Source organism: Dromaius novaehollandiae, chromosome 2 (assembly GCF_036370855.1).
Source record: "Dromaius novaehollandiae isolate bDroNov1 chromosome 2, bDroNov1.hap1, whole genome shotgun sequence".
Classification (NCBI taxonomy): Eukaryota; Metazoa; Chordata; class Aves; order Casuariiformes; family Dromaiidae; genus Dromaius; species Dromaius novaehollandiae.
Genome location: NC_088099.1, coordinates 46,571,854 through 46,860,211, shown reverse-complemented (window position 1 = coordinate 46,860,211; position 288,358 = coordinate 46,571,854). Strand labels below are relative to the sequence as shown.

The window sequence follows — 288,358 nt, the reverse complement described above, 5'->3', positions numbered from 1 at the left end:
AAGTTCAAACACAGGTTTTACCTTGTATTAATTCAGCCTTGCACAACTCATCTCTTATTTACCAGGGTTATACATTAAGTCTCAGTCAGAACAAAAGACTGAGTCCAGCCCTGCAGACTCTCTCTACAATGATTTGTTTTTATTTTTACTACAATTTACCATATTTCACTTCAGTTCTGAGCGGAAAACCCAACAGCCTTGAAAAATACTAACTTTCAATCTGAATGGAGTTTTAATATTCATTGAGTAATAACCTTCCTGAGCAGGCTTTGAAACATTGGTTCCTGTAACCTAGCTTTCCAGAAGCTTTTTTAATCTGGCGAAGACACTTAAATATTCATCACCCTGTACAGATTCGTCACAAGACTTTTCACCCCAAAGGTCCTCCACACAGAGACTCCATATTCTCTTGAGTAAAACAGGCTGGTTTTACACTTTGCTGTGACTCTTAGAGTCCAAAAATCAAATCAATACAAAAGTAAACCACATTCTATTTAATCTGCTTTTTTAAGAGCCTTACACATTCTCCCCTAGCAATCAGCAACCTTGCAAGCAAAGCAGTTACCGATCTCCTCCCAGATGGACCACAGGCTTTAAGCCTCCTCATGCTTGCACGCACACATGCATATGTGCGCAAGCACATGCACTGCTCTTAACTACCCTACTCAGGCTGTCAAAATAGTCCAACTTCATTTGGAGACAGCCACAGCAGGAAGAAACAAAGATAAAAGAAGAGAAACCAAAGAAGACAGTCTTGCACACTGCACTTGCATCCCACCTCCTCCTGTGACAAACTACAAGCCTGTCTGCAACTAACAGATTATCCAAAATAGCTGTAGTCTTAAAACAAACAAAGAAAAAAACCAACCACAGAGCTTCACAGACGTCAAAGGCTGTAGAATTCAAACCTACACATGGTGAATGAATAACTGAATAGGTTTTCACTCCTAACCTATGCTTACCTTTAACAAAAATAAGTCAGCAAACACTATTTTCCCTCTGCAGGTCAGTAAAAAGCTAAAATCATTAGGATCACAAGTGTAGGATCATGCCTCATTACTTAAATTATTATGAATTAAAAAAGGAATTAAAGTTGATCTCCCTTAATACAAATTCCCTTTTCCACAATACTATTTTTCCCCAAACAGCCTAGCACCTACTTCTGAAATAAAGCTAGAGAGCAACAAGTGAGCAATTTTGCAGCAAAAAGTGCATCAGAGTAATGACCAGCAAATGAGTTGAGCCTATTTTTATTTCAGGCAAATGCTGTCCTCCTACTATCTGAGTCTTGGGAAGTTTACAGTGAATTGTAAATCTTCTCTTTACACATCAATATCACATCAGTGCTTCATATTCCTCCCTCAATCAAAACATACTTTGTTGCTTCAAAGAAAACCTAAAAACACATGCACATGGCCCTTAGGTCAAGATGTCTGCAGGAACGTACCCTCTTATTTATCATATATTCATGAATAATTAGCACATGTGTTTACGTCAAAATACAGCCACTACAAGTAAAGCTGGACAGTTCACATGGACAGTTCATGGGCCCGAGGGCACCACCAAGAGGTTTCAACCAGATGTTTGAAATACAGATTCAAATGCAGTACAGAAAGTAATAAATAGACAATCATTCATTTTATGAAGATTTTTAAACAGGATAGCTTGTATTTTCTTTTAAATAGCAAATGACTTTAGTTTTCAAGACAAGAGGAAAATTAAACTAGATTACTGTCTTCATGAAGAGCATGATGTTAATGAAGTCAATCTATAGCATTCATGTATATTTTTTAAACCACCCTCATCTTTAAGTTACTTTTATAAAAGCAGCCTTCACCCCTAATGAATTAATAATAAGGTGTCACAGGTAAAAAGCTTTTTTTTCTCCTGCAGGATAATAAAAATTCCTATGGTTTCTGAAGAAACCTCTTTTTCATTCTTCCAAGAAAGGTGTCCAGTCCCATTGTCTTCAGTGGTGCTTTGCCTGACTAAAAATCTATGATTAACAGTACTTTTTCAACCGTAACATTGGCCACATGGAGCTGAGCAGCAACACAGCCTGCCTTTCCATCATACAGGTGGAAACACTTATTCTCACAGCAAGTAAGCACTTTTTTAAAAATAGTCAGTCATGCAACTTCCATCAGACTAACACAAATCAAGCAATTAACACTCTATTTGAAAGAATAAATACATTTAAAAAATAAAGTCCATATATTTAAAAATTAAAGTCTTTGAATTAGAAACAAAGATGTAAATGGGCTTCTCTTGTCTGTTCTGCTCTTTGATAACAGTCACAGTATTTTTAGTTTAGGGATATATTTAAAAGATCAAAAACAGCCAACTGATGGTTTTACATTAATGAATAAGATTCTCATTAAGTACCACCCTGCACCACCACTACTATAACCTCTAATAAGCACCTCTGCATAGTTATATATATATCTAAATACTTTTTGAAAACTAGACCAAGGTTCATAGGAATGATTAGAAAGATATTCAGAACAGAATAATATAGACAGACTGTCTGAATCCCACAGCCAGGTACACAAATGCACTAAACAGGGTGCAATTCCCCTTTCCACAGAGGGCCTGCAGCAGTTTGCATCACTTAACCTTATTCAAGTCCTCAAAACTGAGCTCACATTAAATTATATATATATGACCACAGGACAAGTGAATACAATCAAGGTCACGTATGGAACAGAGCTGCCAAATAAGATAGTTCCTAGTCCATTTAGAATTCTCCAAAGTATTTCCCAAATATTTTGGTACAGCAAGGTGATTTTTGTAATGGTATACTAACCACAGAGAGCTCTTACTTCCAATAGCATTGTCAAAACACATCTTAAATACCATTTAAGCTTTAGGTCTGCATGATCTATTGTTTTTTTTAAAGCAGAGTACATGCAAATTGCTTGCAGCACTTCCATTTAGGGAATTATTTCAACAGCCTATTCTTGGGCATCTGACTTGTAATGCTTCAATGTGCGAGCAGAAGGATCAGTAGCTTTAATCCATTTTGGCATCCAGTAGTGGGGCAGCCAGCCGCTTTGCCCTGGGTAATGCTTTTCAAAGATCTGGCGGTAGTAATAACTTTCTTTTGTTTTAGGAGGATTGAAAGGATATTTCTCCGCTGCCTTTTCCAACAGAAGGTCATGAACCTAAAGACAAAAGCAAAATACAAATTAGGCTGCAAAGCCATCTCAGTGTACAAGGATTCAATACTGAATGGCCATACATTAAAAGAACAAAAAAACAAAATACAACTTCTAAGAACTTAAAGCAGTCTTTTGCCATGCAAGTGGTTTCCTGAGGTGTTTTTTTTTTTTTCTTCTTTTTTTTGTTCCAGCTCAGAGCTGTTGACTCTGCTGGTATAACCAAGCTCTTAACAACAAGACATTGGGATGCAGTGGTAAAAGGCACCTGCAGTTGCTAAGCTGGCTAAGAAAGGGAGGATGAAAAGTTGTACCAGTTGAGGTAATTTCTAAAACAGCTTCCATGGCCAACACACTATCTAACCTCCCACAGCCATGAAATAAATTTGCCTCTACTACACCAATATAGGTTCAGTAGGGACAGCACACAGTCGCCTGACCCAACTACTTTCTTGCCTGCGGATACAGCAGAGAAGGAAAGCTGGGTACAAGCAGTTTGTAGCAGAACAGACAGGGGCCTGTCCACAGGCCTAGTTACATGGCACTCTGGTGTAAGCCGACTGTTATTCCTTCCTTTCAGTTACTCAGCTACCTCTACACACAAAGGAGATGATTATCCTTTGTTCAAAGCCAAAATACTTTAAGTTTCCATTGGCTAGCCATGCAAAGAGAGGTTTTAACAAGAAAAAGGGCTTAGCCAGGCACAACTGGGAAAAACAAATGAAATAAAAAAGCAAGGACATGATAAAGTCCTTATACCGCTACTCAGCCACAAGGTTCACACAAGTGCCTTGAGCTGAATCAGCCACTTTGCATGTAACCCAGAAATTGTGTTTCCCTACACACAATCTAATTTGCAATCCAGATACTTAAATGATGTTCATTTCCTTACACAGGCATTTCTGTCAGGCTCTAGTATTTCTTTGTATCTACTATTTCAAATGCCTTCAAGCAGCTCAGATAGCTGCAAGATTGTTTAAAATTTGTCTTGCTCTTCCACCATGAAGCTTAAGTTACTGCAATACTCAGATTTATTCTCCCAACAAAGCATATGATCTGTCCCTCCTCGTAAGCCACATCTCAACACATCTAAACGTGAAAGACAAAAAAATTTGTGATATTATACCTGTTGATCAATATAGTCCTGAAGAATAGAAAACCAGGATTTCTTTACAGGTGTTAAGCCGTCACTGAAAGCTTCTTTGGGTCTCCAGAGTATTTCTTTGGGAAGCAAGTTGGAATCCTCAAAGGACTGTCTTAAAAGATATTTTTCAATTCCATTCTGTTTGCAAAACAACAAATAATGTCATGGGCCTTAGGAACTACAGTACAAAGATCTTGCTTTAAACACTGTATGAAGAAATAGTTTTCTTTCAGAAGTCTTTTCAGAAAAGATTACCCAGTAGTCCAACGATTTAGCAAAATATTTTGGAACGTGCTTAGCTTTAGGTAGAGGGCTTGCATTGAATTCAGCAGTTTAGACATATTTAGAACGTACATCAGTTAATTTGTAAGCTTACATTTGGCTCCTACCCTAGGCTTGCATACCTTTGGGATTCGCAGTTCTGCTGGTAGAGATAAATAGTAAGTAGTAAACCGATGATCCAAAAATGGGACTCTCAGTTCAAGTCTAAACAGGGAAAAAGAACAGAAGATAAACTGAATTAAACCAGTGAGTCATCCACTGACAAATTCTATAACACATTTTCCTGTCTTTCACATAACATAAGGCTTTCTGCTTTTACTCAGAAGTTTAACTTACATATTCATGACTATCTCCATTTAATTCATCAATTTGTACAGTTAAGTATCTTGTCTGTGTGGGATTTGTTAACTAAAGAGTTAGTTAACAAATTTTAGTTAACAAATCTTTAGTTAACAAATCCCACACAGACAAGATACTTAACTTTCTGAATCTCAGATGATTTATGATGCCATCTGCTGGACAGCTTCTCATATAATGAACTTAAAAACAATCATTTTGCAGAATTTGCAACATCTGTTGTTCCACATAAAGACATTGAAAAAAAAATTATACCCAGAGAACTACCAAAAATCTGTAAGCTGCCCACTGGGATTTGCATCAGCATTTGTAAATATGTCACAGACCAGAGTACTGTCACTTCTGAAATCCACATTTGTTCATGTTTTCAAAAAATGAGAACCTCGCCACATGGTCACCATTAAGGCTACTTCCGACTGATTCTGCAGTACTTGCACGAGTTCTCTCCTATGCCAGTGGCAGACGTACGTGTAGGGAATCTTTTTGCTTACGTTCTCTCAGACATACCACTGCTTCTAAGGACACTAAGGGCCCCCAAAAAATTTACAATGACTGCATCTTTGGTAGGAAGAACCCCTCTCAGTCTGTTTCCTCAAGAGACAGTAAGCTACCTTTGCTTTAAAGCAAAACGTTTATTCACCGAAGTCAAATGGAGATGTTATACCGCATTCTAAAAATCTCATCGCCTCTGTAGCTTCTCCTCTGATAAAAAGCTTCAACTACTTCAGGAAATACACACCTTACCCACCCCCACTTCCCTCCAAAAAACACCCACACCCAAAAAAACGCTATCATGTTGAGGCTCAGTTTCCTCTACACGTATACAAGATTTGCATTGCAAGTCTTTTCCTACAGTTTATTTTGTAACTGGTACGGGTACTTCCCTCCCTTCTTCTAGCCTTGACTATGTGGCCAATCTTTTCAGCACAAAAGAAATTATGAGGCAAATAGCAGGTATCCTGCACCCCGTGCATTTTTTAAAACAGGAAACAGAAACATAAGAAGGTTATAATAAATCAAGCTAGTCATTTTGTGGCAGGATCAATAACACAATGCAAGTCTGCTGATCGTGCAAGTTCTCTGCTTAGCTGAAGGTATCAACTTCTTTCACTCTATACCTAGTTTTTCATCAATATTCTCCTTTTAATTCACGGACTCCTGCAGTAAATGGACCCCATTTTCTGCAGTATACATTTGGTGATTCTTTAAGTTAACAATCACACAAACTGTATCCTAATACCTATTACAGTCAGTTCCCTGACTGAATATACATATATACTTTTCTCTTTTAGTATTTGCTTTTTTAAATTCTTCATATGCATGCTCATTATCAGATCCTTGAAACAAACATTCAAGATTGCTCTTTGTTAAAACCTAAAAACAAAGAAAAAAGCCCCCCCTCAACTTTGTCTTTCTTCCTTAACTCTGCGTATTAATGTTTCTAATTCACTGCTTCTATAAAGACCATTACAGCCCCAGACAAAACACATTTCCTGCATCAGCTGGCAACATAGCAGTCTCTACAATCATAGAAGACAGGATCCAGTTTTGTAGTGTGGTTTGCTGTTGCTCAAATTCCTTCAGGCTACATCTCCAATTTCACCTCAGCATACAAATCTACAGCAGTCTTTTGCTTTAGAATCAAGAGTTACTCTAAGCAGATACAATTAGACACCAATCTTCATTCTTCCTCCACCTTACTGTTAAGAAAGGGCACCTGAATCTACTGTCTTTGCTCGCCTGCCAAAACTTTTTCTTTGGTAAAATATTGGCTGTACTAGTTTCTATAGCAAGTTTGTCTAGTAATATTTACAATAGAAATGTGATTGATGATCACTCTGAAGACCAGATTTGCCTGTCCTGTAGAGTCCTCACACCTTGCCTCAGACCCAATCAGAGCACAGAGACCCTAAATGCCAGCGTGTACCTGCAGCCTTAGCACAATCTGTTTTGCCACAGTGGGCGGTGTCTCAAGCTCTATTAGATATTGAGCTCAAGCACAATACGAGGTCCACCTCAACTACTACTGCTACTCTAAAGACTGATGTTCCTCCTAGAATAGTCTAGGCCTAACCAGTACGAATAAAGTTATCCTGCATCACAATATTCTGATATGTTGTAATTTCCTGGATGGCAGCAGGACTTTTAAGATCCACTTAGGCTCTTAAATTACACATGACCTCAGCATCCAAGAGACTGTTTTACCCATGGGCTGCAGTAGTCCTGTCCGCACGAAGCACATCAAATAGATAGAGTTCTTTCAGAAGCCTCTCACTTTCTTCTGCAGCTTCTTCGGGAGAGGGTGCCTACAACCAGACATATGCATGCAGCAGACAGATTAATACAGCTGTATGGAGGAACAGTTACTTGCTGTCCTGCATACGGAGTTGTAGTGATCACTACGCAGTGATCTGTGACACTTTTACGTAAAATTTAAGTATGCCAAGTGAGTCTCAGAGTTGAGGAAAATACATGCAACCTGATTACTGGGATTCTCCCTGCCACCTGCTTATATAAGCACACAATATCTTCTCAGATACAATACAAGATCTAAGTTGTTCACACGCCTCAGCAAATAAATCACTCTACTGAAAGTATACAGAAGTCAAATTTTATTATATCCATTTTCAGGAGCTTAAGCAGGATCTAAGTGCTCTCAGAACTAGTAAAGAATACATATCAGCAATAAAAGTCTCAGTAAGTTTGAAGTTTTTTTAAAAAAGTTATTTTTCAAGTGATTACGTTGATTCCCTCAGATTTTATGCTGGCTCAGGAAAGAGTCTTAGTGAGTATATACAGCTATCACAACTCTCAAACTTCACACCTGGAAATCTCAGCAGAGACTATGTTGAAGGGGAAAACAAGTAGGGTTTTCTGTACAAATATATTTACCTTATGGAAATAGATATATCCTTGTGTCAGCTCATCTGAGCCTTCCCCTGAGAAAATGACCACACTATTCGTTTTCTTGCGTATATATTTGGAGACAAGATACATACCTTAAAAAAAAAAAAAAGTATAAAGTTATTCAAACAGTTATATGCATGATGTTATATACAGCTTGGACAGTTATAATTTAGCATTGTAAACGTTTCTTTCCTACCCTACTTTCTTCTGTAGCAAACTGCACTACACTAGAATAACATCTCATTGTTACTCAAAACCATCACTAACCATACAAACTAAGTACTGCAAATACATCTAAACTGTGTACTTATACTCAGCCATTAAAATAACAGAAAGCCACATGCATCCTGGATACTGGGAATGCTGGAGGATTCCTATGGAAACACATGTAAGATTTCTTTTGACTCAAGTACAATTTAAGTACCTGCCTAATACCAGAACAGTTCCAAACAAATCTTCTAGCTATGGGGAACAAAAATACCAAAAAAAGTTGCTATTTAACTCTCTGTCACTGTGTGTTGAACTGGATGAGGTACTTTTTTCCAGAATGTTGGGGGTTTTTTTTAAAGAAAGAATTATTTGTTAATCAGAATTAGCTCTTCCTCTCTTTACATCTTTCCAAACAGTGTGCTGTAATAACAAAAAATATTGAAGGTCTTTTGTAAGGAATCTATTCCACCATACTTCACACTAAGCAATAGAAACATCCAGGAGAAAAAAAATAAAGGTGACAGCTGAAAAGTTTTTTTTTTTTTTTTAAATGAACATTTTCAATATTTCTCATTGTAAAGTCCTGTCTTCATGTCAAATTCTACCCAGGGACCTGTGCCCATCTTTTCAAAGCTGTCCTGCCTATCTGGAAGGCAAACTTGTTTACAGTGTTTTGGGCTGACACAAGAGTAACTGAGTAAAATGCTGTAGCTGGCATTACACAGAAGGTCATACTAGATTAGGGTTTTTCATTCTTATCAGGCTGGCAACCCTTTGTAAGAAGCTGCTAGTGACTTCTTTCATTTCTCAGAATCAAATCTACAGTATAACACGTCTACCCGACTTGGATGTACATGAGTTACTAGAAGCTAACAAGAAATACATCACTTAATATTAAAATAGCACAAGGAATAGGGTAACCATAACTGTTTTCTGCTATTGTAACATTCAGTGCCTTGGATACCCCGTAAATTTCCCCCCTTCCTCCAAGATTCATACTCACCAGACCAGAAAACCTAGACTGCTAGTTCTACTGTTCATTTTTGTTTGTTTTTCATCCCAAAGCTTCATGAAGAGCTCATGATACTTGTTTTATAACATTCAGCAACTTTGAAACTAAAAATTGTTTTGGCCTCAGTGTCGTATTATACACAAAAACAGGGAATAGAATTTGGGTATCCTAGTTTCCAGGTCCTACCAGTTAAAGGATCTAGGAGACAACTACATGGTTTTGCATAAGATTATATTCAGATAATATAAAACAGAGTATTAAAAATCTTACCAACTGAAGCTCTTACTGTTGTTATATCATATGTTTCCAAGGAGAAGATAACCTCCTCTATTGCCTGAATTCCTTCTTCAGAATCAAATATTACTTCATGATGTTCACTGCCTATATGCGTTGCCACCTGTTCATAAAAGGTTATGATAATGTATTGTTTTTCAGTTCAAACATTTTTTAAATGTGCACATTGTGGGAAAGCATTATCTCCCTTCTGCTGCAAACACGGAGAATTACATGACATAACACCAAGAAAAGACAATACCGTGGCAGCCACTGTGACTTGCAGTGGCACATTCGAAGGGAATGGAGTTTTCCTAACTACACTATGTTCAGCCATGGTTTAAAACAGATCATCCAGATGCTTGTCCAAAGCATAACAGAAACTGTAGTGGCTCTAGACATGTTTGATATTTGCTATGAAGAGAAATGAAGCTCAACAAAAGTCATGCCAGCCTGGATACTCAGAAGTGTACCCCAGATACTCAAGAGGGGATCTAGAGTTATACAAGGCTCTTAACTTACTGTAATTAATATATATACAAGTGCCAGCATGGCAAAGTACTGGTGATTTACTCTAAAACTCAGAGGCAGAACCGAGACAACTCTAAAATATATTCCTTTTGATAACAATGCAGTGGGAGTCTGCCACAAAAAAGAAATCTTCCAAATGCAAGAGGAAAAAAAAAAATACAACAGGCAAGGGTCAATTTATCTTTTTTGTAAGATTTAACCAAACAGCAGATGCAGTACTAACTGATGAACTGAAAACTGATTTATATCATAGAATATAAATGACTAATAACTAGTGTTACAATTAATACCATACCAGGAACCACAGTTAATATATGAATGCTGTTCCAAGTTGGTGAGTGCTAGACAAACTGGAAAGAAGCTTACTATACCTTTCTGGCAGCCACTATGTCAGGGCTGTTTTCCATTCCAATTGCAAAGGTTTGCAAAGGGTAATTGATGTTCATTTCTTTCATCAGTTTCAGAAGAACAGCTGCAACCAAGCTGGAATCCAAGCCCCCTTCAAAGAAACAGATGATTTTATCAGGTGTTTATAAAGTGTGCGGGGCAGGAGCCAAACACTGACTCTGAGTGTTGGAATCTGATGAGTATGTTTCATTTTTAAGCTGTCTGAATCAAACATGCTTTGTACAACTGCACATTAACCTTTGCTTAATAAGTTGACCATGGAACACCATTAGTAACAGTTACTGGTACTTTTGATGCCAGAAACATTAACAGAAATCTTGCTTTAAGGTACAAAGTTGTTCTGAAATAGAGCATGCTCCCTCCCAAATCCACTATAATGGAATTTATTCTTCGTATTTCAAAACTGCTCTCTTCATCCTCTTCATACCTACACATTTGACAGTCTATTAACAGAACTATACAACCATTCTTTTTGATTTGCTGTTTGGATCAAACAAAATGATGCTGAAGTCAACCAACAGCAAAAGAGCAAAGAACGAAACATTCAGTGTAAGGTTTCCACTCTTCCTTGGCCATTTTTCAAAAGTGTATTTAACATTTTAAAGTGAAATTAATTTTTGAAACATCACTCCAAAGTGAAAAGGTTCACTAGTGACATTTTCTTTTTTCCTCCTCTTCCTTCCCAGAGAAGGATGAGAGAAGGGATTAGGAAAGTTTGGAAAACAAAGAAACCCCAAGACACACACAAGGTACACAGCTATATTCTGAGGCTTCACCTTTTCATTCTGATTAGCTAGTTCTGCTAATCCCTGACTAGTTCAACCTGCTGCTCCTCTCTGAAGTACTGAGCAAAGCACGATACCTGTTTTCCCACACCTTTCTTCTGTTCTAACAAGAAAAACACAAAACCCTCTCCTCTTTGTTTCCTACAGTCTGTATGTGGCTTGTCGGCTGAGTGCATTAGCATTCATTCCCACTCCGATCTCCTTTTGTGGGCATCCTCCCTAGTCAAAATTTTCCTTCTGCAGAAATTACATGCTGAGTCTGAGAAAAGGTGAGCACAGAAACCAGAGTGACAGCTTGGGTCTTGGAAATTGGGGAAATCAAAACCTCAGCTTCTGCGGTGAAGTTGAGGAACTCCCTTTGTGACTGGAGAAAAAAAGCACTTTATCTATCTACCAGTGATGCTCCAACCACATTCAGAATTGTGAAGCACTGAGATCCTCTGGTGTTATACATACATGGGTGCTTAGTTTCACTACTAATATACAGTAGCAGGCACGTGGATCTGAGGAGGTGCTGACCGTCCTCTAATTTGATATCTGAAACATGTCTCCGTTTCATTTACCTCCCTCACACTTTTTATTATGCCATCCTAAGGAAACGGTCCAACAGTAACACCTTGTTCATCCTCTCTCATTCAAGCACACAGTTAATAGGGTGCACAATAAATTAGTGTAATCATTCACATTCATTGCATGCAGGAACAGCATATCAGAACTCTGACTACAAGAACAAAGTGTTACAAAAACACAATAAGAAAAATGTCAGTCTCTTGGCTACAAAGCCTTATCTCTTTAAGGTACCTCTGTAACACTGTACCATCAGATCACTGCATTGATCAGCTAAGTCAGTGAACAACTTCCTGTACCACAAAGTATTACCTCACCTGAAAAACAGTGTAACAAATAGTTTTGGTCCAGTTGCTCCTCTGTAATTTGGTAAATTAAGGGCAGTCTAAAATGGAGGCTAAAGCACAAAAGATGACAATTAAGAACCTCAGTTCCTCCTGCTATCTGAAACATGCCGAGGCTTTCCTCTAGGCTCATTTAGTGCAAAGTGAATGCAACAATTAAGTTTTTCTAGACACTAACCTAAGCATCAATTGTATATGCTTAAGAGCACCTTAGCTGATTTCTCAATAGCGTATTATATTTTTCTTTTTAGTTAAAAGTGGTCAGTATCTCAAGAATCCAACATCCCAGCCCAGAGTCAATTTTAAAAACATAAGACCTTCCAAGTATCTGTAGACTGAATGACTTTATGAAAAATCAATGAGTTCTTTGTAAGTAAGAAAGCAAATGAAGATTCAGATCACTTCAGGCATATTGCAGACACACTGCAGCAGAACAGCCAGAGTACTTTCTTCTAACTGGAAGATGGTGGGTGAAGAAAGAGAGAGAAGACACACAATCATTGCAATTCTTGCTACTTACCTGACAAAAGGCAGCCAATCCTCCTGTGAGCCATCAGACGTTTTCTAACAGCATTTTCAAACAGAATACGGATGTTGTTTTTCACTGTTTCAAGATCAAAACCTGTCCAGAAAAAAAAACAAAAATGGCTTATGCAATCAGGAAAAACAGATATCTGTCTGCATTTCCTTTGACTATGAGGATATGTAAGTTCAATTATCTTTCTACATGACTACCTATAATGCGAATTCTCAAGTATTAAGTTCCTATTTTATAAAGGTTCTTTCAGATTTTTCAAGTGACACTTTTTTTTAACCCAAGCAATTTTCATATTCAAAGATCATCATTTTTCCACTTTAATTAGAATAAATAGCAATTGTTTTGCTGTACTACCTGATGGCAGATTTTCCACTGTATCATAAGCAGCGTGGAGTGGTTCGTCTTTATAACTATGAAATTTTACTAGCTCTACTGATGCAACCTTGCCAGAGGGCTTTAAATCCAGCACTTCATAATGACCCGGAAGGAACGGTTCCACTTTAGGACAGAAGGATGTTGAATGCTTTAAGTTGGTAAGTCCTATAGAGACAATGAAAAAACAAAAGTCACAAAACTTTTTATCTAGGATGGCTATGTTGTACCTCACCCAACAGCCCCTGTACTAAAACCATATACAAATATTTTCTACAGGACGTAAGTTTGGTGTAAAATTAACATTTTAAGTCTGAGTATACCCTGGCTGACACAGAGATGGGGGGAAAAAAATGCAATGTTTCACAATTCCTCAGCTGCAGTGTGCGTTGAGAGAGCAATGCCAGTGTACCTGTCAGTACAGATAACACAGCACTTTCCTTTCAGATATTTAGAGTCCAGAACAAAGCATTAGGACCCTCCATGCAGCCCAGTGAGATGTACAGAATTCAGAATGGGACAAGAAAAAACTGCTGCAGTGAGAAAGCAGCTCAGTGGAAGGCAACACTAATGACAAGTAGGGGCCTGAAAGTCCCTCTTCTCCAGTGTGTAGGGATTGACTTGCAGCTGCACAGCATCACCTTAGCTCTCTGAACTGGTAGTCTTCTGAAGATGCGGGCAGCTACAACCTTTCCTTTAGAAAACTTCGTGACAAAAAGCTCTCTCTCCTTGTAAAATACCTAGCGATTAGAGATCTTCCACTCGGAAAGTGGAGGACACCTCTGCCACTGTTGAGCCTGATTTTGCTTCTGGCAGGTTGCACACCAGGTTTTAGCCATCCCAAGCTGAGTCAGATAGTAGAGAAAGGAAGCTTTTACTAATTGGTAAGCAGCACTTTATCCCTATGAGTACTTAGAAGAGCTCTTCTCTAACTTACTACTACAATAACCAGGTGAAGATGTAATATGCTTATGAGAATTCACACGACAGTCAATAGCTGGTTTTATATTTAAAATTACGTGCAGTCAATCTGTCAAGAGGTTTGTAATGAAACCACATCACTAAAGGGACTGACATTAATTTAGTGATTTCATAACTCATTAGTTCCAGACTGATCCATACTGCTGCTAATGAACACCAGGAATCAGACTTGTGGCCATATCTCATTTCCAGTCTACTTGTGGGGAGGAAAAAGAAAAAATGTTTTGCATCAGTTGGCCACCTGGATGCCACTTGAACAACTCCACAGAAAAGTTATTGACTTGCTTTTACAAGGGGAATGGTAAACCTCTGTAATTCTTATGAGACACAGTTCCTAAAATATTCTCTTCCCAGAAGCAGAGATGGTACAGATTTAGTACCACTTACTTCTGCTACCAGAGGAGTCAATCTACTTTGGAGTCTGACAACAAAATTGATATACAATGAATGTGAGGCACAAGTAAACGAAATAAGTTCTTGATTTTTCATTTGAGTCAATGAGTTTCCATTTGGCATTATTTTGAATTTGAGTGTTGAGACTAGTGACAGTTACTTAAAAAAAAAAACACGGAAGTGTCACCTCAAAAGTAAAAAAAAACTTCAGTAGAAAAGTTACCAAAGCTGCAGGAAGTTTTGGTAGGTTTGTAGAATTCTTGGCTTTTAAAGATTAGCAGTTCTCATGGCATTATTTCTGAGTTCACCATAAAATCCGAGGAACAAATTCTAACCTCATTTACCATAACATAATCTAACTCTATATGCTACATTCAACTTTGGAGTTACATTAAATATTTTGGGTTCAATACTGTTATGATACCAGAATACAGAGAATTACAAAATGAAGTGAGTGAGTTATTTTAGGGATATCAAGGACCATAAGACATCTTCAGAGGCTTACACCATCTGTTGGGTTTTTGTTTTAATGATGTGTTGCTTTATTTTATACCACTAAATATGGTCCATTTATTACTGAATTTACAGTTCACTTTCTCTTCATGCTTAGAAAGAGAGCATAACAAAGAGGTTTCTCTCCAGCAACAACACCCAAGATTATTTAGGCACTAAACACAACTGATCTTACCTTTTGCCTCAGAACAGACACCCAAAAATCCATCATCAGTCAGCACCTTAAACAGTGGTCTGACCCCATAGGTATCTCTTGCCAGAAACACTTTTCTGTTTGCTGTGTCCAGAAGGATGAAAGCAAATACACCATCTAGCATGCAAGCTGTTTGTTCTATTCCTCCTCTGTTGTAAAGGTGAAGGATAACCTCACCATCCACTAATGTCTGATATTCAAATCCAAATTGCTTCTGCAGCTAAGAAAAGATATAACAGAAAACACAAATAAGCATTTGCAAACACTGGCTATTTATCAATTAAGAAAAAAAAACCACACTTGTTTAATATGAAAATGCAAGTTATTTTTCTGTAAGTTATGTAAACATTTCAGTAGAAGAAGAAAGTGATGCTTCTGTATTCAAAATATTATCCAGGATCTCCCCTCAGGTAATGCAGATTTACTCTGCAGTCTTAAGCAATTCTTGTCAAGGAAAGTTTTCAGGGATACATTTCTATTTGGGGATGTAAAACTGAAAACATAAGACCCTGATTTTCAGAAACACTGATCTCCCAATCTCCCACAAACAAATGGCCAAAGCAGGCAGCTGCTATTTCTAAAAATCCCACCCATTACTCTAAAACAGGCCCAGAAACAGAGACAACATTTTTTGTGGTCTCAGATCTCTCAGTGACGCTTTGTTATCAGATAGAGACAGCAATATTTACTTAAAACAAAGAGACAAGCAATCAAAACATACACACATCCCAAACATGTAACTCTCATCACGTCTCTGTGGGGTAAAGGACTTTGGACATAAACTTTGTTTTCCTTATGCAGCCACTGCAACTCTGCACTGCTTTTTCACTCACACTGAGTTTCGTCTTATCTTCCTTCACTCTAACTTCTTTACTCTGCCTGACCAGATGGAGTGGAGGAGGAAGAAATTAGCTGCCAGACTCAGTCAGACCAAATATACTTCATGTTCTTGTGATGCTACTTTTAAAGTCCTTTCAGCATCTACCAGACACCAGGGGGTGAGGGGGAGTAAAACACTACAAAGACAAGAAGCCCCACCTAACCAATGTTTTCACATTTTTAACTTCTGTTCTTTGGTTTAATTTTTATTTATGAGGCAAAGTCTTGGCCCAAACTGAGTTAATAAATAAGTCATTGCCCTAAACAAAATGAGTGTTTCATCAATGGTTCTTTTCTAGGTAGGTTTCAGCCACCTATTTGTAGCTGAAAACATGAAAGAAAAATCTCTTTATAAAGGAAGACAACACATAACGTAATGAAAACAACTGAATAAATTCCTGTTGACTGTAATGAAAGTTTTGCATAAATTCCACATAGGATTCAGCATGTAGCATGACTGAGAATAATCCTTACTGCTTTCAACAGCGGAAAAGACAGTGTAAAACACAGTAAGACACAGAGTGCTGGTACAATACATTTCACATATACTTTGTCTTGCAGTACATCTCACCTTCCAAACAGCCAGATTTTTAAAGGAGGAAGAAAAAAAAAAAAAAGTAATTAATTCCCATTTCAGTCAACTCCCCAATGACATCAGTGTAAACCGGACTTCAAAAATCCCAAATGTTAGAAATACTAAGACATCTGAGATTATTCATACATCTCTAACTCTGCTGCTCCATTTATAATCCATTTTAAGCATTCAGTTTCAGCATGATTCAGAACCAGTTAGAAGTGTAAATCGGTTACTTTATACCCCAAAAGTGGATGTTCTGAATCACTTCCCTTTACGAGTCTAGCATAGGCAGAGCAGATAATCTTAGTGCTGGGACTAAGGAACACACGATGTTACGCAGTGATATCATACCTCCTATGCAGGACATTCAGGCACTTGAGGAAGTAAGTACCGAGCTGTTGATTGTTTTTTTCCCCAGAGTGCCTAAGAGACTTGCTTAGGTGGCTCTGAAAAATCCCACCAAGCATCTGCCTTAAGCTGCAGACATCTAAATACTTTTGTGGCCCACTGATCAAACCTAGAGCTATAAACTTCCCTCTTGTCAATTAAAAAGTTATTTTTTCAGTATGAAAGACTAAGCATGGTGCAGTGTAAGTCACCTTACTGCCACAATTCATCCAGATAATGTACTGCTTTTAAATACTAAATATTCAATAACCTTTTATTATTATTATTTTTCTGGTATTCTAGTCCATGTTTTAAACCATTTCTAAATATCCCCTAGTTTTAAGATAAAAAGAAAACACAGTATGACCCATATAACACTTTTACCTGTTTGAAATTATAGATTTCCCCATTGTAACACAGCCACAGATATGGAAATTTCTTCACCCGGATAGGCTGCATGCCATACAACTGGTCAACCACTGCCAGGCGGTGGAAACCAAAACAGCAGTTGGTGAAACCATTGACGTTCTCAAACCGAAAGGCATCAGGACCTCTGTGCGCGATCTTCATGGCGCTTAGGCACTGCACAGAAAGGCACTCATCGCTTCCAAACAGGGCCCAGATGCCGCACATGGTGAAGCTCTTGATCTACCTAAAAATGCAGAACCTGGGCAATAAAAACATGCATGTGATAAATAAGAGATGATACCTAGAGGGCACAGGCAGACCTTTTGAACATAGACTACTGAACTATCAAGAAAACTTACCAAGAGAATAGCAGGCTTTGCTAACACAAGGTAAAACCCAATTTACCCAGGATGTGATGAGCAACCCTTGTACAGCCCACAAAATTAGGTTTAAATTCACCTTTAGGTACATCATTGGTGCTTACACATGTTATAGAGCACAAATATAACTAGAATAAGTCACTATGAGGTATTGGATATGATCTGGTGAAGTAACATCAGGTCAACAGAAACATTAACTGGTCTTTCAGGTCTTTCATAAGAGAGCCGCTCTCCTTTTGCTGCAGTTTGCCAAGGCACGATGGCAACCCTAGGGCTGTAAACTAAACTAATCCAAGCACTTCTTCTTCATTTCAGGCACAATTACATCGATTTTTGCTTACATAATTAATTATCTCGGCACAGACTTTTCCATCCATCCACCCACCCACCCAGCAAACAGAAACGGGCATCTGAGCAAGCCAGTTACCCGCTGGGACACCCGGGCCCCACGGGGCCCCTGCACTGGGCTGGACTGGGGTGAACTGGGGAGAGGGGGTGCCCAGCGCAGCGAGCCCCTTTCAAAGCCTTTCCAAACTGCTGGCTTCAAGACCAGGGAAACACGAAAGTTGGCTCCCACGTGGTGTCTCCTGGGGGCTCTTCTGTCACCCCAAGCACTCCCGAGCAACTCAAGAGCAGGTAAGAGGAGGCACAGCACGGAGCGAGCAGATTTTCACCCCCCATGTGCCCTTTTAGGCAGGGCTCCCCACCTGGCGCGCTAAGCCAGCCCTTTCCCCGCGGCTCGCTTAGCTCGCCCGTAAACTTAGACACGGCAAGCACGACTGCCAGAGCCACGAGCTCTGCTTTACTGAGGTGAATTTCAAAGGGAGAAAATGCCTTTTTCCTTCCCCCCCGCCTTTTTCCTCTCCCAGCCAGCGCGGCCGAGGCGCCTCGCCGCCCGCATGACTCACGCCGCAGCGCATGGCGAGCGCCGCCTCGGCCTCCGCCGACCCCCGCGGGGGAGCCGCCAGGCCGCCCACCCGCCCCGCGGGCTCGTTGCGGCCCCCGCCCGCCCTCCCGGCCTCTCCCCGCAGCCCCGCGGCGGCAGTAGGGCAAACCGCGGGCGCCTACCCGGTCCCGGCCGCCGGCGCGGAGGGAGCCGCTGTGCTCGCCGCGGCGCGGGGCAGAGGAAGGAGGTTCCCGCCGGGGCTCGGCAGCCAGTGCGAGCCGCCGCCGCCGCCCGGCTCCTCCCCCGCCGTCGCCTGCTGAAACCCCGGGCGAAATTTCATCATGCGCCTCCCCGCCCGCCGCCGTGGCCTGCTGCCCGCTCCCCGCCGCGCCGGAGCGGGGCGGAGGCCCGGACAGGCCCGGCCCGCCGCTGCGGGGCTCGGGGGAGCCCCGGCCACGCCAGGCCGGGGGCTGCGGCCGGCGCGGAGCGGCCTCGGGAGCCCCGCGGCGGGGCCGGGGCGACCCTGGGGGCGGGGAGTCCGCCAGCCCCCCTGGGCCGCGCGGGGAAAACGCGTGATTTGGGCTATTTCTTGCGGGTGGTCTGCAGCCTGCAGGAGTCGCGTGGTGCGGATGGGCTCTGGTGCAGGTGTGCCTGCGCTTCAGCCCTGCCTGCGCTTCAGCCTTACCTGCGTTGCGCCTCACGCTGTGTGAAGGGAGAAGACCGCCAAGGCCTGTGTGTAGGTGCCTTGATCGGCTTCATTTTCTTAGGAAGAGGGAGCACTTACAAAGCTTGTGTCTTTAGGAATGTTTTATGAGGACTTGGCTATGCTCCCCTTGGTTTCAATAATAGCTGCTCAGGGTAAAGGACTCTTGATGCCTGCCCGGACTTCACTAATGGACAGTTAGTTTTGCCATGTTGCCTTTGCCCTTTGAATGTGTTAAACCGAATGACTTAAGCTGGAAGACCAGGAACTGAAGCATAAAATGCAAACCTTCATTTCCCACGCACACACCTGCAGAGAGCCATCAGCAATAATATGCACATGATGCAGTTTCATTCTTTGTTTTAGTGGACTTAGTTTAAAGCTGCATAAAGTTCTTCAGGTTATGAACATCATCAGCAATAAGGTGAGGTTCATGTGTAGATTTTAAAGAAGGGGATTAAGAAGTCTTTAAAAGGAATTTATTTAGGCTTTAGAAAGAAGAAGTGTGATGAAGTTCCTCGCACGTGAGGAGTAAGCTCCATGGCTGACCACAAAAAGCTGTAGGTAGTGTCTGCCTCTCCAGTGCGGCTTCACCTAAACACGGGGTTGGCCTTAGCAGGGGTAAAGCTGTGGGCAGATGCTGTGTGCCCTGCTCTCAGAGGCTGCGCGCAGCCTGTAAGGGCAGAGTGAAAACGCATGCAATGGCACGCTGAATCACTGCCCAAGGGAGAGCAGAGGTTGTGTTGCTGAACACCTTATGTCATGTCTGTGGTTTTTTTTTTTTTTTTTTTTTTAAGGGATCTAAATATCACTAACTATACATTTGAAAGACTACATGAAATAACAGAAATGTTGCATTAGCCGAGTTTTTTTCACTGATTTTTGTCAGCAGCTTTTCTCTCTATCTTTCCTTGTTTTCTACCCCCAAAGAAAATATTAAGATAAAGTTGTCTGGACTTCCATTTTATGTGCAGTTCTTGGTTCATATCTCCTACAGTGCTTTGCAGTAGGAAATCACAAACCATTTGGCAAAATTAGAATAGTTTCATGCAGAAGCTGAAACAAGGAGGTGAAAACCAACTTGCAGAAAGTTGCCCAGTAAGTCAGGGCAAGCTCAGCCAGGATAGAGCTAAACCTCCTAAGGCCTCAGTAATGTCTGCAACGCTAGGGCATGCTGGATAGTTGCCACATACTCATTCTCCCCTTTATTACCCACTTTTAAAAAATGGTATGGGGATAACTGCTTCATTTTCATATGTCTTGCATGTTTCATCCTCCATTTTAATGGAGATTGTGATGTTGTATATAGGACTAATAGGAGAAATCCTAGACACAGCTTATTTCTTCTGCACATTGGCAGTTTTATTGTTTGGTAGTTAAAATAAGTGCACGTAATACAGGGTATGTCTCTGTTCTTTTCTAGTCTTTGTTTGTTTGTTTGTTTGTTTTAACACTATTCCCAAGTAGCCCTCTACAGTCCTTTTACATTGTGGTCTTCTTTGATGTCCTCTGTCAGCATGTCTGCATACAGCGCTGGATGCGATTATGCCCCAGTCCCACAGTTCTGTTCTTCTCAATCATCTTCTCTCTTAATTCTTCCCCTTCTTGCAGACATTCACATGTGTAATAGTTTCTTCAGAGCATAGTCTTCTCCACCTTAACTCCCCCAAAGCAGGTTTTAGCAGCATGCTAACTGATTCTTTTTCCATTTTGGTTAAGAAGAATTTAAATTGATGCTAGCTGGGTGGAGAAAACAGGTCTGAGCGTAAATATTGCCTGCCTGTAGTAGCTAAGAGACTTTGTGTAATCTGCTTGGTACCTAAAAGTTACCATGTGGCCACAGGCTAAAACCATTTAAGACTAGCTGGAAAAACACTGTAAGAAAATTCCTGATGTGGCATTAATTAACTATCTCAGGCCAAATTTGTTTAAAAAACAGGGGCAGTAACTTTGGTTTGGCACCTCTGTACTGGATTTGATGTGGGATACTGGTATGTCTACTGACATGTCTCACTGGACTTTCCTCTGCCTATCCCACTGGCCCTTTTGCTAGTCTCTACCTGTTTGCTTTCCCATTTCTGTACTCCAGGATCACAGTCTCTCTATAAAGTCCTTCTTTGCAAGTAGACTCAGATCTGTGTTCCTTATTTTGATGCTTGCTAGGCTTAGCTCTGCCTTTGGTTGCCAGTTTCCCAGATTTGGACTAGTGATTACCCTCATTGTTTTGAACTGGTCTGAACTTCTTTGAGTGCTGCTCAGTTAGTCATACCCAAATCAAGTTTAGTCCTAATGAAGCTGTAGACTGTCTGCTTCTAAGGCAGAAATCCCGTTAGTCAGGTCTACTGCAATCCCTGCTGGACTCAGGTGGAAGTACTGGGCTTGCTTGGACTTTGGGGTGATGTATCTGTGCAGGGCTCAAGCGTTCATAAGATAGAGAGTCATGTCTTCTCTGCCTAGACGGTGTAGCGCAGTAGCCAGGAGTGCACAGCTGAAGCTACAGCTCTAACGCAGGCCTACAAGAACAGTATCAGACATGGATAATACAGGACAATATCAGATGTTCTGAAACTAAGAGACTGCCTAGATCCTACAGAGAGAAGCTAGGTCATATTCTGTCTTATCTCAAGGCACTAATACCCGTTACAAAATCTTGGTATCCACAAGTTGGGAGTTCTTTTTGTTCTAAGGCCTTCCTGTCTTCGGACTTCCTTGGAGCAAAAGCTAAAATAACTTGCCATTCCCAGTGCTGGCTCAGCTACTCTGCTAGGCAAAGCGGATGAGCAAAAGAGATAGGATTCTTCCTTAAGGAGGAGAATAAAATTGTAGTGGAAGTCACTGGGAAACAAACGAGAGATTCTGTTTCTCCCGTGGTCCAGAATCTCTTTGCCAGCTAGCCAGGATCCAGAAAGTTGTCTGGCTGTCACTAGTGCAGGAGAAATAGTTTGTAGACATTTTGGCTCTCTCTCAGTATGCTGGTCCAGGACCATAAGCTAGTATATTTAGGAGTATCTAGCTAGAGAAGACCCAGGTTATTTGTGTCATTTTTTCCCCATGTGCCTTACTTAGCTTTATGTGGGCATCTGAGGTTAATGTGACTGTGTCATACAGCAGTGACTGAGGCTTCTTGCCTCCAAAGTGAGGCGTCTTCTCAGAAATAACAATGAAGAGGGGCCGTGTGCTTGCTAAATTGATGAAGAGTAACACAATCATTAATGTTAAAACTGTAGTTTGTATCTTTCTTATTAGAGGCAACTAGAGCTGATTCTGTTTTTTTAATCTAAGACTTTTGGCACTCATGTGATGCCGGATAATGAAGGACATGGTTGTGTATTGGAGGTGAGAAAATGTCCACCATACATTGGTGGTATGAGATTGCTGAGATGAAAAGCTAGGAAGTCTCAGTGAAGTCAACAAGTAAATGAGTCAAAAGGTAAATAAGTAAATGAAAAGTCGAAGTGAGCAGGTAAACAAGTACAATGCAGAAGGAGAGCAGCAAGTCAGGGCAGAGCATTACTGGGAGAAAGTGGGGAACAAAGATATCCTATGGGACAGGAGAAGTATGGCTAAGTGCCTCTGACCTTTTTTTCTCACCCTGCCCTTCAACAAGCTCAGACTTTGTATCTGAGCTAACTCATATTCCATGGCCTACTCCCATTAGACAGTTTGCATCTGCTCCCTTTGAAGACCCTCCCTCCTGGGACTTTGAAGAATTGCAGGCAGTAATTAAGGACACTCAAGTCTGCGGTTTTCCCCCAGTGAGCTTTCAAGCTTTGTGTTTGGAACAGTGTATGTGGTTTAATGTAGCTGTTGTGGCTGTGTTACTGACACTGAGCTGGTAACTGTCAGTAGTTGAGCATGGCTCATAACTAAAGTCTATGCTCCTCAGTTTTTTCATTAAAGCTTAGTACTTTTCCTGCATCCCTCTGATGTAGTACCACCAGTATATTTGGAAGACTGGAAGTCCATGAGATCTGTGAAATCTGTTTGGAGAGGAGGCAGAACTGAGGAGAAATTGGAGAAGTCAGAAGCTGTGATTAAAAAAGACATACAGTGAAGGTATTTTGCTTTCAAAGCAATAACTAACAAGTTAACAGCGTATGGGTATTTTGCACAGAGTAACCTCCTGGCGGTATCCCTCATGATTTCTGGCATTCTGCATGAGGGAACAAGTTTCAGCTGGTTTTGTGATCTTGGCTGAGCAAAGGAACAAGATTTTAAGTAGAAAACAGTGGCCAGACTCAAATATTAGAGAAAACTTTTCCCCTTTCAGTCAATGTCAAATGCACCTATTCTGTAATTTGTCAGACAGAAATTGAAGACCCTTTGTTGATGGTGAAGCTTGTCCAGAGTGGTTTCTTGGCCCAGGTCATTAGGAATGGGCAGGACTGCAAAATACAAAAAATCTTACTGATGTGGGTAGGCTCACCCCCTGTACCACCCTTTTGCATGGCAATGCCTAGCAAATAGCTGTGGAACACAGGCTTTATGCACTCTGCCAGACCATGTATATGTATGTGGATTATTAAAGATGCTTCATCACCAGTAATTTGAAGGGTAATAAGTATAATACTGAAATATTTCTTGTTGAAAGGGGGGAAAGCAAAAGTTATTTTGGCCACGAGGAGGACAGGGATATGTGTCTTGTCCACAGCCCTTGTGCAACTGCGGCAGTCGTGATTTCCTCTGCATCCAGTATCCATTTTTAGCCTGGGCCAGCTATTCTCCATCTGACCTTGAACACATCCTGCACTGCAGTAGCATTTTTTTTCCCTCCAGTCCTAAGTGGTTTGTCATGGAGTCAGGGGAATCAACAGATTCAAGTTTCCAGATGCCTCAAACTATTCTTTCAACTCTCAGTGGCTGCTTGAAGTGTTTGTTCGTGAAGTGAGCGGGGCACAAATCACTAAGAATACTGTCTTTTCCAGTTTAATTTTTTTCCTCTGGTGATGCCCGTTCTATGCTGTGTTTGTAGCACAACACTTTGCCACGTGTCATCACAGGCCCAACCGAATGGGTCTGCTACTATGATTTGTTCGTGTTTGTCAGCATCCACAAATCACAGTGGTGCTTAAGTCCATCTACTATACTTTATCCATTTACATCCTCTGTTCTGAATGCACACCATGGTAAGACTATAATGCCATTCTGGGTGCAGGGAGTTACAGGACAGCTTCATTTCTGCCAGGAAAGAGTCATTTTGGAGAGGCGTTTCTCCATGATGCATCCAGCAGTGGAGCACAAACAGAAGATGAGAGAAAATTTTCTAGGGCAGGGATTGAGCTTGAAAACAGAAGATTGTTTCTCCTAATGGAGCGATGCAGAAATGTCTTGGCAGCATGATAGCATTGGCAGGCCATTATAGACTGAGAGAGAAGTGGTGGGCAGGGGCAGTGGAAGCAGAAGATCAGTTCCTCCTCCCCAGCAGCATGGATTGACATAAATACCATATCTCATATTTGGACTAGCTTGCCAAATACCTAGGCATATAGACATACATGTACATTCACCAAGCAAAATTTGTAGTGCCAGGTAGTCTGGTAACACACATGTCTAACATCCCAAATGTATAGTTATATGTCAGAGATATGCTTAAACAGGGAGCATAGCCCTTTTTGCATTTCAGTTTTTCTTCCTCATGAGAATAGTAACGTGTTAGTAACATGTGCTAACTGAGTTAAATCTTCAGTGATTACACTCAAGAGCTCAGGTAGAACCGTGCTTTAATTCCCATGTCTGAGTGGGAAAAAAAAGTGAAAATAGACACTGTCGAATTTAAAAGCTGTTTGGGGATCTGTAGCTTGAAGTGAGATAGCCTCTCATTCGTATCATTTAGTTACCTAATGGGACTGCAGCACATTTCAAAGTGCACTGAGCGTGCGACTTCGAAAGAACTTCTCAGCCTAACAGAGCTGTTAGTTTCTATAACTTTGAATATTTCTGTTTTTCTTGTTTTCCTTTGTGTTGTTTTCTTTTGCTTTGGAAGACATTTAAAGGACATGCGGACTATTTGTCTCCTCAAGACAGAATCCTCTTTCTCATCTCTTGGTATAAAAAGTAGTCATCTCTCCCACTGGGAGTTCCTATTGCTGTAGTCGCTCTTATTTAATCCTTTTTCTTTCTGCTTCTGCTTGCAGTTAAGACTTGCTCTGACCTCTGAAATAGAGGTCACAGCACTGAGGTTTTAGAAGACTATCTTATTCTAGAACTGGGGCATTCAGAACTTCAGGAGAGTACTAGAAAAGCATGTCTAGTGCAGTACAGAGAGAGAAAACGAAATAAGGCGATTTGTTACTGGCTGCACAAGAGACTAAGCATTTGCACTACTGTAGCATCCTCTCTTACCATCCCAGCCTTTTCATTATCCCCCATGTTTCTTAGCACGGACAAGAAAGGGTTGTTGAAAGAGCTGTTGGCCATACAGTGCATGTTGTGGGCACGGCACATGGCGTACCAAATGAGTCTGTTGTTAGGAGGCTCCAGACCACAGAGGAATGAAACATTGCTGACTTTAACTGGTAATAGTGGACTTGGCTAATGAGAAGAAGTCCAGTGTAATTTATTCTCTCTTCCCTGGGGGACCCTTCTGCCCCCACGAAAATAAAGAACTATTCCACATTCTTTTTTAACCACATGCTTTTTTAACCAATGAGACAGAAAATTTAGTTGTCTGATACTGATTCCATAATATAAAGCAGAATTTGAGAGTCATACTGGTAGAACAAATTCAAATTCTGGCTCTTTCTCATACAATAAGAAAGATTAGGTGCCAATTGAATTAGCATTTAGACTAATAGTTATGGTCAATATGGAAGGATTAACTGCAAATTACAATCTTCAGTTCACTTTTTCATTCAGTAATTCACCCATTGTGATATTTTTCCCATTTCAATAGATGTGTTGTTTAATACAAACAAAATCCTTTTCATCTGGAATACAGCCAAATTTTGCTAAGATGTGGCTATGCGGTGTAAAGTTGTAGCAGCTGAATCCATGCCTAGAAGTATATAACAAAGACTTAAAATACAGAATTGGAATAACTGGACAGGATTCTAATAACATCAGTTTGACACACATCAGTAGTACTGCTTTAGTCTTTTAAAGCAGCACGTTTCATTCTGTGATCTGCATGCCGCTAGTGGTTGGGAAGACAAAATGTTCAGCAAAACGTTCTTAAATGCATTACGTTCTCTTAAATACAATTAAGAAAAATAGGGGAGAAAGAATAACAACAGGTGAATGCTGCATGAGGATGATTTCTAAGAAAGTTAGGCAGTCTTTGGTTTATAAGGAATTGAGTAACACTATTCTAAAGCCCCCAAATGCAGTTGCTGTTTCCCGTCACTAGGTAGAGTTATTACCTCAAAATGAGAAATGGTCACACTGTATGCTGTTTGTATCAGAAACAGGGGTGAAGAACAAATACAGCAAAGATCTCTGAGCTGAAACAAGTGGACTTGCAAATGTAACACTGCAGTGTGAGAAATAAACAACTGCGTGAACATACACACTAAGCCAACTATTTTCTTTTGACAGAATTGTAATGGTGAAAATACATTTTTTCCAGTTTTGTCACAGAAATACACACTGAAATTTAGATCATTTTGCAGTCCATGTATATTGTCTTCTTACTAATTTTATTAAATCAAAAAGTATTGAACCCTTCAGATGAATGCCTTGTTACTTCATGATAGCAATTTACTCTGCTTTTCTCCTAGGAATTAATTGTGGATTCTGTACAGCGATCAACTGTTGTTGTTGTTACTGCTGTCATATAAACAGTTAAATAGAATGTCTTTCCTTCCAGCTAGGAACTCTTGACAAACTTTTTTTTTTTAAATAACTGTATCTCTTTTCATAAATACCACCTCATGAGGAGAAAAAATTCTAAAATAACTCAAAATGCCATATCAATTCAGAAGGATTGAAAGAATCAAAGAATTAGTGATTGCAAAGTAGCAGAAGACTCTTTTCTGCATTGTAATTTCTACTGAACAGTACCTGAGCTCTCATCACAGATGTCAGGTAATAATACGGGTATTTTTACTAATCTAAAGGCATAATTTCCAACATTAATTCCAACATTTCTATGAAGCTTCATCTTTTTTTTTTCCACAGAAAAAAATATGGAGACATGCTCCAGCTGAAATCTTCTATCAACTCTTCTAGAAACACAAATATGCAAGAATTGTGGTTTATAGCAGCATTACTTTGGATGTTATTTTAGCTGACAACAATCCCCTGAACCTCTGCTTTTGCCAGGAATCTGCTAATGTGCTCAGGTACAAAACAGGCAGACAAAAGAACATATACACATGTGTTGGCTATGTCTCAAGCCATTTTGAAATGTGCTTTTTTTGGCTTTCACCTTTGGTGTGCCATTTTTGTGGGGTTTGGCAGAGAAAGCATCTGCATCTTTCCTAGCTACCTATTTAGCTACATGCATATGTAGAATAAATGGAAATATAGTTATCCATTTAAGTTTCACAGATATGTATTAGTAATAAGAATAACATGAAATGTATTTCTCTGAAGTGCTTAAATCTGATCTGTGAGGCCATTTCTATAAATAGAAGAGAGTCAGGAAGTAAATTAAAGTAGCGGAGGCTGGTTAATTACCAGCACGCTCCTCAGCATGATGTATGTCCATGCCAAGCAGCATTCCCAGATAAAATATCTGGACATAGTTTACAGAATAACACCTGCCAAGTACTGTTCCTAAAGAGTGACGGCAGTTTCCCCCCTTCCACTATGAAGTCCTATAGTATCTTAGCAGGCATTGTAACCCTTCAGTAGCCCTGCATGCCTTCATGCCACATTCCACAGCATGCAAAATGAGTTTCATTTTCTCAGTTTCATTATGTGCAAATCCCACTCTAATGGGCTACAACACAGTCCTCAGCTTCCTTTGAACTGAAAAATCATAAAATAATTATGTCAGAGAGTAGTCCCTGGCAGAGTTTCACTTAGAAGTATAGGTGTAGTTTAAAGGTCTGATCCAAAACATTTTGAAATGGGTTTTGAGGCAGGTCTGTAAGCAGAAGAGAAACACTTTGGGAACTGCTTTTTATGCAAAATTTCCAGGATGATAGTTTATAACATTTCTTCTTTTATTTCCAATCAAAATAAAAACAAAGGCATTTAAAATCTTTAAGATCAGTAAAGAACAAAACCTTTTTATTTCAAATTATTTTAAAGCATTCTTATTTTCCAATAAACAGATACTTCAAATACCACATTTTCAGCAAGATACAGTAATTAGTTTCTCATTCTGCCACTCAAAGTGCATCATTCAAATTTTGGCACACACTAAATACTAATCTAAAATTTCACAATGGTTTGTTTTAAGTCAATTACTTGTTGCAACCAGATCTAATTAACATGAATAGCAATGTAGAGATTGTACATTGTTTAAATGCAGACAGTACTTTACAGATCACTGGTGTGTATTATTACATGGCAGTTCCACTATTGTTTGTGCAAGAAATACAGTAAGTAAAGTTCTGTATCGTAGTAGGAAGCCAGCTGGTGTTCGTATGGGTAAAAGGAGGGCTGGGAGTGTACTTCAGCACAAAGGACCCTTTTACTTCTTTATTATATTATAATCCACTTTCTTTTTGTTTCTCATTTTGAGCATCTTAAGCAGTAATCAAATAGATTACAGTGAATAAAGTAGATTAATTTTACACCTCTGTATACTGTTTTTACTGTTCCAAGACACCCTATGGAATTAGCGTTCCCCTCCCCAAGCCATCTTTACTGGCCAAAGATGTGGTGGTAACTCATAATTTCATTTGCTTTCCTGAAGGCCTTTGTTTTGGTGCAAGAATTAGGGCAGAAGCATGGATTATGCTTTTACTTGACCCAGTCCAGTGTGCCGGCAACTACAATCTGTTTCTGTATGTAATGGTACAGAAAGGATGACTACAGTAGTAAGGGGACAAAAGCATATGATATTTTTCTCACTGGGCATTCACAAAGACTAGCTTCTATTTAATATTTTTGAGATTTTAATTTGAAAAACAAAGTGAAGTGAGTGAACATTCCAATAAAGCTAAACTGTCCTAACAACTCAGGCTTCTTGGGGATACATCTTCTGCAACAACCAGAAAGTGTAAGTGACCCAATTATTGAAGGCAGCTTTAAACCAAATACTTGCATGTACACAGTCTCATTTGAATAAGAATGCATTATAAATGTGCTATTTAGGTCACAATCATGTATTCATTTTATGATCATTCAGGCTGAAAAAAGCCACTAACTCTTACAGAGCAGGCTCTGAAGACGTGTGGAGTTTCAGTTGAATACACAGCTTGGATTCTTTATTTAATTGGAAGGCTACATACTATAATTGCCGTTATAGATCTATGCATTTTGAATTTGGCTAAGAACTACTAAGAACTAAGAAATGTGACTTTTCAGTAATGTATGCAGTAAGCTGGGGGCAGGTGAAAAAGCCATAGGATTTTGTTTTGCATTTTAAAATAAAACCACTTCTGAGTCATCAAGCATATGAATGTCACAGGCCAAGATTCATAGCCTCTATGGAGATCTCTCAGACTGTTCTGTATTTCAGAGTTTTGCTTCTGCAGTGATTTGGGGCAGGACTGTGTGGGAATATGCTGTCAGTGACAGGTTAGAGGACTATAATCACAGAGATCTGTGGGTTCACAAGCAAGTACAGTACTTGAGTACTGTATAATGAGTGCTTGGTTCCTTAGAACACCTCAGTGTTTAGCAGCTTTTTAGATTACTTACACTCTGAATCAGAATAGTCGAGCTAATGTGATTTTTTGTAAATGTAAATATTAAGACGATAAAAGACTATATTTAATCTAATCCTCTGATTGACCAAGTAGGAGTGATCTATAAATGGAACAGAGGGAACAAAAGTAGCTTTCAGTCAAAACACATAAAAATTTTTCATTAATAAATATTTTTATGGTCTTTATTGATTATTCATAACACTAATTGCATAAATGGTGTCAAAATAAGACCATTTATAATTGAACAAAAGATTAAGAAAACAAAACAAAGTTATCCATCGAAGTATACAGAATTTGACCGTGTAAAGCTATTTCCTTGCCAGTCATTCACAAGTAGATGTGCTGCTTGCAGAAGAAAGGTTTTTTTATTAAAATTTATTAAAATATTTATTAGATATCTAAGTAGATATTTAGATTCAAATATGTTATGAATATAGTCAATGACTTGTGAAATAGCATAGCCTCACAGCAGCTGTTGCCTTTTGCCTTCCACCTTGAATTTTTGCCAGCTTTCTTATTTAGTAACCTGTATTCTCAGACTCCTATACATGGAAATGTATGGTAATTTCAGACAGTATAGCGCAGTAGTTGCTGTGATTAACCTGTGAGTGGGCTTTTATGGTAGACACATACTCTGGAATGCCCTCCAGAGAGCTTGGGGATGGAGAGGAGGGATGCTCAACTGGGTACTTGGACCAGGCATATTTAGTGATGTGCACAGTGACTGAGGGCCTGTTGCCCCGCTTTTGCCCCATCACCTTTTGGGAGCATGCAGGAAACAGTCTTTAGGTTGATTATGGTTAGCATCTCTGGGCAGGGAAGGGTCCTCACTCTTTCCTCCATTCCTTGTATGCTGACATGAAGACCAAAGTAAGTTACTTCCTTTTAAAGTAAACTGCTAAGAAATTATTTTCTCTCTCATACATTTACAGCCACTCTTGTGTACATATCAGAAGATCAGTGATGTGAATCTCATAATATGGCTAACTTACCATGGTACTAGTGTCCCCCCCATCACTTCTGGGCTCTGTCAGTAGCAGCAGACAAAGCCTCCTGTAAAGGTAGTACATTTATGTAGAAATGGACTGTGGTCTGAGAGGAGGCTGAGCAGAATTGCAGGCCCTGCAACCAAGGGAGAGCACCAGGCCTGTTCCCTCTTTCTGATTAAAAAAAAAAAAGAGAGAGAGAATGGCTTTTTCCTCTAGACCACAAACTGTGCACCTGGCTAGCTATACAAAACAGCACTGCACAGTAAAAGGTGTGGAAGTATATGTGCTACCACTGCACAGAGGCAACCCCTCAGAGGGAGTACAACTCTGCACATCCCCTTATTCTGAACTGTCAAAGATTGCTCATCTGTCCCTGAGTAAAATAAACCTGCCTGAATTTGTGATAGGTAAATTTCCCCATAAAACTTTTCAATGGTTATTAACATTGTGGCCAAACGGGTTACATCTGCTAAAGCAAGCACAGCCTGTACACAGACAGTTCATGATTGACCTTTGTTCAATTATGGTACATTCCACTTCTCTTCTGAAATTTTCCTTTCAAACTAACCTAACAAAGAATGAAACAGCTCAATGAATACGTCGATGTGAAAAAGTGTAGCACTTAGTGCATGTATATGCACGTATGTACTATACACATGCCACAAACCTTGGCAATAGAACTCCATTAATGCAAAACCAGTCTTTACAATTGGCCAAGCAATATGAAGTCTTCATATTACCTGTAATAGGACACACTTTGAAAACTATGTACTCTATTCCAGAATTTTAAGGCATGCCCTCGGTATGAGTGGATACAACTCCTATCAAACTTTGATGGGGGAAAATATAGATGCAAAGGCAAAAGGACACAAAGACACACTGACACCTCTACCACTTCAGCAGCCTTTGCAATTTCCATTGCCTTTATAATTGTTTATTGGTCAGAGAACTTATGAATGTGAAAACTAAGGCTTCCTCCCTACAACAAATATACTCATCTCACTTCTTCACTTTCTTCTGTGATGAAACTAACTTAAGGAGGTACCACCATTTGCTAAGTCATTTCTTATTTTTATTTTGAGGTGGCAGCAAATTGTGGGATGGGGCAAGAATGAGCAACCACAACCTGGAGCCATGTGGGGCTTCACACATATGGGGGCTTCTTAAACCGGTACAGAAGCCAGCATCTTGTGTAGTTTTCCTGCATGACTAATTTTCCAATAGAGGAAAGGGCATACCTGGGGAACAATTGGTTTGGAGAGAGGACAGGCAGAAAGCAAGCACACAGACCTAATGTCATGAAGGCAAAGCTGTAGCTTGGACTGAATGCCTGGAAGGGCTGGAGGGACAACTGAACACTATGGGAAGATGTGGCAAGAGATCAAGCAGCCCAGTGTGCACGGTAATCTCCATCTACAGAAATACCAGTGGCCCCTACCAAGCACCAGTTCTTGTTTGCACCTATCTGCACCCCAGTCCTTTTATAAAAATGTAATCTCTATCTAGTACCTACAAAACTCCGTTTTGCCAAAGTGCTACTACTCTTTGATTACATTGTAATGGAAAACACCTTTCAAAGCTATAATCCCTCTTCATATTTAATAGATTTTCCAAAGGAAAGGTATCAGGAGAGTAACGTTACTGATGTGAAAAAGGTAGGCAGCATTAGTCCAGGGAGATAAGGAATGATTTCAGAAGGTGCAGTTACCTAGCAACGATCTCTTGCAATTGCCTAATGGTATTTTGGAAATGCAGAGGCTCCAGACCTACTGAAGTGAAGGGAATGAGGGGCTGGAAAGCAGTGAAGCTCCCACAGCCCTGCCTCAGCACACAACACAGCCACTTCCAGGCAAAACCAGGCACCAAGAGAAAGGTAATAAAGTAAGAGGGTGAAGGGATCAGCCCTGCATGGAGGATTTCTCTCCCAGAGGCAGAGAAGGAGGTGTCACCGCCAAAATATCTTACCACTTAAAAACCTCTAAGTGGTCAAGAGGAGAGGTAATGCTCTTTGCTGTCCTGTTCCCCCCTTGCTCTCGCATGTTCTCCCCTTCCCGGGCTGTGCCGTGTGTTCGCCCCCACGTCTCAAAGCCCCGACCCCGGGCGCCCAGCGCGGCAGGGGAGCGGGCCGCGGCCCTGCCCAGCCGCGGGCACCCGTCTCTCCCACAGCGGGCGAGTGCGGCCTCGACCGCCAGCGCGGCCGCGCTGCCAGCAGGCCGTGAGGCGAAGGCAGGAGCGGAGGAGGGGAAGGGGGAAGCAAGGCCAGATTCCCGTTTCCACGCGAGACTCGCGCGGGACGCAGCGCGGGGCGGTGAGGGAGGTTCTGATCCCGGACACAGAGCGCGCCCCCCTCCAGCCCCTCCACCGCCTCCGCGCGACCGCCGGCGGCCGTTACGCGCGGGCCGTTACGCGCGGGGAGGGGGAGGGAGGCTGTGCAAGCGCGCGCCGCGAAAGGAGCGGAAAGGTGCCACGCGCCGGGCCGGCAAGGGTTAAAGGCGCGTGCGGGGCCGCGCCCCGCCCCCTCGGCGCGCGCCACCCAATGAGCGCGCGGCGGGGCGGGCCCCTCCCCCCGGGCGCGAGCGGCGCGGTGCGGGGTGACGCGCAGCGGTGCGGGATGGTGCCGGCGGTGGCCTGGGGCCGCGGGCCTGGCGGCGGCGGCGGCGGCTTCCCCTACGCGCGGCCAACGGCTGCCTGCGGGCCGCGCGGCTGAGCGCGCGCCAGCCCCGTCGGCGGGCGAGGTGAGCGGGGAGGGCTGGGGGTGACGGGCTCTGGGCCGGTCTGTGGCGGGGAGGGCGGCGGGCAGGCCCCGGCGCCCCGTCTGGGGAGGGCGCGGGGGGGAGGTGCCTCCTCGCGGTGATGGGGGCGGGAGGGGGCGGCGGGCCGGGGCAGGGCGGGGGGTTGCCCGGACGAGCTGCCGCTGGCGAAGACGGCAGGTGCCGCTGCCCGCGTGGGCGGGGGAGGCTCCGAGGGAGCCTCTTGGGGAAGAGCGTGAGGCGCGGAGGGCGCGAGCAGAGGGGGAAGCGCCCTGCGGAGAGGGGAATTGCTCACTGCTCCCCACCCATCCACCTCCCGTCCCGAATTACGGGACTTCCTGGACTGACGTCGCAGTTCCCTGTGGTAGGAACGAGGATAACACAGCTCTAAGAGAGCTTGAGTGGTGCCTTTGCGTATGGTAACTTGTTGCTGAAAGAGGGTGCCAGATTTGGGGAGCTGGTAGGAAACAGGCTACCAAGGGTTTTCTTTCTCCTCACCGATGCTGTGGATTATTACAGGTATTGTTTCCATGTTGTTATCATTCACCTGTACCAAAATACTTTGCTTTTGTTGTTTATATTTGGTGTCTTTTGAGCTTTTCATGAGAAAATTATCTCCAAAGAAATGTTTATACCATTAGATTTTTTTTTAATAAAATATCTTTGAAAATTGAAAATACAATGTGCATTTAATTGCCAGGGACCTGCAGCACTTCATAGTAGTGCTTGATGCAGATAACATTGATGAATGCACAGCTCTTCTGAATATAGTTTCATTTTGGAAGCGTATGATAGTATGTTCATATAAAGCTTGAAATAGTGTGGCTTGGTGAGCAGAAAAACTTTCTTGGGCAGTGCACAGCTAACTACATTTTCCACATTTTTATTTTAATTGTTCTTACATGTTGCTTGACTCTACATAGCAGTAGAGATCTACTTCATTGCAAATTATGCAGACCTCAGTACCTTCTGTTTCATGTTGGAGCCTCAGAGCTCACTCCCCCTTCCCTTCATAAATATGGGATCCAAGACAGAGCCAGCTGTGTGTGTAAGTTAGCCTTATTCTGCATAGTTAATTTATCAAATCTTAAGCCAAAATGATTGTGGTATGATACTGGGATGAAATATATGTAAAAAATACTTAGGCTTCCGTCCTTCCTTCTGTAAACTTAAAAATCCCAGATTTGTTTTTGTTTGTTGAATGTGCTTCCTCTTGAAACAAGGTCAAAAAGTTTTACATTCTGAGTTTGCTTAATGATATCAAAAGTTTTTGCATGGGCAGGCTCCAGTATCATGTATTCCTATTGCATGGGTATTTCCTAAATTTACCTTGGCTTAGGAAGGACCTTAACTCTTCCTGGAGCAGCTAGAAGAGTGATAGCTGTAGTACGGGATACTAGGTTATGTCATTAAAGGCTCATCTCCAGGAGCACAAAAGAGCACAGAGGCACGATGGCAGGCAGGAGACACCGGTAACTTAATCAGGTAAAGGAAATCCCTGCCCCAGCTCCTCCCTGGGGCTGTTTCAGGAGGGCAATCGACCCATTGCCTCAGTGTGACACCCATCACCATGAGCCAAGAGAAAAGCTCTCTGGACCACCTTACAGACTGGGGGGGGGGGTTACCCTCTACAGAGGGGTTAATGCCTACAGTGATATAGGATTTATTAGGGGATGTAGAAGAGCATTTCTAGGGATTGTACAAGACCTGTGTCTTGTTTAGGGGAGAAATCAAAGGCAGGGGAAGGGGGAGGGATCAAGGTGGTTTGGGACGGGGGCAAGGGGAACATGTGTGGGAAAATGGGGAGATAAAGGGATAAATGAGACCAGTCATATGTAAACGGATGTCTGGTCGATATGTTTGTCTGGCCATGCCCTGTGCCTGGTCACCGCAGCCTGTCCTGTCTTTTCATAAACTCAGTTTCTAACTGTTTTCCTGGACAAGAGGACTCTCTTCTGTGTGCATATGGAGGTCTAAGTGCCAGCAATTGGAATGGGACCAGAGGTCCTAGGGGCCTGTGTGTCTGGTGTGCCAGCAACTGGAGAGACTGGAGTGAGTGAGAGTCTGAGTGCTGGCAACCGCAGGGCCATGGAGTCACAGGGGCCTGAGTGTCTGGGGAACCAGCAGCTGGAGAGAACAGAGTGTTTGGGAGTCAGAGTATTAGCAGCTTCAGTTAGACCACAGGTCACAGGGACTATGCGTCTTTGGTGCCAGCAGTTGGAGTGAGTGAGGGTCTAAGTGCCAACAACGTGAGTGGGGACCACAGGTCCTAGGGGCCTGTGTGTCTGGGGTGCTAGCAACTGGAGAGACCAAAGTGCATGCATATTGTGTGGGTGTGTATGTCGGTGTGTGATCACTAGTGAATGTCAAGTTGAACTAGCTGATGAGTAGGGCAGGTGACTTGGGAGCCAGGTACTGAAGCAGTTGTACGTCTCAGCCAGATACTGGAGAGACCGGAGGGTCTGCAAGTTGGTTATTGGAGAGATAGGAGGTCTAGGCTAACTACTGGAGAGATTATAAGGTCTGAGGATTGATTAGAGACCCATTTGCATGTGTGTGTCTGTGTGAGGCAACAACAAGAGGATCTGGGGTGGAGGGGTGAGTGCATGTGTGTGTGAATGAGTTATGTATGTGAGTGAGGGGATCTGAGTATCAGCACCTGGAGTGGGGCCACAGGCCTTGGGGGCTTGTATGTCCAGGTGCCTGCAACTGGGGAGACCAAGGATTCAGTACTGCATAGACTGAGGCCAGTCTAAGTCAGTTACTGGAGGGATCCACACTGTATATACCTATATATTTCCCACTAATGGACCTTCATTGTGCTCAGCTAGAGAGGGGAGCAGGATGAGGCCAGGCTGTTAGTGCTGTTCGTGTCTGTGAGCACTATGTTGATCTGTATGCATGTGTATATATGTGTTCAAGGTATGTATTTCTGTGTGTGACTGTTGGGAATACATGCTCAGCCTTGCCACTGGCTGGACCTTGGGACACGGAGTTGTGGCAGCCTTGCTTCATTGGATTACTGGATTTGGCAAACCCTAACACATGAAAATTATTTTTTCTCCGAGTTTGAGGATTCGTGAAGCTTTGACTCTCAAAACTTAAATTTTGAGTGAAATCTACAATGACTTTTAAGTTGTGATAGAGTTTTAAAACATTAAGTTGTCAGTCTGGTTGATATGAATGGGACTACTTACATGACTATCTAAATGTATATGTGGGGATACTTATAAGAACTGATCTTCCTTTTAGACGCTTTCTTGTTCTAGTCTACTGCTGTACCATTCAATTATTTTGCTCAGAAGTTAAGACCCTTGTGTAAAATATCAACATAATATAAAAACTGAAAAATTACTGTCCCTTTTGCTGATGGAGAGCTTTTATATGCATGAGTATTCATGCATGCATGTAGTGGCCCAGATATGAAATTAACAGAATGAAAAGCAGATTGTTTTAGATTGAAATGTCTCCAGTTACATAGTGAACTACCAACTGCTGCCTCAGCATCTGGCCTTGCTTCCACCCAAAACGCCTGCTTGCTTGTGAAATGCTGCCAAATCAACTTGTGATTTCCAAATGTGATGAATACACTTCGTATTGGAAATATTAAAATGGAATTCTTATGTTGCATTTCTTTCTGAAGAGTTTAACACAGTTTTAGTTTAATGCAATTCCATAGTTCAATAATCAGCAGTTACTTTCAAATGATATTCTTTTGCTCTCTCCAAACAGCAGTAATTTAACAGCTTTTAGAGCAGACAACTGAAATTGAATGGCAAAGAGGCATCTAGTACTAAAAAGTGGAACAATAGGGACTCTTTCTTCTGGAAAGTGTTGTATTTCTTCTGTATTGCCAGTTTTGTGGGGGTTTTGTGGTGACAGATGAGACAAGTAAAAACAAAATAATAAAGTAGATGTTTTTAGTACAGTGGTACTTTTCAGTGTCGTAGGCTGCTTGTCCATATAGATTTTTCCTTCGTGGGGTTTGTTTTAGAGGACACATGATCTAATTCCTCTTGTTTTCTTTCTAAGTTAACGGCATATAAGACTCCAGTAATAATGCTGGAAATAAAGTCATTTTTTCAAGGGACTGAGTCACAAGTGATAACATAGTACACTTTGTACTTCACGGTGATGTCTAAAGGTCATTATTAGTTTACAAGTCTCCACACAGATGGAGCACTGAATTGAACTAAGATAACGTATGATAAAAATTTTCATAAAGTGCTTTTTCATATTAAAAAGCTACAGCTCTTTAACAACTACAGTTATAGTTATGTTAATCTGGGGCAGCCGTGAAGTTTCTTAGTTTTCTTTTTGTGCTTCATAATTGTATTTCCAGTTTTATTTCATTTTTCTAGTAATGGGGAAAGTAAGCTCTGTCACCTTAGAGCTGCTTCCCTCATGATCTAGATCTGCACATGTGCAGTAAATCAGATGATTTCTAAGTGTGTCAGCCTGATTATACATGCATCTGTTTTCTGTCCTCTCTTCTTTCCTTTCAGGTGTGAGGTCAGACAGAAAGCTTGTATTTGGAGTGCGTGTTGCTGCCCATGTGATTCGTGCTTGAGCATGGTATTTTCTCGGCAGACTCTTCATAGCCTATGGCCTTTTCTGTCACTGGCTAAACAAGTTGTTTTGGTGGCAGTAGCTCTTTTCCACCTGGTGTTTTTCAGGTGGAGTTCTTGGTGTTTGACAAAGTTCAATACCTTGCTTAGAATCTGTTGTATGTAGAGGGGCCTTTCATTCTGCTCAGATGCAAGACTGCAGGAATGGACCTTCATAAAGTTTAGAACCTATGGTGTTTTTCTCCACTGTTTGTTTTCAGTAGTAATAATTAAGTGCCCTTTTGTAATCCAATGTATAGCAAACGAGAATATCCATTTAAAATACCATTTTTGCTGTACGATAAAATATAGGATGTGCAACTACATTTTTAGAGGCATGGGCCCTATGTGCCATACAGATTTCTTGTTTTGGAAGTTGCCTACTCTGGTAGGAAACTGGAAGCTTAAGATAAATACAAAACAATGTAAATTGCATGAGTTAAAAATATAAAGAGATTATATTCTTATACCCAGGTTCACGGCATGTGTCATGGAGTCCTCTTATGTTACTGTTTCCTGAAACAATTTCTCTTTACTATTGTCTATGTCTGTCTCTAGCATTCCTTTGCAGACCTGATACCATACTTTGAGATACCATACATTTCCCTAGTTTTTCCAAAAGGTCCCATTCTTCTCGCACACTAGTGGTTCTCAGTTCCCCATAACTTCCTTTTTTGCAGTTGTTTTTCCTTATGCCCTGTAGATGTATAAGCCATAACTTATTAACTGGCATAAAAGTCAAAGCTGTGGGATATTGTGGTAGAATGTATTAATACTTGCTCCTGCCTGGCTTACTGATGCTCTGTGCATTCCATAATTTTCTTTTTTGGCTAACTAACTAAATTGAGTTCTTGCCCATTGACATTAAAAATGTTCCTAATGGAGAAACACTATCAACTTGTTTGTAAAGTTCTTGCTTGACTCCAGTATGCATTTAACAGTGAATGTTTTTTAACTTCATCACTGAATTATTAGAAAATATCTCAGCCCTTTTCAAAGATCTTTCCTCAAATGCCTGAAATTGGTTTGCAAGTATTTTATATATATATAAAAATATATATATAAATATATATATATGCAGATTTGTTTTGGAGGTATAAATGAGCTCAACTATATACAGATGTAAATGCTAGTTTTGTTTTATTTAACAAAAATGGTTAGCTGAGTCCTCCTCTTTTTGAGGAGCAAGGATATGGCTGAAGTGAAGGTCTTACATTGCTAGAATATGAAGTTTTTGATATGCAGAAGATGCCATCAGCCTAATATGTTGCTTTCTTCTCTTCTTCCAAATGTCATTTAAAAATATACATGTTCTGTATGTAAATACAGATGTTGTCTAACTCTCTTCTGAAAGCCTATCCTCTGTACTTCTAAAAATGAAAGGAAAATTTACCTGCTGTGAGATCAGAGTAGGTTTACTTTTTTTTCAAAGTCTGCTTGTATGTGACATCTATTAAAGGATTTCTGTAATTTACTTATGTAATTTACTTATTCTTAGAGCCTTAGTACATCTCATGGTCCTATCCTATCTTGACTTGTAGATTGTCTTTGATCCTCTTTTGTTATTCTCATAAAAGACTTAAGTATCACCCTTTTAGAGGGCAAGTTTGTTGGGACCAAGAGAATAAGCAAGTGAATGTATATTAACTTTTTATAATTATTACAGTTAATATACTTTCTCATATAAATATTTTATCAGTACAGTTAATGTTTTCTGTATGTTCAATTGCTATTTTGTTTTTTGACTGTTCTTCATAATTAAAAGCTAAACAATGCATGCTTTGCCTTTTGCACTAAATTTATCAGTGAGTGTACAGTTTTATATAAATATTTGTATTGCTTTTGTGCTTAAGCTGCCATGCAAGTCTGGGGCAGCTCATTACTGAGGCCTCCAGCTTCAGAGTTATTCCTTGATTTTTTTCCTATATTTCTTGATTTGAGTTCTGTGTTACTTTAAGCTTAATGTATTTTCCTTTGTTTTTGACAGCCTATTGTCTTCAGGAAATGGCCTCTTCTAAATCACTGATGAACCTTCTAACCTTCACTTTTGGATCAGTAATAGGATTTTTCCTATGCTATCTTCTGTTCAGCATGATACTAGAAGAACAGGTTAAGATCCAACCTCATATTCTTCACAATGATCCACATGGCCAACACTCAGCAGATACTGGTAATAATCAGCTGCAAGGACAAATGAATTTCAATGCAGACTCTGGACAACATAAAGGTATTTTGTTACACCTGACTAAATCAATAATTTGCCTCCTTTTTATGGAATGCAAAATGTTTTTTCCTCCATTGCCAAGAATTTGTATGAATGCTTTTCTTCCACTTTTCCCATATGCAGGTTCTCCTGAGGTGTATTGAATGATATTTTGGCTTATATTTTTATTACAGTAGTGATTTTTCCTTTACTGTTAGAGCTCAACTGCTTGTCTAACTGCTGTGTGTAGACTTGGCAGTTTCCCTATGAAATTTTGAACATCTCTGCAGGAAACCCTCAAATGAATCATTGACAACAAATGTGGTTTTGATAAGCAGATCTATTTGCTAGCACTGTAGAGGTGACTGAATTGCTTTTTTAGCTTAAAGAAGCTAGTCTTGGACCATTTCTGACTTCTGATCTAGCCTCTAAGATGAAACTGAAAAAGAAATTAACTTTTTGACTGGATTAGTAGAACTCAGAATTGGTGCAGGAGCAAGGTCACTGTGGGCACTGTTTGCCGAGCTGAATATGCAGAAGTCTGAAGTCACGTTGCTGTTCTCAGTCAAAAACAGATCGAGTTGCACTTGAACATTTTTTGTTTGGTTTCTAAAGCATGTAGACCCATGTAATAGTTCAGGCATACTTTTACATTTTACATATTTCTTTATATTTAAGAGTTCATTCTAAATCCTAAATATAGATAGTGTCAGAGCTAGGGCAATTTGGATGAGAAAAGTTGCTTGCAATATAATGTATTTGCTGAACAAGCCATTAATTAGTAATTTTCTAAGTAAGAGTTTCTGCAAAAATAAAAGGATTTCAGCACAGCACAATACTAGTTTTGTAGTATCCAAAACATTATTATTACAAATATGGTTTAACTTGATCTGGTAATAAACTCTTTTGTTCTGGCTTACTATCTGCTTTTTCCTGCAGAAGTGCATTACTGTTTTAGTTTTGTTATACATATTGACATTAACTAATAAAATATAATTATTTCTAAGTAGCTTTTTGACCCTTTGACTTGTCATCATTAAGTTTTCTTCAGTATGAATGGCAAAACACTCAGCTTTTTAACTCTCATTAGTCTTCCAACACCATGAAGAGGATGGTTTGTAATAATTTTTATGTATGAATCAAGACTTCATAAACCCCCACTTTCCTGAACAATACACATTGTGATATAGTGCTAATCCTTTCCTCTTTCCTGCAAAATCTGAGTAGCTTTAAGTTTCTTGGGAGGGAGATTGTTTTCTTCCTAAATTTAACATTGATTTCAATAACTGGTGCATTTGGAAGCAGACACCAGACACCTTTTCTCTCTGTGCATGTCTTTTCTGATATAGAAAGAGAATGTTTAGGGGAGGATGTTCCTCTGTTTGTTTTGCTGCTCAATGTATTGTAATACTGATTTAGAACTTGCCTTTTTTTTTCTTTCTTTTTTTTTTTTTCTAAAGATGAGAATAAAAATGTTGCAGAAGGACTGTATCAGAAGGTGAAAATACTTTGTTGGGTGATGACTGGACCTCAGAATCTAGAAAAGAAAGCCAAACATGTTAAGGCCACCTGGGCCCAGCGTTGTAATAAAATACTTTTTATGAGCTCTGAGGAAAATAAAGACTTTCCAACTGTGGGCCTAGAAACCAAAGAAGGCAGGGACCAACTGTACTGGAAGACTATTAAAGCTTTTCAATATGTTTATGACCATTATTTTGATGATGCTGATTGGTTTATGAAAGCAGATGATGATACATATGTTATTTTGGACAACTTGAGATGGCTTCTTTCGAAATACAACCCTGAACAACCAATATACTTTGGAAGAAGGTTTAAACCTTATGTGAAACAAGGCTACATGAGTGGAGGAGCAGGATATGTTCTAAGCAAAGAAGCTCTGAAGAGATTTGTTACAGCATTTAAAACCAACAAATGCTCTCACAGTTCTTCTGTTGAAGACCTAGCACTAGGAAAATGCATGGAGATTATTAATGTGGAAGCAGGAGATTCCAGGGATACAAGTGGTAGAGAAACTTTTCATCCCTTTGTTCCAGAACATCTCTTAATCAGAGGATACCTACCAAAAACATTCTGGTACTGGAATTATAATTATTATCCTGCTATAGAGGTAAGTCCTTAGAATGCTGTTACCCATTATATGCAGTACACCTTGTGCTGCTATGATATGTTAATTAGCTGTTAATGACAGCTAAATGTGTTTTACACCAAAAGATTTTTGTAGTGAGATCCTGAGATGAATTTAACATTTCTACAAACAAATGTGCTTGTCATCAACTAAAACTTGATGGTAAGAACTTAATGTTCCAGAAGAGTTAGTGAATCTTAAATGAGCATTGCTATTTTGCTGTGTTCTGTGGACGGCAAAAAAAGATGAAAGCTTTTTAATAGGTTTGTCTGTTGTCACTGCTATTACCTTCCTTGTAAAGTTTTTGTTCTCTCCATTTTGTTCCCCCATGCGTCACATAAATGCCCCTAGCTTCTTCTCCGGACCCCCAGCTATCAGTTGGGTTTGAGACAACGTGCAGTGTGGTTTGGTCCAAGCTCTATGTGCTGACTGCACAGAGCCAGGTCAAAAAGAATGGCTCAGTTGATGTTAAAGCTTGCAGAAAGGGAAGAGGGGGCTGATATGCCTCTGTTTTCTACCCAACTGCAGACATTGCATAAAACCTGTAGGAACAGAACTAATTTTGAGACTTTTGTCCACTGTTGTATTTGGTTAAAATTGGCCAAGAGATTCCCAAATTACTGGAGGGACTGGTGGGTAATGGTGTGTGTGACTAATCTGTCTACTAGTCTTTTAGCCTTAAAATGGAGAGATGCTACAATAGAGTTCTCTTATTTCTGATAACTGTGAGTAATATCTGGCTTGAATGATGGTAGTGCACCTTACTTTTTTTAAATTTAAGGTTGTTAAAATGTACATGTGATTGTTCCAGTTGCCATTGAAAAGATTACACAAGAATAAATGTAGTCTAGAAGTCAAAAGCATGATGCGAACTAGGAGTTATGACTAGACTTCTGAAATATTCTTACTGCAAGAACCTCAGATTATCCTTTGTGTTCCACATCTGAAGTCCACAATTGAAAAGAAAAAAATAAAAAAAAGTTACTCAAAGGGCTCTAAAGGTATTCAGCATTGCAAAGTTTGATTTGCATGTAATCTGTGGTGGACGATGAGGCTTCTGTTTCAGGATTGTAATCTCACTTTTGAAGGTTTTATTTTTCAGGAAGATTTGAGGTCTGTGTAGGTGACCAAAATCAAGAATAGGATTTGGGATTTTTTAATGTGGTAAAGCTGGAAAAAAATGTTTTGATAGATTCTATTCATTGTAACATATCCTTTTTTTATACTTATATGAAAAGCAGCTAAGATTATGTATTTACTGTGTCAGGATGTAACAGCTTCAGATAGGGTTGCAGTTCAGGGGTAGTTGAGCTGTGGACAATTACATCCATAACTAATTAAGGCTTAGTTTCAATGAGAGATGGAATATTATCTCTATCGGCTCCACTATTAAATCTAATGAAAAATGTAAATGAATATCTTCCACATCTCCTGGCTCCTAACTTTTTTTAATCTGTCACATTTACCAAAAATTTTTTTCTGGCAAATAAGCTTCACAAAATGTTGTCTTTTATCTGAGTAATCTCAACTATCAATGCTTGTAGGCATTCACTATTGTGAAGGCTGCAAAGAAGTTTTAAATTTTTTTGTTGCATTAGTGTCCTTATTTTCCTTGATTGCTCCCTTGTTGAATAGCCTAATAACCTTGTTCATTCCTAATTGAAGATTTTTTTTAATTCTAAATTGAATAGATTAGACTATCATTTTAAAATAATATTCTGTTTGCGTATGTTTTCTTGTCCTCCAGAGTGTTTTTCTTCAGTATATATGACATTTTAATTTTGACTGACTTCTCTTAAATTAAGTTTACAACTTGAGTACTTGCTTAAACTCAGCCTTTTGAACTTTCACTTTTAACCATATTCAGGAAAAAATTGTCATTTTTCGCTTAGATTTCGGCATATCTTTGTAGGTCATATGCTGAATTAAAGGAAGTTTGCCTTGAGATTGACATTGATAAGAAATTTCAGAGAAATCTAAAAAATAGGTGAATCAAAGCCAATATCTCCTGAAGTTGACTCAGCTAATCAAAAGCAAGTTGTAACAAATATATTAACAATAATCCTTTAGCTCTTGAACTGCTTAGTAATGAAAGTAGTAAACTTAAAGTAAAAATATAAATTGTTATGAGAATATACATGGGAAGGTAGGTACTGACAACTTTGCCAAATCACATCGTATATGAACACACAGACACACCTGACTGACTGTTTACTCTGGATGAATGCTGTCATGAATAATAAGTATGTATTGTATCATATATAACTGCAGTGTACAGGCCTAAAGCTGCTTGCTGCTTTGTAGTTTTGTTTAAACATTTTTGGCTAAAAATAGAAGCATGGAAAAGCAAACAAAACTTTGCCCTCTGTCCTTAATGAGGGCAGCTACAGCTTCATCGTTGGCTTGATTACAGGAGCAAAAGACTTCGTCCAACTTTATTTTGTAAAGGTGCTTAAGTAAATCTTTCCAACTGATCCGTTTTGCTTGGCTAATATGAAGTTTTGAAGTGTATGAATGACTGATAATATTAAGTTTCTCACCATCAAGTCAAGTGTGTATTCATATTCTTCCTGGGGTATATCTAGGGCATGCTTTGGAATTCTTGCTGACTATTTTGGCTTGTTTCCTATTTTAGGGTCCTGGATGCTGCTCTGATCTCACAGTTTCATTCCACTATGTTGATTCTATGACTATGTATCAGTTGGAGTATTTGATTTATCATCTCCGTCCATATGGGTATTTGTACCGGTACAATCCTGATTCTGCAAAGAATCTAGAAGAGCAGAGCAAAAATGAGGCACTGGAGGATAATCAAAAGCTAAAGCAAGAAATTTCTGAGAATTAATCAGGCTCTGAAGAGAACTAAAAGAAGCCAGTGTGGTGAGCAAGAATCTCCTTGAACTCTTGTATCAAGCTTGGACAGAAGACCAGAATTACTCATGGTGATTCTTATATCCAAAATCATATGTTGGCAGTATTTCCTGTCAATGTCTGTATACAACAGGGTCTAGTGCTGACTCTGACTTAGTATGACCCTGCAGCCCTACTCATAAAGATTTGGGCCCTAAAGCTGTGAAATAGGAAGTTGTTCTGGTGCACCTAGTACCTGGAAGAACCTTTATTAAAAATGTGGTGGACAGGTTCAAAGATAATCATACAGTATTTCTATTCCTTTTCTGTTCCCCCCTTCACTTCCTTCTAGGTGTTGTTAGGTCAGTTCTAATATTAGAAATCTGATGCTGCACAGTGAAATACTTTATGATTATTTTCTTCAGTATTCTCGGTATCTTGAAGTTATGTTAAATATCTTGCCCTATAAGGAAGGGATGGGGTGAAAATAAAGCCTCAAATCTGTTTGCCTTAGAGACAGACTGGTTAATGTGAGTAGATAGAGATAACTCAAATGATTTAATCTGAATTGTTTCACAAATGAAATTCATTGCTATGAATTCCTTTTAAAACTTTTTTACTAAAACTGTCTATTGTACAAAAACAACATGAGGTCTGATAACTACAGTTTTAGGGAGAAATCCAGTAATGTTTAAATTTCTGAGGTTATGTGAGGAGCTTACGTATTTGCCAGTGGCAGTACTTTTTTTTTTTTGTCTGCAATGTATCAACTTAGCCCTTGATTGAATAGGTATAAAAATTCATCTTGGAGCTTCTCTGCAAAAGATAAGGTGGATGGTTTTTCAAATATAAGTCTTTCTCTTATTACATCTTCTATGTAAACCAAAAAATTTAGTATCTTAGCAAAGTTACACTGGTACATAATGATGTGGTTTTACCCAGTATTGTAATTAGTTTATTTCTATTTAATTTTCTCATTACTATATTTTGAGATTGTGAAGTTAGCTTTTTTATAAAACTTTACAGGCACAAACAAGTCCTGTTTTAAAACTACAGCAAAGCTGATTTGACTGTTTCCCTACACATTTAGTTTATTTGGCTGAAATACTTAATTTCACTTCTCTGAAGATTTTTCTATCCTATTCTTAAACTTTCTTCTGTATTTGTTTCTGTTACCTTTTTCAGGACAAAGTGTTAAATCGTTCCTATATAACTCTTTTGTGAGGCTGAAGTATATAGTTGTTCAGGTAAGCCAATCTGAATGCAGGGATTTTTCAAAGTGCATTAACTTTCTCCACTACTTCATGAGCTCCTTGTCTAAATCTTATCTGCTTCTTATCTAGAAACACTTTCTTGGTGTTTTCTCTGTGGTGACAAAATACATATTTTAATTACTGGAGAATTCTCAGAGACCAAGCCTACATTTTATATACACAATGTAAAACCTTTTAGTTTTTTCTTTTTCAAATTCAGTTAATAGCAAAGGTGTGTGTGTGTGTGTGTGTGTGTGTGTGTGTGTATGTGTGTTTAAGCTTGACATGTAGAGTGTCTTTATTCCACACTTGAACAAAAGTTTCTTTATCAGTTTTCATCTTCATCATATTGATGAATTTGGACAAAACCTGATTACCTCCAGCCATTGTTTTGGAAAGGGCGCATACTGGTAGCAGACGGCCTTATTGAATACTGCTGTCCTTCAGGATGTTCCTGGAAGAGGATGTTACCATAAAGTACTGGAATTTTTTTTTTTCCAAAGATAGTTCTCACACAGATTGGGGTTCTCTCTGTTGTCCAACAATAGTCTGTCATGGCTTCTTTTCTGATTATTAGTCTGTAGCGTGATGGCAATTACTGAAATATCTCATGCTCTTGAGGTATTATATCTACCTTTGCTTCTCTGCCTGAATATAGGCTGGTTTTATATATCAAGTATCAATTAAATAGTTACTGCAGGGTTAAATCTGTGGGTATTTAAAGAGCAAGATTGGTTCTGAAGTACTGAAAGGGACAAGAGCTTTTTTTTATGTTAATATAGTTATTTAGAAGATTATAACTCTACATCCCTGTAAGGAAGAAAAAACCTCCAGTTTGTGCTAATCAAATGGACACTTGTCCAGAGGAGAACGTATAGTACTTGTTTTAGTCAGATGCTTCTACTGTGAGCTAAATGTTTGTCCTATGTGCAACACAAACCAATAATATTGTGAAATCCGTATGCCATTGAAAACTGCAGTGACATTGTTCATACTTGCAATTAAAATGTTCTGTAATATTTAAGGAAATTATAAAATGAAATCAAGATCCTAACTTTAAACTTAATCTCTTTGTAATTTCAGGCTGCATAGAAGGCCTGCTGTACTGCCGTCTATAATTCCTTATTACTGCTTTCTTCATGATTTCTTCCCTTGACATTTAAAGACTTTATTTCACTGGATGCAGAACTAATCTTGCATGTTTTCTGCAGATTTGTGCCTTTTGTCTGCCTTGCCCTATCCTGGGAGTAACATCATTTCCTCTTCATCTTCCTTTAATATCCTTTCCTGAATTTTCAGTTTTATCACCCTTAAGTCCCAGGTGGATGAAAGGAAGCAGATAGTGTGATATTTGAACTTCACATGAGTCGGTTGCTGAGATGACAAGTAAACCTGGCACTGGCGAGTTCACAGTGAGGCTTTTTGCTCAGCAGCAGTTCTAATATTTGCCCACTACCCATCTGCAGCTTATAGGTTTAGCAGAGTGTCTCCCTCCACAAAAAATGTAGGACCTAAGAGGGAATGAAGAAATAAAGGAACCAAGCAAGCAGCATGTTTACACAAGTTTCATTTCATTAAGGAATGAGGCTAAAAACATCAAGGTTTGTGATAAATAGGTGGCCTGTCTGGAGAAATAAGTGTAGCCTTCTCTTTAAGCATTTATTTTTGCTTTGTTTTGAAGTGTCCTTGTTCCTAGGCCCCTGAAACTCTTTCTTTTGCCTTTCTAGCAGTATTGCAGAGAAATAATTTTTCTTGCCTTCCAGTATCCAGCAAAGCTTGAAGTATTGATTTTATATTCTGTGATTATAACAGTGAGCTTTTGCTTCGTGTTGGATTGTATTGTCCTAACAATGAGCTGATACCTATGAAATAATTGGTTTGTATCTCATCTCCCTTCAAAAGCTTAAGTAGACAAGGTTGGAATATGAACAGTTAGTATAATTTTCATGTACAGTATGATACAACTATTAGTAGCTTATTATCTCACTCTCAGGTCTTCATGCTTTCAGGTAACGTTTATGAGTTTAAGTATTTCTGCAGCCCAAGAAGGCTGCTGTATTTCAGGTGGATAAACCTTTGTGAAGCAGGAAGCATAGACTCTCTTAGGCTATACAGATCATTGCTCATTAAAAAAAAAAAAAAAAAGAAAAAGAAAAAGCTTATAAAACCAGAAGCTTCCATCACCAACATAGTGAATAAAATGATGGAACTAAAGAATTCTGAGCTAGTTTTCTTGAAACTACTAGATAGCAGGCTTTCCTTAAACAGTTGTTTGTACTTGGATGTGGGACACTGCATGGATGTCACTTGGTATAACAGAATAGCATTTTAACCTTGTGTTACAAGTGTGTTTTAGCTCTGAAAGAATGAGACTGTCCAGTTGTTATCTTCTGATCAAAGTTCTTAATCAGAGGATGATATTAGCGTTTGTTTTCAGAAAAAGACCAGTTTTAATCTTCTTTCACTGCTAATTCATTTTTATAATCTATATTGGTCTTGTTTAAAAGAGGTTAAATACTGGTGGTATTAGCACCATCTTTCATTTTGCAAAAGCTCTTTTCCTGATGCATTTTTGTCTTTGTTTTGGTTTGACTAGGGTATACATTAAAATAACTTTTTCTTCACATGTTGCCATTTGCTCTGTTAAACTTTCAAAAGTAAAAATTTCGATTAATAGCTGGTAGATCTGTTACAGACAATTTGCTGAGAAGTTTTTTTTTTTAATCTCTGTCTTACAGAGAAAAGTGTGGGTTATTTCTCTAATGTACCTGCTACTGATGTTCGTTGTGCACACATGGATCCTTCAATACAGGACTACTTGGAAAGACTATTTTGTCCTTTCCCTGACAACTTCTGTGGAAGTCCTATGTTTTACCATGTTGTATTTAAAATATTCCACAAATGTTAATAATACTCTAAGAGAATTTAATATTGCTGCTGGGCAGTACATTCCATTTAGAACTTGTGAATGTTTCCTTTTGCAATTAGACACTCACGTCCCTAAGAAAGGTGCAAGTTGGTGACTTGTCTGGAGTGATCACCGTAAGGATTTTTTTCTTAAATATCTTCTTTGAAGTGCCTTTGACAAATTTTTAGCATCAAAATCAAGTTGAGAATTGAACAAATAAAATAACTTACCTCATATACAGTGCATGTCTGTCTTCATTTATCCCTCCTTAATACATATTACACATGTTAGTATTATAGCAGCACAATTCAATGTCATAAAGATGCTCCTACTTTTTTTTTTTTCTTAAGCAGGTACAGGAAATCCAAAAAATTCTCACACTTGCTAACTTTTTTTTTGTTATGTGTATGTAAACTACCTAAATGCCAAAGATGTTATTTTTTGAACGTAAAATTAGTCATAGTTGCTAGTATAAGATTCACATAAACAGGCAGTTGTTCCTGCATGATCCTGATTTTCAGTGTTTCTACATTGTTACATAGACCTGAGTGAACTGGTTAAGGCTAATACCCCAGTGGTAAAGCAAAACTATTGAAAATTAACTGTATTTTGTAGGAAAGACTACCTTTTTTAAAGGCTTTTTTCTTTCAGTGAACCTCTTACTTCTGCAAGAAAACTGTTAAGGTTTAAATGCTGTGCTTTCTTAACCTAGCTTTTGCTTTTCAATAGTATGATTAAGTATAGAATGATGATTAAAAACTTAACAGCATACGTTGACAACACTGAATTCAATGCAGTTTGTTTTCTGTATTCAGTGTTGCTGGCCCTGTATTGACCTTTTCAACCTTGGTTAAATGAAAAATAGCTCTCGGCACAGGATAGTTTGGGCAGAAATTAGAAAAAATTCAGTGCAGTCAAACTGTAAATTGAAATAACATGATCAAATACCTCAACTCTTCAGGCTTATTTTCATGTGTCCATTTTTTTTTAATAAACAGATGTGTAGTTTTCCAATCCAGAATCTCAGCATAATGTTTTAGTTCTCAAAATCTGGTGTGACGGTGTGACATCTCTGACTAGATCTTTTTTCTTTATTTTTTCTTTATTAGTACAGTTAAAGTCCACTAGTGATTTTTCATACTACTTTGCAAAATATCAAGTTGAAAACACCCAGTTTTCTAAAGTACTGTCTGATGCTGAGGTAGACACTTTTCCTGTGGAAGTGTTACTTTTGTTCATGCAGAATAAGATTCAGCAGTAAAGTATATTCTACTTATTCAGATGGGAAGCTGCTTTTCTTTACGTATGGAGTACTAGGTGTTGGACATGGTAGGTACAATCATGGTACAACTGTAAGTATTTCACTACCTTAAGTACTACAATAGACCCTATTAGTACTATTACTTTGGATTAATTAACTATTTCATTACTCTTGACTGGAATGTAAACCTGTCTGTTAAATGCAGAAGGTGTGACTACAAGTTTAACTGTGCTCAAAAGCTAGAGTATTTTAGTTAAGAAACAGCAACAGATTGAACAGAAGATAAAAGCTTGTCTCCAAAGTTCCAGGTGTAGGTTATGCATTTATGTCCTGGTGTTGTAACTATCTATTGTCAGGATCAAATTAGATGCTACAAATTGTAGAGTGATATCACTATTGTAGAAAAAAACTGTTTCATAAGTGTGGGGTTCTTTTTCTTGCGTTTTTCTCCTGTTTTGTTTTTGATATGTAACAGAGTCTGAAGATTTGATTAGCAAAGGCTGTAAAGATATAAATGAAACATCATTAATGAAGGCAAGCTCTCATAGCCTGCTCACTTACAGAAAGCTTCACTGTGTCAGGGAAATTTCCTAGGGTTCTGTTCTGTGTATTACCGTGAGTTAGGAAGAAATTTAAGTGAACGTTTTACATCTGGGGACTACTAAATTTATTTTGATCTGCAGGGAAAATATGCCTGTATGGTTCCAATGCTAGCTGCAAAATGGCTAGCAATCTTTCTTCCTTTGGACACTTTTTTTTGCCTTCATGAGACTCTCCTATGGGTTCTAGGAATTTTGTAGTGAGGGAACTATTCTTTATATATATATATATATATATAAAATGTGTGTGTGTGTGTGTGTGTGTATATATATGGAATAAGTGAGAAAATCAGGCACTTGTAATGAATGTTGTTATTGTTCCATACGTGAAGAAATATTTTAACATAGACATGGGAAAACAGCTGAATCATGGGATCTTATTTTTAGGCATCAGTGTGGTATTTGACATTTATATATTAAAAAAGTGGTTATTTAATAAAGAAATACAGCCTGAGCTCTACATTTTTTTTCAGTTTTTATATTTATACGTATATACATAGATATACATACACACACCTGCAAGACTGCTTGAAATACCAAAAAAAAAAAATGTTGTAGAGAGTACGCTCAACAGTGAAAGAAATGTCAGCAAAATGTGGTATGGACATCGCTTCTAATTGCACTTTTATTAATGTTGTAATTCAGATTTGATGGGGTTTTGAGCCATTCATTTACATTCTCATAACTCTTTCCAACCTTCCTCAGCCCCTAGTTCCATTGTCCCTAACAATTTTTTTTTGTGGTGAAACTACAAGCCATGAAGTATGTTCCCTTCCTCCCAACCAAAAAATGAATGACTTCCTGTAGGCGTTGTTCTCTTTGGTTTAGGTTGAAGCCTCAGGTGCTGGAGTGGTACTTAACAAAACCTGATATTCCAATGTCCAAGTTTTACTTTGAACGTCTCCGGTGTGTAAGGCATAGTTCTTGGGGATGAGGAAGTGTCAATCCTTTTGAATATTTGAGGTGTTACCCTTTTTAGAGATGTGATTTGTCTTTTAAGCAGGTTTCCATCTTTTCTTCTTCTTCTTTGTCTTTCTTTCCTGTGAATAGTCTCCTGCTCTGCAATGTGTTTCTGAGAGAAGTATGTGGTATCAGATATCCTGTTGTCATTTTTCACGCCAGAAGTGGCTGCAGTTCACTTCGGGTCTGTATGTAAAACATCATGCTGCTATAGGTAAAGTCGCTGACTTAGAAACATTTTGGAATCGGTCTAAATGAGTCTCTACCAAAGCAAGCGTTGGAACCCTGTTTTATCATTTGATGCTTAAAATACTTCTCAGTTTAGTAGGATGTACTGCTGGACTCCAAACTGTGGCAGCCAGCTGGGCTAAAGATGTATGAAAAATGTTTTCTGTTTAATTTTCTGTAGAGAAGAGAGAATGCTTTTTGTATCAACATTCTCCCAGAAGGACTGTAAATTTTCCAACTTTTCAGTAAGTATTGCTAGAATCATTATCTAATTTTTGGCTTCTGCCCAAAGAGGTGAACAATTTCTTGCGAAGCTGAGTGGCAGTAGTGTTACAGATTAAGTAGACCTGAATAGGATAGAGATGTGACCTTCTCAGGAATGTTAAATAAAAGGTTGATGCGAACGACTTGACTGTTTCCTTTCATTTAAGCTCTAAAAGTTGGCTTGTGTATGTACATAAGTTTGCAGGATACAGTTCTTCAGTTTTACAATACCAAACTATGGCCCATATGAACCCACCTCTTTGGCATCTTGAAGTCAAAAAGTCTGGTTTGTTTCCTTGAATTTCTAACCTGGCTTCCAACAACTCCTGTGCTCTTTTGAGTTCTTCCCCCTCCTAGGATAAAACCTGCTCTACTCTGAATTTTCCATCTTCCCCAGCAGCTCTGGACTTTGTGTGTAGGTAGTCAAGGTCTCATCTCACATTAGTACTCTGCACCTTTTGAAGACTTGTACTGCTTTGGTTTTTTTTTTTTTTTTTTTGCTGTTTCGTGTGAATTAACAACTAGGAATCACCCAACCGTCATGCTGTTAAATGTCATCTTCCTGCTACCTGCCCCTGAAGATTGCAAGCATAACATGTAAGACAAATGTTAACTTAGGGCCAAATTCTGAGTAGTTGACAGAAATTGAAACAAATAGGTTTGTATGCGTAATCAATTTTTGGAATGAATTGTGTCTCCAAACTCCTAATTCCACTACATTCAGGAATACCATGGCACTTTCAGATATCTGTTCTGCGGCTATTTAACCAGGAAGAGGAGGTGGCAGTAAGCTTGAGTCTGTTTCCTTCCTAGATTTGTAGCCTGCAGGAATTAAGTATACATCATATGAAAATTGCATTTGAGGATTGGAAGTTTTCCCAACACAGAACAGTATCTTACCAGCACCAGTAGTTCAAGCATTCACCATTGAAAACAGCAGGTTTCACATATTCCACTGCAGATCCTGTTGAAATTATAGCTGAAATATGACTAGTGTTTCAAGGACAGGTAGGGTAATCATATCTAAACCTCATTTTTAAACATAATTCAGAAAAATGAACCTCTCCTGTTCAGAAGCTGGCACAGCTTGAATAAGAACAGCAAAGTCTTTGTTCACATTTGTCAATGTTGCCTCAGTTTTTATCAGAGAACAGGGCAGTGCCTGTTTACCCAGATTAGAACATCTGTTGTCAGGCTAATCAAGGGCATCCTGCTTTTAAAACGATCCCGTCAGCTAGCTTAGGTTTTACGAGCTTTAGTTTGTCAGCTTCCAAAACTGTACTTCATGCATTTTGTTCAGACTTGTTGAAGTTATGCTACTCAAAATGTGTGGTCTGCGTTGTTATTTTAGGTAAGTTTCATGATCTCTAAATGCAGAAGTCTTACCAAACTTAGATCTGAATATTCAGAAGTTCACACCAATCCCACAGTGGATGGTCTCATGCATCAAACTGTCTTTTTGCTTTAAAACTGTGATTACAAAAGTAGTATTAGGGTCTTACTAATACACTGTACACTTACTAATATTTTGAGCAGGAGAATGAGTTAGAGATTCGTGGATCCAGTTATATTTCAATTGTAGAAAAATCCTGTTGTTAAATGCAGGTATGCTAGGGCATGTTTTGACCCTCACTTTTTGTTCAAGGAGCTTTCAGCCATACTGACTAAAAAATAGGACCTTAAAAAGGTGTGGTAGCTTTCTGGTTTGATGTGGTCTTTGCCATACTGATCAGTCCTACAGCAAAGAGTTTATCAGTGTTGCTTAACTTTTTTCATAGGGAGCCCGAGTTGTGGATTTGAGGTATATTTTTAGCAGTGCTTTTTAAAGATCCATGTGTAGTGATGCCAAGGCTGTCACACTGAATATTCCAATCTCATGAGCCTCAAAGAAAAGGTAGAGAAAGCATAAGTTGCTTTTATGTATAGCATCTACATTGCTCCTGGTATCACCATAAAATTAGTAAAAGTTGCAAGCGTATAACTAGAACAGAAAATAAAAGTATGTTTGAAATAAGCATCGATGTATTACCTGAATTTATTTGTGTGCATATAGGAATTCTGATCTTAATATCACTGTAAGATGAGTAAACAGTTACAAACATAACAAGAGCAGAAAATGAAAGCATGTTTGTAAAAAGGATAAGTTTATTACCTAAATATACTTGTGTGCTGTATGTCTGGGTCCAGGATAGAGTGAGAAAGATATTGCAATACATAAAAGAACCAAAAATGTTGGCTGGTTCTATGGCTTTCACAGTTAAACAAAGATCACTTGCATTCATCTGGATTAGCTAGTATTTTTACTTTTAAATGTATAATTGTGTGCTGTAGAGGTAGTATCTGTATTAAGAAGGGCACAAGGATAGAAAATATTAGTATGTCATATGTATGTCCCATGCTAATGCATTCATCAGTAGCATTAGCAGAGAGATTCCAACATGACTGAAGAGAGGATAAGAAAAACTCTGATTTTACATTCGTGTATTATGCTGCTGCCTGGATCTCAACTCCAACATCTGTATCAGTTTGAGCATCTCAGCAAGGGAATGATCTCACGATGGATCATCTGTGTATAAGCTGTGATGTTTTGTATTTCCTGCTATCTGGCAGTGCATTCTATATTTAATAACACCTCAAAACTGTTCATCTGAATGAAAAAACACTCTTAACTGCCCTGAAAAACTTTGGGTTGCTTGAAATGTTTCAGGATGAGCCTCACTTATATAGGATATTTGGCTGTTTGCAGGAGTTTAAAGGCCTGAATAACCCAATCTGATGTCATAACTGACTGTTTTGAGCAAGGATCCTGGATGGACTAGATGACCTCCTGAGGTCCCTTTCTGCCTGAATTATCCTACAATTGTATAATGTTTTATCAGCTTTGCAGGGAGATGTATTGACACCAGCTTGCTTTCTTTTCAACTCCTCGAGGTACAGTTGGTCTCTGCTGTTTCTATGCAGTCAGCTCCCTTCCAGAGCCAGAGAGCCCCTGCCTGACCCCCAGCAGGCCTGTCATGCCCCTCTGATCCTTCATCATGCTTCTCCCATCATGTTTTTCATTTTCCCCCTTTCAGAAAGAAAGGAGGTGTCATTGAAGGACTTCTGCATATCATTCTGAATAATACTACACAAAATACGTATTTCTTTCATGTCCCTTTTCACAGAAGGGTGGTTAGATGCCTATATTGTTTTGTTTGGAGTTAATGTATACTATTTCCATCACATTCTACCTATAAAACCATTTTCTTCGTTGTATCAGAGCTTGCTTCATTTTGAGAGATGGTAGCTAAACTTCTCAGTAATGGATGCTATAACTTAGTAGAGGCTTAATCACTTCTCTTACTATTGCTGTCTTCTGCATAAATAAAATTATAAAGTGTTTTTTCCTGCATTGTACTTAACCACAGGCAAAATATGTTTGTACTGGGACAACTATACTAAGAAAGCACATGTGATTAAAAAAACTTTCCTCTGAAAAGATTTGGCAGCTCCAGGAGGAAGCTTTTTACTTTAAGGCCTGCATAATGGAATGATTTCAAATACGCAAAACACATTATATAACGAATTCCTGGACATTGAGTACTGTCTTGTACATCAAGTTCTTGGAGTGCTATAATTTGGGCAGAGGCCTGTGATCTGAAAAGATGAGAAAGGGAAGGGAGCTGTTTTACTGTGTCGTATAACTGACCAACTCTAGCTTCTGAGTTTGCCCTCCTCCTTCCAGTGTTGTGTCTTTGTTAATCCACAAGTGGCGTTTTGGATTTAAAGGTCTCACTTTCTTTGTGTGTTCTGTTACAGTCGGGGTGCCTATTGCTTGCAGAGCTCGGCTGATCACGTTTCCCTAGTACGCAGAGCTAGGTGGTTAGCTCAGGTATTTGCACAGTTCCTTTGTGTGTGTTACAAAACCACCTAATCTCTGATAACCAGCAGGTATGTAACCACTATTAAAAAAGCCATAAAAAAATTATTAAAGGCAAGGTGAGAACATGGTTGAAACCCATTTTTACCAGACAGAAGTAATATAGTGTCTTCATACAAGGCCTGTGCTGCCTGCAGCATCTGTAACGCAGCTAATTTAAGCCCAGTGCTCACAATTATTTTTTCTAATTCTTAAAAAAGCAAATACATTAAGAATGTGAAACATAAATGCAACAAGTTAGGAAATGCTTTCCCTTGATGATCATTACACTCATACAGCATTTAGCTGCTGTTTTACAAATGCATATGTTTTCTGTTAGAGGGAGGAAAAAGGAAGATGTCTGGAGAGACAGAAAGGTAGCTCAACTTATATCCCAGGTTGGAAGGGGTGGGGGGTCACACTGGCACACTGAGATATAACCCAAAAGTGCAGATCAAAGTCTTTACTTCTGTCTGGGACCTCCTGCGCTCTTTCTGCACGCTTGCAAAAGAGCTCTGGAGCGCTTACCCTCAGATCACAGGTAAGTAACCAGAGTAGAGTAAAGGTTGCTCCTGTGTAATAAATAGCTTCATTTCCAGCATCACACCTTCTCCACGAAGTTTGGTGCTGGGTGCTTCTTGGGAGCAGAGACTCTCCTTCCCTCCTTGCTGCTGTCACCCTAAGCCCTGATGTGCTTGTGCTTCGAGCAAGCACTCCTGTGCTTGACCCTCATTGCGAGATGTAAATTTATCTAGATTCAGCAACGCTGTAACAGCTATAGATGAAGTGGGGCACTACAAGAGGAAACAAATACCAGCAGTTTAACAATTATTTCTCTTTCACTGTGGGTTTATGCGGTCTGTTCCTTTTTGGGTTTTATACTACAGAAAAACTTGAAGATCTTTTTTATAGTTCTGTGTCCCTGCCTCAGATTCAACAAATACCTGTAAGATACGTCACTGCAATGCTCAACAGGATATTTGCTCAACATCCTGCTTATGCAACGTCTGGGTTAAACATCAGACACAAGACAGTAACTTCATCAGAGAGACTGAGAAGGACGAGTTCGTCACAGTGGTCAACAGAGAATGTAATTTTGTGAGATGAATTAAGAGGTGATTTAAAAGTCCTCAGCCAGCTATTGTTACCAAGCAGTAGTTTTTGAAGTTAACTTTGATGATATGATTTGTAAAAACCTGTTGATATCTTGCTCTATTTATTTTATTAAGGCATTTTGTTGTTTTCCTCCTGGTGGCACTGTGGGATAAAGCTAAGGTTGTTGGGGGCCTGTACTGCATCTGCATCATTTAAGATGCTGAGATTTCTTTTCACTGACATGAGAAGTTTTGCAACGTTTGACTTTGGAACCAGTACAACGTCTTACTCTACGTTGCCCTAAATTACTAATGTGAACTTTAGCTTAATAAAAGGGAACTTTGTTGAGGAGTTTCCTTCTCTTAAAAAGGAAAGTTTCAACCAGCATGTAAACAGTAAATAAACCCAACACGCTACTGAGTAAAAAGGTCAAAAAAGCTTTATATCAGACTACTAAATTCTCGAAGAGCCTGCTTAAATAGTTCTAACTTGTACACTTTAACCTATATGTGTTGGAATAGTCAGCAAGTATTATGACTTTTCGTTGATTATATTATATGGTAAATGTGTAAAATATATATATATTTCTATTTTCAAGAGCAAAATTCTTTTCAGTCTTAATTACAGAGTGCAATTCTGCCACCAGCACTGTCCTCGTCAGTTTTGGGGGGGAATCTGTGCCTCAACTTATGATCTACATGATTTTACAGCACACTGTCTAATGGAGTCTCAGTTATAGTTCTCTGAGGGTCATTGCATGAAAATACTAATTTTGAAAACTAGATTTTATATGCAAATCTTATTATACTTGAGTTAACTGGAAAATACAGCTGTTGTGGTCAGCAAATGTATTTCACATATTAATTTATGGTATAGTTAAAACCAAGGGCAACTATCCTTTGAGGAAACGGGACACACTAAGGAGTTGCCCTGGATGAAATAAGTAACTGAAATTGCCAGTTATGGCAGGATGGTAGTTCAAAAGAATTACTACCTATTTGCTCTCCACCGGAAATTGCTACTAAGTAGCACCAGTCTCCCCGACTCACCTTGCTCTCCAGTGCTGTCGCTGTGTAGTCGGTGCTGGGCCAGCATGCAGCAAAATCCCTTGAACGCTGCTCAGGATGACGTGTGTCCCCACGCGGGCCCTCCTCCCTCTGCACACCCTTCTTCTCTGCGGGATGGGTTTGGACACATCCTGGGCCTGGGTTCTGAGCGGTGCTGGGTCTTTGGAATTACTGCTCTTTGTTATTTACTACTCTGGCAGGTTTAAGCCTCCTGTAGGCCTTAACCTGCTGGCCCAGTCAGGGCTTCTCCTGAACCAGAGGAGCACCAACACAAAGCACTTCCAATAAGTGGTTCCCTGGCAGTACCTGTTCTGAAATACATAGGATATGCCCTGAACTTACTCAGTAGCTAGTGCAGAAGGTCTCCTCCATAAGGCAACAATTTTAGATGCATATATTTTTTATCTTAGACAATACAGATTGGGAGCCCTAAAATACAAACTTATCCCAGACTAATAAGTCACTGACTCCTTATTTCCAGTCTTCTTAAATATATTAACCTTTTTTCTTTTAAAAAATATCCTTGTCACTGTTGAAAGTCATGGGGAGCTGAAGCCCCTGAATGGAAATATTCTCTAACTATAGACTCTGCATGAACAGGGATGTCTCCACTGCGCATCTCAGATTTACAGAGGGTTGTGATGGAATCTCTCTGTTGGGGTCCAGGGTGCACCAGCAGGCTCTGCAACCTCTTCCCCCCACACCGAGGGTTTGGCTGCCTGTGCCCAAGGCCAGCGTGATGTCGTGCAGCCCTGAGCACTTGGACCACAGCCTGGGGAAAGAGCTGTGGGAGAAACAGCTGGGAGAAGGTTCATCTCGGGACCTTGGTCCTTGCCTGAGCGATGCTGCAGGGATGTCTGCGCCTGCCCCAGTACCTCAATGACTCCCGGCCGGCTGGCCTGACTTCCCAGCCTGGCCTCAGACCTGCCTCATCGTTACAGATTTGTCTGGTGATCACCAGACCCTGGCAGACCCTGGTTACCATCGCCTGACCTGCTCTGCTCTTATTCGGGCATGGTAGGACTGTGCCCCTTGTTGGTGAGGTCTCCACCCATGCCTGCCTGTCTTGTCATTGCCCTCAGCTCCAGGCTCACCTCCCTTGCAGAGCAAGGCCTTGCTTCTCCCTGATGCTCATTTACTTTGGCCTTCAGTACTTCCTGCAGAGGCCTCCAAGGGTACTAATTGGCTTAACGAGGTTACTATTAAACTATAGTAGCAGTGGTGTGATTTCCATAGGAATTGGGCTAGAATCTACCAACTTGCTCTATAAAGATTGTCAAGCAGCTCTTCTGGGAGTCTGTGGCTCTTTGGTGCCTGCTTACCTGGACTTCAACCAGCAAAATGGAGGAGAAAAGGTTGTGTTGTTATTGATAGGATTACAGTCAGTTCCCTGAACCTTTTAATTTTAGAACTGTGTCATCTGAAGTCAAAAATCAGCACCCCGTCCTACAGCCAAATCTGCTTGCTGCAGCTGAGATAGGCAGGGATTACAGCAATGAAGGGCTACCAGAAACCTCATCCCAGTTTAGGGCAGCAGTGTAACAACTGTTCGTAGCCCTGCCTACAAGCGTGTCAAGGAGGGCTGATGCTGACCTGGTTTACAAAACTACAGCCCCTGGAGCTCCAGCACGTGGCACTGGGGCTCCCCTAAAACCTGTGTGCAAATGTTCTTCATTTCATCTACAAGCCTGATCCCAAGAGCGATAAGGTTAGTGGGCTTTTCTTTCACTTCACTGAGGTTTGGATGAGAGATTGGCTGTGTTTGCAGCAATTTTAAAGCTAACCTGAAAGTCTCTGGGGGAGGGAGGAGGTTACTTCTTCAGCCTTGTGGGTGCCAGATTTATTCTTGTCAAAACTCTTAAGTTATTTTTATAATAAGAAATGGTTATGTTTGTGTCCCTGGGTCCAATATGCCAGATGTTGGAGATAGCCTTTTTGCTATGCTAATAAAACGCAAAAATCTCCTTTCTCCCTCCCTGTCCACACATAACAAGGCTACAGCTGAAAACAGAGGAATAGAGCCAAGAGCACCTGAGGACAATCGCAGTATTCTTCCTTCCATTCTAGAAATTATTCTACAAAAGGTCTTATGTGTGATTAGAAAAACAAAACAGAAAATCTTTATGGATCGCATTTGAGGGCCTTATCCAGTTGGCTGAATTTCTGCATATTCCTGGTTGGAAAAAATGAGCCAAGCTTAAGTAGAATTTGGCCAGAAATCTGGGTTTCGTATATCCTTGAAGGTTAGAGCTGATTCTGTTCCTACTAAAACAAGTGATAGTGTTCCTGGAAGCAAAGTCTCCTACATTTAAGGCTGTCTCAGATAATAATCTAATAAGTACTATTAATCAAGTATAATTTATATTTCTCCAGAGCTCTTTCTGGTTAATCCCAGATTCACCTCTTTTGGGGCAACTTTTTTTTTTCATGAGGTTCAAACAGAGGAATAAAAGTTATAACTTATAAATCATAGCAATGCATTCTAATTGTATGTGTAGTTTTGAAATGATTATCCCACACTCCAGAATACGGAATGGTTCTTAACAAATAAAAAAATTAAAAATCTTCCATTTAATACTAACTTATGAATACCACAATCTCATCTTCTTAGGCTTTGTATTAAAAAATAAATCAAAGCTGCATGCTTTTGCACATGAAATGCTCATCTCTTTTCTTGATGCTTCTTTCTCCTTTGTCTGGTTTGCACATAAAAAGCAGATCTGAACATTAATTGAACCAGATAATCTGGTGTTTTTTCAGTATCCTCTATGCTTTTTCAAGAATTTTGAGTGTCGTAGGTGGTTCATTGTTTACTGATGGAAACATTTAGCAAATATTTGCCTCTGCTGACGGATCCTTGTGTAAACTACAAGGAACCAAGGCTTCCAGCGCTTTGCTAATTACTCTGCTTATAATTTGCCATCAAAATGCCTCAAGCAAAGACAAATATGAATCTGATCATTTTACATCTTGTCTTTATTTTTGGCCTCTTCTTCTGGAAATGGCTACACACCATGTCTGAAAAAGCACCCCATGACGGCAAACAGCAAAGATCCCTGGATGTTTCTAGAGCTTGCTGAAATACCACCACTTGACTCTCTAGAAAGGGACGGCTTGACCAGAGTGTCCTCACATGTCTCCCTCTGTCCAAGCTGGTGAAAGGAGCAGAAACCAGGAAAGCCTGCAGCCACCAAGCAAGGCTGGGGTTTATTTGTGAAGCAGGGTTTGTAAAACTGCTTCACAATCACCAAGCAGACAGGGAAGCCCTGTTGTGTTGAGCAGGACTCTGTTCATCCACAATGGGAAAGCAATTTCACCCGCTGCTAGAGCTAATGGAAAAAACAGCCAAGCCCAGAGTCCATGGGCCTGGCCGCTTTTTCCAGGAGGAGTTTCTGGAGAGGGAGTCAGCTCCTCATGATTTTTATTTATTTATTTTTTTTTTTTTGCTAACTGGTGCTTTTGTGAAAAGAGCCAAGTTCATATTTTCTATTTGTTCTTTATTTTATTTTTTTAATTCAAGCACTTACCACAGTAAAGTGTGCTAAACCTAGTGCTTTACAGATCACTGTGGAAAAGGTTAGAGTGGGGGAGCATAAGTGAAATATTATAGTTCTGCTGTAACTGTGATGTTTCTGCTGGGATGGTTATATTTCATATGCAAGCTGAAAAGTCAATATAGTCAGCATATGTTCTGTAAATAGAGCTCTGTGTACATTAGTAACATTTCTGTGTGAAGCTGTACTTTAATTTCAAAATGGACTTTGACTTTTATGTAACTAAAAAATACTAGGAAAATTGTAATGACCTGACTGCAGCTTTCAATTAACTTTTCAACTAAATAGCATAAAATGAATGCAAGGGCAGCACTGTCTAGCTATCAAGTGCAATATCTGAGATTTCTGCTTACATTTGGCTGTGTGTTTTCACAGCGGTGAGCTACTGAGTTTTTAAACTTTGATTCAGCTGTAGCAGCAGCTGAGGAAGCTCTACAATTAGGAAAGTAAAAAGCAGGAGTGAGGAGACTGAAATGATTATAAAAAAGGTTTGATAAAAAGTTGCAGGAAGACTAAGAGTAAATAATGGGGATGTCAAAGGTTTCAGTGCCAGCTCTGCAGGGTCTCATGTGTAAGGAGCTCTTACACAAGGCACTGTACTTGCAGCCAGAGCTGCAGGTGCCCACACACCTACCTGTGATTTTGGTCCTTTTACTGGGGGGGGGGGGGGGGGAGGGAAGTATTTGCTTTGTTTCTAAAAAAACATATATATATCTTTTAATACAAGTTATCCAGGAGGACTTGCTTTGAATTGCATGCTGTGAGCTGGATGCCTTCACAAGTTTTGAGGAGGGTGTGCTGTTTGCACAGATGACACCAACAGAGCTAAGAAAGAAGGAAGAGGAAAGGTGCTGGAATACTGTGGTAAAGCTGATTTGTCCGTTAAACTTTACTTTAGAAAAAGGGATGCTGGTCACAGCCATGCTATAAGTGAAGTCGTGTTTTTTTCTAAGGAACTTCTTTGAGAGTCATTTCCAACTGAGCATTATAGTAATCAGTTGTTATGAGGATGTTTGCAGCCCAGGAACTGTTGCATATTTTTCCACCTGTTTAGAGTAGCATAGAGAAAATTTGAAGATGTAGAAGAAACTAAGGAGTGCAGGCAGCAGGACAGTCAATGAAAAGACAGCATCGTTAATCACTTTATTGGCCCTAGAGGCAGACAGTGACTGAACTGGGTTGAGGCAAGAGAGAAATTAATTTTGTTAGATGTTCCCAAGAGAATCAATGGCGTTTCTCAAAGTGAAAAACTGGCATTGTACTGTGGGTAGATGCAGGTATTTTTTTCCTGTGAATAAACTTTCTTTCCTGAGTGTAAATCTAGAGCTGTTAGAAGCAAGGATGTCTCAAATAGAATTTGCCTTGTAATGATCAGTTTTATTGGAAGGAAAAACTGTTATTCTCAACCATTTCTAACTTTTACCATTTGTAGTATTTGGTCTGGTCCTGCAGAATATTTAAAGATTTCATTATTGAACTATTCTCACTACTAAAATTCACCTGTAATGTAGATAAAGCGCTTGTTTGTTTGCCAGTGCAAAAGGTGATGCTTTTAATTAGTGATGATGTTTTAGGATTTTATACCCACCGCTGTATTCTTCTAAGTTGTATTTGGCACAAGGTGCCCCCTCCCAGTTTATTAGCTTCTGGTACTCTCAAGGACCCACAGCTTGGTGAAGTCGTAGGAGACAAGGCTGCAGCTGTGCTGATGCAGATTCTGAGCAGATTTGTCCTTTTGGAATGGACTGATGTGACTTTTCATGTTTTACTATATAACAGAGCATGTATTCAGAGATTGTAGTCTTCATTGAAAAACCTGAACAGGAAAGGATGCTTATTTCAGGATAATCTGACTTAAACAGCAGGTAAATTAAAAAACAAACAAACAAAAAAACTTTATAGGCTTCATTTCTTTGGTTTTTTTTTTTTTTTTTTTTTTTTTTTTTTTTTTTTTTTACTATAATACATTCTAGTCAACTCTGCACTAAAATGGAGAAGAAAGTGATGTCCTTATGGATCACACTGGTCTAATTGCTCTAAGAAAATTCCTTCTATCCATGTTAACAGAGAGTAACTCTGATTTTAACATTGTTATTTAATAAATGGTGCCACTATTCGTACTTATCAAAGCTGGACAAACTTACCAAAAATTTGCATTAAATCTAATGATATTTAGATGACACTTGTGCACCCTTCCAACTTGCATCTTCACATTTATCCCAAGTTCACTATCCCAAGTTTTTCTTAGACAAGACGCTGTTTAGCAGTTGGGTTTGCATTTTGTCTGGAGATACGCAGCTGAATACAACAGCTATTCCCACTCCGAAGAAGCTGACCTCTGTCTTGTTCTTTCTCCATTAAAAATTCATAGAAATACAGGCTATGGTGCTGGAGGGATCTTGGGATTCCAGGCAGAAACATTGCTACTGCAGGTTTTCAGGAGCAGTTATACCTAAAATATTCCTGGCAGGTGTGAAATGAAGGGTGGTGGGGGACTGTGGAAACTACCACCATCACAGAATTTATGGCTATCCATAGGTAATCTACAGTAGAGCTTAACTCTGCACATTCTTTTTCTCTTTTAATTACACCTATCCGACTTGAATAACTTGCTTGCTATCCTGTATCAGTGCAAAGAGTTATTCCCACTGAAGTGTAGGATGTTATACTTACCTTTGCTGAATGCAGGCTGCTTGGAAGGGGGTGTCCTGGGGCCAGGGAGATTTGGTGGATTTCTTTTTTTTTTTTTTTTTCTTCAGGTAATTTGATTTCATGCGAGGGTCATATTTTATGCTGATCTTCTCCTTAAAAATGTTTGTTCTGCCTCTTATTTTAGTATTTCCTACATTGCCTCTCTCATCTAACTGAAATGAATTCTGAATATTGGATTTTAGACATATCCCAGAAAAAAGTCACTCAATGCATCTTTTGAGTCTGACAATATGTTAATATTATATTTTAGCATGATTTAAGTTTTGAGTCTAATTTTTCCAGCCAATCTGAAAATATTGTTGTGGTCTATATGCCTTGTTCTGTTTTTTCAAGGCTTGTGTTATTCTTCTCTTGCTGAAGTTATTCGTTCTGGACATCTGTTCACTATTAAAGGTCTCCAATGCATAGAAATTCTTGGTATGATGGCATTAGGTTTATTATTGAGAAGTAGTTTGATTCTTTCTGTGACCTTTTCATGCCATTAGTAGACAGCTTCTTTCCTGGTAACCTTTTAGCTGACTTGCTGATTATGGCCAGTTTTATATCTGGCTGATCTTACTTACCATGAGAGTCCATCTATATCATTGTATCATGCTTTGAAGCCATTTGTTCTTCAGATCCAAAAAACCACAACGGACTGAGGGCCTTATTAAAGCTTTTGTCAAATTTCAGTTTGGATTTTTTTTTTTTTTTTGGAAATAAAAACAATAGCTGATTTCAACAGCTTGACTTTTGCTCTATACCACAGAGCCCCTTCACTGTCAGCATATCACAGATACATAGCACAAGATACTGTCTTTGTGTTTCATTGTTCCACATCAACCAGATATTAATTGCACCCCCAGTTCTTCTGAAGGGGTCACCATATTAATTCTGAGCATAAAAAGAGCTGGATGGTGGTTTGGGCTGCTGCTGTTTTTTTCTAATTTGAAACTCACTAGAAAGGCCAGGTTTTTAGAAGAGGATGAGCCCTCCATTCCTTTAAAAACTGTACTTCAAGCACTTCTTGCCATAGAATTAGGTTTGCACAGTATATGCTGTTTTTTGGTTACATAGGGAATAAAAACTGTGCAAGCAGTTGTTTTGAACTCCTTTAAATATATCAAAAATTGTCTAGTGTGTATATAGAGACTAGTTTGTTCTTTACAAGAAAATAACAATGCAGGACTCTTGAGTGTTGCTTTCCATTTTAATCAGATGCTCATCATTTTCAGCTTTAACAATGTGATCATATGGAGTTATGGCTAAAAGTAAAAAGGATATAAGTAAACATTTATATACATCTTTCAGTGCTTTTCCCTTTTTTTAATTTAATAGCATTTAATAGCATATATTAGAGTCAAATAACATTTTTTTCATTTAGTACAGAGGCCCTGAGAAATCAAAATGTACTGACTAGCCTAAAGGACTTGAAGAATCCTGTAGATTTTAATGTAATTCTGAATAGAAGTCCTACCCTCATAACTGAAAAGGTTATGTTGGTGTTAATCCAAATGTGCTTTCATGGGGGAAAAAAAACCCTCTAATTACTTATAGCTGTGGCATTTACATTCCAAAGAGGCACTCTAATTAATGAAAATCTTAATATATGTCTCAAAATGCTGTAATAAGAGTACTAATTTCAGAAACCACTTACTCTTGTTTAAAACTGGAGCACATTTTATTCTTCCAAGAGAATATGAGACCTCTGTCATTAAATGCTGAGTGTCAACATTTTTGACATTTTAATCCTAAAAATACAGTCTGAGCATTGCCACACATAGTACCAACTCATTATAAACATGGAGGGAAAAGGTATGTTCCCGTGTGTGTGATAAAGTTATTGCTATGTTGTTTAGATAACATGCTATACAGGAATCTAGTTAATGTGAATACCATAGTGGGGAAAGCAGTGTGTGATGTGACAGTAGTATATCCATGTTAGCACGTCATTTTGGATTCTTCTCAATCATTCCTTCCTCAATACCTGCAAACTTCCAGCTTTAAAAACTCCAAATAGCAGTCATTTCTAGAAGAAATAATGAATTGATTAATTTTCTCAAAACGTTAAGAAAAATACATGCTGCAATTCAATGGATTTTTTTTTTTTTTTTTTTTTTTTTGTAGATCAAATTATATTTTAATACATTTATTGAGGAGGAGCTATATGGCTTTTGGAAAGGATGTTACACATTACTGATAAGCCAGCTCTTTGAAGTCCATGCCCCATTCACTAAGCATGTAGACCTAAGATGGTTAATACAGACTGCCTGAGTTTCCAAAACATAAGGTCCTTCACTAAAGGATCTTAAAGAAAGTTACACTGGATTCAGAGGGACAGTATTGTAATTTATAAATAACTGGTGAAAGAATAAAACAGAGGAAAGGAAGTAAAAGTGGAGAGAAGTCACTGGAGGATTTGCGCTATGGTCTGTGCTGCTCCATTTAATCATAATGATCTAGATGGGGGCAGTAAAAAAATGAGTGACAAAGTTTGTGATGATATTTTGCCACTCTGAAGTAGTAAAGAAAAGGGGTAACTGCAAGAAATTGCAGAAGGACCTTGTAATGCTGCAGAATAGGCAGTGAGTGGCACAGGAAAACTGAGTGTTGATAAATATGAAACACATGAGAAACATATGGGAAAATGATCCTAATTTCACATATAAAATGATGGGTTCTCAGTTTAGCCCATAAATGAGGTCTTGGAATTATGATCTTCAAAAATATTACCTCCATCCTCATTAATGGTCAAAAAATCAAATACAATGTTAGAAACTAGGGAAAGGAGTAGAAAACAAAGCAGAAAATCTCATTATGTCACTGTATAAATCCATCACCCATGAGTACCAGTGCACTTCCAGTCCCACCATCTCAAAAAGGTTCAGAGAAAGGCATCAAGGCTGGCCAAAGGGATAGAACATGGTATGTATGTCTAGTATGGGATACGCTGAAATAGACTAAATCTTTTCAGTCTGGAAAAGAAGTGATTGAAGGACGATCTGATGGAGATAACTTACCGGTTCATACCTCAACACAGGCTTCTCGACACTTTTTTTCTGTTTCAAATCTATTGTTGGTGCCGTTACAACCTCCGTACCAGAACTGGGCACAAGAATTTCCATTCTTGTCATAATACCATTTCACCACATAGTCTCGGCAATCACCTGGTTTCATAGGTTCCAAACACTTTGGATCTGAAAGTACATCAATAAAAGTTAGCTTGGAATTTAGGGATAAGATACATTTTCCTACAAGCGCCTTCTTCAATAAGAAGAGCCCCTATTTATTTTCTTGCAGGGCCTGGGAGGATACATGCAACTTTCACTTTGTTGCCAAATCTCTATTTATATTAATGAGTTATGTGAACAGGTCTAACCAAATATAGGATCAGTTTCAAATGAGACTGCCTAAATCATGATACTAGAAACATACTGTTATTTAAATACCTAAACCCACAACTGGTACACAAGCGGTGTCATCTAGGTTTGAAACTCTGGCTCTCACCACATGTGGTATCTGCAGCCAGAGCAACAAGATGAACAAAAGATGAGAAGAAAATCTAGTAACTACATTTGGGGGGGGGGTTTGGTTGGTTGGTTTTGGTACAGATCCCTGCTTTAGAAGCCAGTTATTTCAATACTTGGTTTCTCTTCATTAGTTAGACTTCCTTCATCAGAGTTGTGATGGGAGTTTCTGTCCTCACCAAGTTTAAGAGTTTGCCTGATGGATTGAATAGGTCTGTTTTGCTTATGGGAAAGGGCAGGTTCTTTGAGAAACATTGCCCTGCTCCTTGCCTTTACTTCTGCTCTGTCCCAGCAAAAGGAGCTTCAGCTTCGCTTCTTTGACTCGACCATCTCTCCCTTGCCCATACACCAGTTCTGAGCACTGCAACCTGCTCATCTAGTCCAGATGTCTGCTCTCTGAGAGAGGCATCTGTGACTTCCTATCTCTGTCTGAGGGAAAATACTGTCCCTCCAGTCCTCTTCAGAAAGCCAGAGGAAGAGGATTCTTTGAAGGAGAAAAAAAGTACTGCAAAGCCAATGATGAAAGCAGGAGCCAGGTTTTTTTTTTTTTGGGGGGGGGGGGCGGAGGAGGAAGGAGAAAGATGACTTTAAAAGTGAAAGTTCTGCCACAAAGAGAGGCTTGGAGCACCTCCCACCCCACGTGTGCTGCTCAAGGCCTGTTCTTTGTGAGGTGCCAGGAATAAAGCTGTCCTTTCTGTCAGCTGCCAAGCGAGAAAGAATTCTGAAGAGTACAGGAAGTGGAGAGATGGAAGACAGTAAATGTGAAGAATGTACAAGGTACTATATAGGTCCTGACACTCTGCATCTCAATTAGGTAGCTTCAGGAAGTCATTTTATGAAGTGTTATTTAGTATTGCTGCAAAGAACTATATAATATTTTTATAGACCTTGTAATAGGTAATTTCAGCTATTTGCATAGCTTTTTATAATTTTCCTCAACTAATTGATCATGTACATCACTTTTTTAGTGTCTCCCCTCCCCACCTTATCAGCCACAGATGTCATACCCACAGTTCTTAATTAATCTACTGATAAAGAAAATATTTTACCCTACAGTTTGGAACCAATAGCCTTTACCTGAGGTGAAGAGCAGATTTATGGAGGTGATGAGGACCTATAGCTCCCATGAAAACCCTAACCCTGCCAATTTTATAATCTTGGGCTTTTATGCTATTTCTAGAATACAATGATGTATTTAGGATCTAAAATCTGAAAGCATAAACAGGAGAGAGAAAACTTATTGAGTGGATTATTAACTACCTTGGCAATGCCTCTCTTTTCTGACAAACCATATCTGCTGCATCTCCAAACCCCAGTTCTGTCATGACAGACCCAATAGCAGATGTATAACCAGATGCTAAATTATTTCTTTTCTGTGCTAAAAGACTCAAACACAGGACTGCAAGCATAAAAGATTCTCTCATTAATCTCTTTGACCTCTTTTTTTCTCTGCTTGAACTATTTTAAATATCCTTCTGTTCAAAGCACTGTGAAAAGCAATCAGCATTCAGGAAGGAAGATGAAGTCTTTGCAAAGGAAAAGAGTGGGGGCAAATCTGTGTTTCACCATCCCCGGAATAGGAGCATTACTACCCACCCACATACCCCAATATTCTGAGGGCAGTATTTATTCCTCACCTTTTTGAGTTGTTACTACCTGTGGTTGCAACACTGTTAGCTGGTGATCTTCAGCTGTAGTTACATTGAATAAAGGATTGACTAGCGGACTCTGAGGTCTGATTTCAGCAATGTCATAAAGTGGGGGAATTCTTGACTCTCTGTGAGCAGAGATGGTCACAGTATGATCCTGAGCAGATGGCAACGGCTCGGTATATCTGGTCCTTGGTGGACTAAGCTAAAGAAAGGAGTCAAAATTGTATAACTTAAGATGTATTTGGGCTCAGATCTTAAGAAAAAATTTGAGAGATCTGATGTAGGAAACTAATGATATTTTTCTTGGGTATTATTTAGCAATATTGGCAGGTGGATTCAGACCTCCTTCTAGCGAAGTACCAGGCTGCAGCCCTCCCTCTCCGCTCTGCCTGGCCCTTTGTCCTCTGTTTCCCAGTTCAGCTAAGCGAAGGAGCCTTAGTGGTGAGAGCATGGTGCAGAAGCAGCCCCTGCTTTCTGTTCTTGCTTCAGTTACTCAGTAGGTGACCATGATTTTACAACTGCATTTTGTGACACTGAGAGCCAACTGAGAAGGCAAAATAATGCCTTCCATTTAGTCACTAAGCCAAATGAAATCCATTTAAGCAAAATTTCAGGCACCGCTTAGTCTGTAACATAAGTAAAACAAAAAATGCAAGGAACTTTGGAGTAAGTGAGTGCTTACTAATATCTATTACACCCACTAGGAATGATCAGGCATGTTAAGTCTGTCAAGAAATGGAAAATGGCAGGCAGGAAGAACAGTATACTTGTTATGTTATTCATAGAAAAAACAGACATGCGTTAGGTTCCTCCAAAGATTGTTTTAGATGTGGAATCCCTTGAGTATGTCTCAAGAGCAAACATTTCCAAAACTTATGCAATAGGAACCATATCCTAATATTAAGATTTTTCTCATAGATGTATCCTTATCTGTATAAGGCCACATGACAAATCACCTCCTTTCCTTTTTATAGCTGTCCAACATCCAGTTGCTAATTATTAGGATTTTAAAGATTACCTTGATTGGAATGTTAAGAAGCCAATACCCCTCTTTGAATTGAGATTATTATATAAAAATTTGTCTCTCTAATGTTTTAGTATATTCAAGAAGATTTGCAAGAATTTAGTATAAATATAGTACAAACAGATGCATTAATCCCACACACTTATCATCTATTGAAAGCAGGAAGGAATTTAGTACTGTATTCCACATCCTCCCATTTACAGGCCATTATGAGCACACTGAGTCAGTTTAAGAAAACTCCTACTCATTGGGACTCTGAAACTCTTAAGCCTAGCTGAAACGTATATATGCGGACAGTTCATTCAATCCTTTGCACATTGCATTTCTTCTCTGGTCTACTACATGTCTGTGTTTATTTCAAATAGTAATTCAATAGTTCTGAAGATTTAACTATTACCATAGCCAGCTAAAGCCACGTGTACGAGCATCTAATCACTTAGAAGTCAAAACAACTCATAAAAAACTACCACATTTGTGATACTTGTCATAAGACTTATAAATAGCAGGATCTATAAATCCAGGCTTATATTTATTTTTCTTAATGTCACAGTATGTCAAAATTTTCATTCGGTGTTACACAGATACATCTGGAGGCATTATAAGCCCCAAATCGGATTCAGTCACAGTTACTGAGGGATCTGTCATTTGTAGAAATAAAACAGGGAATTTTGAAAGTGCAGTTGAACTATGTAATTACTAATGGTATTAAGTGAGCAATAATCCAAAGGATTAGCATTGGCTAATCCACTGACTGCTTCACACACAGTCAGTAGCATTTAATTAGCTCCAACACATGTTCAATCTGTTTAATGTTTAAATGCCAGTATGCATCATGGGGTTCATTATATCCATTCCATGCTGCTACAGAGGACTTTACATCAAATATTTCAATAGTTTATTGAACGGGTTATGGGGACAAGCAACATCTCCATTTTTATCATCAGCTGTTTTCAGGCAAAGCAGTTAAAAACACCGTAGAGAGTTAGCTCTGATATACTGTTAATGTGACAAATCTGATAAGGTGACACTGATATTAAGGCAGTGACTGACAAATACCAAAGGCCTAATAAGAGAGGTAAGGTGAAATACACCTACAGAAAATATTTATGTTGCATAACGAGTCCACCCGCCCTGTCTGTTTGCACAGCGGCACCACGTTGCAGGGCAGAAGTCCCATGCAGGACAGGAAGAATTTTAAAGCTGGAAGAACAAAGAGGCTTAAAACTGCTAGAGGCATAAAACACCCAGAGAGTATGTGAATGTGACAAGAAACATTGCACTAGCCATCAGCTTGCACACATATAAATGCCTTCTCACTGCGTGTCTGACTGCAAAGAGAAATATCTGCAAGCTTTCTAACTCACTTTTAAGATGAAGCAGAACTGTGAAAAATGTGAGGACTGTTGGCATTTATTGCAACTAAGACACAGCATTACCCTCCTTTCATTGTAAAATCCTGTTCTAAACAAGTAATTATGTTCCACTCTTACTTTAAAAGCTTTGTTCAGATCTGTTTTATTCTATCCAAAGAACACATTATTTACATATAAAATGACTCACAAATAGTGCAATAAATAACTTATAAATTTAAATAAAGACATATCATCTTTTAAAAATATTTGATAACTACTACTTCTTTACTTACTGGGTAAGTGATTCCTTCTGTAGGGGGCACATAAGTCTCTGAAATAGTAATTGTAGGTAGCTGACCATTAGTAACCTCACCAGATACTTCAAATCCAGGACTTGGAGATGGAGATAAAACATCAACTTTTCTAGTGTAGATTTCAGACTCACTCTCACAGATTTTTGTGATGAGCTTATTTTCAAGAACTAAAAAGATTAACACAAAGATGGAATTTGCTAAGGGTAATAAATAAAAGTCACACCAATTCTCTACATGCTTTTGTACAGTATGAAACACAAATCTTCTTTTATGATAATGATTTTTGATATGCTGTCTTCTAGAGCTATGTCAAAATTGAAGTAAGAAGTAATAAAGCAATGTACTCTCAGAATTATTTAATTTTAAGGCACTCTTGTTCATTTAAGAAGAAACAGATACAATAGTACTTTCAATACCAAGCCTTTTTTAAGCAGAAGTCATAGATCAATGAGCTGGAAAAAAAATGACAGAGTGAATGAATGAAGGTGTGTATGTGTAAGAAAGAGAAACTAGTCTACACATTCTGCTTGTTCTCACAAGAAATCCAGTGAGTGGGAAGACTTCTATGTTAAATTCTGGAGCCTGAGTCCAAACCTTAAATTTAATCCTAGCTAGGACCAGAACCCTAGTCTGGATTCTGTTCACACCATTAACAACTTAAATTCAGGTTTAGCTCCATCCACACATTCAGCATAGTGAAAGGAGTTTATGCTCAGAACAGATGTACTTTAGAGGGTTATTCTGTGATTAGTCTAGATCAATCCATTTTTCTCTTGAGTCATTATAGGCTTTCCCTGGATTTTCTCTGATTCCAGCTGTGGCCACAGGATTTTTCAAGCCATAGTTTGCAATATATAATTTACCAGCAGACCCCATTCCCTTGCGCATGTTCCTCTTCCACCTTTTCCCCTAGAACCAAAATAAAAGTGTAGGTTTCTGTATGGCTTTTGGAGGAAGACAAAAGAGTGCTAGTACGAGATCATGACAGGAGTGCAAGACTGCCAAATCGCAAAGGGAGGACAATAGCCATATGTGAGAGAGACAGAGAGAGAGAGATGCTGCGCCAAGGGGGAAAGAAATCTATCCCTCTCTCATATGAAACTGTGACCCAGCACAAAAGCATGGTGAAGGAAGGCTGAGGCAAACTCTCAGTAAAGGTGAGTGTCCCAAAGAAAGCCTTGGCTCTGAAAACTGCTGTTCATTGTGGTTTTTTGTTTCTCTGAGAAACAAAAAAAACTGGCAAAGAACAAGAGAAACTGAAGAAACAGCTGCATCCAAAAGAGAGACAAAAACTGATATTCAGCAGGCCTCTACTGACTGCCTCGCCTTGCTATGGGAAAGGCCAAACTCTGTTATATACTTGCTTCAAAGTTGTCTGTTGTAACTTCTCTTACCTGAAAGCGTCATGAAGTCATCTATCTGGTAAACATGTTCTGCATCAGGGTCAGTGGCAATGAGTTGCATTTCTTTCAGAAAATCATCGTAATGAGGATCAGCCCTCTGAACAATCCCAATTACAAATATCTCAATGTTCGTGGCATGGGCCTCCCTTACTACAGTATCCAGTTGTATTTTGTCCCGAGTGTCTGCTTGTCCATCTGTTATTACAACAGCCACTTTTCTTACTGCTGGACGTGCTGCCTCAAATAACCTAATGGCTTCTTTGACAGCAGAAGCTGTGTAGGTGCCTTCTCCTAGGTAGGGCATTTTATCAACAGTAGATTTTAGGTGTTCTTTGGTTGTGTATTGCTTCAGAGAAGATACCAATTCCACTTTATGGCTGAAGTTGATGATGCCAATACGTGTCGTAGCATGGTTGGCCGATACTTTGTCAATGACTGTTTTCATAAAAGTTTTGATAATATTGAAGTTATCTGGACCAACACTTTCTGAACTGTCAATGACAAATACTAGTTCCAGTGGTGTTACTCTACATCTGATACCACAACCTAGAAGAATAACCATTTCAGACATTTTATCAGAAACCACCTTCCAATTAACTGAAATAACAGATTTACAGTCAGTTAGGCTCAATTAATGAATTAATAAATTAATGTAATATATAGTTACTGGTACTGATAAATGGAAACAGAGCTGGACGAAACTACTTCCAATATAGCTCTGGTGAAATAGTAAGCATTTTTCATGTAAATGGTATCCTTACACACTAACATGTAGAGGAAAAAATCATTCAGGAAATATAAATTCAGTATTTTTTTCATGCTGGAATGCTTACCACATATTTCATTAATAAGTTTGATAACTTCTTCTCTCTGAAAAAGAATATTAATTAATTTGCTGTGTGTTCTAGTTTTCAGAATGCTGGAATTTATTTATTTATTTACCTCCAAAATGCAGGCAATGCCCTATAATCAACCTTGTGTAATGTGACACAATATTTAAATATTTTTCCAAAATAAAAGTCTGGCTTTCAAATTAACTCATGTATATACTCACTGAAAGACCAGGTTCACCTTTTCTTCCCCAAATTCCCTGAAAGCATGTAGAGTGAGACAATTAACACAATACTCATTTGTCTAATTTCTATTGTGTAAAAGTAAGTAATATAAAAATGTATTTTACTTTTGGTCCTGGAGGTCCTGGGTCTCCAATCTCTCCTTTGGCACCTTTGTTCCCTGGATCACCTTTATCTCCATAGTCTCCCTAATTTAAAACAGCAGTATTAAACTTAATCAGTCAGTCCAGTTTTGTTGGTAGTCAGAGCGGGAGTTTTGGTTCAGTTCATTTTTAAGAATAATTTTCTTTTTTTTTTTTGTGGTTGATTTATCTCGTAGGTATTATGAATAGAACATCTGAAAGCAGGACCTGAGAGAAAGCAACGCTGCAAATTTAAACATTTTAAAGAAACTTCTATGAAAAATTACCTTGATTCAAGTGTGGGGGGATAGACATCTTTATGCAGATGTTCAGAGCTATATAATGGTTTTCACTTCTTTGATTTTCTTGAATTCTGCAGCAATGTTTATATTGGACCTATGTTAGCGCAAACCTATGAAGAGACTTAACTGCCTCAAATCAGTCAGTGTAAAGAAACTCACATCAGCTTTGACTAGAACCATGAAATACTGGGCGCTTGCACAGAACAGAGGAAAAGGAATGCTTGGGCTGTTATATCACTTTGAAAATACCTAGTCTCACATTTAAAAGCAATTTCTGCATTTTTTTCCTCAATTGACTAGACCTTTTGATTTCAAAAAAGAGAGAGGGATCAACATTACTGTATTTCAAGAGGCAGTTTTCAGATGAGGCAGGTATGAAATATACTATCGAAACATTCAGGATCTAAATTTGATATTTCTTCAAGGAGATTGTACAGAACAGGTTTTTATGTCTCTCAGGAAATTATTCACTACCCTACACTTCACCCGAAATTTTAGACCTTAGAAATTTAAATAGAGTACTGTGAATTTTGCTATTATTCCTTGTTACCACCCATCCAATGGAACCACATAGATATCCCCTTTTTTACTACATTTGCTATCGTGATTGCCATCAATTTTAAGGAAACCTGTTGACTTCTCTGGGTCTGATCTTACTCAAACCTGTATAAACCCGAAAACTGTGTATAGCTACTGCATGGTGTTAAGGAAATCACTAAGCAAGCTCTTGGAAGACACTTCCTCCTGTACTTTCACCAAATCACAATATCCAGCAAAGGATATTACATTCTATTACCCCTCTGTGAATTTACTGTAACCTCATCAAAGTTAATGATGTCAGCATAAGGGAAAGCAGATTTGATCTGCTGTCTGTGGTCGTGCTGCTATTCTTACACATACTTATGTTAAAACCTTATCTGTCTGGTATGTGGCACTGCTTGAAATTCCTACTGAAATAAACCATTCCTTTTCCTGTGTGACAGGTCTGCTAAATTAAGAACATACAGAAAAATTGTAAGTATTTGAAGAGATTGACACCAGGTCATGAAGACTAGCCAAGATACAAGATGAATATGAAACATAGTGAAAATATCACAATTGTTGCTTTAGTATGTAGCATTCTGCATCTGAGAGAAACTAGAATTTAGAGGGCAGAAATTCAAATCTGTATTAGAGAGATTGATATTCACTGTTTCATAAAAGCTGAAGCAGACTAAATAATACAAAAGTCTGAGAAGTGCTATATAATGTGAGCTACTGTAGGCTGCAGTACCATGAAAGTCATTAGGGCAGGCAATAATTGATGGGGGCTCTGAGCATCTCCCTGGAGGGGACTTCTTGCGTCTGCTGACTATGGGGGCACTGACCACCTGCTTAGACAAGTAAGTGCTAAAGTTAGGGGCCTGATTATCTCTGCTCTCCCATGAAGACTGCCATGGTTTTTTTCTCAGGATTTCCAAGCAGAGCCTTCACGGTAAGTTTGCTGCTTCTGATCTGTTGCAGCTATTGCAGAAGGGCAGCCCGGCTGGCCCAGGCTTGTGCTGTGAGTTAAAGCAGTTGTGCTGCGTGCCATGTCTGCACCAGGGCTGACACCTCCTTGGCTCATTGTGCTCCCTGGTGTATGCACCCAGCTGGCCTGGGCGTCCACACTGCTGAGGACCCAAGGGCACCACCAGCCCACGGTGATGCCTAATGCCCAGGGCTGGGGCTGCCCTGGCTGCCCTGCTCCCTCGCAGGGTGGCCCAGCCCTGCCGCCACAGGGACCCCTCTGCGGTACTGTCCCCAGGGAGCCCCGAACGTGCACAGCGCCCTGGCAGCCACTGACCATTTGCCCTAGCTCCCTTTGGCTAGGATGCTCCCATCAGATGCTGCACACCTGAAAATCACTGACAAATAATCAAAGTACTTAAATTCTATCTGCACAGAGTTTGTTAGATGGAAGTAGATATATGGAGGATATGCTGTAGGAAATTGTCGTAATTTCCATATCAACCTGTTTAGTATGTAATAAGTCCAAGTTTGGGCTTCAATGACTGTGAAAAAAACTGAGTCTAATACAACAAAGCCTTTAAAAGACATTAATTGAATAGCAAATTTTTGTTTGTCAAAGCCTGACAAATAGTGGAAAGACTTTTTGTAATACCTGAAAAAAGGCTCAAAATAATTGAATGCATGATTTGATTTATATTATTCTCCTGCTAAGAGTTATGACCTTATTCTAGATCTTAGTTCAGAGCCTGATCCAGAATAACAATTGGGATTTTTATTGACTCCAAAGCTCACAAGACATGGGAAGCACTTACCTTGCTGTCTATATAAGGCAAGGTCTTTGCCTTCTATTTATCTGCAAAGACATGTCACACCAAATAAGCAATAAAGGAGGAAAAAAGGTTACCTCTTTTCTTACTGCAAACCTAGGATTTACCTTTGGTCCAGGAAGGCCAATTCCTATCGAACCCTTTAGCCCAGGAAAACCTTGATTTCCTTTTTCTCCCTGAACAGAATATGGAAAGTAAGTAAGTTTAGCTGAAAATTAAAATAAAATCTAAGCTATTTAACCCTATGCTACTGACTTTATAACATTACGCATGATAAAGAAAGCCAGATATTTGTATTATACAATAAATCATATAGTTTTCAAAACACTAGCCCCCAGTTCAGGGGGAACTAAAATGCACTGCTTCTCACCAGGATGAGATATCACTGACCTGCTAAGCAGCACCCTCTTGCTCTGTGAGCAGACCTCTCCCTAAGCCCCCCACCCAGTTTCTTACAGCTGCGAAAATTCAGCCACTATGTAGACTCTGGATACTGGAAAATAAATCATGTTGCAGTAAATTACATAGCTGATTCACTGGAAAAAATAGGAATTTCTTAAAAATATGAAATATTACTAAGGCAGTGGGATGTACAAGGCAATTTAGTTGGCACTGTTGTAGGAACATCTAATTTAACTCACTTTTTAACAGGACTGTGCTTTCCGACTCCTTCATGTAGGTTATTAATGCAAATTACTTTTAAACATAGTGCAACGCAGTGTGCCAGTCTGTTTCAATGCCTGCTTTCCAGCACAGGAGCTGACTATCCTAACTGCCTAGAATCACCATAGGACTTCCTGATTAATCCGCTAACAGAGCTGCAGAGCACAAATACATGAACCAGAATTAAGATATGCTTTGTTTTGCTGTGATCCTCCACTAATATTAAATGTCAGATACAACAAAACTATTGATTTATTGCTGTCATTTGTTAAAGCATGATTGACATGGTTAAGATGGTGTTTAGGCAATGAAAATTGAACGAGACCTATTGTTCTAAAATAAAATACCTATACAGCTGACATTTCTCATAGGCACACGTATGAGTTTTATCCTTTAAAATGTCAACCATAGAACCAATCCTTCTTCGTCTATTTGTGCAACCAGTCATCAGCACAGATAGGATTTATCATAGAAGTAATAATTTATTGTTTAGTAAAAACTAAAAGTGCTTTATTAATTTTGAAATATTTATTGCTTTCCCAGTTCAATCCACATACATAATTCAGTTCAAACTTGACCATCAGCCTTATCTTAAAAATCAAAATGATGTGTGTGTAAAAATGCACACCCTTGGATCCTTGACCCTAATATCCTGCTAGATTACCAATCAACATGCAGACTTATGTAAAATTGTCTTTCTCTGAATTGAGTGCAGATCTGAGAATGTCTAGACAGTGGTTTTGAGAGGAAACCAAACACAAAAAAGAAGAGCTGTGAATGTTTCTATCAACATAACGTTGCTGGAAACCCATTAAATTTTCTATATATTGTTCTTACCATATGCAGAGAGAGCACTATGTATATAAAAAAAATACGTGGAGTGATATTGACAGTTCAAATCCAGTAGCCTTAAGACAGTGAAGAGTGGCCAAAAAGAAAGAAGCTTGGCATGGCTGTGAAGAGAGAAAGACAGGAGAGACAGATGATCAAGCAAGCATCAGTGTGTACAGGAAACCGGTACTAAAGAAGCAAGGCAGTTGCCAAAGTTATTAAGGAAGAAGTGGTTGTTAATAATTAAGAAAACCAATAAGCACTTGTTAAGGGATGAAAATTTTAAGGAAAAGACTGTATCAGCACAATTTATGGACTACTCCAGAAACAACACCAGCTGAGTTTGATCCACCATATCATTACAGTTACGGTTTCAGACCCAAAGACAAAGATCTTTTGTGTCTAAAGCACGTTATTTTCTTAAATCCTTAAATTCTACATTCTTACATTACAAACATGTCTTCATCTGACAGTGTGTGTCAGTGGACCACGTTCTTCAGCTGAAAATCGTCCATGATAAAACTATGAGTTCTCTACACTTCTAAAATATGCTTTGGATATTGTTCATAGCAACACCAAAGTAACATCTATGTATTTATGTATATACACATATGTATATGTACACTCGGAGAATGTTTTCATTAACCTTTATCTTTCTTCAGGAAAATAATTTTCATAATTTTCATAATTTTTTTTCCTGTATCAGATGCATTCAATTGCTGAAACATTTCTGCTCAGAATGGCAATTGTCCTTTTATAACTAACCTCACCACAACCATTGAATTAACTAAGATATATTCTAAATATTAGACTGTGGAAACACTTACAGCAGAAATGTTTATTAAAGTCATGCAGGAAATAGTTTTCCTATCCCATTAAGCATACAGAGATGGCAGGGTTTGGGGTTTTTTTATTTTCTACTAGAATAGAGCAAAAAGCCTCCAAAGATTCTGCAAATAAAATAAATAGAGAAAGAAAATTAAGAAGTTCCCTACGCCCTCACATCAGAGTACCCAGTAGTCATGTGATTACTGATAACAATATAGAATAAAGCTGCAAACTGATCAAAATCAAAGGTCTAAACAGTCAGAAGACTCTAACCACGTACAGATTTCTCAACAAAAAGCTATGAAAATCTTGAGATGACATAAATCATCACCATTAAAAAGAGGTGAAAATAACTAAAAAAACCAAATACAGTAAAGTACATTTTTATGCTGTGAAAAACCTCACAGTGAAAAAGCGAAGGGCTCTCTGCAGTATTAAGAGCAAAATGATTGAACATGAACATAAAAACAGGTAGACTGCTACAGGACTCTGAAGCTGGAATTAGAACAAGTATTGAAAAAAAGGAGTCAGAAGGAATTGGTGATTCCCTGGTAAGGCTTATATGAAATAATTCTACCCTGAACCAGAGGAATGTTCTCCCATGAAAAATTTTGCTGACAAGGAAAATTTTTGGTTTTGGCAAATCACTGTTTTCCAATAAAAATGCATTTTGTCAAAGAATTCCCTGTTGGCTTTAGTGTCTACAGCCAACTGCAGTATAGACAGGGGTCTTTCTTAATCCAGCTAAACAAGTGCTCCTCTTACCGATTCACTGGTGGTTTGATCTAGAGTCGGAGGGCTGAGCACAACCCCCCTGATTCAGGGAAATATTCAATCATTTGTTCAACTTTTAGTATTTATTTAAGAGACAGAGGAGAAATTCGTGTTGTTCTCCATTTGATCTTCCAGTTTTAATAATCTTCTTCCACACATTTATGACAAGGCACTTTATTAACTTTGAATGTTCACAATATGTTACTATGTTTGTATTTCTTCTTATCAGGAGAGAAGTTATGGTTATGACTGGAACTATTTGAGTGAAAACCTGACAAAAGGTATGTTGGAAGTTGGTAATTTATATTTCTACAGTTATGCGTAGTTTGACTTATTTTGGCAAAACATGGTAGATCTCTGTCATTGTTTTTATATGAGCATCCAGAGCAAAACCTAGATGTTTTCTTAGGACAAAGTGCTTTAAATCTAAGTAAATCAATGCAATGTGACAGAGATGAGACTTTTTCCAGTTAAATATATTAGTAAAAGCAAGAATAATTCTCACTGATTTAGGAGAGCAATCAGGTGCCACCAATCCTGAAAATTCAACAGTTAAAGTAAATATTACATACTTTATCAACAAGAAACTTAAATTTACAAAGAATATTTGTAGGAGTTAACTGACTTAGTTGCAAACAGAATTTACATGGAAATTATGCAGGCAGGAAAAGAGACAATGAAACTCTGTAAGAGAAAATTTTGAGAAGTGTGGAAAGATACCATATTAAACTGGGTTACCTTGCTTCCTTGTATGCTGTCCCCTGGGGGGCCAGGTGGACCTGGCAAGCCTTTCCGTCCCATAATACCCTGTAGCAGTCAATGGGGCAAATACAGAAGAATTAGCAGATAAACTTTAACCCTAGTAATTCTCAAATTCACTACAAGTGAAAATTAGAGTAAAGCCTTTTCAAAGACTGGTTCTAATCCTTCTTTTGCTTATGGTTTCACAATGTGGATCATTGTAATTATCCATGGCAAACTCCCAGGAAAGTAAAGGAGCAATTTAGTAAAAAATAATGAAAGAATAAATTATGCCCATGAAACAGTGTGATATTTTGCCCTGTTTTGTCTGGGTAGAATAAACAGAAGCCATTTTTATACAACAGCTTTGTGCAGTCATTCCACGCAGGGGCAACTGAGAGCAGAGGGGCAAAGGATCACAGCAATAAAGCCCAATGCAAGTAAATCTGCCAGGCACATTAGCTCCTATGCACCAGGTATATATTCAAAGCCACTGTAGTGCCATGGTCTCTGGGAGCACCAGTCACTCAGGGAAGCAGAAGTGAGAGAGGGGGAGAGAACAGTCAAAATAGCATCTGCTGCTGTGTGGAGCTATAATAAAAGCCAGATAAAACCCACGTACCTTGGAGAGAGACTAATCTCTCCTTTCTCCCCCTGGGGAATGACAAAAGTGGAAAGAGGGTCACAGAGACACCCCGTAGAGGAGAAAAGCCCTGGAGAGCTCTGGTGTGCTTTGACCAGTACAAGCCTGGGCACATCCATACAGCACAGAGGGGGTCACAGGGCAGGGACTCTGCTGCCAGCTCTGCAGATGCTCACACATCTGTGCAGGTTGACATGGGGCTGTACAGAAATAATTCACTTGGATCTAGGAAGTAGCCCTGCTATTGCACAGCCTTGTGTGCACAGCAGCTCACCAGGGCTGATTAGCTTGAGCACAGCATGAATAACACTGTTGTAATGGCCCAGGCCCAGGGATGGCTCATCTGGAGCACATCTGGATGTCTCCGCATCTTCACACTGTGTGCGTTATACCTCTAAGAATCTGCTATGCTGAAATATAAACCTGCAGCTTTCAACTAGATACAGCAAAGTGTTGATTTAAGATCAATGACACCACTGAACTATCTTCAACTATCTTACTCTTCTCTCCCCTTGGAATCATACGGCTAATTTTATTGGCCAGTATCTCCCTCCTTCCCAATTACAAAATTCTGTTTAGCCTGAAGAATGTCTTTTTTTAAAAAAGAAATTAATTTAATCTTCATTAATTATTTTGTTCATAAGATATTAACAGTTCATCGTAAGTCTGATTTTATTATCAAGTTATTAAAAGTCTCTTGAAAACTTTTTGATTGCCCTTTTGCGATTTATTAAATGAGAACATTTCAAATGGAGAAACTGAAGCATTTTGTTTTGATAGCATCAAAATGAAATATTTGTTTTCCAAATTTGACCCAAGTTTATAAAAGTTTCTGTAGACTTCATATAGGATTTTGATCACTATCTGTTAATAAAAAATCACCCTACTTCAATATAGTAAAAGGAATTCATTCAGTGATATGTAAACTACCTACATTTTGCATATGCTGAATATTTAGCCAGAAGTATGTAAAAACTTACTCATCATTAAATAAAAACATTTAGCTTTAGATATTTAAGTTAAAGATATTAGTGATCTTTGAAAAGCCATCACTCTCATATATGGCAAAAGATTTTGCACAAACGTTGACAGAATCCTTTGTGGAAAAAGGCTGTTACTATAAGTATTTTTAAGCAAGGTTCATTCAAAACATAGTACGTGTTGTGCTAAATAGATTACCTTAAGAACTAGATACTGCAAGCAGGTCCTTACTCCTGAAAACAAAATGCTATTTATTTCCCCCATTAAGATATTCTTTACATTCTGCAAGGCTTTGGGGAAGCAGTATATTTTTTGTGGGATTTTGACACTCAGTCTAAAATTACTGTTTAAACAGACTGTGTACATGTGAGTTAGTGAGGTATCAAAAGTGCTGCAGCTTTCAGAAAGCAAGGCAAAGTCAAACATATGACCTGAGAAAATATTCATACTCTATTGCTCACTGCATTTTTGTAAAGCATTGGTAATAGCTGTGTTTCTCTGTTCAGATACCACCTTATTCAAAATGCCAGCAGAGACTTCTATTAATCTCTGCAAAGTAAACTGTAGAAAAAGCCACAAAAATATATATCTATTTTTAACTTAATAGCATGGAGAAATATATACAAAATGTTTCTCCCCATTGCCTTTGTGTAAATAATTGATGGATACATCTATAACAAAGAAATCCAAGCATGAATGGATTTATTTTTCTTGCCAGTTCTTTTTTTTTTTTTGGTGGTGGGGGGGAATTATAAATCATTTTAGTGTAGAGAGGAAAAAATTGTCCAGATGTTGCATAATGACTACTTATAGAATTGAACTTTCATTTTGCTGTCTCTTTTCTAATGACTTTACTCATGCAATTAATTGGATTTTATTTCACTGAGCATAAACAGCATTTATAAAATTCATATTTAACATATTTTTCCCCATAAAAGAATCTCTTGGAAACAGCATAAACAGAAGGAATGCATCATTTAACCAAATTAGTAGCCATAGTCCTGTTAATTTCCAGCTGTAATCTCATACAGATTAGCTGTAACTGTAATTTTCATCCCATCAGTACTCCTTCCTAATCCAGTTGTTAGAAGTTGTTAGAAGTCACTGCCCATGTTTTTATGTCTGATTCCTCCTGCAATTGCACTGAGGTAAAACAAGTAGTTGAAGAAGATGTTGTGGTGTCAGAGAACCTGGCAGCCAGCATCACAAAAAAGTAGAAAGTTTCAAAAGAACATTGTACCAACCTTGGGACCAATCATTCCGCTTCCCCGAGGCCCTGGGGGCCCTGGATAGCCTTTCATGCCACAGTCTCCCTGGAAATAGTCACAGTAGTGTCAGTAATTCAATCACCTCTTAAGTGTCATACCTTTCATCCACTTAACATATTACATCATTATACATTCCTGGAAAAATGCAGGATGAAGCAATCAGTCAAACTATTGAGCTTAAAAAACAAACAAACATTACAAAGATAAACAATGTTCAACAGTTGCAGTATAAGTAAAAAAAACCAAATGTGTGTATCCACATTACTTAAACTCTAGATTAGGAACACTGTATTCACAAGAAAAGGTTCATGTGATCAAACTCACCACTAAAGTTATCATTATAATTTGGAACTTTATCAGCTACAGAAGAAAAAGGAAAGAAAACTCATTTGGAAAATACAACATTCTTCTATCACATTCTGCAGGGTCTTACCAAGATGGACTGGGAGCTTACTAGTAAGGCACAACAGTAGCCATGCCCTTGTACCCATACTGTACTCGTTCTGAAGCTAGAGCCATTTAATTTCCCAAATTGACAAAGTAATGTGTTTATGAAAAATTAATTTTAATAACGTGGGCATGGGAGAAGACAAAGAACAGCCCTTCCCTTGCTTTCATAAAAAGCCTTAATGGTGGTAGAATTTATAAACATTTTTAGCTTGATTTCTTAAGCAAATGAGGCTTAAGTGATACCATGCCTGTGTTTCTGCTTGTCAGTGTCAGTCTTCCTCTCCTTTCCCCCAGTATATTCTGAACTCATCAGCTGATTTCAGCCAAATTCATAAGACAGATAGATGCCTTAAGGATATTCATTTACAACAGTTTTGGTGATAATTGGAGGCTGGATAAAGGAGAGAAATCCAATTTATGATTTCAGAGAGAAAAAAGCAGGGAAGGTTCATCCCTTAACCACCAGGTAGTTACAAGGCAGCAGCCAGCTATCCAGGGTGAAACGTGAATAATGCTGAACCATGTGCTGCCCCTTGGGCTGCAAACAAGCCAAACACAAGTAGATAGATGTCAGGAGATGCTGGTGGGGGAAAGGCACAGGAAGCTTTGTTTTCCACAATCCCAAACTTTACAAATGAGGGAATAGGTATATGTCCAGCACTTTATCACTAAAAAACTCTCATCAGTTTGAAAAGAAAAAACAGTGACTAGTAATGGAACCAGCTGTAGAAGCAGAAAATCCTGAATCAGGTTTAGTAAGAAAAGTTGTTAAATCTATGTTTATACAGGCGCACGCAAAAGAAAGAAAGAAATGTGCTGATAAGGTACTAATCATCCAACATACTAACATCAGAGCCAAGAGACTGTATTTCTTGACAAAACAAAAATTTTCATTGACAAAACCCAGTGAACCATTAAAAGATAAGTACACTTAATGCTACTTGTTTTTGTACTCAGAAAAGCGCAAAAAAATGGATGTGCCTGCAGAGGGAGCATTCTAGCTGGAAGAGAGGTGCAAGTATGAATTATACAGATCACAGATGACACTTGCCATTCGTGGTGGGTTGAAAGAAACAGCATATCAAACTGATTAAACAGGAAGGAAGCAAAAAAGCAGAATTTTTTACTGACTTCCTTTACTTTCCATGAGGAGTTGTACAATTTTCACATTATAATCTAGTTTATAATGTGCTTACAGGTAAAATGCCCAAGATTCAATCTTTAATGAGAGATCACTTCAGCCTAGATTTTCTGTATATGGCTATGATACTCTCTTTCTCAACCACAGACATCTGTGCTTTATCTATATATACACCTCTCTACATATATGCATATTAGGGCCTACGCTATGCTCAAATTTGATGGATTCAGAGACGTGGGAACTCTGAATCCAAATGCTGAGGCTTAGATTAAGCTTTATAATACTCTTTCCTTCTTGATGCAACATTTGGCTTCTGTTTTTATTTTCTATTCCTCTGTCTCCCAAAGCACTGGAGACTGGCCAACTTGAGTCAGGACACAGGAATGATACACGGATGCTCTTAACTTTAAATTTGTGTGTCAAGCCCACAGTCTGTGGGTTAAGCTAGTTGCCAGCTTCAGTCAGGAAGGAATTTCTCCCTCAGATTTGATCAGGAGGGTCTGGGGCAGGGGGGCTGTTTGGTTTGGTTTCATTTTGTTTTGGAAAAGGGAACTATGGAGAAGGCTAGTTTTCCTCTCAAGTATCAGAGATCATCTTCCTCTTGTGATGACTTGGGACTTTTATATTACACATTCCCTGCTAATGCAATGACCCATGATACTGTCAATGCCTTAAACTTTCTGCTCTATTTCTCTGGCATATTCTGGCTGAAGATCTAAACACTTAAAAATTACTGTAGACTGTAGTACTTAAGTCTGGTATATGGTGCTATGGCCCCTCTGCAGTGGCATCAATGGTAGATATTCTTGTTCTTTTAAAAACTGCCTGGTTTCTCAACTCATCCCTCAAAACATTTTCGTACCATTAGCTTGAGATTTTCATACTACTAGCAAATACCACGAGCTTAAACAACTATAGCCATCCTATTACTTAGTACCATCTACTACCGAAGAAAAAATTACTCGTCCCCTATGTCCCTGTACACCATAATACAGCCTTAAGCTGTTTGTAGGAAAACTCTTCTAGAGTAGATGTTGCATAGAGCAGGCAAATGATTCTCTGCCCCAACCTCCCTGTGAAACTTGGCAGACTTGCCAGAGCACCGCTGAGGTGGATATAGAGATAAGGTTTTGTAGCACACATTGTTTTTAGTACATTCCTGGCAGCTACAGACTATGAAGCAGCCTGTAAGCAGCTGTGATGGAAGCTGAACGGGAAATAATCAAACAGGTGAATAATTCCTTAAGGTCCAGTATCCAATATACCTGCACTTAGACCAGCCCTAAATAAAAAGAGCACAAGGGTGGCTTGAAGTTGTCTCTTTCTTCCCATGGGCAACACATTCTTATGCTGGGCTGTTCCAGGTGAAGGATTGAATTTTAGCCTCACATGATTAGCTAATACCATACACTCAAAAGCTCTTTTGTAGAGCTCTGTAATAATTCTAAAAGTTTCCATACTTCTTGGTTTGGAGGAAAAAGACTTCCCTTGTGCTTTGTGAGTTGCAAAATGGAGCAGTTCTTGTTTCTAAGGTGTGACACTAAGTTATCCTTCAGGGAATTCATTTCAAGAAGGATTTAGTACTTTTCTCTGATAAGCTATAATTCATTTCCTATATTGTGCTTGCAGATAAGCTCATCACCATCAGCAAAATAGTGAACTAGAAAAACATCACTCAAATGAACATGGAAACAAGAAATAAAGAGCTGAGCCAAGATAGTGTAAAGCAGAGGACTCCAATGCCTATTTTTTATCATCTCAAGAAAATGAATCATTCCTTATCATATCAAGAAAACCCATTAAGTGACCTAAAAGTCACCTAAAAATAAATCTCAGGTTCCAAACGTATATATCTCATTTACTGTGAAGCTTGTATATTTGAAACTGAAACATACAATAGACATAGCAGTATTCTCTTTAGCGAGAGAGCTAGTGGCTAGCAAAGGTATTTGTAAGAACAGGTAAGAAAAGAGACATTGCATCTCTCCTTTCCTCAGTTTAGTTCAAATAGACAGGACCCAAGCTGCAAAAGATATTTATCCTGTAACTGGATCCAGCTCAAATGTCCATGCTTTAGGGACAATGCTAGGGGTTTTAATACTTCCTCTGTTACCCGATGAGTGAGAATGAAGCTTTCTTTATTTTTAGTGCTGTGCTCCTGAGGACATGAATGTCTGTCACCCACCTCCTAGTCAGCAATAGTGCTTTTAGATCCTTTTTTTACTATATTCTGACATTCTGTGCCCCTATTTTAGTGCTACAGAAAATAGGGTGCCATCAGGAATGAATGCATCCCACATGTTCCTACTTTGTTTTCATGTGAATTTGACCTCTGACAAATAAAATTCCTATCTTGTAGTGTGCACATATGTGAGCCATTTCTGAAAGTGAGGAGAACAGAGCTCTGATTCAGCTGAGTGGAACATTCTTATATAATGATACTCAGAGGACCAGTGTGTAAATTTATGAGTCTCTTTTATCAAACAAATGTCCTTTTTTAATATGCAGAAATTGTTGCTGTTCTTTTTATATTCCTTTTTTTGGGGGGGAAGGGATGAGAGATAGCCAGTGCACTTATATTTTATTTAAAAAACAGATGATTGTCCATTCTACAAGCTAAGTTATGGGGGAATTCTTGCAATTCAGATGAATCTTTTGCCCTTCTGGTACCTTTCCTCCTAGGAAGCTATGTAGACAGCAAGGATTCAAAACTTTTTGTAAACAAACAGGGTAAGAAAATTGCGGAGAGGGAGAAAAGCTGTTTGTATTTTTAAGTTTTTTACTGTGTGCCCTCCACCATGTTTAGTCCAGAAGCATGGAACTAAATCACAGATGTGACTCTTTGTGCAGTGCATGCTTTGGTGCAACAGTCCCAAATTGCAACAGCTACCACCATTCACCATTCATAGAACCAATATGTCTTTTTCCCCTAAAATATTTAGCTCTAGTTGGATGAATACACCAATCTAGCTGCACCATGAAAAATAAACTTATCTTTTTTTAAAATTAAAATACAAATTAATTTTATCAGAAGTTTTTAGTTCTTGATTTTTTAATTTTCTGACAGATGCTGTTAGATAAGCAGTTCTCTGAGAGGCCATATTTGATGCTCAGCATCACACTGCAACACAATCAAACCTGTAGATCTGCACAAGACTTTTCACACAAAATTTAACATAAGCATGATTTGGTCTAATTGTGTTATTTGCAAAGAGAGCTACTTCTATGGGGTTCTTTGTACTAGAACTCTTTCTAGAGCAATACGCCACTTCCCCCTATCCCATGGATATAGTGCATTCTGAATCTGTTCCACAAATGGTTTGAGTGAAAACCTCTGCTTGATAAGCAGCCTCCAAGGCTGTCAGCAAATAGTGCTACAGGCCCAATAGGAGTAAGTCTGCAGCTGGTGCAGATAGACCTAATGTTCACACCATATGTAACGTTACATGAGAGGGAATGTACTTTGGCCCTCTTCTAATCGGCTCCTTATACTGCCCCCGCTTTGGTGGTAAAAGTGTGTTAAGTGTACTTCCAGATTACACCCAGTTTAGCGTCATTTGAAGGAAATCCAGGTTGTGGGTTCACGTAACCTGCATGTGCAATTCAGACTAAAACATTCATGCAGATCACCCAAGTAGACTTTGAGTTTGCATGTGCATTTGCCTGAACCAGATTGCCTGCAGATTCTGGGGTCTTGTTCATAAGGCTCAGCTCCCAAAACTACAGAAAGCCCTGTTCTATTAACCTGAAAAGGCAGTTTCTTCTTGATCCATATTTTTTCAACAATCTGCTTCTTAGAATCAATCTAATCCCAAAAATTTTTGTGACAATATAGTTGATTCTATGAAAATGTGGAATATACTTTTAATTTACAAAATAACCCTCATCTGACCTGGAATTCTCAGAAAACACATGATAATAATGATGGCAATGTATCAGCTCACCTTTGCCTAATCTCTTGTTGGCTTCTTTGAAGACAGGGGCTTTGGGAGATAGGTTTCTGTTATTTGATGTTCTGTTATACTATTTCCTATCATAATTAAATCCAATTAAACTATAAAAGTCTCATCTCTTAGTCACAGTTAACTATTTCATTTTTGTTCAGTCAAACCCTGGTTGAAGTGACATGCCTATTTCCAAATTTCTTATTAATCAATAACGTTCAATTGACAGAATCACAGATCATAGTCTGTGTTTATCCACAAAGAAGACACTACCAGTAAACCTCCTTCACTAATATCACAAACGTGCTTCAGCCCACAGACCTGGAGAGGTGCTAATGCTTCACATGCTCTTCATTGATGGAGAAGAGACTGATGAGTAAATGTTGCTGGGATTTGATGCCTTTATAAATATGCCACATATATATATATATATATACACATATATACATACATACATACATATATATATATATATATATAAAATATATAAATAAAATATGAATATACCAAAGTGGCTTCAACTGGCAATGATTTACATCACTTAGAGCTGAAAATGAAAACCGTAAGTATTAAAATAGCTAACAGATTAGATGAGGCTCCAAAGGAGTCAGAAGAAATGGCAGTTAAACAGAAGTACTGAGATATTTTTAAAGTTCTTAGAAATGGATTCCCATGAGAAGACCACAAACTTTTATCTAAATTTTAATATTAGCTTAGAGGCAAAACTCCTGGGAAAAATATCAAACTGATAAAGGAATTAGAAATACAACATTGAAAAATTTCAAAATTTTCTTCATTAAAAATAACCTTAACTATTCTCAAGTTCTAATCAATGTGACCTAAAAAGTCACACTGTAACTACTACAGTATAAAAGTCATTATAAAAATTAGGAGAGAAGAGATTAAGACTAAAATCATAAAAGAAATTGCTTTAAAATATCCCACAGAGTGGTTTTATTTAATGATTTCCTCATTATATATGTGAAATAGGAAGCAGAGAGCCTGTTGCAGGAGAAAGCAAAATAAATATTGCCCAAAAACATTTTTTCCCAAACAGAAAGGACTTTCAACTCCGGTTCCTGGGACATGAGAATTCCCATTTAAAATAAACAAACAAAAATAAAGTCTTAAAAATATATCCCCCTCCCCAAAAAAACAAAACTGAAAGCCATTCATCCCTAGAATAACCAATTGCTTGGCAATAGATATCTGAGAAACCTGGCTTTTTGCTCCTAATCTGCATTAGCACTTATCAAGACATTTCACATAAAGTAATGGAAGGGCTGGCACATGACTTGGTTACTAAAGAGCTAAAAGTAATTTCATTGACGCTATTTGATACAGACATTCCAAACAGAAAATAGATACTGCTAAATTAAACAGATTTTTTTGTATGAGATTATATGTTTGCGAAATAAAGGTAATAGCCTTGATATAATAGTCTTATAAGGCATTTCTTTTGGTACTACAGAAGAGAATTTCATTAAAATCCTAGAATACTGTACAAAATTATTGAGGCAGACATTAAAAAAATAAAAATATAGCTAACTGATAGGTCTCAAAATATAGCAGTAAACAGCAATTCATCTTTAACTATGTCTGGTTTTAGTGGGATTTTGAAGAGTGTTTTTTTTTTTTTTTTAAAACTATGTATTATTTACCATTTTTATCAATGGCCAGGAAAAAGCATGAAATGATCTCAGATAACATTTAAAGAAGGTTAAGAAAGTGGTTCAATTGTTCAGCTGGAAAGAAGTAAATGATCTGACTCTCAACACAGTAAATGTTATCACTACAAAATGTCTGGGGGCATCTTACTTTATATCTGTATGTACAATCTAACATACAGAGAGCAGTGTTTCCAAGAAAAGAAATTGAAAGTCATGACAGGTCATCAAATAAGATGACCTCACACTGTGATGCCATGGTTGAAAGATTACAATCCCCAGAAATTTAAATTAGAATGTCAGTGGGAATATAGAGTTTTATTACTTTTGCATAAAGACTGATGCAACTCCTACAGGAATATCTCATCCCTTTCTACTGTTCAAGAAGGGAACTGACAAATTGAAGGGATTTTAGAGAGAGGACATGAAAATTATTGAGGGGAGGGAAAAATAGTCTCTGTAACAAGACAAATTGCTCAGTCAAAGTAGCTACTTGAAGAAAAATTGGTGGAGACAATTTTTAAGTCAGCAGACAGAAGATACAATAAGATTAAATATAAGGAAGTTTGAGTTAAACAAATCCAAAATGGGAATAAAAGATTTTATTTTATACTGAAAGGAAACCCCTAGAATAGCTGTAGTGAAATTTCTCACAACTGCTATTTTTTAAAACAAGGTTTATGGTTATGTTTCTGAAAAGCAGAAGATAGAAACAAATTTAAGGACATCATAGTGCCTGGCTTATATACGAGATCAAAAAGCAGATCACAAGTTCCTTTTGTTCTTATAAATCATGAATCCATGTAATTGCTGGGACAGACAATTTTTCGGGTGCATAATACTCTGCTGGCATTGGATTCTGATTTCTGCATGAAAACTCCAGTACCTAGAAAAGTCCTGGGTCTTTTCGTCTATGGCAAATCTTTAGATTTGCATCAAATCTGTGAATAAAGCAAGAACTGATTTGCATCTAACATGGCAGAAAAGCCTATTGCGGGCTTATCTTCTGACTGTTATGGAAAGCAAGAGATGAGATTGCAGCATTTTATTATATATATAGCATCCTAATCTAAACCCTTTGGTTTTGGAGATGATTGTCTACCATGTCCACTGTTCAGATGCATGTACTACCATTATACTAGTACCTTCGGTCCAGGATCTCCCACACCTTTTGGGCCTGCTGGTCCTGGAGGCCCTGCTGGTCCTGGAGGTCCCTGGTACGTCAGATGAATAAAAAAGCACATTAGTAGTTGGCCTAAAGGAGTAGTACCTCTGTTCTTCCACAAAAAAGAGTTACAGAACTAGTTATGAATCCCTCCATTTCATCTGTATTTTGTCAAAATTCTTGGTATGAGTGACGTGTACTCAGCAGCAGCCATCCTCAATCATAAGTGGAAACCTGAAAAGACTACCAGACTGTAGAAGAAAAGTCCAGCTCTTGACTTAATAACATTAGAACTGTTCTTAACTCAGACAAAGCAGTCAGAAAGCAGGCATTGCTCCACTATTCACACATTGCAGCCATTACACATTGTCTCTGGCATCCCAGATCTAACCCATCTATGTTTTGGGGTCAGGTCAGAACTGACGTATTTTGGTATATTTGTGTTCAACAGTTTGTTCTGTTGAACTCCCCAGTCAGTCCCTCAGAGCCGATTTAACTGCTCTTCATGCTGCTTGGAGGCATCCTTATCTTCCCTGTCCCAAAACAAGAAGCAGCTTTTTAAAGAAAGACTGAATATATTGATACAAACTCATCTACAAGTAATCACTGTTCGGTTATAGCAATGATCACATGTTCTGCCTAATACAGTGCTTCCAAGCTTCCCTCACAACCTGGTCCTCTTCATTTTCAGGAGCACGCTGGTCAGTTATCACTGGCTGTGTGACCTGGGCAGCACCTGCTGTTCCCACCCTCCAGGCAAATGTTTTCCCTGTCTCTCACAGACACTGTGGAGGACACAGTAGGCAAAAAATTCTTGAGAAAGAACCAAATGTCTGTACTGAGCCTGAGCAGTCATCTCCACCAGCTGGCCAAAACGTACCTCTACAATCATACTACAGGAGATAACTGAATTCAGATGTTGCTGATAAGATTTAGCCTAATGTTGCCTAGACTACACTCACCATGATGCCCCTGGAGCAGGTGGCTGAACAAGGGAGGTCTCACCGTTCAGTTCCCTCTCAGTTGGGTTGTTATTCCATAATACATCAAAAGAGGCAGATGACTGATTATGTGACACAGTCTAGGATACCTGGTTGTCCTAGCTGTGATTCAGGATCAGAATATGAATTGATTCTAATACCTAAGCTGTAAAACATCTTCAACTGGATGACTGAGATTTAGAGTGAGTGCTGATATGCCCTTGTAATGGAATTTGCCAGCTGGAATGTTCAGGTGTTAACTCTCTCAGGAGCTAACCGTCAGAAAAACAAGGAAGGACAAGTCTTCAAAAAAGAGGATCTGCCCTTTAGGACAAAATCCAGCTGAGAAATCAAGGAATTGAAGGCTCCAAGATTTGGTTAAGCAGATCTTATTAGAGATCTTGAAGAGAGAAGGACAAAAAAAGAAGGGGGGTGGGGAGGGAGATTCAAAGCAGTGACTAGATTTAACACATGAGCAAGCAGGCCATGAAGATGCTCATGGCATTACAGTGTATCCCTTTCATGATACTGAAATGAAAGCAGTCCAGTTTATGTCCAGTTGTCACTGCCTGTAGAGCTGACACTGTATTTAGGACAGAAAAGGGCTTCAAAATATATATGAGATACTTAAATTAGCTAAAGGAGGAAAGAGAAGCTTAAACGCACTTAGTTATCTCAAAGTAACAATGACCTCTAAAAACCTAAATATTGAGTTATCATACAGCAATTCATTTTTTGTGGGAATCAAACCACGGGATCTAACTACCAGCAAGGAAAGGTATACAATTAAAATTATACTTACAGCTTCACCTTTGTGGCCATCTCCTTTTGCTCCACGTGGTCCCGGTAGTCCAGGTAACCCCCGGTTACCCTAAATAGAAAAAAAATCAGGCACTGTGCCAGTAACTGGATCATCAGTTATTACCACAATAAAACATGTATTTACAAACATCTGAAGAAACTGTTCAAGATCTTTTTGGAAATATAGAATACCAGTTGTCAGCTCTTGCAATTTGTTTGCAAAGCTCAGAAATCTTTAAGCTTTTTTAATGCAGTTTCAGTTGCTGAAATTAAGATTTCGGAAGAATAAGAGGTCTTACTAAGTAACATCTAATTTCTAGATTTGTAGTTTCAGAGAGAAATTTTCAGAACATTGACAACTTCAGCCAACCAATAGTTATGACTTAAGGTTTTTTTAAGCTATTTTAGTTTAAAGTTATTTTGTTTAAAGTTTAATTTGGTTATTTAGTTTCAAGCTATTCTAAGGGGTTTTTTTTAATTACTTCATGATTTTGGGGGATAGCAGTTGTAATATCTGAACAGTGAGTTTAACAATACTGACATGATATGCCAGCCTTAAGTTATCTTGAGTTATGTTGTACATTTTGCATTTCAGAGAAATGACACTGGTTCTTTCATACAGTAAAGTAAAATAGCATTCTACATGGGAAAGAAAGAAAAGAAAGAAACATAACATATTATATTATAAAAAACATATAATTTCTCTTATTTTATGGTAAAATGCTCTGTATCAGGAGACCATCACTGCTTATGTTGACTCTTCCGCTGACTCCTACTAAGAATTCTGCACATTTGAAAAATCTCAATATTTCCTTTCTCTACAAAAACAAAAGCAAATATCAATCTTCTCCTCTTCCCCCACTTCATTCCTGATTTTCCTGATATTTAATGAGCAAATTAGCAGAACTTACAATATGCTGTTCCTTGCAAAAACAAGAAAGTAAGTTTCCTATGTGACAGTACTGCCAATCAGAAATCTTTATTGCTACTTGTAGGTCACACACCCACTCCACTCCTAAGCATGATATGTGTATGGCCATACAAGGAGCAGTGCGCTCAGTCCCAAAGTGCCATGAAATATAAATGGACTCTAGAAGACAGTGCTGCAGGGTCAGTTTTTAATGTACGTACAGATAACACATCTTGAAGAATTCATGCAAACAGCATTCCTTTCTCCTGTCTATTCCAGACAAAATAAGTACCTAGAAAAAAGAAGTTACAACTGACTGGACAATGAGGGACTGCTATTTCACAAGTGCCTTTTGCCTGGAAGTTTCATCAATAGCGTAACTCTTCAAGAAACTGTGAATGGAGTCCTAATAGCAGCTCCAGTCTCAGGAACTGCTCTGTCTAAGTCCAGTGTCCATGACTGGAAAGCAAATCAACAAATTCCGTAGTTAGATATCCAACAAAATCAGTGTCTAAAGACATCCAAATGTCTTTGAACCTCTCTAGCATAGACACATACAATCAGATCTTCCCAACCAATTTAGTCCTGTCAAGGAAAAATGAAAGAGCTGCTTTGACTCTCCCCAAGGTATACAGAGCAGGTTAGCTCAGGAGGTATGTGAATGAAGAGAAGCAATGGAAAGACAATATTCTGGTTAAGATGAAACTCTGAAACCATTTTAAGAAGGAATTTGGGATAGGGATGCAGGCATGCTTTACACTGAAAGAAAACTGTACATGGTAGTTCACTCATAACAGTACGAATCTCTCCTGTTCTCCAGTCCACAGTGTCTTTCACTGAAAGACTTCAAACACAATCTGATCACCAGATTCAAACTACATCAGCCTTGGAAGATGTTTCTTCATGTTTCCTAAAGAATTTCCAAATCATGGAATTCTGATCCAGTTCTGAGAAAATTTAACCAGCAAGTATACTTTTAGTCCATAAATAGATTTGTAATGGAAAGCCAATTTTACCTTTTCTTCATATTAAATAATTCTGAAATTTTGGATAAAATGAGAAGTGCTTTTTAAAAAACTATTTAGTAGCATTTTTTAACAATAAAGGAAATCATGAATTCATCCTTATTTTTACCTCAAATTCCAGTGCAGTAAAGAACTGCCAAACAGATGTTTTCATTTAGTCTTAGCAGACCACTGTAAACATCAAATACATGTTAACACATTCTCCTCTACAAGAATTGGCTGGTTTTGTCATTAGTAATGCAGTTATAAATCCATTCAGGATTATGTTCCAAATCTGTCATAAATGATGGTTCTCTAGTCCAGACTATTTAGTTTCAATTTGTTTATAGCTACATCCAAAGCATAGAAAAGATGGTCCGGGAATGCTTCTATGATTATTGCCTCTCACAGTTTTGAGGGGTCTAGATAACACAACCACAATGACTCACTGCAAGTCAACAAGGTAAGTGCCATTGTTGTCACTGATGGTGTGTTGATATTCCTCTATACCACCATCCTTTCCAGGACAGCTTTTTAAAAGTGATTTCCTGAAGCAGTAATGTAGAGACAGTTTCTTCTCCACTCTTAAAAAAACAAAATAAAAGATAGAGAATAAACATAAATCTCATATCCATGGTTTGCACTTTCTCTCAACATCCCCATGTGTAAATAAGAGGAAAAAGTTTAAAAATGCTTGCAGATGGGATTTTGCATATCCAGCAAGAAAAAAATGGACAATTTCAGTGTTGAGAAAAAACTTAAAATAACTGGCATAATCAAAACCTAAATTATTATGTATGTATGTATGGAAAACTAGGTCAAGTTTATTGCTTCTTTTTATAGGAAGTGAATTAACATTCCAGATTATAGACAATGCAAGTCACTATAGAGTTGTTGAAAATTCTAAAATATAAGCTGTTGAATGCATATAGATCAAAGGGCTATCCAGCAACATCAAAAAAAGGGTACTGGTCATGACCCTTTTGAAAATGATCCTAGGAGCACTTTTCTTCTGCTGCTCTTCTTCCTCCTGTACACAAGCCAATTCTGTTGAAAAAATTGATAAGCTTCCTCAGAACAATTCTCCTTCTCCTTTGAACAACCTGGTCACTTTTTCAAAGACTGCAATCCCCACGTTACCACTGAATCCTCAGTGTCATCTCTGGTCTTTCACTTGTGTGTGTTGATCTTGCCAGTTAACTTTTGAATGCTTGCATAGTGAGCACGAAAATCCTCCTGAAAACTACTGTACTCCATCCTCAGTGTTGAAATTAAGAATGAAAAAGATATAACCAAGTAAATCCTATTCTGTAACCTAAATGTAAATAAGTACTTCCAAAAGACATATCTTTTAAAGTCATCATGTTGGGTCTTACCTATGTTTTTGAATGCCCAGGATTTGCAAGACTGAAACACAACAGCCAAAATTACTAATACCTTTCAGTTTATACTCACTAAAGAGTATATGTGTCAAAGACCATAGGAGATAATGAAAAGTAGAGAAGAATTTAAAGAACTACCTTCCTAATGAAGCAGATCTCCTGAGGGAAGTTTCAGAAGTACACTGAACTAGTTATTCAACTCATTTTGTGTTTCTTATTTGAATAGATCAGAAGTATATTTTCAAAACTGGCTTAATCTGGAATGATGGAAATGTTGAAGAATTGGTTGGTTACTCTTCTGAAGAACTCGTGCAAGTGGTTTCTACAGTCTAGCAAAAGCTTTACATACGTCTTGTGTTTATGTTCCACCTTTTGTCTCAAAGAATTCCTACCGTTGGTCCCATTATTGAATTTCCAGGAAGTCCATCATCTCCTGGTGGCCCCTTGGGTCCCGGCTCCCCCTATCCAAAAAGAAATCAACCCCAAAACATTTTGGTTATTTTCAGTTTCAACTGAAGTTTTACAGAAAAGAAACAGTATTCAACTCTCTCTCACAATGACATGACAATTTCTGAGCTAGAGACTATGTCACTGACATTTGTAGAAGTTTTTGCTGCCTTAATTCTAGCCTCTCTTATACTTTTGCTTCTCCTCAAGAGCGTCAAAAGGAGGAATAACTTGACAGCTTTAGTTTTCAACTGAAGGTTGAGCATTACAATTCATTTTCCATGGCCAGATTCACCCATGGCTTCTGCCTGCTTTCATGTGCACAACCAAGCACAAATTGGTGCAAGGCAGGCATAACCTTGTTCCTGCCGGAGCACCTAGAGGACAGCAAAAATGACTCAGTGACAAGTGCTGGCACAGACAGACAGAGCCTACACATGCAATGGCTCAGCACTTCAAAGCTGCAAACCCCATATACCAGCTTTTATGAAGACTCAGGAAGAAACTTCATTTTTTTTTCAAATATTATCTGTTACAACTGCTGGTGATCTTAGCTCTGCCAGCACCTTTCCTGGAAAACAATCAGGCTTAGATTTCATTTTTCTGGATGTTATCGCTTCACAGAGCAAAACTTGCCTCCTTCTGGTGTTTAATCTAAGGCAACAGATACTTTACTTCACATTAGGATCCTACAAAGAAGCTTTCAATTTTCAGTGGAACTTGATAAGATGGAAAGTCCGTATCTCAGGGAACATTCACTAGGGAACGAAAATCAGACATTCTATCAAAAACAGCTGTTACCATTAGAGAGAGGCATATGAGAAAAAAAACAGCTATCTAATGTTACTGTCTTTATATTATTAATAGCTTAATGGCTGTCAAGGGAAATAAAACTGTGGTCCCCAAGCATCATTGTAGCTTAAAATAAATAGATTTAAAATAAAAAATAAAACATGCTGATTCCCTACATTAGAAATTTGTAATGTCTGGCTTCACTGCTGCAGATACCAGGATGTTCCAAGAACACAATTACTAGTATTGTACTTCCCAGAGCAGAGAGAGAAAATGAACTTCTCTGTAGCCTGTTATACTACTGAGTGATAGTTAAAAAACAGAGATTCTCGCTTAAACAAAGAAATTATTCTGGAGCTAAAGAGACAAACAATTATCTATTTTCTAAAAATCAATCTGCATTTCATAATTACCCACACAACTTGTTCTGTTGCATCAGCCATTCACATAAAAGGCCTGATCTAAAATTTAGTAAAGAATCTGGAAAAACTCCTACAAACTCCAGTAGATTTTGTACTATGGCCAAACTACTATAAAAGTGATATGAATTGTAATGAAATGAATAAAATCAAAGTGAAAAAGACAATAAGGTCTTCAAAGCTCTTATTTTTCAGCAAGAATTTTATCAGTGGACGATCCTGACCGACTTTCTTGCTTATCCAAAAAGTCGCAGTATCCAGAAAAACAGCATCATATCAAGAAGGGAGACCAGTGCTCTGAAACCCACTTTCATGCCTGCCACGAAATCTGGTACATTATAGTGGTTTTAAGCCAATAAAAGAGACATGAGCAGAATGCCACACTCTTCTCCTTTCTTCCTTCTCTGTGATTGCGTTTTTATTACGTGTGCCCCGAGCTTCCTCCATTCCCTTCTTCATTCCTCCATACACAAACAAGTCCAAAACATGTCCAGCTCCCTGTGATATCCTGTCACCAGCCTAGTGAGCACACTATATATCATACCTACACATGTGTGTGTGTGGGGGGGTAGGCGTATATCTTTAAGGAAGAAGAAAAATGGGGATGAAACGACTTCAGAGTGATAGGATGTGAATTAGGGATTCCTATAGCCTGAAAACTTATCGCCAAAACTTAACAGTGTCAATTAATGTTCAAATTGCCTGCTATATTGTAAAATCAGCAACTATATTCTTCTAAAATAAGAATGGGGTGGCGGAGAATTTTCAAGTTTCTAAAACTGTCAAAGTTAGTTTTACTGTTGCTGAATCTGCATGTTTTACTCTGAACAACAAGTCCCACTCATTTCAGTTAGATTTTCTCCATAAATGCAATGAGGAGGATTTAGCTCTAGTTATCTAGCATATGAGATTTCATTTATAGTAGTATCTACAGGCCAGTTGTTCGCTTGGAAGTGATATACAAACAATCTTTACCAAAAAAATCCTGTAGTTCATCATATAACTCCCTGGAACCATGCACAGAAACATTCCTGCAAGGACTTTCTTGAACAGTTATGAAACTTTTAGTCTTTCTAAAAAATAATTTTTTTAAATGGGTAAGTGAATTTGAAAAGAGAGGGCTTCAAAGTGATTACATAATAAAAATACAATGTGTAAGGATACTATTTTTTTATATAAATGGTTTCAGGAGGTAATAACATGCACTAAGTCCAGCACTGTGTTCAACAGCCTCCAAACACTGTTAGTTTTTGATATTTTCCAACTCTCCTTATATCTAAAATTCAGCCACCTTTGTTTCAACAAAAAGAAATTTTAACTCCTTTGATTTACATTCTTTTAACTTTGACAGAAAGGTGTATTACAAATTTTTCCATCTCTGGTCTTCAGCAAGCACATATCAGATAATCACCTTTGGTCCAGTAGGCCCCTGAATAGATGATCCAGCGACACCAGGTGGCCCTCTCTCTCCAGGTTCACCCTGTTACAAAACAGTATCACCTAGGTTTAAACATACAGTTACATTTCCAGCTCAAGTAGCAGTAAGTATTTTCAAAACTTTAATAATATAAAATAGCTAAACTACTTCAGGGAAAAATGGACAACATTTTGGAAAAAACATATCAATTTATTGCTCTTGTAGAAGCTGTTCCAAGTTTCAAGTTTTACATAACTATTGGTTGAACTGTATATTTGATTTTTGAACTTTAATTATTTTTTTTTGTGTAGAGCTTACAAAGCCAACTGAATAATCTGAACATTTGTATGATTTGGATTTCCTTATCATTCACGGTGATACTTATTACACACAAAAAGGTCTAACAGAAAGTTAATGTTTCAACGTCAAAATTCACAAAATGTCATGGTTAAAGTCACTTGGACAACTTTAATTTAGCTTTTTAGTGCTCAAATGCAAAAAAAGTCTGTAATTTTATGTTTGCCTATCCTTTTTCTCCTCAGCTGCATGTATCATTCAGGGCAAAGGATGGAAATATTTCTGCTTTTCCTTTTTTTCTGTGCAAGTCTCCAAGCATGATACATGTTTGCACGAGGAATTTGTAGGTTACAGAAATCCCATAGGTCCTGCATCAGGTAAAAAGGGAAGGGCTACCCTGAAAGAGCAAGCTTACTTTTGGTCCTGCTGGGCCTTGTACTCCTCTATAACCAATCAGTCCTTGGGATCCTTTGTCTCCTGGGTCACCCTGATCAAAACAAAGCTTTTGTTTAAATCACAACAAAGTTTCATTCACACCTGGCAGATACACAAATAAGCAAAAAAGACAACGACAATGAAGCCCATAACTAGAAAGGTATTTAGATGTTTCACTCCAACTGAGATCTCGCTCAGTTTTAGGATTTGTCCCTAATGCCATAAATTTTACCAGGTGAGACAGAAAAGCATCTGTCTCTCTATTAATACATCTTTCCAGGCTTTTAATTTCGTATTTAGGCATGTAAATAATGACTTAATTTCCCTTTGTTCCTCCTTCTCTCCCTATCAGCATACTGGGGTAATTTGTCTCCTAACTTTAAGAAAAATTCTATACTAAATTTTTAGAAAATCTCTATTATTCAATTAACTTTTGTCTCTGTGTTTATATAGTGTCTGGTTTTGCTGCACTTGTGCAGGCTAAGGAATGCATTCTTCTCTCTCAAGCCCTTTTAAATCATCAGTTAAAATATAATTACTTCTTTAAGATATAATGAATGGAAAGATAGGCCAAAAACTGAACTCTCATAAAATAGGTCCATCTAGTTTGTACTATTTCTCAAGTGAGCATGTTAAGCCATACCTTTTGGCCTACATCTCCTTTGCCAGGGGGTCCTTCTGGGCCTCTTGGACCTTGATCTCCCTTTTCCCCCTAATAGAGATTAGATGGTTAATGAATTTTCATTTAATTATTTTTTCTTAATCAATTAATAAATGGACTTCTGAGAACCAAAGCTTGCATCAATACTTCTCCCAAAAATATCATTAAAAAAATCTGAACAGAATTTTTTTCTGCAAAAAAGAAAATATTGAGAAAGATACCATCGTTTTCTGTCTTCTTAACCCCTCCTCCACCACTCACCTCCTGCATTCATATTCCTTATTTCTACATAGTAGAAAGTAGTAGGCCAATTGCACTTGCATTAATCTTTTGTAGGATGAATTCCATGCATATACTCATATGAAGAGGAGAAATGTTTGCAAATTTATCACAACAGATCTTATGTCGACCAATTCTGAGACATATGATGTTTAAGAAGCAGCAACTTTATCAACTCAGTAGCCAAAACCCAATTGATGCTGCAAGTATTTGCCACAGATATAACTTCAAATAGTTCACAAATAATGCACAGATTATATTATATATAGGAAAACTATCTATCAAATATTTAGGAGTAAGATCAACAAGATTAGTACATCAGAATGTCTGTAGATAATTCAGAAATTGAAAAAGAGATTATAATTAATTTTAAAAGTCCATTTCTGATTCGAGCTGTTGATGAACATGATATTACAGAACCTGCTTTTGTTAGGCTCTGGTCTGAATCCTGTTTCTGTGAGCCAGCTTCCCACTTGCAAATAACTGCGATCATATCTCTGTGCTTACTGTTCACTGCAGGCATCAAACAGTTCTTTGCACTGCCTTGAATACCTGAGATAGCTGCTCAGTACTGACATTTTCGCTCTTAATGAATTATGATAAAAAGATGGTGGCACCAAGATGATCTTTAGAATGATGGTAACGTGAGAGGAAAAAAACAGCATTCCCAAATACAACAGCCAGCTCTAATTTTAACACAACATCTACACTTAATTGTATCACTTGTGATATACTGGGATCTTCATTTCTGAGCACTTTAATAGTAGGTGACTTCAAATTTTATTATAAAACTTAAGTAACCATAAAAATGGTAAATATTTATCCGAAATGGAAGAGTTATCACCTTAGACTGCAGCTGTCAAGCTGGTGTTTGCACTGCCTTCATAGCTGAAATTGTATGGATAAGATAAAGCAAAATGTGAAGCTGGATTCTCAACATGAGATATTTATTATAGATAATCAGACATTTTCTGATTAAAGTCATACAGCTAAAAAATTGAACCATGTTAATTAATCAGTTCAAAGTGTTGGGCTGCTGCTCCCCTCATTTAAGAGCTGCACAGTAGCAAATTTTGGAGGGTCCCTGCATCTTAGAGTATTTTCAAAAATCGGCCAAAGAACTGATTTTTGTTCACTAAGCAGCTCATTCCTTTTGCAAAAACATAGATTTGAAAGCCTCCTTTTAATTTATTCTGAAATGACTATTTTGGGCACTCTGCTTTGCTTTCCTCTAAACTTCTTTCCACCATTTTGAAACTACTATTTTTTTCCCCATGATGGAAGAGTTTCTCTTCAAATCTCAGAATTTCCTTTAGAAATGACCAGCACAGGTTTTAGCTGCCTGTAACAGTTTCTGTACCAGGCTGACAGACTTCAGTCAGTGCTCACAATCCAGGTAGTGTGCCCTAGGTCACACTAATTTGAGCATGACCTCTTGGCGTCAGAGAAACTTTGAGCAGACTGTGAGTAATAGACTAAAGACAAAAGCTATCTGTTGTCCAAGAAGATCACGAAATCTAGTGGCAGTCAATAGCCCACAAAAGGCAGGGGAGCTGGAATAGTTTCTGATTCAGATGGGAGCCCTTAAACTTAGTTAAATTTATTGGAAACTTCCTCTCAATTAACATACTGCCTCTTCTTGAACAAACTATGAGCATGTGCCCTCTCCCAGGAAGAACACCTTGCTATTACATACCTGCAAAGTAATGCAAACTTGCCTTACCTTTCTCCCTGCCTTCCCAGGGTCTCCCTGCAGCCCTTTCTCTCCTGGAAGTCCTGATAGACCTGTATCTCCCTTAGAGAAGAATAGATAATTATATCTGCATACCTCAGTAAGTTGTTCTATTCTGTACAATGGATTAGAATATTAATTAATGTCATACAATATTTTTGCTGTTATTCCCAGTGAGTTAAATATGCTATAAAGTTAGTAATTTTTTCTAATTATACAATCTAAAATATATGTTTTAAATTTATTTCTTGGTTTTGTACTAAATAAATTTGCTTTTATTTGGAACGTAAAAACACATGATTAAATGGTGTTTGTTTTTCTATATGCAAGAACAATATGACAGGAATGTCATTTACTTGCAAGGTCAAACATCTGGGTCTTAAGTAATGATCAACCTAAATTGCCTGTCCAACCTAATCAGTTCTCTTATGCATTTACATTACAGTCATTGGTTTATCTGACCACATATCTTCTGCCTTATTCATTGCATGACTTGGATGACACTAGTAAAGTGTTTGTACCATAAATGAAGTTGTTGACTACAGGGCTACTACCTCACTTGCTGCATAAACTCATCTAGGCATTACTTTTAAGACAGGCCTTGCCACAAAGAGTTGAAACCAGCAGGAATAGATCCTATAGATAAGTACTTCTTACGTGATCCTGGGAAAATTCAGTTAAAACAAAATGGCCATGTCATTTTACCTGTTTTTTTTTTTTGAAATCCTACTTGAAACAAGGACTTGGTATACAGCCTTCAAAAGTGCAGCTAAAGTCAATTAAAGCTGTAAGTCATCACCAGCTCTTCTAACACATGGGTGGTATGGCCACCACTTTCACAGAAACTGCATTTGTTCCAATCTGTACAGAGGAACAGAGGTAGCAGCAGCCTTTCTAACAGGTCTTGGAGTATTGTCATTAGCTTAGAAAACACAGAGACAAACTCTGTTCCTGTTATGGCTGACATAATGATTTTAGGAGAGAGGGTGAGAGCCCTAGCACAGCAATATGTGTTTAAAGGATAAAACTGTGAAGTTAGAGCAATATATGTCACTGAAATCCTTCCTTATTTTGATCATAGTCAATTTATACAAAAAAAAAAAAAAAAAAAAAAAAAAAAAAAGCCCAAAAAACTTCTCTGTAGTTTATCAGCAACCTGGGAAAGAATGAGAAGCAGTAGCAGTTAAAAAAATAGGCTGACCTTAAATCCTCGTACTCCAGTTCCTGGAAGTCCTGGCTCTCCTTTTTGTCCAGGTTCACCTGGTTGACCCTAGTAAGAAAGAAATCTTTTGTCTGGCAAATGAGTATAGTTTAGCTTCATTCATTACTTGTACAACTTCACTAGTTGCTTTAGAGATAGTCAGATTTTCAACTCAGTAGTTTTCCACTGTAAAAATCTATTCTTTCAAAACCACAATAACTTGTAGGACTTCATCTACTTTATTTAACTTTGAAATGGGGAAAAAGTCTATGTGAATCATTCAAACTTTCTCATTTTTGTTTTAACTCTCTCTCTTAAATACATTTTATATTTTTCATTCTGTATCAATATATTTAAGACTCTTTTGTCACTGAAAGAAAGGTGAGTCCAAATAAAGAAAAATCAGAACTTCTGTATATGGCACTAAACTCATTTGATATGAACATATCTGAAAGATATTTTGTTTGTAAATTTGTGTTCATTCAGAACCTAAAATCCACATTCACAAAGCTTTTGGGCTGGAGGCTAAGCAGAACCCATATGCTGTACTTGTGGAACACCTTGATAACGTTGGAGCTTTCCCCTCAAAGATCAAAGCTGAACTGCTATCTCCAATGAACAGTTACATTTTTCACTTCATCAAAACACGCTCTTGAAAAGCCTGGTGAAGATATGTTGATTCTTGCTGCTTGCTAGTGCTTGCTGCTTCTTGCCATTTTTTAAAAACATGTCTGAACCATTACCTTTGGACCTGGCAGACCAAAACCTTTAGATCCTTTTGCCCCAGGGTTTCCTTGTGGACCCTGTATACCCTAAAAAACAAAATAAACTAGTTAATGCAACATACGCTTCCACTCTTGAAATTCATCATCCATTTGGGGCACCTGATTTATTCCTATACAAATTATTGTGCAGATTAGACCCAATTTCTATTTTCTTGATTCTAATACCATTCGAATCCATTGGGATCATTTATTTCAGCAAGCTTTGGCTAAAGACTAGTTTGATACATTTTAAAATGAAAATCATTGTGAGGCTTCTAATGTCTCAACATCAGAATTAGAGCTTTGATCGAATTAAAAAACAAAAAATGCATGCAAATGTTCATTATATCTCCAAAGTATAGGCCCTGATCCTTTTTCTTTTGAAGTCAGTAGGAAAACTATTTTCCTTTAGGAGAGCAGTAGGGCCCATGCACCCATCCTTCCTATCCATCAGGGTTGAAGAAATAGATGAACAGGATTAGAATTAAGACTGGTTCTCATAAATATGAGATACAGTCTGCAGTCTATCTGATGAAATTCATCACGTTGCTGCTATTGCCAATAAAAAAAAAAAGAAAACATTTAATTCCGAGATGTAATAACTAGAATTAACTTATGTAAGACAAATTATCCCCATCTATCTGATGACAATGAGACTTCAGGGGGAGTACTGTATCCAGTCTTGGTTGCGTCGCTTTATGAAAGAACCAGACAAAATGCAGGGCAGATTTCACACGGGAGCTAGGCAGTTTATGGGCTCCCTCTAACTTAAAAATGGAGTAGACAAATGTCTGACTCAGCTCATACCAGTCAACTTTGTCATATGTGCAGCTGAACGTCTGTCCCTGTCTCAGACTTACCTGGCTTCCTGGATTGCCTATTCCCGGAGGTCCTGCTGGGCCCTGTGGTCCCACTTGGCCTTGTTCACCCTATATTAAAAAGTCTGTAAGTATTCCAGGAAGCTAAATTGCAATAATATATGTCAGCTGATCAACATATTTAAACTGAACACACAACAATAGTCCCCAAGCTGTCTTATCTTGAAGTTTGCTACTTCAATTTGATTTAAATTAGTTTGGAATAACTAAAAGTCTACCTAGGGCAGTTGATGTAATAAGAACATAATACACTTTTCTACAAACTACATCTCATTTATAACTTTGGACTATCACAGCTATAACATTATAGTTAAAGTAAAAGATAGTAAAAGTAAATAGTAACATAGTAAAAAGATTTGTGATTTATCTTTACAGACTGAGAATAAATGTAAAGACTTTCTTGTACTGAAATATACACAATTGCTTTTGCAACACTCAGAAGAAAAACATACAAGTATAAGCTGAAGGCAGAGAACATTTTTGAAAAATATTTGCCAAGCCCTCACAAAAACACTGATTTAGTTACAGACTATTGTGAATAACTTTCACCAAGACAGTGTAAAAGATCTATATGAAAAATTGCTGGGAAGATGAGTTTAAATTATTTTGAAACATCAAATACATATTTATTATATAAATTTATGTCTGTGTGTATGCATGTATGCAAATATATTTTATTTATATATATACATACACACACACACTCACTTTAACTAAAATAATCTATTTCACAAAACTATCTATTAGAATAAAAATAGCAGCAATACATAGCATTTTTAAATCTAAGCGTAAGGAAATATAACGGATAAGACATCAATGTGAAGTATGTCTCTCAGAAAAAAGACTAAGCAACTATGTTACCAATCTCCACTCTAGCTGTTTGAACAACCAAATTAGCTCTTAACCTCTGCCTACTATGTGCTACTTCTGGAATTAAGGAAAGGAATTAAGACCCTAAAGCAGGACTCAGACAAAATTCAGCCATCCACATTCAAGATTGTGACACCAAAAACTTCTGCTTGGCTATGTTCCAGGCATGGCATCAATTTTTAGCCTACTTTTCAAGGAAATAAAGCATATAACATTGTACTTTCTGTATGTCTTTTAGTCACTCCTGTAAACTTCTGAAATTATCTGCCACTGTCAAGGAGAAGAGCTGGAAAGGTGAAGACCTCAAAGACAGTAGGTTCCTACAAGTGTCATGAAAATAGTCTGCTGCAAATAGAAGAGAAGCTAAGCACACTGAAGGGTGAGAGGAGAGCTAAGTGTTTTATGTGTGTTTGTATAGGGAAATGAAATTAGAGGTACTGTAGAGCACTTGGGGAGGGAATGGAGGTATTATGGTGGGGAGATCATAAGGGTATTGAAAGGGTCACAGATCCACGAAGGTGTCAGGGATGCATGACGCCAGTCCCTAGGAAACAAAATTCTATCAGTTCTACTTATCCCAGAAATGTTTATTTACCTTAATGTTCTCAAACACTTACTGTCCTGATCCTGATTTTTTCCTACCAGACCTGTGAATAAGACAGCTCATTCCTGTGCAGATAAAAGATCTTCCTGTATCTAAAGCCTCGAGCAAGATTGTCTGGCAGGTGCTCACTGACCATGCCTCTCACAAATAGATCAAATCAGACCAAACCCCAGCACCAGGCTTACTCCAAAGATCTTAGAGACTATTTGGTTGGAGAGTAAGATGAGTAAGTTCAAACTGAACTCCCCACATCTGAGAAGAATGCCCTGCTGATTAAGCTGTTGGTTACTTTGGATGGGAGTGCTGTCCTCTCCTCCTGCTAACATACAGTGAGGAACAGGAATTGTGGGATAGGAGGGCAGGAAAACAATGGGAAGTAGGACTAGGGCTACGGCACTAAACCATGAGAAGGAAGATCTGGATCATTGCCTCTGCCCTATGGGACATTTCAGCATTTTTCACCAGCCATTGTCTGGAGATGTACGAGATACAGGTTGGAATCTCCTCAAGCAACAGGAATCAAAATTGTTGTGGGTTACACTTTTGGGGACTGGATGCCAAAAAGCTAACAAATTTCAGAAGCTAGACTGCACACTTGCCAGCCTCAGATCCATTAGGCTAGATGAGACAAATGGAGTTTTCTTTTTTTTTTTTTTTTTCCTATTTAATTAAAATATGATATATTTAGAAGTAATACTTATCAGATAAATTTAGGAGGGAAAAAGTCCATTTTTTCCTCTCATTCTGCCAGCTTCATACAATACAGTCCTTGGTGCTCTCAGTTAATACTAGAAGGCTCAGATATTTGGATAGATGAATGCAGTCTGTGAAGCTATATGAAATGGTGTAGAGTAGTTCCTCACAGTTCCGGCTAGAATACATTTACATATTGTTGTAATATTGTGTGAATAATTCATCATTAATTTTACTATAAATATGTTCAGAAAAATGCTTTGTGCCTCACCTTATCACCTTTGATTGGTTGCCCTGGCAGTCCAGGTGGACCAGCAACACCTTCAGAGCCTTTTTCACCCTAGAAACATGTGGCAGTTCTATAACTGTATTTATGAGCTTATAAAGGAAACCATCTCAGACAAACTGGTCACCACAATGAGGAGGAAAACAGTATTCCTTCACAAACAAATGAGATAATCAATGGAATTATTATTATTAGGCAAAACAATTCAGCTACAATTCGTAACATACTACATCAGCATTTATCGCGTTGTTGAACCAATTTATTTCAGATGACTTTAAAGAAGAGAAAGGAGAAAATGAAACAGGAAGAAGTAGGAAGGTACATTTTGAAAATGCGATAACATGTTCATTATGAAAGCAGATGGAACAGTTCAGAACCTTCTGGTACGAGGGCATGGCTAACATCTTTTCTATAAAAGGAAGAAAAATATTCTTTGCTTAGAAGTTCAAGGCTCTAGAGAATCTTGAAACCACTAAATAAGAGGGTTATGTTTTGATAGGAAGCCCAGTTGTGATTTAACCACACATCTTTGGTTATCTGTATTTATTAAAAAAACCACATGTTTTCATACATTAACCCAGTGATTGCCCTTAGGGATGGAACAGTCCATAGAGACTCATACAGTCCGTGATTTAGCTTCCCGAAAATGGCAAGACAGAATGAAAATGATTCTTGCATGCTTTCTTCGAATACAGAATATAAATAGCTAAATAGTTTTTCAGAGAAAACTTATCTCATTAATGCTACAAAAATAAGATCTCTTATCAAATACAGAAATAAGAATTCCATTAACTTCTTACTGTCAGAGAGATTGTACAACTTTTTGGTAATTAGTCTGATAGAATTCTTCAACTGGGAGGGATGTTTGGAGAGGACAATGATTCAGAAGACCAAAATCCATCAGCTGATATTTTTTACCAGTGAAATGATCAGTCATCTTAAATAACTTAGACACAATTGCAAATTTGTCCCACAAAGTTAAAAAGAAAAAAAAAAAGAAAGAAAGAAAAAAAGAAAAAAAAAGTAATTACTGTAAAACTACCTTCTGGCCTTGAATGCCCTCTCCTGGTAGCCCTTTCTCACCTGGCAGACCATCAGGGCCAGGTGGTCCCTGTAAGAAAATAAAAACATCTTCAGACTGCATCAGTAATTACAGTTCTTACTGACATTTTGCCTAACTTGCTAGCATAGTTCCTTGCATCCCTCACGACACTGATAACTGCAGTAAACAACACTTAAACAACAGCTGGCTGAGTCTAGGCAATTAAAACAAAGTGCAGCAACCCTTAATTGGAAGATTTAGATTAGAATAAGCTAATGCTGAAATAGTGAGAATAACATAATTAATGGCTAAAGATTGTATCCTTAAAGCCCAAATGAGACTTTGAATTAATTTAAATAAATACATTTATTGCTGTGAATTTTATTGCTTATAATTTTGTGTGCCCAAAATCACTAAAATAAGTAATTTGGATTTTTTTTCTTAAAAAATGGGATAACTCACAAAATAAGGGAGTTATAAAACAACACGTAACATTTCTGTATGGAAGAAACAGTGAAACTTTTTTTTTTTATGGCTAAACATGCAAAATGAGAGAACGCCAATTTGGCTTCAATAAATATTTGCAATGCCTTCTGTTCTTCCAGAGAATTCAGCTATCTTTCGTTATCTGAAGTTATAGAAGAGTTTTTAAGGATGATTTTGATAAAATTTAAAGTTTCTACATTTTTTGGTGAGAAAAATTCTCTTTTGGAATCACAAGGTGACTTTTAAAAATGTTATCAGAATGAAATGTGGATCCTTTAACCGCTTTTACACCAGTCCACATGCGTGGCTCCTTAATTAATAATAATCTTTGTGATTTTTAATGAAATACACAGGAAAAATATGCGTTTTAAGCTATATCTAGCAGGAAGAAAAAGCAGCCAGTGAGGACAGACTCAATGATGAAAAAAGACATCCCCTTGCTACAAATTAAAAACACTGTTTCCAAGATAGCCAGCAGAGGAGAGAACTGTTTCTGAAAGCTACAAAAAAAAACTTGTTAAAGGTAACTTATTGTAATTCAAAATATAAAGATACAATTAAGAGCATAAAGAAAAAGCATGTTGGCAAATTTGGCTTTTTGTTTCTGATGCAATTAAAATTACACAGACATGTTGAAAAATAGCTAGGCCCTTAGATTTTCATCTTCTTAAAATTTGATTTTAGACAATTTTTAAGAGACTGTCCTTAACTCAAACAAGTACTGTACACCTATTAATAAACTTCATGTCTTTCTGCAAACTGGATACTGTAATCTCGCTCACATGCACCAAGTAAAATCCTCCTCCCTGCCACCCTCCCCCCTCAAAACAAAACAAAACAAAACCCCAAAACTTGTTTGGAAATGGCTCTATTCCCCACTCTGGTAAGCCACATGCAGTAAGTATTGCAATACTGGGCTGGCACATCCAAACACATTTCTGTTGCTCCAGACTAGGTACTGACTTGTTTATGGAATCAGTAGCCAGTACAGCTCCTGCCAATAAATCAAGGTCACTAAGCCTGTTATTATTCCTACTTCCAATACATATATCACTGACTTACTGGTAATCCTGGCTCGCCAATTCCAGGGGGTCCTGGGAATCCAATTTTTCCTTCTTGGCCTTGAGCCCCCTTGTGAAAAAGAATATTAGAAATTTCAGTCCTAATTCAACATGATGCTTTTGAAAAATACAACATTTATATATAGATGAGTTAATCATGTCACCAGACAACTCTGAAGTCAAACATGTAGCATCTCTTGATGTAAAACAAACAGAAACAATAATTTAGAAACATTACAAAGTAACTTTCAATTAACACTTGGAGCAGCAGATTGCATTCCAGTCTTCAAGGCAACAGCAAAAGGGTGTTATCTCTTTGCATTGCGGCAGCTGCTTAGAGCACAGGCCCTAGGAGGTGACATAGAGGAGGGAAGTCAGTCTAAATTTGGTTGCAGTACAAATCAGCCATGAAGCACAGATGCCCAGTTGTGAGGGATCCTTCCCTTAGCCTCAGCCTAGGTACTCAAATTGTATTCAAGCCTGCTTCAGTAGAACATTCAATCTCATGGGAACACCAGGCGCTACATAGTTTCTGTGTCTCCTACTTACAAAGTGTTACAATCTTCAGCATTACTCCAGTGTACAGAGGACTACGTGCTTCAAGGATAAGAGTATAAAGTAGTTTTCTCTCTCCTCAGAGTAGTACAGAAACTGTACTGAGGAGTGACATTCCTCCTCCATAAACTATTTTCCCTCTTGGAATGATCAAACAGAGCCCCTTTTACTGTTTCTGAGCTATATAATCCTATAGACCCTGCTACACTGCACAGAGAACATGCAAGCGTCCAATGAATGTAGAAATTAGAGTAGTAAAAGCATAAAAGTGGGATTATTTTAGACACTGGCATTTGACTCGAAAAAATAGGGAAAATATTTGGCATAAATGAACTCTAAAAACTTAGTAGTCAGACTAATTTGGGTGAGATCTGGTTCTGCTTAATTTAGATCTCTTGTTTGAGTCTAAGCTGTAGGTTTCTAACAAATCTCCTAAACTAAGTAATCATGGTTCCTATATAGATGTCTTTGAAGACCCCCAAAGGAAGATTTGGCTGGCTTACATAGGTAGCCATGATTTCTCCAAGTTAGCAACACTGCATTCCACCTTGCAGTCTGTCCCTCAGTGAAGAAATAATAAGGTAAATCTGTCACTTGATTGTATATCCTAGTGGTTGAGATACATTGCTATGCCTTTAAGTACATTTACATATCAGTGCAAGCATCTGATAGTGCTTGAAACTCATCTCACATACTTTACCCTCATTTAAATGGCATTATTTCTGACTTCTACTCTTCCACTGGCTTCATAATCAAAACATGGAGTTGCCGGAAAGGCAGCTCTATTTTCTCCATCCCATGCAAATACACAAACCCATCAAGATTATTCATTTTACATTTGGATCATAAGAGTCTGAGTTTGATGAAACAGCAAGTAAGAATTTTCATCAAAAAAAAAGGCTGCTCAGAGTTAGAATTTCAGCAGATATATTACTGAGAGTTACCTTGGGTCCTGGATATCCAACACCAGGGAGTCCTGGGGGACCATAGGGACCTATAGGACCCTGCTCACCCTAAAGGAAAAAAACATGGTAAGAGACAACTAAGTGCAAATGGAACATTAATCAAATTCCCCCTCGGTATCTGTCCATGGCCTCATTTAGGACTATAGAAATATGCATTTACAGTCAAAAAAAAATCTGACTTAAGGTTAAATGTTTAGATTAGTAGCAGGGTCAATACCCTTGCCATACAGTGGTTGGGATAGATAATAATGTTATAAAGCTATAAAGCTTTATAAGCATCAAAAAGATCAAAATGTGTTTGTTCCTTGCCAATCCTTTGTCCTGACCTTATCTGATAATTTGGTATGTGCTTCCTGGTCTCTCTCTCTTTTCAGAAACAATGGGCCTTTGGAAATTTAGTAGTATTTACGGTTTAGACATTGACCTAAAGATTTTTCCCATAGCGATGACTGCATATCATGGCAGTTCTTCATATTGCTGTCTCTGACTGCAGCTCCTAATTCCCTTGTACCTTTAGTATGTTTCTAACAAAGCCACTGTAGGTTCTAGAGACAATGAGCACCAAATCCTCCAAAACAACTGACATTTAGAGGCACCAGCAGGAGTCAGGCAAATAAACCCTTTAAAGATCTGAGTTTTATTGCCCAGAAAACCTGTCACAGACCCCTACTATGAATACACATTCTGATATGTTGGATGATACATTCTAAAACCACTGACTCAGAACATCACGAAGGTCTAATTTAACTCAAGTAATTTTCACATTAAAACTTGGTGTAGCTAATATGATGATGATTTCCAATCAGTTACAACTGAAAGGTCTTACGAGTTCTGCAAATCAGAACAGATTCAATGAGCCATACAGGAATAATCACAAGTACGTACTCTCCAACCAAGCACCTCACACAGCATATGACCCCTGCAGTGAAGAATTTTGCTCTATTTATAAACTCCAGTGCAACCACTGCAGCATCCTCCACTTGCATTTGCTCTGGGATTCTGACATGGAAAAGTGTTTTAAGCATAATATCTATCATTGGGCCTACTTGTGTGCTTAAATACATGCTAAGGGTATATAGGAATATAAGCAGTCATGCGTACTAACAATTTCTTCAAAGCTTTAGGGTTAGCTGGAAACTGGATGCTTTAAGTACTATAATAAGTGAAGAAAATATGCAATAACTCTGAAAAAATTCAATCTCCTCACCTTAACAATGACAAGCTTCAAACGTATTTTTGAATTATTTCTAGAAAGTTCTTACAACAAAGATCTGCAAATCAGAGACTACTTTGAATTCCCTACAAAAAGCACTGTTTGGGAAATTCATTTTTCAAATAAATCAGAAATTAGAGGGAAAAGATCTTCAAAAACAGCTTTTTTTGCAAGGAATAAGTAAATGCACTAGCTTTAAGCCATAAATGAGAGATCACAGAACATCTTTGGGAGCTTAGCTAACCCTTAGCTAAAGGGTTAGTGTAAACAACACATTCTCCCTGAGAATCTCTGGGCAAAGAACAAGAAATAATGAAAAAGTGTGATTTAACTTATACTTCCAAGAGGAAATTCTGGTCCTACTCATGTCATAACTAAAGAGGAGGTTCAACAATGAGAGCAGTTCACCACCAATGTAAGAGAGAAAATCTGTATTTATTGTTTAGTGGAGCTGTAAAATGAGGGGAAGGGGAAAGAGTAAAGAAGGCTGTCAGCACACAATAAAAGAGAGAGCTGAATCCACCACTAAAAGCAGTTTGGTCTGTCCCATTATAGACTATCTCTTGAGCTGAGCCAGTCAGAGGCTGCAGCAAAGGTATATATATCACTATTCATTAAATCCAGATTAGTCCTGGAAAAAATATACCCACGAAATGTGATTATTAAAAAGTTTTTCTTATCAAAATGTATTTATTTTCTGGCAGGCATTTGTATTTGGAGGGGCAAGAAATTTGAGTTTTGTTTCAGAAAATTCAAGTGAAAAGTGGGTCATACTACAGCTTTGAAGAGCATACAAAGGTAGATCAGAAGGAAAGCATGTGTGTGTATGCGTGTGTGGAACAAAAGCATGTGCCTACCTTTTTAATCTACATCTGTAGTGTCTGTCTTACAAGAAAGTTCATATTCCATGAATACGATCTAGGTAGGCAGCAAAACAAGTTGCAAATCAGAATGATTACAGTGATTGCAAAATATTTGATGAGGTCTTTAAAACGCGTGCTTAGAATAGATCAGTCAATGTCTAAAAAGATGCATTCGGGGTCAAGTAAGTATTTTTTTTTCTTTTCCCTTAACTGAGAACTAGTACCATCTGTACTGATGATGTCAAAATTTAAGCTAAATGAAATCCTTTAAAGTCATGTGCCAGAGATTAATGTAATTTTTGGCTAAATATTTTAACTTCTGAATAATCATAAATTCAAATCAACAAAGACTATTGTCTATTCCTACTAAATATAATAATAGCTATAGAAAAAACAACACTGAATTATGTTTATTTATCAGAAAAAATTAAAGCATTTCATTCTAACTGAAATGATAATATTTTAAATTGTTAGATTAGTCAGTGATTCCTTAAGTCCGAGTTCTCCAGTTCACATACTGAGTTCTGAAACCCTTCAGTGAGATTTTTGTATTGAGAGGTCAGTGGAAGTTTTATAAATGACTTCAAAGTGAGATATTTACCTGCTTGTAATCTAGCAAAGAATGAAGCTAAGATGCAGGAAGTGGAATATATAATGAAAGTAAGTAAACAGGTTATCCTTGTGGCTTAATTTCTGATAACTATGCATTTGGAGTGCTATCGTTGCAACTTTAAAGCTAAAGTAGAATGGTAATTGATGTTTAGCCTTAAATTCATTCCTTTAGAGGACAGTATGTTAAATGTGCTATGAAATGCAATGCTCTTTCAAAATTCAAGATTTTGTTGCACACCTTCATAATTATATATAGTTAATAGAGCATGAAAAAGAAAATTATTAAAAGGCAGACAAAAATCAGAGAAAGCTGATATAACTCTGAATAGTACATGTACCTCAGAATACCACACTGATTGGGTATTACCAACATCTACATTGTTTGAATGTAGATTCAGTGCATGTCGCAGTAGCTGTTGACAAAATACAGAATGTAGCAATGAAGTTTGCTATATTCTTAGACAGACAATATTGTTTGGCTTTCATAATAGTATTTATTTTCATGAAGACTTTGGACTAGAGTCCCAAATCAAGTTGGTATATGTTCAGATTATCTTAAATGGATGCATTTTTTTTACTGATATAAAGCAGATTAGAAACTGACTCCTTTTATTCATAGATGTTGTTTTCCTCTTCTGTATATTATGAAACTGATCAAACAAACAAAAAAATTGCTCAAATGGCAGATCTTCCAGACTTTCAGTTCCTCCATGGGATTAACTTGGCACTGAACAAGTTGTCCTTTCAAAATCTGCTTATCAAAAACAAATTTTATTAAGTGTTTCCCATCAGCAGGAAATTTAAGGAAGGCCAAGAATAATACAACCAGAGCTAGTATTTGTCTCCTCTTTAACTCTATTGACACACTCTCCGCTGTAAGTACTGTTGTCCTTTAGGCCAACAGTTACTTCAATTTCAGGACTTTCTGAGTTGCTTTTGTTTAGATGAGAAGTAGGGGAAATATGTAAGGAAATATTTGATACCATTTCTTTGGAAAATAATATACAATAAGACCAACATTTTCAAAAGGATTTTTGTGACTTAGATCCCTCCATCTCATTTCCAAAGGTAATCATTAGGCTACTGAATTTTGTTAATGTCAACATGTCACAAGAATCCAAACACCAATGGAAGTTGAGCTTTGCCTCTGAGTCTATAGGCTCCTCTAATTCATCACCAATTATTTTTTCAACAGCTGCTGACTTAACTAGCAGAGCCCACAGATACACCTCCTTGCAATTTCAAGGCCTGGAAATAGTCCAGTTAGGGCTGGACTTCCCCACCTCAAGGCAAGAGGTCCCTCAGTGAGAAAGCAATAGGCCCAGACTACTGTAAACAATGGCACTTTTAGCCTGACAGATTGGAAAATTGACCCAGTATAGTTTATTGCAATCATGCAACTTTCTGAGCCTGAGTAAAAGCCTACTGAAGTCAGTTCATTTCAGTTCAACAGGCTTTGAGTAAGGCACTACTATGCACCTTGGGTGAGTTGGCTCCTGTGTAAAAATGAGGAAGTCCAAAGGGTGACACAGCAGTTGCCTTGACTTTCTCCTCCTCTATCTTTTGCCACTCAGAATCTCTCCAACTATTCCTTTTAATACTCTGCAGGATTTGCTTAAAACATACTAGCATGATTATCCTTCCTCCCACTACACTCACATGCTGGCAGGATGATCTGGCTTTGACAACTGCAAGAGTTGGATCCCCGTTCTGGATTCCAGCCTGGGAAGCTGTGGGCTCTGCCAGGAAGCACACGCACAAGAGGGGCCTTCTCTCCTGCTACTGCTAGAGATGACACACACGCAGAAGGGACACCCAACATAGCTGCTGCTGGACAGTCTGCTGCTGCTTCCATGAGCACAGCAGAAGATTCACTCTTTGCTGTAACGCTTCCCTCCTGTACCCTCTTCCCACCCGCCTCTCATTCACTCACACAGATACATGGTGGCGACAGCGGTGAGGCTGTGCACTAAACATTAGCTATTCAAATTCCCATTCCTCGTCTCTTGTATGGAAAGGGCAGCATGGGATGTCTGCTGGACTGTGATGTATTAACATTTCTCACAGAATGAATGAAAAAGATCTGCAAACTTGAAGAATATAAAAATATCTATCAGATTTTTAATTTTCTTTTTCAGTAACACCCAGCAGTGTTATAAGTAGGCTTATTACTTATATAAGTTATAATAGGCTACTCTGGATACAGCAAAAGCCACTGAGCACATTGGCTGCATTTGTCGAAACTAAACCTATGAAATGGTGTTGGAACTTGTTCCATTCTAAAAACCACAGTTTGAATGATGCAGGCTCATCTCTCAGCTGAAACAATAAACCAAACTTCTTTGTTGTGTTTGCAGAGTGTCTTCCAAATTGTGTGTTCTGTCTTCCAAATGGACATTCTGTTTCATATCTATTTCCAACAACTTTGAACAGAACTTTCCAAAGGCAATAATTCTGTGGAATGCTTCCTATTCCAAATCATTTGTTCTTTCTCAAGTTCACCCACATGCTAGAGGTATGCTAATATATGTGCTGTCTTAGATGCAGATGGGAGTCCAACTAAATTATTTTTTTCCAAAACTCTTTTTAACCATGATAAAAACATTACTGAGTTTTTTTCTCCAGTGACTAGTGTACCTTAAGCAGCTTCACAGCAGATGTTATCAGTATGTACTGATGTAGCTATTATTATTCCTATAAAAGAAAGATTGTAGAGTTGTAGGAAAATTCTGTTGTGTCAAATGTCTACATCTCTGTTGAAGAGAGGATGTCTGAAGATTAACGAGAGAAAAAAAACCCCACACTACCAGACAACATGCAAAATTTGGAAACTTAAACTATTTGACCTGTTTTAAAGACTGCGTATTTCAAGCTCCATATGTCTGTTAGTAAGCATGGCTTTTACCTTTAACAATCATGGTGTTACAGGTAATGTGAAATTTATTAAAACCACAAATTCCTGGCAATAATATCATTATCTCCACAATTAGAAGGAAAATCTGACTTTTCAAAGAAGCTTCTTCATAATTATTTTCTTTGTCTCACACTGCGTGCAAATTCTTTTTTCTCTGTCTCTCTGTAAAACTTGGTTTTCCTTTAGTGTAATATCAATTAAAGTAATGGGGGAAAAAATCATTTCATCTGAGCTTAATATTTTTACATGTTAAAACTGTACCATTGTAAGCTTGGAATATACATAATAGTCTTCCTTCCTCCCACTCCCTCCAAAATAGCTTAAGTTATGATGAGTACCAGTTAGTGCCAATATAAACACCTACTTTTAAGAAAGCTCATACATAATGTAAGGAACAGAAAGGCTAGATATTTCACAGGAAGCTATGGTAATTACTAACGTCACAAATATAATATTTTTCTTTTTAAGGTAAGCATTAGCAGCAACAACTGGTACAGACATTTTGATAGATATTATTGATATTTTGTATTTTTAAGCTAGCTGTAGTGCATAGGAACTATACTTCCTTATAGGGAAACTGGATTTTTCTATCTCCTGGGAAAGATGTAACTTGTCAGATAAGTAAGGAAAGAATTCATAAGTCATGAGAGAAGTAGCAGCATCCCTTAGCAGTTCATTTTGGGACACATTTTTAGGGAAATATGCAAGGATTAATTTTTCATAGGAGGATTATCCCAAGATGCTTTTATGGGAATAACTGCTTTGAATACTCATATTCAAACTTAACTGTTTCCTTAAAAATTTGAATATATAGCTGTTCATACAACTTTAGACCATAAATCAAAATCTTACTATGCATAAGAAATTTTCCAGAGAGGCCCTAGCTAGAGCAGTGGCCTTTAAGAATGTATTGTTTTCAATCTTTCTATGAATATATCTTGGTTTCTAGAAATGTGTTCTTTATTTTGAGTAGCTGGTCTAAGAATTTGAAGAAATAAACCTAATGTCATTTCTGAAGTGGTAATTATAAGTACTTTCTATTCATAACTTCCTTTATGACTGGTTACCTCAGTCACACGGATCATGCCCAGTTCCTGATTTTATGTCTCGATTGTATAATCAAGATCCATATTTTTCTGTTTGTATATTATCCACCAATACGTATGAGTATTTAGTCTCATTAATAGATTTTAAAATTACCTTGAATATAAACATTCTTACTGAACCTTACTTTGTATTGTTCTATACACTTACTATACACTTACTTTGTATTGTTCTATTTACCTTGTATTGTTGTATTAAAAAATTAGATAGTAGTCAAGCTAGCATTTGTGAATAAGTGAATAAAAGTTTTGATAACAGATTTATGCATGTTCCAAATTCATTTTTATCCAGGAATACTAGGGGAAAGTGGATATGCATGTTTTACATTGTTGACCCTCATAAGGTACTTTAGCTTTGTAAAACTGTAAGCAGAAAAAATTAGGTCTAAAATACAAAAAATAAAGGGCATTGCATATATGTTCATTCCTGGAACTCCTCTGTTTTCCTGAAAAATCACAGTATTCCTATTTCCTTTTTAGAGAGGAAACCAAAATGTATGAAGCTTTTTGTGCTAGAATGTTTATTTTTTCCCCAGAGCTGTTTTTTATTACTATTGAGTGGCAAAGTTGTCTCTAATAAGAGTATAACCACATAATATATGTGGTAATATAAATCTGACAAAAGTAAATTCAGTAGCCAGTTAGAACGTTTTTTTACTGTTTCTACTTAAGAAAGCCTGTGACTTCCTGTAATAATTTTAGTGTGATCTGTGAGAAGCAATCCTAGTAAAAGGAACCATTACTAATTTAATCAACATACCACCTATTATCAAGCTATCCGAGCAGTTCATGGCAATCTAGCCAGGAATACAAGATTTTGCTGAAGTAGAAGCAAGCATGGCATGGCTGTTCTCTTTGCTGACTTTCTGTATGTAACCCTTTTACTTTTTCTCTAAGTGACATCTTCCCGTCTGTTTTTTGGGAGACTGTTGTTTGTATCAGCGGACACAATTATATAGTAGGCCGTCTATGCTTTCTTAATGAGACAAGAAACACAAAATCTGAGTCCCTTCCTCCTACAAGCTACAGTTTGACAAAGAGCCAAGTGGCTCTCCTTTAGAACCAGGGTTATAAATTAATGTTCTGCAAATTCAATTAATTGTGTGTGATAACTTCAAAAGAATGCAAAAGCTTTTCCCATTGAGTTTTTAAAATTTTCCTTAAATGTTTTATAGCTGAATGAGGTATGTGGTATGCTTTGATTTAAGTTTTTGCTTCATGTTACAATGCACATAACATGTTGTGGTTGACAAAGCTGAAGAATGCCTTAAAGTGAATGGGCCTTAGTAAACTTCCAAGGAGATATAAAGCACAGCTGTGAATGGCATTCTTTTCTTGGCATTTAAAGCTAGTGAGAGATAGAAGACAATGTAGACTTTGGCTAAATTTTTATTTTTGTAAATTTAACATCCTTCTAGAAAGATTTTGCCTTCAATTGGGTTTCACCTTTGAGGTTTGACAGTTAATGGGAGAAGCTTTCTCAGTATCAGTAGTATCTTATATTTGAGAAAACAGATGGAGGGAATGCACAGAATAGGGTAAGTACATGTTGTACATAGAAAGATTAAGCCTTTCTTTTAAAAATGACTGATGGCCATAGCTAGGTCATCAGTGAAAGATGACTTTTGGGGGAATGAAGCTTGTTTGAGGTTAGCCTGGTTTCATTTTAAAGGGATTTGTCAGCACAGTACATTCTGTTTGGAAAATAAGAAGAGTAGCCAGGTGTTTCATGGATGTTTGAAACTACAGTAAGCCAGGCATGCAATAAGTATGTTCCATCAATCTCATTTTTAGGCATCCTAAGAGAAATTGATTTTACTATTAAGGCAACACTGAGGAAATTGGTGCTTACAGGCACCAAGACATTCAGCAAAGAGGAACAGGTAACTCCGTTCAGTTGTTACTACCCATTTTAAGTAAAGCTTAAAGTAGTTCCTAAAACAGATGAGCCAAAGCTCTATGACAGAATGCTTAAATTCCTCTTGTAGAATGGAAAGCTGGTCAATGCAGGCAATGGGACCTTGAGAATGATTGAGCTGATCACTGGCAATATGATTAGGCTTGGTAATAAAAAGGGATTTAAGTAGCGTACTGTCCAGTCAGTAAGAATTGTACTCTAATATATTAGCCAATGGCTTAAGAGTGAATAAGAAAATGCACATGAATAACAGCTAAAGTAAGGTATGAAAATTTCTTTGAAGTAATTTCTTGAATGATGTTACCCTGCTTCGGACAAGGCAAATCAAAGTAATCAAGTGGAAGTTGCTTTGCTTTTTAACAATAAAGGATTTTAGCTCCACATCTTGTTTTACTAACGTAAACCTTTGATTTTCTATAACAATATCAGGGATAACTAATATTTTGTTAAATATGTTTGTGCTCCTAATCATTATTTAACAACAATCTAGCCTAATACTTAACAAAAAGAAATAATATTTAAACATTTTTCAGAAATGTTTTACAAGAAAGGGAAAATAGAAGTACTTAAAGTCAGTACTTAAGTATTTAGTTACAACACTTCTCAAACAACTTCTTGGATGCCCAAGACAGAGTCCTGACAGATCATATGATGACAGATGATTGGGACTTTCTAATCCATGATGGGGGACTGGTTGCCAACTAGCCTTCTGTTTCTAAGCATGTTTTGAAAGGCAAGGTTCCACTTCATAGCGCACCGTCTCGATGCCATGCAGTGTCAAAACCACTCTCCTGCTTGGTGGCCCCCAGAATCAGATGCATATGAACAGCACATAAAAGACATTGCTCAGACCCACAGCTGGGTCTGCCACCTGGCACTGCAAAGCAAGAGAGAGGATATGACACTGTACCATAGAGGTGTGAGATTAAATGAATTGGTGAGACATACAAGTGAATGTAGAGACCAAAAAGATCTGTAGGAGTCTGGAGGTCTGGAGCTTATATTCTGAGGAACTGAATATCGTCTTTCCAAACTCAAAATGGCCCACTAATAATGAATAAAAATGTTCAGTGGTGGTGTTCTGCATTATGTCATATTGATACTAATGCCATGAAACTTCCTTTAGCTCTGCTAAACCAGGGTGAGGTCACTAGTTCAGCTCAATAAGCAGTAAGTAATAGCATGGAAAGGCCACAGTATATGGAACTGCACTAAGAACAGACTTATTTATTTTATCCAAGACAGTTATAAATAGCTGCTACTTTTCAGATACATTGTATGACATGTCATGAAAACTAATTTTAAAAGAGCAGTTGAATAATCTTTCTGTAAGGACAAAAGATATCGGAAAGATTGCTACGTGTTTGAACCAAAAAAGGCCTTGACCTTTACTAGCTGAATGGGTGCTTATTAAACTGTAAACAACTACTGATTATCTGTGCTGATCATTAAAAATTTTTTCACTCATCTCAAATATGTTCAGCCTTGCAGAAATGCAAAGCTTAGCTTTGGCACTAGGTATGGACAAGAGAGAACCTCTAAACATATGTCTGTTTCTTCTATACTCTTCAGCTCTAAGTATAATTACCTAAGTGTATTAGTTACACTTGTCTGGCAATATTTTTATTATGTTAGATGCCTGAGCCTGGAAAAATCTTGACTGTCTTTTAGGCTGCAAGTGGCAGAGCTGGAAGTTGGGAAAGAAGAAACACATTTTTTTCTTTTATACTGAAAATCTGATCCTGAGGTATAACAAAAGGCAATAAATATTGTACCCAGGTAAATGAAATATGTATACACAGACATGCATGTATTTTACAAACATGAAAGTGTATGAAGAGACTGACAGGAGGACATAAAACATTCAGTAAATATGATTTAGTATATAATAAAAGTATCTGGCAGAGCTATCTTGGATTTGTCGGTGTGAAATGGCAGATTAAAAAAAATACTGTCATTTGCTGTACTGAAATTAGAGAGAGGCATGATTTTTCTACTACATTGATGAATAGCTTCTTTCAGACCCATCATCCTCTTTTTTTCCCCTCACTTCTGAAATAATCTGTAATAGCTTTCCTAATCAAGCATTTTGTTGAAAAGATGAACAAACAGGAAATATGAAAAAGCACTTGTCAGGAAGAGGAAAATCATGATGGATGCCAGCATTCCAAAATTTCTACCATAAATACTTCCTACATCTAAAATTATTTCTGTGAATCTTTAGATGAACTTGTTGTCTAAGAAACAAAACACGAATGTTTACATATTGCATCTTTGGCAAATAAATAGTTTTATGTGATTTTAGTTGCCTTGTATAACTTAGATAAGGCACTGTATTAATAAGGCTATCAAAAAAACTGTGGTAAACTGACGTTATCATTAGACCCTACATTTTCAAACTGATACATGAAAGATCTTTCTGCACAAAACAATGATGTTAACAGGTGTCCCACAGGCAAGATAGCTGCATTCACATATAGCTATTTGCCAAAGGCTGGCAAATTGGGAGACTGCTTGAATTAATCAGATACTTCATCCAATTGATTTTGCTTGACAAGCTGTAGTCATTCTCTCTAAATGATCTATTTCAAATATAACTGATGCATTAATCTTCACCAAATCTTATACCTGTACCAATTTTAAAGTCATTCTCAGTTTTTGCAGTAAACAGGAAATTCAAAAATCATTCTCAAGATTCTAAACTAATCTTCAGTGCTTAACCCAAGGCATTTTAGTCAAAAATATTTTAGCAACAAACTTCCCAAATGACAACAGAAGCAACAAGGCATCTTCAGATCACTTAAATTCCAAACTAAGTTGCTGCAGCTCTATGCAGATCCCAGCTAGCACTTTACTGTGGCCCCATAAAGTGCTCTCCAGAGCTCTGATGGCCAGGCTGAGAGACTTAGATGGAATATAGACTGTTTGCTGCCAACAATACATCTTCATAACATTATGACACTATTGTGCATCAAGCATTTGAAGTATGCTATTGCCATGCAAAAGAAACTGCTAACAAAAAATTACTGAGGAAAAAGGATAGTATGCTATCCAGATCCTTGAGGATTACACCCAGATTTTCTCCATGATCTCTCCCTATGTAACTTCTACACATATACAGCACCTGCACATATATAATTACATCTTACCTTGCTTCCTTGAATGCCTTTTGGGCCTGGGTCACCTGGAGGTCCACTGACTCCCTACACAAAAGTCAAAGCATAAAATTAGTTTCCTTTGAAGATGCATGTAAAGTTTCTTTTGAATAAGGCCTGAACAGGATACAGTAAAATGCAGCACTATGCTAAGCTCTTAAGGACAAGAATTTTCTGTAGCATATCCTGAAAAGGCACCCAGTGCATAGTCCTGTACTGTTAATAGTTAATAACCCATGCTGGCAGTTAGGGTATCTTATTACTCCATGTAAATTGCAACAGTTTTATCTGAAGCCTTCTGTTCCCGTTTTCTCCTACTCCTGACTGCCATACTTTCATACTAACCCTTCTGCAAAGAATTCCCTGCCCAAGTAAATTAACTAAGCCATCATGGCCTGACTATGCAGCTCCCTTTAAAAGAAATCACTTCTCTTAAATCTTATTCTCTGCTCATGAGCTGAGATTAATTTTAATCCCCTGACAAATTCTTCATTTTTTAGAATTCTCAGAACAATTGTTACTATAACCACTGTGTCCTGGCACATAAGGAAACTGTTAATGGCTCTTTGGGAGAGACAGAACAGGTAAGGTACTCTATCCGGAGTGGTGACATAGGAGGATGCCCCTTCATCAGTTTGTGGCTGCTACGACAGCAAGAAAGAAGTAGATCTGGTAATTAGGAAGACAAATGATATCACAGGAAAAACAGATTACATAAACGTCCAGGGTTCTTATCTCTCACTGAAACCCTCAAGCAGAGCACTACCTTGGGAATTAGTGAATAGCCTGCTAGCATTTGCCCAGCTGGGTTATACTGTTAAATATGATTGAAACTAGTGCTAACAGAGCTGATAATGAAAAGAAAGGGGAAGCCTCATGAAGCTTTTTTAGATGACTAGAGGAAAAAGGTCATGAGCAGTAAAAAGAATTATACCATGAAATTACATTTTATTGTAGTAAAAAAGCTGGGGCAAGTATGGATAAATTTATGCTTATAAAAAGACAAAGAAACAGGCACAAATCTAAATTTATCAGTTTCACTGATGACATAAAAATGTGCTCACAATGTGTTCTTCACTCCCTTTGCTAAATCTGCAAGGTGATAAACTGCAGGAAAACCTGTAACAAATGACTATCCAAAGAGAAACAAAAATGATCCATTTCAGCTACAATTATTAATAGCTATAGTAAGTCCTCCAGAATACTGCATTTAGGCCTAAAAACAAATGTAAAAATTTTGGAATATCTGTGATTTTGTATTTTCCATGATGTGCAAGTCAGGAAAAAACTATTTAGTATTCTTGCTTTTCCTAAACAACAATTCCAGTTTTTGCACAAAGCATGCAAAAATGCAACCATACATCTAAGTAACCAGTTTCTGCACAAAGCATGCAAATACATAACCATATATCTAAGTAACAGTTATATAGATCATAAACCAAATATCAGAGTGGCAGACAGTGAACAAAACTAAATTAGTCTTCCAAAATATACTTAAGTTCAAATCATAACTTTATAACCTTGGAAATAGCTAGTTATGCTATAAGAGTATGGCGGTGCCCCAAGTGGTATAACGTGCAAAAACAGTTATATGGTTTTATTCCTTGTTTAATGGGCTTATGCTGGCTACCATTTACTACAAGGAATCTTGAATTTCTGTTTGTTTCAAGAGGAGCAAATTCTAATCTATTCTGTTAATATCTCAGGGTCACATAAAGAAACAAAATAATTTTTTAAACCTCTTAGTATTAAAAAAGCATTTCCAAAAGAGGCTTTGAAAAATCACATTCTTCTTTAAGCTATTCTTCACAAGGAAAAAAGAAATGATCATGATGTGAGATGGACAAATGCCCCAACAGTAAAAAGGAAATGTGCTTCAGGCAGGATGCCACAGCATAGAATAAATATGTAAATTAAGACAAATCACTCTGAAGTTCATTGTATGCTATGTTCCTTTTAGTCATTGAGGGGGTTATAGTTCCCATGGTAATTATTTAGTTCTCAGAGTTCAGAACTACAGTAAATCCTTGTAATCTTTGGATTAGTTCTCTGTTAGGGTGGAACATTCATCTGTTTCTGTTCTACAACAGTTATGATATTTTGTGTAATGAGCCTTTCAAACCTAAGCTGAATGTAGATCATTGTACTATATGACAATATGTAACACTAAGCTTGAAACTGGAATACTGTAGAAGTAACTGTAATGATGCTGAATATGAAAAGGAGGAGGTTATTTACTTAAATTTGATTTTGCCTTAATATAGCCAGGTTATATCACTGTACAAGAATTTAGAGATGGCTTGATTTGCAACAGCAGCTGGTATTTTAAAAAGTGTGCAAAACTGAACATATAATGCATGGTGAATCGAATTGATGTAGAGAAGTGCTGGTGATCTAATTTGTCATATTAATTCCTTTGAAGATTGGTCAAAAATCTCTTAGATGCTAGGTTTTCTATTTCCTAATAAACAGGATTAACTAAGTGACACCTTTTTGGGCAGGGACCACGTCTTTACTAGTTGCTTACTGGACAGAAACAGAATTACTGGGGCACAAAATAATTAATAACTATTTTTTTATATATATATTATATATATAATATATATAATTAATATAATAACTATGTAGCATTATTGCATCTCCACTGCTAAGTGAAAATAAAGCTGAAGAACTTAATTTTAAAATACTGAATATGGTATTTAGGACTAAATGTTCACATCTTAGTAACACAGAATAAATTCCCGTTAATTTATTATGCCCCCCCATTATGTTTTCATTCATCCAATCCAAAAATACACTCAGTAGAGAAATGAATGGGCAAGTGCTGTCGGTCTTCATTCCACATGACCTATGGATCTAGTAGGAGACCATTGTAAGTTCTTGAGATCTCTGCTACATAAAGCAGCTCTTTTTAGGTGTCTATCATCAATTTTTTTAGAGGAATTATGGAAGTTATAAGACACACAAAGACAGCAGTAACCCTTTTCAGCAACTGTATAATAGAGAAGAGCAAGATATGGACCCCCACATAGCTTACTGAAAATAAACAATAACTGATCTGGAACAGGTAATAAGTTTTGCTCCTACCAGGACTGGAACTTTCTCTGACTCATTTCCCAGGCTTTCAAATAATCATGTCAGATTTTAGTCTGTGCAACAAATTTCAGTCTCTCTGGCTGCCTTAAATTTCAGGAGGAGTGTGTCCAACTTCAGAGGTACAGGGAAAGCTGCCATGTAATATAAGAGAGATGTAGGAAGTAGGAGTATGATTCAGCACAATTTTACTGCAAGGATAAGTTGAGAGCTCTACAGTTGGAGACCCTCAGTGGGCCACAGATCTCTGAATAGCCTTAAGCAGCAGCAGCCAAGAATTTTTCTTTAAAAGCTATTTTTTAAAGACAAAGATTTGCCAGACTCTGCTGCTTTTACCAAACGTGCTGCTCTGCACAAAGTTCACAAGTTGTCTGTAGAACAAACCTACAGAAAATAGTGTGCCTTCTTTTTATGTGCTAACTTTCAGTTCCCTTACCTGAGGTCCCTGAGATCCCCTAGGCCCAAAAGGACCTTCCAAACCCTAAGGAAAAATAGATGCAATAATCAGATTAATACAAAATTGCAAATACATGCATGTAAAATATTGAAAACCAAAAAACATGTAATGGCTCATATCTCTGTTCAAGCATTTTCTAGAGTCTAATCTCTCTCCACAGTACTGCTTTGCAAAAAATCATTACAAATTGTATCCACAAAGGTAAAATTTCATATTTCATTATTTCATTAGCTGTCATTTCTTCATTTAAAGAGTTCTTACTAGTTACTGCTACTGTAGATTGTTCACAAATATTTTTGCTGCATTATTACCTCTTGAGTCACCAGAATGCACAGTCTACGGGATTTAACTTCCAGTTGACTTAATACTCAATTGTAATTTGTTTCTAAAGGAAAACTATTTTTCAGCAAATAGAGCAGTTTCCCTGGCTTTTCTTATTCTTTTCTCTCAAATAATGATATCTCCAAGTATACAGGCATCAGCAGAATGCTGCATTTTTCAAAGCATATGTCACATTGTGAACCTCTAATAGCCTTGAGGAATTTAACAGTGACACCTACACAGTTACACTCCACTATCTTCCCATACAGATTCAGACTTAGAAATTGTAACAATTCTCTACACTCAGGCAGAGAGCTAACTGCCAGAGAAAGTATATAACCCCACTGAGTTCTAGACCCTATACAAAGTTACACAAGTAATGCATGGCACAAATAATAATATTTTGATGTGATGATAGTTACCTTTGGTAGAATACACACACAATTGGTATCAGTTTTGATTTCAAAGCTGAACACAAGCTTTTTGAATTTCAAGCTTGATTAGCTTTTAAAGAATCCCAGATTCACCGCATCAAAACCTCTGCTGAAGTCAGTGTGACCAGTGAAACCAGAAAGCACAGGGATGTTTCTGATGTTTTTCCACTGGCTCAGTTTTCTTTCATTAAAAAAAAAAACTGAATCATTTTGTTATATGTTCTTCTGCATTTGTAAGTGTGAAGCTGGGAATTCTGATTGTGACTGTACTTCTCACTTGTGCACTAAGTTCTTGAAGTCCATAATCCATTATAATTTCTGAACCTCTACATATGTCAATTTTTTTCATCATCGTCTTCAACAGAAATGAAACAAGCAAATTTCCAGCGGCCCTGGCATATGTTTTCTACATCCAGATTTCTTGGCTGCTTTGATTATGTTCTTTGCCAGCTTCTGAACAGCTTCCTTTTATCTTAATAGAAATTTCACATAATCTTGTGCTATTTCTCACATATTGCCTGGATAAAGAAGTTATGATCTTTTTTATTCCTATGACAGATGCAACTCTTTCCAATTCTTTATTAATATTTCAATCTTTTCTGCAATTCAATTGCTCTCACTTTGAAGCCCAGCATCTCAGAAGGTATACATGGTCTTCAGATTTTTATTATAGTATAATGTTCTTTTTCCTTTGTGATAAATATTGCTGATTTAAAGATTTCCTAATTCCTAACTGAAATTCATCATCAAATGATAGTGTTCTGGGAACTACAAACTTTTCAGCTTTACCTTTGATGAAATTAAGCTTAATATGGATGATAACACTGAAGAAATATGCTTTGATATAATGATTAACTGCAAGCTAGCTGGTAGTACAACAAGAACTCTGATCATAAATTAATGGTTTGTAGTACCCATACAAGCCTGCTTACGTGAACTCAAGATACATGATTACCCCATTCAGGAGTGCATTGTCCTTCCCAAGGGCGTGCTTCAGAGTGTAAAATCCAGCCATGGAATCATCTTAAACTAACCTTTCAATACCTAGACTGTAGATATTATATCTGAACTAGTCAGATGTGACTCCCTTTATGTTGAAAGAAATGAAAAAAGCATCTCTACAATGAGACGCCTTTATGTATACGTGTGCGTGTGCGCATGTGTGCGTGTATTTCCCACCAACAGAACTTCACCCTGATCAGCCAGAGAGGAGAGCAGAATGATGGTGTTGCTGTTGTTCTGTGTGAGTGCTGTGTTTTCCTTTTGTGTTGATCTGTGTGGCTAGCTATAAACCTATATATGTACTGTGTGTATGTGTGCATGTGTGCCTATCGGCAATACTTGCTCAGCCTTGCTGGACCTGGGGACACAGAGCTGCAGCAGCCTCGCTTTTATTGGCTTACTGGATTGAACAGCTTCTAACAACTACCCAAGTAGCTGGGACCAGATTGCATATTCACTTGTATCAGGAAGAAGAGTAATAAATAGAAGTGTGAATACATATCAGTATAGATGGGCTGGTAGACTTCTTCTTAAAGTTGTTCAGGTTGTATAAGAACCTGTTTCCAATGCCATATAATTTTATACACTTAAATTTAAAATTTACATTTTAAAGAAAAAAATCTGGTGAACTTTTCTGTGTAACACTGTGACAGTACTTTGTAAACAGGACTTGGCCTTTGCCAGAACAGCCTTTGTTTTAGGTATATGACTACACTTCAGCAAAATGCAAAACAAGAATGTAGTGAAGTGTTGTTTCAGTTTCTATGAACAGCATTTTTACAATGAAAATATCCCTACTACCAGAGAATTACAAGATGTTCTAATTTTACAATAATCTTTACAAGCTATCTTCATGAATGTCATATATTTTTTAATATCTTCATTGACATGTGCAACAGTTTAAATAAAAATTGCACTTACTCTTTCCCCTTTTATTCCTGGGGATCCACATTCTCCTCTTTCACCCTTTATAAGAAATCAGAAAGTTAACAGCTAAACAAGACATTTTGATTGCGTTAGAGGCATTAAATACTGTGCAAGCAGTTCAGTAGTGCAAGAGCTTTAGTAGTTTCTGAGGACCTGAGAGTAGCACCATTAGACATGGTCTGCAGAATTTCAGTTCTGCTCAAGATACATACTTTTTCTCCCTGAGAATGCCTACAAAATTTCCAGTCTACATAGTAAGAGGATAACATATTTAATATAAGTCTTGCTGTATTTTTCCAGCTTGTTGCCCTGCCTCCAGAGATCCTCTCTCTCTCTCTAGATTTTAGTTTCATTGCTGTGACATCTGAGATTTTCCTGAATAAGAACTGTGAGACTGTGCAAATGGAATGAAGAAAGTGAATTAATAACGCATTCTGCTGATGAACTAGCAAATAAGTATGAATCTACTTTTCCTATTTCCAGGTAATGTTTCCATAAAACTAACAGAAGCATTTTTTCTTGTCAACACAAAGATTCAGAGAGGTACTGCTTTCATTAATAATCCTTGTGGAAGGATAAGTGTTCAAATCAAGCAAAGTCAAAATGACATTATCTCTGTTTCTGTATTGGTTATGTTTTTAATTCCAATTTGGGTTCCAGAATATTGCAAGTCTTTGAAGCTTCTTGGAGAGCCTATCTAAAACACCTAGAGATATTTTTTGGTCAAGCAATAGCCCTTGAAAGTAACTGTTAGCTTAAAAGCAAATGTCCTTTTGGTAAGTTTTTTAAACTTAATGATTGCCCCATCTATTTGTGTTTGTAGTAAATAATTTCATATTCTTTCTGCTTATCCTTTTATTCAACCCTAAGATTTTTTTCCTTCTAGCAGCTTTATTTCTGGTCTTTCACATTTTTCTTTTTATATTTAGATTTACATTTGATGATCTTTTACTTTTTCTTTTAATTCCAGAAAGCCAGTCAGCGAACAATACCATAAATGATGAATTTACCGTCATGAATAATCCAATGGGTTGCACTGAGGTGCATCTCATGACAAGAAGAAAAGACAGACCCTTCTTTCCATTCTTTTATGTACACTGTCACCAAGTGACAATTTGTTTTCAGACTATTTCTATTCTTTTACAATCTTACCTTTTCTCCCTTATAACCGGGAGCTCCCTGTTTGAAATCAACAAAAATAAAGAAAAATCATAAAAGAGAATGTAAAGGCGTAATGCACTCTTAAATTAAGTCAGAAGAAAAACATAGTAAAGAACTACATTTAATAAGTTTAAGTCTTCATGAAAATAAAATATCTCTCTGGAATCAACTTATAATTCTCTGCAAAATTAGAAATGTGTATTTATGACATTTAGCTGTAAATATTGCAGTCTGCCAACCACTTAGCACATATAACCTACCTTTTAAATTGGATTTTTAAACTGAATTGATCTCAGGCATGGACTAGTGTGAATCTTTCTACTGTGAATCAAGAAGAATCTAAGCTGAGAAATATTAGATGACAGAAGCCACTGAAAACTATCTAGATGGTTGTTCATGATGACATCTTCAGTTCTATCTTCAGGATAAGTATAATACAAGTCAATACAACATCATAGAGCTTCAAAATTTCCTTTTGTCAATAGCATCCCAACACTTAAACATATGGTTAGTTTGAAGCAATTTTTAATATGCTTCTCTTAGTATAGATGCTTCAGTAAACCAGAACTTAGTTTAGGTACTATCAGTAATTAAATAAAGTGTATGTGTGAAAATTGGAAAACACATTTTCAGTTCAGTGGAATTGAAACATGATATCCTCAGGAATCTCGAAGATAATCTGAAAACCAAATATGAATTAGCACCGTAACAGTCACGTACCTCTTCACCTTTTTCTCCGTGATCTCCTTTCTGAGCATCACCCTGTTAGAAACAAAGGAATACAATTAAAATATGTATTGCTCTTTTATTTATTGCTATTGCACTAAAACCTAGAACACTCTTTAAGGATCAGAAGTTGCTTTTCCTATTTACAAAAATTCTTCCAACAGTCAAGAACATACAGTGCCAAACATTAACACAGAAATCTCAAGAACTGTTATTAGATGACTGAAATCTTAGTCATCAGCCCTGCAAGCTGCTCTCTATGAGAGATTCTTGCACTATTAAAAGGCTTCCTTGTGTTTAATGAGCCTTCCATCAGATTCAGAGACCTCTGCTGATAGAGAAAAGCTTGAATGATAGGCAGGTTAACTTGGTAGTATTTTAGTTTCAAATTTTTCTCTCTGGCTTCTAAAGTAGCTAACTGTAAATCTCTCATAGCAAAGGCCAGTCTTTTAAACCATATTTTGCTATACCTTTTCTTTGCTATCTTCACATCTATGGTTTCAATAAAACTAAGCAGAAATTTACTTTTTTGTTTTCTAAACTTTACCTTGTTTCCTTTTGGTCCTGGTTCACCTTTCTCCCCTCTGTTACCAGTACTGCCCTGAAACAAAGGAGGAAAATGTTCTTATCATTGTGAGGATACATTTCTCCAGTTTCTTTAAGACTGTAGCTTAGGAGCAGGCCAAAATCATGCTGGAATAAGCTTAGGTAGAAATCCACACTGATACAGGCAAGGCACGTGTGAAACTACTTCCACTTAGCTGAATGGTTCTTCTGGTATTATAAAGTATCTGTGATTTTTTTTTCATCAGTGTTCAATGGTAAACACATTGTTTACCTTCAACTTTAGCAAAATAGAGCATTAGAAAATCTAACCAGCAAGTTGTCACAAAAAACACAACACAATGTCTCCTCCCTGTTTTTCAGAATACCCATTACTACTTGTTCTCATCTGCTCGAAAGTGGCTATGTGCAGAACAGCTTACTGTCAATGTTGAGCAGCTCCAAAGTCAATAATCAGTATACCATTACTCTTGTTTAGAAGTTGATGAGGGTGGGGAATAGAAAGGTTGGTATACTTTTCTTCTTATTGTATAGTAGGTTACATCTAATCATTACGGAAAAAATAGCTTAAAAGGCTTGGATCTTAAATTGTAGATTGGAGAGAGGAGTTTCAATTCCAGATGCACATTATCCAGAGTCAAGGGTAATGGTAGGCCTTGCTGTCATAACCTGTTACACATATGGTTAACCAGCCACTTAGTGACTAGGGAAAAAGGGAAAAATCTCTGTATGTACCTTGACTGTCTCTGGGGGAGCTACTAAAGATACCAAAGGGATCAGAGAGGCCACATACTCTCTTTGTATGAGTCCCAGTGCTAAGAAACAGTTATGCGCTCAAGTGCCACAAGAGAAAAGAGAGTGCTGGAGACAGAGTTTTAGCCCTTTCTTCACATGTGCTGTCACCCTCAATCTTTTGAACCTTTACCCCTTACACAAATGAGAGCCACTGGTGGAAGTAAATCTTTGCCTAAAGGACCTATCCTCTCTAGCTCTCAAGAATAACTTTTCAATTTGGGCTTCAAACAAAATAATACAGATGTATTCTTTCCAAGGCCAGTACACTATAATGGACTGTGGGTTTGAGGTCTTATAAGAATAGTTGCCTTTCTGGAGATTTCACAATGATATATTATGATACAACACTTCTGTTTGCAGTAGAGGCATGGCTGATATGTTTTTTTACAGAAAGTCTTTTACACAAAGAGTAACCAATTAAAATACTGTGCAACACTGATCTCAATGACTAATCTTCAATTTTTGGAGGTTTTTCAAGTCAATGCATACTTACAGAATCACCTTTATCTCCTTTTACTCCCTTTTCACACTCACAGCTCTTCCACGTGCACTAAAAAGTTAACAGAAATATTGAGAACATTTTCAAATGTATCTTTGAAAATTTTTAAAGCATAATGTCCGTTTTTGCCTAGCCATATACTAGCGAGCATAACAGCAAAATAACAAGGAAATAAAAGATCTTATAAAATGTATTTCTTACATAATCAACATTATACTTCTGTATAGCCCAACCTAAAAGAGTTCAAATACCAAACTTTATTTATAATACAACAAAATCAGTTATCACATACAAATATTTAAGGTAGCATATACATAGTATACAGTACCATGAAATAATACATAATTTTTTGACAATATTGACATTGTCTTCTACTGAGACAACTAATGAACTTGCAAGTGTTGTGCTAGCCCTATTCCACTTTGGTAACAAGAGCTCTTTATGGCTTACTGTTGCTATTACTCACTAATAAACAGAAGTGGTAAATTTATCAAGAGAAGGGACAGAAGAAATGGATGAAAGCTAAAATAAAAGCAACCATGATAGGGACCTCTACTCGGGGCTGGAAAATTGATCAGTCCTGCAGTATTGTTGCATTATGGGAGAAGTGGACATCAAAAGAAAAAGAAATGATATAGTACTCGATGATAAAAACACGTATAACTCAAAAAAGCCTACCTGCTTCTGAAGTAAGGCTTCCTGAAAAGAAAAGAAAAATATTACTTCCATATACATTCCTTTTACCAGTTGATTAATTTAGCCCTTTTCCTCCTTGGACTAGATGATCTCCAGAGGTCCCTTCCAACCTCAGCCATTCTGTGATTCTGTGATTCTCTCTAGTTTACAGAATTTCCAATGTGAATGGTAAAGAAAGTGAATGCCTTTCTTACATTGGTAAGGACTAGCCTATGGAACTAGTCATACGAAGAAGGATTCTCCAGTATAAGTAGGGGGCTGCTCAGTATAACCCATAATTAACAGAAAGCAAACTAGAGATAATGGGACAGCTACACAGACAATGTTAAGGACTAAGGCTAAAAAGGGGAATATGAAAAGATCAAAAGGCCTTATTAGTATAATATATAGGGGAAGAACTTTATCAGCCTTATTCATGGGAACAACAGTTACTTTTAAAGTATTATCCTATACTCAGAAATACAGGCAACAAGCTAGAAAATAACCTGTCCCTTCAAGTTCAGCTGAGCAGAGCAAGATCTCTCTGTTTTAAGTTTCCTTAAATTTCTTGCCTGTGCTCCATAGGATATTACTTACCTGACTAAGAAGGTAAGTATCTGTATCCTGAGCGGATCTTTCAGCAGCATTTCACAGCAAAATGTATTGATAAAATGTGTATAATGCCAAGCCAAAAAGAAAGATATGGTGGGCTGCAATGGCTAGTTTGCAATGTTCAGTATCCTTCTCTAGTGCAGATATCCCAGAGGTATCAAAATGGAGACATCTGGGTAAAAGACTCTCTTGTGTCCTGATACAAGATGTCTGGATCTTCTTAGACCAAAAATATATAGCTCTATATTGATATTGATATCAATATAAAGCTAGTTGTCTATTTATACATCTAATGACTTAATAAAAATCCATCCATTAATAAAGAGCACAATACTACGAGCTCTCAGGGAAGAATTTGTATTTTGTAATTATATATACCTTCCTAGGTACAAATCACAAACTTGTAATAACATAAAATATTTTATAATTGCCTTTCACTACCAGTATCTGTGAGACCTATAGCCATATGCTTAGTTGTACAACCTAATCATTTCTTTTTATGCATATCAGCTAGCAATTTTCTATTCTGGATTTTAAATTTTCCAAAGTAATTTTTTTACCACCTTTAGGATAATGCTACAAAAATATTACACATATTCTGTATTAACTATTACCTAATTAAAGCTATTGCATTTTCTAGGAATTACCTTCCTCCAAATTACCTTTATTTATTACTTGCAAAGTCTTCTTTTACTGAAAAATACTTTCAAGCATTTTAAAAAGCAAACACTTAGGCCACCCCAACGCTTTGCACATTAGGGCTCAGAAGCCAGAAACATCAACTCCAGCCCACATCTGTCTCACTCTAAACTAAGAAATTAAGTAAAGAGTATTCCCCACCTTTTCTTATGTGTGCTCTATGCTGTGTTAGAAGGGCAGAGAGCTAAGTGCCCTTAATCAATAACTACAGTGGAAGCCTGATCCCACTTGAGTCAATAAAAAAACAACTATTAACTTCAGCAGACATTCTTGAGCATCAATGGCCAAAGCACAAGCTTTTGAGTAATTCCAGTGACTTTAGAACAGTAGTATATACGATCTGTAAAGAGAAGTCTGCTCATGTGTCTGTTCAGGACCAGGATCTCCCTGCTTTTGTTCATGATCTCTTAAATCTTTGGTGTAATTCAAAAGTTGAGCAATCTGGGAGCAGAATGTGTAGTTCTTATTGTTAGTCCGAGAAGCAGAGGAACAAGCTTTGGCTATGATTAAACTAAGCTGTTTAACCTTACGGGCCTCAAGCCTTAGTCTAAGACAGTTCTTGAGCCCATAGTTACTGACCTGCTCTGCAACCAACTCTGGAGTCCAACTCTTGCAGGACTTACATCCAATCTTTAGAAACTTCCTGAACTTCTAAGCCTGAGGTCAGTTCCAGCCCCCAGCTCACCTGCATACCTCTGCACTGCATTCAGGACTAACCAATCAAAATTAAATGAAATTTGCCATGGATAGAAGGGTGATAAGAGTCCCATCAGCATTACTTACCAGTTCCAATGCCACATCAACTATCAGGTTCTGATCATCCAGGCATAAGATACGTTTAGATGATGAATCACCGGATATCAAACGCAATTTTCCTTCTTGGACATTTTTCTTAGAAAGGCCAATGGTAAAAAAGTGTATTGCAAGACTCCTGGCTGCTGTGGCTATCCCCTGGATATTTGGACTGTTTGGATGATCCACACCATCAGTTGTCAAAAAAGCCACTTTCACACTTCTCTTACGACTTTCAGTTTTAAAGAGTTGAGTGGCATTGGAAATTGCATAATAGGAGTAAGTGCCATGGCCAATGAAGCCCATAGCCCTGGTTTTCTCTTTAAAATTCTGCACATTCTTCCAAGCTGTAAAGGGATGATCAATGCTGACTGTGCTACTGAACTGCATACTTGCTAATTTGACATTATATTTCTGAGATTTTACTAGCTTCATCTGGAAAATTTTGTCAGTTAAGTTTTGAACAAATTCTTTCTGTAAATCAAATAATTGATTTTTGGCACTTTCTGAACTGTCCAAGATAAAGACTATATCAATGAGACACATATCACCTGTAATAGAAGAAGAAAGTTAAATCACTACAGATTTTAGATTATTCTCTGCAACATTCCCAATCCTCAAACCATTCCCCCAACTCCTCCTCCCTCTTCCCAGTAAAAAATTCTGAGGAGAAATTCCACTCTAAATTACATCACTGCAAATGCCAAAAAATTCCACTGAAGTCAAATAATTTAATTTAGTTTAGTTCAGTTTAATTCATACCAGTATTACTAAGGACAGTCTATAGCCAAAAAAATTAAAATTAGATCTTGATGGGATTGTTTTAGCATTTTAATTGATTTTGTATACAAACGACCCACTTTCCACATGCAAATTCAAACTAAAAATAGGCTTCTTATCACTTACCTTAAAAGAATTTTATATGTGCTAATGAAAATGATAGACCACACTGGAGTGTATGGCTAAGTAAATGTGAAATGTTCCCAAGTATTTTCCAGGCCCAAAGATCAAAATAAATTGCATGGTAACAAAACATGCACAAGTTGTCAGTTACTAGGTAATTACTCTGAAAAATAAGGAGACATACTACATGGGCAATCACAAACTCTAAGAAAATGGTTTTACCTTCATCTTTTTGCACAAGAGAATAAGCATTCTTTCCTTTCTTTCTGTTTTGCCCATATACTGTCTGGTTTATGGTCACAGCCAGAAGTAAAAAGCAAAAGAAGGAATGTTTGTTCCACATAGTGACTCTGATCCCAAATTAGACTTTTCCTTCCTGTTAAAAAAAAGAATCTGTAAATACTTTATTAATAGATACTAATAAATAAATACATATACTTTATATTCAAAATACACATTCATGGGAAGCACTGCTGGAATATGTAGGTAAGTCAAACATAGCAGCCAGTGCAATCTCAACTGTAGCTCACATGTACTTGTATATTTGAATGTTTTATTAGAAAAGAAATATAAGTAGAACAAATGCAGTGCTCCCTTTTTTTTGTTAAAGAAATAATCAGTGCTTTCTTTAGCTTTCATCTGAACAGCTGACAAAGAAGGGTAAAACAAACTTATTAACGCATGTTGCTATTAACGTATATTGTTATTAAAATAATTATTATAAAAACAGTAGAAATATTACAGAAAACACAAAGTATCATTTGTTTCTATAAGCCCCTAATTGTTAGGAATAAGCAAATATCTGGGTATTTTTGGATACAGATATATTACCTAGGTCTGAATCATCAGTACGAACAACAACTTATAAAAAAGTGATTGTGTAATGAAATTCTAAACATGAATGTATTATTCATGTTACATGATTGTAAAAGCAAGCTTGTAACATTTTCAATAAAGACAGTATTAGATTATAATGACAATATATACTAACAAAATGAACATTAAACTATTTGCCAGTGATTCAACTTATTTCTAGAGAAAACTGAACTCCATTAAAACTGATTTTCAAAAAAATGCCTGTAATTTACGATAATAAATTTTAAATATCATTAAAGGATAACACGCATGAGCTAGGGTTTGAAATATCCTTAGATATTATTTCCAGCTCCATTCAAGTTACATATACAGAACCTATCAGTGTAGTCCTCTAAAAATACAAATGAAAAATCTTTATAAGCCTCTTACCTTCAAAGGCATTCAAGCACCAAACTGTGGACTGAACAAGCTGTCAGTATAGAAAATACATCCAGTAGGTCATACTGGAAAATATGTTTTGTTTAAGAAAATAAGGCAATCTGTAAATAAATAGTCTATCCACTTGTAAATGGATCTACCTTGCATCTAGATCCCTTATGGTCCATTATTTCTGTTCAGTTGGCCAAAGTTTAAATGAAAATAGCCAGGCACTTCGCCAGAGCTGAGTGGGAGACCAAGACATTTTATTAAAGGGACAGTGTCAGTCTAGGAGCATGAGTGTTTCCTCATTATACATAAACTGAACTTTTACATTAAAAAAACTCACTTCTAACCAATTTGCATCTTTATCTGTAACTTTGTCAACCACAAGTCTTCAGATTCTCTATGTTAACGCTGCAGCAGCTGCCTAGATCAGAGATGTGAGATTAGCACATCATGATTTTACAGCCTAAGAACTGAGTTCCGACCTAGTGCTTTGTGCGCTTGCTAGGATCATGATCATCTCTCAATGGCGGTAATAATGCATTAGTAATTATAATAATAAAAGACATAATTAAAAAAAAATAAAGCCCAATATTTTTTCTTCCTTAGCTGTTTGACTCAGAAATTCTTTCTGCTATTCAGACCCTCTAAAGGGTCAGACAAAGACAGGTGATCCAAAAGTGCGTTGTCATTTAGGTAATTCCGAATGTGCTGCATGTAATTATACTTGCTGTATCCAGTGGTAGGCTGCAGTGAAAAACTGTATTGTTATGGTGTTAAATCAAAAACCGGGTTGAGAGAAAGTATAAGTCCATGGTAAGTTGCAAGGAATCATTGCATGCTTTATGGGAGTTTTGTTCAGGTGCCCAGCAAAAGCTCAGTGCCCAGCCTCTGGGCAGTCATCACCTACAAGGCAACACTTCCCTCAATGCCTTGGTGGCAGGACAGAAGGGAGAGCTCCCTCGTGTGGTGCAGCAGAAGGGACACGGGCTTCATCACGGACACAACAGATCCATGCTGCATGATTAAGCATTGAAATGTTTAAGTTGTAGTTTAAAAACTTTAAGGGAAATATTAAATCCAGACATTCCAAAAACACAAGGTAAAAAGACACTTCTGACAGAAGCACAATTTTTTGGTGGAAGTCCTTTTTTCCATCAACAACTTATGGTAGAAAATTTATAAACAGTTACATTTATTGGTCACCTAAATGTACTGAAGAGTTTTAAAATATTTTTTCCCCTAAATCCCATATCAATTGCACCCTTTCACTTTTCTCAAGGTCTATTTTCTAGACCAGATCACCTTGAGAGCTTATCTCTGGGTCAATATTGTGAAACGCAAGCACCAAAAATGGACTCAGTATAGATCTCATTAATTCCACAGGTCATTGTCTACTCATTGCTATTCTGTGTTTATAGACCCAAAGACTGTGTATGCTCTTTTTGTTCCACCATCTGATGAAAGTTGCACAGTGAAAAGAATACATCTCATTACCCAGAAGACATTTGCACGGTGGCAACTAATGGACAAAGCTTGGGAATTGCTCTCTTACCAAAAAAATATAGAAAGTTGAGGCTTTGCACTCTCCGTAAGTAGTTTCTGCTTTTTTAGTTTTGTGGGAAGAGTGTACCTATCTGAAAGATGAAGAGGAAAAGGCAAAAAATATTAAAGTTCTAAACTTTTTTGATTTTGATGCTGCAGATTTAATCAGGTTGTTTAGTAGAAACAGGGTAAACACTGTGCTTATCTGAGAAGCAGTTATTCAAGTCCTAACATAGAAGAGGTTATAAAGACACTTGCCAATTGTCATTCAAATGTGTTCCTTGTATAACTTCAAGGTATTCAACTTTCCAAAAGGTGCTAAAGCACATCTGTATATTCTGTTTTAAACGTAACCCTTGTTACAGCACGCCCTCAGGAAGCTGTCAGAGCACAACATGGTGGAGTTGCTCTCAGAAACTTCCCAGTCTCCTGATTGAAAGATTCCATTAACAAGGCTGATGACTTGCTATGATCCAGATTTTGTTATGAGGCACATGAAGAAACAGAAAGCAAAGGAAAAATTGTAAGTCAAAATTAATATTATTTCACATGCTAAATTAAAAATGGAAAATCAAAAATATTAAGGCAATCTCGTGATTATTGATCAGCAGAACTGAGCCTGTGGCAATCTATCTACTGGACATATATAAAACCAAATTTGTTAAAATGAATGAGGGAGATTTTCCCTACAGCAGACTAAACAATGTGTGGAAAACTTTTCCTTTTTACTGCAGAATCTTGAAAGCGTCTCTTCTAACCTAAGTGAATTTCTTGCAGTCAAACTTTGAGCATGCTGGCTACCTTCCGTTAGATTTAAAAGACAGAAAGTTAGTTTTTGCATTTTGAATAAAAAATAGGAGGTGTATAGTGAACTCTACCCTTGGCGTCACCCCTCAATCCCCTGCCCACAAGAGAACAGCAGAGACGGCAAACAGTCTCCTTCACATAGCTGGCTGCTCAGCCTAGATGAACTCATGAATTTGGCAAGCAGAGAGCCCGTGGCTCTGAACCTGCCGCATCATTTGCTGTTACCATAACAGGGGGATGGTGAGTATGATGAGGGTGGATGGTAAAGGGGGTGAGGGCAGTGAGGACCAGGAAGGGGAATAAAGATGGGGAAGTTAAGTAATATGGGAAGGGAGCAGAAGTACTGCAAAAGAGGACTCCAGGTACTGGAGGAGTACCTGGATGCATTGCAATAAAGAGAAATAGTGGGAGAGCCAAAGTCACTGCCATGTGGCTGGGAGTGTAAGGGATGTAGGACCCAAATGAAACTGGTGTTAGTTTCAATTGTTCATCAAACAACTTGTTGTACTGCACGGCATGGCTGTGACAGATAACTTCATACACTTGGACACAGATGTTATATTCTTCTTGAAGGAAATCAAAAACAGTTGTGAGCTTGGAGGGGAAAGAAGCATTCTATTTATGGGAGTGACATTTTAAAGTTCAGATTACCTACTAATTCCACAATATGAAGAACTATAGAAGGAAAAAGTATGAATTACTAGGGCTTCACTAATCAAATACTCATTTTTGATTGTTGGAAGTTACGGAGCCTAGTAATGATGTAGTTGAATAACTTATAGGCTGGGGTTTCTCCTATATTTTCAACAGTTGTAATGTTTGATCCCCTGGCCACAAAGCAGATGATGTTTGATAAACCACCGGCTTTATGTAGATAATCACGCTTTCCTGCCTTTTTTTCAATTCTCTTGTAGAAAACTGCAAAGAAACCACACTTGCTTTGCTTTTGTTGGTTGTTTAAATAATGGCAATGGAATATGCTAACTGGGAGCTTTTAAATAACTAGATCACATTTCATGCTTATCTCACTAAACCTTAGGTGAAGGGTGTCTTGAGGAAAGAATGGGGAAAAAAGAATAGGGCATCACTGACCACTGACCTTTAAGTCTTTGCCTTCTTCAGGTTAGTAGAAGCACCCTTCATTTAACATAGGAGCAAGGTCTCTGTTGCTACACTCAACAAAGTACCCTCTTCTTGCTCTTCCAAGGGTAGAACCCTTTTTTAAAGTCATCCAGATGGAAATCACACCCTTGCAATAACTCCCAGCACCACTGAGTTACATTGCTACAGAGTAGAGTCAGATATCCCCAGTTTCTAACAAGCCAATACCTTACACTACTGGGCCAAACCAATGATTATTTGTTACACAATGTATAACTGCTTCCAATCTCTCAAATCACTAATGAATGTTCTTTACATTTTCTGTTTGTGAGAAAAAATGGAAATAGAGCTAGATGGTATTTTTTCCCTTCCGGGTCTATATTTTAAACCTTAATTTAGGAATAAGCTGCAAGAAATTTTTATCATTGAGAGCAGAAATCATAAGAAGGAAACCAAAAAGTGGATATTCACAGAGAGGAAGAAATTTTAAAAAATATTACATTAAAACTTGCCTGTAATGAACATATCTCTGTAAGGAGCCATAGTCTGTAGTATTTCCAGGCTTAAGTAAACTAACCTAAACTTCTTAGTCAACTACAATAAAAATAATCTGACGGAAACAAGAACAATAAGAAAATATTTGCCATCACCAAAAATCAAGGGAGGACACAACATGAGCCACACTCATTTTATTTGTTCGTATCATGGAGTTCGCTGTATTTGTGGCTCAGCATCTATCAACTCCAGATGCAATCTATGTCTTCTAAAATATACAAAACAAGATATGCCCTAATGCCATTCTTTCACACACACAATGGCTGACACAACACTGCACATGTTGCATCACTGGCTCATCAAAGAGCCAACAGAAAAATAATAATTCACAAATATATTTGAATGACTGCACCTAGAATGTTGCATTCAACTCTAGGTGAGTCTTTAACTTCAGAAGATATTTGCAGAGAACTAAAACAATTTCTTGGATTATCTCAGGAGACAAAGAGGTTTATGGAAGAGAATGGAATAATATTAACAGGTATTTGTAATGAATATCAAAAGAAACTTTCTGTGACAATGCAGTCTGCTAATCCATGAACTAGATTCTTGCAAGAATTAAAATTATGGCTTACGCACATAATCTAGTTATGTATGCTATGAGCCACAAATATGACTGCATATGTACCTTTAGCCCATTTAAAGGGCAAGAAAAAACATATTAAATAACGCAGTGAGGTCTCAGCTCTTAGTCAAGGACAGAGATAATCCTAATCTGGCTTCATGGGAGAGCTGTTCATCTGCCATGTGATTGTATACTACACTATATCTGCACAGAATTGTCAGTCTGGGCATGCTCTGCCAAGATGAACTGCTGGAACAGGCTGCTGCTACCAGAAAAAAACTCATACATCCCACTCCTGCCCAAACTCTTTCCCCAGTGCAATAGAGGAAGGACTAGTTGTCCCCACAACTGCAGCCTGTTCCTGAAAGACCTCTTTCCTAGAAGCCTGTATGTCATCTCCTGTCAGACGACAGATGTGCATGTATCACCTGAGGGAGGCAGAGGGGTGTGGGATGCTGGCAACGCTGGGGCAGGCCATGGATGGATGACATTTCTTGACCAACAGATATGTTTCAATGGATATAGACTGAACATAGGTTACTCTAACAACTGTCTTTATGTTGTTTACATTAACTTGTACAACTTCAGTTTGTGTTTTGAATTTCTATTTTCCTTTTTCTTTTCTGAAAAGTAGTTGTCTCATAAATAAGTGTAGGTGTATCTATTGAGTTTAACTGTCTTAATTAAATAAATATTGCCATTGTTATATACACTGAGGCTAAAGAGTTTCAAAGGAATGCAGTCTTTTACATTAGATATCTCTTAATGCTATATACAAATAATAGTAACTAGCAGCATCCAGCATCTGTTGGGTCAGTCATAATGGCGATGATTAAGATGCATTTCATTAGTAACTAATTAGTCACATGGATCACTTATACCATTTATAAACATATTCTTACCCTTATGCATGCTTCAATCAAGACTTGTTAAATAGCCTATCCGTGCAGACACGGACCATCAGCTATTGAAGAATGCTTTTCCCAGCAGTAGTCAAGGTTTATCTGTACTATGTGCCAAAACAGAATTGACTGAATGGGTTTTCAGCTGCGTTCAAAGATTTCTCACTCCTTTTGGACCTGCATCTGCCAGAGATCACAAAATGTTAACATTTATGATTTTTAGACATAACAATCCCTGACTGGTCAAATATACATATAACCTGATAGTTCTCACAGACATCCAGTATGCAAATAGTAATGGGGGTTGTATTTCTCTGGACAGAAAATCTGTGGATCTCTTATATAGTTTGTGTGATTGGTCTGTGGAAATGGCCTCAGCTCTTTTTCACTATTTACAGTGATTTGGAAGCAAAATAAGGACCTTGATAGTTTTGTTACAGGATTGTAGATATACAGTGCAGAGCTTTATTTTTTCACCAGTTTTGCCAGTAAATAGTTCTACAACTTTATATTCACTTAGAGGTCAAATCTAATTAACATAATGTCTCCAGATTCACAGCTCTGTTTTTAACATTAATAATTCTTCTTACTGAGCTGTTTACTACAGCAGTGTTTCAATGGCTGCTCTGAACCACATGCAACTTCAGTTCAGTCCATCTAGCTTCCAGTGGTATTCTGGTAATCTGCCTAAATGCATTCATTGCATGATCACACCAAAGCTCTGGTCTGTGATATAGTTTTGTCAGTAAAACCCATCTTATGTTGCTATTGAGTTATGAGTTCTGCAAGAAAAGCCTTTTATTTCTGCATTCTTGTTACATCACCTCTTCTATTGGAAAAAATCATGCATCAGCTTTCTTTCCTGGTACTATACCTATCCTCCTTAAATAGTGCCTGCTATTCTAGTTACTGCAACTCAAAAATTATAAAGAAGAAATAAAAAGGAATAGAGAGAGGTGACAAGGGTATGGGACAGCTTCTGAATGAAAAGAGATGAGGTAGATTAGGATTCTGTAGCATGGAAAGCCTAACAATGTGAATATGATGCAGATCTATAAAATCATGAAAAAAAGTGACTGTATTTCACAGTACAAGAACAATGAACATCCATTAGTTTAAACAAAATGAAGTATTTTCTCATGCAGTACATAATTACATTGTGAAACTTGCAGCTAGTGGACAGTATGAACAAAAATATACTGAAGTTAAAAAAAGATTCAAAGAACAGACTGAACAGTAGCTATTCAAACAACCTATTTACTTGAATGGCAATGTGAACAAATTGAGAGCACACCATACACAGGCAAAAGCCATTCCCCACATCACCTTTTTGAAGAGCAACGAAATTCCTATCTACTTGACAGAAACAGAAACAGAAACAGAAAATTCAGAAAAAATCAAACCCAAAACTGGGCAGTCAAATCAAATATACAGACATTCAAGTCTCCATAAACAATCTAAATATTGCCCATTCTGTGTACGTGGGAATTAAACAGTTAACTGCAAACATAGAACATATGTTTTGGAAACACACACAGCAGTTGAATGCTGTTCTTAGACACAGATTAGAGATGTTATGATACTGGCTGGCGACAGTTAACTGAGTTCGGTCACGGAGCAAACGGAGCGGATGGTAAAGATATTTCTTTTGCTCTAGTCTGAGACCTAAACCTGACTCTCTACAACAAGTTCCAGTGGTATCATTGTTGTGAAAAGGCTGAAAGCCTCGGTACTGGTGAACTCAAGTTACCTTCTCTGGGACTTTGCATCCCCATGTGCAATATATTTTGCCAATAATGAATGTGTTATGGTAAGTGTCATAACATTTATTTTTTTGTGTCTGCTAAGGTCTTAGACCAAACAGCATCTCTCTCATGTATCACTGGCTCTGGTTGATAATATGCTTAATGCTCAAGTGAGGGGAAGCTGAAAGACAAATTTTGGTAAAACAGGAAAACAAATGAGTAGATACTTTGAGATGCCCATGATTTCTGAGTATGGGACACAAAACTAACAACAGAGGAAACACATGCAGGGACTAAATGCTGAATCAGGAGGTTCAGTGAAGCATTGTTGCAGTTCCTCAAACTGCAATAGAGTTACTTAAAAAGATCCAAAAGCCTACACTGAAGCAGCAATTGTACTGACAAAACAGTTAATTTTTTCTTCAGGCTTAAGTCACACACCCACGCATACATAGCATGCCAACACGGTCTGAAATTAAATATCCCTTCTGTTCAACCTCTGTGGAAGGCAGAGAGAACTGCTGAGTACCCTGTGCTTCATCGCTGAGGGACCACAACTCTGAATCTTGTCTACAGCTGTTCCTAAACTTTTTTCTAACTTATTACTATTCAAATATTTTAGTTTGTGGAAAGCATGATTTAAGTGCTTTATTGAAACACATACACACATACACAAAAAGCAAACAACCCTTCTAACAGCCTTCCCCTGAAGACATAGATCCTCTTCTCCAGATCAAAAACATAGGTCTTCCTGAAAGACAGATAAAATAAGAGAGTTTATAACTCATCTATAAGCAATGTGAACATGAGCACACTGTCTAAGCAAGATTCTTCTGTCCAGTTGTGTTCCCACAGTCTGCCTCACCTGTATCATCGCTGGATGGGCTTTGGCCACCACTTTTGTGCCAGGCTGCTCAGTTTATAAGAGTTAGCTTCCTTAGCTACCAAATTCCATTTTAGCCTGAACTAGAGAGCCTGATTACATCACATAATTAATGTTGAATTGCAGAAATGTATTTTGCTGATGAGTAAATGATCCTGCTGTAAGAATACTTTTCGTTTTGTCTTCTCTCCAAAGAGACTGGGGCTCCATCTTGTGGGCTTAGATTGTATGTCATTAAATTGAAAGTCAATTTATTAACTGAGCAAGTGCAAGCCACACTTTTTATGTCATTTGCTCTTTTTTTGTTTTAGGTATAATTCACTAAGCTGCATGTATTTGCTTACACAGTCTTTGGTTTAACTGGAAAGAAAGTTAACTAAATTTGGTCACAGAGCAAATGGAGAGGATCGTAAAGATGCAAAGTAGCCTGAAAATCAATGTGAAATTGCAGTATATTACAACACATGGAATTTAAGTACACAAAATGTACATTTACACTGAAATTCTTGAAACCTACTTACGTGTACAAGCAACAAACACAGAATCACGAACAAGCTGGCTCTGACAAAACTCTCAACTGCACCACCTCTGTCTCCACCTCATCAGAAATAAGCCTAAAATCTGTAGGTGCCTGCTTTCAGTATTAAAGTTCCTTAGATGGGCTGATTAAAACCGTAGTTCTCCAGGCTATGCTATATCTGATGTACTTAATAGTATTATTTTTATATCTTATTTTTCTCCTGTCTTCATAGCTTGTTCACTTTTTTGGCTGCAGCAACACATAAGCTTGAAAGTTATTGAACTGATGCTTTCTGGAATGGATACATTCATCCTCCCTTACAGTAAGAAACACAGATACTCCAGGATGTAAGACTTTCCAATATAAACATGGATATCACAACTTATAACATCCTAATAATAAAACCACACAGATCTTCTCAGGCTGAAGAATGCACCAGCTGGAGAAATAGGCTGTTCTAAGTCATAACAAGTGCAGAAGTCTCATGGGAAATTTTTTATTATTTTAAAATTGACATACAGAAATTGTAACACCTCAACAATTCTGAGACTGTTACAGAGCACTATCAAAAACATTCTATGGGGGCAAAGCAGCTACTCTGTCATCAAGCTACCATAACAACGAATACTCTAAAGAGACAGAGACAAACATATTTACAAGCAAACTACAGAACACTAAGTCCTAATAAACTCTTTATTACTTAATTCAATAACCTTCACATCTCTATACAGCAGGTACAATCCCCTACAAACATCAAGATGGCAGATCTGAACATTCACAATGAAAAATATTAGCCAAGGGGGGAAAAAAAGACATGCTTCTGCCCATTTCTCACTTCACTAGAATGGAAGTGCACTTTTCTGCAATTTTATTTTCTGCAATTTTATTTTCAATCTGGAAGTATTTCTACGGTTAGGTCTGGACTGCTAATTCAAATTCAATAAAAAATGGATCTCGTGTGTGCTATGTCTTGTAGCTGCCATTTTGAGGACCATGTTCATATTGTTGTTACAAACTCCAGCTACTTTGCATTACTGTTAGATTCTGACTGCTGGGAATGCATTTCTCAGACAATAGGGTTGTCCATCCTTTGCCATCCCATAATGGAGCTCCAAAATTATCTGAGAAGCAGGTTTATTAGGATGAGAAAATTTGGTAACAGGCACTCTATGAACAGGTTTGGCTTCAGTGGTAGTTCAGTGGTGTTCTGAAATGTTCTAGTCCATGCTTTTGAGAGAGAGACTGAGTGAAGGGTAAGTCAGTGGCTGTACTGGCAAAGTTAATATTGCCCTGCTGAAGACAGAAGCAGAAGCAGCACTAAATATCCAGTATGCGCAGCACCACTACAGATCTGGCCAGACAAGAAGCTCTCCCAGGAGCTTTAAATTATGGGAACTCTCCAACATAGTAACAACAAAAGCAATCGACCCTTCACAAAATTTACCTTCAAGGCTCACTAAAACAATCCAGAAGCGTGAGATAATTTAAATGAGGGCTAACATTATACAATCAAGCGAGAAAGGAGACTAGGGAATACAGAAGAGACACTGACTGTAAGTGTAGTTGAAGTACAAACATGCAAATACTGTCACTAAAATCAGACCAGCTTTCTTCACAAGTGTGTATATCACCACGTTTATTTTGAGGCCAGTTCATCAGCTTTGAAGGGTTAGTTATTGTCATGATTATTGAAATCTATTAGAATGAATATACAGCCATTCAGGAGGTTGGTCAAGACAAAGACCTGAAGCCCAGTATCAAGCTATGACAATGACTGGAAGTGGAATCAAAACTTCAGAACCACAAAACTCTTAAGGCAACATCCATACCACAGCAACTGCTGCATGCTGTACGTATGCTGCAGCATGTGGAAAGGAATTTGTGCTACACAGAAGAACAGATCCATTTAAGTTGACTGGGTGAGACAGAGGGAAGCACTTGACACCCTTGCCAAGGAGCCGACCCACAGACTTGAGCAGACCTTCTGGGTGCCTCAAGCTAAGGCTGGCTTTATAGCACCTTCCCTTCCATCTCTCCTTGTTCCTCTCACAATCCTGCTGTCCCCCTACCTCTGCAGCCTCCAGCCACCTTTCTCACCTGCAGCAGCACCAAATCTGCCAGAAGCAGGGTAGGATAGTCCTCCATGGCCCCACAGCTGGCCTGGGACTGGCAGGACCTGACACTGACACTGAGCATCATGAGACACACACACAACCCCTCTCCAGCGCAGGTGTCCAGCCTGAGACTGGAAGTAAGGGAAGGACCTGGTGGTGAATGACCTCTACCTTCCATCCTCCACTCATGGTGGGCCTGGTGTAGCACTGGGGTGGCAGAGGCTTCAAGGGTACTTGAGCCCTCAGGGCAGTGGGAGCCAGAGGGTGGTTTGTGGGGACGTCCTGTCATGGTACCTCCACATGGTGCTGGGAGCAGGCGCTGTTTCCCAGCGAGGTTCAGGCAGAGGAGGCCTGAGAAACAGGCTCCACAGGGAGGTGAGCGATGCAACTCCCTGGCTTGCAAGCCCTGGTACCAGTGTCTCCTTGGTGGCATCTGCAACAGGGTGGGCACAAGAAAGGCCAGGCATCAGGTGGGCCTCGCTGACTGGGGATAAAGGTGGTCCAGAAATGCAGCCTGTGCTTGGGAATTACTTCAGACACTGCCCTAATATGGAAGTAGTATGATGTAATGCTACAGGATGGCAGCAGATCCCCCAAGGCTTGTCAGGGAGCTCAGCTGGAGAAGAACTCTAAAGAAGTGGAATGCCAGTTCCAGTACAAATTCTGTTCTCCAGGAACATCAGAGTATACCTGGAAAGTATATTTAAAATCCAAAATAAATTTCTTTTTTTAATGAAGGTTTGCAGTATTACAGAGAATGTGGCGATCCTGCTCTTCGAAAATCAGAACATCTGTAAATATAAAGTATGCTGATTAAAATTCTACGTCAGGTCACTACTGCATGTTGCCCCACTTCATAAATTTGCAGAGACATAGCTAGAGAATAAAATAAGGAAAAAAATCTTAGAAAGACTGGATGTCAACTGAGCATTCTACAGCTGTCTACAGTGCTTGCCTTCTAGAAGAGAAAGAAAGCATAGAAATTAAAATAAACCTGTTTTGAGACCGGAGGAATTAATATCAGTTTATAGTACTTACAGTACTATATTACTACAGTACTAATTACAATAAAAGTGATAATCACAGCATATACAATGTATGATCACAGCATATACAATGTATGAAAGTATGATCTTGTGCAAACAAGCAAGATAAATTCTCAGCAGAATTGCTAAAACCTTGGGAAAGTAGCTTTGCAATTTGTACCTATAATATGTGCATTTACACTGCTGAAATATAACTTGATATATTTTTAAAATGACTTTTAGTTTACATAGACTGAGAAGTGTGTTGGGGGAGCAATGAAACAATATAAGGCACAATGCTACAGGAACTGAAAAATTCTACTGCAGAATATGTTGAATAAAGCAATTTAGAGCATGCAGATGTAAGACAAGGTTGCTAGACATCCTTTCCCTAATTCTCTTTCTTTCATTAGCACTTGAAGGGTTAAAGGTATTTTGGAATCATTAGAACACCTCAGCCTGATATTTCTATGACATTTTAGAACAAAAAGGGAGCGTGTACAGAGCTGGCATATGAAATTCCAGGTGACTCAACACTAATCTTTGCTGATATGTATTAGTAAAAAAATAAAGAGCATATACATATATTTTAAGAGATGGATGATATGCCTAACTGAAGTAACTATTCACAAAGAAATATTTCAATATATGGGTTTATATGGGCTTATATATCAATATATGGATTTGTATATCAATATTTCAATCTGTGGGCTTATTATAGGGGCTTTATAGATGAGTTTAACAGGAACAGGGAAAGAAAAATGCAGCTATTGTGCAATGGAGATGAAGAAATTGAGGATCATCTGGGTACAACCTGTAAACTAAACAAATACTCTGCATTATTTATAAATAAAGATGCTATTACTGGAAATAGGAACAAATGTAGAGATAACTACAGGAAAACTACCAACTAAATACTATTCTAGCATTTTGAGATCGCCATAGGAAAGATCATTTCTGAGAATGGTAGAAGGATCAGTTATAAAATGTGTGTGTCCCAACAGTTCATATGTTCTAGTAATTAAGAGAGTGGTCTCTGTGAAGGTGAAATTCTTTTCCATTCTTAAACACAGAATAGCTCTTGTGTTCCCACTAAACCTGCTTTGTATCTGTCATTGGAGCTAATATCATTTACTGGTTCAAAATACAAGTTTTCTTTGGATTTTTCAGATTTTTCTAAATTTTTCTTGTGCCAGAGGTACAGGAAACATCTTTTCCATAGTCTGAGTATTTGCGCTATCCTTAGGACTCAAGAAATGAGTAAGATGTCAGATATTTATCCTGCTAACTCCCTCATACCTAAAGAATTTCCTCTTAAAATCCGAGAAAGATAATGTGATTATTGCAAGTATTAACTAAAATTCATGGCCCATACATTCCTATGGAAAAATGTTAGGAACACACAAACTGAAGCTCATCTTTGTTATACAAAGAACCAAGTGATTACTGGAAACAGACATGAAAGCGGAGGAAGTGGAATGATGAAAAATGAAATAGATAAGCATGAAAATATAGACTGCCAATTTTGTCTTTCATATATGATATATTACTCTATTTGAATTTCTCTTGATTTTTCCATAAATTTCTGCCTACTTTATTTATCAAAGCCAATGATGAGCTCCTAACGATAACCATCATTAAGGAAAAATGTGCTGTGTTTTTCATGAGGAAAAACACTTGAAAAATGGAATATCAGAATGAAATCCAAGCCAACTAATTGTTGTACCATCCAACCAGATTTGAGACTTAAATTAGTAATTCTTATGACATATAACACAGGAAAACCAACTTCTTGGATAATACACCTCTGATATGTTTAGAAAGAAAAAACAGCCAACAAACATTAACAAAAATGATGGAAAAAGTACATCCACAAGTCTGCAAACCAAAGGCACTGAATACAGGGAGATTATTGGAAGGATGCAAGAATAATGGTTTATCATACATTTTCTTTTAAACATTTTGCAAAGCTATAAAAAGATTGGAAGGACCACTAAAAACGATTTACTGTAATTCAAAAGAGAAAGTAGGAAAATATTTAATCGGGGAGCGAAAGACTATGTGTTTCCTTTGTTTTCTTAGAAAATGAAGAAATATGAGAGGAAGCGAAAATAAGGAGCTAAGATCCTTACTCTAATAGTGCCAGAAGAACAGTTAAAAATATGTGATATTTAAATATTTCCAGGCAAACTATCAGTATTTGAAATAATAAGATATACACAAAGAATTTGAAATAGCCTAATTACTACTTGGGTTTTTAATTTGTATTTCAGATAATTCTAAAGAGAGTTAATAACAAGAATATGGAAATGGATAAAAGTGCGCAGCTCTCTGTCTACCAGAAAAGCAGGTTCTGAAATCTGGATCACTTAGGACCAGGGAAATCTTTTTCAGATACAGCACAGGGTGTATTTCCATATTTGAAAATAGCATAGGCTTCTCTTTCAGCCATGCCAGTGCCACAGTTGTCAGTGCCACCATAATTGCCACATACAGGCACATTTTCACTGGCCTAGCGCTTGCTGCAAAGAGGACCAGTCAACGTAACCAAAACATTCTGCATTATTTTCACTTCTTGATGTCTGCTCAGATCTTTGTGATAGAGGCATTCCTGGCTCACCAATTCCAACAGGTCCTGGGGGCCTAATTCTTCCCTCTTGGCCTCTTTCACCCTTAACAAAATGAACATTAAAGAGTCGTTATTGTTTGAAATTGGTATTCTTTCTGTAGCTGAGGTGGAGACTGTAATTTTTTTAAAGTACCCGAAAAAATTGATTTCTAAGTGATTTTGAAAAATGAAACCTGTCCCTTTTGAATCTACAATTTATTAGAAGTCAATAGCTGGGATCATAATTAAGCTCAGGATGTCATCCTCTGCAAACTCGAAAACATAGGAATTGTATAATTTTTAACTTCAAATATTAAGAACTTGAATTTGATGCAGTAGAAAATGAGAAGGTTCATTAAAATATTTCTTGATAAAGACAGCACTCAGATGATAGAAACATGTTACTGGCAATTAACTTAGGTCCAGGACTTCCAGTGCCAGGGAGTCCTGAAGGACCACAAAGACCTACAGGACCTTGCTCTCCTTAAAGAGACAAAAATAATTAAGAGAGTGTTATTGATCCCTGATAGTCCATTCATTTCACTCTTACGTTGATATTGCAGAGGTCTCTCTCTAACTACATTTAGGGTGAGGTTGGTAACAATGGCTGTTATTAAGACTGCTAACGCTACTTCCTATGAGAGGACCTTTAAACTGCTGCTTGTAACCTTGCCAAACTTAATTTTGGGGCTGGCATTTTCCACTTTGGGTTATTGGTTAAAGCTTCTCTCTACTCCCCCACATATTCTAAAACAACTGTGAAAATACTCTCACAGCCTTTTCTTGGCAAGCCCATTGGTCAGTGCCCAGAAAGAACAGTGCTCACTCACTAAGCAGTTATTAATATTTTGTTTTCTCCTAAGTTTGTAGCTCCTGGCTGTGTCTTCTGTACATTACTAAAATGAGAGTCTGAAAGAAGAATTTTGAATTCCCACATGGGCTTCCCTATGTGCTTCCTCAGCTTTAATTAGGTGAAGGGAGGGGGAGGAGCGGAGGGAGATTTCATCCTTGTATTATGGAATGGGATCTGCTTTAGAAAGAGATTAAGTTCAAAAACATCCACTTATTCTGGGTGTTCTGTTTGAGATTTTCACATCTTTTAAGAGTTCTTTACAACACACAGCAACACTGATAAAGCAAACAGCAACTCACACTGATACCAGTTGTGGCTAAGGGTGCTCACCACTTCTGAATGTCACAAAAAATGTCAAAATGAGGAAAGCATAGAGACAAGAAACTTCTCTTGCACATATATAAATTCTGTCAGAAGCAAAGACATGAGCAACTATGCATCTGATATTCAGATAGGCTGACCAAGTACATTAGCCTAACAATTCTTTACCTGCAGTACTTTGTTTAGTTTGTGCACAGAAAAGACAAAAGACAGAGGAAAGAAGACAAGGATTCTACAGAAAACAGCTCTGCCTTAATGTATCTACAGAACAAATATGTCATGAATGAGGAAAGAGCTCTTGAAAAAACAGCATGTGAACACAGGTTTAGACTTTCATGCAAAATATATAGAATGAGACTGAATTAAAGTTGTGCCACCAATTTTCTCAGTACTTCACTTTTCAGGACCAATGAAGTTCTTTATGTAATTTTGTGTGCAGTGCCACATAGTAATGTAGTAGCTATGGCATGGACCTAAAAGACATCTCACCATTGTGACAGTTTTTTAACTGCAATTCCCCTTTGAATGTCCTTTTTTTTTTTTTTTTTTTTTTTGCCAGATCCTTAGCACTATTTTGTCGAGAAATAATAGACACTCCATTTAGTGACTTTTCTTAGAAGGAAAAAAAAGCAATAACATCTTTTGTTTATTCAAGAGATTTTTTTAAAAAGTTTCATTCTTTTGTATTTTTAGTGACAATTTCTGCAAATATTTATTTTCCTTGCAATACCAACTTTCATATGTCAAAACCAATGCACAGAAATAATATTACAAAGAATATTTTACTATATGTTTTGAGAATGCATCATTCAAAGTATATTGTTTCATTAAATCTTGAAAATCCTAAAGCTTATTTATTAATGTAAAATCCACTTTTTCCAAACTAATTCTTTTATTTTAAAAATTAAACAATAATATGTTAAGGGATGTAAGTTTATATATACTAACATTAATTTTATAATTACACAGCCTATACACGGCCCATATTTTTAATAGATACCGAAAGACAAGTTTATATGTCTTTATTTGGATACACAAGTAAACAGCTTGCTACCAAAACTACCAAGCATCCAAGTTGCCACTGAAACAAATTTATAGAAATGCCTTAGATAGTACTTTCTATTTTTGAAAATAAGGAAAATTTTGCCACTGATTGCCATAAAGCTGAGATTTGAACTTCAGTAGTACTTCAGAGTCCCATAACTTTGATTTCATATCTTGAACCTCAGAAAAGGCTGTGTGTGCTTATCTTTTCTGAAACAGTATGGTATCTGTACTGGCAATATCACAGCTAGCACTCTTGGGTGGTGCACAAATCTCCTCTGAGGAACAGGTCTCAAAATATCCTACCTTCTTTGTTTTTAGTGGAACACACACAGGTGGGATTACCAACATACAGTACATTGTAACACAGTTCAGCAAGTGTATTTCTTCAGAAAAGCAACGAGAGGGATTTGTTCTTTATGCAAGAGTGCAGCTGGAATGCATGGAGCTCTGCCTAGAGATGGGTGATGAGCCAGCTGAGAGCTTATGGGTCAGGCTCAGTGGGCAGACCAACATGGGCAATGTCATGGTGGGTGTCTGCTATAGACTGCCTGATCGGGAAGAAGTAGTAGGTAAGGCCTTCTTCAGACAGCTAGAAGCAGCCCGATGTTTGCAGGCCCTGCTCTTCATGGGGGACTTGAACCACTCCAGTATCTGCTGGAAGGGCAACATAGCAGCGGACAAGCAATGTGGGAGGCTTAGTGTTGATGGAGCTTAGTACTTCCTAACACAGGTGATTGTGGAGACAATGAGGGGAGATGCCCTGCTGGATCTTGTACTTACAAACACAGAAGAACTGGTTGGGGATGTGAAGATGGGGGGGCAGCCTTGACTGCAGTGACCATGGGACGGTGGAGTTCAGGATCCTGAGAGGAGGGGAAAAAAGCAAAAATGCACGATCACAACCCTGGAGTTTTGGGCAGACTTTGGCCTTTTCAGGGACCTGCCTGGAAGAATCCCATGGGATACAGTCCTGGAGAGAAGAGGGGTCTAGGAGCATTGGTTGATTTTCAAGGATCATCTCCTCCATGCTCAAGAATGGTCCATCTCAATGAGCAGAAAATCAAGCAAATGCAGCAGGAGGGCTGAATAAATAAACAAGGAGCTCCTGAAAAAAGTGAAACATAAAAAGGAAGCATAAAAGAGGTGGAAGCAGGGATAGGTGACCCAGGAGGAATATAGAGACATTGTCCAAGCGTGCAGGAAGAAGTGGTTAGAAAAGCCCAAGCCCACCTGGAGTTGAATCTGGCAAGGGAAAAGACAAAAAGAAGGGCTTCTACAAGTACTCAAGCAGCAAAAGGAAGGCTAGAGAAGATGTGGACCCACTGCTGGATGGGGCAGGGGACCTCGTGACAAAGAACATGGAGAAGACCAAGGTACTCAATGCCTTCTTCACCTCAATCTTTACTGGTAAGACCAGCCTTCAGGAATCCCAGGACCACGAGACCAGCAGGGAAGGAAGCAAGGAGACTTGTCTTTGGTAGAGGAGGTTAGGGAACATTTAAACAAACTGGACATATGCAAGTCCATGGGCCCTGATGGCATGCACACACAAATGCTGAGACAGATGGTCAGTGTTACTGCAAAGCCATTCTCAATTATCTTTGAAAGGTTGTGGTGATCATGGAAAGTTCCTGACGGCCAAAAGAAAACAAATGTCACTCCTATCTTCAAGAAGAGCAACACAGAGGTTCTGAGGAGATACAGGCTGTTCAGCCTCAGCTCAGTTCCTGAGAAGGTGATGGAGCAAATCCTGCCGGAAGCCATTTTGAAACATATGAAGTACAAGAAAGTGACTGGGAAAAGCCATGCCTGACCAATCTGATAGCCTTCTATGATGAGGTGACTGGCTTGGTGGATGAAGGGAGAGCTGTGGATGTTGTTTATCCTGACTTTAGGAAGGCTTTTGGCACTGTCTCCCATAACATCCTCACAGACAAACTGATGAAGTATGGCTAGATAAATGGACAGTGAGGTGGACTGAAAACTGGCTGAACTGTCAGAGGGTTCAGAGGATGATGATCAGCAGCATGCAGTCCAGCTGGATACCAGTCACTACTGGTGTCCCCCAGCAGTCAACACTGGAGCCAAGAATGTTTAAAATCTTCATTAATGACCTGGATGATTGGACCAAATGCACTCTCAGCAAGTTTGCAGGCAATACAAAACTCAGAGGAGTGGCTGATACACCAGAGAGTTCTGCTGCCATTCAGAGGGACCTCGACAGGCTGGAGAAATGCAACTGGGAGGAATAATGCCATGCACCATTACACACTGGGGACCAATGGGCTGCAAAGCAGCTTTGCAGAAAAGGCCCTGGGGGTCCTGGTGGACAGCAAGTGGAACACAAGCCACCAATGTGTCCTTACAGCAAAGAAGGCCAACAGCATCCTGGGCTGCATTAGGGGGAGTGTCACCAGCAGTAGAGAGGCAGTTCTTCCCCTCTGTGCATCACTGATCAGATGACATCTAGTGGGCTGTGTCCAGTTCTGGGCTTAGGACAAGAGAGACATGGACTTACTAGAGCAAGTCCAGAGAAGGGCCATGAAGATGATTAAGGGACTGGAGCACCTGTCATACAAGGAGAGGTTGAGAGAGCTGAGATTGTTTAGTCTGGAAAAGCGAAAGCTCAGGGGGCATCTATAAATATTTACCTGATGTACAGGAGTGAAAAGGACAAGAGCCAAACTTTTCTCAGTGATGCCCAGTGAAAGGACAAGAGGCACAGGACACAAACTGAAATGCAGGAAATTCCATTTAAACATAAGAAGAAAATTATTTATTATGAGGGTGATCAAACACTGGAGCAGGTTGCCCAGGCAGATTGTGGAGACTCCATCTTTGGAGCAACCTGCTCCAGCTGACCCTGCTTTGTGCAGGGGTTGGATCTCCAGAGGTCCCTTCCAACCTCAGCCATTCTGTGATTCAGTGAAACCAGCCCATATTTCACTGGAAAACCAACCCATATTTCAGAAATTTCACTGAGAGTACAGAAATGTTCTCATAGGTGTACCTTACTCCCATTGCTACTCCTCAGCAATTGTTTGGGCTGGGTCCCAGACTTACTAATGTGTACCTATTTCACCTCAGTTTTCAATCTTGATCGAAAACATCATTTCTGATCTTCTGTAAATGACATGTGAAAACCCTCATCAGCCCTTCCCCTGTCAAACAAACAGAAGTGGCTGCTGTATAAATCATACAAAAATACGCAAGTACATTAGAAGCAATAGAAGCCAAAAATCCAATAACAAAAAAGGTAATTAAAATTCCAAAAGGAAATTGATTACCTAACTATATAAATTCTGAAAGAAGTGACCAAAAACTCAGGCATCCCAGAAACAGAATACTCAAATTCATATGTCTCCTTGTTTTAAAGGTTGAAATCAGCTGATCTGCTTAAAAGGAAAGAGAGACAAACATGCAAGGGTTAAGGTATCAATGGTTATCCATTTAATATATGCAGGTTTTCCTGCATTTTAGTTTTAAGCTGACCACTAAGTAAGAATGATCTTAGTTATTTTAACATTGCTTTTTCTTTTTTTTTTTAATAATAAATTCTACCCTATTAAGTTAACACCTGTGCGGCACATAAAAAATCACCAACATATTATGTAAAAGTCTGTTAGAAGGCAAAAACTGAAAAGGAATCTTTCAAAAATATCAGTGTTTATGACACATTTTGTTTTCCTTTATGAGATTATGGAACTTACTACTATGTAATTTTCTAAAAGTACATTAATATAAATTGCTAGGACCTTTATTGCATAGTATGTTCATTTATATACTCACTAGCACTTAATTCATTCCCACTGTTTGCCATTATAGTAAACAATTAGATCTACCCTGTTTTAATGGAAAATCTATCTGTTTTTACTTTTCAGTAGTTGTTCTATTTGGCATAAGAAGTCTGTCAAATATAAACAGAATGCAGGTTGTAGTATGATGCAGCGCTATATAACAACATGCTTGAAATAACAAGATTATAAAATCAATAATTAAAATAACTAGTACATATTTAAAAGAAAAAAGTAACCCAATCTAGTCTGCTTTCACCTTAAAGTAATTAGTTTGTATTACCTTCTTGCTATTGATAGAAGTCAGTTGTGACTTGACCTGGAAGACCAGCTGATATTTTAAAACACCCAAAATGGATCATACTGCATGAACAGTTTAATTTCTGCAAGGAAACGCTATTTTATTTCTCTTGTTATTCTCTTTTATGGTAGATTTTAAATCTCTCAAATCTTTAATGTTCCTATTTCTTAATTAGCAAGAATAACAAATGTTTGTTCTTTCTCAGACAACAAAAATTTGTTTCGGCTGAACACACAGGAACTTGTGGGTGAAGATAATAATAAACTAATTTTGCACTGTATCATAGAAATGCCAGTGTTCACCCACCATAGAGAAAACTGAGCAATATCACTTTAAAATATCCAGAATGGAATTTAGGACTAAAGGTTCATGTTCTGATCCAGGTAAGTTCTCCTCAATTCGCTACTCCACTCTTCACTGACTGTACTGTTTCATCTATTTCAGAGATGCTGGGGTCCAGGCAGTTGCACAGAAGTGGGGTAAAATTCCATCCTCGCTTTGTCAAACATACAGAGCTAGCAACATATCGCAGTGTTCATGGGATCCCTGTCACAGTAAGCAACTCTCTACAGATTCTTGTCTCCTCTCTCAGAGAGACTGTAGAAGTTAAAATACCCAAGCGCAGCTCTAACACCTTCCAGCAATGGCAGAGACCGAAAGAATCAGGGACCTGCCATCTACAATAGCTAATGAAAAAAAGTGTATTGTGGAATTACTACCAACGGGACTTTTCATCTTGATAGATAGGGATTTTTCTCTAATTCTACACTGAATTATTAAACAGTCATAGCAAATTTCAGACTGCTTGATCAGATTCAGTTTCTTCAGCTGTCTAGCAAGCACTTTTTCAGTCATTCTGGGATACTATGGAAGTTGCCACTTTGTCTACTTGAGGAGTTTGCCAGAAACCCCAGCAGTAGGGGAAATGAATTGGCAGGTATTCAGTGAAAGGCAAAATGTATAGAGGGCCCTTAAGGACAGCTGACTGCATGAACACAGCTCCGTGCCCTGTGCCTGATATGCCGCAAATTATTTGAATTACACGAATGTATCTTTTCGCTCCAAAATGTATACCATTTAGCAACAAAAATAATTATGTATGAAATACAAAATGAACTCTCGAAAAACTATGCAAAAGTATTTCTATGGTTTGATAGCTTTCTTCTCACTTACCTGAGGTCCCCGAGGTCCTCTAGGGAAAAATGGACCTTCTAGTCCCTATGTATAAAAAAAGGAAAGACAGATATGAAATAATTTGATTAATATTTATTAATATTTTTGTTAAATTGACAAAATTAAAAAATAAAATTAAAATGAAATCAATTCAAGTTTAATAAAAAATAACATTGTAAACAATATGCCAACATTCTCCATTGAAATACTCTGAACCATCATCCTTGTGTAACAAACCAAGTCTTCTGTAGCCCTTTATAGACCTGTTCAGTTCATTACAGCTTCTGATACTTTATAGATGGCAAATGCTTGTTTCATCATTATCTTTTGCAGGGTAACTAACAGAGGAAGTTTTTATAATCCCACCACACAGATTCTATGTCAAGTTTTCTTGGCTGCTTTTTTTACATTCAGAAGGCCTTCAAAATACACCCTGAATAATTTCCTTTTATCTGATAAGACATTTCCCTCAGCCTCCTAACAGCTTCTTATAAGTCTATTTAAGACTTATTTTTCTCTTGAATGATGTTTCACTTTTTTTCTATAATTCCCTTGTCCCTTAAGAAATGTTACAAGCCCCAGGGGATGTACAAAATTTCCTATACTTTCAGAATTTTACCACATTACAGACAACTTTTTCTTTCCTTCGACAGAACTAATTGCTTGCCTTTGAGCTCTTTATTGAAGTAATTTGTTTAATGATTGTTCTCTCGGTATTTACAAACATTTGTATGTTGTCTTCAATACAATATATATAATATAAGGAATAATATTCAGAAATACTATAGACAATTTCATTATGATTCACATGACAAATCTGAGCAATGACAGGAATACTCATTTTTCAGTATTTTGTATATTACTTACAGAAGTATAATCCTGGCCATTTTGAGTTTATCCTGCTTGTTTAGATAATCAGGTAATTGTTCTTCCCCTGAGCGTGATTCTGAAGTCTATGAAGTCAAAAGAATATTCCTGTTTGGCAGTTACGGGCCTTGGATTAAATTCCATGCCCACTTGTAAATCCCTTCACAGGTCACATTCAAAAAGAGAGATAAAGCAAAGTTTGCATCTAGAGAGCATGTACAGAACATATCTGTATCATTACTGACAGGCTGGATACCACTCCCTTTTATTAAGGTTGCCCAGTATATCATATTTAAGACTCTGGTTTTGGTTGTTTATAGCTTTATGAAGCTTCAAAGATGTAAACTGAAACTATCCATGCCAGATGTCTTTCTGTCTAAGTTTTAGCCAGAAAAATTCAGTCATTTCCAAAAATGAGGCTAACGAAGAACATGTGTTTTTCTTTGGTTAGAAGCATTATTTTAAAAAATCTGTTACCTTAATGTTTTGGAGCAATAGTGTATACTTTGGAAAGTATAGCACTTAGGGGAGGAGGAAGAAGGGAACTTGCTGTAGCTCTGATACTGAAGTTTGGCAAAATTGTAAGCCTTTGAAAAATGCAGTTTGCACACTGCCATAAAACACTTTGATTCCAGTAGCTAAATTTCCAGAAGGTTCCGTTTGTGCTGGACATCCTCCAGCCCTGGAGCTGAGGAGAACTTTCCGCATGAGTCCCAGTGCAAGAACTGAAAGCAGAAAATCTACCTCACGCTCAGGGGCCTGGGTTCACCCCATTTAACATGAGGCAGTGGGGAAGCCTAAATTTAGAGCCTGGTCTCTCGAAGCTCCATACAGAACCAATGGAGCAAGACACACACTTCAAACATAACTCATGTGGGATCTCTCTATTGCCTCCTGGAAAGCATAGAGCATCTAGGCTCTTTAGTTACTGAGGCAAAGAAATTTATTTGGTGCAATAGGACATATCTATGGCTGAAAACCATCTGAGGCTCTGGCAGTACACAGGAGAAAGAGTTCTGATTCAAAATCAGAGCACAAGAGTACAACAGCTTGCAATGAGGGACACATTTTGGACGGACCCTGATGGTAGGTTGGAAAAATAAACTGGAATTGAGAGCTGTTGTTTATGTTAGTGGAGAAAGGAGATAAGGAAAGAAAAGGAAAACAGAAATAAAAGTCTGCCATTGGTAGAACATAGAAGCACAAGCCAGAACAAAAAAAAAAAAAAAGGTATTTCAGGAGAATGGAACTGGGAAAAAAGCACAGGAATGGGGAAAAGAACTCAGAAAGAGACAATCTGGAGGGACTAAATGCAAAAAGGGTTGAACATGAAGGTGACAGCCAGTCTGTCTTCTGAGGCCCATATTCCTCTGTAGAGCTTGAAATCAGATTCAGGATTCCAAAGTTTCTCATCCCTCCCTTGTACTAACCAGTCAACATAAATGATGACAACCTGCTCTTGCTATCTTTTACTACCTCAGCTCAAGACGTAATGTCTGGGTGAAAGATTTCAAATCTTACATAGGAATAAAATCTGATCTTAATGAAATCAGTGTTTTCAATTGTGGGTATATCTCTACTATCACCACTTCCTTGTGATATATGAGCTTTGTTTTTCTGAAGTATCACTTCAAATATTTTGAAGTAGTGCATACTTTTTGTCATGCAAAATGTTTTGTCATGCAAAATGTTTTAATTAAAAAGTGCAACTTACTCTCTCCCCTTTTAGCCCTGGTGTTCCACATTCTCCTCTTTCACCCTATAAAAAGCATTAAAATATTATATGTTTGAAGGGTTTTATTTAAATAATTTTTGCATTTTAACATAATTTTAATATATTTTTAAGTTAAATTTTAAGGATTTGTATTTTCCCTAATAATTTTAAATCTTTTAAATAAATCTATATTTTTAAAATGTTTTAATATGTTCTTCCAATTCAAAAATTTTTGTATGAAGGGAAGACTTAGTTCAGCACTGAAGATAATTCACTGTACTTAAGACATATAACTTTTTTTTCCTGGAGAAGCACAAAATAACAACACCTACAAAGTTAAAGAATAACATATGTTGTAATACAAACACAAAACATGCAGTATCTTTTTTAGGCCAAGCTCCCTTTGGACGATCCCTCTCTCTAGGTTTATGTAACAAGCTAATTACCATGGTATTCATGGTCCTTGTTTGAATGAAGGTCGTGAGGCTGTTTCCACAGCATGAACACAAATAACTTATTCAACAAAATACTTAACAAAAACAGACTCTTCCTGGAAATGAAATTCCACAAAATTGGTTACAACAAGGGACTAAGGAAAAGCCTGTGTCTGCAAATGAAATTCCACATTGCTATAAGGACTCAAACAATTACTTTTACTGCTATGATATAACTTTCCTTAGTATTTTTATGATCATACCTTTTCTCCTTTACAGCCAGGAAGTCCCTACTAAAAAAAAAGAAAAAAAGAAAGAAAGAATCCAAAGAATCATTATTATAAGTGATAGGGAAAGTCTACTTAAACATTCTAATTAATCTTAATGAAACAAATTTATCTCAAAGAATGTTAATTTATCTTTTGCAGGTTTGGTGGTATGCTTCTTACAATAAAAGTAGCTGCTGTGCAAATCTGTCTTTTACCAGAAAATGTTACCACTGCTTTTCTGAAAGATGTAATCTATTTTTGTTCAATTATTAAATCAGATTATATGTGTGTTTAGACCATTGTCAATCTCTGTCTATAGCCCTTCAAGAGTTCAAACTGGGGGAATGTTAGCATTCCATGTACATGGAAAACTTACTTCTCTAAGACTGATTTAATCTTTAATCTGTAAGGGCTCTGAGAGCAATCGCCCTCCTGGAGGTTTGGCAGCCTGGGCTCAGGGCCAGCTCAGAGACAATGCAGCTGAGGCCCTGTTGCGGCCTAAAGGGAGTCGTTCAGGACGACCTCCCTCCCCTTGGGGCCAAACGACCAAGTTCGTGATGCCCTTGGACTGAATTAAGGTGAAACGACACCAGCCAAACAGTTTTAAGATTTATTAAGGCAAAATGGAATAAACTAACTAGACACGTCCCGCGTCACAGGTTTAGGCAAAATGGAATCAACTAACGAGACACGTCCCGCGTCACACGTTTAGGAAAAAAAGAGGAAAAGGGGAAGACAGAGAGAGAGAGAAAGATAGATATCACCACCCGTGGATCCAGCGGCGTCCCGTTGGTCCTCTTCTCTTGGGAGTCTCGGCGGTGGGGGGGGGGGGGCCAGCGGCAGGAAGCGCCCGTCTGGTTCCACTGACTCTGCTCGAGTTCCTCAGTCGTCGCAAGCAAGCTCCCCTCTATTCACACAGTCTGCAGTTTTTATAGGTTCTTGCCCCACCTCTGGGAGGTGCTTCCTCGCTTCCCATGCAGATTAACTGTCATGCGCAGTCCGCCCTCTTGGAACCTTCCAGAAACAGGCTGGGGCATCTGGGGCTCTCCTGCTCATGCGCAGATGGCAAATGAGTATGTGCGGTTCGTGCCCTAGAGATGACCTTCTGCCCTTTTCGCGCCCTTTTTACCTCGCAGACGGCTCCCGGGGGCGCCGGCGCGGCATTGCCCGACGCGCCTTGGCAGCAGCGGCTTTGCTGCAGCAGCAGCAGCAATGATGAGACAAAACCACATGTAGAGAACCGGTCCTCTACAGGCCCCTCCACTCTGGTGACTGTGGTCAGTCAGTGCTGCAGGGAGACTCAGTGTGGGCTGACACCAGCCCACAGGAGCTGCTTTAAGCTGAAGCTCTACGGTTTGGCCCTGCCTGACCTATAGGTCTCACTGCATCACAGACCTGCCTGTGCCTGGCCGTGTATCCCACTGACCTAGACCTAGACCCTGACTATGGACTGATTTCCCAGCTTGACCCCGAGGTGACTTGCCTTGTCACTGTGGACGTGCCTGGCAATCACCAGGCTGTGGCTAATCCTGGTTACTATCACCAGACCTGATGCTGACCCTGACTGGCCTTTCTGGCTTGACCTCAGACCTGTCTCATCACTACGGATTCACCTGGTGATCGGACTCTTGGCTGACCCCAGCTGCCACACTCAGGCCTGCCCTGCTATCCTCACTGAGGGACTGTGTGACAGGCCTGGCTGGTGAGGCCAGTGCCTTGACAGATGGATTATTACCTTCAGCTCCCAACTTCCTGTCTCATGGGAAGCAGTTGGCCCTCATTGCTCCCTGAAAAATTCTGCTTATGTTTCTGTGCCACAAGTAAACAGCCTACAATGTTACTTCAAACTTTCCTGTTGTCACTACTGTTCCAAGCCAAGACAGTATTTAAGCATATCATCAGCTACAAGGCACATGAAGAACAGCTGTTCTGAATACAGATGTTTTTTTCCAAAAAAGATTTCATTTAGTATAACTAGTGGTATAAAACATCTCTGCAAAAATAAAAAAAACACATCTTACTCTTAAGAAGGAAACATGTATACCTCTTGATCTTTTTCTCCACATTCTCCTTCCTCACCCTGCAAAGCAACAAGGAGCACTCTAAAAATATGCACTGGTCTCTTACAAACTTGCAGCTGACCTTGAATATACTACTTGAGAAATTAGCACCCTTTTTCCTTCTTTAAAGTGATTACCTTTTTCAGTCATTACGAAGAATATACAGTTTTTTATATATATAAGTATATATCTACAACAAAAACAGGTATGATATGCATGGCTGGGATCAGAAGTCCCAGTCCTGCAAGCTGCTCTGTATTAGCAATTCCCTGTATTTGCAAAGATTCTCTGAGTATAATAATGTTCGGATAATGTAAAGGTTTCTCCTTCTGTAACTGGAGTGGGGGGAGGGAGAGGAAAGAGTAGGTGTTTTAGAGTGAACCAAAAAAAAGCCAAATAATTTAGCTCCCTAGTTTGATCATGGTCCCTTCATTGCCCACTGCATGTTTATTAGCTCATTCGCAAAGGTCTGCTTCAGAATGAACCCATTACTACTCTCCAAGAAGAAATGACGTGTGAGTTCTAGCAACAGTTTGCATCAGGGACTATTACCTACAGCCAGTTGTCCGAGACAAGGCCAAATATAGTCCTTCCACCTATGTAATCCCTAAACTCTATCCTAGGATGTCTCATGCCCTCATCTACCCAAAACGGCCTCTGGGTATGCCTCAGAACATGCAATACATATCTTCTGTATCATGCTACGACTTCATAACTCTGCTGAGACGTAACAGCTCAGTTTTTCTTAAGTGACCAGAGAGATCAAGGTGCTTATCCATTCCAGGTCCCAAAATTCTGAGGCCTCCCACTTTCTCCCAATTGTAAGCCATGGCAATACTTCAAATTTTGAGGTAGTGATAGCTACAGAAACACTACCTGAGAAAGAATCCTGGAAACACAGAAACATTGCAATTATATTTCAATATGTTGATGGCTGAGGTATTCCTTTAAACTGTAACTATTCATAAGTCTGTTCCACCAAATCCTCCTAGTATCAAATGTTGACCTCTATGATAAATTCAAGTATCTACATTTTCCCAAATAAAGATACACTCACAGGAGGGCCTGGCAGTCCAGGACTTCCCTTCTCACACACACAGGGCTTCAGTTCACATTTAAGACTTAACAGAAACATTGGGAGCATTCTGAAGCATCTTTAAATATACTTTTTCTAGTATATAGGTTAAATCAAGCATTTTACTAATGCAGTCAACAAATGATCTCACTAAATGAATCTTCTGTACCACAAACACAATTCTGCATGTCAAAATCTCCATTAAAACAATCCCAAATTCTGTAACAGGCCTCCAGCTCTGTCACACACTATGAATAAAACAAGCATTCTGAACAGTCAAGGATTATCTACCTCTTCCTTTTGAACCAAATAAAATGATGACTTTTAATTAGGCAAAAAACAATATAGTTAGAATACTAGTCCTATTTCACTTTGGAAAGAAAAGTTTTTTACTGTACAGCCCAAATTATTCATTCTCACTGCCTGGGTTCTCCTAATGAGAGCGCTGTACGAAAGTTATATCAAACAATGATCCTACAGAAATGCTTGCAGCAGATTTGGGCAGGTTTCAGCCACCCTTTCCTGCAGTGAGTAGTATTTTATTCCACAGGTGGTCCGAATAACACCGATGAACACAGGCAAGTAGAAGGAACTACCCAGTAGTAGTAAAGGTAGGAGGATCTGGATGAGCAACAGTATCAAAAGACATCTGCATTTTGACAGTGATGTAAAAAATTCTTTCAGGCAAGAGAAAGCAAAAGGTAGGGTTCTGATACAGCTGAATGACCCTGACAGGGTAATCAGTCATACTGATATCTGACAGCAGTAACAATTTATAAAACTCACCTGTGCAGTAAGTCATCCTGAAAAGGAAAAGGAAGAAAGAATATATTAGCTTGATAATAGATGTGATATATCTATTTTTTAAACAGATTGCTTTCAAAGGCTGCAGTATTTTCAAGGCAAGTGGCAAATATAGTGAAAAGCACTAACCTTTACATAGTACTTAGAATAATTAATAGTTACTTGGTACTGTTGCACATATTATAAAAGACCCACCAACATGAGAAAGCATTGCACAATATATCCTTTTATGAACAGACTGTAAATTGAAAATAAAACATTGAAGTATCACATTGAACAGTACACACAAATTAACACAGGGAAAGATTTCAGAAAGAATGAGAGAGATATTGATAAGACTTGTAGGGAGAAAGCTAAAGAGTTCCTTTTGCTTCTAAAAATGCTCACTGCTATTCTTTCTGCATGAGCAACATACACCATCTTCATAAATATCTAATCTGCAGCTTTTAGAGATGCCCTGGTTATCTCATCAAGAAATTCTAAATGAAGCTAAGCTACTGCTGTTCAGCTGCACAGCTCTTTGTAGCCTCTTGCATTACTGCAATGCAGAACGGAACCATATTTTAGGGAACTTTTCTACCCAGCTATCTGCTGCTCCAATGGAAAAGATCTGGTAAGTCAGTTCACAACCAGGCCTAACAGATCGAACTAGAAATGTTTGTAACAACACATTTTACTATTGCAGTGGAGTTACTCCAAATTTATACTTTTATAACTGTAAACAGAATTATCTTTCCATATATGCAAAAATATCAGATTTCTAGCCTCTCATAGTCTTTCATATTTCTCCCTATCAGTATCTGAAAAGGTCCACATGTTCCTATATCAATCCCCTATATCCCATTTCCTAAAAGGTTAATAACAGTCGCAGATATCTATTTTAAGATTTCTTAAATTACGAATATCCTCTGATCCATGCATTCTTAGTAGCAAGTTAATTGTCCAGAATATTGAGAGAACAGGTCCTTTAGAATGGAGGGAACCACCAGTGGCATGTATATTGGCACAGTAAGACCTACTGGCCTAAGTCTGCATAATGCAGAACCAGCAAGATACTATTGGATCATTACCATAATATCAAGTCTATTTCTTTAAAAGAGATTCTGAAATACCTTATACCTTTACCTCATTCCTTTAAAAGATTCTGAAAATCAGCACACAAGATTAAAGTGTCAGAATGGAAGCAGTTAAGCCTGATATAGCAGTGATAGGGTGACAATGAAAGCTGCTTGTTACATGTGCCATATGGCACATATGTAAAAGGGAAGACTGGGTGACAAATATGCTTTCTAAATGAGTACAATTATCATCAGTATCTTTGTGAGTCTTCCATGAGAATGGTAATCCTGTAACAAGAATGCCTAAGTCAAGCATCATCAGTTCATCAACAACTACACTGATGTGCAGTCCTGTAAAATATGCTAGGCTCAAGATAATTTATGGATTGACACAGTGCCTAACAACACCAGTCAAGAGCGAACTAAGAAAAAGGTTCAGACTGGAAAAATCAAAATGACCTTGAACCCAGCCACTCCAGCATCTCATCATTGCCGACACAGCTGTTGACAGAAGTATGACCGATGGCCTGCCTCCTGTGAGATGCTTTGGACAGGCTTTGGACAGGCTAGCAAATATGAGGCTGCTAAACTCATGACGTGACTGAAGATGACAAGGTTCATAGCTCCTCTGGTACTCCAAATGAAATCTGAAAATGGGTTGCAAGATCCTGATTGCATCATTTTTGCTATATTTGTGAAATGGAGATCATCTAGCGATTTAGACTAATGTGACTAATATCAACATCTGTACGAACAAGGGAGAGGAATTTGTTTCTTAGATGGACTTTGCCTCACACTGTGAAAGGAAACATGGGATACATCTTAGTGCCATAAAATAGAAACAAAAAATGTCATATAGACAGTTTTTGCAGGCTCCAACATTTAATACAGCAGGAAAAGAAAAGAGGCAACACAAGTGGGCTCGTTGAAGTCAGTCTCAAAACTTAACTTAAAAAAGTAAACCGGTATAAAATATGTGAAATAAAAAGTGCACTATTTCCACAAAAGCGGAGGGCCATTGTGAAGCAACATATTCCCACAGATCTGCCCAGGGAGCTCACCAGCCAAGGAACTGGCTGGGAATACTCTGAGTCTGCAGAGAGTGAGAGTGGGAGCTGCAATTTCTTTTGAAGAGCACAGACAAGCAGTTCTGTGATGTCGGGAAGCAGGGACTCATCTCACAGCCTGGAGCAGCTCTTTAAACTCAGACAGCTCACTGAATAACCATGGTCATAATCAGGATTCAGGGTGAGGTTTCCTGAGCAGCCCCAATGATGCTATTCTATCCTGTGTAAATAATAAAGTACCAGTTGATTCAAGAGCGATCAGCTCAGTACCTAGAGCATTCACCTGGAAATCAGGAAAACTAGGAGTTTAAAGCCGCATCACTGTTATCCTAATAGACATGTCAGGCAAAGGATGCTTGGTCTACAGCCTGACGACCACCAGAATAATTCATTCCATCTGTGGTCAGCTTCACAGTGCTGTCTTATCCAAACTCCCTCATAGCTGAGGAAGGCTGCAGGACAGATGAACTGTTCTGGTGGCAGCAAGCTGCTTATATTTGCTGTGTTTCTATCATGAGCTCTACCACTCTAATCTTCCCGTATTTCCAAACCTTGTACCTGAACTGTTTACCTTAAGTTTTAATATAGCCTTTGTTTTCTTTTAATGCAATCACTGCCAAGTGGACCATGACTTGTTCATCATGTGCCAGGGGCTGGATCACCGATTCCTTGGGAAAGATGGTAGTAAGAAGTGGGCTACCAATGCTTAAGTGAAGCAAAACATCACTAAAGCCCATAACCATTCCTTGAGAGCACCTTCACAAAACTTGGGAATAGGGCACATGGAATCAGCTTACAAAAGTTGCTGCAGAGCTGGTAACTGCTTCTGATGATGTTCTTTTGGATAGTCATCACAAATAGAAATGTAATGCATGTGCAATCAATACTGTACTTCTGAGACATGTCAGACATATGGCACTTCTTCAGATCAACTGTACTGCCCACAGCAGGAGTTCCAGGCACCAGATATGGAAGGAACCACAGCATAACATCCCTCTAAAGTCCCTATCAGAAGAAAAGTGGATCGCCAGCGTATGAAATAGGGACACCAGTGCACTTTCCACTAGACTCCTGGGCACAGGTGGTAGTACCTGCTGCTGGCTGTGCTTTTACACAGCTAGGTAAGTTCAGAATAGGGACAAAATAACTGTGGGTATCTTCAGTCTGTTAACCAGGGATTAGTTGCAAGATCTATATCAAGTATTTTGACACTTAGCACTTAGAGAATTTTGCATATTGCTGAGAGGCAGCAGTGATCAGTGGACACAGCACACAGTAATCTTTCCTTTGCCTAGGAAAGTTCAGATACCTCCACAATAAGGCAGAAGTTTAAAACATCTGAAATTTGGCTTTGGGCACCTATAGAGAAATAATTCACTTTCAATATACCCTGCAAATCTAGTCCTTTAAAAATGCAAACAGCTATCCTATTGCTGTATGTTTCTATGTTAGGAATACAAGCTACCACTGACTGAAGGAATAAGAAATGTAGAGCTGGTCCAGTAGGAGAATCACTCCATATCAAGTGTAGCTTGTTTGTCCTGACCCTTGAACTGGAAACAACTCCTCTCCCACTCACTTACTAGCCTGCAAACCTCTGCTATGTTACCTATCAAAGTAAATTCTAATTGTCACTGTTAGAAAAGGAGAAAGTGTAGCCTTGCTAGTTACTTACTAACTGTACTGTCATCTCGTCCATCAGATGAAGATCATCCAGGCACAGAACAGGTAAAAGAAACTTAGAAGATATCAAATGTAGTTTTTCTGCATTGGCCCTTTACTTAGAAAGTCCAAGGGTTAAAAAAAAAAAGGTCTTCCAAAATTTCTAGCTGCTGCGACTGCATCCTGGACGTTAGGACTGTTTGGATGATCCACACCATCAGTCGTCATAAAAGCCACTTTCACACTTCTCTTATGACCTTTGGTTTTAAAGAGTTCAGTGGCACTGGAAATTGCGTAATAGGAATAGATGCCATGGCTAATAAAACTCATACTCTTGATTTTGTCTTTAAAATTCTGCACATTCTTCCAAGCTGTAAAGGGATGATCAATGCTGACTGTGCTACTGAACTGCATACTTGCCAGTTTGACATTATATTTCTGAGATTTAACTCGTTTCATCAACAAAACGTTGTCAGATAAGCTGTAAACAATTTTTTTCTGAGCTTCAAACAATTCATTTTTTACACTTTCTGAGCTGTCCAACACAAATACTGTATCAACGTGATACATATCACCTGTAATAGAATAAGAAGTTGCACAGATGCATCAACGAACATTATATAAACTTGTGCCCTAGAATTTAGATAACTCACTGGAGCAGTTCTAGCCTTGCATCTTCCTCCTCTGTCCCACTAGATCACCTCTTTCTGCAAAAAGTAATGGTGATTAAATTCTGCTCAAAATTACATCCTTATAAATTTATCACAGCAAGTCATCCATGCTCGATTAAAACCACTCATACCAAAGACCTAAGTTCTCTTAGCCCCAAATTTACACGACAGGTTGTTCAGCAAATTAATTAACTAAAAATTATGTGCATTCTCATAATTTCCCAATGGAAAAATAATGATTGTTTCATCTATATTCATTTGAAATTATACAAATGCAGGTATAAATAGTGGAACATGCTGCAATACACACATTACTGTCTACTGAAAAAACAAAATTGTTTTTACCTGGACAGTCATCTTTCTGTATCAGAGCATTTGGCCTTTGTATTTTCTTTCTGGTTTGTCCATAAACCATTTGGTGTGTGAAGACAGACAAAAGTATAAAACAACAGGCTTAATGTTTTAACCACATAGTGATTCTGATCCAGAATTAGATGATTTACTCCTCCTTTTAAAATAAAGTATAGATACTTTGATAATAACAAGTAAATATACAGATACACATACTGTATATGCAGAACTGAGCATTCCATTGAACATATCTTGGATTCTAGAAACAGCCTCAAAAGAAAAACATAAATAAAATAGTGACAACTTACTAATTACATGTAGGAAATCACAGCAACCAATACAATCCCAGCTGTAGCTCATTTATAGAGCTCTTCCACTGAGAGAAAGTGTGGGCTGAACACAAACGTTTTTTCCTGTTATGTTTTTTAAATACTATCTAACTTTCAATTCTAAGATAGGCAGATGATACCTCTATTATTACTGTAGTATCACTAGTAGAAACAGAAAATATTTTTCAAAAGCTGTTACTAACAAATAAACTGAAATTACTGTTCGTATTTCTAAACTGAACTTTATACATCTATTTACTCCGAAGTTTACAAAACTGAGTGCACATTCTCTTTTTCTGCAGAGGTACTGGTTCACAAGCGAAATTCTAAGTCTTAATATCCTATGAACTCTTAGTAACCAGATATACAGAATTATTTGGAAAATAAAAAATACTAGTCAATGTGGTAACTAATTTCTACAATACAGACTGCCAAAGACACTGATTTCAAAAACTGCCAACAACTTAAGAGTAGTTAATCTCAAATACCATCATCAAAATTACACAATGAATTAGCAGTATAATAAACATCTTTATTAAACACATTTTGAGTATTTTTTCAGTAGCTACAAATTTATTAATATTTTTGAGAAGATAAAAAGGAAAACCACACCAAACAAAACAGTAGTACAACTAAAACTAACATGAGCAACATGTATATTTTACTGTTTCTGTTCAGTACTCAGACAACTTCATCTGTGAGAAATGCTCTAAACTATTTATTTATTACCTTTAATACATGTAAGCAGCAAAATGAAGACTAAACTTCAAGTGACAAGATGTCTTGAAAATATGCTTTTATAGGACAAATAAGCAGATGAACAGCCTCTCTGATTATAATGAATATTACCTTGCCTGTGACTGCTTTTGGTACTGTATTCATGTTTTGTTAATCAAAATTGAAACTAGGAGTTAGGCATTTAGCCACACCTACATATCTGGGTGAAATAAGAACTTATTAAAGTGACAGTATGTATGAAATATTGTCAGTGTTTTCTTAACTTCAATTACCAGAGTTAAAGATGCAAACTCTACTTATCAGTAATCACTGTCAGCACTTACATCTTTTTCAGCCATCACATGCTTCTTTTCCCTGCTGATGCACTGAAAAATACTTGACAAGTGCTGGCCAGCTCAAAGTACCATCAACTTTCTATTCTGGAACACCCTACATGCCATCTGTGCCCCATATGCTAAGGAATAATAATTATATCATTTGAGTTAAAAAAAAAAAAAAAAAAGCAGCAGACTGCATCATTTAAAGGCCAAAAGAGATTATTCTTCTGTTATGACCTCCTATATTACATGACAAAATTTCAGGAACTGATTCCAGCACTGTATTTGTAAAATATGTAAATAAAATAAAACATTTCTTTTAGTTGATTTAAAGAGTTCCAGTGTTGGAGAATAATACCATATCTTTAATATCTGTTTCAGGGATTATTTCTTCTTCAGAATGTGTACCCACTATTCTGCCAGAAAACATCAAGAGCCATGGGCTCCTACTGTGCCTTCATCTGCAAGCCCTCTATTTATAAGTATAAACTGACATAACGGATAGGAAAATATTTTTCCACACAGAAAATGTCCAGACTTTTTAGGCCTGTTTTGGTTTGTTTTCTGAAGAACTCCAACTTCAAAGATACATCACTGCAAGTACTTCAGAGGGATTTTAGGTCACTTGTCATCTTCCGACTATAGAAGTAGATTCTCTAGTTGACCTAGACATCCCATTATTCAGCACTTTCTCTACCAAATTGCTGAGAGAAAAGAAGTTTTTCTGTTGTGGTGCATCTGTTTTGTAGACCAAGACTAACATAAAGCACATCTCAACTGTGTCACCATTTGGAGCAGAAGTATTTAATTTTCAGTTTGATTAATACATTACAGAACTACTTGCATGGAAAGCAAAACTATACCATAGAAAATTAAAATTTTATTTAGAAACCCCCCCAAGCTTCCCATGTGGAAAAGTTCTGACAGATTTTTTTTTATAAGCTCTATTTTTCAATCACAACCAACTTTCTTTTCCTGATCGCAAAAGTACTGGATTTATTGCATATGCATGAGTAAATCTGTATGTATCAGTAACACTGCTGTTACTGAGAGGCACTCCAAAATTCAGAAGCTAGGAGAAGTCCTGTTACCAGAAACCTATGTCACATCCCCACTCTGTCTTGGAAGGACTCTGGTGAACCATTTGGAAGATAAACTGGCAACAGCAGCTTACAAACTGAATAAAATTTTCTGGCTGGTTTTACATTTGACATCTCAGTTCATACTCATGGCGTTTTCAATTGTTCCACATTTGCTAACTAATTGCACTTACCCTTAAAATCTAGGTATCCCTACCAGTGTTACTCTTTTTCCATCCTTTTCTGTCACTGGCATGCTTATCAACACACACCTTTAATTACGATAAAGACACTGAGCAACCTTACATTGATCAGTGAGAGTATTTCAACAGGTAAAACAAAGAAGCGGGTATCAAATGATCTTTTTCCTAGCTGTGCTGCCTTCATGGGGTGACCTCTAATCAGCCATAGGAATTTTCATATCTTCATTAAAAAACAAACAAAAAATCCCCCCACCCTTCTCAACTTAAACCCAGTCACATAAATCCAAATCAGGATCTGATATAGGCTGATCTATGTGTATTTTGACAATATCTGTTTACAGGCAGGTAACTGAGAGTCTCAATTTCGTTCAGAAACGCCGGTGTCGCCACCCCGGGACACCAAGCACTGCCCCAAACCCGGCCTTCCTGCTGGGTTTAAGGGCCGGACGCGGCAGGCCCCACGCGCGTGCCCGGAACCCCCCACCCTCCGCACCAACAGCCGCTTCCCCGGCAGACGCGCCCCGCCCCCGCGCACCCTGCGGAGAGGACCCGCCTCCCGCCGCAACCCACCCTCCCGGCAAGAGGGGGCGGGGCTTCCGCTGGGCCAATGGAAGGAGAGAGCAGCGCCCCGTCCCGAAACCGGAAGTGAGCGCGCTCCTCCGCAGGCCGGAAACAGTTTGCGGTACGCCATCCCCTCCGCCCTCCCGCACCGGAAGTGCCACGAGCTTTTCTTCCCCGCTGCCTCCGCAACCGGAAGCCGTTGTGCGCTTCTCACTCGTCCCCCTGGGCCGGTGGGGCTGGACTGGGCCGCGGTCCCAGCGCTGCCGGTGGCGCGGCGGCGGTGTCGGAAGCCCCGCGGGTGGGTGAGCGGCTGCTGCGCCCGGGGCGCGGCGGGGGGTGGCGCTCCGCTCCGTTGCTGCTGTTTCCCGGCGGGCCTCGCCACATCCGCACTCCGCGGGCCTCCGCGCCGGGAGCCGCTGCGCCGGAGCGTTGGGGAGGCGAGGCCCGGCCGGGCCGGGCTCCGGCCAGGGCGTCCCTGCGCCGCCCGCCGCGCCCGGGAGCCTGGCTGAGGAGCTGTGGGAGAGTGGGGGCAGGGGAGAGTAACCCCCAGGCACAGCAAGGAGGCTCGGGGAAAGGACATAGTGCTTAGTTTTTATATTTTCCCCATCTACTAAAACTTTTCTCCCGAATTTAGAAGAAGGTTATGGGATTTATGCAGTCCCCTTCTTCGTATGTAGGCACACGTAATGAGTCTGGACATCCAGCTGCTGAAAACGTAGATGAAAATTAGCATAAAGCTAAGTTTATGAACACCACTCTGCGACATATTCAATGAAGTCCAGGTGGCATTGGTGCAGGAAACAGAATTAGGAGCAATAGAATAAGATGAGCAAAAAGTTACATTTCTGTACAAATCTTGAAAGAGAGTCAGCCTTTTTAGGTTATAGAAAAGACTCCAAAGAAAACAGACAGACTCTAATTTCTGTCAGTTGGTGCACTTAAATTAGGCAGAGGAATCTTTTTCTACATGTGCTAGGGCGTGACTGTTTACCAGCAGTGCAGCCATTTATCACGCCACATCACATTTCAGTTGATCCTTTCTTCCTGGCATAATAATGAAATAATACTGGCATGGATTTTGTAAACACAGTAAATCCTGTTGTTAGTTTGTAGATGGCTGTGTTGGTTTCTGTCTCAGGGCGTATATTCCAACAAAAACAAAGCATGCCCCAGAGAAAGTGACGTAATGTGGAGATTGCTTAAGGTTTGTTAAACCTTTGGGTTAAAAGTAATTCAGAACCGTGCCGTTCTTTGTTTAAGTATGAGCTTGGATTACAAAGAAATTTGTTTTTTTGATAACATTGCTACAAATTATTTTTCTCAACAGTTTTCTTGTGAATGGATATCACCTGAATCCTCCTACAAGAGTTTAAATTGCTTGTAAGCATACCCTAAATATGAGTGGCTCCAAACCTGACATTCTTTGGGCCCCACACCATGTTGACCGTTTTGTTGTATGTGATTCAGAATTAAGTCTTTACCACATTGAATCTGCTGTAAGTTCAGAACTGAAGGCAGGGTCCCTGCGGTTATCAGAAGAAACTACAGCTACCTTACTGTCAATAAATTCAGATACACCATATATGAAATGTGTGGCTTGGTATCCAAAATATGATCCTGAATGTCTTCTCGCTGTTGGACAGGCCAACGGTCGAGTGGTACTTACTAGCCTTGGTCAAGATCACAACTCAAAATCTAAAGATTTGATAGGCAAAGAGTTTGTTCCCAAGCATGCACGACAGTGTAATACCCTAGCATGGAATCCACTAGACAGTAATTGGCTTGCTGCTGGGTTAGATAAACACCGGGCTGACTTTTCAGTATTGATCTGGGATATTAGTAGCAAATATGCCCCAGAGACTGCAGTTGCTACAGAGAAGGTGAGACTTTCAGCAGGAGATGCAGAAGCAGGACTGGTAGTAACAAAGCCACTTTATGAATTAGGACAGAATGATGCTTGTCTCTCTCTTTGTTGGCTTCCACGGGATCAGAAGCTTCTTTTAGCTGGAATGCACCGAAATCTTGCTATCTTTGATCTAAGGAATACAAGCCAAAAAATATTTGTAAACACCAAGGCTGTTCAGGGAGTGACTGTCGATCCATATTTCCATGATCGTGTAGCTTCTTTTTATGAAGGTCAGGTTGCCATTTGGGATTTAAGAAAGTTTGAAAAGCCTGTTTTGACCTTGACAGAGCAACCAAAACCTCTAACAAAAGTAGCATGGTGTCCAACAAGAACTGGACTGTTAGCTACTTTAACAAGGGACAGTAATATCATTAGATTGTATGACATGCAGCATACTCCTACACCTATTGGAGATGAAACTGAGCCTACAATAATTGAAAGAAGCGTCCAACCATGTGAAAACTACATTGCTTCGTTTGCCTGGCATCCCACAAGTCAAAATCGAATGGTGGTAGTGACTCCCAATAGGACGATGTCTGACTTCACAGTTTTTGAAAGGATTTCTCTTGCATGGAGTCCAGTAACATCTTTAATGTGGGCTTGTGGACGACATTTATATGAATGTACAGAAGAAGGAAAGGCTAGTTCCTTGGAAAAAGACATAGCTACCAAAATGCGGCTCAGAGCTCTGTCAAGATACGGTCTTGATACTGAACAAGTTTGGAGAAATCACCTCCTAGCTGGAAATGAGGATCCTCAGCTGAAATCACTTTGGTACACTCTGCATTATATCCTTTATTTTATCGTATTATTTGATGGTATTACTTCTAAAGAAATAATATACCTTTACATGTAAACCAATTATATGAAATGCATGAAAGTCTTAAACAGTGCAACATCGTATAAATCCTTTGTGTATGTTAATAGCATATGATCTTTTAGTTTAAAAAATGTTTTCCAAATGTTTGGGAAAAAGTAAGCTTCCTATACATGAAAATACTTATGAAGCAATATACTGAAGATATGGATCAAAAACTTTCAGGAAACAAAGGTCCCTTAGTTTATGCTGGCATTAAGTCAATTGTGAAGTCATCTTTGGGTAAGAATGTTCCAACTTTCATATGTCATAGCATATTTACACAGTAATGCACTTGTGGGTTCATTTACAAGAATTATTAAAAGAGGCTATATAAGAATATAGAACAGAAAGTATTTTTGTTTGTGATTTAATGTATATAACTGAACAGTTTGTATTACAGTAATTTCCAGAATTTTTGGTGTTCTTTGAAAGTCAGTCATAAAAACAAAATACTTTAGTGTTTGAGGTAAATCTGTAACTGAACTATTTCAGACACTTGTGTTTTGACTGTGATACCAAAAATGATTGTTCCTCCCATAACAATTTGTTATATTTTTCTAAGTTCTACATAAGGGTGTAATTCTAGAAAACGGTCTTTACTGTAGTTACTGCTAATGTAATAAATGCATTTATGTAACTGTTTAAATAGCTTATCTTATTTTTGAAGTCATAATCGCCCCTTGTGCATCGCATTATGCCTCTCGTGCTCAGTGAAGTATTTATTAGTTTAATCTGTTATTTAAATCTTTTCTTCTCTGTTCATTGTATGCTTTATTAATATTTACGCTCCTTGGAGCAAAAAATAACTCTTCAATGCTGGAGAAGCTTCCAGCATGTTCATGCCTGCTGAGAATAAGAGAACCAGTGGAGCATGTACTTTGACTGAGTATTACGTATTTTCAAATTCAACACTCTGATCACTTGTATCAATTTTTTAACAGGAATATGCAAAATCTTAGGGTTTGGAGAAGAAGACTTAGTGGGAAATATGTGTCAAGTTTAGATGCATGATTTCTAGCAGATTGAAATAAGCTCTTATGTATGCTGCTTACCGTTGAGTTACTAGTGATGTTAAAGTAGTAAAATATGATACTCAGCTTTTGTACTCTGCTTTACTATTGAAATCAAAGTATTACAATTGCAATTTAAATTTTTATTTAAATCATGATTTAAGTTATTTCCCCTTTTTAGGAACAACAGAGAACCTCAGACACAGTAGGAGTGGATCTGATAGACAGGCAGATATTATTCAGTATCTCAGTGAGGAGAGATCCTTGGCTTTGCAGCTCTGTGGGTGGATAAAGAAGGGAACAGACTTAGATGTGGAACCTTTTTTAAATTCATTGGAACAGGAAGGAGATTGGGAGCGCGCTGCTGCTGTAGCACTTTTCAACTTGGACATACGGCGAGCAATACAAATCCTAAATAAAGGTGCTTCCTCGGGAAAAGGTGTGTATTGTGTTTAGTATCTTTTATTTTGGAGTTATTTATCATCTTAGCAGATTTTTCTGTAAACAAAATTCTGTAAGGCAGTATGAAAGAGGTACCTTCAGGCTTATGAGATACCTGCTTGACTTTGGCAGTGGTTGGGTTGAAGCCTGAGTATTTGAGAAATGCTGATCTTTTACTCCTTTCTTTGATGCATTTTTAAACTGAGACTATTGTGTGCCATACTTTCCAGTTAAAATAGATTGTTTGTTTTAGAATTTCCTATAGGTACATACCCCAAAAGTGTTACACTCAAGATTAGTGGGACTTTTTTTTTTTTTTTTTTAAATCTTTTAATGACATGCACGTTAGTTAGATGTCATGTATATCTTTCTGTTTGGCTGTGTGCTGCTTTCTGCTAGTGCTATGGCTGTGGAGTAACTGAAATATAATATTCAGGATTTGCAGAAAACATTTGTTTTGGAGTAATATTTGAGCAGAATTACAACATATGAGGGAAAAGTGAATGCTCTTAGAGCCAGCAGCTGGAAGTGTTTTTGTTCTGTTCTCTTGCCAGTGTTACTTCTACAATTCTGATTTGCATCTGTGTTCTCTTATAAAAGCCTGTCTTGGCACTGCAACAAAAATAACTATAGGTGGGTAGGTACAATTCTGAAGAAAAGGGGAGTTGTTAAGGTTCTTTTAATATTTGAGAAGTATTAATTAATACTGGGGGGGACGATCTATATATGTGTGTCTGTATGTCTTTTACATAGGAAAGGTTCAGAGGTCCAGACTGGACTCTGGTCATCTCTGAATTAAAAAAAAAAAACAACAAAACCTTTTCTGATAGAATGAATATATAGATGAAATAGCCTTTAATGTTTTTAGGAAATTTGTTAACTTAAAGCTGTTACAAAATTCAATTGTCATCCTCCAGCTAGCCCTGTTAGGTAATGGCTATACATACAATCCTATCTTTTCTTGTGGATATGAATTATGGTAATGACAATGTTTTCTGATAGTAGTAGTGATGCATATAGCAGTTGAAAACTATTCCAAAATACAAGAACCAGTGTGATGTTAATGAAAGCATGACTCAGGTAGTCATGCTTGTGGGCTTGTATTTTTGAGATTCGGTAGCTTAGCTGAACAAAAGCATTTAAAGCAGAAACTTAAAAAATGCTAGCGTATGCAAATTTATTTGTTTATTGATAATTGTACATCATTTGGTCTTGCACTTTGACAAAACATTCTGTTTCAAAATGATGCTTTCAGTTATGTTTTTAACTGGATTTTTAAGTCCTAAACTTGCATATTATTTCATGGATTGTTTTTAATAAATCAGGTGATCTGAACCTTAATGTAGTAGCAATGGCTCTGTCAGGCTACACAGATGAGAAGAACTCACTTTGGAGAGAAATGTGCAGCACTCTAAGACTGCAACTGAACAATCCCTACTTGTGTGCCATGTTTGCTTTTCTGACAAGTGAATCAGGTTCATATGATGGTGTTTTGGTGAGTAAATCTCTGTTATGTTAAATTTCCTTTAAATAATATGTACACACCCACACCCATATGTACATACGTACTGGAAGTGCTATATATGAACTCCATGAAATAATCAGATTAGAGTGTATTATTTTCTCCTGGTACTGGCCAATATGTGTTTTTTCTTCTAAATAGAAGAAAAAATGTTAGTGAAAAGGTATTAGTGGATGTTGCATTAGTGAATTAAATAAATAAAACATCTGTAAGCAGCTAAAATAGAGGTATAATTCATACAATTTTTAGAGGAACTATAAAAGACATGGCTTTTTCATATATAGTAAATCTATTAAAACTCAACGTGGAACTCTTAAACCATTAGAAATGCATTTCTTTCTTATATTTAACTATATGGTAAAGGGAGGGAAGTTGATAATGGAAGAAAAGGAAACAAAATGTACAGGGAAGTTCACAGAACTCTTATTAAGCTAACTTCATTGAATTTTATCTTATTCTTTTTATCTTATCTTATTATTTCATATTTATTTGTTAAAATAATTTTATTTTGCTGAAATAATATGTAAACAGGATAGTTTTACATCTTCTGAAGTTCATATAAAATTGCCATGGAAAAGCAAACCACACTTACATAAACATATATATATATAATATATATTATATATATATATTTGAATGTAAATAAGTCAGTGGATACTTAGCATTAACTTTCCTCAGATGTGATGCTTTCTTTGTAAATCATCAAATTCATAGTATTAGCTATACAATAAGACAAATGTTCTGATTTTTACAATGTATCGAAAAATTGGAAAGTTGCATGTGATGGTAGTATTCCCATTTTTCTCTCCCAAGTATGAAAATAATGTAGCTGTGCGAGACAGAGTGGCATTTGCTTGTAAGTTCCTCAGTGATGCTCAGGTAAGTCTGCGGCTGCACATTTGAGCAAACTGTTGAACTGTGGCTTTATTCATCAACTGAAGGAACTCTGAAGAGGAGGGGGTAAACAGTGGAAGCAATGAATCATTAGTGATTTGTATTTCTCCTCACAATAAGAAATAAACTACGGTATAACGTGATCTTCAGTTTGTACGTTCAGTTTGATTTTTGTGATAATTAAAAAACCCCCAAAACTATTAATGACATGCTAGTTATTAAATTATATTCTATTGACTCTGTCTATCTTACTGGAGATTATTTGTATTTATATAATTGTTAGTAATCTTAACTTTGGCATATATTTGATAAACATTCAATATTGTTCATAGTATAAAATGTATGATGGGAGGGTGCCCTAAATTTGGTAGTAATTTACTTTTGATTCTGCAACAGACCATGCTGAGGTCCTATCTTATGTGCTTAGTCAGGTCATATGATGGTGAAGAGTGCAGCACCCAGGAAACAAGGCCGCTGAAGTTGAGTTACAGTGTGTCACAGCTTGTTTCACAGTCATACTTTCTTGTGTGGCTTACATTTAATTGCTGAACACAGTTTAGTCTTTTGATTTTGAAACATGTTTGGTGAAACTTACTTTTATTTCTAGATGTTCAACTTCTCTTGAATTTTAAGGTTTGAATTTACAGAAGGAATATTTTCTTTTAAATTCAGTGAAGTGTCTAAAGAATAATAGGTCATCTCCCTCTTTCCACTTCATATCAGGAGGCTTAAAGTATGTAGATAAAGATTTGCATTGTTGCAGCATAGTGAATCCATATTCATTTTTCTGTGTAACATTCAGTAAATAGAATATTTTGTTAGCAAAAGAGAAGGTAGTTCAAATCATTGAAAGTTTTGTCATGTGCCAAAATAAATGAGTTAGAAAGGGGTGAACAGAAGGCAAAAGTTAAGTAATTTTTTTTTATAGTTGAATAGGTTTATTGAAAAGCTGACGAATGAAATGAAAGATGCTGGGAATTTGGAGGGAATACTGTTAACAGGACTGACAAAAGATGGAGTGGACTTGATGGAAAGTTATGTTGACAGAACTGGAGATGTCCAGACAGCAAGCTATTGTATGTTGCAGGTTAGTGTTTCTCTCAAAAATAAATCTTTATGTAAGAGAACTAAACAGACTTTCTTTAGCACTATAATACAGTGTCTTGTGAACTAAAAAGTATTTTAGGAAGTATATTCTGGAGGTATCATGTCTGGTTTATGGAACCATCTGAAGCTGCAAATACACATCTTCACTGTCTCTGGTTGGAACATTTTGAGATAGTAGGGGAAAAAAGGCAAAAAGAGGAAAATAGTTCTTTTCACTAGCTGAACTGGGAATAACAATTGTCCTGTTTATTATTGGTATGTTTCCTGGTAGGTTCAAAGCATGCTTTAATATATATACACTCTGATATGTGATAGAATTTTATAATCCTTGGTCTGACAGATACAAGTTTTTAGGAAGACATAGCAGCACAAGTATTTTCAACCTGAGAAGCAGACTTAAGAAAACTAAGTTTTAACAAACTTAAGCTACCGTTTAGCAGAAAATTCATATTTTTCTAGATGCATTACACTTATCTTGCAGTATGCCATGTAAAACCTTTTTCAAAAGTGTGTGACTTGTATTATGAATGTTTACTGTGTCTGGCATTTTTCCTGCCTGCTTTAGGGCTCTCCATCAGATGTACTTAAGGATGAGAGGGTTCAGTATTGGATTGAGAACTACAGGAATCTCTTAGATGCTTGGAGATTTTGGCACAAACGTGCAGAATTTGATATACACAGGAGTAAGCTGGATCCCAGTTCAAAACCTTTAGCCCAGGTAAATGTGATTCTTTTATGAAGAAGTGTGGTCATTCCAGAAAGGAGGGAGGCCTAGTACTTCTATAGAAAAAGTTTTTAGCTGCACCTTGGCTTTTATGAGGATTCATGTTGCAAAAGAAGCTTTGGACTAAGACTACCCTAAAAATGTAGCCATGTTTCTTCAGGATAATTTGGAGGAAAGGAATAAGGAAATGTTTTGGTAGTTCAAGAATAGGAAAATATGGCAAAAAAATTTACTTTTCTTCATATCTCATCTAGGAAATCAGTTCCCTACCATTTTTATTCAAGTGTTCTCTTCCCCCCCCCCCCCCCAACCTTTTTCTTACCTTTTCAATGATAACTTGTCTTTCAGAAACTTTTACTTTTTAGCACTTTTTCTGGGGAAACTGTTTTCTTTTTCTGCCATGTTGAAAAGCAAAATCAGAGGTGCTTCATCCAGCTGAGCAGAGGATGATGCTGAAATCAAGGAGTTAAACCATGAACCAGTTCAATTGGCTTTGCTCTTACTGAACTGATTCTTAACAGTTATTTTGAAGCCCTTGAATCTAAACTAAAACCGAACAACAGCTACTCGCATTATCAGTTCAGAATATTAGCTAAACCAGAAACTGAATCCCTGTCCAAATATTATCTGCTTAACATCTGGTAGCATTTTTAGATGCCATGGCTTGACCTCCCTCTATCATTCTCTCATGTCTGTCAAGTATGTACATTGCAAGCCTTAGTGACCCAAGGGTCTGTAAGGAAGGCTGTTTTTTAATTTATGCATTCTTCACAGCTGTTGAAGGAGAGCTCCAGCTATACTGCTCCGAGTGGGAGGGAGCTGAATTTTCCACTTGTTCTTTCTATGATTAGCATAAATGGCCCCTAAAGAGTTTTAAGTATGTGCTCCTCAATATCTAGCCGCAACTTGCAGTGTGAAGTATGTAGATAAAGATTGTTAGGAAAATCCTTATATTGGGGACTCTGGAACAGGTCAGCTGACTATAAAGAGAGACATGATTTTAATTGTACAGTAAGCAGAGTAAACTTCATTTCTTTTGTTACTTCACATATAACTTCTTATAATCGTACATAATATGTTTCCAAATCTTAGCAGATATGCATACTTTTATGTGCTTTTGAAGTAAATGGGTATCATAAAAGCCTGCTTCCCTGAGCTGCATGTCAAAACGATAAGCTGAGGTGTTAGGAATGCCTTCACAAGTAACCTTAGCTTTCCAGCACACTCTCTAGAGTAGCTGGGACTATGCCCTCCTATAAGCTGCGTGGAAAGACATAGAAGCTCTGTGTACTGTATATGCTGTTTGTGCCTGGCATCGATTTACTGGGTATGGAGGAGGAGAGCAGTGGCAGTGTTTGCCTTTTCAATACTTGCATTTTTCCAGCTTGCCAATTCTACTGGCCATTCTAGGATGTAGGAGACAAATTATTATGCCAAGAGCACAAATAGAAAGGAGCCAATGGCAGAGAGGCAGAAGTTGTTAGTTAATGCCCCTCTATATCTCAAAGAGTCAGTAGCGTAGAGCTTCAATTTTACAAAAAAGTTCTCACATAAATTAGTTTGTGATTAACAGAGTGGTGAATATGTTTCTGTTAGCTTGACTGGAACAACTTTACTCATAGTAGCAAAAATAGAAGCAAAACATTAATTGGCTTTTGTTCTCTTTAGGTGTTTGTGAGTTGCAATTTCTGTGGAAAGTCAATTTCTTACAGCTGTTCAGCTATTCCTCATCAGGGACGAGGTTTTTCCCAGTACGGAGTTAGCGGTTCACCAACCAAGTCAAAGGTTACAAGCTGTCCTGGTTGTCGTAAACCCCTTCCTCGCTGTGCACTTTGCTTGATAAATATGGGAACACCAGTTTCTAGCTGTCCAGGTATGCTATAGTGCTTTTAAGTTATTCAGTTAGAGTACTAATTTAGATGCCAAATTAGCAGTTACTGTTGGAAGATCTTCCACTGCACCTTTTTCTTTGTATTTGTACTCATCTTGTAAATATTCATGCTCTTAATTTTGAAGGAAGGAGACCATAACTGAAAACTTGTTAACCTCCTATCCAATTCTGTGATGAAACCTATGTCTCTGTTTTTTGGTGTCAGGCAGCATGCACAGTTAGTTGGTTTTGACCATTTTTTCAGTGAGAATGTCAGTGAAGTTCCATGGTTTAGACAGACAAAAATATTCAGGTGTTGTGGTGTTCAGGATTGAGAGTCTTAAAGTTGAAGAAATGTGTTTGCTTAAGATGAATTGTAGGGAGAGTACAGAAATCTTGGAATGTAAATTATTATTTTTAACTGGAAGAGGAAGAGAGAATAAATTTAATACAGTATACTTTCTGTCCCTAAGTACGAAAGAATATACATATCATGCTATCACAGCTAAGAAATGCTACGACTAGAATCTCTTGGTTGTAAACGTCTTGGGCTCAGTGTTATACAACATCGAAATCTTCATTTTATCCATATTTATATGTCAGTGTTGTTACACCCACGAACAACTGTGCAGTTGCCATCTCTTCATATATCTTCTCTATCTTCTCATTCTTTCATTAATCTGTGTTATGACCTTTATATTGTAATTGTTCCAATTCATAACTTAGATTTTGTTGGTTGTTTTGGTGTATTTCTAAAGCAGAACACTTCATGTGCAGCAAAACAGGTCAATAAATGACTGGAACCAAAATCAATCACTGAATCACTCTTGAAAGAGATTTTGTCTGTAAAAACTTTTTAATAAGCAAGTTTAGCATGTCTGTAAGATACAAAACAATAGCTGAGCAATATAATTCTGGTTTTGTTTTTTCAGAAGTTCTCAGCTGTTTAGTAATTTTACTGACTTTTTTTTAAAATCAGGCCACTTTCTTCACATGAAGCTCCTAATTCCAAATGTATTTGAATAATGTTATTCAGACTGAAATGTAATGATTTACAAGCATGTTTGTGGGGTTGGGCGTGTGCCTCTACAGGAGGATCCAAGTCTGATGAAAAAGTGGATCTTAGCAAAGACAAGAAGTTAGCCCAGTTCAACAACTGGTTTACCTGGTGCCACAACTGCAGACATGGTGGACACGCTGGGCATATGCTCAGCTGGTTCAGGTAAGTTGATTTATAAACCTTTAGTATTTTACTTAAATTGTGTATGCAGCACTGAATAGGACATGCCTCCTTTGTAGTATCTACTTTTAAGTTTTGTTTTTTTAAACTGTATGCACAAATTTTATGCTGTTGAGTTTTTTGAGAATATTGTGTTGCTGCACAGGCTTAAATTTACAGATTACAAAATTCTTGTTAGTTTTATTTTACTGTTTTTTTTTCTTTTTTTCCCCTATCTAGGGACCATACTGAGTGCCCAGTTTCTGCCTGTTCATGTAAGTGTATGCAGTTGGACACAACAGGGAATCTTATTCCAGCAGAGACTGTCCAAGCATAAATACTAAGTTTGAAAATGTGGGGTGCTCTGATGGATTTCCATAACAGTCCAAGCATATATTTTAGAAAGTTGCTTGTGACTCACTGACTGTAAAAAAATAAATTGCTAACAGATTAATAAACTGGTGTGTGTATGACTGTGCTTGGTGGAAGCAGATACTCCTGAAATGAGCCAACAAGCCTCTGCATATATTATGTGGGCTTTCTTCAGTAGGCTAAAGCAGTTCAGCTCAAAAGCACTCCTAGGAGTTCTGCTAAAATTCAAAGCACTTTTAACAAAGTTTTCAGGGTAGTGCCCTTATGTCCGTTTTCCAAAAAAAAGTTTATATGCTGTGTTTAGTGAAAGTGGGCCTCCAAAATAAACACCTGAAGAGTGTTCTTTCGAAGATCTCACGGTCATGCTGTGGATTCCTCCTTTCATTCATTGATCACTCTTGTATGCAGTCATTTTCTTCTAAAGTGCTACTACTAATTGTATTCTAAAGATTGTTATTTTAAAGAAAAGTCCATTTCTTTCTGTTCTCAAGTTCTGTTAATAGTAAAGCAGATCTTTGCAATTCAAGATCTTACAAGATATACCTACCTACCTAGCTGATGTAAATTTTAATGGTAGCAGTTTGGGGGGGGGAGTTGACCCTAACAAGACATCTGCATCCTGGAGGAGAGTTCCCTGAAAATCATGTGTCAGTTTCAGGGCAAAGTGCAGGTAAACTATAGGGTAAACTGATTGGGTTAAATTATTTTTAATATAGTGCTGTGAAGATCTGAAATCTCAAAGACTGGAGACTTGTAAATATTCAGTTTTAAACTACATGCTGAGTCTTGACTACAAATGAATAGCAAAGATATTTGAATGCTAAAGACGTCTGGATAATTGGGATTTACCTGTGCTTCTGAAATATGCTGGGAAGTGTGAAATGAACCAGTAAATGGTTTTTTCCTTGTTAGAGTATTTATTTCTCTTTCCAGTATTTTTGCACACCTGCTTCAGGTCACTAGAGATAACACCAGTTTCCTCCCCAAAAGTTGCACAGCTTTAGGTCATTGACTAAAAGTAGTTGTAGATATATTACCAGCTGAAAGTGAGATTATTTATGAACTCATGAGAAAGTCAATGATACTTGCTAGTACTGTGCTAGGAGCTAATCAGTATTGTTGTCCTTGATTTTTGTAGGCAACAAAATTCACACAAATTAGGGAAAAAATCTGTTTTAAGGTATGTGATAATAACATCAGTTTATTTGGTGTGTGTTTATTTAAGTAACTCATTAAGTAAATGAGTTACTTAAAACTTGTGTGCTATGAAATACTAAATGGAATGCTAGCAATAAACTGGTACCATATTGCCAGGACTGTGAAAACTGGTGTTTTGAAAGGGAATATACTGTTATATACCATTAATTTTAAGCACGTAGTGTGGTTGCAACAAGATAGAATGCAAAAACATATTTTCTGTAGATGTACATAATGATGCATCATTTGGGACTTTTAGTTATGTTTTCTGATTTTAATGTTGGTGTTGTAAATACATGTTACATTTACTCTGATCTAAAATTCGTGCCAAGCGACAGACATTTTTAAGTTCAAATCTAAGAGGTACTTGAAATTTTAAGTCAGCTTGTCATAGAAGACCAGTAAATGTTTTTGTTTTGTTAGAATATTTATTTCTCTTTCCAGTATTTTTGCAGCTGTTAAGAGAGCTTTGTCAATCTAAAATGTCCTCCATTAATAAATGTAAACTGGGGTTTAATACTCTGTGTAAATATAGGCAATAAAACTTTCATCTAATGGCAACGAGGATTTGTAAGTGTCAAGCATATGCTTTTATTCCTCTGCTGTAACAATGATTAGCAAATTTTCCTGAGAAATTCCATGTCTAGTTGAATGCAACTAATTTACAATGTCTCATTTTCTTACATGAAGAAAACTCATTTACAACATTGTAGAGTTGACTATACCTGTTTGTGTCAAATTCTAACATTTCATTAAATTAGAAGCATACTTTGATTCTCAGCATGTCTTTGAAACATTTTGGATTATGAATGAGTGTATATTCTGACCCAGTATAAGTAGTACCAGCTTTGGCTATTGTAGTCTGTATTCAAGCTTTCAGGCCAATAATTTCACTGTTTGCAAAAGGTTAGTATAAAATGAGAGGTGTGTGCTTTTAATCATCAATTTTTTTCTTGCTTTGCTTTTAAATTAATAAAATTTGTTTTGTGTGTGTGATCTGTTGTCATTTAACCAAAAGTATAGCTACAGCCATTTAATTAACTGTTATGTTATGAAGTTATGTTTACATTTTACCGTTTCCTAGTATCTGCTGGATTCTGTGTACTGGAAAGCCAAGTGTTTGGATTAAAAGTTGGGTTAATCTGGATTTCTGAACCAAATTAGTATTAGCTGATACAAAAGAGGACTTTCTAGCGAGATAAAATGAAATTGTGACCGTAGGAGTATAGAGCAAGATGAAATTATTTTTCAGATGCACTGACTAAACAGCAGCTATGAAATGTGCTAAAAAGGACAATTTGTAATGCAAGATTTGATTGTTTTTAATGTAGATGTAGTTTAAAACCACTTTACAGCATAGTTTATCAAAGTACTTTAGTTGTAATCCCACACGTCAGCTAATGTCTAGAATATCCCTTTTATTGATGTTTGTATACCTCCCTCTTCCTGCAGTTCAGCAAGCAGCAAACTGACTGTGTAAAATAACAGCCTGTCACCAACAGGCACCTGCAAGGCCTACTGAAGCTTCTGCATTTCATGTACTTCAAGTCAGAAAATTTTGCTCTCCACTGGTTCTGATATCAAGATAGGCAATAGTATCAGGGTGGTTTTTTTTTTCTGTTGTTAACAGCATCATTATGACATAATTTATCATGGGGTTTTAGTGTTTTAACTAAACCCATGGTAGAAAGATGCCAGCTCCCCCCCCCCTTTTTTTTTTATTGTATGTGTGACTAGCAGTCCAATTACACTTACTCAAGTCTGATGCCTTCAGGTTGGGATACTGCCATCTATGCCAGATGGTAAAGGAAGAGGTGATGTGATTGTGGCCCCTTGTCAATGTTAGGAAGTGTTCTCTGGATGTTTCCTCACAAATGCCATGGAAAATCATGCCAGGCCCCAGAAGTCAGACACAAGTGCAGTGGAAACAGTAGGTTTATTGCCCTGCTCCAAACTATAGTTATTAAGTGCAGATCTGACCAACAGGTACCTCCCCCATTGCTTCTTCTGTCGTCTTGCATGTTCTTCCCCTTTACCACCCTCATCTCTTCCCAAATAAACAACCAGCCCCTATTTACACTTTTGCTATTTGCCCAAGTTTTGCTGACATGATACCCTTTTTTGGTATTTATGATAGGGTTGCTCTGATACTTCCCATTTGGTAAGCTAAGCTGCTGTGGCAGTTTCTCCCACCTTTAACTTGTCAGTGTAGTGTCTCCATAAATGAGGGTCAACCATTTCCATGGACCTTCCTTTCTCCGATACCTGGAATGCCTCCCAGTTTCCCACTTTGTGATCCTCTTGGTGTAATCATTGGGAAAGTGATGTCTAGGCCCTATAGTATCAATTTCACACATTGCTATGCTGTTTGTGTAGCCATACAGTAAGGGTAGGCCATTTAGTCACATTCCTTGGCACAGTGTAGGGAAATGGATGAAAGAAATGCACACAGGGAAATTACTGATTTTATACCCCTTGCCTACCCAAATGTCATCACTGCAGGAGAGGAAGAATAAGAGACTTGACTGCTTATGACAAAGGGATACTGTGTCATTTACAACCCTGGTGCATTCTGATACTCATATACAAGGTCACATATCCAAGAATGGTCTCCTTAATGGGGGTAAAGTGCTACAGCCATCTAGCGGCAGAATTGATTTTATTAGTTCTGGATAGTTTGGGGGTAACTGAAAACAATTTATGTGTAACATTCTACAGAAGAACATATAGCTGCACAACATACCAATTTTCTAAATTAGAATGCTACAAAACAAAGACTCCTAGGAAATACCTAAGAAAATAAGTACACAGTTATTAAGTGACATTTTGTTTTATTGAACATTGTTGAGCCCTAAATTATAGCAGTGATAGCAATATAGCACAAAGCATGGTAGCATCCAACATGGACCTTCTTGCTCTAGTTTGCAGTACAAGACTTATACCTCAAAAGCCCTCCTCCTTCTCAATGACAATAACTTTGGTACTATCTGTCTCCTAATTACAGAAGGGAAAAAAATGGATAACTTGTTAACTTGATGGCTGGCTGGCTGAACTAATCCACTAATGTCTTGTACATATTCTGGTAGTACTGCAGTTCGCAGTAACTGATACGTGAGTAAAGAGTCAAAAAAAGTAAAATGCTCCTTGATTCAAGATATCAAACACTTACAAATTGTCTCTCCATAAATAACCATAAAACTAGCATTCTTAATAAGGCACTATATCTAAATATTAAAGCTCAAAACTGTTCATATGAAAGGTTAATCAACATGGATACTAAAGAGATTTAAAATGCTTTGAAATATGTTATTCATTAATTCACAGAGAACATTTCAGAAGTTACTTTTTTTTACTTTGTGCTACCTTAAGAGATCTAAGAGTTCTGTCATGTACTAAGTAGCTTGGAGAATAACAAAGTTGGGAGCTCTGTGGAAGTTTATATGATTAAAGTAGTCATGACATGCCTGTTAAATGCTTGGTACTTCTGCTTAAGCTCCCACCAAGATCAAGGGGTTTGATGGAACTCAACAGTGCTTGAAATCACCAAGCCTAATTAGACATTTTCAGCATCATGAACATCAGTGCAAAAGGCAAGTATCCTGTACACTGCGTTATGTTAGAATTAGAACTTGTAAGGTAGAACTTGTGTGAGGTAAAATAAAACAGGATCACTACGTATCATTGAAAATTGCACTCTAAGATATAATATTGACACTAATAGTTAAATGCAGTCAGTTTTTTTTTCTTTTTTTAAATTGGATGAGTGGCCATTACCAAGATGCAAAATATAAGTTTATTGGGTATAGAGTTAAAAGTCATATCAAAGTAAATAGCGAGTTAAAAAAAATATCTTTCTATTAAATGCCCAGTGTCTTCAATAGGAGTTTCCTGCTAAGCATCCTAGAATCACTAATAACAAGAACAAAAAAAGCCTACAAAAACTTCAGTTTCTAGCAACTCAAATCTTGCAAGAGAATTTCTTATGGATTCAAAGGGTTTAAATATATACAAACAGTAAGATTGCCACAGAAGTGTTCTGCTTCTGACTGAATAAACTCATTTTCAATGAAAATGTTTTTCACTGGCCACATGTGGCATATTTAACAGCATCTTTTCAGTATATTATTTGGAAATCTATGCAACTTATCATGCTGTCGGACAAGAAAGCTATGGTGTTGTTGTCTTCTTTGAAGTTCCAAATAAACACTAAGAAGAATCAATTGTTCCTCATAGGACCAAATGGGAAGTATTCAGGGAATTCATGAATAATTTTTATTGCTTCATTGTAGAGTTCCAGATCTGAAGGACGGCAAAGAAAATGGTTGTGATGCATAGGTTAAATTCCCCAATAGCAAATGACAGCATTAAAACGTTGCTTATTTTAGAGCAGCATAGCTGAGCCTTCTCCACTTCTGCCCTCATCCTCCTTAGTTCTGCCCAAGCCCACCGAATTTTCATTGCCTGAAGGATTATTTCTAGGCCAGCCAACTGCACAATCAACAAGCTCCAGTGCAAGGTAAGGGAAGATGAAGAACCATGTGGCTGGGAGCAGAGGAATCACTGGACCACAGCCATAATCTAGATCAGCTCAGGCTTTGAGTTCGTCCCTACCATTTAGCATTAGGGCAGTATAATCTCTGCGTAATTTTTCCCATGGTAGTGTCCATTCCTACATTCTTCTCCATATCTGGCAGCTTGAAGAATGACATTGTGCAAAAGAAAGGATTATCAGGCTCTCCCTTCTTGAGGGAAGCAAGTTCAAAATGCAAAGTTAATTTCTTATAAAGGTATATTACTTACCAAAAGGACTTTTATCTTCTCTGAACTGGACATATGACATACACATGATGGTTGCCTGATTTGTTACTCTTCCCACTACTTCAAGAACTCCTGATATCTCTTCATCTAGCTAGAAAACATACCAAAAATGACATTAGCATCACCAAGTTAGGTGCAGTGTCTTCTGCACAGAACTTGATCTAGAAACTCTCAGCAAACTGAAGGTTTGTTCATTACAATAGATTCTGTTTTGTGTCATGCAATATGACTGGAAAAAAGCAAAAGCCTTGAGTTACTTACAGATGTACAGTTTTTGTAACAGACATTTCAGTTCTAACAGAAAAAAACTATCACGAAGCATCAGAAGGAATATAACACCGTAATGGGTATATACAGCTGTGCCATTTAATCACTGAACAGAGGTAGTAATCTAGGACACAGTCAGCAGAAGAATCCAGGAGATTTTAATGCATTACTACTCTCTCAAGTGATCTGTCAAGAAGTGTTCAGAATACAAGGACACTGGCATTAACAAGCCTTTGACTGAATAAGAAAAGAAAAAAAAAAAGCTAAAAGTTATATCTTACCACATGTAGATTCAAGTCATGTAGATTTAACTTATTTTTTTAAGTTACTCATTTTAAGAACGTGACACTATTTCTACAATGTCCGTCTAATACAAGCCTAATACTTATTTTTAACTTTCTAGTCAGCTTTCTGGAATACAGAAACAGATCTCCCCTCTCCCCCTGTAATTTTGTCTTTTTCTGTTGAAAGCAGGGACTACACACACACAAACAAAGGAAACTCTCAAAGGAAGAAAGGAAGAAAGTTAGAAAGCATTTGATAGATAAATCTAGAAGCCTCTCCATTTATGCTAGGCAAACCAGAGAGATGGGCCTGGCATGGTATTTCCACACACACTAGTTTCTCCTCCCTCACCTAGTCATACAGGACTGGAACACAGACTGTGAAATGCCTAATGCAACTATGCATCTATAAGCTTTGCCCATCTACTCTGTTACAAGAAGTTGTAGAATCATAGCTCAGATGCTGACACCTGAAGTTTAACAACCCAAGACAGGAAAACTTTTCATGAGCTCATGTAAGAATTAAGAAACAGGCAGAACTTGCAAGAAAATGTCTTTCCTACAAGATGAAGATGAAAACAGCAAGCTTCACATTTATAAAGCAGAAGTCTTTGCCAGATCCAACCGCATTTTTCTTCAGTAACATGACATTCCTATCTTGAAAGCCAGTGAGTATCACACAGAATTCATTCACAGGAAATGGCAGATTAATCAGTGTTTAACAACTCATTCACATAAATGGATGGAAACTATGGACATATTCAGTTAAGCCATAGCATTTGCCATCATAGATACACTATCTGATAGCTGGAAAAGTCTGCAACACAGAAGAGAATGTCAGAGTCTTATTCCTTTAGTAGTAACAGAGGAACATGGTAACACAGGAAGCAAAACTTCTTCACAGCATTTATGTGCAATGAATATACAAATGCTTAACTGCTTAACGATTTTTTTTTAACAGAAAGAAAGCTTAAGCTGCTTAATGAAGTTCACTGGAATACTATGAGAAGTGTTCTAAGAGGACAATGAAGAGTCAGCTCAAGACTGGATTCCTGAGAATAGTCTGTTAGGGATATAAAGATGGTCAGTAAAGAAAGAAGAGAGAAAAAAAGCATAATGAAAATAAAGCAAATAAATATAGTAGAATATATCACATTGTAAGCAACAAATAGAGTAAGACAAAGTAGCCAACCAGTGATGTCGCTGAAGAAAGGGAATGAATTGACTCTCTCAAACCATCTGAAAACTGTTGAACTGATCAGCATCAAGACTGCAAGTACAGTTGTAGAAGCAAGCAGCACAGAGAAAGAAACAGGTGGAAAAGGGAAAAAATGAGAGATTTTGCTTTTCCCAACTAAAAACACAATACATGCAAGGCGCGCATAGATTTCAGAAAAGACAAAGCCCCCGCTGTCTGAAAGAGGCAACGTCAATTACTTCCAAAGTGATCCTTAACTGACCGGCTCGCTCAGCTCCACAGTTGTATGCTTTCCTTCCCCATCCGAAAGGACAAAGAGTTTCCCAGTGGGATGAATCTACAAAAAAAAAACAAGTCCGCGTGCTCGAAACACGGCTGCAAACGGTACTGAGGCAGCTCTTCTACGCCAGAACCGTGAGGCGCTTCAGGTGCTTCTCTACCGCCACCCGCGGCCAGCTCCCACCCGCCCCCAGGCCCAGCGGCGGCCCCTCAGCCCCGGCCGCGGCCCGGGGAAGGCCGCGCGCGCAGCGGCAGCGGCGGGAGAGGCCGCGGTACCTTCTCCACGCGGCCCACGAAGCAGACAGGCTGCCCGATATACTGCGCCAGGTGGCCGGTGGCGATACGCGGCCGCGGCACGTCATGCACGTCCCCCATCGCGGCCCGCTTTCCCGCCCTGACCGGGGCCCCCGCCGTTACCCCGGCAACGGGAGAAGCGCCCGGGCGGGACTTCCTCTTCGCCTGCCAATCGCCTGCTGCAGCGGAGGGAAGGCCCGCCCCCAAACTCCCGCGCCCTGACGTCATCATGAGCGCGCTGCGTGCGGTGGCGCGCGTGGAGATAGGTTCGGTACGTGAGGTTGACTGCGTGTGCGGGGTGTTGTCTCGTGACGGAACACGGAAGCGGAGGCGGCTGTGCGGCGGCAGCCGGGCTGGTGGGGGCGCGCCGGTGAGTGAGCGCGGGGGGCGGGGCCGTGCGCGAGCGCCCCCCGCGGGCGGGGCGGCGGCGCTGCGTAGCCGCGCGGGCAGCGCCGTCCGTTGGGCGCGGGGCGGGGGGGGGAGAGGAGAGGGGGCCGCCGTGGGGCGGCGCTTCCCGGTCCCCTGGGCCTGGGCTGGGCTCGCTGCGGCTGCTGCCTGGCGTGGCCCCTTGCCTCGGCTCTGCCGCCGGCCTCGGGCTCCCCAGCTTTATTTTCCCCTTCCGTTTCCTCGAAGACCCCGATCCGATGCTTTGCGCTCTTTTGCGTCAAAAGGGAAACCTGAGTGGCCTGCTTTCAAACTATTTATGAATATGTTCCCTTTTCCCAGTTGCAGGCCTCTGTCTGATACATATTTTGCCCTTTTCCCCAAATCTCTTCAATTATGCTTCTTTTTCCTCTTACCGAGCATCTTGCTCTGTACTGACTATTTTTCACTGTTTTGTCTAGCCCTTTAGAAACTCATTATGCACTTGCTTCAGAGTATGAGTGCTAAAGCTGTACTTTCCTGATTCTTACTTGTTTTGCAGGGGTGTGCACTTTTTACATGTCTGTGTTGAATTATATTGAGAATACTGCATGGCTGTTACTAAAGTAGTATCTGAGCATTTCACATTAAAGAACATACGCTTGCTGCCATATTGGTCCTGGGAGTTAGAGTGAATTATCTCTGTTTTTTGAAATGCAACAACTAACTGACATAACACAGAGCTAAACTCTGGACATTGGTGCATTCACCATAAAATCTCACCTTTTTCAGTGTTTTCTCGCAAATCTTCCATTGTGTACAGGAGTTCCTTCAGCTTTCTGTTCCCTTGCCAGGACTCATATTTCAGGAAACGTTTGAGCCTATCTAACACTGCTGCGTCTTAAAAGGGCAATCCCAATACCACCTCTGTGCTGGCTGTCTCTTCTGACCCGAAGTGGGTTAGTTCAGCTTGCTAATTAGCAGAAAGCAACTTTGTTACTTTGCTGGGTTAGTTTTGTGATGGCTCAGCAAGCTGAACCAGCTCACCAAGGAATCTAACTACTGCCAGAGCCTGCACACAGCCAGAGCTGTGGGGTCATGGCTTTGGTGGGCTGCAGGTGAACGTCATCCCATCTCCTGGCACTATGCCGTTCACCTTTTCTGTAGTTCATTTGCCAGAGAATATGATGACAGTGATCATTCAGATGATGATCTGAATGACACATAATCAACATGACAAAGCAAGATGCAGCTGCTGCAGAGTGGCCCTTTAAGGGCCATTGGTGCCTGCCAAACTGGAAGGGTCAGCTATTAGAAAAATACATCATAAAATTTTTTACACATGCGTCCCTGTGGCATGCATAGTCACTGTTGAAGTTTTGCAGTCAAAAAGAGAACTGTTTGTTGGAAAAGGAGTAGGTTTGCAATCTAACAAGGGTATTGTATCTAATAAATGCCTGGCTTTCCATTTTAGCATATTCTATTTTCTTGAGAGTTTTATTAATTATAGAATGTTGATATTAGTTGGAGTACTGCTATTTCAAAACTCCTGACTTTACTTTGTCACCTAGGCTTTTATTGCCTGACTTCATTGTAATTACTTTTTTATCATGCTTTTTTGCTGTGTCATTGAATGCTTTTATACAATGTTAATTTGGATTGCATTGTTCTTGGTGTTTCTTCTGTAAAATTTTATGAAAACTTCTATATTTTATGTATGTAAAAATGTCTTTATTAGTGTTTCTTACATGTATTTCCCTTGTTTGTATTTGTTGATACTTATTTTCCTTTCTCATGCTTTCAAGAAGCATAAGCTAAAGATACATGACTAATAAGAATGCAAAAGCAATGATCTGTTGTACTTCTTCAGGCAGTAAGTTGTATTAGCCAAGAGCCTTTTAAACTGTTCTTTCAGTGTTACAGAGATACCTTCTTCTTAACATGCACATTATTGACTCTTAAATTGGTTGTTTTCATGTCACAAGCAGGGTTGTACAGGGCTGTAAACATCTTGCTCTTTTTCATACTGCTACTTTATTGGTGAATCATAGTGGATACTAATATGTAAGAGGTTTGAGAATCTCTGTAATGCCCTCTGTTTTCTCCTTCCACAGATTATATAGCTTAAGCTGCTGGATGTCAAGTTATTTGGATTCTTTAAGATCAAGTTTTGTACATTGTTCTGACCTCATTTCATTGTTCATATAATTACTGAGAATGACACTACAGTTTTGCTTTGCTGTATTCCTGGGCTTCCTCTCTGTATCTTAGGCTGCATTGTTGGCATTTTTTTAATACTGAATTACTTTTCTCTTCCTGTCACTTGCGAGCATCCTGGAAAAACAGCTGAAAAGTAATGCTGAATATGCCAGAATCATCACTGTATACAAAAAGTTTATTGGATGCGACATACTGGTTTGACTCTAGGGTCACCCATGCTTCTTGTCAAATAAGACTGACGAAAAGCACAAGGAACAAATTAACCCCTTTGTACAGCTCTGTAACTCATCTTTGTCCAATCGTATGTATGTTCTCAGAGCTTCGCATAAAGATGAAATATTTTGGGTAGTTCCACAGAATTGCTATAGTTCGCAGTTTATTGCTTGCTAATGACTGAAGTGGTGCCAAAAGCATTATTCTGAACTATCTTCCACCAATCTCAACCGCTGAAAAAGTTACATTCACTTTCTAGTGAGGGTGAAACATAAGGAGAAGGGAATTGCTTGTTTATATCAAGGGAGATTTTTATCTTTAGGCAGCGAATTCAATTTCAGGTCTCCTATAGAAATAAAATTAATCCCATCTGGAGAGGGAAAGTGCTGTGTTGTATAGGAGACATTACTGCAGGACACCCCTGAATGGTGGATGTATTTTCTGTCATTTTGTGTTGTCAGTTTCAAAAAAAAAAAAAAGAGAGAATTTAAATTCTTTTCTTTCTATTCTATATGACCATGCATCGAGGTCCATCAACTTCAAATTTAGTTTTTAATTTGAAGTTAAACTTGTGCTGAAACCAGTTGTTCCCTGCTTTGTTTTAACCGAAACCTTATCGTATCTACAAGTAGTAAAACTTCAGCCTGATTCTGCAAGTGCTTAAACTGTGTTCTTATCTTCAACAGCATGACTGTTTCCATTCAACTTAATGTTTCTTTGTTGGGCAGGGGCTTTGTTCTGGTTTTAACATGTAATTCAAGAAATTTAGCAGTTACGTTTCACACTGCTTGGGAGGTTTATGTTTCCTTTCAAAGTACTACAGTTGATAAAATTCTTAAGAGAACAAATATCATAGTGTTGCCCATCTAGAACTTTTCCTTTACATATGTACGTACTTTATACTGTTCAACTTTCTTTTTTGTCACGTCTACTATTCTTTAGTGGATATTTGTTAAGCTTAAACTTAATAACTGTGTTCTGCAAAGATACTGAAATACTGCAAGTAATAGTTGGCATGCTCCTTACTTCATATGAGTTATGTGGATCTGTGTGATTTAGGATTTAGTTTTGTGTCTAAGTGGTGAACACCAGAGAAAGAGCGAGCCTCATAAAGCATATTAGTCTTTTAACATGCAGATTCCTTACCACCTCCCCAACATTCACAACCACAAAATACAACATGTGCTGTTTTCTTCCTTCTGGACCAGTGGTTTCAGCAGTAAGAACTTGAGGCCTAAGTTTATGGGATACTTTGCTTTGTTTATTTTTCTTTTTTCAAGCAATGGGGGGGTGTTGTTTTGTTTTTGAGAAATACTGCAGGTAGTGCAATTCAGTTGAAGGAACCTACTTCAGACTCTGTAAACTACAAAGTAAAGAGGAAGCCCTATACAGATCAGGTGAATGTGTTTTAAAACAATTGGGATATTTGGAAAGGCCTGCCCTCTGTCAGCAAAAGGAAAGCATCTAGTATGTTAAAGTTCTTATAACATTAATTTGGCTCAGAACTGAAACATCTGGGGGTTTTTTGGTTTTTTTGTTTTGTTTTTTTTTTTTTAAGTTCTGAAGTTCATGTATGTTACATGCAGGATTTAAAAGATGGCAAAGGTATGGCTTCTTGTACAACTCCTTCCTACCTTCATTACATGTATACTGAACAAGATGTTTTTCTTGGTATGTGCAAGAAAGAGAGGAAGAGGAACACTATTTGATAGTACTGAAAACTACAATAATGTGTATCTCAAAGAGGGAAAAATGTGATTGCATGGGGCAACCACAGCTCTGGCACCTTAAGTAGCTGACAGGAATCTGAAAGTCTTTACTAAGGCTACCCATAAGATTTTACACATCAAGTTGATTTTGCTTCTTGTTGTATGCCTAGGAAGAAGGTAAAATTGCATTTTAAACTGTTCCACAACTGCCTCTCCTTCATACATCATCGGAGCCGAAACCTGACTCTTGAGCATTGCAGCACAGGTTTTTACCACTTGAACTACAGGACTGACAACCCTAATTGGTAGCAGGAGAAGACTTGTTCCCTAAGGGCTGAAAAAGGAATATGTTGCTGGCGCCATGTGTTGAGCCAGGACGTGGGGGTTGCTGTGGGGGGAAGGCAAGGAATAAATGAGGTAATTAAGAGTTTCTACTGTGTAATCTCCATGGAACTGAACATACTAGTATTTCAAATGTTAAGGTAAGAAAACCAGCAAAAAGGAGTAAGGTGAGGATAAGTAACATTTATTGGGGTTTTTTTGTGTGTATTTTTTTTAATGCCTACCTGAGACAGGATAGTTTGGCCTGTTCTTGTGTGCAGCAGTGTAGTTTATTGGGTTGCTAAAAATACCACTGCAGCCACACAGGCAAACAGTAGCAGGCCAGCCTCTGAAGTGTTTTGCATTTAATTCTCAGATATTGTTCCACTGTTTGAATTGTAGTTGATTTTGCTGTGTACTATTTATGTATTGTTCCTGAAAGCCAATGCTTGTACTTCATATAGGACTTTCTATGATTTGGTTTATGGAAGTATTTGGTATCACTTGTAACAGCAGTGTGTGCAGCAGTTTATATATGGTGAATAATCAGTGTGGACTGTGAAGTAAATTGCTACAGGCAACTGGCTAGGGTAAAAAAAGTCTTGCTTATAATACCATTAAAATTTGGGTAGGAAGTGAGGAATTCTGGAAAATAATCCAGGATTTTTTTCTTTTTTTTACAAATGCTAAGTGCTAGACTCTTCTCTGTTTCACTCCTTTTAAAGATTCTTAAATTTACTCTGAAATAATGTTATCAAAACTTTGCACTGTACACTTACTTTGTTTAGATTTTACTCGTTTCCTCTTTTGGAAGTATGTTTTACACATTGTTCCTTTGTCTTTCCCTATTCCTTTAAATGCTGGTGTCTGCAAAGTAAATCAAGATTCTCTGTTTCATGCTTGAAATGACATTTTCAACTGTCCATATCTTATATTGGTGTTTTAGTAGAGAAGAGCTCTATGTACCTTACTTTAAACCTTTATCTCTGCATTTGACACTTACATGGCATCTTTCATCCAAAGCACTTCACAAACTGCTACATAGGTTGTTGTCCAGCTGTTCGATTTCAGCACTCAGGGTGCTTGTCTGCACCTCTGCCTGTGAGCTGGAGGAAAGCGAATGTTCATGCAGCTACTGCTGCCAAGAGCCTCTTTCCTTTTCTGATTATATCAGATCTACAGACTTGGGCTGCTGTTGCTGGAGTAGGCAGTGGAGAATGACATGCTGTTGCATTCAATAGAAACTAGTGCAATTTATGTAGCAATAGAAAGTAGGTGTTTTATGTATGCTCTAAATAAGCACACATTTACAGGTTCAGCTTATTGAGGTCCTATTGTTCGTTCTTTGCAGGAATGGAGTTTATGAAGTTTTTTGTAAGTTTTTGGAGAGATGAAACCTCTGTATGTCTTCTCTTAGAGTCTGTATCCTAAAGCTTAGAAACTTAGAGAATTTGCTTAGGACAATGTATTGCTTATATGCAAATTTATGGTGTGGTTCATATCTGCTGCACTTTTGTAAAAACTGGCAGAGCTGGCTATCTTTGGCTAATGCTCATAGGGTTTTTGTTAATATGAATTTGTCCTTTTCTTAAGCTGTTCAAAACTGCTTCAATATTATCTTCCAATCTTGAGAGAGAACAGATCCTGAGCATATTTTGCAGTTAACATTTTTATCCCGTTAAAATTATGCCTTATTGTTTTGTTTTATTTGATGTGAACTGAGAGTTCTTAGCCACTTTGGGAGATTCTTTTAGTGAATTACCGTTATGCAAAATTTGCTTGATTATGTTGCGGTTGCTTTTAAGTGAATCAGTAGTAACTCATAATCAAATACATCCAAGTGTTAAGCTGTCTCTATGAATTGCAAAAATTAAATTAGGACTATGCTAATATTGTATAGGGTTTTGTTTTTGTTTTTATTTTCTTGTTTTTAAACCAATGCCCAACAATTAAGACTGAAAATCTCTAGAGTAATTTGCTCCATTCAAGTACAACTTCACTATGAAGATAGATTTCCTATAGGATCATGCTTTGGGCTTCAAAGTTTAGATGCTTTAGAACTAAGAAAGTTTGAAAGAGAGTAGGAGAGTTTGTGTAACAACGATTTGAAGTAGTGGAAGCTATATGAGAATACGGAAATGTGCTTGACAAACGCTGAAACAAGTTTCCTTTCACTTTTGTTTAGAAAGATTGAAGGTTTTTTACGGTTCTGCCTCCAGCCATAACTTCATAGAAAAGCTTCTATAGTTTACTCTTTTTTGTGTATGTGTTGAAAGCCAATTGCTACATCAAAAAGGTACTCTGTCTGACATACAAATTTTAAATCTGGTGATAAGCACTTAACTGTAACATCACTGTATTTAGCGTTTGGAATGGTGCCAACAACTTACTCGGAATTCTTTTTTTTTTTTAATAACTGTCTTAATGTGTTTTGTCTTCATTTTAGATAACAACTTTAAAAAAGAGGCTATGTTCAGCTTCTTCCGAAAAAGTCAAGATTCAAAGAAGGTTACAGTGCCAGAGAGAGAAGCAGATGGATTTGTTATTGTGGGTAAGTGAAGCAGCTGTATAAACTGGCTCTTGTTGTCTTTGAAATGTAAAGATTTCTTTGAGGTGCTTAGACAAAATGAAAAGAGCTGACAGAAGCTATGATAAAAATTATTCAGAATTCTCACTTTTATTCCCAGAGAAGTTCATACTCCTAATCTCATCGGTTGGACTAAATACATAAAGTTTTTTTTTTCTCCTCATATTCCATTTTCTGAATAGGCACAAACTCTTACTTGAGATGAGATGAGTTATCTCCTTTTTCAAAATGAAACTGTAGTATCCTTAACCTGTGAACTGAGTACATTTTCAGCTTTAAGTAAGCTCTTTCACAGTCTTGTAAGAAGTCTCAAGCATGCAGAAGACAAAAGAATTTCTTGCCATTGTGCTGTAACTGATCCTTTTCTTTTTCCCTACTAGAAGATTCATGTTTTCCTCCTTGTAAACCTGTCATCATCAATATTCAGCCTCTGCTGCTCTGATTTACTGACTTTTTCTTATCAGGAATCTTACTGTGCTGTTCTATTTAAGCATTGCTGCTTCTTGAGACTTTTCAATATTTAAGTCATGATTATCAAAATCTAATAATATGAAAGCTTTATTAGGAGCATTTAAATTCACTGTAATTTTTCTTCATTAAAACTGATATCCCAGACCAACTACCAGTTGTTAAAATAGAACTGGTGTCACATCTGTGACTCTGTGTGATGTCATGTTTAACAGTTGTCTTCCACAAGATTTTCTTCCTCTGCACTTTGTCTACTTATTTTGAAGGCTACATCAAATCACTCCAGCACTTGCATTGTAGAGAAGTTAAAGGACACACATTTTGATCTCAGAAAGATTTGGTGACCATTTTAGAAATACTCTGTGAGTTTCATATTCTGCAATAGGCAGAGAGTTCTGCACCAAATGTCTCTTAGGTGCCTCAAAAATAATGGTCCCAATGCTGAATTCAGTTTTGCTTCATTCTTTTCTCCTGAAGTGCTATCAGTGATTATTTAAACTTTGTTTGTATTAATGTGTATTAAAGCAATCTGTTAAATATAAACTTTAGAAATACCAACTATGCTTAAGCCTTCTCGTATTTGTTTTTATTTTTTTACCAGTACAACAGTTAATTTTGCAGACTACTACAAAATGGACTGTGGTTTCATCTTGCTTTACTTCTACTTGGCAAAAGAATTGCCATCAGCTCTGCCAGTGGAACATATCACTGTCTTGCTAGATATAGGCAGTTCTAGGTCAGCACTCAAGTAGATACTTTTCTAGAAGTTTTGTCTCTGTCTAGCTAGGAATAGGGGCAGTCCAAAAAACATAACTATTCTGCTGTTTTGTTTTTTATTACTCAAATGGGGGCTATTGAAACTTTTAAATTTGGGTATAAAATAGTCTAAACTACCAACACTAAATGTCTTCAACAAATCCTAGTACGAGTTATAGGACGGCCATCCTTACAACTGCATCTCCAGGTTATTAGTGTGAATACAGCTTTAGGCAGTGAAAAGTCTTCAACAGAGCGAAAATTTAACTTCTTACATTTTAAGTTGGTTCTTAAACCCAGTCTTTCATCCAAAGCATAGAAGAAAGGAAAGCCTGGTTTGCTAATATTCTGTAGACAGGGGAGGAAGTGCTTTCTTTCCCTTTTCTGGAGAAAAAAGAGGAGAAAAAAAGCATCCTCAGGGGACACTTGCTCCTGATTTCCACTGTAGCGATCAGGAGAGCTTGTCTGTCACAAATCTCTTGGACGGCTTTGTTCACACCATGCACCACTGATAATGTAAGCCATAACCCTTACTGGAAGTCTTAGAGAGACTTATGAAGAAAGAACCAAATGCCCATTACCAATATTAAAGAAGTCTACACAGTAATGTAATGTGAGTACTTAGTGTCACAGTTATATGTAGATAATTGTGATTTTCCTAACAACATTTAATTACTTTATCTCCTTCTGTATCATCTAATTTTTAAAAAAGGGGGAAAGAAGGTTCAACACTTTCTTGAGAAAGATCCATCGGAACTATCACCATGTCAAATCTTGAGGATTAGTTTTTTACGTTTGCTATTCTTTTTTTTTTTTTGTCACTCCTGCAAGCCGTGTTATATATTGTGATATTCAAAATCTACTTTTGTTTGCAGAATATCAATACGTTTGTAATTTCAATCTCTGAATGAAGTTCTTCAACTGGAAGGACAACTTCTGAAGCACAAAAACCAATTTTGCACCATTTCCTCCCATTTTGGGGAAATACTGCATACGTGGGAGGCAAGAAAAAAGAATTAGTAATTCACTCTATATAAAATAAATATTAAAATGTTTAAAAGAGTTTTATGCCTAACTACCACTTCACCTATTTCCCAGATGCTGGTCATCTCATCTCTGTGAAGCTGTAAAAGTAATACTTGTTCTGTAACTGGCAAAATTATCATTCTGGAAAGGGAAGAGAGGCTTATGGGATATGCTGAACACACACAATAGGTTTTAAAGGGTGAATCAGTTGCAGTGATATGAACATTTATTTCAGGGGCTTGCCTTATCATTACAAATTGTTTTTAAAGTTAACATTCTGAATGCTGTTGTTTGTTTTCATTTAGGTTGGGGATCTCAAAGAATAGCTATTTTTGAGGAATTTATCATATTTTGAGGCTTTTACTGTGTAAAATAAATGCCAATCTGCCATCCATTCTTACTATTGCTAGCCACATAGAAGACAGATTAGTTGATTTGACACGCAACTATCCCATCAGATCTCAAGAGTCTGGTGATCGGCAGACAAGTCCATAGTGAAGGGGCAGGTCCAAGATCAGGCCAGGAAGTCAAGTCAGCTGGTCAGAGTCACCAAGGTACAAGAGCAGACATAGGCATCTCTTCAACGTAGCCCATGCAGGGACCACAAGCAAGGGCCTGAGCTTAAATATAACTCCTGAGCCAAGAGGCAGAGGTCGTCCCCAACAAGGCTTCCCACAGCTCTTTGCCCACCGGACCCTGGTCCAAGTGCTCAGGACTGCATCACAACACCTGGTCTTGGGTACAGGCAGCCAAATCCTTGGAGTGGGAAGAGGAGGTTGCAGAGCCTGATGCACTCTGGACCCCGCGTGCCAGGGTGGGTGTCTCCATCGCTAGTATCTACAGACAGTGCTGATCTTTGAGTGATTCTTCATCTGCACCTTAGCACCTTAGACCATACCTGAGTTCAAGTATGTTTTGTTTATTTTTCAGTTGTGTTTAAAGGCCAAGCTGTCTTTAAACCATGATGACAAACCAAGTCAACACATGATAAAGAATATTATTATTGACTTGCAGGAAGCACTTGATTATTACCTGAAGGGTTTTTTCTAAATTTGAGCAATCTGGATGGAGAATTTTTTGGAGATTCAAAAGTGGTATCCAAGGAGGAAAAAAAAAAAAAGAAAAAGAAAAGCAGGCACAGGATTCTCCTCAGAGTGGAACAATTGTCTGTGAAGCAGAGAGGCTGTGACCTTGGTGAGAAGGGTCAGTAGGAATTTAATAATCCAGATTTTATAGTGAAGTAATACTTCTGCTCTCAAAGCCTCCCTTTTCCCTACTGTGCTTTCTTAAATCCTCGAAGGCCGTAAAGAACTAGTAAACAAAAATTATATTAACAAGTATTTGTTACACTTCTTTCTATTGGAGCAAACATCACTTTTGCCTACTATGTTTCCTCTCAAGAGAACATAAACAGTCATAGACGTAGAGATAAAATATTTGGAAATCTCCCAATAAGGAGAAGAACTTGTGGTAGTTAAGTACGTGCTGGATCTGTGGAATTAACCAAAGTATACCTTATGTTTAATGCTGCTGTCTGAAGAGAAGGAGTTTTACAAAACAAATGTGGTCAGATTTGGACTAATATAAAACTTCTCAGAAAGGGAGGGGGAAACAGCCATTTTTCATCCAGTGAGATGAAATACAGTATAAAGCAAATATTTCTTTTTTATTAAGATAGTAGAAGAGAACTAGTATTCGATGAAAGGTGGAAAATTCAGTTTTTTTTTTTTTCTTTTTGAGATGAGTGGTATTGTAGAATTTATCACTACTGCATGTTGACAAAGTCAAGAACCTAACAGGATGCAAAAAGATTATACAACTAGTTTGATAAATTACGATGATAGCAGATATTCTTTTTATCTCCAAATTTTGGTGGGCAGGTGTGACTTCCTATTTTAAGTTAATCTCTGCAAGGCATACAAACTTTGGTTTTATCTACAGCGAGGTATTTGAACCTTCCTCTGATGCATTCAGTATATGTGTTACTGATTTAATTCAGCATTATAATTCCTTCATACAGGATCATCCTCATTTGTAGGCAGGAGCATCCTCCCCCAGCTGTGGGGCTGAGAAAAGTAGGATTTACAGCCAACCGAATGTTTCCTTTTTTTAACTACAGTTACTACAGTTATATTGCAAAATAGCATCCTTAACAAATTAGGAGGTCGTCTGTACTGAAGAGGTAGAGAAGCAAAATGAGCAACAAAAGTCAATCTTCAGTTCTGGAAATCTTGATTCTGTTTTTCTGAAGAGCAGTATTATGTATATTGTTCCCCCTCCTTCCCCCCATTTCTGTTTTCCCATGAATTTTTTCTACATACACAGTCTTATTTTTTTTTTTAACTGTGGAAAGAGGAATTGGATAACTTGCATACTGAATTAAGGGACGCTCACACTGTCACCCTTTGTCTAAACTGATCTTACAGTAAGATCTTTAGTGTACATGTAATACTGATCTTAGTAAAGTCTCTACAGATGTTTTAAAGAACTGAAATGCCTGTTTGTGAGAGAAATCTGCAGTTTTAAAATCTCCAAGAGTGAGTATGTTATGAAAGGTAAATTTAATACACTGATCCTTCCAAATCAAAGGGCGATTCCTATACTACTTTATTAATGCAATTCTAATAGCTTTTTGGTTTCTACCATGTATACACACACCTCAGACATTAAATTATCACGAGATTTGTAAACTCTTAGTGTTGCTGCTGCTGTTTGCTTTCTGGGAGTTGTTAGTAATGTGTAGTAGAATCCTGTGAATCTCCATGCAGTTTTTTGTTAATACTTAAGGAGCTTTAGTGGTGCTGGTATGGAAGGCTAGGATGCTGCAGTACTTTTGAATACACTGTTAGGTTAAAGAAATGCACAGGGCTTTGTGCCAGTTGGGGAAAAAAAAAAAAAAGTGTCTCAAAATGCCCTTTCACTTTCTGCCTCAATGGGCTTATTTTACATATGTTTTTAATATAGCAGTAAGTGTTTGTGTGCTTATTTCCAATGTTCCAGTTTTCCAAAAACCAAACTGCTATTTCATTTTCTTGTTTAAGTTTAAAAATATTTAATGCTAACTTCACAATAATCTGAGATTTTGGGAAATTTTTTTAATACTGTTTATCTAAAGAATGCTTTAAATGTCAGCTTATGCCAATGTAGATGAACACTTTTGATGTACATGAAAAAGTTACTGTATTAAATGACCTATTTCTTGAAGTGCTGCTTTCTGATTTTTTTTATACTTTAAACAGAGTTAATAGCGCATTTGGGCATTGCATATTACAGTCAGAGTTGACTGCACAGGAAGGGGGAAGAAATCAGAAGAAACAGTCCTCTCTGACTGATTTTTCTTTTTTTAAGGTTGTTAAGAGGTAATGGCTACCCTTCATTCAGTAATGAAGTCAAAGTAATCCTCTTGGGTGCTAGTTTTTACACAAAAACAAACTGCATTTTTCAATAGTACCGCTAGATGGTGATTTCTCTTGTATTCTGCAGTTGTAGTGCTTTTTCTCAGTCTCTTTCTCTGAAACTCACATGCAAACACATACACACACCCCCCCACACACACAGTTGGGTAGTAGTAATTATCAGTACACGATTTTATTAGACTGTAGGTTTTCAACAGACTTATAAAAAGCATTTTAAAGCCTAATATCAAATCTATAATGGCATTCCAAACTAATAAAAATAATGAAGCTTGAAATGTTGACAGCATGTATCTAGATGTTGGCTTGTAATTCCTTCCAAACAGATCTGTTGAGGCCCATGTGGGACCTAAATAACACAAAGAAGTAAATTTGCATATTTTACAGCAGGGGGAAAAACAGAATGCAAAAACATGAATAATTAGGAGCACAAGCTTCATGCTATATTAATACTGTTGAAAAGCATGTGTTGATTGTATTCTGAAAGCCAGTAGTGATTTGGTTGAGTGAACTCAGTCAGCATCTCTTATGCAGATTAAAGGAACTGGGTTACAGAACAACTGAACTTCATTGTTTTGCTGCATAAGTAGGTGTATTTCTTAAAGGATATAATTTTTTTCCTAGATTCTGCACAGCCCAAGAAAGCTATATTTCTTTTTAATGCTTTGTCAACAAAAAAATATACTTTGATAAAGGTTCCATCAGTCATTTACTTGTATATCTCTTGATTTTTATAAACAGTTCTCTCAGCCACAAATCAGTTTTCAATATTTTTAGCAGTTTAGTATACATGACCTACCTACTTTTCATTTCTTTCTTTTTTTGCTTTTTAAGGTTTTAGCCCCTGAAACATATTCATGATGTTTCCATCCTTTGTATTTGCTTATTTTTAGATTTTCAAAAATACCTTTCTTGAAATGCTAGCATACAGGCAATTTCTGAATCTGAATAATATGAATCATTGTGTTGGCATCTATTGATTACAACATATGATGTATAATGTATTTTTTATGATAAAAATTGTATTTACATTGCCGGTTAGGCTAAATACTGTCTTGGCCCTTCACAGCTATTTCAGAAAGCTACTGGGTTTTGAACACTGACTTTAAGAGGGAGAAAGGACAGAAGCTGAAGATTTCTTGTTTAAATTCTACAGCAGTTATGTTGCTGGGGAGGAAAAAAAAGCTCACGTATGTGCTGGTGTATTAGAGGTTATTATTTTGAGGTTTTAAGAAAACACTGTGTGCAAAATCAACCCTTTTCAACCTGTCTTTTAAGTGCATATTCTTAAGTTGCATAACCAAAGGAAGAAAATGGTAAAACATACCAGTCCTTTTAGAAATTAATGTAATTTTAAGAGGTTAAACAGGCATCTGGCAAAAGGTTGTTTTGAGGTCACACATGCATCTGACAGTTTGCTGCCAGCCCTCTAAGAAAATACTGGTTGGAGCTGTATTCCTGTTTTTCGTGTTAACTCCCTTCTGACTTAAGTCATTGTAGTTGCTGTCTAAATGTCCAAGTCTCCAAAATGCCCTTGAGAGGTTTGGTCCTACTGGCTTTAAAAGTCTTGCAAATAGAGGGATGGAAGTAGAATATGTTGAAGTAAGAAAATCCCCCCCCCCCCTTTTTTTTGCCAAAAAACTTATCCTCAGGAAAAATCAAGGCATTCCTTTGACATGATGACAGTTCTGCAACAGTGTATTTATGTAGTTATTGCCTTATTCTTTAACCTTTGCTTATAGTATTCTGATCACTTTTGACATGTGGTTCTCACAGCTTTACTCCCATATATGGTACTACCTTACTCTCTACTAATGCCTTCGTTTGCACAACATTCTTAAAGCAATTTGCAATTGGATTATATATATATTAAAAAAAAGAAAGGAAAATACTGGTTGCTTATTGTAAAACAGAGTAAGAATAGCAAAACATAGTGGAAAAGCAGGGATTTTGAAATGTTGCTTGTAAACTTTTTCCCTGAATATGCTGGTCATTAAATCTTTAGGAGTGAAAAACCTCTTTGTTTTATGATGCAAAGAAAATTTTTCAAAGTATATTTTTAGCCTAAGTCTAATTTTCCAACGTAAGGTGAACTTACAGCCAGGAATAACTGAAAAACAAGAGATGGAAAATGCGTTCCAGGAGTCTGAGTTGCTATCCTGGCAGGTGATAAATTCAGGTTGAAGTCCCTCTTTCACCAATTTGCAGTGTAGTTTGAACATCATTCTTTCCAAGAGAGCCCATGCAATCACTGTCTGTCTGGTTGAAGTTATTCAACCTTACTCAGGTGTTAATCGACGTTAATTTTCTCCGAATGCAATGTAAAGTTGAGCTGTTACACGCACCCCTCCCTATCCCTGGCAAATTAATGTTTTGGTACTTTTTTCAGTGGAAGAAGAAAAAATACTTTGCCAAATTGCAGACCACTTTTTCATGAGTTACTCTGTGTAAAAAATGTTGTCTTTTGCTTTTAGTGAGGTAGGATAAGGAAGCTCAAAGTTATGTTCCGCATTTCACGTGCGTTTTGAGTCAGTTGTGTCATAGGCCTCAGCATGTAATAGTAATATAATGGTAATGCTTTTCTTCATAAAATCAAAGATGGCTTGTTGCCTTATACGTGAAGGTGTTTGTTCTTTAGCTGCTCTTTCTTGTTATACTAGTTAAAACCTTTCAGTAAGGGCCAAAGAATGTAAAGGATATAGATGATGCGTCCAGTCAGTTGTTTTGCACTTCAGTGCTATCGCATCTACTTCTACCATAACATGTCTTTCATGATTGCTAAAAATATAATGTACTTTCTGATTTCTGCTCAAACAGCTGAATAATGCTCAGGATTTTCATGCTGCCCCCCTCCTACACACACACACAAATTAGGGCTGTGTGGAGTCAGTTCTGAAAGTATTTTCAGTCAGTCAGAAGCAAAAAAATGGTTATTTACTCAAAGCATTGAGCACAGCTTGCTGAGGAAATCACACAGTAGTCATTGTGACCATGATCGCTTCAGTTCATGGTTTTTATATCTTTCAGTGAAGTGTTCTACTGCTTTTTCCATTGTCAAGAAGATGTCCTTATAGATGGTAGTAAAAAATCAAGGGGAATGCAAAACCCTCTTAAAAATAGTGGGTTGCCTCATACCAACCCAAGCAATTTGAAAAGCTTGTCAGGAGCAGTGCAATTTTCGTGTTCCTTTAACCATTAGCTCACACCTTGCTGTGATTACAGTTGACCCATGTCACAGGACATACATCACAGCCTTACTGCTGCCTATTTTTTCCTGAATGTATGCTTGGTTATTTGGTATACAAATTAAGTATGGGGCAAAAATATTAACAGACAGAAAATCATTCAAAAACTTAGGTGAGTTTTAAGTCAGGAATATTGTTGCAATATGAGTATTTCTCCCTCTGAACCCCCTCCCAGCAGTTGTGATAAATGTAGGAGTTGGAATACGCTCAGCAGATGTATATAGTCTCTTCATTTCCTTGAAGTTTTTTGTTTGCTTTCAGAGGTGTGTCGAAACAGAGATTTATTACACAGCGATCTGCAGGGTAGAACTGTTAGATCCTAATTAGCTGAACTCTCTGTTTACATACAAACTTGAAACCTTTTGGCCAGATCTGACCCTCCTCGAGTTAGGCGTATATATGTTTTGTATTTTGTCTTTAAGAATACAAGTGGAGAGAGCTCTCACAATCAGTAGTAGTAAGTTGTTAATGGTGAGGAGTGTTTTTGTTTGTTTATTTTGGTGGGGTTTTCTCTCCCTGCCCATTACTCCCCTATTACTGCTTAGGTCTTTAAGCATGTGTCCAGCATTAAACAATATACTATTTATTTTGACTGAAAACAGACAAACTACCTTAAAATGATCCAAAGTCACAGATCTTTCTTGGAAAAAAAAAAATATACATATTTGCAGCATATCATTCTAATAGAATCTCCTTTCTGCTGGGTCTTGTCTAGACCAGCAGTGTGCTGCAGTTGTTCTGGAGTTCAAGCTCATAGTTTTCCTGTTTTGGGGTGGGTGAGGGGGAAAATCAACTTCAACCCCACAGGATTAGTGGTTTTTTTTTTTTTTTTTTTTTTTTTTTTTTTTTTTTTTGAAACTTGACTTGCATTTTGAGAGAGAGAGAGTGGGACTTCATGGCTCTTTCTTTGCCATTTAATTCTTTTAATGAGACCTGCCTAAATAATTGCTTCTGAATGATTCCACCTTAAGATTTTGCTGAGAGGGGAGGCTATCACTAAGAAAGATTTGATTTACAAAAGCATTAGCATAGACACTGTAGCAGAAAGCAGCCAGTATTATCTTTAAAAGATGGTCATTAAATGCACATACCAATGCACTCCCCATTAGAAAAAAGATGTAGAAGGGAGGTTTTTTTTTCTTTTTGCTACAACTGTTTTATTTTACTAACCCATAAGTTATATCAACACTGTTATAAGGAGAGGCACAAAGGGGTTTGCTTAAATTTAAACAAAATAGGTCTTCAGTTTAAAATACTGACTGTTAACTAAAAAAATTTGCTCCTACTTTACTGTTCTGTGAACCCAAGGTGAGACCCAGGAAAGAACTAGATGCACTTTCCAACGTGTGCATTGAGCTATGCGCAAATAGGAAGGAGTGATCCAAGAAATAGAAATAAACATCTCTGAAAATCAATTTACAAAATGTGTTTTGAGTAGATTTGTCTAAAATGAGCCAATAGCAAAAGCAGAGACCATGAGAATGCCTGAATTCTTGCCGTGCTCTGGAACCAAAATGTCTGAAACAAGGCTCTGTACATCAAGCATGTCTGTCTGCTTGATTCAAAACCAAAGTTGAAGTGACAGAATGTTCTTCTTGAAACGTGTTTGGCATGTATTCTTGCTCGTTCAAGCATTCATCCAAGAAGTGGGAGACCTCAAATCTGGGTCTGCACAGCCTTAGCACAGTGAGATGCATATCTAGCATCAAAGACTGAAATAGGCTAGTAGGGAGGATCTCCTCTGTTTATGTTGGCTGAACAGTGGTTCAGCTTCAACAGTTCAAGATTTAGGAGCTTCCCTGATATTGCATTAATCATTAAACTTCAGTGAGCTGGGAGGAAGGAAACTTGGATACCGGTCTGGTGGCTTTATTGGGGTCTTTTGTTTGTTTGTTTGTTTGTTTTCTTCCTTTGTTCTTAACAGAAGTGACTAAAGGTTTAAAAAAAAAATACAAACTGGTGTTGAAGGACACGAGCTCATTCACAGCTCTTCATCAGGCTGAGACTTGTTCTGATTTGCTTTACCTCTCTCTCTGCAACCTTTCCTTTTTGGATGATTCAGGTCCAACTTTGAAATGGGAGAAAGGTGCCCCAAGCAAACTAGGCTATCCCCTGGCTGTGAGGGCTCCCCAGGGGAGGCAGGAGCTTGAATCTCTTCAGACCGGGGGCGCCAGCTCTCAGGTTTGTGCTTTTGAGCATTCCAGGCAGAAGGTCAGGGGAAGAGCCGGATCTGCTCCCATTTCCCCTGTTTTCCTTTCCAGGGGAAAGGTGCCGGCTATGCTTGAAGCATGCCCTGTGGGAGGTGAGGTGGGAGTCAAGCAGCTTCCTGGTCAGATCCAGGATGTTTCTGTTTATGTGCAGAAGCTACAGCTAATGAATTTAGATCCCTAATGCGTTTTGTGACTTTGGAGACAGCTGCTTTTTTAGATTGTTGTTTTGATAAACCTTTCCAGACATTATACTCATTCTAATCATCTTATTGATAGCAAAATACATGTACTGTGTGAAGATAATGAGTTGTCCTGTATTATAACATGCTTTTCATTTTAACTAGTATTCACAGTCAAGTTCAGTACTTGTGAATCTTTGCCATTACACTCCTTTACCTTTTAAAGAGTACTAAGAAAATATTAAAAGAAAAAAGGGGAGAGACTTCAAGAAAAATAATTCAATATCACCTGAAAATATGATCCTCAATAAGTCACAGTTGCTTAGACATCTATTATCCATTGAAGTTTAATTAAAAGTAAGCCCTGTTTTGTTGCGGAGATGTGTGTTGCAGGCCCAGTTGTTTTGTAGCAGATAATGTATTTGGTTTGTATTTGCTCCCTCTACTGGCTTAGGAATCTAACTAACTAGCATGGACTGACTTTCCCCCCTTCCACCAACCCTCCCCAGAAGGACTATAGTCGACGATGCTTACTTGTAAAAGAAAGAGGATCTTATTCTGTGTAGATATAATAAAAACTGTTTGGTACCTTCTGAAGGATGTTTAATTATTATAAATTATTAAGAACTTCAGAGTATAAAGTCATATTTTATAAATATTCACGCGTATAAGGCTATTTTAAACGTGAAGCACAATACTGCTGTGGAAGTTGGTTTAAAATAGCATTTTGCTATAGAATTATGCAACATTGTTGGTCCCCTCATTATCCTTATATTCCTGAGGTAATTTATCATGCAATATTTGGGGTTTTTTGCAGTGTTCTGTTTTAAAACAAAAAAGCAAAGCTCCTCTCTTCTTTTTAAAGACCCCCCTAAATTATTCTCATGATACCTTTTACAGGTTAAGCAATACAGACTTATATCCTCTTTCTAACCTCTATTTGATGAATCAATTGAAAAACTAAGGATGTCTGTTACTTTTTCTTTTGCATTCTCATTTCAGAAGATATGATATGTGTGTTTTTGTCTATGTACTTCCCTTCTCTCCTTTCTCCCACCCCCACCCCCACCCCAGCCTTCCCCACCCCAACTTGGGACCACTGAAACTTCTAAATCCTCTGCACTCCCCAGGTTTATATTTCTCTATGTCTTCAGCACATTCTTGACAGCATAAGACATCTGCTTGCTTGCATTCTGTACCTAAAATCAATGTGCTTTTTGTACAGGGGATGAATTATGAAGTCAAGGTCTTTCTGATGAGAACATCTCTAGGCACTTTTGATCTTGACTCTGAAGATAAGGCTTAACATGGGATGCAAGAGCATGTTCTCAGAGGCTCTTACTTTAAAGCTTGTCTGTCCTTTCTATTTCCCGTGGTGACTTTCCTCAAGTATACCATTACCTTTGCCATCCGGAGAGCAATCAACAATTAATTTTGTTGCCTGTGTGACTTAAAGCAGCATGAGTGGTCTAATGTGGTATCTGGAGCATTAAGGTCGAGTCTCTCGATCTGATGTTTCAGGAGTCCGGTGTGTTCTGCCCTTTTGAAAGCTTTGAACCATGTGCTACCCTGAGGTGCTGCAGGCAAAAGGTGATAGCTAGCTGTACAGTGTGGTTTTTGTTTTTAATTTTACTCTGTGAATATGTCTGGGAAGATTTTTATTACTGGCAAACCACCCAAAAGAACAGGACGGGTGTTATAATAGTAAAACCAAATAGTTTTTGAGAGGTCCGGATTTTGTGTTATTTAAGATGGATAAATGCCATATAGAGTGCCTCTAGAAATTATGTGGAAGCCAGTAAGAATGTAATGTGGTCGTTAGTCTTCTTCCTTCCCTCCAAAAAGAACAACCCTGCTAACTGAGAAGTCCTATTCTGAATTACAAATTGAATGATCTCTATGAAAGCCAGTTAGAAAGTACAGTGTGCATGTAATCAGGATAACTAACAGGACCTGCACTGCTGTAGAAACAAGCCAAATTTCAGGCCAAGCAGAGGTAGAAGTATCCTGAAGTGCATTTTATACTGCCAGTTATTAATATCCTGTCTACTTTTAGATATTGCTAGCTTATTGTGCATTTATAAACCAAAGATAGCCAGAGGAGTCTTGGTTCATACACCTGACAGACAAAATCATACAACATCCAAAGCAAGAGCTTTCTGTATTTTTATGCTCCTTGCATTCTAATGGTATACTAACAAATGAGAATTTTCTTCTTAAAGGGAAACATGTCTTGATGTCTTATTTGCGCTTACTATGCACTCTGAGCTAATCATGATGGAGAGACTCTTGCTCACAGACTTGGGAGACCCCAAACTGGTGAAGAAGCTCAGGAACAATTTGTGGATTCCCTTGAAACGTCAAGGATGTGTGTGCTTGGGGTTATATCTGTGGCCTTCCTACTCTCCCACTAGGGATTTTTATGCTATTATTTTTGTCAGTAGAACTCTTGAGGTTCTCTCACTAGGGGGAAGAATCTGTGATACAGTCATGATGGAAGTGCTTGGATGTTTAAATCTCAATATATGCTGAGGAAAATAGTGCTAGCAATTAATGATCTAAGGCAGTGGAAGCTTAAAATGTTTGGTGGGGAAATCCACAGGTTCTCTGTAAATTAGTAACTTTGATGTAAATGGACAGAATAAATATAGCTGGAATAAACAACATTATGGATGGGGGAGGCTTTGTTGTATTTAGTTTATTGTAAACTGAGTGTTGTCACCCTTTTTCCCCATAAATTCCACAGCTATTTTAACATGGGAGTGTTAATTATTGCTTCTTCCCCCCCCATCCCTCCCGCCTTGCTTACACAATACAGAGAAAAATACTGAATGGATCCTTATGGAATGCTACTAAGTTTTGCTGCATGTGCAGCACCTGCTTCTGAACAAAATATTTCTAGCAAGCCATATGTATATGCTTTTCTGTTGCCAATCTGAGTGTAATGAATTCTTTTCCTAACAGTCAAATGAAGTAATAGCCTGAATTAAAATAAATATGTGCACTGGAGATAATTTAGATACAAAATTAAAGTTGAAAAGAATCAAAGCTAAATGCAGAATTAATCAAAGGAAGCAGAGTTCCACAATTCTTGTTTCTGTGAGAGTTTGTTGTTTACTGTCCAAAACAGTAATTCCTTTCACTTCCAGTGGAGTTACTCAGTCTGACAATAGTCAGAGTTGCAAAAGATAGGAAAAGGTTAAATATCTGGTCCAGTCTCATAATAGCATTTCATTATTGTGTTCACCGGAGGAAATATTGCACAGAGAAGAATACCACGATATAGTCAGGTGTATGAGTGTTTTCCATGATCGTGACCTCTTCTCTTGACACAGGGGAATTTCAGAGCTTTAAACATGGTGTATGATGAAACCACTGCAACTAAATTCTCTGTTACTGCCTTAGACCATGGGAAGAAATGGGAGAGTGGCCAAATATGTCTTTAATTTACTTTTGAGCTAACTGATTTCAGGTGGCCTGTCCACTGGGTTAGTCTGTCCACATAAATTAGAGTGCCCTTTCGACCCCAAAGCTAGCAAATTTTAAAATGAATAGGTAGTCAGGTAGAAAAAGCATAACTTACCAAAGACATGATGCAAAGTATTAGGTATCCCTGTTCAGAGTTCAGCTTCTGTTGTTTGTAAGGCTGTATCTTAAATCTAAAAGAAACCAATAGATCTTGGCCAGTTTCCAGACACTTGGGAGAAATTTTAGGTTATAACTACACAGTAAGGCTTATTTTAATTAAAAAATCCAAACCAACTTCATACTGACAACAATTTACTTTGTGTCTAAGTGATTAAAATAAATATTGTAATGACGTGAAAGTTTTTTAAGAAATCAGTTTAATCTTTGGGGGCTCTTACATGTGAATGTATTCCACAGATACATACGGTTGTCTTTACAAATTTTTAGTTTCAAGATTTGGTATCAGTAAATTTTCTTTCATCCGGTAAACTGAAAGCAATGTTAGTATAGTTACTGGTATGGTTACCTGTTATTTTTTGCATTCACTGTAAGTTGAAAGTGGATGCCATCTATTTTGTATGCAGCTGTCTGTGCATTTTCAGTATAGGAGGAAATACAATCAGTTCAGCATGACTGGATTACTATAAATAGTTCTAGAAAATACCTTCATTTCCTCTCCATATTTATTTTTGTAGTATGCCTTATTGACTCTTAAAAAAAAGTTTGTATGATATGATGAAAGTTGAATGTTATGTTTTTATTTAAAAATTTGAAGTTATGGCACAGAGTGGTGCCCATGCTTGAGGAAAAAAATAATAAAATAAAGTCCATCTTGTCCAAAAGAATTTGGGCTTGTTTTGCTCCTTGACTTTTAGAGAGGTAAAGAATGTAAGTATATTGGATAATAATGATGAAAATAAGAATGCAATGTATTCTTGCACTAAAAACATGAAAAATATTTTGGGAACTGAATACTACATTTCTGCATTAATACGCAAAATTATAAATTTCAACTCCCTCTTTTTTTTTTTCTTCTAGTGGATGGTAATTAGATTTAAAAAAAGATTTTACAGTTTCTAGCTGACTTAATATGCACTTCTAGGTGAAAAAGTTGGAATTTTACTCTTAGCATATCCATTGTGTTTCTTATCATCTACTAAGCTAGTGCGACTGGCATGCTTCTTACTAGGTATGAAAACTGTTTCTCTTGTGAGTCAGGTAAGTGCAGGATGCAACAGGATGCAATACCTAATGCATCTGAAAGGAAAGCGCATTTCAAAAGAACTGGCAGTTCCATGAGGAGCGAAACCAATACAGCCTGGTCTCCCACGGCTTTATTACTCCCTAACCTCAGCTCCTGTCCTTTTTCTCCTTTGGTCCCCTCCCCTCCCCCTTCAGATTTCTCCTCTACCTCTGGCCTGCCAGCTTGGCAAGAAGCAGCACATTTTGCAACCAGCTAGTGTGCTAGTCCAGCGTCACACAGCTAGCACACGGAGCGGTAGCCCCTCTCAGATAAGCATAGCAAAATACTTGGCTTTGAGCTGCTGGTGGATAGCAAGTGACTTGGGAGGCTGCTTGCAGTCATATAACCTTTGGTTGTGGTGATCTGCTTTAGCAGCAGCTCTATTTTAGAGACTCTCGTGAAGCTTAATTCACGTAGACCAGTGATCACAAAAGTTATTAATGAATAACAAAGGAAAACACGCAGGCCTTGAAACCGCAAAAGCCTCCTTTTTTTTTAGAAATGTTAGCTGTCTATGACTTGAACATTTAAAAACACTACGATTTTTCATTCCCAGTGCCTGTATTGCTATTCTAAACTTTTTCTTTTAGAAATATTTTCAAACTGTTTTTTTATTATTATTTTTCACTGTTTATAAGCATTACATAAAACTTAATAGTGGAAAAAATTGGATTTTCATGTCATGTCACTGGTGCTTTTTTTCAGTATTAAATTTGGGTGGTTTAGGGATGTGTTCTTTTATTGGTATAACAGTATTGTTTATGTCTACAAGATTGGCTAGGTTAGTTTTACGTTGAGAAAAACTGGAGTAACTGTAGCTCAGTCTCTTCCACAAGCCGTTGTATTATGAGCATTATTTGAAGTATTGTGACACTGGATTAATAATCCTTCTTTTGTTTTGTCTGCATTTGCTATAGATGAGTTAATTTGATTATTACTTCCACACCCCAGAATGGGAAACAGTTGAGGCATTCCCTGAAGGGAAGCATGTTGGAGTGCACACCTCTGTCGGTATGCAGAACACTTGCCTGCCCGTTCCCAGTATCTGTATCAGGGAGAATTAAATTCTGTGCTGATAACTGCCTCATCTCTGGTGGGTTTTACCTCAAATTTAGATTAAAAAAAAAAATAGTAGTGAAGTCTATACCTGACTTACCTTACTAAGAAAGTAACTTTCAGGAAAGCTATCAAAAGGTGATATGTTTAAATCTAGAAAAATGCTGGTACTTATGGCTCCCAGGGACTTGATTCTCCCTGTTGCATCTGGCGAGGAAGTTTTCCATCATTTCTGCTCATGCCAGGGTAAGATGGCAAGCTGTCGAGCCAGATACCAGCTGGATGTTAAGGGGTGAGCCTTCCTGCAAGGAAACTTGCTGCAATCCCCAGGTTCGCAGTAGATGGGAATGTATGCAGGACATCAAGAAGAATGTGCTAAGGGAACCTGCAATGAAATAAATATGCTGGAATGTAAATCAGGGGTGACTCTGCAGAAATAAAGCTATGAACTTTGCTGTCACTAAAAACATCTTATTAGGTGAGTTCAAAGCCTGTCACCGGTGAGCTCACTGGTTTGAATAGAAACAACAAGGCAACCTGTCTGAGAGCAACCATATGCCAGAAGCTGACTTAAGAGTATGATAAGCCAGTGATGTTTCACAGATGCATCGTTCCCTAAAAGAGAGTTATTGGCTTTTGCAAATCTGCGTGCTGGCTAGATCGCTGGATGGTTTGATATCTCAGATTCAGTCCTTTCAAAGGGGGGAAGGGTAAGTATACAAGAGAAACATGTCACAAAATGCATGGGTTTTTAGAAGTGCCGCAATATGGGAGTAGGATACCACTGCTGCATTCCTGAGAACACAAGTTGCCATGTGGAATTGTAGTGAAGGTTGTTGAGACGAGATGGATGAAGCATGATACATAGTGGAAGAAAACATTCGAGTCCATAATGGTACTGGTTGATCATTTCAGAGACACCTAACTGTTAAAGCCAAGCATCATCTAAAGAAAGTAGCTCCCTGAATGGACTGACGTTGTTGGAAGAAATACTGACATAACGCGCTTATGTATACAGATGCATAGCCATTGCAAATCTGTGGTTTAATCTGATAGATTCCAGGGTGTTTCCAAGTGAAATGTGAGTGGTTTTACTGGTATGTTTAAGAGACTTAATATTAAGTACCTTGGTACATTTAAGAAAATGTGATCTTTTAAATTAGATTTTTTTTCACAAGAGAAGTTAAGGCAGTTCTTTTCACAGTGAATTAAGTATATGTGCTGTATCCTGCAGTGAATTCAGGTTGAAGAAGGCAGAAAAACTTATTCTAGCGCTAGTGTGAAAGATGGGTGTTTACCACAAGACCCAGATGAAGTCAGAAATTCTGTAAGGCTGCAAGAAAATCTGTAAATCTCCAAGAAAAGTGTGGTCATTATTTGCATTTCTGCTCTATATACAGACTTTTCTTTTTGCTTCCTCCATGTTGACCAAGTTAGCTTTCATTGAGATTGGCAAAGTCTTAGTACAGTTAAGTTTGCAGAAAGTTTGAACATTTTGTATAAAGATGAGGTGTTTAGTATTGCCTGTAGAAAGTACCTTCAAGCTTTTTTTTTTAGTAAGAAATAAAAGTACTTAAGAAACCTCAAGTGTTGAACAGGGCAGTTGTCATCCTGAAAAAGCTTATAGTGGCAGTTTTCAGCTTGTACGAACCTCAGACTGGGGAGGAGACACATCTTTTAGTTTATCTGTCACCATGGTGACTTGCGAGAATAAAATGCTGAAGCTGGTAGATCTGATTTGATGTTGAAGCAGTTCATCCATGTGCATTTATTTTAACCTCTGTTCTACTTTAATATGCGTTGAGAAATGTCTGAAAAAAAAGTATAACCCTGTAAAGCTGTTCAGATTGTGCTATACATCCTTCTAGAATGTAGGCATTGCTAAATTTGGAAGGCCTAGAAAATACAAAATGGAAGCATGTAGCCACTGTTGCTATAAATTACAATGTACCTGTAGTTGAGACTTACTGTGCCAGTCACAATTTGAAAAAAGAGTTTTGGAAATGTCTGAGTGAGTAAATCTCAGATCTTTGGTACGTTCAGTGCAAGATTGTTTGTTGTAGGAAGACACAAGATTAATCTCGTGTTTTTTCAGACATTAAAATTCCATTTTCTATTAAAAAAAAAAAGACTAAGTTGTTCTCATTTTGGTATTTTCCACAGATTTTAATTCTGGTATTTTTCCACATGTTCTGTTGTTGTATTCCTTGTCCAGTAAGGTCCAAATACTGCAGTGAATGAATAGATTTGACTAGCTTGATAAAGCTGTAATTAAGATGGAGAGGTTCATATGTTGTGTGTAGGTCAGATATGCTGTCCTTCATCTCTGAATTATGTTGGCTTTTCATAGTGATGATTGAAACATTGTCTTTCTGCTTCTTTGCCTGAAGCCCTGGGGATATTGTCAGAATATGGAGGCAAACTGATTCGAAGAAATCTTCAGCATAAAAGTGAAGGAACAATTCATCATTTGACGCAGATCTCTCATGATGTGCCTGTAGTAATTATGGCTATTCTTTTATAACTTATTCTATTCCATCCTTGTGTGCAAACAGAATTCTAGTTCTGTCTTCTGCTGCCACAGCAGGTAAATCCAGAGAAATCTCTGTGTGCGTAATAATAACTGGTTTTTTTAAGTGTTCAGTGGGTTGCAGAACAAGAGTGCAGCATCTGCCCACTTGGCCACATGCTGGCCATCCTGATGTCTCAGAAACCCCTTCATTCTAGATAGTCTTGCTGGTTCTGATGCATCTAGGATGTGGATTTCCCAATAACTAGAAGAATGAAACTTGCTTGATTCTAGAGGGGAACTTTCCTGTTCTAGGTGGAGCAAAGTTTCCCCTGTCTCTACTTGGTCCACCAGGGGGAGATGAACAGCAAAACTTGTAGCAAAGGCTTTGTTTAGGATTGTCAGTTTGAACAAGCAGTCAGCCTCTTTGCGTCTGGTACCTGCAAATACAATGCCTTATTGCCACTTCAGTGGGACAGAATCAAGATGTAAAGTGGGGGCTTGGTTTATACTCTCGAAAAATGAGCAAGGCCCTTGCTGTGCTTTTAATTTCTTGCTGCTATACTTTTCCTCTTCTAAAACCTTTTAGGAAAGAGAATAGTAGTGATACCATTATGGGGGGTTTTTTTGTTTTGTTTTGTCTTTTTTTTTTTTTTTTTTTTTTTTTTTTTTTTTTTTGCCGTTCTGGCTGGATGGCCTGTGGTTTGGGGGACTGATTTAACCAAAGGTTGTATCTTCAGTGCCTCTGGGTTTTTCTGTATGGATGAGTACAGTCTGGCTTATTTTGACTGAAATGGGCAGGTTGACTGGACATGGGACTTGCATACATTTTAAAATGCAGCAGTGTTGAACTGTGCCTGAGCTAAGGACCTGCTGAGAGCAAGATTTTGATTACCTTGAGGCCAATGATAGAGTAATGGAGCTACGTTGTCTGGATTGGAGCTGCCTTCACTTCTACCAGTGTGGAAAGGTCAGCAAGGGAGCTTGCTTGTCAGCATATGCCTGTATAGGCACGTGCTCCGGCTCAAGGGCAAGGCTGTTACTCAGTCCTTGTCCAGAAGACGGTATGAGGGAGGCTTACGAGAGTATCAGGATGAGGTGGTTCTTTGGGTTCATGAAAGCAATAGAGCTTTAAAAAAATTAATATATGGCTAGTGGCTGCTACAAAAGTTATACTATGATGATGCCAGTCCAGTAAAATGTAACATAGGGAAGCTGTATTTGAACTAAAAGGTCACATGTCTTGTAATATAATCTTCTGAGCCTGATCAAGAAAAGGAAGTCATGCTAAACGCCTTTTTTGGTCATCAGTCTTGTTCGAAACCCATGAGTTTACTAATAAGGTCGCTTAAATCTCTTGTCAACTGGTGTCATTCTCCCAGTAGTGATTATTTTCAATCAAGCAGTTACTCAGAATTGGGAGCTTTCATTACAGCTTGGTATTTAATTCAAACATTTTTAACAGTTTGTCATTCTTAAAAAGTATATGCCGTGATAAACATTCTTGCTTCAGTTACCCACCCATGTCCCATCTTTAGAAACTGAAAGCAGAGTTGTGCTTTTTAAGGGTGTTGGGGGGGGGCATTATATTGCAACTTATCATTGATCAAGTGATCAGAACCAGATCAATTGATTTTTGGCACATAAAGCTTCCTTTCTTAGGCATTAGTAAACAGAATAAATGGAAAAAGTATTTATGTATAGACTCTATCTCATTTTAGATGTCCATTTTTAAAGGGAGATCCTGCACATTTTCCAGGCATCTTTCACAGTGGTGTATCTGAATATATTTTCCCATTCTTTGTATTATGCTTACCTGAAATCTTCTGGGTTTTTGAGTAAACATATCTACAGTTCTGGCCCCTGTTCAGATAAATAGGTTGTGCAGAACAGAATGGAAATGAACATCTTAGGATTTGGGGGTTAGTCAATGAAATAAATTGTTGACGTCTCCTGAAGGGTATGCTTAATAGTTCTTTAAAAAAAAGTTGCAGGTTTTAGATCTGAATATACTAGATATGGAAACTTTCCTGACTGAAAGAAGTTTAAAAGACTGGGCTCCTCTTACTGTCTGATTCTGACACTAGGCTGCAACAATGTTCAGTTTCAACAGATCCGTGTTCAAAATGTGGACAAACAGAACTGAATGTGGATGCCTAGGAATATTTATTTAGCTGTGTCATGTGTTCTGTAAAGACTTGTTTTTAACACTGTTAGCATTAACATTATAGTCATTTCCATTTTATCGTGGTATAAAAATGTTTCATATTGATGGTTGACAAAAAAAATTGGTAAGGTGGGTTTTGGAATGAGGGCAGTATTTCTTTCCCCCTCTTCCATGGTGTTTAAGATAGCAAAACTAGCTAGGTTGGCAGGGCTTGATGTAGAAGTCTTATAAGAAGTTTTACATTTAGCTGGAGAATCCTGTAGATGTCAACTTAAAAAGTAAAATCATTAAAAGTTGTATACAACATGTTGTAAGTAGTTGTCAAATATATTTACAGTTGATTTTTGCCATGTTATTTCTGGCCAGCTGCTGAGTTTAGGAGAGCCACTAAAATTGCGGATGTGGAATATTTTGAAAGACTCTGTTTTGGTTTTGATTTTTTTTTCTTTGTTTACTCAAGAAACGTGTTCTTTGACAAATGGCATAAATCTGCTGTAGTGAAAGGTTGTACAGTTTCTTGGCAGTAGCTCAGTCCAGCCCTGTTTACTAGAGAACTTGTCTGATTCTTTACTGTTTGTTTGTTGTTAAGGACCACATTTACCAACTTGGAAGGTGAAGGGGAATCCAGACTTTTACCACTAACTGTTTCGTTCTTAGACTGTTTTGCTGATTACTGAGTTTGGGGGTTTTCATGTTTTGTTTTTTTTATTGTACATTTGTATGGTGAACCACGTCAGTTTGCCACTACGTCCTGTGATAAGCATGTTTAGTTAGTGAAGAGCCTCATTCTTGATGTTTTTCTTTCACTTTTGCGTTCGGCTGCTCCTGAGCAACATATTAAAAATAAACTAACTTCGCTGAGATCTCATGCTGACATTTGTATTCAGTGAGTCATTGTAGTGTATTGCTATATGATCAAGATCTAATTTGGTTTTTAATCATACAGCCATGTGGTGTACTCTTGAAAACAAATAATTGAACGTTGAAAATCCTGATTTCTGTTTTACCAATTTATTGAAGTCTAATCTCTATAATGTTAAACTTTGTAGCTGTCTGTTGTCTGACTATATCAGAACCCAGCTATTCTTTAGTGCCCCTGTTGTGCACTGAAGGCTCAAGACTTAGATGTGCAATAACGTGGATAGTTTTGTTGATCCCATACAAAAGGAGAACATCTCTGTGCTATACTATACAGGAATCTTGCTCGAGTGTGTCAGTTAAGCACACAGTAGGTGCTTTATGAGAAGAAGATATGTAGAATCCAGACTTAAGATAACTCATTTCAAACGAAGCAAACAACACTGTAGGAGTAGGGAGTAACTTGCTCCATTAATCACGATTGAGAGAATTCCATGATTCATGATTACCACAGGAAATAAAATTAATAATTAAAAAAAACTGCCATAAACCTCTGTTTTTAAGTAGATTTTTGTACATGCAGCATTAAATTTTCTGTAAAAGGCTGATCTAGAACATATACAGAGAAAATTAAAGTATAATTTGCTAAATAGCATATATGACAATTTGTTTAGGTTTATATAAGCATTTGCTGTTTTGCATGACGTGTGCCATCTTGCATGCTATTCTGGGGCAGGCTGGCAGATCGTTTTTGTTGGACCATGGTTTCCCAATTGCTTTATGCAAACCTGCTCGCATGACTACCGAAAAGTGGCAGCTGCATACCTTCTCGGTGCCAACCTTGTTGATGTGGCTGCACATGGCTCAGGTCAGAGCACTGATCCAAATCAGCTGTGTGGGGCCAGTCTGGCCTGGGGGAGGTGGTGGCATCTGGCTGGGATGGGGACGCAGGGTGGGGGGGACGGGAGGACAGCACAGCCCAATTCAGCTGCAGCTTGCACTTAAGTTGTTTTAAATTGATTATGAAATCAGCCTTCGAGGCAAACCTGTAGACCATGTGCACACTTATTAAATTTTTGTAAAGAAAAATACAATGAGGAAAATCTAGCGCTTTTTATAAGAATATTGTTACAACTGACTGAGTTTTCATAGTAAATGTTAGTGTTTTTAGGTAGTGTGAATTTTAAGATGGTATGATCAGAAGAAATGTGTGGGCAGGGTGAGGGAGGCTTCTTCTTTTCTAAAGTAGTTATTTTTCTGAAAACCAGGCACTTTCAAAACTACTAAGACTTGAAATAGAAGTAATTACAAATATAAGATATCTTACAGTTAAATGGAGAATTCATTAAATGTAAGTGGAAAATCGGTTTGATTTTTTTTTGTATCATGACTGCATTGATTCAACTGGTGTAGTAGTTCAGTCGAGTTAGCTCTCTTAATGATCCAGCTTGCTGGACTGACTGACTTTCACTGTTTTTGCCTTACGCAGGTAGACTGAGCAGGTTGAGAGAGATGGCAGAGAGCAGGACACATCTGTATGCAGATCTCTCAGGGGCTTGTGTGTTCATCTGAGGGTTTTAGGGACACAGGCTTTTCTGTAGCTGCAAAATTCTCTCCTGGCACAGTTTAAGGCAAATATGAATCTTGGTTTCTGAGTAAGGAATATATTTTAAGCAAGAGGTAGATTCTTGGCATGAAACTAGATTTTTTTCTGCCATAAAAATCATATAGACTGAAAAGTCTCAAGTCATTCATTTACAGTAACAATTTGTCAATTTGTATATGACTAAGTAACAGTGTTTTTCATGCAGGCTTTTTTTTTTTTTTCTTTAAATAAAAAAGGCACAATAGGGTACCACCAAACTGGAGAAAGATTAGTGCATCTGTAATCTTCAAAACTTTTTTTTCTGGTCTGGTTTACCCTATAGTGCGTTAACATATTTTAGGGGGTTCAGGCAGTTACACTTAACAGTTTGATGTATATGCTTTCCTTAGGTATTTAATTTTCTTCTTATACTTCTATTTACAGTGTTACTAGGGATGTTTTGAAGAATATAAAATGAGTATTTTACATCAGGGAGTACTTGAAAAGTTTATCTCATAGTCCAGTTAGTTGATTGCAACTTCCTATTCAGTGACAGATCATTTAGAAATCTGTTTTTACCAGAAAGTTCTGTTAAGTACAGAGCAAAAATAATGTATTCCTTAAAACTGAAAAAGCAGATTTTTATGACATCTGTTTCACACCTACAGAGTGCACAGCTTTAACTGACCAATGTAAAGCTTTGGGCTTTAATCCAGTCTTATATTCAAATCTCAGCATTCACAAAGTTCTGTTCACAAATTTCTATCAGGGAATTAGGTGCAGGGCAGTTCAAGAAATGGAACTTCCTTGTGTGTTATCACTGCTCACTAATGTGTAAAGAAACCATGCATATACTAGCACCATAATGTATTTCAACCTTCATCAGTCCTATTTTTAAAAGACTGAGTATCTTAGTTTGTCAAGAATTAAATCTCACTTTGAGAAATGCATCTACATTAAAAATCCGTAACCAGTTCAGCTTCTAAATGATGTGCAAGAAGCAAGTGAAAGAAACTGCAGACTGAAAAAGAAAAATCACCTCCACTTTACTGTATAAACAATGTCCTCGTAGAGCATTGCTCAAGTAATAAATCTTCATATTTACCAAATTTTTATGTAATAAAAATATATGTCTAGTTGATAAGAGTTTGTTTTTTATAGCTTCACTTATGGCACTATCACTATCCATAGAACTCAGAATATAATAAATGACTCCTAGAAGCAGATCAAGTAAATTACAGTTTAATACAATAGTGATGGGTATAGTGGAGGAGTGATTATGCTGTGCTTGAACACTCCTGCTGGCTAGTCATTAGAGGAATCTACATTGGATTGCAAAGCTTTCTTTTTTTAATTTCTCTTTATTAATACAGGGACTATAGTTTGGGGGAGGGGGAGAGAAACAGTCCATTTGAGGAAATACAAGGTAATAAACTGTCTTAATTTCTTCAGTAGAAATGGTGCCCAGACCGTGAATATAGGTGACTGTTAGTCTAGTGGTGACTTCATTTTTCTTTTTTTTCTTTGTGCTTTACATAGAGACTTGTTTATTGTAGAGTTACTGTATTAGCTGATGCAGTGAGTTGACAGTCATCAGAATTAAAACCAATTTTGTCAACCAAACTGTCTTCTCAGCAAAGTTGTGCAGTTTGAGAGACTTGTCCGCTGCACTGGCTTTGGATTATCATGCTCCAGACTAGCACGTGCTTGAAATTGGAATGTTGGCTTTCAGGATCAAATTGTTACCTGTCGAGGTTTTTTCTTATCAGCCATTATATTAAGTCTATCACTAACTTTTAGAGTACAGAAAACTTTACTAATAGCATTATTTGTAACTAATTTTTCTCAGAGTCAAACTTGAAGTACATTACAGGATGTTCTAGGGCAAACAGGCCTAAGATCTTGCTTTGAAAAGAGAGGAGGAGCATCAGCGTAGTCTCTTCTGCTGGCTGTTATGTAGGGTTGGTGACCAACCACTGGGCATAGGAACTGCTTGAACTACTCCAGCTGTTGTCAGATATCCTTATTGTGATAACATACGAGACTGTACTTGAGGTTTGGCCAGATGGTGTCACTTATGGAACTGAGAACCAAACTCAGGAAATGCAGAAGTTAAGGCATGATTACACTCTGTTAACTGTTTGTCCGTGTACATTGTATTAACGGCTCTAATTAATGCCAACAGGTTATTTTAAATTATAAATATTTAAGATGTGACTAAACTTCACTTTCTGTGCTTAAAAATGGTCTCGTCCCTATGTTATGGATTATTTGCTCTAATGTCTGTGAACTTAAAATTGCAAAAATTTAATTGAATTTGCCTTGTGTTTCGAAAGCAGATTAGTCTTTGAATTTTTAGTTCAGATTTTCTCTCACTAAACCACAGTATATGAAAACATACTTGCATGTTATATTGAAAGCTTCTGTATTTCTCCCTTATTTTTCAAAGGAAATGTTGAGCAGTCAAAACTGAGGTAACCTGATCTCTCTCACTAGCACAGAGTTTGTCCTTCAAAATTAATTTTTAATTCCATTTGGTTTTATTTTACATATTTTATATGTTTGATTGGTAAAATAGCTTTAGGAAGGATAAGTTTCATAGGCAGAAGTAGTATCTCTTGTTAACCATGTATACAGCTAGAAAAACTAGACTTGCTTTTGGAGATGCAAGCTTTTCTTTAGGTATGAAAATGAAAGTTGCTGCTATATCTCAGCTAGATAGAATTCAAGGCAACTGCTTGAAATTTGGGTAAATTAAACCATCCTCAGAAGAAAAGATAGGTGGTGATTTGGAAAGCAAAGGAAATGTTAGTGGGGATGGGAGGAGAGGTGATAGGACCTCATGTTTTAAGGGAAAGAGAGGTTAGTAGAGATTAGGGATTTCTCATTGCTGTAAAACCAAGATCTTTTCTGAGGCCATAGTTTTGGTATCCATCAGTTAAAATAAAACACATAACATCTACATTAAAAGCTATAGTCAACTCTGAACAGTCATTTTGCGCCCATATCTCATTTTCAAAGCTATTGCTTCTGGTTTTAGGCTTGAAGTGTTCTGTAAGCCAAAGCCTAATTTTTCTCTCTAGTCTAGTTGGTCTAATAAAAGATAATGCCTTTGCCCAGAAACTTTGTCCTGCCTGAGTTCTTAGACCTTTATAACTACAACAAACCACCTCTATAATTATTTTTAATCTGTGCTTCTAAATGGCAGAGATTTATTTTATTCTGGTAGCTACCAAAGTCTTTTGTAGACTGCACTTGAGATGCTGAGATTCTAGGCCTTCATGTCCAGCTTTTTTCTCCATGCCAAATCAGGGAAAAAATCATCAAATATCCCAGAATAAAAGATACACAGTAGTAATCAAGAATATGTCTTAACTCTGATTAGGCTATATACAATTTTAGATGTTTGTTACATTATTCAAGCAATCTTTTCATCTGGTCAAAATGGGTGCTGATTCTTAGTCTGTCCTTAAGAAAAGGAAAAGATGTATGTGTAATCTTTTCTCCCCTACCTGACCCATCTATACTTTTTAGCCTTTCTCTTTTTTTTCTAGCCTTTTGTTAAGAAACTGATCTTAAATAACACTTTTTGACTGAAGAAAAATAATTTTAGTTTTATTTCTTAATCTTTTAGCAGTTATATATCCTAGTACCTTTCTTTTAAATTCATGTGCTTTAACTGTAGTAAAAGAAGTAGAAGGATCCTTTACTTTTTTAGCAAAGTAAAGTTAGTTGTTTGAGTGTATGTGGTAATGCCAAGAGGTAATTGTTGATATTTCCCCCTTTACTTTTTTCTGACACCAGCCATTTTACATTTGACAGTCTAGTATTTGTGCTCTTTGGCAGGTTAGGCTTGTTTTTCAATGAGATAAGCAGACTTTTCACTTCTTATCCGCAAATGGATCAATTGTATTATTACTGGGCCCAAAGCAAAATAGGCACTTAAAATGGCGAGTTGTGCTTATTTAAAGTGCTAGCCCACTTTAACTTTTCTTGCTTCATGCTAATATGCAGCACTTGTATGTGAGTGTTGTTTCCAAGCCAATTATTTGCATACGTTTAAAAAGCAATCAGATCTGGTCTGTTAGGTCAAGATAATATGAACATAAATGCACATTCTTACAAATAAGCTGCCCTAAAATATAAAGTAGAAAAACAAATGTAGTGTGAAATGTTATGTAAAACGCAGGCACAGCATAATTAGCAAAGGACAGTAGAAATGCTATTTGTTAGGACTTGAATAGTAACAGTCAATTAACTTCTCACAACGGGAAACAGCAAAGCATTTAACAAAGAAACATCATCTGTCTCTACAGCATAAAGACTGTAGAAAAGATCACAAAACTGAGACAATTAATAGATACAAGTCATGAAGTATTAAAAAAACAAACAGAAGTGACGGAGTTTATATTTCTTTGCAAAGGAACCTGTCTTCATATGTTCTAATAATTCATAGATCTTTATTTTTGTTTAAAAAGTATATGAATGTTGCTGTTTTTGTATAAAGCAATCTTTCGCTTATAAAACACAACTACGTGTTTATGTCGTGGTGAATAACATGGATGATATAATTACAGACTTGCTTGTCTAGGTATAGCTGTCATTATTCAAACTAACTGCAAAAAATTCAGATTATGAGTTCAAAGTTAACTAGTAAGGATATGATTAATGTTTCTTCCCTTCCTTTTCCTCAGTACCAGAATAATGGCAGTGATCTAAGTTGTATAAACAGGGAGGCAAAGCAGCATTGTGTTAGATGCAGAGAGAAGGCAGGCATAAACAAATCAAGAGCCCAGGCGCTTGTAATAATGTCTAATCTTAGTATAATGCATTTAGCATTTTTACTGAATTACTTTGACTTGCTCCCAGAAAGCTCCAGTGACCATGTAAACAGTCTAGGCTTCCATTATAGGTACTGTCATCGAATTCGTTGTATCAGCTCATGGATGTTTGTGTCAAGCTTCTTTTGGTAGTAGAACCTTGCTACCCCCACGGCCAGTTTGATCTTGCATCATTAAAATTGATTACTTTTCCTGGGTCCAGGATCAAATCGCATGAGGATACAAGAGATATTTTAAGGGTAGCACAATTAAGGGAAGAAATAATGTTATCCGGAGACATTCTCTTATCTAGAATTTCTGGCTTACTTCTCTACAGCTTTTCCAAAGATCACATGTAAGGGCTGTTGGGAAAGGTACCGCTTTGGATTTAGTTCCCTGGAGCATGTGGGGATCCGCTTGGCAATTCTTTGTATTGGGGTTATTTTGCGGAAGACTGATGCTATATGGATGTTCAGTAGAGTTTTAATAGGTGTGCTAAGTTTGCTAACGATACCACAGGTTTTGCTGGTGATGCTTATTACTCTATTCAATTACCATTTTAAAAGTCCTGTTATACAGCATATGTAACTTGGTATTATTCCTTTGGTTATTCCAAAATAGCAAAAACAAATCCTTCCCTCTTATCTGCCTTACCCACCAAAAAAAAAAGAAATACTGAGCCACATTTAAAATAGAGAGATGAAGGCTAATCTAAATTGTTTCCAGAAACAGTGGATAGGGAGGGAACCAGGCGGGGGCTGGGGGGAAGGACTGGAGTCTGCGTCTTTTACCCACAAAGCAATGTCACCAACAAGAATATGTTCTCGCTGGGATGAAGTGAAATGATCCTTCTCTGGGCACAAAAGAGTAAAATAAGTATGCTTTTGAGTTGCAGGTTTTTTAATGCTTTTTATGTCTGCTTCTGGTCAACGCAGCCACACAAATGATTGTTGGGCTAGGTTGTTGTGACTAATGAATTACTCATATGCAGAGTGCGATATTCTTGATCTAGTGGTGCTACAGTCAGATACGTGCATACAAATTTTGTCCAACAGTTAATGTAACTTTATTGTCTCGCGTATGGTTTGTGTGCTTTTAACTGATTTTTTTCTTCTGCAGTGTTAAAGACATTTGTCTACTTTAGAAGTGCTTTGAGTGCTTGTGAACAGTGGGAACATTATGGAAATTGTGAATGTCCCCAAACACTTGGCAATAAGAGGTTGAGCATGTTCTGATGTCTTGAGGAACTATGGACTCTAATGCAAATGAAATTTAGGGTATGCACAATATAACATTTTGTATTAAATCCCAGATTGCAATTAAAAATAGTTATTTAGATTCTATGGACATGCATAAAGTGATTTTATTATTCACCTAGCTCATTTTCAGCAGAGCTCTAATAATTATTTCTCTATGAGGATACTACTGTGCCTTTGCAACTTTAAAATGCCAGCTGCTTCTGTTGTACAGAAGTTTCAAGAAACATTCTACTTCTGGATAGCTTGAAATCAGTAGAAAGACTTTCAAAAGAACCCTTCATATATGCCTCTGAAAGTCTTATCACAAATATTTAATATAAAATGGCTGACTTCCAGTACCAAAGGCAGGATGCTTTTTGATTGGTATATTTGCATATTAAAACCTTGTGTCATAAACAGTGTTGCATCATGTATGTGATTAGCGATAAAATTTTAGAGCTTAATGAATTGCTATTTTTCAGTTGATGTGCAAGAACTGTCCATGAGTATTCACATATACCCCATTTCTGAGGAACAGCGTACTAGCTTCAAGCACCATTCTTAAACTGTCCTTCTCTCTTAAATAAATAAATAAATAAATAAAGAGGAAGGGTAATTTATGAAAAATGGAGAACAATCTTACGGGGTTTTGTCCAAGAGACTTCCACTTAAGGTGCAGAAAGACAGGACTGAGGAGTTAATTTAACAGATCACTGTCCCCAAAAGGGGCTGGCCTGTTCTCCCTTGCTTCTTGAGTCAGCCCAGGCACTTGCCTGATTTCTTAGTGATTTGATTCAGATCACTAAGCTGGTGAAAAACAAGTCACTCCCCGAAACACACACACAGGCTTTGGGGTTTCCTGCCTGCTTAATAAACTGAGCCGTCTCACCAAGGCGTCAGATGAACAGCAAAGACAGTGTGAAGGACCAACTCTGTTAAGTGGCAGTGAGCACTTAGGTTGGTTCTCTTTCTTAAAATTACAAACTGGGAATGACTGCATGCTACATAATTTATAAGAAGCAAAATCATGTTATTTCAGGTAAATACTTTGTAAAATAAACTTGAGGTACAACTTGGAGGTCATGCACTTAGAGTTGCAATAAAAATGCAAAGATACTCTGCTGCTGTTGAACAAATGCTTGAGCAAATATGGAGAGTGGTAATGAGACTGTAGAAAGGAAGTGGCATAACTGGGAGATAAAAATGCAGAGATGTTCGCTTCATTAAAGAGCAAAATGAGACAGAAAATACTGAAAAGTGGATAATGTTTTTGTTCCACTGACAATATCCCTCAAAGACAAATATCAGCATCAAGAGAAGCCAGTTGATGTTGTGAGGAGTGTCTCGTAGTCCCAAGGAATATGACCTTCCCAAATGTTGATTCCCATTTTCCTTTAACTTCTAAATGAGCCCTGGCAGCAACATATATGGTAAATTTTTCTTCTGTACCATATATAAATAATTTTTAAACACTTAACCTTCTCATAACCAGTAGTTTCATGTTTCCAATGCTCCATTAGACTTGAGATATTTAAAACATAAACTGATCACTGAACAAATGTTTTATTAATTAAATAGAAGCTTGCAGCCAGTAATTTGCTGCTTCTGTACACTAGTTATTTCACTTCTGCTATCCCTAAAATGTTTGAATGATAAAATCAGCCCTTGCTAGTTCTTTGAAAAAGTGCAATTTTAGTGAGAAGTATGAATGGGAGTGTGCAGAAGCCACTTGGCCTCCAGTCTGACACAGGAGAAAGCAGATCACTGTACAAACTAGATGATAAGTGTCTTTGTAAAATTTGGAAGCAGAAACTTGTGCAGGGCATTGCCTCTCATAACACAGGCCGATGTCTTCCCTGGCGGCTGTACTGCGCAGCGACTGTGTCAGAGTTCTGCCTCTCAGTCTTGTCTTCCAGCTCCTTAGCTTGCTGCTCACAGTGTCTTTCTAAACTTATATACCTTCTCAGAACAAACTTTTGCCAGTAAGTCAGCAAATGACGTGTGAAAGAAAACAAAACCTGTACCACCTTCTCATTAATAATTAAAAAAGCAAGCTCTAAAACACGTCCTTCTCTGACTCTCTACCCCAGCTGTTGTTGTAGGTTGCTCCCCCACGTCTTGAATGTTGCTATCACTGGTGGTAGATAAAAAATATTTAGGCAGTGAGAGGATACGAATTATGCAAGATGGAAAATGTTTCACTGCAGTAAAAAGCAACTGCTATTGTTTTGCCATATATACCCATTTATTGCTAACTTTAGTCTGTCCTAAACTTCAATGGTACTGAAGCTAATGTATTGTGCCTTAAAATTACTCTTTTCTTTCAGTTATCCACACCTAAAAGACATTCATAAGGTTTTTTTGTATGGAAATTTTTTTGGCTTTTGAATCTGATATTATAGTCTTTCAAATATCAGTACTGTCATTTTTAAATTAACGGAAGTACAGATGGCTGAGAACAAAGGGTTCATGTGATTCGAATGGTCTTAATCCTGGATTATTTCAGTCAAAACTCAACTTTAAAATATAATAATAATGCATGGGAGAAAGGTGCTTGAAAAATTTCTGCTTTTCATGTTAAGTGAAGATGTATCTAGCTTCTTTAAAACACTTATTAAGATTAACTTCCTAACAAAGGTCATAATGGTATCCAGTTTATTTCAGTACTGCCAGGGTATTTTATCAAAGTGGGAACTGAATCCAAACACTCCCCCCTGCCACTTGTAATACTGTTAGGTCTGCTTATTTCTGATTTAACATCTGGTGTTTGCAGGTTGTGCCTTGTACTTTGTCACCAAATCCCTGTCAAACTTAAATAGCTGGGATTTCAGGAAAGGTACTTTGTAGCTTTGTGATACCCAGCACAAAGTTTCAGACCTGCCAAATGACTAACACAATGACTGCTGTATTTGCGTCGTACATTTTGGTGTTCCGGAAAGTGTATTGGTCCTGCTTAGTTTTTATTTTACTTTTCTAAATGTCTGAGCAAGTTTAGCTTCCTTTTGAAGCAGCTTTTTGTGAAGAATATATGCTTGTGAATGTTGACTCAAGACTTTTTTTGAAGCTTACTTTGATTTTTGACCTCAATTTAAATGCTCCTTACTAGCTTTCTTTTGAGCCTTTAAGGAATGTCACCTGATTTCTGTGACTCATATTGCTGTAGTAGCAGGTCTGACATCTGAGTGATTTGGAAAGTATTATCAAAGGTAAAAACTACAAAAGTGGTTTCATAATATTCTCTTATCGTTAAAACAAGTTTCTTTAATTTGCATCCTAATGATGATTCTGCATTTATTTTAATTCAGAACCTCCAGAATGGCTAATGTTCTTAATAAAATATTTATTAGGTTATTAAAGATTAGACTCCTCTCATATGTTTTTCATTCCCCTATCTAGAAATATTCAGTTGCCATAAGAATAATTCCTAATGAGTAAAAATGGTGATATATGATAGATGTCAAATGGGTTCTTAATTAAAAACTCGGAATAGTGTTTTCCCCCCTATCTTTGATGAATTCAAGTGAGACATTTTCCTGCTTACACAATGCCTAGGCCCATCAGTGATTAAAAGGCAAGGGGAAGAGCCAACAAAGAAGGAATTTGGTTTCCATAAAAACACTGCAAGGGGTGGGAGGAAGCAGAGTCCTTTGTAGAAAAGTTTTTCAAATAGCCATTAGGAGATCTAGTACAGTAAGTAATGATTTTCTGAAGAAACTAAAAATACAGGTTCAATATGTAAGTCCTGTCATTCCGTCCTACCATCTCTCCCCCCTACATGTCACTTATCCTAAAAAGCCAAAAATAAAAAAGTGGAAAAGGAGTAGTATGCTGGTGTTTTGGGGAGGGCTAGAGTTAATGAACTCTCAACCTCTATGGATTTGCCCCATGATTTATTGCAAGATCTCACTGAAGGTTTCTCTGTAGTCAGAGGGTTAAATTCTCAATCTGCCCAGCGGCCATCTTCATGAAACCTGTGAAGATGTAATTATTTTTGAGACTTCTGTTCTTCTCTTATTTGGTTGAAATGAGTTGCTTGTTTGTCTTAGAAGACCAGGCTGAAAGGTGGGGGGTTGTCTGCATTGCGTTGAATGTGGGTTGGATTGGTTTTCTTAATTTTAATCTTGGGGAAAATTTTAAACACTGTATCTCTTGACATATGATGATGATTTATAGATAAATGCATATAATTCTTCAAATACCAGAATTTCAAAACCACTTTCATATTAGAGGAAGTAAAAGCTTAAACCAGGGAATTCTGAATCTTCTTATCCTAAGAACGAGGAGATGTGGAGAAAGCACAGGACAACTTGCCATTGCTAGGATTCTGCAAGGGTCTCATAGAGCAGCACACTAGGAAAATGATAATGAATTTCTCTTTTTTTCTTCTTATCATCTTGCAGTGCTCTGTAATGAACAAGAATGGTCATTATAGGAAGTGTCAGAACAGTGGAACAAGACTAGCGTGTGTAGAGCTGCAGCCACGTGTAAACTGAAGAGAAAGGCACCGAGGAAGGGCTGTGGCAAGGCAGGTTGTCTGAAGGAAAGCAGCTAGTATGGCTTCAAGCAAAAGTGGTTTGCTCCGAGTGCAAAACCAAAGCTGTGATAGAAAATTTAGAGGAAAAACAATGGATATTTACTTCTCTTTATAAAGAAAAAGTAGTAGAAATAACAAGTGATACAGCACTTCCAATATAAAATAAACACTCTTTTTGTTATATAAACAAAAACCCCAGGCCTTCCATTTTATATAATACGTTCATTCAACATTAAATTCAAAGGTTTTGGTGGTCTGTCATTTACATGAAGGTCTGTAGAAATTGTAGTGTGGAATTTTAATGAATTCAGACTAAAAAATATAAATAGTTGAAGTAACCTTCCAGCTTTTCTGCCTAAACAGAATGTCTTTATAGAGTAGTTTCTAAGGAATTACACTTTTCATTATCTCTGATTTCCCTGTAGAAAAATGGTAATAATTTATTATCATTTATCAGCTAGTAGTGTCATTTTTTTAAAATGTTCCTGTCTTGTTAAGCAGACTAAGCCAGTCAGAAAGTGATAATATTGTATATAAATACAGTAAGGAACTATTATTTATGTAAATGTCTAGCAACAAGTGTAAGGCTAAATTGCGCTTTTTTGAAAAGTCCCAAATATGACTGATGTCATGCCTTTACGTTGTCCAGGAGCAAACCAGCTTGTGATTAAATGTATAGTCTTTTTTCTTTTCCTTTCTTTGTAATTCATGTCTTTCCATCTACCCTCATGATACTAATGTATGGGAATAATCCATGTCAGTGTAATACCAGGCACAGTGCTTGTCATTGAATGCAGTGTGACAGCAAGTGCTGACAACTTGAATGCTGGTAGCACAGAATACAGATGTATAATCCTGCCTATTTGCTACATATGAGGGAAGCTCTGAAATCAGGTGGGAGCTCCTGTATTGAGGAAATATTATTGAGAAATATCCATCCCATCTGCTTATTTTAATTTTCAAGTAGGATTATTCAACTGAAAGCAAAATAAAAATTGTTGGGGGGACAGCTTTCATTGGAAATGGATTTGTACTCTATTGCATGGAAAGAATTACACTGAAAATTGTAAAAGTATTGCAGCAATCCCCAGCCTTCAGTTAATTGTCCCAAGATATCAAAAGGTAGAAATAAGGCCTTTGGCTCTGACAGTTCAGAATAGCAAGAAAAAAGAAAATATGATGGGGCTGCAATGTGGTTTTTGCTAATCCAGTTACCTTTGGATCAGTGAAGGCTGGGAAAACACCACGACATTGAATCCGTAGGATTCATGGTTTCTGATGGTGAATTCCAAATTTGAAGTCCTTTCCTTGCCTGTTCTCACAGCCTTTGTAGAGCCTGCGTTTTCCATAATTATGGATAAAAATGTATACTAGAGTAAAAATCAGAAATATATTCACACTGTTAACTTTTACTGTTAGAAGTATGAATTTTGAATACTTATTGCTATTTTGTATATAATCTTATTAAAGCAAAAATATCATTTGACAGTTACTAAAGCATAACTTTCTAAAACAGAACTAGTAGTTTTGCTTCAAGAAGTTCAAAATTTGTCCTGAATTTAACTGCCTCAAAGATTTTTTTTTTTCTTTTCTTTTTAACTGGGAGTAGCACACTAGAACTTTGTGACAGGAGCTGTGGTAGGATCATTGCAAAGCCTCACTTCTCTTAGGCTCAGAACTTGTCCAAAAAAAAAAAAAATCAATTCTGTACAATGGGACTTAAGGTTTTCAGAATGAAAGCTGTCTTTCCATTGAAATCTGAAATTACAAGTTGTTTGCAGATAAACTATGCTTTCTCTACATCTTTCAGTGTCTTTTCTGTATACAGCAGAGATTTAAAAAATATTTTAAAACAATTTCAAAAGTCAGTTAACCTTTTCATATGGACTGCATTGACATGTGAAGCCAAATCTGTCTACCATTGTGTTCTTAAAATACTGAGATTTTTTAAAACTAAAGAAAAGATATCAAATTGTTGTTAGTGTGTTATCCTGAGTTAGCAACAAGAATGGAAAATTTTCTTGTAATCGTTTTAAAACACAGCAGTGGTGTATATAGCCTAAAAACAATCCTCATTAATCAGGAACGCAAAATCAAACCTTTTCCAACTTCTAAAGATAAAATGAAAAGTAAGATAGACTAAGTTTGGTGGGGGTTTTTCCCTGTTTTTCTATGCTAAAAAGGTAATATTCTGAAGCATGGCATGATCTCTATTCTGTACTTAACCTGTTGTTTCTAATCTAGCTCAAATACAATAGGGATGAAGATTAAAAAGAAATGAAATGGTGCTAGGGAAGTCATTTAAAGAAAATGCCTTAACAGAACTCAGCTTGCTTTCTCATGACTGGGAACCGAGTGAATTTAACACCTGGAAGGAATTGGTTTTCATTTTTGCCTCCATCAACATTAGCTTAAGGAGAATTCCTGAATTTTTTCATTTGAATGAAATGGAGAGTGTTTTCAGGTATGTACAACTTATTTCTGGCTAAGACCACAAATAAACTTCTTGCAGCGAAATAACTAAAACAGAAAAATCTGACTAACCATTCATTATTTTTGAAGTATAACAGTAAACTTAGCTGTAAAGTGTTTCCTGGACACATGCTAGCTGGATCATGAAGAAAGCGATATTAGCATTTTGTAGGAAACCTACATCATGGTATTAGTTCTGATATTTTAGTGAACGTAGTTTCAACAGAATAGAAAAAGATCTATTTCAGCGTTTTTGTGAGTTCTTTTTGGGTATCTCGTGTTTTGTATTACTACAAACACTTGCCTTTTGTTGCCACTACCTAAAAAATGATGCAATACATACAAAAGTTTTACCTTGCAAGTTGCACTAAACATGGTTTTCATCCAAATTACATGTTACAACTTGATTTGCTGCACTTTGACTATAGTGAGATTGTTTTATTTCATATATTTTAGAGTAGGCAAGTATTTGCTTGAAGAGCAGGTGATCAGGAGTTGATTGATATTTTGTCTTCATGAAGGAGATTACAGTTTTTTGTGCTACTGTATGACTGCATGCCAGTAATAATAATTGTGATGTCTTCCATGAGTTGCCCTGTGACTGAATATGTTACTTAACAGCTTCAGTAGTGATCAGCTGATGACCCGTAACTTGATTTTTAAAGTTAGGCATTGTACTTCCCATTTAATTCATCTGCAGACTTGTTGTAAATACTCTTTAAAAGCATCTGCAGGAACCTGCATGATCGTATACTTGGGGGAGGGGTTGTTTTTGGTTTTGCTTTTTATTCATAGAGGAACACTGGTGTAAAAATCAAAAGCTTGGAGTAAAAAGAAAACACTTGTTTCCAGAATAGTGGAGACTTTTTTTTTTTTTAAGGTCTTTGGAAATTTGGAAGTAGTGTGGTTTGTTTGTATTGTGAAAACTTTCAGGAAGAACAATTCAGAGTCAGTGCCATTCTTCCCAGCTGAATGGCGCTTGGTTTGTGAAATGGAGCAGCTGTGGTAGTTTTAGCTTGGCTCACAAAACCATTTGCTTTTTAATCAAGAACTTCAGATTCTGTGGTGGTTGTTCATGATGGAGATGGCCAGCTATGCCCTGTGAGACAGCTGTAGTATAATTGAGACAGACTATGTGAAGCAAATATAAATGCCGAGAGGATGTCTTTGAAAGCAGAATATTCACTAAACTGTGGCTGAATTTTTGAAAAGATGAGAAGTTTTTATGAAGTAATATATGAACAAGAACTATTGCCATGTACATGATGAAACATTTTCTTTATAGAGGTGTTTTATGTATATTGCATAAAACAGGATTTAAGTCTTTAATATTAGCATGCAAGTTATATGCCATGCAGTAATCCAGGTTTAGGTGAAAATGTGTGTGTACATAACATCATAGTGAGAAATGCTCCAGTCTTCCAAAAATATTATTACAAATATGGTTGAGGTCTCTCTCATTTCTTAAATTGTCTGGGATATGTTGTTTGTCTGAGTGGCAGGGTATACGTCATGCTTTTATACATATGCTTGTTTTAACAAATAAAGATCATCATATTTTATCAAATAGAATAGAAGGCTCCCAGAGGCATTGAGAGCAATCATTAATCTTTAGTGGCAGTTATGACAGTTACACATTTATAATAACTTTTTAAAGTTAGTAAATATGGGGAAATAAGTGTTCCATCTAATATAATGTAAGACCTCAGACTGACAGTTTGTTTTAGAAGGGATTTTTCTAAATAGCAGTGTTTGACTAAACCAAAAATATCTTGTTTCGCATCACAAATCAGAAAGTGCTGCCCATATGTTTAAAAAAAACAAAAGGTTGAGTTTTAACATTTTGTAGTAATTTTGTAGTCACAGTTAATAACTATTTTGAACTTGGAGTTGCTAGCTGTATGTTTCATGCTGATGTATACATTCTTCATACGTCTGACAAGTTTGTTCTGTACCCACAGTTAATTATACAGATCAGAATGTTTCACTCTTTCCACGCCAGCCGTTCTTTTCTCTTGCTCTCTTTTACACAACATTTTGCTTAACTTCTTAAAACACTGTTCCCAGCTACATAAAGGGCCCCCTGAAGATAACAGTCCTTGTTGCAGAATATTATGTTGCTCCTAGATGTTTTCCTTTGTTTTCAAACACTTTGTCTCATTTTATGTTTCCAATGTGTGCAGTCCCAAACCTCTTTGATGCTGACTAATTGGGGGGGAGACAATGTAAAAGGGTTAATCCGTTACGCTGGTATTAATGAGTCAGCTGGATCCCTGCCATTCTCTCATTTCTGGTTCACTTACCACTGATTGTCAATTATCACGAATGACACTTAGTTTTGCGGGGAGCAAGCTGGGAGGTGGGAAGGTAATACAGACTTCAGATGAGAACAGCCTGGTCTCAGGTTAATGCAGGTAAATATATCCATGCCATGTGGGTTGAGATAAGAAAATAATCTTGTTTTCCTACTGGACCCCTGGGAACACTGAGAGTGTTGGCAGTGCTGGGATATTTTAAGCTCACGTGAGCTTAAGGTGGACAGGTTGTTTTCTGAACTCTGTTCTCTGATGTGCTGCTGGGGATTCTAGCGTTGGATATACTCATTTGACACCCATGCATTAGAAGTGAGATGATGAAAGAAAATCATTATTTGCATGTCTGTGCAAATATTTGCAAGGTCTGTGCAACTGAGAACACCTTTCTTAGATCTCCTGTGACAAAGTTCTGAAAAAATTGGATCAGGTATTAATATGATGGTAATGTTTCTTTGGTCTGTCCTGACCTTTTAATTTATGATTCCAGGACAGTAATAAAGAGACCCTAATTTTAAGTTGTATTGTATTTTCATTACTTTTTGATTGCAACTACAACTGTAAGCTGATTAAATCAGCAGATGGGGAGAAGGAAATCATTGTTCAGGACACTTGCGGGTCAGTTACTTTTTACTAGCCTTTTTATTAATTTAGAAGCAAAGTCAAGCAAAGCAAACTCACAATCCCTCTCTTGCACCTTTCTTCAAGATAGGCACTTCAGTCCAGGTGAAGCTTAGACTCCTGTCCCCTGGTGCTTCTGTCTTGGATCTTCCCATTAAGGCAATGATCCCTGCTTCTAGCTCATTCCTTCATTGTAGGGATTGTTTTGCCTGCACTGATGCCTAAAAGATAGAAAACACATGCAGGGTGGCTTCAGTTTGGGATGGACCTCAGGTAACTGGGAAGAGGTAGGAGTCTCTTGGACTCTGAAGCATTTCCTTCCTCTCAGACCTCCTTGGTGGCTGCGACCCATTTCTAGCTGTGGCTCTCTAGAAGCAAGTTCACGTGCTCAGTTCCCTCATCTGACACTGTTCTCACTATGGCAGAACCTTTTTCCTAGTTGCAGCCTTCAAGAATGGCTGGTTAGGTGAGGTCTACGCTTCATGTTGCAGAATGGTACAGAGATCATGAACTAGATGGCTTGTAGGAGGGTTTGACTGCAGATGCCTTCATCTGGGAGCAATGCTTCCAATTTCGTCACTGGAGGCAATGACACTTCTTTGCATGCAAAGCCAGTGTTTAACTTAGGTGCTTTCTGATCCCTTTTGGAGAAGCCTGTTAACACCAACTACATGGGGAGCCTTGTCTCCTAACTTAGGTGTCTATGTTGTACCTGTTTCCCTTTCCCGGTAAACTATCCCCCAAGTTTTCTGTGCTATCATTCTCCCATATTACTTGGGGAATAACTTACTACATTTTAACAAACTCAAAACAGTCCAGTCCAGGCAGCCTTCTAACTTCCTGATTACTTAGAAAGTTTGAGATCAGCTGATTTTGAGGCCTTGGTTCCTAATTAATCCCTTTGGGGCAAGACAGTGAAGTGCACAGTCTTAGCAAAGGAATTTTTTTAACCACAGAAGCTTTAAAGTTAACTGGTGTGGGATATCTGAAAGACAAAATCCTGTATGTTTTCTTCTCCCATGTCTGATCTCATTCATCTGAGATTTGTTCGGCCACTGGTGGTTTTGACAGAGGATAATCTGATTTTATCAGCTTGCTGCCACCCAAAGGCAAGGGTGCTACTGCCCTCCACTTCAGCAATCTTACTTTGCCTCAGTTCCAGCATTTGTTGGCCTTCTTTGTGAACCAGTTCAAACTCCCAGAAAAAAAAGTGAGTAGTTTTCTGCTGAGTTAATAAGCGGAAAGCGTGATGTTCATCAGAGTCACTGCAATGGCAGGGTCATAAGAGGGAGAGGGAACAAGAATTCCCCTTGTTAGTGGCAGTGAGCGATTAGATCAGCTCACTTGGTCTCACAGAATGTCACCTTTACTCCAGGCAAAAATTAAAGATGACTGATCATATTGCACATAGAAATAGTTGCTCTATTTAGAAAATCACCCCTTCTTAGGCCAGCTCCATATGTAGCTGAGCTGATCTTTTGGCCCCCTGTGGGAGGTCCAGTTTTCTCACCCAGCTGCAGACTCTGCAGTTTTGCATTTAATTTTCTGCAATTTTGTGAACTATCTTTTTCTTATGGATTAGTGTTGTGCTGCTCTAGTAAGGTGAGCTGGCACAAAGGGGTTGAGTGATGGAGCCAGGTAAGGTAAGAGTGAAGAGTGAGCGCTGAGAAAACAAGAGGAGGGAATGGAAACACATCCTTAAGGCATCAGTGAGATGCTATGTAGTCTTTTGATGTCTCATCAGACAGTACTGTTAAGGTATCTGACAGTGAACTGGGTCTACTTACTAAGCTGGCAGAAAATTCAGCCAGCAAAACAAGTTTTTCTTCTGAGGTAGAGAGCAGAACTGATGCCCTGAGGAACTGGACTAGCCTCAGACAAGGAACTGGACAAGGGAAGTGGCACAAGCAAATATCTCAAAGCGGGGAGGGAGGAAGGGACCACCCATTTTGGCAGCATTGAGCTGGTCCAACCTGAGTCATGTGTGGTATATGTCCGTCTGCTGTGCTTCTGTTTGTAGACCTCCAGGCACTAAGTCTGCATTCCTCACTTCTTAGAAGAGAATATGAAATCAGTAGCCTTCTGGATAGAGGCTGTGTTCTTTGGAGAAGAAGGGAGTGTCGTTTGTGCTCATGGCCCTGGATTTTCTTCCTGCTAGTGTCCACTGCACATCAGGTTACACACTGGATTGAGGGCAGGTTATAACATGAAAATTTCGAGTTGCAAATACAGGACATGCTCCTGAGTTGAGCACATGAAAAGTAGAAGCTGCATCATGGAAACTGAAATCTCTCTTGCTTTCTGAAGATCATTAATCTACTGTAATGGCTCCCTATCAGACACAAGAGTTCAGGTCTTTGTGACCTAGAATTTTGGCTGCCAATTTTCAACCAGTTAAAATAGGTATCTGGTAACACAGGCCTTTGAGCATGGGTTGATTTGTTTTGTAGGAAGACAGTGAAGTGACATTGTTGGTCTGTGTTTTGGCTTTTCTTTGTCTAACTGGGTAATGAGTTCAAAATGAAGATGGTGAGGAATATGGCAAGAAATGGGAAAGAATGTGAATATGACTGTTTTGGGTCTCATCTTAGCAAAATGCATGTTCTTCAGGGTCCATTTGGATGTATCCTAAACAGAATTTATGAAATTGCATAATCTTACCTACATTTTTACAGGCATTCACTGATATTCACACTGGCAAGAAATTAAATACTTTGACAGATTCTTTGCTTTGTTCAAGGAAAACTTTAGATTTTTTTTTTTTTTTGGAGAAACACTTTGCCCGTAGTGATTTGTGAAGCCAATTTGTGGAAGTCCTGAGAGAGATGTCACCCAGACTAATGTTGTTTGCTTTCAGAGGATGGCTCTTGGAGCACAGCAATTTAGCTTTGTGTGGTGGGTGTTCACTTGTCTGGTTCTCTGGGGCTGCCAAAGTAAAAGCTAAGTTTCTCATCAGGAGAAGGAAAAGGACAGAAAACTAGCTGTTCTGTCGACCACTTCCTGATGAGGAGGAAAACTAAAATTATATATTAATCTCAAGTTTTCTACAGCCTACTGGTAGCAGCAGCTTGTTCTGTAAAAAGGAGTATTTCCTAACATTGTAATAAAGTGTTTGGGTTTTTTGATATGTTTAAGAATTTTATCGTGTTATTTGGAAGTGGATGTTAACATATCTTTGAAAATTTCCATGTTGCTTTGAATAATGTCCACGGGAGAGTGGAGCCTATATTTAGTTCTGAAATACTGTTTTCTGTTTTTTCACAATGAAAAGTAAGACTGCTGTGACAGGATATGATTTCACAAGACAGCTGAGCCCCTCTGCCATGAAAAAGGGTGATTCTGCTTCTCCTACCTCCTGAAAGTGTGATAACTTTCCCCCTTGGGCTGGCTCTGGTACTTATTTGACATCTCTGAGTTAGCCCGCTAAACTAGCAGAAAACTAACACGGCAAAAAGTGAGTGCTGTTTTTTGTTTGTGTTTTTTGTGGTTTGGGGCATATATATATATGTGTGTGTGTGTGTGTGTGTGTGTGTGTGTGTGTGTGTGTATATGTATATGTATGTATATATATGTGTATATATATATGTGTATATATATGTATATATATAGCAGGAACACTGAGGCTGCAGGGCATTGTGGGGAGAAGCAGGACTGCTCCTTTTGGCAGAACCAAGCTGTTAGGTTGACTCAGCCATGTTGTGAAAACTCACCCTTAGGTAATAGTGTTCACACTACAGACAGAATGACAGTTCTTCAACTAATAGCCAGAAGGAAATTATCAGATGTATGTAGCTTGTTTTTATAGGGTGGCCTTGACTGTTTGATTCGGTATGTTGTGTTTTGAAATAGGTACCTATTCTACTCTAATCATGTTATTGCGTGAAATTATTCTGCAAAAGGATTACACATGCAGGGTGTATTTGCCTGGGAGCTTGACATTGAGCAAGTAGGTAAGAAGCCACAGAACCCGGAAAATTGTGTTCCCTGAACTCTGTAGCAGTCTGCCCCCTGGATTTGGGGGGATTTGAAAGCCTTTTTAATTCTGGCGTGCTGAATCTTGGATGCTCCAAAGGCTGAGACAGAGGCTCTCCAGTGGTCCTTCATCCTTGAACATTAAGAAGTTTCTCTTAGAAGTTTCTCTCTTTTCTGATAGTCCTTGTTAACCTACCTGACATGTTGCCATGTATCATGGGTGTCTATAAGCCTGAAGTTCCCTGGAAACCCTAGCTGCAGTGTTTAAATAGCCCGCTGCAACTCACCCAGTCAGTTCCCAAAGGCCTCTGGCAAAGCGTGTGGTTGCCTTGTCAGGAAACCAGCTATACTCTTTCTGCAAGCTTCCTTTGTGCTCTTGAAGCTGACATGATAGGTTTTTCTTTTGTTCCCCTTTCTTTCTATTTTTTGGAACAAATTTGAATGTTTTGCTTTCAGTTACAAAACAGCATTAAAAAACCTATCATTTCTATGCAGAGGTTAGGAAAGGGCTTGATGTGGATTTCTACGGTGTAGGCATAATTTGGCATAAATATGATCAGTTCCACAGTTTTATCAGTTGGTAACAAAAATTATAAACAGCTGTGGCCGTTCTTCATTTCTTCTGTCTATGACGAGAATATGGTACAAAGTTCTGGCAGAGTATTTTTTTAATGAGTTATTTAAATACTGCGTAGATTCTGTTTTGGTTTGGTTGTTTCTCTGTGTGTTGTAGGCAGCATCAATATGACCTTTTTGTGTACATGTAAATCTTTGACATTTTATTGAAAGATGCAACTGAAAACATACCATGTTCGTTATAAAAAACAGAATTTTTGATTCATTATCCTTGTATCCTTGTAAATGGATATTTTTAATACATTTTTAGCCTTTAGCTAAACTGAACTTAGCCTTTAGCTAAACTTAGCCTAAACTGAACTTCTCTGTCTGTTCAGGAATTTGTATTTGCCCTTATTTGTCCTTTCCTTCCCTCTCCAAATAATTTCTGCCTTCTTCTTTGTATGATTTTTAAACAGGTCTGCTGGCGCTTTTAGTCCTGATACTTTAACATTTTTCCTAACAAAACTATACTACTATATTCGTGTAATGCGAAAATGCAATTGCAAGTCCAAAGAATGCTTAGAAAGGTTTTAATGTATTGAATTCAGAAATATTAAAAATCTGTGAACTTTTTATTCTAGTACCTCATTGTCCTTAAAATCAAGCAATCTACTGACCATACTTTTAAAATGAACATTTCCATATTGTTTACATGCAAGTCAAAAGTAAACAGGAAGTTCCATGGTGTAGTTTCTTTTACAAAGCTGGCTTTAAAATAAAGTTCCTAGAAATACTAAACCAGCTTAAAGCACAAAAGTAATCGGAAAATAACACTTTAATCCTAGTTAATCCACATTATTGACCTGTGTGCTCTAAATAAATAAATAAATAAATAAAATTATGTAGTGCTTTAATCATCTGTGTGGAGCTGGTTATTCATGAGAGAAGGCTGATCCAAAGATTAGCTACTGTGCTGTTTCTTACCATTTCTGAGGACAGGTTAAATGGATTTGTGTTCTATTCTGTGAGGAGACTGGCTATTTCTTAACCCGCTGGCGGGGGGGGCGGTGTTTCTTTTCACTTCCCCTCCCCAAGTTTGAGGTATATCAGAAAGTGGTAGTAATAGAATAAGATTAACAGTGTAAACCAAAACTGATATTTAAAGGGGTCTTGGAGGCAGAGATTTGTTGTTTGTTTTCTTGAATGATTTGTTAAAACTGATTTTTGAATGTAGGTGTTTTCCGTTTTCCTCTTTTTTTATATTCAGAGCTTCTGTGTAACAGCTTGAGGTTCGTTTACAAACTAGTACTTGTTTGTATACACAAACCAAACTGAGTTTTATTTTGTTTTTAAAGGAAAACAAGCTACTCAGTGTTTATAAATATTATACAAGCATGTGTCTGAAATGCAAAAGCAGCAGCAGATATAACATAAAGTTTTCACTCAGAATTGACAGTATATAAATTGTCCCAGTGAAATAGGATTGCAGCAGTCAGGCTGCCTTCTAGAGAATCCTTTAGAAAAGTGAGGGGAGGTGAACCTTGGGAGCCAGAATATTGTAAAGCTTGCCAAAGCGTGTCTGACGGAAGCTTAGATATTCTGCTTTAAGTTTCTGTACTGGGCATATTGATCCCTGTATGTCACACAGAGGCACAGAAACTGTATATCGGTATATCTATATAACTTGGTGTATGTGTATTTGTGTTTTAAATTACTTCCACCAAAGCCTGTTGTAGCATTGCATAGGGACTACTATACCTCTGAGAGGATGCTAGCTCTTTAAGTAGGAGGTGATGATTACTTTGGAGAAGATTTGTTACAATTATGTAGTGTAAAAAGTTACTTTAAATGAGCGTTCTGTCCTATATATTTTTTCTTCTCCTACAAAGCATTAATTTGGTTTTCTGGTGCTTTCAAAGCTTCTAGAAGATGTAACAAAAAAAATCCTAATAACGTACATGAATGTTGTATGTAGCTGCTCATACCTGAAGGCTAATTAATGGAATGAGACTGTTTATGATCACCTGCTCATCACAGTGCAAAACTCCCACAGAAGTTAGTGGGACAAAAATCTAAGTGGTCCTAATACAGGTAGACTGACTGACTAACTGATTTGCTATTTTTTCTGTGGGTTTCTCCCTCTCCTTCATTATGTAAAAATTGCTTTTTGTTTAAATGTATCTAGAATGCTATCAAGACACAGTAAAACAGAGCATTCTCTGGAATGGAAGAAATGATGAAGCTCAGTTTCTTCAGGAGGTATATTCTATTCCTTCTACCTCTCTATGATAAACCTAGCTATTTCTCTGCATTTTTCTAATGACTTTTGCTTCTCATCCCTCCCTCCCCATCATTCCCAGTGACCAACCACAGCAATATTTGCTGATTGTCTTGCCTGCAGACCAAAAAGAATGGCGAGCAATGAGTTTTTCTTACAGTAAGGGCATGACTTTTGGTCTCTCTTCACTGTCTAGCTACAGATTCTATAAAAATCGCCTAGACTTGTCTTTGTGCCAGTTTCAACTGTATTTGACAGTGTTTTCCTGTGTTATCAGGGTAGAAGACTGGTCATGCAAATCTAATTCCTTGGGAAAGCAGCTTAAATTTGCCTTATTGGTTGTCTAACATAATTTGCATTTACGTAGCAACTTTCATATGCAAACTTCAGACTGTCAACACCCCCATTTTGGACAGGTAAATCATTCTAATGCATGCTGGACCTGGAGACATGCAGGTTACCTGGTATAACCAAGAGACTATTAGCAATCCAAACAGATTGCAGATTTTTAAGTGCTAGAAAAATGCTCTTCTGTCCTCATCAAAGCATGTGATGTGCTGTTCTCATTCGGGCTAGGATTGCCTTTAGAAACCACAGCAAGGAAACAACAGGAGGGACAAGGATGCAAGATTTCTTCTCCCTATCCCTCAGCAATCTTAACCTCATAGTGCAAAGTTGAGTGTTACGATAAATATTTACCTTTGGAACTTCAGCCTGTAATCTTAGGTAGATTTTATGTTAGTTGAACTAGTGAGAAGAAGTTGCTAAAATGGTTGATGTTTAACAGCAAGTTGTTCACCAGCAGTATTGTATGAGGTGTATACTATTGTTTTCAACTAAAATTTTTAAATTTGTTGTTATTACAATATTGCCCCATAGCCTTTTGTCACTCATCAGGAACTAAAGAGGTAAAGACTTTTATTGCTTTGAGATTGATCTTCTTATCGTCCTTCCAAGAAAAGTAAGAAAATGCAGGAGGGATTGTGAAGTTCAAGATGGTCATATCCTTATCAAAGATAAAGAAGGTGGAGTTAAGCAATAGTAATAGAACCAATGAAGGCAAATAATATTGTTGTTGCCTCCTTCTCCTCCCTTGAAAAAGCAATAGGGGCCCTGTACAGGCTGTAACCATGGAAGAAAACCTTGCTTTCAAACAGCTACTTCTTTTGTACTCACGGCATACCAGACCATCCTTATAACACAGTTGGATTATGCTAAGTGTAGTCATCTTTCACTACCCAGGAAGCAGATCTGAGGGTGAGGTGGAAAGGAAAGAGATGATATAATTTAATACTAAACTTCTCCAAACAGCTAAGAATTTAAAGGACTTCTTGTTTCAATCTTAACATCAAAGCAATGTAGTTATTCTATGGGATGATTGAGCTGGTTTAGATGACCATGACAATAAGCTAGCACTCAGTGACTATGTAAACAATAAAACTAAAGAAAGAAGTAATTAATTTTTACAAATTTTCACTTTAAAAGGAAGATTAGGTGGCTTACTTCCTCAGTAAATTATGATTCAGTTGGGCTAGCTGAGCTTGGAAGGCTTGCATTTGTTTTGATGTGAAGAGGAGAGACTTACTGACAGAGGAGGTAAATGGCCAGGAAGAGCTAAAGGTTCTCTAGGAATGTCAAGAACTGCAACTTGATGCATGTGGAGACTGCCCTATGGCATCTAATGTGTGCCTTCCAGGCAGTTTTGCAGATTTTTTGGGGGGACAATCAAAGTGAAAAAGGTTAACAAATAATAGATATGCCAGGAGCTTATCTGTAGAACAATGCAAGTTTAACAGAGGAAGAGTAGTGAATAATTTTGAGATTCTCCCTGAGGCATGGGCGCACATGCCCAGGGAAGCGCATGATTGTTCAGTTAGAAGACACTTCTGTTGTGTGGCTGATGTTTTTGGCTTCCATCTTATAAAATGATTGAATGTATCAAAAGCCCTTACTTGGATCTATAGTATGTTGGTTGCTCTAGCACTGAAGATATATTGAGTAGCTCAATAAATCATATCACCTGCTTATTCTAGTACTAAATCAAGATAACAAAGGTGTGTCAGCATGTAGGGTAATGAACTCTAGAATGAGATTCCAAACAGCAAAATGGAAAACTGAGATTTGCTGAAAGATATGCAATGAGGAGGAGTTGCAACATTTTGGTGAGCTAGCTAGTAAGGTTGGTGTGAGTATATCATGGAGTGGAATGTGCTTGCATGGAAGCATTGTACCAGTAAAACAGAATGGGATTGATCCTCAGCATTTCATTTTGCTTTACATGGAAGCATCATGATGTAAAAACAAAACAAAACTTTGTCTTAGGGGAAACTGACGTATTGGCTCATTGATGAATGAATTCTTGAGCTTTCCTTGGATGAGACTGTGGGCCTAGAAGAAACTATTGCATTTGAAGAGAGGGATAGATTTAACTGAGAGCTGAGAGAGGATGTGGAATCTCAATCTTTGGAGACTTTTAAAATTCGGCTGGAGAAGGACCTGAGCAACCTAATTTAGCTTTGAAGTTAGCCCAACACTGAACCAGAGATTGGACTAGGTGGCCTCCAGGGATTCCTTCCAACCAAGATTCTGTTATGAATCTTTTGTCTTTTAACCCTTCACAGTTTTCTGAGAGTCAGCCACCTCTTAAGAGAAAGCCATGTAAATGGAGGGAGCGGGGATCATTTAGCCTCAGTAAAGTGGTTGGAGATTGAGGCTGAATTTGAATTCTAAGCATCTTGTATTTTAGGATCTAGGAAAGCTTTAAAAGAACTCAAGTATTTGAAATACAAAAAGCATAGACATAAAAAACACAGCTCAGAGACTGACAAAAATAAAAAGCTTTTTGCAAACTTATAAGTATCTATATCTGAGGTGCTGAAACTCTACAGGAGTCTTAATCCTCTCATAATGTTTTTCTATTGCTATCTTCCCAAGAGTTTTAGCCTTGGGAAAAAAAGTGTAGAGGAGTTTAATGAATCTGTAGTTTTGCTATGATCATGGTAGCCTGTTCTGACAGGCATAAATGTCATCAAACAGAGTTGTTTAGGAAATTGGAGACTCTACATTAAGGTCAACAAGGAAAGGATGTGTTACCACTATGAAGCTGGTGGGCAATTTGAAGTACCACTCCCATAATCTTCAGTGGTGTGTGCAGTGCTTGGACTTGCTATTCCTCTTAAATAGTCACTCTTGAAAAAAAAAAAAATGAAAGGATTGGGCAGTGTACATGTTGCTTCATGTCTGTAAATGCAAAAACAGTTTACCTTGTTGCAGTTTCCCCCCTCCCTTTTAACAAGTTGAAAGTCAGTCATTCAGGGTTTTCACTTGCAACTACGAGGTTCATACAAATTTTCTCATGGTTCATCAGGATAATGAGAGAAGATGCTTGTTAAATTTTACTCCTGATCAAGGGCACATTTGTAGGACCTCTTTATACCCAGCTATAAAAACACTATTGAAACTTAATATAATGCTGCCAAAGACTTGCCATGGGCCTGCTTAGACTAATACAGACTTATGTCTTAGGATGGACTGACAAAGACTTCCTTGTCATTCACCCTTATGCAGCATAAACTTTGCTGGAAGTTGCAGCTGTGGGGAACCTTTTTGCTGATATATTGGATTTTTAGGAGGTATTATTAGCTTGTTGAAATGAAACTGCTGTTGATATGAAAAGCTTTAATATGAAACCAGGATGAGGTGACCTGAAACTAGGATGACTTCATTGTTTTGCCAACTGTACATATTCTTATAAGGCTATTATGTCTTGGCCACATGCACACAGAAGCTGATGAGGATTAATGTGTAGCTAGCTCAGTAATAATACTATAAAAATGGTAGTCCCACTTTAAGAAGAGAGAAGAACCATCTGTCAAGGTCCTGTCTCTCCCACTGAAGTGACTTAATTGTTTCAGGTGAATCAGTGAGTAGTGAGCTAAGAAAGAAGAAAAGAAGATGGAAGAAAAGGAAGAACGGGAAAGAACTTCTTAATAAAAGATTTCTAGTGGGGCTGGAAGCAAATGGAAGCTGTGAGACCGTGGCAGTTGGTGAAACCAGTGCGGATGGGGGAGACTGAGCAGAAACACATTTCCTCCCTGCTGAAGGAGTTGAAAGCTACTAAATGAGTCTGAGAGAAGAGCAGGACTCAGAAAAATGAGATTGCAGGGAAACCTACGCATCAGATATTGAGAGGGGAGAGGGAATTATAGTGATTTTATACATATCTCTCTAGATTGAAAGCATTGCTACTATTAATGGACTAAAGTTTGAAGTTCTGTTAGTTTCTTTTTGGAGCAGGATGACCTAATATTGGTGTGTCTGGCCTATCTTCCTTCCTCATCACAGGGAGAGAAAGGAGGATTTATGAGTAAGAGGAGGGGCAAGAAAGTGCAACAAAACCTTTACACTTCCATAGAGCCAGCTTCTCTTGTTTTCAGATCCTACTAATCCTCTCTCACAACTGTCTTTTTGCTTCCAAGTAGAAGCCAGAATAAAAATTGTTCAAACCCTCTCTGTGTAGGACATAGTATTAAAGGCAGAACTACGGCAACAGTAGGTTGTCGTAGGCAGTGATGGGCAACAAAGTTTGGCAGTTACCTAAAACATAATGGAAGATAAGTGTCCCTCTTTTGAAGTTTTAGGTGACATTTGGAAATTTATGCATTTGGTAGCTCGTTACTGCTAGCTGTGTTGTACATGCTTTATTTTCTCACAGGATGCTTGCACAGACTACGATAAATGATAGTTCTTAAGTTATAAAAAATTCAAATATATTTACAGTCTTTTTTTTTTTTTCAACTGAGGGTTGGATAGACTTTTATGAGTAATGTAGGTACTGAAATGCTATCTGTTGAACAAGAGACTATAAGCTTGAGGATAACAAAATGCTGGAAGAGGAAAGAGTATAAATAGAAACCCCACTTCCTTGCTGAGTAGAAGCCAAACTTGTGGTTGAACTTTTCTATGCAAGAGTTTGCTGAGATCTAGATAGGCAGCTACATGCTGATTCTTGAAGAAGACAAAACCCTGCTTTCTGAGATCTAAGGAGAAAAGTACATATTGAAGACTGGAATAGATATTTTTTTCCTGAGCAACAACTATCTGGAGTTTTTGGAAAAAAAAGATACCAGTGGAACGCAGAGAATGTTGGTGCAAATCCAGCACCAGCTCAGTGAAAGGAAAAACGGATGTTTGACCTTTGAATTTAACACCATTCATGTGGCTTAAAATCAGCCTCTCAAAATTGAGGATTTGAAATGTGGGCGTAGCTGGAAAGTAGGACTGCTGCTCTTTTCAAACTTGAAAATATATTTCCATTGATAAGTAAGGGAATATTCTATGGGAATGTGTCCCCTCCCCCCCCCCCCGAAAAATTCTCTTGGTGATATCCTACATGTCACAGGTTATGCTGCTAATGTTTAAACCACATTGCACAGAATTTGTTTAATTTATCCCTTTCTCATTCCTGTATTCTCTAAATAGCATATGACATTTTAGATACGACTTCCATATTTTTAATAGGAACTTTGCATAATGCTCTTAAACCAAGCCAGAATCTCATTGTCTTGTAAAATGGATCATTTTGCCTGTTATCTCTTAATTAAAATACAGCTTTAAACTGCCTCTAGTTCAAACAAAATAATTCAGGAAATGTTATGGCCTATATTTATACAGAAAGTTAGAGTTGATTATTACAGTGGTCCCTTCTGGCCTTATCTGTGAACTTATTTGCAGTTGAAATCTTATGAAAGGCTTTTGGGGAGAGGGGGTGCTGCCTACTAAGGTCATGAGTTCACGGTTTTTCAGAGCCAGATTTCAATTGTCTTGTTTGGCAAAATTATCATTATATACTTTTCTGCATCATGATTGTATAGGGTTCTGGGGGGGTTTCAGTCAGAAGAGATCAGCTTTTTCTGAGAACAAGGCAGAAATATTTTTCCCTGTGTTCAAAGAAAAGGTTGCCTATTTACTTAAAAGGTATTTCAGTGGGGACTTAAATTGAAAAATTCTGTTGGAATAACTGAGCTACAGATTGAAGTGTTCGTATAAGGTGCTCGAAAGGCTCCATGCAGTTCCTGCTCCCCGAGCTCTGTGCTCTGGTGGGGTGCTTCTCAATGGGATGTTTCATCTGCCTTCCTAACATCTGGGTAGACTGGAAGAGGAGGTTGCAGAGATCCCGTGGAGAAGAGGAAATGCCAGATCGGCAAGAAGAGCCTGAGGGGCTGAGACTGAATTGGGAGGAGAAACTATGATTTGCTGTGGAAGGAAGAAATTAAAGCCGAGATCGGTGGGAAACCAAGGCAAGCTGAGCAAAAAAATGGGGGGCAGTGAAACAAGATAGGCTGGTTATGGCAAGTTTGGTAAGGCTGGTAGCTGATGGAGATGGGGGAGGCTGGAACTGGGGTAATGATGTGAAAGATTGATTACTTGGATTTCTAGAAATAAGGAAGATTAATTTGTTTGGATATTTGAGATAGGAACCAAAGAAGTACACAGAAAATGCTCATTTCTCATAAGCTATTCTGTCCTAATGGATATCTCAGAGAAGTGTGCACTTGGCTGTAGCTGCTTTAACTTTACTAACTCAAATAGTAAGTCTCTAAAGAGATTCATGGCTTATCACTGTAATACCATAAAACTGAAATTTTTTGGGGGGGGGGGTAGGGGTTTTCCTATTTGTTTTTTTTTTCTTTGAGCAAAGAAGAGATCTGCATTAAAAACTAAGCTTGCAAAATCAATTTTAATTGTGAAACACTATCGATATCACTACATTTTGGTTTCCTTAAGAACTTAGGACTTTTGGGAGTTGGATGTCAAAGTTCTAAGTCAAAAAATGTTTCAATTCTCTCCAAATGAGCTGTTTTTATTATTCTTATCCTGTGAATGTTTTTACATTTTTGACCTTCTTTTTTTGTCCTGATTTCAAACAAAGACTTCTTTTCATCTTAAGAAAAACTAATCATAGGAAAAAAGTATATCCTGGATAGCACTAACACATATGAATTAGGTCTTTTGTGTGATGCATATAAAAATTTCCAAGTGTTTGCTCAGGAGGGGTATGTAAAGAAAATGAGAAAAAAGTTGGTTCATATGTGTTAATGTTTCTTAAATCTCCAGTGTAACTCTTCCAGTATGTTTATGTATACACCCAATTCTGCCCAATATGAGTCATCTCACTGATTTCAGTTAGCTGTCCTTTTGCTGGCTACCCGGCTCTTCCCTTAGACACTTGCTTAGCCTTTGTCCAGCTCGCTGCAGTCTACTTGCATCTTCGCAAGTCTCCTTGCAGCCAGCATAAGGTCAAATGCTGATCTCGGGGAGGGCTGTCCTGGGGAGTTTTTCCTCCTGCATCTTTCAAAGAGTATAGGACTAGGAGGGAGATCATTCACCTTCCTTGTCTTGACAGGATTAACTAAACCATTCATGACAGGTGTTTCTTCAACCCACCTCTGAAATCATTTAGAGATGGAGATTCTGCTCCTTCCTTAAATAGTTAAGTGCTTAATTTGAATCAGCCTTTCTTCTGGATGAACTGATCCTAACCTAGCCTAAATTTCCTACAATTTAAACTCGTTTGCACTCCTTGTCATCCGCGATAAATGTGTACCCAAGAAAGAGATTGTATTACTGTCTTCTTCATGTATCTGCTAACCGTTTTCATGCCTTCCAAAATCTTTGCAGTCTTTCATTGTAGATTGTTTTCAAGACTTCGAATCATTTTTCTTTGCAGATCTCCTTACTTCATTACAAAGGTGAACTAATGGTTTAACATAATTTATTTTCGTGGCTGGTACTAATCTTATCTTCTGTATCATTATCTTCTAGGTGCTTACAAATTTTGTTTGTCACAGTATTGTGGGGAGGAATTGAAGGCAAACTGACTCTCTGTCTCCTTTGTTTTCTCCCCACCCCCCACTCTTTTTTTTTAAGAGGTGATATGAATACAAGTCCTTTGGAGTAATTTATGTAGAGAATTAGTAGTTTACTGAAAAGCATCTTTCAACATCAAAAAAGATCTTGACAGGCTTAGGCATTAATGGCATTAATAGGCATTAATGACCTATAACAAATCTAATTTACTGACAATGTTCCAAATACACTGTTAGGAATACTAGAGTATATAAAAAGCCTATCTGATGACTAAATATTACTGCTTATTTTCATAAGAAACTTTACCAGATATTGCATTGTATCGAGGAGGCCTGACACACTGGTCCTTCTGGAAAGATGCTTTGCTTGGGTGTCGTGGGCTTCCAGGCCTATCTAGGTAAGGGCTGTTTTTGACCGAGTCTGCCGGGTGCACTGATTCTCACTAAGCCTTCTGGAGAAAATGGAATAAGCAAGTCAAAAACAAAGGCTTAGCAAAAGAATTAAACTGTACTAACTTGAACTTTTTGTTTAGAGTTGTTGCTGTAGGACTTTTTTTTTAAGAATACAGACTTATAAAACAATCCATTTCAGAGAGGAGTTACCAGTTCAAATCAAAATAAAACCACAATTATGTGACTAAATCTTTTTCATCTTTCTAGGATGTCTTCTCTTACGGACTACTTGTTGAGTAGCACTAACAGCATGAGATAATCCACCAAATCTTTACAGTCTCTTTTACAACCTCCCACAGATAACATTAGAGAAGACAAGCTAGGTGGATATTTGTTTTAAAATATCTCAGAAATAAATACTACATTTTGTTTTACCTTTTGTTAGAATTATTAAGGTACTTTCAGTCCCTAAAATCAGGTGAAGTACTCTGTCTCTGGTTTATTACTCTAGTCTTCACTTCTCAGATTGGTACCAGGTGCAACTTTTGTGATGAGCTGAATCATGTCTCCTCAGTAAGATCCCGGTTAGAGGTACCTAAGTCTGTGCAGTGGGGTGAGTTTACTGCATAGTAGTCATTGCCCTTCAGTGATCAAAACCAGGGAATTTCTTTGAGTATGCTGCCCCTCTCTTTCAGACTGCATGCACAGATATAGTCTGTATGGAAACTAGATTGCAAGTAAGGACAGAGCAATGGTGTGCATTTGCTCCTAGCTTGACAAGGGGTTGGGACATGACTGATGTGTGTACCTGGTGTAGCCTTCACACCAGACAGTCATGCTGCTGCTTCTCCTTTGTCTGACACTTTGCCTTTATTAGAATTTGATAGTCCTAAGGCTACAAAAATAGGGGCCTGCTTTACTTTTCCTTTCCTTTACTTTTTTCCTTTAACTAATTGAATCAGATTTATTTTCCAGTTTTGCAGACCACTTCTCTTGTCTGTTTCCTTGTGTTCAAAACTGTAAAATATAAATGTAGCAACAGAATTCTCCCTTTCATGGAGAACAGTATAATTTGATTTTAGGAAGACTCAAGATTTTTCCTGTTCCTTATAAACTATAAAATATTTCAGTGATTTTAAAAGCTTTTTTTTTTCTTTGCTAGGTGACACAGCTGATGATCAAAGTAGAGAGTCAAAGGATAAAACATTGTTTCCAGAGACCAGACCAATGTACAATAAACCTCCACAGGTAGGAGACTATTTCTTTATGCGTGCAAGATAAAAATTCATAGCAGCTGGTTTGAGAAGCACGAATGTGCTGCAGGAGACGGTTTCGGCAAATTCGTATCTTCCATAGACTAGGTGCCTACTCAGCCTTGCTGTCGTCCATCATAAAAGAAACATTACTAGTAACTAGATGGCAATACCACTAAGGCCACCAGTATTAGATTCGAAAAAAGAAATTGTAACAAGGCTGGGCTGTATAGTATTGCTGAGTATCTTATTTTTATACTTGAGATGTGGAAGCGTGAAACTATAGCCAGAATATTAATAAACTGCATACAAGCATTATTGCAGTGAATAGTGATGGAAAATGTCAAGCCTTTACATAAGTAATTTATTTCCACAGTTTTCATTATAAATAACGTGTTGTAAACGTGAGAGTATAATAGAATGTCTTTAATTGTGTGTTTGCTTTTTGTTTCTGTTTCAGTATCTGGATTCCTTTTTGTTCATCCGTTTTATTTAATATTTAATCCATACATACCAAAAGGGCCTTTCCAGAATATTTCTGCATATGGTGTACACATACTGTCTTCTCTGCCTCCTGTGAAAATGCTTTTGCAATGTGTATGAGCCTGCTTTCCATTGCCATTTAGTTTTAGATATTTGCCAGATAACTGTGGAACTTGGATTTTTGCATTCTTGGGCAGGGGGCTTATTTTGGGCTTTTTCTTACTTAACCTTTTTTTCTTCCCACTCCTTCTCATATCTGTCCTTGGAACTCCCTCTCTCTCTTTCTCTCTCTCTTTTTCATGCTGTTTTTGTATTTATTACTGCAAAGTCCCGTGGTATACCAGAGGCGTGTATAATAATGTTGCTCATTTAAGAATGGTGAACATGTGGAGAGGTGCTATGCAGTCTCTTTTTTATTTTAAATAAAAAACTGTGTCAGATACAGAAATATTTAATTCATCATAGCTAATGAATGGTTTACTTTATGATAATGTGGGACTATGAATGGTTACAGTTAAGAGCAAAATTGTACTCTGACTTTTGGATCCATGCAAATCGGAGCAGGATTCTTTGTAACTGAAGTCCTGCGATTTTGAGACTGTACATAAAGCACTGGTGTTGTGGTGGTCTCCTGCACAGAGATAAAGTTCCCATTAATGCACAGCTCTCTCTAGGTATTGTGAACTCTCAGTTACTATAGTGTCAGAGGTATGTTCAATTCTGCGAAGTTTCAGTAAAATAGGAACTTGTGTAATCTTGTAGATTTTAAGTGTTCTATAAGTAAGAGGAATAAAGTAAAGTTTCCCAAATAAAACAGTAGACATGACAGTGAAAGAAAATCTTTTATTTTAATCTTTATATTGAAAGACTTGGATATCACAGAAGTACTTATGTGAAGCTGTTTGTGACAATATCAACTAAATTAAGATACCGCAGATATAGCATTTGGTAGTATCTAAGTTATAAATTCCAGTGTCTGGATTTGGCTGTTTGGACTTGACATTTACTCAGAAAGGCTTCTCAAATTAAATAGAATGACTGAGAATCATAGAAATGAAATGATTTCAGTGGTGAGTATATCTGTTTTTATAAATTTATGGGAGAAAAACCAATTTAGTAAAACTGGAAAAGTATTATGTTACATATTGAATATGTCATTGAGACAGAGAATACTGTTTGAAATAATAGACTTGTTACCATTAATATGAGAATATTTCATAAACATACTAGAGTGTGTGAAAAGATTTTTGCTAGACTACAAGTAGTGTTAGCTATTTGTCACGCACAGGTGAACAGAAAAGTGGTTAGTTATTTAGCTGCATCTTGTCACTTGCCAAAAACCTGCTTTTATTTTTAAATATGATCCATTTTACAGCTTAGCAGATATAGACTCTGTGGGATGTGGAAAGTGATTTTTTGGAATGTGATTTAAAGAAGAATAAAGTTGGTAATATTTTGTTCATAGGCCTCTTCCTTATTCAGAAAGGAAATGAGACTGAGTTTGTTTTGTTTTGTTGTTTTTGGGGTTTTTTTTGGAAGAAGGAAGTATCTTCTGAAGTATTTTTCGTAGCTTGAGTTGTCTTTGGAGTTTCCCATTTACTTAGGTACTATTGGATTTGGTTTAATTATTAAATTCTCAAGTGCACATTTCTGTGTAATCTTGCTTAAGTTATATAAGCTAATGCACAAATAAAAGTTTAAAACAAAATCATCTTGCTGTAACTAGCAACATTTAACAGCTCCTCACATAAAAATTACAGTGCCTACAGCCTTCATTTTTTTAAGAAGTTCTGACATTGTATGTGATGCTGTTAAAGGAAACTCAGATATTTAGAAGATTTGTTGGAAGAAGGCTGTTCTGAAGGGCTGTCCTTAGTCTAAATGTTCGGGCTTCTTCCGCAGAGTGGAAAAAGAAGCACCTTCTTTGGACAATCCCACGTGGAGTAATCGCCGTATTTCCAATGAGTACAGACACGGCTTTGGGAGGATCATCTCCCTGTGATAAGTTAGTCCGAGGGAGATGCCACGCTGACCGGTAGGGTAATGACTGCTGTGGGCCTAATCAAGCATGTACAATCCCACTGAAGTCGCTTCAGGCTGATGAACTAGAAGTTATACATACGTTTAAGTGCTTTTCTGGATTGGGGCCAAAATGCTTAGTGCTCTGTAGGACTGAGAACTTAAATTAGTCTCTTTGTGACTATGAAACACAAGGCTTCTAATTTTAATTGTAACACCATTATAGTAGAAAGAGATATTACGGCTTTATTTTTTCATGCTTTTGGGTTTTCCATTATTGTAGTAAAATTTCCAGATAATTCAATCTTTATCTGATTTCACTGGGAATTTAAGATTATAGAAACAAACAGAATGGAAGGTTAGTTTTGATGTATAAAAAGTGCTAGAAAAGCAGTAATGTGGTGGTGCTAGGGTTTTGGCTGGGGATTTGTTGTTTTTTCTTTTTTTGACAATGAATTATTCCATTGGTAAAGCAAATTAGTGCAACTACATATTTTTGTCCTACTGTGAGAGCAATTGTGTAGAATATATATTAGGACACATAAAAAATATTTTTGACAGATGGTAGGGCTGTGAATTAGGATTTATAGAGATTATTGTATGTCTGGTGTTCAGGACACCTGGGATTATTAAATTGATGCAAGAAACAAAAACATTACATTTGTGATTAAACTGCAGTGTTTTGTATCTCCTCATTGTCGCCTTATGAAGCAGTTTGTGTTTCTTTTGATATTGCCCTTGATAATCTGACATGCACCCTTTAGCTGACATGTCAGCAGATCTGGGCAGAAACTGCAATAGCAGTAGGTATATTAAAAAAAAAATACAAAAAATGAGATCCATATTGAGACTGTAAATTAAAATTTGTCTGTTTGTTCTGCTTTTTCCTTTCATAGTCCTCTTTCTCTCTCAAATACTTAATTGCTACTGCCTTTTATCCCAGGAGCTCGTTATACGTTTTCTAGGGCAAGATAGAATCCCCCAAGGGATTGCTTAATCCATAATTATCTAATTTATATGTTGTTGTTACAGTCACTCTTAATTATATACCTCACTGTGATACTTACCATCATAGGACATAGGGTTTTTCTTCAATTGCAATGGTTCTGCTATAGTCCTTGTGAAGTTTCGTTGGCTAATTTGTTGCTACAAACTGAGAATGTAGCAAATAGAAGGCCTATGCTTCATGAAGTAAATGTAAAATTATCTAGCGTTTCCTGCACATAGATACTAGTGTGCACCATTTTGGGCCAGTATCCAACTAAATTAGGATTTATGAAATGAAACTTATTTTTATATCAGAATATATAGATAATATCCTCATTAAATTGATCTTTTTTAAAGCTCTGCTATTTCGTGATTCTGAATAGATGGAAATAATAGTTTCTTAGGCATCAGGTTTGGAACCATATCTGTCAATTGGGAAGACAGAAATATCATGAGAGATAAAACGTCAAGGAAAAGATAATGGAAGCTGTGTTTGTAAAGCTTAAAAGTGAAAAAATGAATTTAATAATGTACTTTTTCAGAGGAATTAACACTTATTGCTGAAGTTGATAGACTTCTAAGATATGCTTTTGAGCAGATCACCTTGTAATCATCTGATATAATTACAGGGCATGAACAATGCTAGAATTATCTGTCTTTTCTGTTTTTTTTCCCTTTTTTAATTATTATTATTAACTAGTTCTTCCAGACCTATTATTGCCTAATTCTTACTGTAGTTGACTGTCTAAGATATTTTTGCAAGTTACTGGAAAAGGAGATATTACTGATCATGTCTCTGTTCAGTCACCCAACTCTTAGTATCATGCAGAAGCTTCTGTATTTAATAACTTGAGAAGGATGTTCTGAGCTAGATGTACAGCATCATTGCCAATTCCATACACCTGCCTTAGGGAAGGTGATTGATATTTCAAAATTATTGGAGAATGATTGTGATTAGTTTGTTCCATTTTGACAAATTCTCGTGTTTATAGAAAGCACTACTGCTTAGATGGTTTAAAAAAAAGCTATCACAAGCTAGAATTCTAGTTATGGCCTCGTTAGACTAATTGCTCGTCATATGTCATATTAACTCCAAGTACTTTTTTCACCTATAAAGCCCATAAAGAATGGGTTCACATTTTCTTTCTGCTTAATTGGGCATGTAAGCAATAATCACTTAATGAAATTATCCACCCTTAGAAGGGACTGGAGTAAGACTGTCTGCAGCAGGTCATCAAGCTTGTGCTTTTCTCTGACTGCTGGTACCTTCAGAAAAAAGATCTAATGTTTTACTTAACTGTTGTGCTATAGGAAGTGAAGTTTTAATGTTACCCTTAAGGAAAGATGAACAGTTTTCAGTGTTGGCAGCTGCAATGGACAGTATCTTTCTTAGCTCCCTCCATAGTCTGCATGTGCAGTAAATAGGTGGTAGTTCATTGGGGGACCTGCGTTTACTGTGCAGCTGCAGATCAAGAGTGCCTACAGAGTAGGACTGCCATATGATAAGGAGATCACAGTATATGGCTGTGACCTTATTGAGAAAGAAGGTAAATAGACCAGTTGGCTAAAGAATCGATTGTCCCACTGCAATAGCATATTTACTTTATAGAGCTTAATTGCATCGCAATGTTTATTTTATTATCTGTTTGATGATTGGTCAAATTATTTAAGAGGTATCTTCATACTGGAAAGGCCGCCAAAACATATGGATCAATGGACTTCTGTCTCCCCTCAACAGCTGCACAAGTTGGTGTGTATCTACAGATTATATATAAATATCTTAAATATAATGTATATGTGTGTGTATATATATGCATGGACATATACATATATATAAAATTTAAGCAACATGGTCATCCATAAGAAAGTATGGTTCTGCAAGTCACAAAGGATTAGTTACTATGGCCTCAAAAACAAGATTTTATAAACTCTGATTTGTGCAATCTGTTGACCTAGGGTCAACCAGTAAGACCTGGCGATGTCTTGTAAGAGAACCATCTTGTAGGATTTTTTCATTCTAACACAAGTAGTTAGAGTCCTTATCTGCATAACATGACATGCAGTTGGGCTTGCTTCAGGTATTTAGCCAGCAAGAATGCCAAGTAATGTCAAGAACGTGATGTCAATAGCATAGATATCAATAGGTAGCATGGAAATTGAGAAATCTTAATTAATGTGGTCATCACCAGCTTCCTCTCTGAACTTGGAAAACAGCTCATTGTCAAAAAAGTAATGCACCGCTCTCTTATAAGTCACTTTCCTTTAGCCCTTTGCAGATATGAACTACTGTTAGTTATAACTTAGTTCCTTGGTTTAACTTCTGTTGTGATTTCATTGTGACAAGAACTGAGGAAGCTTAACAGCCTTGTTTAGGAAGGGGCCTGAATGTTCCCTCTGGTGAGAAAATACCTGTAAACAGAAGGAGCGCTGGTGAAGGCGGTGAAGGTGTGGGACTTTGCTTAAGTTGCTACTTAGTTTAGGCACTTAGCTTACTATAATGCTAAGCTTAATTGTGTGCTCAGTCAGTCACATTGGATGGTTATTTGTAGTAAGAGACATTCAAGTTAGGTGCCCAGATCTTCCCACTCACATTCTGTAGCCTTTCTGTAATTTTGGAATCTTCTGACTAACTTAATCCCCAGAAAAAATACTGATTATCCCGTGTCTCCTGCCCGAACGCATGCAGTCGGACTAAAAGCCAGGAATGCTGGTTCATGTTCCTGCTGCCAGCAAATTGACTGGTCAGCCATCCTGTCTCTGGGAGTAACCTTTCTGGGCTTTCAAAATATTAAAATTGATCTAAAATACAATGCAGATCATACATCACCTGATCAGACTGTGCGCTGATATAACCTGATGGTACACTGATATTTACAACATGATGCATTGGTGCAAAATGGTGGCTGAAAGGCTGTAGTACAGTGCAGCTTATTAATAAATACTCTGACCATCAACTAAGGGAAGTAACAATGTCTTTAAGTTAGTTTTATTGCCACAGTAAAGGGAAGGGGGTATGGGGAGGAATAACCCAGCAATGATCAGTCCATTTTAACAGCAAGGAAAAAGTACATGAACATTGGCTCTTTGCAGTCCAAAATTCTAGTAATGATAAACTGGGAATATGTTTTTCCATGCTTTCCTTCGGTGTGGTTTGATCCTTTCACCATAATGTGCTGCTGTAACTTCTGCCTTAAAACCCCCAAACTTCACCACTACTCAGCTCTATCAGACTTTGAGTCTGTGTATTGGATGGCACATTGTCAATTTTTGTTCTAAAGCACTTTTTTAAATGCATCAAGATAAAAATGGAAGTTCTTTGTTTTCAGAGTTCTTTTGTTTCAACATTATTTCAAATTTTAAGAATGCTTTTCTAGTATTGTAATGTTATTAGTAAACCTGACTGATAAAAAATAAACATAAATACTTAAAATTGCCCTTGTTCCTTCCCACCGTGGTCCACTTGCCTTCCCTAGAGAACCGGTAGGCTGCAAGAAACAACAGTAATCGAAAGAGACAACCAATATTTGTTTCTTTTTATTTTATTTATTTATTGGTCTTTTACTGCTTTAAATGTCATCCTACTTTTATTCCTCTGGCTCAAAGGTCTTAATAGTAGAGGCTGTGAACATTATTGTTAATAACTGTAGATTGAAGCTTCACAAACTCTGGCTTCTGGGGGCTGCTTGCTGTGCTATTGGTAAGTGCTCCAGCCAAGCAGAGTGTGTGGAGGAACCTAAATTTCCATCTTACTGAAAATTTTTTCTGTCTGCTATTGACTTGAATCTCTACAGGGAGAGCAGGTAGAAAGTTGCCTTAGGAGATAACTTGCCCATTTCACTTTTTCAGCACTAGAATATTTTTAACTTGTAAATAGGATGTACTGCTAGTCTTACCACATGCTTGGATTTTAGGCAGCAGAGGAAAAAACCTCAGAATAAAGCACTTAGTGCCGCAAGTTTTATTCACATATCTGCCTGAGAATCCATTTATATTCTTTAAGACTGATGAGAAATACTGTTAGGAAGATGTGGGGGGGGTTGTTTGGTTACCTAACAAAACTTCAGAAAGCAGCGATGAGCTAACACTGCTGTAGCTGTCAGCACGCTCCTTGGCGTACCCTTTTCGAGTGTGCTGGCTGGCCAGTAGCCTCGCCTGTGGATGCTGCTTTAGAGACCTTGGCGTGCTTTGCTTTGAAATAGCAGAAGCACCCCCACCAGCGAAATGAGACGGACCTGCAGAGGTGTAGTTTTGGCACCATAACTGTGTCCACTCCATGGACTTGTGCTAGCAAAGGGTTGGCCCCAAAGAGCTGAGCCGGCAGCCCGCCAAGAGCACCTGGCCTAGGGTAGGGTGCCGAGCTGCTGCTTCTCTCCTCCTTTTTTGCGAGCCAGCGTGGTGACTCCTTCCTTGGAGACTTATTTTAGTGGTAGCTTATAGATCGAGAGCAGCGTTCACAGATATCACTGGAGGAAGTTTCACCTTGGGTTAGACTAGTAATTCTTTTCTATAATCACTCTAATTTATTAGCATTTTCAGAGGACCAAATCCAAGATAATTTTTTTTCCCTCTCTCCTCTTGCTGTAGATGGAAAGAGTTATGCATGCATCTGTTTTTTCTCTCGCTGTTTGATACTCATATTCTAGGGAGAGATTTCACGGATGTTGCCGACTACCTGGAATACTTGAGGAGAGATTTGTTTTTCTTCTTGAAACAATAAAATCATTTTAACTTCTGATTTAGGCAGCTTTACCCTCTTGGTACAATTGCTGAAAATTGTATTGACTTTTTTGTGGAAAACAGCTTCCTTTCCCATTCAGGTCCTAAGATTTTCATACACTTTGTAGAATAATGAGAAAATGCATCTCAGAGCAGCTGTCATCTTTTTTTCCTACCGCAGCAGCTTCTACAATTGTAGAAGTTAGGAGCAGCAAGTAGAAACTTGGACGCAGGGATTCATTTTGTCTAAACACTTCCCCTGGAGAAAGAAGACTTCAGCCTTCCCAGAAAGTCTTCAGAATATTTCTTTCCTTGGAGCAGTGTACTTAGAGAAACTCAAATCGTGTTGGACAGTGACTGCATTGACCAAATGTAGCTGCTCAATGTATGATTTAAATACCGTTTATTTAAATGTACAATCAATGTTTTGTAGAAAATTCAGTGCTTAGTATGTTCTCTGGCTACCTTGACAAGTTGAAGTATAACCTTTCTTCCCTGATTCTAGCCCTATTAAAAGAATATTTTCTAGGGGAATATATAACATTTGCATTCCAGTTATCTAAACTGCATACAGATAACTCATTCACAGTTCAAAGCTGCTTCAAAAGATAACTCAATTTTAATTGTTAATATCTGAAGTTTTGTATTTACGTCAGGTATAAAGGCATCAGCACAACAAAACTGAGTATTTTGTGCTTTTGGATGACACTGAAATTGCAGAACAAATCCATTATCAGCATTCATGAGGCTTCTGTATTCATTTTGTAATATATTGGCTTGTACTTCACTTGTAATTCTGGGCTTTTGAATGCACTGCTGAATGACAAAAGTTGCATATATTTTCATGTAGTGTTCTTCTGGCTTCTAGCTTACTCAGTGTAGTAATTGTCTTAACTTTTTAATCTTTCAGCATACCTGCTACAGCAAAATGGAGGTAAGAGCATGATCTGGCCTAGTTAGTAACACTTCCTGGCATTGGCACAAGCACAACTTGTTGAATATTGTTCATGTCGCTTGTTATGCTGTATAAAATTTTTTGCTATGAATAGGCTGCATAGTACTTCCAAGGAACAGGGGAACTAGATAAACTGTTCCTCACTGAACCCACATCTCTCTCTCTTCTGAGATAATTCTTACTACAATATTCATGCTGTAGAAGGAGGAGTTGTCACCTGTTAGCTTAGTGCCCTAAGCCCAGGGGCTTCCAGCGAGGCACAAGGACGGAGCAAACAGGAACCCTGCTACTGAGGGTGCATAAATGCTGATACAGATCCAAAATGGTCAGATTCAAAAATGCTAGAATTGGTTGGGATAGAAGGAAAGATGAGAGAATCAAGTTTTGTTTCCAATACAAACATAATTGTTCAAAAAATTATTTTTTCCTAAAAACATCTACTATGGAAGGATTCCATGATACAGTATTGTGTAGCTCCCAGACAAAAATGAGTTGCAGCTCTCCTGAAAGGATGTTTTAAATTGGCGGCAAAACCATTTGTGTGCCGGAATATTGCTGGCTCCAGGGAAGGGGAACAGGCAAATCTTTTCTATTAAAGTTAGGGCCCTACCTCACTTGCATAGGGCTTAATGGTGGGAGTGGGATTATACATGTTTGTTTGTATCTGCTCTTTCTAATTCTTCATCATGATCAACACAACAGTCAGTCTTTTTTTTGTTGTTGTTGTTTAGTTTTTCTACACTGAGTGATAGAGCTCCAAATCTATGGCAGCACTAAGAGCAAAATTGCCATTTACTCAACTACTGTTTTTAGATCTTTGAGCTTCTGCATTATTGGTTTGTACAATTTGGTGGTTTTTTTCATTGTACTGAAGTCTGGAAATACTCAACTTAAAAGCTTATGTAGTCTAAATTCCTATGACAGAAATGTTGCTTTTTTTATAATGGGAACTTAAGACTTAGAATTTTTCATAAGGACTTAGAATCCCTTTTTGGCTTTCTTATTGCTACTTTCTTTAGGTACTACAGTCCTCCTTTGTGTTGCATCTCATCTGTTGGTTCAGAGTTAGGTAATTTCTTTTTATAGATGCTCAAGTTGGAGGTGTTATGGTTCTCTCTCTTCAAACAATTATCCAATGTCATGAATAAAAATATCATTATAAAATTGCAGTTATATTAAGTGCAATATATACCTTTAAATTTATTACCACCCCCCTCCAAATTTTTCCTGTGCCCAGTATTTATTCTAGGTGATTGAGTAAAACCAGAAGGATTTGAATGTCATTCCAATTTGTTTGCAAAGTTGTTAGAAGAATTTTTTTTTTTTTTAACCTAGGATGAACAAATGAGATAGTCTGTTTAGGCACTAGATATGCAATCTTTTGTGTTACTTAAAAATACTTTTCAAGGTAGAATTACATTTTAGAAGTGTTTAGTAAATAAAACTCACAGGCATCTTTAGTATTTACTAGGATAATTAAACTAACACACTTTAACCATGGAACATTTAGAGTATCCAGATTTCAAATGGCAACCTTGCAGTTCCCCTCCACATAGATGAACAGTTTTAGCAGTTTGAGGGGGCAAGGAGCATGTATTAAATCCAGAAAGTTCATTTTGCATTTAAAATACAATTTTTTTCCTACATTAGAGAAAATGTTCTGAAAAACTACATTTTTCTGGTTACTTTAATACCAGTAAAGGTGTACAAGTGTACATCATGTTACTGAAAGTCTGGCTTACCAAAGATTACCCTAATGTTCTTTGCATGCCAGGATACCCTATGGGGAGTTTTGCTGTAATAAAGAAAAACTGTAGTATGTCAGATGTACTTTTAACTGTTTCTTTAGAATTTTATTCTTTAAGATTTCAGCAATGTTAACCTGATCTTGATTCTGGTGAAGCCTAAAAAACAGCTGAAAAAGGTATTTTAAAGCGCTTTCATATGAAAATGAAAAATACCTAATATATGTGTCACAGATCAGTAAAAATATAATAAAATATTTGTTTTAAAAACTGGTTCCATTTTACTCTGAATAACAATACTGATAAATGACCAAAAAAGCATACTGTACACTGATAATATGAGATTTGTACAGGTACCAGTAGTTAGCAAGGACAAACCACTGCTGCATTACAGAATATGAGTCATAATAAGCTGAGAAACAAGAGCTCCGGACAAATGGGAAAGCTGGTTCCCAGTGGCAGTCACTGGTACTTGTAAAAGCTGCACCGAGGACTCAATCTTAGCCTGCAGCTTTCAGGGGGGAAGTCTTCCCCCTTGCAACCGCTGACAAAATCAGTCAGTTCTTAGGCTACCATTGCAATTACATTCCCTGCATTTCTGTTGAGAAAGAAATAACTTACCGGAAGCCGTTCTTGCACTACAGCTCCTGCAAGGTCTGCACTTTTCCTCCCACCTAGCTCAGTTCTCCAGTAGAAACAACTGATTTTCTTGAATCCCTGGAGGGGATGCTGACTAAATTTTTGAGTGAGCCTCAAAAGAACAGCAGCTCTCATGACTCATGTGAATTTGTTTCTGAACCATCTCAAGGGCATCTGTATTTTACTTGTCCTAGTGGGTTTCTTCTCTTCTTACGATTCTGTAAAGTTACAAGTCACCTACTTACTGGCTTGTTGGGTGTGGGGTTTTGGGTTTTTTTTTTTTGATTTGGGTTTTTTTTTTTTTGACATTTAGAAACTATCATGTCATATCAGCAAGGCTTTACTGATCATTTTCTCCTAGCTTAAACTTCTGAATATAAAGCGCTAAATATTTAGTGTGCCTTGCAAGTAATTTTTCTTTTCCCCTCTGCTCCTCTTTGCCATTACTTTTCTTATTTGAGAAGTGATTCATTATCACCAGCGGTGAGGCACACTTTGGAATTCCTACAGGTTTTCTAAAACAAGTCTGATGAATACCTTAAAAGCATCAGTTCAACCACAATTGGAAGAATAATCCCCTAAAATAGTTTTAATCTCTAGATACTTCAGAAATAACTGCATAATGCTACATAAATTCTAAGATAGATTATGATACACTATTTGCTGTAATACCACAAAATTGCCTGAATTAAAGATAATATTTCTATATCACCAGTACTGTTGTAGGTCTCTGTCTCTGTCATAATTATGATGCCACTGGGTATCTACTAAATATTCTGGAATATTGTACATCTGTTTGTTTCTTAAGGCTGACGTTTTAAGGAAAACAGGTCTGCTTCTGGGAAAAAAGCTCTCTTACAAAGAGTACAAATTTCATGAAATGAATGACTTTTTGCTAGAAAACCTTGTTCAGTAATTCAGATGATGATGATAATGCTAGCACTGATCTTTGATTCTTCAGAGCACTGTAAATACAGCTTCTGTCTTAGTACACTGTAAAATATGCATTTTTTTTTCTTTCTTACAAGACTCTTGGCAGACTGAGGTTAGCACACACAGATGCAGCAAATTGGATGTTTTATAGGCAGCTGAGGAACATAAAAAATAAAGATATAAGAGCAAAAAGAATGAAGTTACTTTAAAGGATAACTGTTATGTTTTGCTAATTTTGAAATAACATATAACTCACCCTTGCCATCAGAGCGCAATTATTATCTGTTGGTCAGCTATCATATATATTTATATACTGTTTCTTTTATCCCTGTTCATTTGGATTCCAAGCCAGCAATGAAGAAAACACCTTGCTTATTTGAATTTGAATTACCTTTTGTAATTTTAACAGATTTTTGGATTCCCTGGTGTTTGGTGAAGTGTAAATTGTTTGAAGGTATTCTAAGTGCATTCAATTAATACTTTTCATAGCAGGATTGTGTGTCATAGCATTTGGCACTGCTTTGTTTAGCTAGCGTCCAGAGAATATGCTCTGAATAGATTGTATTCTGCATAAATAAGTCAGACATTTAAATAGAAACCAGTGTGACTAATGTGGGATATCAAATTCTCTAGGACTTGCAGTTCTATATATGCTTGAAGAATGCATGCATGAAAACATAAGCCATTTCATAACCTTGACTTTGCATAACATAGCTTTACCCTGGTATTTGCACTGTAACCAGTTTGCGAGATTTTAGCATTGATGGGCTATAGATGTTCTTTACTAGAGCATCCGGTTCTTAGTTACCTTACTACACACAGTATTATAAAAACAAAAACAACATTGTGCAGAAATAATTTAATTTCCAGTGCTTCCCATTTGGCATTCCTAACAAATGTAAGGCTTTCGGAGGAGAAAAGATGACCCAAGATTCTTTGTGTTCTCTTGGATTTTCTTCTGTTTGAAGTTAATTTTGCCATATGATAGTCTAATTTGCATTGTAAATGGAGTTCATCCAACTTGTGGGACAATTAGAATATAAACAGGTGTTCTTAAAAGTATAATTTGCCAAATAAAATAAACATTAGATGCTAAGGGTTTCTGATTATCTTCTGAGCTATGGGAATAGGACAGCAAGCAAGGGATCATTTTTCCCAGGAACGTGGGAGTGGGGGGGAGGAAGAAGGTTCTTTGAAGCTCTTGTTTAACCAATGCCTAGATGTAAACTTTTCCCTGTTTTTCATTTGGGGCTTTCTGGCTCAGTTCTCCTCTTCAGAATATGGGACTGATGTAATATAAGCAGATACCAGCACCTCAGTAAATGCTCCACAGGTATTCCTTTCGAGAGGGAATGTAACAAGTTTGGGCAGAGTGGAATTTAAAGGGAAGTTTTTAAATTTACAGGAGCTACAAATTTCAGTACCTATTTGAAGTATTCAGTTGCTTTTCTCTTTTAATGAATATTGTTAAATTGGTGTTGTTTGTGTTTGGCAGTGTTCTTAGCACGGGAATTTGTCCCTAGCAGAAGTATGGTTTTGAAGTTTGTTAAAATGCACACCTTGAGCCTATTTGTCCATGACAAGAAGGAATTTTTCCGTGTAAAGTGTTATCAGTTAGCTGCTGTAGAATCTCAGGTCGGTTTTAAAGTGAAAGTTGCTGATCTTTGACTTGACGATAACTGTGCCAATTTGAGCAGAGTAGTGACAAACACAAGAGGTTCTGTTTTTTTTGCTTTGAACTTAGAGACTTACAGTGCTATTGCCTGTGGTTGATTTGCCTAGAGCTTGAAAAGCCTCAGTAGGAAAAGCATGCAGGCTATCTTCCTATCTTCTCTGCTAGCTTTCCTAGGTCTCTCACCCTCTAAAGTTACCAGAATCAGTGAGGAAAGCTAAAAGAAGTCTTTATCAACTCTTGCCTTTGCTGTTGGATATAGCAAAGTGCTCTAGCTGCTCATAAGAACAGGGAACTGAAAAAAGGAAAGCTAGAGGAAATGAGGAGCGAGAGGAAACACCTAAACTGCAGCTAGAGGAATTACGTCGTACAGCCACATCAGTACTGCAGTAGCCAAGAGGCTGGGTGCAGAACACCTCTCAAACAGGAGGAAGCCAGCCATCCGCCCTTGCTGTCTCCAGAAGGCTCTGAGGTGGCCTAGAAGAATAGACCAAGCCAAGACTACTCTTTCCTTTTTGATACTTAAAAAAAAAAAAAAAAAAAAAAAATGTTTTGCATCTATTTACCAGAAGGTGATCTGAAAGAGAGGAAAAACAACGTAGTATTTATACTAGGAATTGAATCCCAGCAGCTGAGCAGGGAGCTGCTTTGATTGCTTGCCTCCCCTGGAGCTCATTCGTTCATCTTTTGTATTGGATCATAACTAGTAAGTTCACTAACTACATCTAGAGCCATTCCTTTTAATAAAACTTCTTAACCTTAGGAAATTTGCCATTACTATCTCGTTACATCATGGTCTTGGATTTGGGGAAGTTTATCGTAAGCTTTATATTTCTAGTCATCATGATTATAAAGAAAACCTTCCAAATGAGGGTCCGTTTCAGGTGCTGCAGCACCACTAACTCCCTCTCTCCCGATAGCTTCTGGAGGAGTGAGCTTCCTCAGTTCGCCTATGAAAAGCACCGAGACTGAACAGACTTAAATGGGCAGGATTATCTGTTGAATTGTTGACACTTCAGTAGCAGGTTTAATATTTGCCTATCCTTTTTTAGGAGATGAAATGGTGGATTTAGGTGTAAGGAATGACTGTAATTCTCAAGTTGCATTCAAGTCAAATCTAGTCTTTCCCACGAGGAGGAGATGGAGCCCCTTTTACCTTGCTAAATGCTTAGCTGTGTTACATAACCACCCCCCCCCCCCCAAGCCAGGCTAGAAAACAAACATGAATCCCCCTCTCCCCCGCATTGCTCTTTTGTCAAACAGCCAGAAACTCGGATTCCCTATAACAACCATGATCTGTAACATTCAAATCGAGAAGGTCAGATCTTGAGCAACATAACTCCCCTCAGACTCATAGAATAAAAGAGACCTTCTTGAAACAAAAGCAGTTAACTCCTATGATCAGCTGAACAGCAAATTAGCATTTAAAGCTTTTGGTGCTTTCCCTTTCCTGATAACAGGATAATTTGGGTTTTTTCCTAGATGCACACTAACTGAATATGTAGAGTTGAAAGGAATAAGGCCAGATGGCAGATCAGAAATTCCTTTATTATGTTTTTGGCTCTGACATGAGTCATTAAGCACTTTCAAACAAGTGGCTGAATGTTTCTGTGTTTGTGCTTATATAAAATAGAAATTCAAACAACAATCACCTTACTTACAGACATGATGTGAGAATTATTGGTTTGCATAGCATTTTCATAGCTATACATAGTAAATTAATTTAGGTTTGCTTTCTAAAGGAAGGGTAAGTAGTCTTTTCGTTGTTTTTAAAATTGTAGAAATTTTAGGTAAACTCTTAAGATGATACTACTGGTAGGTCAATATCAAAACTTGTGAGTCTTTTGGGTCCAGCATCTTATCTACTGACATTTTCCATGATTTATGTTGACTTCCTTTTTACTTTGTTTTCTTTTGGGGAAGGGGTGCTTTCTGAGGAGGCAGTGTTTTGGGTAACTGAGGTTTTCTATATCTATATATCTATATCTATAAGAGTGCATGTTTGGCCATGCATATATCACCATATAACAGATCTCACCAGCCAGCCAAGCAGTCTGTTTCAAATTGGAAATCAACATTAGTAATACTTTGAAGTAACTAGGATAGGATTTTTTTTTTTTTTTTAATTATAAGAGCCGTGTACTCATGGAAAAACTTCAGAAAGGGAGAAGTGGGAACAACTCTACATTTGAGATGAAACTTCATCAGTTTTTGAAAGGAATTCAAAGGAGTAGTTTCCCATAAACAAGATGGTGGCTGGGACATTGTGACATTAATTCCCTGTTTCAAACACGCATGGTAACATTAGGTTGAGAAACTCCACTTATCATTCAAAAAACTCAAGTTGTTGTTCTCAGTCTTGACTAAATTCAACCTGACTTGAAGAATTATATCAGCATGAGTTAAGAACTGCCATTTTAAATCTGCGTGAACCAAGACTGAAATTAGTTGTTTTTAATTTTATTTTTATGTATTAATAGGTCTTGATGGTTTCAAGTAGAAAGTCTAGGCTGCCTGATTTGTAGTGTCTAAATCATTGTTCTTCTGTTCTCTTTAGATAAATACAGGGCACCGATCGCAGCTGACCGTATCAAGTGCGGAGGTGGGAAATGAAAGGAGTCCAAATTTAGAAAGCAGCCCTTTCATGTCAGATCTTCTGAGTGACATACCCTTTGCCCTAGCACCACATGTGTTAGCAGTACAGGGCGCCCATAATGACGTTCCTGACCGATTGCTCACCTACGACATCAATGATAATTTATCAAGATTTTGGTATGACTTTACACTTGAAAATTCAGTGCTCTGTGATCCGTAATGTTTTCTTTAATTTTTCTGTCTGTGTTAAGGCAAGTCTTAATGTGAAGATAAAGACATATTTTTAACATCTTAATATTTTGGGGGCCTGCCACTGGTGCATCAGACGCATTAAATCAATAGGGTTGTTATTCAGTACTGTGTTGTATTTCTTAGTTTTAACTGAAATGTAACTTACTATGTTAAGTATTACGTTTACCTCCAAAGAAATCAAGCAGAGCTTTGTTTCAGCCTGAGTACAAGACTTGCTGTTGGTACCACTTCTATGCACTTCTGCATTATTAGTTATTTTACTCTGATACTAGAGACATAGATGCAGTTACGCAAGTTTAAGATTATCTTTGATTTTCTACAGATAGAAGCCCAGATTTAGTGCTAAAGTAATGCTGCTTCATAGTACTGGACCGACATCTTTCCAGTCAAACTGAGTTTTAAAACTCAGACTTAATTACACATATTTACATAGTTATGAATATTTAATAAAATTGATTAGACTTACCAATTTCAAAGTGAACATTAGTTGTCTCACTCCTTTTCCAGTAGGTGTTTTGCCTGTCTCATTTTGTCATTTTGTGCCTCTTCTGTTGTCTTAAGAAGCTCTTTCTGGCTGCCTGTTGGTTGCTGTTTGTTCTCATTACCACATGTGTTCCTGATTTATACACAGATCAGCTTTTCCATTTTAACCTCTTTGCCCCCTAAAGAAGGAAATCTCAGGACACGTACTTTTAATGGTCACACCCTTCTTTTTTTAATTTGTGTGCCAGAGATACAGATGGCAATGTTTAACAACAGGAAAACATTACATTGTTTCTTATCCAGCTAAATTAAATGGCTAAGTACATAAACATGCATTCTCACAGACCACTGTGTTGCCTGCTCACAAGCTTTTGGGTATGTAATATTTTTTCCAACTAGAACCTGAGTTGTTGTTGCATGAGCAACAGCTCACTGATGTAACATCATGATTTGTTTGAACAATGATCTGCGTTACACAAAAGATTACACTTGTTTTCTCTTGGGGTAGAATATTTATATTGTGCCAAATGTTAGTGGATATTTTCATATATTTTCTATGATCTGTGATAGCTTAAAATTATATATATTTTCAGACATGTGTCCTCTTAAGGTTTTCGAGATAAATACTGTAAATGATGAAGAAGTTGCATTGTGAATATGTCTTAGGTTGGTTGTTAAATATTCATGTTTTAGATTTTTTTAATGTATGTATTTATGTAAATTTGTTAGTGTATTTTTGTCAATTATGTTCATAAATGTTTGAAAGTAATTGTTTCAGGGAAAATGTCTGTGCTGCACTCAAATAAAAAAGTGGTAAAATAGTATTGAGTTATTTTTTGTGTGTGGGTTATAACTCTGCTTCACCAATATTGTTTAGTATAGCTGTGACCATTCAGATTTCATGGGAGCTTGAATTTGTTTTTATTTGGAAATTTTTTCAATGTCATTTAAAAATCAGGGTCCTGTTAATCAAATATATCACATTTTCATCTGATGTGCACTGTGTGCTATGTCTATGTCTTGCAGTGGTTTAGCTGTTATTCATGACACTGTTCTGAGGATAATACTGTAGTGAACTGGGAAGTAGTCAGACTTCTTAGGACTTTACTGAGTTGTTTAAACCTGATTCTGTGTGCTGAGTTTTCTAGTTAATGCTTCTCTGAAGCACTAAATTTAATCTTCATGATTGTTTTTTATTTAACCTTTACACATTAACCATTTTGAAAGTAGCATGCTTCCATTCAAATTGTTTTTCATTTCACATCTGGAGTGTTTCTCCAGCTCAGCTGGTCTAGAAGCAGAACTGCAAAACACTGTTGAAGAACCAGCACACTCACAACACTTGTTTTTTCCTTGCTAACTGACTTGGCATGTAAATTTTTGACATTCATTTTTGATTAATGTTAGATACTTTATCTAAATAATTATATCTTGTCAGAATCCTGCCGTTATATTCACAAACCAATATGCGGTCCTTTCACAAGAAAAGAAGAGACGTAGGGGCGTGGGGGTTGTATTCACCCATGATAAGAAATATCAATGGTAGGTTAAACATTTGGCCAGCTTTCTTAAATGTGCTCCATAAATAGTAAAATTTACATGTAGCAAGAGTACTAGTCATATGTCTCCTCACTGCCCTCTCCTTAGCAAACCTTGGAGGTCAAACTTGCTTAGCATCATCCATAAAAAAGTGGATTGAAATTTAATGCTATCCAAACAGCAGAGGTGAATTTCTTCCCACTGGGATAAGAAAAAATACACTTAAACTGTTATAAACTAATAACATTTATGGATGTTAGCATTTGCCCACAACTAATGTGAAGATGACACAAAATCTTCAGAAAATTAAAGATTTCCTACAGTCTTAATTCATACAAAAATGCGTATCACTTGTGTAAGGCATGTTTAACACCATATGCTAAGTGATTATTGCATAGATGTATGAATATTGTAATATATGTATATCTGTCATTGTCAAGAAATATTGAATGGTTCTATATATTATCACTCAAACATTTGACCACTGATGAAGGAATATAATTAATTCAAAAAATCCATTTAGAAGCTATAAAAATATAATCAATATTGATATCAAAACACCGTGGCTGTCCTTTCTGCAAATCCCATATATAAAAATGAGAGCTTGAATAGAACTGTTAGCTATGTGTGTTATGCATACCTATGTGGACTGTTTAGATAGAACTGAAAGATATTTCATGGCTGATAATCAGTAACATCAAAATTAAGAGAGGTTGTCAGCTGCAGAATTAATAATGGCAGACTGAAGTATAAACCTGTGCCAGTGAAGCGCTGTAAATGGGAGCTTTGTTACTGCCATTACTGGGCATAATACTAGGCCTTCACTCTTTTATTAAATAGTTTATTTAGATAGAGTTACACTGGTTTGTAGGAGATTTTGAGTTTCATTTGCAATTCTCTAAAATTCACTTGCAGGAGATGTGCTCTGCTTTGTGTGATAGCTTCCTTATGGAGCTTCCTAATAAATCAAACATAACAAGACACTTCTTATTTCCTCTGAAAAAGTTGTAAATGCAGGTTTCTGGAAAAGTCTAATTTTAAAAGTAGAAAACAGAGAGCTAAGCCCACATGTTCAAAGGTAAATCAAAGAGTAATTGCATCCAGAACAGCCCAACAGCAGGCTGATCGTGAACTAGTCCCCACAGACAATTCCCTGGAGACAAATTCAAAAATGGAACCAGACAATGCTGTAGTGGAGGTCACTCAAGGAGACAATTACAGATCCAGTTGCTGATGTTTTCTGTAAAGTATGATCCAAACCTTGATACTGCAGTACTGCAGCTGGCAAACGTACCCTTGTGTAGTCACAGATGAGAGGTTTTGACCCTAGAGCAAATGAAGGGAAAAGGCACAGAGCATATTCACCACAGTAATTACAGTATCTTAAAATAATACCCCATTCTCAGCTAGAGAAACGGTTATGTTCACAACAGAAGTAAACCAGCCCTCGATGTAAGATGAGTGAGTTGTTTGGAATGATAGCATAAAACTTCCATGTGAGAACCTGCTTTCTTCCTCACCACCACCCTTTTGTTATGACATGATAATTCATCTTGCTTTTGGTTTTCTCTTCTCAGTCTAGCGAGTGTGGAGAGGAACCAGAACTGCAACTAATAGGGGATAAGTCCTTTCCTTCTTAGGTAACTGCAACTGTTCTACCGATGACAAGGCAATTCCAGATTAACCAGATTTAATTTCAAAGCCAGAGAGTGCCTGTTACAGCAACAAAGAAGCAGAACTCTGAGAATAACTCCTGAAAATCCTAAGGTAGATTCCCTTTTAGTGTGGTAACAAGCCAAGCTGGGTATGTTCTGCCCTTTCGCTGTGCTGCATCTGTTCATGAGCATTAAGCTTGACATTCTGTCATGAGCTTGCAAAGTCAGAAATAGGTACATTGGGCTTGATTTCTTCCCATCAATATGTCAAATTCCTTAAACTAAGGAAAATTATAAATCTTCCTATATCCTCCATTGAGACTATGGAGGGGTTTTTTTAGGCGGGGGGGGGGCGGGTTTTAAGAATTGGATACATACCTCCTTTGTTTGACTCTCATAGAGAAGTATCTTTTTCCTTTCAACATCTTTCACAGTAGCAAGACTGTTCTCAGCAAAGAGACCAAGGCTTCATTCTGCAAGAGAGATCTGTTTGCATAGAGACTTGTTAGCCTTCCGTCTGTCTGAATCAAAACCACCCAAAAGAAATGTAAGCATTCATATTTATCGTAAGGGGAGAAAAGTAACTATCTTGTTCCCTTTATGTTGCCGGTCAGTTATTACTGCCCATAAAATGAGACTTAGATTTTTTACAATTCAGAATTTCATCATTTTCAGATACCAACAGTGTAAAAAGTAAATTTGATCTTCTAGGCATAGCATCTCGCTGCCTGTCTAGTTCTGGAGCACAGATCTTAGGTTCTACATACAGATACGTGAGGTTTTTCTTTGTGCTATGTGATACTAGTAAGTAAGACTGTTTTCATTTCTGTAGTAGCTAACATTGGCTGTAATGAAAATATAGAAGCTAAAGGTGCAGTTGGTTAGAATATGATGACACTGTTGTTTTGGTGATCCAGATCAGGAAGTAAGCTGGTACTGTCCCCTACAGTGTCTTTTTTTGTGTACATAGAGTAGATAGCACAAAGGTGTTAATGCCTAATTGGCCATTATTATGCCTGTAGGTCCTAGTGCTAATGCCTCTGTACATTAGTGTAAATAGTGGGAGAGTAATCATCAGTCACATGCTTTTTTCAAGATCTCAGAGCAGATGTTTCTTTTCAGTCTGCAGCCTTCCATACTGTAGCCTTTCTAGGCAGTTTTACCAAAAAAAGACAGTGAATATTCTATTAAAGTTTACTTTCTGATGAGATACCGGGGTAGTTCGAAGAGATCTAGAGTTTGCTCTGTCACAGCTCAGTGTTTTGTCCTTCTGCAGAAACAAAACAAGCTGAGCACACTGAATGGTTAGAGTTGGAAAGCTTTCAGCATTGTATTGCAGGTTATGCAGAGACGTCAGAGAAGCCTTTTTTAATTCTGTGGCAAAACAGAGTATCTAGTGGTGGAAGTGAAGCTGTGATGACCTCAGGAGGATGTAGCAGCTGTAGAACAGAGAAGAGAGAGGGCTCAGTTCTGCCAGCCAATTCAATTCAGTTTTCCTTACTGCAAAGATAAAATAAACTCTTGAGATCAAAGATCTCATTTACAAGGTCCTCTTAAGTCAATCAACACATGCACTTCAATAACAGAACATAAACTGCTCACAAGCAAACAAAAAAAAGATGAGCCTCAATTATATACATCCCTCATGCAACTGTTTGTGGATATCACCCTTATGGCTGGAGTAGCCACTTGTATCCAAATGTTCATGTAACTGTTGTTAAAGGTAGCTTTGGGCATCCATCTAAATCACATTGGAAATGAGTTGTGAAGCAGATAGGCCCATAAACCAATGACTCAGGTGAAAAGGACTGTCATGGTCAGAAGACGGTTTTCTTATTTAAAGAAACTGATACTTGTTAGAACTGAAAAAGACTTTGGGACTTTAGTCTGACCACTGCGTCACCCTTTGTATGAAGAGATCTGCAATTTGTCTGTTTTCCTTAAGAAAATGTGTCATGTTTTGGGGACCGTGCTGTAATGTCCTTTTTCAGCTGTTTTTAGAAACTACTGGTGCATCTGTTTGACTTATTCTGCTCTTCAACACATTTTTAGATTTCTGTAAATGTGATTTGGTCTGTTACATGTGTAGATAGGACTTTTGTCAAAGATTTAGTATTTAACTTAATAATTGATTCAAAGGATCTTTTTGTTACTTGTTTGACTTTGATGTCTTTTGTAGTTTGGTTAACTCTCCTTCAGTTATGTCTCAAATAAGTAACATTTACACCTCTCCCTCTACTTGATAGGATGGAATAGATCATATGCATTAAACTTACCCTGGAGAGGATTGTCAAATTTTAATTCAGGTAGCATTACAGTATTTGCAGATACAATATGTCAGTCTTAGTAGTTTAGTTATAGCTAAAATTTGACATACAGTGTTAAAATTCTGTATATTTTGATATAGCTTAACTGACATTTTGGGGCAGGCAAAAGGTGAGAAGGAGGAGTATTGGCAAAGGATGCTGTATTAATAGTTCCTTTTTACATGTTTATTACATGTACTGTGCAGTAGATTCATCCACTCAACAATCAAGTTAACAAATACCTGTTTCAAAGCTAAAAGTTGCCATCAGATTTTTAAATTGCTTCAAATAAGATGCTGTTGAATATGAAAAATGGAAATAGAGTGTTTTGCTATAGAACTTTAAAATGTTTTGCAGTAGAAATCAGTGTTAAAAGCTCATCTTGAATCTTATTATTTGAAATTAAAGACAAGATTTAAATTTTAGGACAGCTATAAAAATTACTAGAGTAAATGAACAAGATGGCTGATGTGTTTTTGTTTTTTAAAGACTTTCTGATGAAATTATCTCTGTTCACATTGCAGTTATCTCCATAATTTTTGTATGACAAACTGTTTTAGCTGCTGGTTTGTGCAAATCTGAGAGATTCTTAAGGAGTAAAATCCTATTCCAAGATGACAGGTTTTATCTGAAACTGTTCGCATTCACATGTAAAACCTGTAAGTCTGGTTACAGTCTTTACCCTTCTCAAACTAACCCTCTTCCCCACCACCTCCAGTGACTGTGCCTCCTTCAGAAGAAAGCTGTGCCCTGTTTGAGAAATGTCAGTCCAAGGCCTCTTGGGGAAATACTCTACTCCATCCAGTTGGGTCCTGACAGATACTTTCCTTCTAGCATGGAGTACATCCTGGCAGATAGGCATCTCAAGGGTGACTGTCCTTAAAGAAAAGGACATTTCACATCAACATCCTGGGGGTAAAAGCAAGGCAGAATGCCCTGACTGACTTACATTCCTGTCTCCTACCGAACTAGCCAGGTAATGACAGATACCTGACACAATTGTTACAAATAAGCAAAGTGGTGTTGAAGTCCTACTCTGTCTTCTTGGAAAACAGCATACCTTTAAAAACATTGAACTAAGCAATGTCATCTTTTGGTGGCCCTCCAATCTTAGCAGATTGCCTGAGCCATTTTGCCCTGTTTCAGCCGAAATGAGAGGTTTAGTCTAAGGCGCTAGAGGCTACCTCCTAGCAGAGGAGGTCATCCCAAGACTGATCTGTTTACCTTAGACATCAAAAAGGAGTCAGATAAGACTTTTGCTCTGTGAGGATCTCCTGTAGCAATGGAACAGTCTGCCTATTCATAAGAATAAGCACATAGCGGTTAAAAAACTACTTTATGGTGTCAGGTGGAGTTGTAAATCCTCTTCTTTGCAGCATGTTGTAGAAAATGTGTTGCACAGTGTATGCTACAGCAGCAGGCCATACAGCTGTACAAAGATTATCCTCTCCAAAAGAAAAATAATTGTTATTTAGGAGGGAAAAAATCCAACTAGCACATCCTTTGTAAACAGATGAGGTAATTCAAGTAAAGGATAAACTCTTACTTGGAAATATGCAAATAGCTTATTTTGTTTTTAGACAAATTACAGTTAACTGAACAAGGCTGTTCTGGGATCCACTGCATCATCTTGCTTCGAAGAGTTACTATGGCTTGTGCACAAACCGATAGTGTGCCTTGACAAAGAAAGCTATGAAGGTAATGCTGAGAAAGTTATTTGTCAGTCTCCAGCAGAGTAGTCCACCACCTCTTAAGACTATTCCAAAACTGGTAGCAGAACAGAAAATCTTGCAAAGCTGTCAGCGAAGCAGATCAAAGTAGGAATTGCCAGAGAGAAGGTATCCCACATAATGAGATTTAACAACAGGGCACTGGCAACGTCAGAAATGAGAATATCCTATGCTTTTCACAGAGAGAAAGCCTGAGGTGGTAGCTTGGCACTGCTCATACTTTTTAAGATATTGAGAATCTATTGTGTAATATCTGAACAGGGATGTTCTTGAGAACATGGTAACTCGGCAACAGTTACTCTGTTTACCTTTTCCTCCTGTATATATCTATTGATCTTAAACTCCTCTGACCTAGAGAAAGCCTCTTCTACGGTGTTTATTACATTATTAAGATGGTGAAATATGGAGTAAACAGAGAAGAGGGAAGATTCTTATCTGAGAATTTCCTCTCTTGAACCTTTTGTCCCAGATACATCCAACCTGAACTTTTAGGTGCCTTGCTTAAGTGCCTCACGGCATGCTGGCTCAGTCCAGGCCAGAAAGTCCAAGAGGGGAAATTCTCAGATAAGAATCTCTTCTCTGTTTACTTCATGCATTTGCGCTTAATTAGAATCCCAGTTGTCCTAGTTTCCTTCTACTCTCAAGAGAGGAGGGAAAGAGAAGCTCTTCGGACAACTTTAAAATCAGAATTACCCTCTGGCTTGTCCTCTCTTCCTTTGTCTGACTACGAAGGGAGCCAAATATGACAGTTACTAACTGAGATGGCTCCAGCTAAGTGCTTGAAGCTAGGCTGAATTTATCTCAGCCTTTTTGTCCCACTTCTCCCCAGAAGAATTATTTCTGCAGAGGTCAGATCTGTCATTAATAGTGGAGGGCTGTATTACAAATGGGAATTCATTTACTTTTAAATACTTTTTTTTTAATTTGTTCAGAGTGTTTAAGCCCTGAAAATGTGGTCTGGGAAAGGTTCAGTAGGCTGTTTCTTTGCTCCAAATGTAATGAAAGATCTGGTCTGTTGCCAGCCATGGAGGGAAGAGGGGGAAATCAGAATATGCAGCATCTAAGGAAAAGTCAGCTAAAAATAAAACTTCATTCTGTATGTTCAGCTTTAGTTATGAAGTGAACAATGTTTCAAAGCAGAGAGATGGGGAGGAAGTTAATTTATAATGACCACTTCCTGAAATGAATTTATTTGGAATTCATAATATACTGCTTAATAGTAGGTTAGCAAAAGAAATCAACCGGTGTTTTCTGGCTTGC

General features: G+C 37.8%; 6 protein-coding genes and 3 long non-coding RNA genes across 12 annotated transcripts; 3 read left to right on the top strand and 6 right to left on the bottom strand.

The window, feature by feature from the left end:
* Positions 1-1,234: 1,234 nt before the first annotated feature.
* ASNS (asparagine synthetase (glutamine-hydrolyzing)) lies at positions 1,235-18,821 on the bottom strand. Its single transcript, XM_026099509.2, has 12 exons — positions 18,668-18,821; positions 17,196-17,478; positions 14,951-15,188; positions 12,871-13,056; positions 12,499-12,600; positions 10,246-10,373; positions 9,341-9,467; positions 7,834-7,940; positions 7,147-7,247; positions 4,707-4,788; positions 4,285-4,440; positions 1,235-3,164 (listed from the first exon to the last, which is right to left on the bottom strand). The coding sequence occupies exons 2-12, from the start codon at positions 17,442-17,444 to the stop codon at positions 2,955-2,957; spliced, it is 1,686 nt and encodes a 561-aa protein (XP_025955294.2). The 5' UTR covers positions 17,445-17,478; positions 18,668-18,821; the 3' UTR covers positions 1,235-2,954.
* Positions 18,822-32,709: 13,888 nt separating this feature from the next.
* Positions 32,710-49,893, top strand: C1GALT1 (core 1 synthase, glycoprotein-N-acetylgalactosamine 3-beta-galactosyltransferase 1). 3 transcript variants are annotated; one of them, XM_064506378.1, is made up of 4 exons: positions 32,710-32,813; positions 40,285-40,524; positions 41,961-42,628; positions 45,282-49,893. In XM_064506378.1, exons 2-4 carry the CDS (start codon positions 40,302-40,304, stop codon positions 45,489-45,491), a joined length of 1,101 nt encoding a protein of 366 aa, XP_064362448.1. In that variant the 5' UTR covers positions 32,710-32,813; positions 40,285-40,301; the 3' UTR covers positions 45,492-49,893. The 3 variants fall into 3 exon arrangements, with proteins under 3 accessions (XP_064362448.1, XP_064362447.1, XP_025955276.1); XM_064506377.1 differs by lacking the exon at positions 32,710-32,813 and adding an exon at positions 33,478-33,675; XM_026099491.2 differs by lacking the exon at positions 32,710-32,813 and adding an exon at positions 34,036-34,209.
* A 16,577-nt stretch (positions 49,894-66,470) lies between these two features.
* On the bottom strand, positions 66,471-167,294 carry COL28A1 (collagen type XXVIII alpha 1 chain). Of its 2 annotated transcripts, XM_064506376.1 has the most exons (41): positions 167,006-167,294; positions 166,233-166,262; positions 165,536-165,580; positions 162,955-162,999; positions 160,974-161,078; positions 146,571-146,753; positions 140,079-140,232; positions 138,945-139,504; positions 136,854-136,874; positions 136,170-136,226; positions 134,865-134,918; positions 134,312-134,353; positions 133,583-133,609; positions 132,425-132,469; positions 129,726-129,770; positions 126,191-126,244; positions 114,398-114,466; positions 112,900-112,968; positions 111,352-111,420; positions 110,295-110,363; positions 107,839-107,907; positions 106,958-107,026; positions 106,215-106,283; positions 105,005-105,076; positions 102,985-103,053; positions 102,322-102,393; positions 101,604-101,672; positions 98,927-98,995; positions 95,240-95,308; positions 93,438-93,506; positions 85,067-85,135; positions 82,196-82,264; positions 78,469-78,537; positions 75,727-75,807; positions 75,601-75,636; positions 75,380-75,416; positions 74,538-75,092; positions 73,123-73,310; positions 70,439-70,655; positions 68,305-68,471; positions 66,471-67,303 (listed from the first exon to the last, which is right to left on the bottom strand). In XM_064506376.1, exons 7-41 carry the CDS (start codon positions 140,197-140,199, stop codon positions 67,298-67,300), a joined length of 3,492 nt encoding a protein of 1,163 aa, XP_064362446.1. In that variant the 5' UTR covers positions 140,200-140,232; positions 146,571-146,753; positions 160,974-161,078; positions 162,955-162,999; positions 165,536-165,580; positions 166,233-166,262; positions 167,006-167,294; the 3' UTR covers positions 66,471-67,297. The 2 variants fall into 2 exon arrangements, with proteins under 2 accessions (XP_064362446.1, XP_064362445.1); XM_064506375.1 differs by lacking the exons at positions 146,571-146,753; positions 160,974-161,078; positions 162,955-162,999; ... (1 more) ...; positions 166,233-166,262; positions 167,006-167,294 and adding an exon at positions 141,102-141,562 and having other exon boundaries at positions 68,295-68,471.
* Positions 167,295-168,229: 935 nt separating this feature from the next.
* Positions 168,230-175,130, bottom strand: LOC135327297 (uncharacterized). Its single transcript, XR_010387400.1, has 4 exons — positions 174,981-175,130; positions 174,618-174,671; positions 170,160-170,176; positions 168,230-168,318 (listed from the first exon to the last, which is right to left on the bottom strand). It is a non-coding gene; the product is annotated as an uncharacterized LOC135327297 (long non-coding RNA).
* A 3,204-nt stretch (positions 175,131-178,334) lies between these two features.
* Positions 178,335-192,325, top strand: MIOS (meiosis regulator for oocyte development). Its single transcript, XM_026099496.2, has 11 exons — positions 178,335-178,511; positions 179,541-180,907; positions 181,120-181,218; positions 182,170-182,427; positions 183,755-183,924; positions 184,765-184,830; positions 185,774-185,932; positions 186,518-186,670; positions 188,345-188,549; positions 189,639-189,768; positions 190,006-192,325. The coding sequence occupies exons 2-11, from the start codon at positions 179,611-179,613 to the stop codon at positions 190,100-190,102; spliced, it is 2,634 nt and encodes an 877-aa protein (XP_025955281.1). The 5' UTR covers positions 178,335-178,511; positions 179,541-179,610; the 3' UTR covers positions 190,103-192,325.
* Positions 184,764-187,146, bottom strand: LOC135327484 (uncharacterized). The gene is made up of 2 exons (XR_010387661.1): positions 186,999-187,146; positions 184,764-184,897 (listed from the first exon to the last, which is right to left on the bottom strand). It is a non-coding gene; the product is annotated as an uncharacterized LOC135327484 (long non-coding RNA).
* Positions 192,326-194,145: 1,820 nt separating the features above from the next.
* RPA3 (replication protein A3) lies at positions 194,146-198,591 on the bottom strand. Its single transcript, XM_026099503.2, has 4 exons — positions 198,457-198,591; positions 198,164-198,238; positions 196,135-196,243; positions 194,146-195,633 (listed from the first exon to the last, which is right to left on the bottom strand). Exons 1-4 carry the CDS (start codon positions 198,553-198,555, stop codon positions 195,551-195,553), a joined length of 366 nt encoding a protein of 121 aa, XP_025955288.1. The 5' UTR covers positions 198,556-198,591; the 3' UTR covers positions 194,146-195,550.
* Positions 198,592-198,711: 120 nt separating this feature from the next.
* UMAD1 (UBAP1-MVB12-associated (UMA) domain containing 1) lies at positions 198,712-280,689 on the top strand. Its single transcript, XM_064506374.1, has 5 exons — positions 198,712-198,745; positions 205,747-205,851; positions 262,299-262,384; positions 271,505-271,528; positions 279,096-280,689. Exons 2-5 carry the CDS (start codon positions 205,770-205,772, stop codon positions 279,351-279,353), a joined length of 450 nt encoding a protein of 149 aa, XP_064362444.1. The 5' UTR covers positions 198,712-198,745; positions 205,747-205,769; the 3' UTR covers positions 279,354-280,689.
* LOC135327483 (uncharacterized) lies at positions 211,730-223,322 on the bottom strand. Its single transcript, XR_010387660.1, has 3 exons — positions 223,052-223,322; positions 220,768-220,843; positions 211,730-211,899 (listed from the first exon to the last, which is right to left on the bottom strand). It is a non-coding gene; the product is annotated as an uncharacterized LOC135327483 (long non-coding RNA).
* Positions 280,690-288,358: the final 7,669 nt, after the last annotated feature.

Bases quoted from the DNA above. Each gene is read 5' to 3' on its own strand.
- ASNS (XM_026099509.2), bottom strand. From the start codon at position 17,444: ATGTGCGGCATCTGGGCCCTGTTTGGAAGCGATGAGTGCCTTTCTGTG. The intron at 7,248-7,833 runs GTAAATATATTT...GTCTGGTTGTAG, and splicing joins GATATATCTATTTCCATAAG to GCACCCTCTCCCGAAGAAGC. The intron at 4,789-7,146 runs GTAAAACAGTCT...TTCCCTGTTTAG, and splicing joins AGGACTACTGCAGCCCATGG to ACTTGAACTGAGAGTCCCAT.
- C1GALT1 (XM_026099491.2), top strand. The intron at 40,525-41,960 runs GTATTTTGTTAC...TTTTTTCTAAAG, and splicing joins AGACTCTGGACAACATAAAG to ATGAGAATAAAAATGTTGCA. The intron at 42,629-45,281 runs GTAAGTCCTTAG...TTCCTATTTTAG, and splicing joins ATTATTATCCTGCTATAGAG to GGTCCTGGATGCTGCTCTGA.
- COL28A1 (XM_064506376.1), bottom strand. From the start codon at position 140,199: ATGTGGAACAAACATTCCTTCTTTTGCTTTTTACTTCTGGCTGTGACC. The intron at 126,245-129,725 runs GTAAGGGAACTG...ACTTTTGTGTAG, and splicing joins GGGGATCTCAGGGACCTCAG to GGAGTCAGTGGACCTCCAGG. The intron at 103,054-105,004 runs GTAAGGCAAGTT...AATCTCTATTAG, and splicing joins CTGGGAAGGCAGGGAGAAAG to GGGGAAAAGGGAGATCAAGG.
- MIOS (XM_026099496.2), top strand. From the start codon at position 179,611: ATGAGTGGCTCCAAACCTGACATTCTTTGGGCCCCACACCATGTTGAC. The intron at 181,219-182,169 runs GTAAGAATGTTC...TCCCCTTTTTAG, and splicing joins AATTGTGAAGTCATCTTTGG to GAACAACAGAGAACCTCAGA. The intron at 189,769-190,005 runs GTAAGTTGATTT...TCCCCTATCTAG, and splicing joins CATATGCTCAGCTGGTTCAG to GGACCATACTGAGTGCCCAG.
- RPA3 (XM_026099503.2), bottom strand. From the start codon at position 198,555: ATGGGGGACGTGCATGACGTGCCGCGGCCGCGTATCGCCACCGGCCAC. The intron at 198,239-198,456 runs GTACCGCGGCCT...TTTTTTTTGTAG, and splicing joins TCGTGGGCCGCGTGGAGAAG to ATTCATCCCACTGGGAAACT. The intron at 195,634-196,134 runs GTAAGTAATATA...GCCGTCCTTCAG, and splicing joins AGAAGATAAAAGTCCTTTTG to ATCTGGAACTCTACAATGAA.
- UMAD1 (XM_064506374.1), top strand. From the start codon at position 205,770: ATGTTCAGCTTCTTCCGAAAAAGTCAAGATTCAAAGAAGGTTACAGTG. The intron at 205,852-262,298 runs GTAAGTGAAGCA...TTTCTTTGCTAG, and splicing joins AGATGGATTTGTTATTGTGG to GTGACACAGCTGATGATCAA. The intron at 271,529-279,095 runs GTAAGAGCATGA...TGTTCTCTTTAG, and splicing joins CCTGCTACAGCAAAATGGAG to ATAAATACAGGGCACCGATC.